Source organism: Engystomops pustulosus, chromosome 1 (genome assembly GCF_040894005.1).
Source record: "Engystomops pustulosus chromosome 1, aEngPut4.maternal, whole genome shotgun sequence".
NCBI lineage: Eukaryota > Metazoa > Chordata > Amphibia > Anura > Leptodactylidae > Engystomops > Engystomops pustulosus.
Genome location: NC_092411.1, coordinates 92747778 through 93012026, shown reverse-complemented (window position 1 = coordinate 93012026; position 264249 = coordinate 92747778). Strand labels below are relative to the sequence as shown.

The window sequence follows — 264249 nt, the reverse complement described above, 5'->3', positions numbered from 1 at the left end:
CTCCTTGGACAGTAGTCGGTGTGTTTCTACACTCCCAGCCATCCACAGCATTCTGTTACTGACTGAAGAGGATTGTTGCTGCCTATGTTTACTGGTCCATACTCCGGGGTGCAGCCTGTAGAGATTATAGCACCTGCTACACCTTCCTGTTCACTTTTTGTCATGAGTTCCACCGCCAAGGACGACTCTACAAGGGAAGAAATAAATAATGTAGTGTCTGTGGGAAGAGCTTACCTGCCACTAATTCTAAGCTTACATGTGAGTCATGCATTCAACAGGTGATGGCACAAGATCATGCAGCCCTGTTTGAGTGAATGCGGAAGTTGATCCAACAAAAGGTGCATAAGTCGGGGGGACTTCCGGTTCCGGCGCGCGCCTGATGAGACGCGAGTGAGGAGAGCTCCGTGAACCCGTCTCATAGCGCGAGGTCCCCAGCTGACATACCGGGAGCTGTGTGTAGCGCAGCCCCTAACAAACCTGAAAAGAACCTCCCCGGTGTATGGAGAGGTTCTTAATACGTACTGGGACCCCGCAGCAGGTGCGAACTGCACAGCCACGCGCCCAGGGCGAATCCAAGATGGCGCCGGAGCCTAGCAAGCAAAACAGGAGGACGCGTGCTTCATCTCAACCTCCATTACCTGCAGAGAGAGAAGCAGGGGCCGAGGCTACAACGGAGGAGGTAATACAAGGACTTAATATATCATGTCGCACGCTAGCAGTGGAAGTTGCTAAACTCCTGGCACCGGACATAACAGCGTCCATAGAAGCCACAATCTCGGGGGCATTACAAAATCTGCAAACTGATGTGGCAAGACATGACTCTCATATCGTAGAATTGGAACAAAGGATGAGTAATATGGAGGATGAAATGGCAGGCACGCAAACGATGCTGCAGAAAGCGTTAAAAACTAACGCACAATTATTGGAGAAAGTGGATGATCTAGAAAACAGGTCGAGGCGCAATAACCTGCGCATAATTGGAATAACAGAGGAAATAGCGCAAACAGGGCTGGCAAAGCTGTGCGCGGTGGACATCCCTAATATCTTAGGCCTAAGAAACCCAGTGAGGGTGGAAAGAGCCCATAGAATCGGCCCGCCAAGAGACCAACAACGTAACGGGACTGCAAATAGGCCGCGACCAGTCATAGTGCAATATTTGGACTATGTAGACAAGACAGCAGTGCTAATGGCTTACAGGAAAAGAAATGATCCCCTTATTTTCCAGGGTCAGAAGATTTTAATATTTGGGGACTATTCTGCGGATGTATCCAAAAAAAGGCGGGCTTTTAGCCAAACGTGCAGCAGCTTGGTGAGGCACCGCATACGTTTTGCTTTACAGTATCCGGCAGTGCTGAGGATTTTTCTGCCAGAGGGAGGAACGGAAACATTTGAATCACCGGATGATGCAGCCCACTTTGTTGAAACGCTGGCGACGCGGTCAAGATCCAGGGAACCGGAGGATGAGGCAGCGACCAGACATCGACCCAGGGAAAGAATCCGGAGCAGCAGATCTCGCTCCTTTTCACCGGACTGAGGATCCGTTTATCACCCGGAGATGAAAATAGGAACGAGAAATAAAAATAAAGAAAAAAGAGGGGACATGAGAAGGACTCTCTAATGTTTCTTACATTTTGATGCCTACCACGTTTGGAGGGATGTTCCTGTTACAATGTTGGGACGTGAATGTCAAGATGAGTATGGCTTTATATGTGCACCTGTTTGAAAATATACAAGGTTTATTGTTCACAAGTAGACGGGTTTGATAGAAGGGGAGTTATAAGAAGGGTAAAGGAAGTCTTGAGAGGATCGAGGGGAATGCCAGACACCCCTGGATACTCAGCGCGGAAGAAGGATAGTCCAGTTAAAAAATATGGTCTGAGGGAGGAGTTAGCATGTAGGAGAAGGAAATTCAACAATAAGATGTACAATTCACAGTTCAAAGGGAAGGGGAGGGGAGGGAGGAGGGGGGAAGAGGGTTTTTTGTTAAAAAGGTTTTTGTTACAAGGGGCTCCAGGTGATCTCTACTACCCCTATTACACTGGGGGAACCTCGAAGTTAAGCACAATCTATAACTCTCTTATATGAGAATAGTCTCTTGGAATGTAAAGGGACTTCGTTCCCAGCATAAAAGAGTCATGGTGCTGAGGCACCTCCAAAAATTAAAAGCGGATGTGGCACTCCTACAGGAGACCCATCTGGGGGTGGAGGACATGCAACGGATGAATAAGCTCTGGGTGGGCCAGGTTTTTGGCTCTCCGGCAGTCAATGGGAAAGCGGGGGCAATGATATTATTACACCGTAACCTAAACTGTACAGTTGTGTCTCAAGAAGCGGATGATCAGGGGAGACTTGTGAGGGTGGTGTTGGAGTGCCCAGCAGGGATAGTGAGCCTATACTGTATTTATGCGCCAAATGAAAATAACACAGCATTCTTCACTAGTTTGGAGGCAAAATTGTTGCAGGATAGGGAACATCAGATCATAGTGGGAGGGGACATGAATTCAGTAGTTCATATAAGGGAAGATAGGAAACGAGATGACGGTAGTGTAGCTGCGGCCAGGCCGCAAGACAAAGTCTTAGATCCACTGTTGGCAATTATAGGCTTACACGACCTATGGAGGACATTTCACCCAGGAGATAGGGAATTTACCTATTACTCTCATGCTAAGGGGGCATGGTCACGAATAGATTATATTCTGGGCTCGCATGCAATACTTAGTCGCACAGAGCGAATCGACATCGGAGATTTAGTGATCTCAGACCATGCACCTGTAGTATTGGACCTACGAGACACATTCAAGGGAGGAACGGACATCCTGTGGCGATTCCCATCCTACCTATATACTGATGAGACATTTCTAAATCTTCTAAAAGGGTGGTGGGCGGAGTTCTGCGGGGACCACGGGGAACATGAGGAAAACATTTTCTTATATTGGGACGCGGCCAAGATGTCCATCAGAGGGCGTATTAGATCTTATATAGCATCCCTCAAAAAGAAAACTACTATGGCCTATAAGGTAGCGAGTGACCGATTAAGAGCAACTTATACACAATTTCTGTCTGATCCCACAGAAGAGAGTAAGGAGGCATGGAAACAAGCAAGAGCAGAATTTGATTTATGGATTGAGAGGCGGGAAAGCTTTAAGAGAGACCAAGTAACTGCTGATTTCTTTAGATATGGTAACAAGGCGGAATCCATATTGGCAAAAATGGCAAAGGGCAGGAGAATGGGAACGCATATAGGAGGCCTGCGAAACCAAAGAGGAGAATTACAGAAAGACCCGAAGGAGGTAAATAAGATTCTTTATGAGTATTATAGCAAACTGTACTCCCAATCCCTGGTAAAGGAGGAGGAGGGGAAAGAGTTTCTTAAGGCCCTAGATTTGCCTCGTTTGTCAGAGGAGGAAAAAACACAATTGAACTCCCCCATAACAGAACAAGAGGTGATGTTGGTAATTAAGGGACTAACAAACCAGACCCAGACGGGTATCCTGGGGAATTCTATAAAATGTTAGCAACGGAGGTAGTGCCAACCTTAAGGAAAGTCTACCAAAACGTGATAAGGACTGGGGACTTCCTGCCATCAGGCGAGGTCGCATATGTAAAAGTTCTCCCTAAGGCGGGTAAGGACCTAGAACAGCCGGGAGCATATAGGCCGATTTCGCTCATAAATCAGGACATGAAGATTTTGTCGAAACTATTTGCCAATAGGCTGGCTTCGATTATGCCGCGATTAATAGGGCCACACCAGGTGGGGTTTATTAAGGGAAGATCAGCAGTCACTAATATAAGAACGGTCTTGGCAGTACAGGAAGCAGTAGAAGAATCGGAGGAAGGACCGGCGCTGCTGACACTCGACGCTGAAAAAGCGTTTGATAACGTAAATTGGGGTTGGATGTCAGCAGTGCTGGACGCCTTTGGATTTGAAGGGGCTTTTCGCAGTTACATCACAGCGGCCTATAAAAAACCTAAGGCCAGGGTCTTCACGTCAGGTTTTCTTTCCCCTACAATAGAGTTGCAGAAGGGTACAAGGCAGGGGTGCCCCCTGTCACCCCTATTATTTGATCTCACGCTGGAACCGCTGGCCAGATACTTGGAGTCAGGGAGGGTTTATTCGGGCATTAAGGTAGGGACGAAGGAGGTACGTCTGGCATGTTTTGCAGATGATTTGCTGTTGTTTCTAAAATCACCTAGAACCCAGTTACAGCAAATTTTGCGAACACTAGATAATTTTGGGTCTTTCACAGGGTACAAAATAAATACCTCTAAGAGCCAGCTACTGCCTTTGGGAAAGGGAGCGCCGGGAATGCAAACGGGGGAAAGGTGGTTGCAGGGGGTGGAAGTGAGACATTCCCAGATCACATATCTTGGGATTAAAATCAGTAGGATCCCTTCACAGACGTACAACTTAAATTACGGACCGCTGTTTCAAAGAATACAGGGAGAATTAGCGCGCTGGGAAACATTGCCGTTATCTTTGATGGGAAGGGCACACCTCATAAAGATGATAAGTTTTGGGAGGCTACTGTACCCGTTGCAAACTTTACCTCTGCTAATAAGACATGCCGATTTTCAAAGGTTACAGACGGCGTTTGTGCGCTTTCTATGGAAGGGCAGGCGTCCTAGAATTGCCTATAACAAGTTAGCTCTACCCAAGTATGATGGAGGAATACAGTTACCGCTATTACGCTGTTATAATCTAGCAGCACAGTTTAGACACGTTAGGGACTGGCTACACAACACAAACTCCCACTCTAATGTGATCCTGGAACAAGAACTAGCGGGACAGCATAGTTTGGCTGCACTTCTACATCTCAAATGGTCGGAACTCCCCCCTAATGTCAAGAAAAGCTATCTCCTGAAAGATACAGTTGGGGCATGGAAAGCAATTAGGAAAATATACGGGAAACCGTTCAGCTTATCAAAATACACCCCCATACAGCTAAACATGATATATAGACAAACCAGAGAAAATAGATTGTTTAAGGAGTGGGGAGAAAAAGGGATAACAAGAACCGGGCATCTCCTACACGAGTCAGAACCTAGGTGGCTTACTTGGCAGGAATTCAAAGACAAATATAGACTGGGCATCGCACAACACCTGCAGTTTTATCAAATTCTGGAGACCAGCAAAGCAAGGGTTAGAGGAATGCCAGAAGCAGAAAAGTCAGGTCCGTTTGACACTTTGGTAGGCACGCCTCAACGCCATGATTCTTTATCGGAAATCCATGTGAGAATTAGGGAACAAATGCTGCACCGTTGGAAAGGGAACTGCTTCCAGGGATGGGAAAGGGAAATAGATACCACAGATCTACATGACAAAATGCTAGCTGGTTGGGAAAAGGTACGAAAATCGATGATAAATGAGCAATGGAGGGAAATGCAGTATCGCTTGATGCACAGAGCAACATATGCTTTCAATTTTGCCCCAAGTGACGCACCAGCGCATTATCTGAGAAGCTGCCCGAAATGTGGCTTGGATAGAGCAAATCTATTTCATGCTATTTGGTCATGCCCGCATCTGGAACCCTTTTGGCAAGCCATTAAAGCCATGATAAAAGAAGTATGGAGACAGGAGGTGGTAATGACCCCGGAAACAATGTTATTCCACCACATACCAGTGGATGGGAATCCAGAATAAACATGCATAGTAGACAAAAAGCTGATACACATAACTATATTGGTAGCTAAGAAGTGTATTTTGCGTCACTGGTTAGTGTCGACCATCCCTGACATACCGGAGGTGATTAGCACCCTGAAACAGCTTCTAGTATATGATAAAATAGAAACGGAGAGACATAAAGAAAGGGATTCGGAAAAGTTCTTTAAAAAGTGGAAGGAGTTTATTTTAAGATATTATACGGAAGCAGAGATACAATCACTTATGAAACCTTTCAATACACCACATGGTACAATACTCAACAGCTGAAAGGAAGACTTGGAGCTTTGGAGTATAGAGGTTAGGGAAAGAGATCACCTGAAGAGGGGGGGGGGGGTTGTTATAAACCTGGGGTCCCGGCAACCGGAGGATGAGGTGGAAGGCTGGAGCCACAGGCTGAATTTGTTTTATTCACTGGTTTTAGAAAAATGAAAAAGTTTGTCTTTGCATATATTTGATACATTATTGTGAAATTTGTCAACTATGTATCCGTCGGATAAAACTGTGAAATTTTTTAGATTCTATGACTACTTACTTGTAAACTGCAGAGACAAAATAAAAAATTGTTGTTTAAAAAAAAAAAAAAAAAAAAGGTGCATAAGTCAAGCAAGACCTCTAGAAGTATGGCAGGACCCCCAGACTCTCCTTCAACCTCAAGAAAATGAGGTCACTGGGGGGATAAAACAGACATGGGTACTATTTTGAATTCAGTGGAAGAAGACCAGTCAGTAAGACCTCTTTTTCCTACTGAGAATGTGGACCTGAAAAAAGTTTGTAGGTTCTCTCCATGTTTGTGTGGGGTTTTCTCTGGTTTCCTCCCACACTCCAAAAACATAGTGGTAGGTTGATTAGACTGTGAGCCCCATTGGGGACAGGGACTGATTTGGCAAGCTCTGTGCAGTGCTGCGTAATCTGTGTGCGCTATATAAATAAAGGAATTCTTCTTATTATTATATAAGAAAAGAAACCGAGGTCAATGCAAGATATCATATTGCAGGGGCTAGGAGAAAGACGGAAAAAGGTGTTATTGGTACAAAAGGTGGGAGGGGAGTGCAAGACAGTCAAGTATGATACTCATAAAGGCTGACCCTGTGGGTAGCAAGTTTTCCACTCACTGGAAGGTGGTGAAGTTGGGGGAGCGGTGGAAGTCGCGCCATGGTCCCCAGGTCAGGAGATATTTTTCAACTGTGGAATGTGAGGTAGCCGTGAGCTCTCCATCCTCTGGAGGGTCAGCATTTCTTGTAGAAGGTCACAGTCTGGGGACCAAGGCCCGAGCCGCTATGAGGGAAAAACCCAAGAGCGGGCGCTTGGCAGAAGGAGACACAGTGGGTACCATGGAAAAAAGTAGGTGTAAAGTGACACCTGTGACCTTGTGAATCAGTCTGATAACCATCTGCCAGGAGGGCTGGAGTATCAAGCATTCCCACCATATGTGTGTCAGTGCCAGGTGCCCGTCTACATCTCCAGCAGTCAGCTGCACAATAATGGTGAATTGAATGAGGTTGTGCTGGGACCCAATACCATCTTGAAATAATTTTGTAATTAGTTTCTTGGGCCTTATTGGAAATGGAGAGTTTATGACATAGTTCGAAGGATTTGTCCCACTCCTCTGTGCTAAAAGTTTTGTTTAATTCTCGATGCCAGGCTGCAACATATGGTGGCATGGTCTTTGCCCAGTTGTCTAGATATAGGGCGTAAATTGCGGAGATTGGCCTTGGTGTAGGCGTTGGGGCAATGCACATCTGTTCAAAGGGGGTGGCATCTCTATGCAGTTGCTAGTTTGATTTAATGGACCAGTAAAAGTGTTGCAGTTGCGTATATTCCCATCAGGAGCAGGTAGGTATCTGTTGATCCAGAAGCAGATCATCCAAGGGAGATGTTTCTGCTTCTTGCAGAACAGATTTGAAAACAAGTGTGTTGTCCAGTCTAAGAAGGTCGTGGAAAGCAGTAGCCTCTCCGGGGGGGAAATCTGTGTTGTCAGTAATTGGTGTGAGGGGTCCATTGCTATCAAAGAGACTGTAATCTTTGGGTGTTTTACACAGGGTTCTTAGAAACTGTTCCGTAAAGTACGGCAGTTTCGCAAGATGGTGTTCATGGGTGGTGTAAGTACATCCCAGAATGTTTTGAAGGCAGTCCCTTTACAGGAGGAGGGCACAGGGTTCTATTCAACCATGTTTCATTTAAGCCAGATGGTTCCTTGAGAACAATAATAAACCTCAAACCTCTAAATAATTTTCTGAAGACAACTATAAATCTGCTCTACTAGGATGATTATATGGCATCAATAGACCTTTCGGATGCCTACTGAACTGAACTTTACTACATCTTCAGTTCCAGGCCTTACAGTTCGGAGCGGCAGTGGCCCCCAGATTCTTCACAAAGCTGGTTTCCGAGATGGCATCTTTCATAAGGAAATAGGAAAGGGCCTTTGTCCCTAACTTCCACGACTTCCTGCTTATAGGGAAATAAGAGAAGGCAGTGAGGTTACAACTACGGAAAGATCAGGAGACGTTGGATTGCCTAGGTTGGATAATAAACACTTAGAAATCCGTAAGTAATTACTGATCTTCTGAAGACCACACCCGCTTAGTCGGAATGTAACAATGTGTAAAAGACTTGATAAATGTGGTGCACGCTATTAAGTTTTTTGGAACAAATCCCCCAAAATTCTAGTGCAAGTATGTTAATAAATTCCCCCCTATGTGTATAACTAATAGCAGAAAGCGTAGAGAATTTTTGAGGAACAGTCCAGGGTGGAACAGATAGAAGTGGGCTCCAATGGAGCATTGAATAGAATATTGAGGTCAAGTTCTACTAAAGGCCTGATTTCATATTCTTATGCGGTGTTGCTTAATGACTCTATAAAAAATATTCTACTAAAATGTCGGGAACAATGAGATAGAGAGGTGGGTCCTATTGAAGAGGAGCAGTGGACTGAAGCTTTGGAATTGGTGCCAACTCTCTCCTAGCGAAGCTCGCAGGATGTCTCATCTCTTTCTTTTACATAGAACATATAGGTCATCTCAACTACTATTTCGCATAGGAGTTAGGCCTTATTCAGAATGCCCGAGATGTGGAACTGAAGAGGCAGGTATACTCCATATGATGTGGGAATGTAGAGAACTGGAATCCTTCTGGAAATCTGTATTAGAACTGACGCGTAAAGTCCTATCTATAACAATTGAGGAAAGTCCCCTAGCATGCCTATTGGGAGTATTGAAGATAGACAACCTGACAGAACCCAATAATACTGCAGTACAGTGATCCTTATACCAATCTAGGAAGGTTATAGCTGCCCATTGGATAAGGCCTAGGCCACTGGACAAGAAAGAGTTTATAGATGGTTTAAATGCAATAATACAACTGGAGTACAGTACGTATGTGAAGAGGAACGGTGTTTCGAAATTTGAAAAGATCTGGGGCAAGTGGCTAGATACACCTGGTCTGCCATCGAGATCCCTTACAAGACTAAGGGCAAGTCTAGAATACCAAATATCATTGGCAAAATGAGTAAAGATAGGCTTGGGCCTGCTTTAGTTTTAGAAAGATTGGATAGGGCCTTATTGGTTTTAAAAGAGCTGGCTTGGGTGGGTGGGGGTAGTTGGGAAGGGAAGGAGGGAGTATGTTACTGATAATAAGCTTATATGTTAATTCAGAATCTTGTGAATCCAGCCCCCCAATATATAGCCAGCCCATCTCTGCAATATATAGCCAGTCCACCCCCCCAGTATATAGCCTGCCCTCCCCTCCAGTATATAGCTGGCCAGCCCCTGACCTGAGTATGCCAAGCCTTTAATAAAAAAAATATAGCATTTTACTCCACTTTCTGGCGTCCCCTGCAGGTCCTCTTCTTGCTGTGGTTGCTCCGGTGCCTCTTCGGGTCCGTCACACAGGATGACGTCAGCCAATTGCAGACATCATTATTTGTGTGCTATTGGCATCACACAGGGACCAGAAGAGGAGCCAAAGGGAACCAAAGAGGCATCGGAGCATCCAAAGCAAGAAGATGCCCTGCGGGGGGCGTCAGAAAGGTGAGTGCAGTGTAAATTTTTTTTATAGACTCGAGTATTAGCCAATACAGGAGTTGCAGAACCTCCTAATCAACACCTAGGCCACTGCAGTTCTTCCTAAACCAAACCTCTTCCGCTGCAGAACCTCCTCCTGCAGTATGCAAAGTGATGCAAAGATGGTGGGGGTCCGTAGGTGCCGTGCATGCTCTGTAAGTGGCTCTGCTGCCAGCATGGGATATCAGGCATTGGGAGGCAGATTCCAAATATTGGTGTTTGAAGCAATTAAATTTCCGATTTTAGTAAAACTTTATTTGTATATTCCTTTACCAGAATTCCTAGTGCAACAAGCATGGCTATTGAGTGTCCATATGCCCGCAAAGGTGGTCTCTTTAATGAGACTTATGCCCCCTCCTGACTGCAGCTTAACTGTCTATAAAGCTTGTGAAAAACTGTAGATATAGCATTAAACTATGTCTTCTTTTATACTGCTGCATTATTAATTGTAAAATAGTTTCATTAATTGCTTTACTTTTTTAATTTCCCAATGTTGTAGAGGTTACTGCAGAAGCCATTGAATGAAGCAGCTGTCTGCCTCTCCTCTATCAAGAAAACCCAGCAGGATCTCAAGCACCAATCAACAGCTCAATTACATTTAGCCAATCATCTGCCCAAAAACAAAGCCACTTTGTGCCTGCAGCTGGGTAGACCCCCTTAGGCTCCTTATCACCTCTTGCTACACAAGCCTGGGCAATAATGTGTGGTTGGCACTTAGTTCTGAAGAAAATTTAAAGTTTTGATTGACCAGATGTGACCCCCAAGACGCCCACACCTAAATTTTCACCATAAGATTCACCCTTTGTTGTGTAGCTTAAAATATGTCATTACTGCACTACAATTTAAGTATTTTTTTTTTACATGGAAATACAAATCCTAGTATAGTACAGTATTTTATGTATAGTATATTTATTTCTGTATAGTATAGTAAGTTTTATACACAACAGAGCATTTCCTAGACAAGGCAGGGCACTCCGCTACTGTATGTGACCAGCATACAACATCTGGCAGAAAAATACCGGGGGCCTAATTGATTCTGTTGTGTTGGCTCTGTGGGAGCAGGTGTCGGATGTGAATTAACAGAATTGTGTGTATTTCTGTCCATCCTCCATGCTATGTGTTTCACTGAATTTATCTTTATAGTTTATGCAGTACTACAAGTAAAAGTGCCCGCAGAGGAACAGATTAACATAGCCAATTCTAAAAACAGATAAGCATTCTAGCTAAAGCATTCTAGCTAAATTGTCTTCAAAGGAGCTAAGAAACAAAACCAGATGCCCTTACTGCCTAGAATACTATAAACTTACTTAGACACAAATAAGAAAGTTTACCCAAGAACAATACCCTAATAGGGACAGCGATATTGTATTTACCCTGATAAACTCCTCTCCAGCCCAGAGGAGTTATGGGTCATCTCACCCACCAGCAGCTGCTTTTTAGGCTTTCTATAATGTCTCATGTCCTGCGGATGTCACATTGTCCAGAAACACCACTCCAAAGTCAGTGGTTGAAGGGTAGTGCATTCTGTAATGAATGGACGGCTACCTAACTCTCTGAATGTCTGAAAGGGTAACATTTTCATGGCATAGTTGAGAGAAATTCAGCGCCAACAGAAGAATGAATTGCACTTTTGGAGATACGTGGCTGTTTTTTGGTTGGCACAGCCATGATAAGTAGTATTTTTTCAAACCTGAGGAAGCACCAAAGAAGGTGAGAAACACGTTGTATTTAGAGATGAGCGAACATGCTCGTCCGAGCTTGATGCTCGTTCGAGCATTAAGGTACTCGAGACGGCTCGTTGCTCGGACGAGTATTTCCCCTGCTCGAGATCGAGCATTTAATTAAAAAAACACAGTGAAGAACAATGAAGAATAGAATAAAAACAGTGAACACAGGATCATTTAAGTGAAAAACACAGTAAAGAACACAGTGAAGAATAGATTACAGATGTTCGGCACATCTGCTTACTTGTCGGAAGATACGCGCGGAACGGTGCGAACAAAATAGTATGTGAAGAACAATATATATGTGTGAAGAACACATTGCAGAACACGGTGAGCAGGACAGAGACAACGAGGAGCAGCACAGAGACACCGGGGAGCAGCACAGAGACACCGGGGAGCAGCACGAAGACATGGGGCAGCAGCACGGAGACATCAGGCAGCGGCACGGAGTGGCACGGAGACATCAGGCAGCGGCACGGAGACATCGGGGCACGGAGACATCGGGGCACGGAGACATCGGGGCACGGAGAGAGCGGGGCACGGAGAGAGCGGGGCACGGAGAGAGCGGGGCACGGAGAGAGCGGGGCACGGAGACAGCTGGGCACGGAGACAGCGGGGCACAGAGACAGCGGGGCACGGAGACATCGGGGCACGGAGACAGCGGGGCACGGAGACAGCTGGGCACGGAGACATCGGGGCACGGAGAGAGCGGGGCACGGAGAGAGCGGGGCACGGAGACAGCGGGGCACGGAGACAGCGGGGCACGGAGACAGCTGGCCACGGAGACATCGGGGCACGGAGACAGCGGGGCACGGAGACAGCGGGGCACAGAGACAGCGGGGCACGGAGACAGCGGGGCACGGAGACAGCGGGGCACGGAGACAGCGTATCTCCCGACAAGTAAGCAGATGTGCCGAACATCTGCAATCTATTCTTCACTGTGTTTTTCACTTAAATGATCCTATTCTTCACTGTTCTTCACATCTGCTAACTTGTCGGGAGATAATATACGCGCGGAACAGTGAAGAATAGATTGCAGATGTTTGCATACATCTGCTAACTTATCAGAAGACATTCTTTTTCAATTAAATAACACATTTTATTCCCGAACCATGGTCCCTTTGAAAAATGCTCGAGTCTCCCATTGACTTCAATGGGGCTCGTTATTCGAGACGAGCACTCGAGCATCTGGAAAAGTTCGTCTCGAATAACGAGCACTCGAGCATTTTAGTGCTCGCTCATCTCTAGTTGTATTGTTTTTACCTGTCTATGTTTTGAAATAGACAGATCCTACTGCGACTTTTACTGTGAATTCTTCTTTTCTTCCGTTTTTCTCTTGTAATCCCCATTAGAACAATGGACTCCATAAGTGGCATTGCTACACAGTGTACATCCTGTGCCATGTATGCTTTCCTTGAACAGCCGTTCGAGGGGGAATACTGCTGTGTGGGATGTGTGAAAATTGCTCATCTGGAAGCCCAGATTCTGGATCTAAATGAGCAAGTTTCAAGGCTGTGGGCGTTTGACAATATGGAGCGAAGTTTGCTGCTCCTGGAGCACAAACTCTCTGGGGAAGATGGGTATGGGGAGGGAAGTATGGAGGTGCAGAATGAGGGGGCAGCTAGTTGGGTAACATGTAGAAGGCGGGGTAGAGGGAAGAGTTGTAGAGAGTCTAGTCCTGATCTGGTGCACCCCAATAAGTTTGCCAGGCTGGCAGATGAGGAAGATATCAGCCCTGGGGTAGCAGTGCTGCACCAAGACATGGTCTCTAGCAACCAGGGGACTGTTTGCTCCAGTAAGAAGGGTAATGGGAGCACAGGTAAGGTCAGACAGGTGCTAGTAGTGGGAGATTCGATTATTAGGGGAACACACAGGGCAATCTGTCACAAAGACCGTGCATACCGAACAGTGTGTTGTTTGCCGGGTGCTCGGGTTCGGCATGTTGCGGATCGGGTTGACAGATACTGGGAGGGGCTGGTGAGGAACCAGTGGTCATGGTCCACATTGGCACTAATGACAACATAAGAGGTAGGTGGAAGGTCCTTAAAAATGATTTCAGAGATTTAGGCTATAAGCTCAGGGCAAGTACCTCAAAGGTAGTTTTCTCCGAAATACTGCCTGTACCACGTGCCACACCAGAAAGGCAGCGGGAGATCAGGGAGGTAAATAAGTGGCTCAAAAGTTGGTGTAGAAAGGAGGGTTTTGGGTTCATGGAGAACTGGGCTGACTTTTCTGTCGGCTACAGGCTCTACAGTAGGGATGGGCTGTACCTCAATGGGGAGGGTGCAGCTGTTTTGGGGGAAAAAATGGCTAGAAGGTTGGAGGAGTGTTTAAACTAGAGACCTGGGGGGAAGGAAACTACACTCGTGCAGGGCAAATAGACAGTGTACATAGAGAGCTGGGAAGAGTCATAGTCCATGGGGGAGGAAGGGGGGCTGGAATGAGATTGGGGAATAAGGACAAAAAGAATACGGACAGGGAAAACCATATAAAGTGTATGTACACAAATGCCAGAAGCCTCACAAACAAAATGGAGGAACTGGAACTCTTGATGTTGGAGCGGAAATATGATATAGTGTGTATCAGCGAGACATGGCTGGACAGTAGCTACGACTGGGCTGTTACTATAGATGGTTATAGTCTTTTTAGAAATGATCGTATAAATAAAAAAGGAGGAGGGGTTTGTTTATATGTGAATTCTTGCCTCAAGCCTGTCCTGCGAGATGACATCAGTAACGCAAATGCAAACGTGGAGTGCGGCATTGAGGATTGCGTGAGGCATTACAGGATTATAGAGAGAAAAATAAATCCTGTAAAAAGCAGATAAAGGCAGCAAAAATAGAGACTGAGAGAAATATTGCCAGGGAGAGCAAAAATAATCCCAAATTATTTTTCAAGTATATAAATGTTAAGAAACAAAAAACAGAGAGTGTGGGTCCCCTTAGAAATAACATGGGGGTCATGGTGGAAGGAGATGAGGAAAGGGCCAATCTACTGAATGTCGCCTTCTCAACTGTCTTTACACAGGAAAATCCCCTGGTGGAACACACAATGAGGAATAATGTAAATTCTTTTTGGAATGTCAACAGTTTAACCCAGGAAGAGGTAAGGCGCCTCGCAAGCACTAAGATAGATAAATCACCTGGGCCAGATGGCATACACCCCTGGGTTCTGCATGAATTATGTACCGTGATAGACAGACCGTTATATTTAATATTTGAAAATTCACTGAGGACTGGTTATGTTCCACAGGACTGGCGCATAGCAAATGTGGTACCAATATACAAAAAAGGATCAAAAAGTGATCCTGGAAACTACAGACCCGTGAGTCTAACTGCTGTGGTGGGGAAAATATTTGAGGTGTTTGTTAGAGATGATATACTGGAGTATCTCACTGTGCACAACCTTATAACCCAGTGTCAGCATGGGTTTATGACAGATTGGTCCTGTCAGACTAATCTGATTGGTTTCTACGAGGAGGTAAGTTCAAGACTGGATCTGGACTTTTCAAAACCATTTGACACCGTGCCAGATAAAAGGTATAAAGATATAAAATGAGACTGCTGGGAGTGGGGGAAATCTGTGTATTTGGGTAAGTATTTGGCTTAGTGATAGAAAACAGAGGGTCATCATTAATGGCACATTATCAGATTGGGTTGACGTTACCAGTGGAGTGCCACAGGGGTCAGTATTGGGGCCACTTCTTTTTAATATTTTTTTATATTTTTAATATTTTTATTAATGACCTTGTGGTGGGTTTACACAGTCAAGTTTCAATATTTGCAGATGCTAGTAAGCTGTGAAAAGTAATAAATACTGAGGTTGATAGTTTAGCATTACAAAGATATTTGTGGAAGCTTGAGTAGTGGGCAGAGAAATGGTTGATGAGGTTTAATGTAGATAAATGTAAAGTTATGCACATGGGCCATGGAAACAAAAAGTATAATTGTGTTCTAAACAGTCAATTACTTGGTAAAACTGGAGCTGAAAAGGACTTGGGGGTATTGGTGGATGGTAAACTTAATTTTAGTGACCAGAGCCAGGCGGCTGCTGCTAAAGCAAATAAAATAATGGGATGTATCAAGAGAGGAATAGATTCTCATGATAAAGACATAGTTTTGCCCTTATACAAATCCCTGGTCAGACCACACATGGAATATTGTGTACAGTTTTGGGCACCAATGTATAAAAAGGATATAGTAGAGCTGGAACGGGTGCAGAGGAGAGCAACCAGGATTATTAGGGGAATGGGGGGACTAGAATACAATGACAGATTACAAAATTTGGGATTATTCAGTTTACAAAAAAGACGACTGAGGGGAGACCTCATTACAATGTACAAATACCTGAATGGACAAGGGGGCATCCTCTACGCCTAGAGGAGAGGCGATTTTACCATCAACATAGACAAAGGTTCTTTACTGTAAGAGCAGTGAGACTGTGGAACGCTCTGCCACAGGAGGTTGTTATGGCGGACTCTATGTACATGTTCAAGAGAGGCCTGGATGACTTTCTGGAGAGGAAAAATATCACTGGCTCTGGGGAAAAACATTTATTTAATTCTTAAAGGTTGGACTTAATGGACTTGTGTCTTTTTCCAGCCTTATATACTATGATACTATGAACGAACAGACCTTGCGCCATCTATATACGTCCATTTTTCCTAATAGTGGTATGTCAACGACGCACCACTATACATTTGGTTCGGCACAATATATCACAGAGGCCAGAGGCTACTCCAGGGGTAGGACGAGGCTGTGGCAAAACACCTATAATAAGCAATAAACAGAGTTGTGCCTGACGAGCAGCACAACTCCCTGTTAGTCTGATACCTCTATGTCTCCTAAATAACCATCTCCTAAAAAGGATAACCTTGCTCTATCGTCTCTGTTTTCTTTTTTCTATTCTTCCTCACAAGTCTCTCAAAGTTTGCAGGACATGGCATATCACAGGAAGTCCCAAAAGTAGCGGTCGGTGGGTCACATGAACTGCAGATTCTCCAGAAGGTTAAGGTTTAACAGGCTAACCCACTAGGGGTGGGATTCAAAATTTTAACAACAGTTTCTCTACTTTGGGAGCAGGAAGTCCTTCTCGATGTGCACTTTCTATTAATACACTATTTAAATCAACCTTTTTGTAGCAATGTCCCCAGTAGTTGGCATATGGCCTGTGGGGCAAGGTCCCGGCCCCGGTATAAGATTGGATTGCTATTTTTGCATCGGGCGGAGGCCAGCTGCTTCCCATCTCACAGTCCTGCTGTGTCTTGAGAGATGTGAAGCACAGAGCAGGGAGACACAGGTTCCTGTTCTGTGTGGCAGACCTGGGGGAGGTTAGAGCCGGTAGGCCAGTTAACAACCGAGTGCAGATCCAACTGTGCAGATCCAACCACTGGGTGAGCCTATTAGAGTACTGTTCTTATCCTTGTAGGAATTGATCCAGAAAGTATATTGGAATATTGTATAACAATACAAGCCATAAGACTTATTTGCGGAAATAGGAACATCCCTTTGAAAATAGTCATAGTTTAATGATAAATTATCCAGGCAGGTCTACAGAACACTAAAGTGTCTGCCAAAGGACATGGCCAGAAAACAGAACAAGGTCGGTGGAGTTCAATTTTAAGTAATGATAAATGAAGAGGTTATGCTTGGTCAAAAAGATCCTTAGGTGAAAGTCAGAAATTGGGTAAAAAAAACATCTATGACAACTTTGTAAGGACACTACTAACAAGGGAAACTTCCTGTTATAGCAAGGTGCTATATGCGCAATGCAACTGGAGGAATTGGATTGCAGGGTGAATGTGAAATAAGGGCCCGCACTACTGTGAATATGCCTCAAAGGGGTATATTCCCATGAAGACAAGCTTCTTAAATGTACTCAGGATAACAAAATAACACATGCTCTAATTCACTGATATTAACAAAAATACAGCATTTCACAGATATAAGTCCAACCTGTCTCTATCAGTCCTGCTGTACACAATTTCAGTTGTCCCTAGACACGACTCTATAACTTCTGACTTGCGGTTGGGGCAGCCATCTTGGATTTCTGTGTGACGGCCATGGAGATGAGTTTCCCTCTCTGCTCCCTGCACTCTAGCCCCGCCCCCTGCTGTCCAGTATGGAGCTCACACTGACACAGACACTGACGTCCTGCCGGCAGCCACATATGGACAACTACAAGCTACAGACAGATAAGTTCTTTATCTGGGGAGGCACAGCAGATCTAGTGTGTTATAGAATAGCAGAGATGTAGGAGAGCTGACTGTCATTGTGTGTGATAGGCATCTCATGGATCTCATCATCTCTGATCTGTCTCATCTCTCATTCTATGTGTCAGATACTAGTACAACATACAGAAGCCAGAAGAAAGTGTATATAACCCTGTACCCTGATAATCTAACCACACTGTCAGCTCAGAGAAGTAGATGGATCATAATGTGTCTGCTTAAAGAGTCCCCGCTAACACTCTAGAGTAATATTGTGAAGTAAAGGGTTAAAAATTATCTGTAATCACTAGGGGATTGACTGTAATCACTAGGGGATTGACATTTTCTTTCATGGGAAAACCCCTTCAAGGCCGGATGCACATGAACAGTGTCACATCATAGAATTTTGTTCAGTGATAATCATGCTAGTTTAATCAGAATAGCTCTAATCATCAGCTGTTTCGGACTCCCGCAGGAAGATCTGACCACATTAGGATGCATCCTAGTGCTCTCAGCTTTTTTCACACATCATTGACTACAATGAGCGTTTTTCAAGCAGGACAGAACAGAGTAGGACATGCTGTGTTTTCATTGGATCACATTGCAGAAAAACCGATATCGGAAAACTGGAATGGACTAAGGGGGAGATTTGCTTCTCCAACCCACAAACCAGATTGAGCATGTAGGGGTGTCAACAGCCGGCCGCCAGATTTATAATAAGGACCGGCTGAGACAATAGCACAAAACTCCACTATATCATCTGGTCACATCTATAAACAGGTCTGGCCTGGTGGAGATTGCACCCGTATTTACTAAAGAGCCTGAGCCACATAGTAGATATGGGCGCCGGAGCGCTGGCGGGGGGAACTTTAAGACTGGCAGTCTTAATGAATTCCCCTCTACGTTTTATAGTTCAGACAAAATCTGATAACAAATCAAAGTACCGTCGCACAAGAAAAACGCTTTAGGGTAAGGGACCTAAGAATACTTGATAACCTCACATACTAAAATGGGTATGAACATATGGCTGACAGAGGACCACAACAATAATTCATCAGACAATGCAACAAAATCATTTTTGAATGAAGTCTTTACTAATTGTAGAAGACATAAAAAATATAAAAACATAACAGACGCTTCACAGAAATAATTAGCTGCTTAATTTACATAGTTCTGTTGAAAGTAATAAATATAAATACATTTACACATAATACTGCCTATCACAATATTATTACACATAGAAATAAAACAAAGTAAACCTATTCTACAAGCCTACAACGAGGCGGAACAGAGGCCAAAGTATACATTTTGTACAGTGATTTTGACATATGATAAAAACAGGCCCTTGAACAATTTGGCAAATTCTTGATTTTATGATATAAAATGTGTGATGTAATCGGATATACTAACATATCACAATTAGTGTCCAGAAATGCGTAAAACTGAAGATTACTTTACAGACATTGCAATCACCAGACATTTTGAGCTAGATTAGTTTTTATGAGTATCCCTACCTGCACATGAATGTGTGCAAATAATAACTCCACAGTCCATTGTTTGTGGCCCCTGTGTCATTGATGTGTGAGGTCCACTCACAGTCCGCTGACAGTAGAAAAGACTGCCGAGCAGCTAACATGACCTAGCTCACACACACGGCCATGGAAACCACAGCCGTGAACATGAACCCATAGAAATGTATTTGTCTGTGTGCTATCCCTTGAATCAATAGATAGCATATGGACAAATACAACTGCTGTATGCGCGTAGCATAAAGCCTATTATAACTTAACACGTGTGACCTAATCTGACCTAAAGTGTGCAATAAAATACAGTTTTAATTGGATCAACACAATTGCTTATACCTTTTGTGATTTTTGGTAACTGTGTCCCAGCATCTGTGAGCTGTGTGTCAAGTGAATACATTGGTACAGGTAGAGGTTTTGGTAAGAGTTGCTTGTTGGCAACTTACACTACACATATAACTCACGAGGTGTTAAACATTTTTATACATTGTGAAGCTGATGTGCCAAATCTTCAGATGTAGCTATCAAAAAAATTAAAAAGATGGAGCAACACATAAGGCAGCAACTAGTAAAATTGGTTCTTCTCAGCATTGGGAGAAATTTACTCTGCTGTTTGATCCAGTTTAGTCCTTACACACGGTTTTATTACTGTCGTACAGGGGTCTTACTGTATGTATACATATCTGTGATTTTGCATACAAAGTTTTTTTTTCTCTGTAACATTACAAATCCAAAAGAAAAAATAAATGTAAAAATTGATGACTTGCATTATGCTGCTGTAAATCCCCCTGTGCACAGTACGTGTGCTTGAGACCTATTTCTAATAAAAGCGCAGCATAATATTGATTTTAGTGCAATAGCGGTACAATTAATTATTTCCCTAGTAAAAAAGAAAATCTATTCCTTTGAGTAAGGTGGGTGCAATAATTTCTTCTTCATTGTATATACTCACAGTTAGACTACAGTGTGACACAGCTCAGTGCTACATACCTTTACATGTATGCAGGAATCACAACTGTATAGTGATACATTCCATAGTTCTTGGAGCACAACATGAAATGGAAACAATAGTTATCAATATTGCATTATTGATATCACAGTCTCGCTCTTTTACTGGCCACAGTGCAGCACTTAAGGCTCAGCGCAGGGTTAAATGTCATATCTGAAGTCTGTGCGGTCAATGCTATAGAGCCATTCACAGTAGGTGATCAGAAGAAATGTCTATATTGGAAAGTAGAGAAAATAGACCCTGATATTTTAAAAACCTCTATACCCAAAAATAGGTGTTTTTGTTCTTTTTACTTAAAAGAAGAAAGATTAGTGTAAGAAAATAGACGGAAGATATGCAAATTGTCAAAAATGCAAAACCAGATTAACAAGGCAGCACTGGAAAGGTGGACAGTCGTCTTTCAGGTGCAAACTGTGTTCACTTTCACATTCTGTTCCCAGTCATTTTGGTTCTGGTGCATATACTGTCTCTGGCAGATCTACAGCAGAGCAATTGGTTTATTACCCTGTCCCGTCACACACTGGGAGGATGTGGAATTGTCCAAATTGGCATATGTAGTATAAAGGCTAGTGACTTGGAAGTCTGTAAAGGAGTGGTCACTGCTACTAGACACTGGTGTCAGCCCTATGGTCCCCAAATCACAGTCTGACAGCTGCAGAGGAGAGTTGCTGAATGCTGCCAATGTGTCCAGACTGAAGCTGTCATCCTTCATGTCTTCCCAGATGTTACCTAGGGAAACAAATATATTATTGGTAGGTAATTGCGGAAATAATTCATGTTATTAGTATCATTACAATAGACTTATCACTGTCATGCCTAGGAATGCTGCACTAGCTACATTATATATTTTTGGTGAGAATTACATCTCATATCCTGCCTGCCTGATATCCTGCTATATTTTAACTTTATGGACATATTTCTTTATACTCATTGGGCATATTAGTGACCCTAAATAAATAGTTTATTCTGTTTGAGTTCTTTCAATCAGTATTACATGTATGGCCCTTTAATAAATGTTCCTATGCTCCACTTGCTGGGATTTTTTTTTTCAAAAAGTAGCAAAATGCATAGAAACGCCAGCGGGGGACTGGAACTATGCAACTCTTTAAAAAAAGCTGCAAGCCATTAATCTGGCTTTGCACTGCGTTACGCTATCAGTCACGGTGAATGCATCATGTGTCACCGCGAATGTATTGACTGACTGTACCACAAATTACAGAGCAAGTCCTATTCCTGGCTGATGTCCTACATGCTGCAAACAACAGCACACAGCCCATTGTTTGCGGCCTGCAATATGCACACGGTCATGTGCAAGAGGCCGAACACTGTATTAGAAGTAAAATTAAAAATATAGATAGATAATAGTAGAAAATGTTTGAGAAAGGCTTGCAGAGAAACCTTGACTATTATGGAATAAAAGGACCACTTTTTCCACTTTTATTTAGCTTTTTTTCTACTTTTAATTTGGAGGGCCCATTTAGTGTGCACCCCACTGTAGACAATCTAGTGTTGTGCTGTTGGGACATTCGTATTTTATTTTTTTTTTTTTAAAGCAGAAAACTTTTGTTGCTTTTACTGATAACAGAGATAGTCAGAAAAATAAAAAGAGGACATTGTCCAATACAAAATGTTACCAGCACATACTAATACAGACAGATAGATATAACATCACCCAACCACCCTCCCCCAAACCTCCTTGGTCTGCCTCCCAACCTCCCACTTGATCTACCATGGTCCTAGCACATATTGTACAACCTCGAGTAAAGAGATGCCCCCATTACAACCCCAATACCATCCTCAGATTCAGCATAAACCAACCTCTCAGCAACTCCTCAGTCGCCAGCCCCGGAAACTCCACCCAGCCAGACCACTGTTTCTTTAATTTTTTAATATTTCCCCTCTTCTGATAAACTTCCATCTCCATCTCCAGATAGTCCAAGTACCATCTTTCCCAACCCTGGGGGGGGGGGGGGGGCCTTCATCTAGCCAATGCCTAGCTATAATATCCTTATCTTATACACTCTATCAAATCTTCTGCTTCTTTCCACAAACTCTGTAAGGCAACACATGACCAAAACATATGCCGTCCGTCAGCTCTCTCCTCCGTGCACTGGGGGCAAACAGCATCCGGGGCTTTTGTACTTTAGATAAATATCTATCAGGGGGCCTTCAGATTCTTCCCCATAACAGAGAACCTGTAATAAGGATCTAGCCCCTCAAACTTATACCAGCAAGTTATCCCGGAAGGTGACAAGATCTTCATCTTTATGCAGATAAAGGCCTTAAACGCTGTAAACAATAACCACTTAATAGTCACAGTGGTGGAAAAGAGTTAAGCTGGGTTTACCTCTCCTCCATACAGAACTATTGCATATCATAAATTACATTTAGCAGCTGCCACCCAGGACATGTGCCAGCAGTATGAAGTACCTGGAACATCAATGAAACCAAGAGAATACTTTCTTCATTTGAAAGTCATTTGTTGACAGCGTTCAAAGTTATTTTCTGTGTAATGCTAGATCCCTAGAAGAACATGGTGATCCTTTCCTTATCCTAGATAATAGCTTGATCTCAGTTTTTCTCTGTGCCTAACCCTTTATGACAGGTTCCCTTTAATAACTAGAAGAATGTGAGTTACTATAAGTCTAAATCCGTCCTGACAATTTATTTAGACTAAAATCCTACCTTGAAGAGCAAAATCCATGATGCTTGGGTCAATAGAATCCACCTCTGTGTTCATGTCTGAGGTAATGCTGAGGAAGTCAGTAGCCCCCCTACTTATTATATGATGGTGCAGTGGACTCCGAGTCATGTCTGGTACAACATGAACAGGAGGGCTTTGGGCTGGTGCAGGAGAACTTGATGCAATCCTAGCTTGAGTCTGAATTTGATGGTGTAAAGGAATGGATTGTAACGATAGTGTCATGACCGAATGTGGTTGAACTTGCTGAATAGGGATACTTCCAATATTTGTCATTACTGGCAGTTCTGAGGTTCCCAACTTGCTTGGAGCTTTGCAGTTTTCAGGCCTGTCCATAATGAGTTTGTCCAATTCATCTATAATAAATTAGATAACAATCATTTCTGGAAGAATAAAATAAGTGCCTTTATAGATATCTATTATACAGTAGACACCTGCCATTGACTGCCATGTAACAGAATAACTTTGAGCTCTTTAAGAGCAACCATAGATGAGCACAATTTTGGCTTTGAGGTTGGGTTTTAACAGTGTAGCAAGCACACTTTATTAACCCTGCACACCGATGAGGACTACATATATTTATGTTTAACAATCCAGTTTACCTGCAAATTTGTGTGATCATTGGGCCAAGCAGGTGGACAGAGTTGCTGATGTGTGCGGTTGCCTTAGTGTGTAAAACCCAGTTTGAGGTACCACAGATAAACTAAAAGGGTTTTACATTATTATTGTTATCAACATGGCTGCTGTCTCTAAATAAGTTTCACACCTACACACACTATGGGGCAGATTTATCAAGCTGTATAAAGTAAACATTTTCTTAGTTGCTCATGGCAACCAATCACAGCTAAGCTTTCATTTTACCCGTGCTCATGAATATTTTAAAGGGGAGCTGTGATCAGTTGCCATGGTCAACTAGAAATATTCTGACTTTCAGACAGCTTGGTAAATCTGCCCCATTGCATGTTATTGCATCTAAGCCCGCAGCTGGGCTGCGTGGTGCAGTTTCTGGAAAAGAGTGATTCTTCTGTATAGACCCTATAAGGCTAATGTAACATTCTGAAAGATTCTAGGCAGGTTCATACCATTTGCTCTTACCATTTAGTAAGTGCCTGCTTACCTGGATTTGCCATGCTCCTACGAATAGCTGGTAGATCTTTCCTTTTCCATTTTTGCATCTCCTCTTCCATCTTCTCTATTTTTGCAGGATTTAATGCCCATAGACATCCTTTGCGAGAAGATCCACTCAATTTATTCTCCACTTTTTCAAAACATTTGTTCAGGGACAGGTTGTGTCTCACTGAATTCTTCCAGCCGTCAGGTGCTGTCTGGAAAGGAAAAGGACCAAATCGTGAATGTCCCGTAGCAGACTACATTGTGGAATATATATTCGGGTAAGCTGTGGCATACAAAGTTCAGTAGTGGCTTGTGTGGTGGCCAAACATTTCAAATTCTGGGAAATAAATATAAGATGCTCCCCTCCATTGAGGGGTTGTACCACAGGATGGGGGATAACAAGGTGAGGGTGTGACATGTGGGACCCCCAGCAATCCAGAGAATGTGGATCCCATTCTTGGTAATGTGTGCAGCAGCAGTAGGAGATGCATCCTGCTACTCCATTCAATAGTATGGGAGTGTCAGAAACTTTCATTCACTGTCTTCAGGAGTGCCAGAGATAGCTGAGAGATGTGCTCCGCAATTTCTGACATTCCCATACTAGTGAATGAATCGGTAGGATGCCTGCTTGCCCTGCTGTTCTACACATTAGTGAGAATGGGAGTTCCATTCTCCACATTGCTGTGGGTCCCAGCATTTGGACCCTCGACAATCACTATCCTGTGGATAGTGGATAACTTAAATAGTTGGCACAACATTTTTACCTATTGACCCAAGCAATAATGTTACACTGATTATGAAAGTGAGGCTTGTTGTAACAGCCATGGAGGAATGAAAACTTAGTATAGTCTGGAGATGGTGCCCATCTAGGTGAAGGGTGGATAAGTGCATACAGGGATGCAATCCTACATACCACTGTTGGACCTTGTACTTACCTTGAAATAAGGAAAGTGCTCCTTCATGAAGCTGTAGATTTCACTCACAGGCAGACTGCCAGTCTTGCTGTTTTTTAAGGCCATTGCAATAAGGCAGCTGTAACAAAGCAGTAAATAGTGACTATGATCGTCATTTCACAAAACTCCAGGTTTTTAAGTATCTGTCCAGAAATGAGAAACTAACCTGTATGAATATATAGGCTTAGGGTAATTCTTATGGTGTAGTTCCTGTGCAGAATGAGTGGCCAGTCGTGCTTGAGAATATGGAGGCTGCGCCCTGTAGGAGTTATTAAATATCCCAGCAGGAGAACACTAGAGTGAAAAACATAACACAAAAACGATAAGAGACTAAAATATATACATTCGCTTCCCTCTCCAATCAGTTCTCTGCTGATAAATCCCCTAAACAAAACGCTCCACGGGATTCCTAAATGTGAAAATGTGCTCTGGGAAAAAAAGGGTTAATGCTATATTTACTGTACTACAGCACATGCACAGTGGTTTACCTGCTGGGAACCCTGAGACAGAGCATACACCTGCTGGGGATGAGACTGATACATAGGCTGCGCTGACTGAAGGCCTGGAGACTGATGTCCACTCATAGTGTACTGGCTCATCTGTGAAGAAGAAGACAAGTTAGTGAATTTTCTCTTCCCCTATGAAAATGTTTTTATATATAATTTGTCAAGCCACTTACATTGGAAACATGGGAGGCCATGGTGTTAAGACCCACAATGCCTTGATGCATACTTGCTGGAATATGAATCATTTGGCCAGAGATGGTATTTGAGAGTTGACCTATGGGTGAGAACATGTATGATTAGGCAAATACCTTGACTAGGAGAAGTGCAGTAAACCTATATGCACTGAGCAGATATCCTACCCTGCTGCTGTATCACTATGTTCTGCGCGTTCATGCTGTACTCCATCCTTCCACTGGTCATTTGCTGTAACCTGGGCACATCCACAGAGGTCAGCCACGATAAAGACTGTAAGTCACTGGGAAGATCATCATCTCGCATTTGGGAGGGGTCAGAGGGCACAAGCCTGAAAGTATTAATATTATAGATGAGAAAAAAAAATCCTCCACGAAAAACACAAAATCACTGCATTATGTTCTCTTTATGGTCACTGAAATGAATGTAATTATTTCTGGAAATGCAATTACCTTCCCAAAAAAGAAAATACCCAGTATAGTAAGCATATAATAGTATATCATTTCTGGTGTAACACAAGTAAAATGAATAGGTTTATTAATGACACACTCCCGGCCTCTATTAGGTGCCATGCGCTGAGCTCTGTACAGTGTTTGCATTTTGCCTAGTCTGTGCTGAAGCTGCTTTTGTATCAGAACAGCATGCTTTACCATTCATGCTCATAATATCCCTTTGCAATTTTGTGGGGTGACGGGGAGAAAGGGCTCAGCTGACCTTTATTCCAGCTCTCCTATTGGCTGAATCATAAACAAACAGGATCAAACGAAATGATTTGAAAGCTGGGCAGGCCCGGCTGGGTTGCAACAGTTGGTTCTGTTATTGAAAGATGATTGCCTATTGTGTCCACAAACGGCTAGAGCCGACTGACACGTGTCTCCATTGTTTTGTTTTTAGGTTAATTGTTTCTCTTTTTCATCTTCCTCCCCCTCTCCTTTACCCCTCTACACAGACCCTGCATTAATCTAGCTGAATGACAGCAGACAAGTAACGCACAAAAACTTGCCATCTGCCACCCGCCTGGTGCCTACTGGCCTGAAAGAACAGGCTTGTGATTTTTCCTTATTTTAAATCGAAAGGTCGAATAAGGGGTGTTAAGAGTCAAAACCCTGTGCAAATGCCTCCTGTCATGTGGCAAACCTCCTTCCAGGATTGTAAAACACTGTTAAGGAACATGTTAACATTCACATTAAATGCACTGGGCAGCGCCTAGGACCAAAAACTATATCATATCGTAATCTCACCACAGCAGAATTCAGCTATGAACCTGTCTTAGTCCTGTACAACATTTTTCATTTAGTAAAGAATGCCATTTTATCTTGGAAACAAATTGCCAAATCACTCAGACTGCAACCCAGGTGCCCAGAGCCCTTTGGCCCTGAGATCAGAGTGAGAAAGGCAGCTGTTCAGCTGTGAATGAAAAATGAACCATCCTCTATTTATTACAGGGGTAATGACATACATCATACATTGCAGACCAGTGCCCTTGTCCACATTATACATACATACCAGCTACCCAGATCATCCACGCCAAACTTATATAAAGGCAGATGGGTATATAAAGCAGGAAATATATATACATTTTACACCTCAGCAGTTTTGAATTAATTTTGCTGCATATTTGTTAATAATGTTTATGGGGGAAAGCTAAAGCAAGAAAAAATGGAATTTCGATAAAATATCCCATCCCCACCATAGACATTTAGGGCTTTTAAATGGGTGATCCTTCCATCCAATCATTGTCCAATATAAGCAAAAGCCAAATAGTAAAATATGTAATATATGTAAAGCATTTTTAAACAAAAAGTCTCTCTACAGTAGGTATTTGTAATGGCTTCTATGTACAATATGCAGCACCAATGTCTAGGTACAAGTCAATAAACTAGGTTTCATGCCAGGAAATGTCATGTAATAAGCATCACATCCAGCAATGGAATCCAGCTTGTAAAAAGAAAACTGTTAACCAAGTTTGTATTACACATCTAGCTTTTATTATGTGTATAGGTGTGATTTGCTATAGAGGTGCTAGAAGTATACATAATTTACTAATTTATTAATGTATACAGAATACAAATTAAAAATAAAAATCACATAACGATTTTATAAATAAAACTGCAACCCAAAACCCACTTATTTATTGCAAAGTACCAACACAGAAAGTTAAGCAGTAACTTATTGCTTCCATTACTTTGACAACTTTCAATCATATCGGCCTCTTGAGGACACAAACTAAGTTAAAAGAAGGAGGGCAAATTTGGACTATCATTGTAGCTTCTCCACACCTTCTCACTCTTCCTGTAGTCCCAGGCAGAAAAGGATGTGTCACTTTAACATAACACTGAGAGCATCATCTCCTATGTTGCCTGAGACTGCAGGAAGATTGGTGCAATGGCCTGGATGGCCACAGAGAGGGTTCTGGGTGCCACCACTGGCCTACACTATACAAAGCTTAAATATAGACGTTCAGGGTTCCAGTAGCTGTAAACATAAGTAGTAGACAGTTGGGCTGTTTTATTGTCTCATTACATTTTTAATAGATAGACCACAAAATAAAGGAGTGATTTGAACTTTGGTTCCTGGATTTGTTCGGCGTTGGCACTAACACCCCCTTTTAGTTTCTTTCATTTAAGGTAAATTGGAGAATCTGCCTGTTTTTCACATTATAGTAATGACTAATTTTCTTGTTGCCTGACACTTTACTTAAGATGATATCACTTAGTATGATATCACTATATCACTATATTACATCAGACACATGCATTACAACACATAATCTCAGCTCTCTTATCATCCATAAGAGAAATACTGCCACAAATGCATAACTCACATTGCAGTACATGACATTATCACTATATTGAATATGTCTCACTTATGTGAAATTCTGGTACAGCTATAAGGACAATCTCAATCTATATTAAGCTACATTCACACTGCCGTTGCCTGGCGGCACACAGCGGCGCCGGGGAGAGGATGAGCCTCACCATAGGGAAATATGACGCACGGCGCCGTATGCCGAGAAAAGATTGCCGTCTATGGGGGATGTATATAGGCCTATTGTTGTTTAATTTAGAATTCACTGGCCTGAAATAACACAGTCTCTTAGTCAGTTATATCTCTGTACAGGCCACGGCATATTACAAGAATTGGCCAAGCTCTCTAAACCAGAAACACTTTCTCAGTATGTAAGTAACCTGCAAATACCGATCTATCTGACAGAACGCTTTTCTCAGACTACTGGTGCATCCCCCTGTCCAGCTGTGTCTTCTCTTCTAAACATTCACCACGAGTCCTCACTTCTAGTCAGCGCCAATTCTAATGCGACTTACGGCAGGCCTCAGGGGAGTCTTTTGTGACACCCCTTTAAGTTTTGGATTGTGAATAATGCAGATCTTGAACAGATAAATACAGGAAACTCTCCCTTGAGGATTGCCTGAAGAACCCTTTACACACAACAAAGGTTTTTTGTTTTTTTTACAAACAATTGTAACACTTCTCTCCATAAAAAGATCAACAATGTATGATATAGCAATGAATTATAAGGGCTATCATTGTATTGGTAAGTGACTGGTGTAAATGCGGCCTAACGCAGCAAAGACCCCTATTAACACACAAATCCACAAGGCAGATAATATTATCACAAGTTTAGTCGGCAGACATCAATTAGTTCCATTAATAATGGGATGGAGTTAGGACCTTTTTTCTTTCAGCCCAGAACATTGGGATTCAGATGGGAATAAGTCTGTCCCAACAATACTATTCTGCTTGGCACAGTCACTTTGTAGGTGTGGGAATTAGGGTAGTCCCAATGTAATGAATCTGCCAGGATGAAACAAGGTAAGCACTGACTGGTGATTAGATGAAACAATATTGGTTATGACTCCATATTGTCAGATATGGGAGAAACAGTAGCAGAGGTATCGGGTGATTTTTCTCCTTATTATGATAAAAAGCATACAGAACATACATGACCAATACAAGTCTGCAAGTTTATGAACATTGCTGTTGGTTGGATATTATTTAAAGGGGACCTGTCACATAGAAAATGCTGCCAGCAGCATGTAAGAGGCATAGTTTTGTAAAAAAAATAAATTAGATATAACTCATAATTTATTCAATTAAAAGGGTTTGTTCTTCAAAAGTAACGTATGTCTGATCACAGTGGTTGGACTCCCAGGGTTCAGCAGAAGTGGGAACCTAAAGGCCTCCTGTTACCCCACTTACTTTGATGGTACTGCAGCCCCATATGGAGTGCTGATCACACATGTGCCATGGCCCTCCATTGGGGAGAAACTTTCCAATCTCCTCCTATCATTCTAAGCTTCAGAGTCAACAGGGGGATCCTACTCAAAAAGTTCCAGACTAGTATTGGTGTGCATACAAGAGTAGCTGTTAGTAGTACTGCCCACTGGACCCTAAGCAAAGAAGTATTAGGCTGCATTCACACGAATGTATGAAAATGGCTCATACCTGTACTGTAACATTTTTTTTAACGGGTTACATACGGCCACATTTATTCCAATGGACAATAGGACCATTTACATTGCTGTTGTTTACACCGTTCCATATACACAATATAGAGCATGTCCTATTTTCTCCTGTATTTCGGCCTTAGAAGTCTATGGGGGCGTATAAATACGGGTAACATACTTGCTGCGTACAGATGAAAAACACCACATATATACGGTCTCATACGGGCACTAGGTAGGCTGGTGTTAGGCCCAAAGCTGTGTAACATCTGCCATCAGTACAGTCTTCTGACACTTGTCCACTTGTACCTTTGCAGTTACTCCTACTATTTTAATTGAGAACATAAAATATCTTTATCTCTGAATGTTCCCCCAATATCGGTACTGCATCTCTCCGCACCCACCCCTTGTGTCCTTGGGAAACTTGTGGTTTGATTTAATATAGAAATTTAGTTAAATTTCTTAGCCATCAGGATGCAGAGAGTAGCAGTAAGGTTATGGGGCACATTTACTCATCCCTAATCCAGACTGTCCGACGAAGATGCACTGTGCCGCGATTCACTACGAGCGTGCACCAGATATCCTGCATGTGTCGCTCCCCACTCAGGTCCGCCAGAGTTCATCTTCTTCTTTCCGGTGCATGTAAGTGCGACACAATTTAAATGTTAAATCCCGCGCTCAGTCCGAATCAGTCAGATCGTCCGACAGCCGCCCCCCCCTACAACCTACAAAAATTATAGATCACATCCACGGTAGTTCTAACTGGTGTTGTCATTTCCAAAACACAGAGGTCCAGAGATTTTTCGTAATAAATTAGAAACATCTCACTGCCATAGGAAACACCAGTTTTGGTCTCCGTTAAATTTTGGTCAGATTGTTTGGCGAAATAAGTAACATCATAAGACACAGCCTCTTACTTTCTCCTCCATAGAAACAACTTGGATGGTTGGTTATGTTTACGGAGAAGAACAAGAAACATTATTCAGCCAATGTCTACCCTACAGTTATGCTTTTCATACCATGAAATGAGCAGTAAATTCTTGTATTACCCATGAAATAACAATTCTGGATCACTGTGTTATCACTCTGCTATTTCCTTGACAACTGGGTGTTACCAATAACTGCTGGAGGGACAGCACAATGCATAGTTTTAAGATTATATATACACATTATTAACTAAAACAATAGTGCAATAAAAATAGCTTCTCTTTAATAGAAGATGAACAGCACTAGTCTGACCACCTCTCTATAGTATTTTCCTTGTATGTGCAATATTATTTAATGTATGGAAATTTGCTGTGCAGCTTCTAGAAAACAAACACACTAGGTTTCATTGTTTCATGCGATACTTATATGGAGTTTCCCACTGAACTTAACAATTTCAGTCAAATCTTTGTAGATATCTGCCGCCTACTTATTCAGTCCAGTACATTCATCTCATCAGCATTCCCCCTTTTCACTTTGTGTTGTAAATGGCAAACCATGAACATCTGTAGAGCGTATTTCTCAATTCCAGCAATTTTGCTGCGGTTGGACAAAGACCAAGTCTCTTTTCATGCCACTTAAGATATTTAGAGCTTGTTATTGCAGTTATTAGGACAAACCACTCGTACATCATTTAAAGCTTGAATAGTCATACCCTAAATATGCTTTGACTGCTCCTAAAGATGCTCTCCTAGAGATCCCCGCGCAGAGGCAAATTCACACAGGCCTTCTCTTTAATTGGGAGCCATTCTCTTCCCCCTGTTATGTGGGACTGTAGAGCAACCCCGCAGTGATCCTCGGATCCCGTTATGTGCCATAGTGACAGGGCGAGTGTAAACAGCACTCATACAAAGTGACAGCTCTATTCTTTCCTCTGTCAGGGCTCATGAAAAAACCTTGCCATTATTTACGCAGCTCTCTCAGGAGCAATCACAACTACTGGAAGAGAAGTACAATGGTGGCTACCGGTTTACAGTGAACAGACTACAGTGTCTAAGAAAGAATTAAACTCTAAAACTCTAATATGATTGACTGGCAAACCAAACTGTAGACACTATATAAATCAAAAAGGACCAAAAGTATCATCACCATAAGTGCATACATTACACCACAAATCCTGTTGTACGTAGAAACCAAACTTTCTTTTCCATTTAATTAACTAAGCTTGGGTTAAACTGCTTGTGGTGTGTTGTGTATTTTTATGCAGTTTCTTTGCACACAAAGTGGCATAACAGAGTAATTCCAGTGATACAGATGCTTTACATGCAATATAAGTGCACATCTTGACATAACCTCCAACCTATAACCCCCCCCTGCCCCTTCCCCAACACTCCCTCAAGTCTGATTCTCTGCAGTTGCAATTTTAATCTCTAAAAAAATGAAATTGTAATAAAATCCAGATGCTTTATGTGACTACTGTAAGACTTCTGCATATATCAGATATCTTATGAATCATTCTGATTGTGGTGTTCTTCTCCACTCCGCTAGGTGGAGTCTACGGTTACTTTTTCTTTCACTTTTGTAATTTGTATTTCTGTGTATTTGCATATTAAGACTGAGAAGTTAATAAAGAACGATCTCATTAAAAAAAATGCACATACTCTTTGTATTAGGTGATTTTAATGCAGTTTTAACAACTACTTGTTTTTACAATGCGTCATAGAATAGCATGTGCTGTTATTAAGAAAAGCTGCAGCTATGAAATATTAAAGATTATTGCAATTATAACAAAAACTAAATATTTAAAAAGAAATATATGTCTATTTTCTTAATTGTATTTATTTTTAGCTATTTTCATATTCTGTGTTCAGAAATGGTTTAAACAATGGGATGAAATTGTTGTATTTGTTGATGGTCTACAAAATATTTCTAATTCGGTAGGAGAATACTATAATATTAGTTACAAAGTGCACAAAGCCATTACCTTTACCTTACCTACAAGTGCACTACATTGCTTACATACCATAAGACAAAGCAGTGATATTATTCATTCTAGATTTTATACTTGATTCCCTATAAAAGTAATTATTATTATGTCAACTATTTCTTTTCTTATAAGAGTTCTCCTTATGGAGAGTTTGCCCATTAAGGGCGCCTTATAGGTGTGTGCAGACTTAAAGCAATTGATCTTTATCAAGTTCAGAAAAATCACACATCAAACAAGGTTGTCAGATAATGAGCTACATGTTACTCATGGCGCAACCAATTTATAAGGGACAACTGCATTTTATTACAAAAATAAATACTCAGAAATGTTGTTTTTTTATTCCAAAAATTGCCTGAGACGCACCTCAGATCTGTTGCCTCTGTTATGCTCCAAGCAATGCCCACATTTACAGTATTCTACTTTTCATGCACCAGGGGGTGCTAATCTCATCCTGAACCAAAAAACTATTTATTTCGGTTGCAAATAGGTATTATGCAATTACATTTACTATATAGCATTACAAAAAGTTACATAGAGAGCCACTGCCTGACTATCTGACAGAGCAATCCAGTAATTTAATTTGGCCTCCTCATTTATGTTTTACCTGAAAAATATTCACGATTGGGGTAAGTGTCAAAATGGGATCTGATCTTCAATCGCTTTTTCTTAGATTTCTTCTAACTCATTCTTTGCTAACTCAGCCTATGTCTTCCTCCTGTCTGTTATCCAGCAAACACCAGATATATACCAAGCTACAGGCTTCTCTGCTGTCCTATTGACCTTGGACTTTGTATATAAGTTGGCTGGTTCACACAGCAGCATTTTTATTTATTTAATTATGTTATTCTCTTCCCTTATAAAGAATGGCTGGACCATTATACCGCTTGTGTCACCCCCTTCATCCTCATAGACTGTGAGCTCTTGTGAGCAGGGCCCTCACTCCTATTGTTCCATATGCCTGTTTATACTCTGTAAAGTAGTATTATATTTGTATATGTTCCCTATGATTTGTCAAGTGCTATGGAATACGATAGCGCTATATAAATAACGATTATTATTATTACACCCTATGTTGGCGCAGACCACACACCATCATCGTCAAGAAAATAAGAAAGAACATAATAATCTATATAATACCATATACAAATATAAAAGTGATAAATATAGTGACACGCAGTACAAATATAATTTCAAATACAAATCCACATGACCACACTTATGATACTTTATAAAGCACTGATGCTAGAAATTGAGGAACTTGGTAGAATAAACTATAGTTCAGTACCTGTATTCTTGACTGGGCGGTCGATTTTCTTCTGATGTCCTGATTAATCCAGACATAATTCCTGAAATGTCGCTGTCTATCATTTCCTTTAAGAAAAAAGGATATGTTGTTAGGGAATGTCAGATAGATATAAAATAGATAGCTATGAGATAGACAGATATTAGATAGATAGATATACATAGATAAATAGAGAGATATTTATGAGATAGACAGATATTAGAGAGATGTAAGATAGATAGATTATAGATAAATAGAGAGATAGCTATGAGATAGGCAGATATTAGAGAGATGTCAGATATATAGATAGGCGATACATAGATAAATACAGATAGATATGAACTAGATCGATAGCTATTAGATAGATCAATAAATAGATAGGTAGGCTACATAGATGATTGATATGAAGTAGATAGGTAGATAGGTATATATATGGGATAGATGGATAGATATAAGATAGATAAATATGGGAGTGATAGATAAATAGATATGAAATAGATAGAAGATACATAGATAAATAGATAGATATGAGATAGATAGAAGATTAGAGGAATAGAACATAAATAAAGATGAAATATGAGGTAGGTAGATTAACCCTTGCATGTCACAGTTGCAGGCATGCAGCAGCAGGATGGGTAGATGCTTGGGATGCATGATGCTAGGTGACACACTATGAGCAGAGAAGATATAAGACAAGGCTGAGCAGTACCTAATGTTGTTGTGTGGTGCTCGCAGTGGCGGTGGCACAGGGCACCTCTGTACTCCTGGCGCTGCTCTCCTCTTTGTAATGTGGTGTCTATCTGCTCCCCAAACCGTTTTTAAATTTCCCTCTCAGGAGCTGTCCAGCACGGCGCATGCGCACTGCGGCCTCGGGTCAGTAGAAGGGCAGGCGAGGCCACTTGTGTCTCATAGTGAGTTCTGCTCCCTGCTCTGCTCTCTCTCACCCCCTGCCCCCAACCAGGTCGCCTTTGTGCCCACTAGAGAATGTCCTGCGACGGCCAAGCGGTTTTTCATCTGTTTATGCCACTGTCATCGCCGTGTTAAGGCACATGAGGTATAAGTGCACGGAGATGCTGTCAGCAACGTATTATGGTGACAGTTATCATACAGCACTTTGTAAGTGGGCGCACAGGGCAACACAGGGGGGAAGGCTGCAGCTGCTGTCATCTAAGCAGGACGTCCGCTTCTTCCATAACCTTCTTCTTGCTCCCGGTGTTCTCCTCCAATATACGGGTCAGAGCACCCCTCGTACGTGCCCACTGCCACAAAGAGCCGTTGCGATTTTGAAACTTCAGTTGAGCCAGGCCAATTCGGGATGTGGAGGGGGTGTGCGCTCGCGGACCGGTCCGGTGTGCCCGCCGTGCAGGTCGCTCCCTGAGAGTGTTGTGTGCAGAGCGCAGGTGTGTGAGCCGCAGCCCTGCTCGCCTCCTCTGTCTCCTCACAGTCTGCACTCAGCCGTTGGCGAGTGAGTGAGCCCGCCCGGCCCGCGCTAGCCATGCCCGCCGCAAGACCCGCGCCCGAGCCCGGGAAATGCAGGTGGGAAGGCGGCAGCAGGAGGGGGAGAGAAAGGGAGGGACGGGAGGCGCCCATACACCACAGGGAAAACAAACAAATAATTATGTCTCCCTACAGTGACTGCTGCTGTTCTGTACCGCTCCGGTACCGCACCGACTGCATCTACAGTATCGCCTCAGGAAGTGTACTGCCCGCAGACCCAGACAGTGTACAGAACCTGGCATACGTACAATGGGGAGATTTATCAGACGTGTCCGAGAGCAGACACATGGCAACCAATCGGAGCTGAGCGTTTATTTTCCCACTGCTGTATATAAAATGAAAGCTGAGCTCTGATTGGTTGCCATGTGCAACAAGAACAGTTTTACCTCAGACACTTCTGATAAATCTCCCCAAATATATATGTACAAATAAGCCTTTAATAGTATTTGTCTTTTTTCAGCATAGGCCCATATAGATATATCACAAGGTATTGGCAAAATACCCAGTCTCTACCCCCCACACCTGTCACAACCTAGGGCTGAGTTCATACACTGCTGTATGATGTCACAAACAGCAAAGCAGTAGCAAAATAATGTTTCCAGGGGCCAGCTGAATGGACTTTTATAGCCTGAGCCTAAGGAGAGTGTTCCAAAGGGACATTGAAATCAATGGACATTTTAACGGATTAGTTAGACCTCCATTATTATAATTTTAGTAAAACAAAATGAGAGATTCAAACACAATTGTGAACTGGGATTTAAAAGGAGCCTGTCACCATATTTTACCCCACTAAGCCACTATTTCCCTCAGGTAGGGTATGAAATGACTTTTCCAGAATTCCCTCTTTTATGTGAAATTTCACCAATTTACCTGTAAAATATCTCCCCTAAAGTCAGGCAAGTATGACTCTTCTCATCCTGTTTTCACATGAAATGAGTGCATTTTCGTGGTTGAGTGGTTGCAGAGGTAATGTCACTTAACAAGCTCTTTCAGATCCTATCGAGCTTACGGTTCTGTGGGCTACAGAACTGGACTGTTAAAAAAGGGGGAAATTGGATCTTTATCTACAACTTTCATTCCTAAGTATGTATTTATCTGTCTATATCTCTGCTTCTGTTATTTGAAAGATTAGATGACACAAAGTATGTTTCTAGGTGCTGTATAGCACAAGATAGGGGCTTCAAAAGTGACACCACCCCTGCAACCATAAAACTTGACTCATCTCATGTGAAAATGGGATGAAAAGAGTCATATTTGCCTGACTCTGTGGGAGATTCTTAGTTAAATGGTCATATTTTACATAAAAGAGGGAAGTACATTTCATACCCTACCTGAGAGTCCAGAAGTTAGGTGGGGTAAAACCTGGTGACAGGTTCATTTTAAGGAAAAAATATGGAATTGTGACTTTGTAACTATTCTTACAAAAATCTAAATATATCAAAAATATCAATTTAAATGAAACAATTATTGGTGACAGATCAGTATCAGTTTCATTTTATAATAGGGCTGCTTTAAAATTACAAAATAGCTTACTCATACTCATCTCTTTCCAGTTTAGAACAGGGGCTATCTTTATTTTCAATAGCACCTTTATATTCTGCGGCACATTACCGATCATGGAGTACAAACAAAATAATATATAACATTACATCTGCTATCAGGATTAAGGCTTGTAAAGCAACCGCACTGACATACTGGTCTGCTGAAATATATACTGACTTACCCGCTCCATTGACACCTATGAAGCACAGAGCCCCTCAGGCTCATTAAAGCCAGGGAATAAGAAGCTAAAAGAAGATCAGATTCTGTCAGAGGGGGCACACACCAGTATGACAGTGTGCTTGGTTTACAATACTTCATCCTGGTGATAAATTTCCTTTAATAACATTGTCATATGAAACAGTAGAAGTGAGGGCCCTGCTCTCAAGAGCTAACAATCTATGCATTTGAAAATCATTGTAGGTCCTAGTGTTTTTTTCCCACAATTCACCCATTATAATGTATGAGAGTTCTTAAAGGGAACCTGTCATCAAGAACAGGCACAATAAACCCTACTCAACATTCACTGTGTATTTGTTGAAAAGCACAGTGCAGGTGTCCCAACTTAAATCTGCCTCTTTTCACCAGTAAAATCGTTCCCCAAACTTTTTCTGCCTTTGACTATGTTGCCTCTGCCCATCGCAGAATGTGTGAAATGGTACAAAAATCTGCAGTTTCCCACAAAGTGCTCACTGCTAAAATCGGCATGCAGTGAAAGGGAGAGCATCTTTTAAGGACAGGAAGTGGACAGGGAGAGGACATCTTCTGCTCAGGCAGAAATATGAACTGTTAATCAAAAGGAGGCGGGGTTAACTGGCAGTCTGGAGAAACATGACTGTTCTATTCAGAATTTGACTCATTTGCATATCAGAAAAACGATTGTATTTGAGATACGCTGCTTCAGTGGCAGATCATTTTAGGTGATATGGGAAGGAACTACTGGAGTGAGGGGTAAAATTCTGGTGACAGGTCTTTTTTAAAAACATGAATCAATATTTACAATTAGTAATTATTTCTATTAGGCAAGAAACAGGTTTGTTTTTTTTCATATTTTACACACAAAAAAACAATGCAAATGTAATGCTGATTAAATAATGATGGAATACGGATTCATCCTGCATTATTATACATTATCATTACAGTTCTGTATTACGTATGTGTTACAATGGACCTGTCAGTATCCTTGAACCCTTCTGATTCATCCTGTCTGTATTTGCAGCACCTGTATTGTACCTTGTCCATTCATGTACCACACTCTTCCTCCTCTTGCCATCACATTCAATGTTTCTGTCTGTCTGTCTGACCTGACTTATAGCCTGATGGTCTTAGAAGCGCTTTTGTTAATATCTCAGAAAAATCAAACCTTTTCAACAATTTGTCCTGTGTTATTTCTTCAATAGGGTCTGAGAGAACAATGCATGTTCCTTATTTCCTTATAAGGGTTTCTAAGGCGTAATGCACATTGCACAGTGTGGCCCATTGGCATTTGCTTTGTAGTCCTCACATTCTTGCACATGACTGTATAATACACGTAACACACATAAAAAGAGCCTTTGGTAACTGTTCCCCATCCGTAGGACCTCCATTGATCAGGAGAATGTGTGTCCACTGATTTTTTTTTAAAAAGAAAGGATTATTATTTAATAAAACTATTTTTAACTTAATTACCAGTAAATTATTTTATATTTATTTTTATGTCTCTCAAAGTCTAGAATAGACCTTTGGGACCTTATTTTTTCTGTTACTTTTTTTTCATTTAACTTTTCCACTGTAACTGCTGTTGCTGTGCAGCTTGAGTTACAGGTGACAAGGGCCACCAAAACAGTGACAATTCTCAGCCGCCATTCAAGACCGGGATCCCTCTGGTCATGTGTTTTATCAAATGACTGACAGGATGCAGAGAGGCAGAGCCTTTTCTCTCTGCACAGCACTCTGGTGCACATTTACTAAGAACAGTGCAGTGTGTACTATGTGCAGTTCGCCTGCGTAAGTGGTTATGTACTCTATCCAAGGTTCCCCTACAGCAGGGGATCCGACCTCCAGCTGCCTGATCCCTCATATTAAATATACTATGGTGCAAGCTTTAGGGACCCTGACCGCCCATTGTAAATGTATATGCACTTGGTCATGAAGCATTTAATATGGGTATGTGTTGGGCTTCCTTTTTTGGCAGTAGCACTTTACTAGGTTGGTTTATGAAAACTGTTATGCACTGCAGCACTTTATCTATCCTGGAAATGATCCGCAATTGTTTATGTCTTTCTAACAGCATTTAACAACGGGCTACACTATTGTAGCCATTGAGGGTCAGGACATTTGTGTGTGTCTTTTTTTTTTTGGTTGCTTTTTCTGGGTTTTGAACTTTATCTTAGAGGGTGATATATTAGGCATGAGTGCATGTGGTTTTTTTGCCTCTTCTTTTAAAAAGACGCACAAAGGTCAAAAATTCTTCTGAAAAATGTAACTTTTTCTACTTTTTCCCATCTGAATTGTAAAAATATATGAATATATCTGAATTGCTAAAAATATATCGGTGCAAAACTGAAAGAATTTGGGGGGTCTAACTTTGCAAGGAGAGTGGAAAAGTTGCATATTTTTTCTGAAAAAAAGTCTCAAATATCAGAGAAAAGAAAATTCTAAGATAAATGACCCCAATTGTGCGTATATTTTTAATATATTCTAATTTTTTTTTTATATATTTGTCTGACTGTTATTTATTTTTAAGTTGAATCAATAAAAAATATATCTTTTTTTTGTAGACAGGTTTCTACAATTCTGTGTAGGTTTATCTATTCCAGATAGTGAGGTCCTATCAGTAGTTGATATTGCGTTGTCGGTTCTATTGCAGGGTTACTGCACTGCCGTATGTGAATAGATAATTCTTAACATATCATTTCTAGCTAAGAAATGTAAGCATAAGAAATACCAGCAGCTTATAAATGCTCCATCTGGGTTCAGCCCTCTTTCATTTTGGCTGAATTCATTATGTGTCATAGATTAAACAAATTCTGCTCGCCTAGAACAATCCAGACATCTCCTTCAGTAATAGTCAGCAAGTCAGGGATAAGTGCATCTTTTGAACATGTGCCCTGGACAGGTCTAATTCTTTCCTTCCCTCCTCACATTGTTCCGTTACATCCATCTATTTAATCATCGGATTGTGTCTATTGTAGGAGTAACAGGCACCATCTGTACCATCTCACGGGAATTGTGCTATGGCCTTGTATCCTTGTTAGATGATTCTGTAACTTGACAATAATGACTACTAAACTCTGGATTATAGGGTTTCTATCTCAATATGTGCATTATACCATAATATCATATGATAACACTTATATATTAGGTCATTTCGTACGAATGTATGCAAATATGTCATAGTTTAGCTGATTTTAAAATGCAAGGTTTTTCTCCAATTACAGGAGAAAAATTATGGTGCAACATTTTGCATTGACATTTTTTTAAATAACCATTTTGTCTTGTACAGTTACAGTAAAGCATATCATCTAACAAAATAATTTTTCAGGTATAGAATTACACTTACATATTGTTGAAAAAAAGTCAGCATAATCGTGGCTCATTTTCTAGTCCCGTTACTATGATCAAAAATTAGCAAACTACATCACATGGAAGAACCCAGGTGGATAGTGAAATATCGTGTGCTAACAACTTCCGGGATGGTGGTTACCCATGTACCAGCTTTTTATCGACTATACAGTTCTCTTCCGAGTTCAGAGGAATATAATGAAAAAGCAGTTCTTTTGGTGAAGTGGGGATCGTGCCCTGCCAAAATTGTGCAATAACTACTTGTAAATCTTCCCAAAACTGAGAAATCTTTGGGCAGAACCATACTGCATGATACAAATCATCCCTTTTAAGGTCACACTTGAGCCGTTTCCTTAAATACCATATTTAAAATCATGTGTCTGCACATCCCCATATAGAATCTTCAAAGTCTGGAGCTCACTGTCCTGAACCGGTCCCTCTGTTTAGGAAAGAGGTAGTATAGAGTATAGAGAAGTATAAAAATAAATAGACGGACTGAAGTTAAACTGCAATGGTACTAGCTCCTTTTTTTGGATCACTTTTTATGGTCACAAGAGAAAACATCAAGACTCCATCCAGGTATAGAATTCTCCATCAGAACCTCAGCTGTTATACTTTGCTTCCCATTCACATATGAACGAGCCTTCAAGCACGCTTATACTCAAGAGGGAAATGTATACACGTAGCGCTGTCCATACTAGTTAAAAAGCTTCTTTAATAGTCAGGTACTCACATTCAGTAAAAACAGTATACAGCAGGTCTAAAATCGCATTGATGCAATGGCCAGTCATACACGCCTGACCCTGGGCTTCGCCAGTACGGCTTCTTCCGGGGCATGACTAGCCAGAGAAAACTCATTTATACAAAAATTGCATCATCTCTCATATCCATACATGAAAAATATCTTTCATAATATACAGAAGCATTTAAAACATTGGTTTAACCATATTTTCATAGAAGTAATTAAAAAATATTCCTTACTCATATCAGAAAAAAGGCTATTATCCCCTTTATCCAATCATTACCTCTTTTCAGATCCTCACAATCAATTATCTTTGTTCCCTTAGAATTGAATTTAAAAATAAGAGGCTCGTCTTAGGGAAGAAAGTTGATTGGTTGTGAGGGTCTGGGGAGAGGTAATGATTGGATACCATAAAAAGTGATCCAAAAAAGGAGCTAATACCATAGCCGTTGAGCTTCAGTCTTTCTATTTACATAAATAATTGGCTGGTGCATTGCTAATCTGGGCCTCCATAATTATGTGAGCAAGGTGCGGATGGAGGATTTTGGAAGCTGTAGGGGTTGCTTAGGCAGGCAATGTTATTGATCCTCCAATTTTAGGAATCATTACCTGCAGAAAACTGATGGAAGAACCTGCAGGGCTGTACATGGGCAGGTTGGAATGGGCTTAGTAAATTTTCCATGAAAATGGAAAACCCCAAGCGGGCAGGGGAGAGAAAAAAAAGAATATATGCTTACTCCATTCAGATTCCAAGGTCGCTCTGATATCCCTAGTTTTCGGGCATGTGTCCAACCGGAATTTGAGGGGTCAATGGTTGAAGCAGGTTCCATGACCTCTCTGTATGTCCGTTTGGCTGCTGGCCTGAAAAACAAAACTATGGAAGCATCATGGGATGTGGGTAAGTATGTGTTTTATTTTCTTACCCAGACCCTTAGGGGGTTTTCACCTTCATATTGTTTGTTGTTTCTTCCAACCATCGCTCACATCATCTCACTGCAGTAAGCATTTCTTGCACTTGTGCAGTGAGCTACCTCTGTCATGCACACTAAGAGTGGAGATGCTTTGTGCTGCCCAGCCAGTTGCTGGGCAGTGAGGAGGTACTCACTTTGGAGTTTGTGTACCACCGCCTCACTACCAATCAACCAACCAGGCAGTGTGACACATGCGCACTGAGAGTGGAGACACCTCGGTGTGCATGGTACAGGGAGTAAGATCACTGCGCACGTGCAGGAAATGCTCGGGGGAGCTTATGTCAGCGATGAGGGGGCAAAAATGAGCCAGTGGGAGGGTAGAGAAGGGATCCAGGAGCAGACGGCAGTTCGGATTTTTTTCTTTGTGCACACTTTTATTCATATATGCATTTTTATAAGGATCTCACATTATTTGTATAATATTATTGTGTATTATTGCAATTTTTCTCATTTGGTAAATTTTGTTACAGTATAGATTACAGAGATATAGGACTGAATTGAAAAGTAATCAAATATATGGAACCATGGAGTTGGTAAAGTTAGATGATTTTTAAACTCCACATTTCCACAATAGAAAACAAACAAAATAGGACAATAGAAAGCAAAATAAATAGAGTCTACAAAAGGCATTAGTGAACTAAGCAAGGACGGCTGAATGCAGGGGGCAAAAGTCAAGTTAGCTTTTTATCCCTACTAATGAATTACTTTGTAATTATAGCTAAAGACTGGTATTCATGAGCCTTTGTTTTGTAATAATGCAAATTGTGTTACAGTTTAGCAAGATCTTTTGAAAGTCATCAGTCCATGGCTCTTTTTTAAGGGTCCCTTTACATGGATAGATTGGTGACCAATAAAAGAAAAAGATAGAACATTAGCGTCTTGTTATTTCCCTTTTATTTTTAACTTAGGATAAATAAATTTTAATTTTTATAATTACATCCCTTGAATTTATACTTTTGTGTGTTTAAATCAAAGAGATTTTCAAGCTTCCCTGAAAAACACCGGGTAAGCAGGGGCAAAAAAACCTTATTTTACCCCTGCTTCCTGTTTCAGTGGTGCAGTCCCTAATGCCACTTAAGGGAATGTAAAGAGGGTGAAAGGCTTTATACGAAGGCGGTAAAAAGTACCCATGTTAGAAATGAAAACACCATTTTTAAAAAAAAAAATAATTATTTTTCAACATAGTCCCCTTTTAGAAAGATACACTTCCCAACGTTCCTGCCATTTTTTAACCCCTCCAAAAATAGGATTTGTCGAACTCTCCAAAATACGCCTCTGTCTCGGCGATGACTTCCTTGTTTGAGCTAAAATTTTTTCCCACGAGCCATTTCTTTATATTAGCTAACAATAAAAAGTCATTTGGAGCCAGATCGGGTGAATATGGGGGGTGTAGTAGCAATTCATAATGCAATTCATGCAGTTTGGCGGCAACAACCCCGGATAAATGTGCTGGTGCGTTATCGTGTTGAAACAGCACCTTCTTTTTCGCCAAATGTTGCCGTATCTCCTTCAATTTTTTGTTGAAGCGGTCCAATAACTCACTGTTGTACTGTCCAGCTATCTTTCTTCCTTTTTCTAAAAAATCCATGAGGATGACGCCGTTCGCATCCCAAAAAATCCATTGTTTTGATTGTTGCTTAGTTTCTGGTGTGTAATGATGAATCCAGGTTTCTGCAACGGTGACAACTCGATGCAAAAACTCATTTGGATCTCGCTTAAATTGCTCCAAACACTGCTTTGAAGTTAACAGCCGCATCCGCTTGTTGTCCACTGTGAGCAATCGCGGCACCCATTGGGCCGACAATTTTTTTAATCGCCAACTTATAATGTAAAATATTAATTGCCATATCAGTCGACACACCTACAGCCTCTGCTACTCTGCGCACTTTCCTTTGTCAATCAGCTAGTATCATGTCTTGGAATTTTTGAATGATTTCCTCGGTAACCACGTCTGCCGGGCGTCCTGGTCTTGCTCCTCATCAAAAACGGATGTTCACCCACGTTTAAATTAGTTTAAACCAATATCTAACTGTGCTCATGGATGGCGAAGTGTCCCCATGAAAAGCATCTAACTTTGCTTTTATCTCCTCAAATTTTTTCCCATCCAAAAATAAAAAAGGGAATTAATAACAATACTGCTCTTTTTCCATCTTAGCGAAAATAACGAAAGACATCTTACCCAAATGGCTGCCAAATCCAAACTAACCAATCAATTAGTCTGCAATTTGTTTTGCCGTTGTTTAATAGATGGGAGCACACGATGATAACACCGACTTCCCTCAGGAACGCCCTTTGTCGTCAAACACGGGTACTTATGGAACCGCCCTCGTATGTCCAGAGCTATAACATAGTGTGTAGGGAATACAGCAAACAAATAAATGGCTACATTTTGCCTAAATGCCAAACCCTATGTGTAGAGGAAAAGCAACAATTTACATCATCCTTAAAGAGGTTGTACGGGATTAAAAACATTGAATTTATTGCTCTGGAGTGGCACAAAAATAATAAATAACTCCTTCAGCCCGCCCATTTGTACATAGAGGCCGGCATTGACACGCTGTCCACAGTCATGGGCCTGCTACAACCTACTGCTGCATTAATGTGACATCACAGGCCAACAGTGACGGGCGGTGCCATGGCTGGACAGGAGCGCTGGAGGAGGTATTAGCATTTTTTAGCATTTTTTCCCCCCTGGAGCCATATATAAATAGTTTTTAATCCAGGAAAACCCCTATACACCATTCCCACTGTGAAGCGTGGTAGTGACAGCATCATGCTGTGATGGGACTGGGAAGCTGGTCAGTGTTGGGAAGATGTATGGAGCTCAATACAAGGTAATCCAGGAGAAAAACCTGGAGGCAGGAGCTGCAAAAAATGCATATTGTACGGGAGATCAGACCTCCTAGGACTCATGCACCCTTAAGGAGGCCTTAAAAAATTTTTAAAAAAGTAAAACAAATTCGCCCACTTACCTTTAACCCACATAACAAATAGAATCATAAATGTGAGGTGACCCTGATCTATGAAACAGTAAATACAATTTTACCAAATGTTGTCTGGTGTAACAGACAATGTGCTTTTTTGCATTTTGCCACCCATACAAGGTTTTATAGAAAGCGATTCAAATTATGTACAGTCCCCAAAATGCCAGTAAAAAGATGTCAGCTCCTCATGCAAAAAAATGACACTTTATCCAGCTCTGTACATCAAAGTTTAAAAAAGTTATGAGTGAAAATGACAATGGTAAAAATGTTCCTTCAGTTATTAAAATATAACAAAGCTTATATACATTTCATATCTCCATAATCATACTGACTCAAAGAGAAAAGGGAGGACTCCATTTGGACTCCACAGTGAAGGCTCAGAATAAAATGACACAATTTAGTTTTTTCAGTTCTACCACATTTTCTCTGCAAACTGAAAAAAAAGATGGCTTTTGAAAGGTGGGGAGTAAAAACCAGAAAAGGGCTGTGTCAAAGTACCTCCTCCTCGAATGGTGTCTTTATATATCAGATATAGCATGATATGTCTGGCTCCCAGCATCTCTTTCAATCAGTTGGGTATGTCAAAATATAAAACATCATTCACTGAATGTGTTGTCAAATTTCAATCTTACTTGTGTGGCAAGACCTATATATATATATAGATAGATGCATTTTGTGTACTTAAAAAAATGATATATATTTTAGCATTGTTTTACTTTATTACCTGCTAGTATACTGTTTGTAGAATTCTAATTTCCATTGCTTATCTTAGCAATGTAACACACGATTGTTTCTGTACAAATGACATTGGTCATTTATGGGTAAATATTTAACATTCATTGAAATGCAGGTAAAAGAAAACTATTTGTTGTAGACCCCCTACACAAAAAAAGAGGCTTATGTAAAGCAAGCAGCAGTGTGTTCCTGCGTGATAACATTTAAATCTGCTCATCCCGTTCAACTCTTTATAGTAATCATAACTCAGACTCCGTCATGGGGACTGACTGAGTTATTCATTGTGATGGATAATAGGCTTAAAAACGAACATTTTCTGAATCATTTCATGGTTAGAGGGAAGACAGTCAATTAAGTGTTGGTGTTTAGTAAGGAACCCTGCAAAGACCTGTCAACAATTCAGCGGGGTAGGATTTGCTCAGTGACCTACAGGGCCTTGAGGTTCACAAAACCCAATGAATGGATCAGCTTTTTATGGGCTATTTCCAGACAAGAACAACCTGATTTGTCAACTGATAAGGTTGAACGAATCTGTGAAGGAAAAGAGAACAAGAAAGTGTTACATGTGCATATATGATACAATAATCATGTATTATATTCATCTATATATTGAATAGCAACATTTGTAGGGAGATAAGACTACAATAAGCAAACTTTTAACATTGCGCTGCAATTATTACTAGTAAGTAATAGGTAAACTATTTGACCTAGTGACTGATGATGTCACATAAGCAAGGGATGTGACAACATATACAGGCGGTCCCCTACTTAAGAACACTCGACTTACATATGACCCCTAGTTACAAACGGACCTCTGGATGTTGTTAATTTACTGTACTTTAGCCTTAGGCTACATTAAACACCTATAACAGTTATCAAATGTGTCTGTAATGAAGCTTTATTGTTAATCCTGATTCTTATGACAATCCAACCTTTTTAAAATAAAATTGTCACAGAGACCAAAACAATTTCTGTCTGGGGTTACAATTATAAAATATACAGTTTCGACTTACATACAAATTCAACTTAAGAACAAACCTACAGAACCTATCTTGTACGTAACCCGGGGACTGCCTGTACTTTGTATACTACAGCTGATGAGAGATATTGGTCAAACTTTTAATACAACATTTTTTAAAATTTATTTACCAAAGTTTTAAACCTTATTTAACTTCAGCTCCTGGAAAACCCATAACATTTTCACACATGATGATCAATTAAATAATGGCTTATTCTGCGTCAATTTTAGGGCATGTTCACATAATATATTTTCAAGCCAAAAATACCCTGCTGATTTTAAATCTGATGCTAACCCTTGGATTTCCGTTGTGGATTTATACCTCGCATCGCCACAGATCCACACATTGATCAGCTTTGTTCAGTGTTTGGATACTCATTGCAGTTTCCACAATAATATGTGGAAACCATGTTTTTTTTTTTTTACTGCTATGCAAATTATAAATCATGGGTCATGTAGCACTAATTTCTGATACAAATTGAGTTTGAGTGTATTTTATTTTGCTGTGTTTTGTACTTGTGTTAATCCCAGACAGCTCTTGAATAAACTTTTTGCTGGAATAGGGGTTAAAAAATAGCCCTAGCTTTAAACACCTCGTGGAGTACTGTTCGCAAATGGAGGAACTATGGCACACCTATTAACCTACCAAGACACAGCCATCCCAATGACAGCCCAGTAGAGTATTAGAAGGTTTCTCTGGATCCCATTGAGAGTCTGTGGCTTGGCTTGAACATTGCTGTTGACAAAGCTTCTCTGACTGTACTAGAGCTAAACTGCAAAGAAGAATGGGCAAAATGTCCAGCCTCTAGATGTGCAAAGCTTGTAAAAACATACCCCAACAGACTAGCAGCTGTCATTGTAGCTATAAGGGGTCCTACAATGAAATGTAGAACATATACACACCATGCCTTTTATTTTTTTTTATTTACAAAAGCACGTTATATACATTACATAAATATTTGATACTGTGCGTTGCTCTATCACATAAAATATTAATATTAAACAATTTGTAGCTGTAATATCTATACATTTTGAAATACTTTGAATACTTTTTCAACCTACTGTATTGCACTGGAACCATAAAGAAAATCTGCCATCAAAATCCATCATGATAAACCAGGGAGACTTCATGGATTCATAGACCCAGACACTATGACTATTGTAATATTCTTATATTTCTTATCTATGGCCTCCTTCCTTTTAAAATCCACAAAATATAAATTTAAATGAGATTATTATAAAAGTTCAAAATGAGAGAATCCTATGAGATACCTGCAAGCTATTGGTGTTAATCTGGCACCTGGTGCTAATGTCCCTACTTATCTGACAAACCCTATTTAACTGGCACATAAACAATGTAAGTAGTAGAAAAGCAAAGCGGCACTCACCGGGGTAAAAGCAGAACACTTTATTGCGGCATTAAATCCAGGACAGGGGGGATGCACACCACAACTAGGCGACGGGCTGTTTCGCGTACTAAGCGCTTTCTCAAGCCTCGGAGCCGAGGCTTGAGAAAGCGCTTAGTGCGCGAAACGGCCCGTCGCCTGGTCGGTGAGTGCCGCTTTGCTTTTCTACTACTTACATCGTTTATGTGCCTTGACATCTAGTGTTCCCCCCCGGGAAGGAACAGTATAGCATACCGGTGAGATCGTGGAGCCGCAAGCGGTGTGAGTAACATTGGAGAATTGTTACACGATAAGGCTGGTGCCGGTCATCTGTGCTCTTTGATTACTTGTCCTATTTAACTGGCAGCCTAACTTACCAGTTACTGATTGATTTTGCAAAAATGGTGTGCAAGGTGACTGAAACCCTCCGGCAGCAGGTTGTCAAGATGAACGCTAAAGCGGTGACCCTATCAGCCATAGCTTTAGATGTTGGTCATTCCAAGTCTGTGATTTCTAGAATATTGAATCTCAACAACATCACAAACTCATTTAAGTCCCCCAAGAAGACTGGTCACCCTCAAAATAGAGAACAGGATAATGCAGAAAATCTCCATGGGTAATCGTTTCAACACTGCAGCTAGTTTTACTCACCAGTCCAGCACTGAACAGGGTAAGGATCTGTCTCGTCATAAAGTGTCTCAGTATTTAAGAGCATTTAGACTGAAAGCCCACTCAGAAGTTACCAAACCTATCATTAGCAGAACAAATAAAAGACTAGACTCACCTTTGCTGAGGAGCATTTTGTGTGGAAAGAAGTCAATGAAAGAAGTGTCATGGTTTGGGGAATTTGCACTTCACATGCAGAACAATGCCCCCTTCTGATTAGTGAATGTTATAACCTTCAAAAAAATGTATTTTTAACTTCCTCTGATATAGTCATTGCTGTTCTCTAAATATGTTCTTTTTTTTTTTTTTTACAAAATAAAGGTTTTATGTTGATATACTTTGGTAATTTTGTAGTAGCATGGTGTACCCATATTTGAATCCTTCAAATATTGATTAATGTACATCACATTATTTCTGAAAAAATTTAGTTATCATACAGTGTTCTATAATTGAACTCCAGATACAAGGGCCAGCTTCTAACGTTGCTGATATATGTCACTAGTTACATTCCTTGTAGCCTGGGGCTCCAAGTATCGATCCAAGGAGTTTGATGATAACAGCTTTTTTTCAAAAATTCCCTTTCTTTTCATCTTTTTGTGATATACACCATGGGTTTTGGTCAGTAACTATGGATTTCTGTGTAAATATTTAGTTACTCTAATGAATAAATATATTCTTATGTTTATTGAGTGGGTAATTTCTTCTTGAGTCTACCTGCTACACAGTTTAATTGCCAGTGAGGCATATGTTTGCATATATTATGGTATGTAAGTTTCATTCAATTAAAGATTATGTTAGGGGTGTCAGGCTTGCGGGTTGTGGATCCACTGGACCACTGCAGACGATGACACTAGCCACTACCTGGGACCGGAGTCTAAGTGGTACCCGGTTTTCACCAGAGCCCACCGCAAAGCGGGTTAGACAAGCTGCGGCGTGGTACCACCAGGTCGTTCCACAGGCGTGACTTGTCTGCAGTGGCAGCCAAGGTTGAGGTAGAAGAACGGCAATCAATCTCGTGGTCAAAGTCCAGGCACAGGGTCAGGGCAGGCGGCAGAGATGCAACGTCAGAGTTTAATCCGGGGTCAGCAACAGGAGGTCCAAGCAGAGGGGCACGGGAACACAGCACACAGGACAGCAGCACGGAGGATCACTAGTACACGGGAACACGGAGGAGCTCAGGTAACACAGGAACACGGAGGGACACAGGAACGCAGGAGACACAGGAACGCAGGCTAATCGCAGTAAAGCTTTCTCTCAGGCTGTGAGGCAGAAAGATCCGGCAAGAGATACAGGAAGAGGCAGGCTTAAGTAGTTTTAGTGAAAATGGCTAGCGCCAATTAGTGGCGCGCTGGCCCTTTAAATTTGCCGAAGGTGGAGCGCGCGCGCCGTGCTGCCGGAGCCGGCGTGGGAACAGGACGGGGTAAGTAAGAAGCCGGGAAACCGGGGCAGCCATGAAGCGCGGCACGGGTGCCCCTGCGACCCGGGTGGGAGGTCACAGAGGCACCCGTGACAGTACCCCCCCCCCCCCCCTTCGGCCTCCCCCTCTTTTTGGACTGAAGGAACCTGTGGAGAAGAGCACGATCCAGGATGTTCTCTTCGGGTTCCCATGACCTCTCCTCCGGGCCGAACCCCCTCCAGTCGACAAGGTAGAATCGTCTCCCTCTGACTGTCTTCATATCAAGGACTTCTTTCACCTCAAAGACATCAGAAGTATCAGCTTCAGGACCAGGAGTAGGTACATGCCGGGAGAATTGATTCAGGACGACAGGTTTCAGCAGGGAGACATGAAAAGAATTCGGGATGCGCATAGTGGAGGGAAGGCGGAGCCTATATGCCACTGGATTAATGCGCTGTAACACCTCGAACGGACCCAGGAAACGTGGACCCAGTTTGTAACTGGGGATCTTCAACCGAACATATCTGGAGGAGAGCCACACTTTATCCCCAGGAGAGAAGATGGGAGGGGATCTGCGTCTTTTATCCGCTGAGTCTGACGAGTCTGTTCCCAGATGGATTTAAGGTCCACTACCAACTCTTCCACTGCAGGAACATCAGCAGACACGGAGAGAGGTAGGGGTGGACGTGGAAGTCTCCCATACACAACGAAGAATGGGGCGGAGCCGGCAGACACCGAATCCAGGGATTATAGGAGAATTCTGCCCGTGGGAGCAGAGTAGTCGTCCTGTCGGGCAGAAACAAAATGGCGAAGATAGCAGCCCAGGGTTTGATTAACCCTCTCAACTTGTCCGTTGGACTGAGGATGGTAAGCAGACGAGAAGTCCAGTTTCACTTGTAGTTGATGGCACAGGGACCGCCAGAAACGGGAAACAAACTGGACCCCTCGGTCCGAGACTGTGTGCAGAGGTAGTCCATGTAGCCGGGAGATGTGCTGAAAGAACAGGCTGGCAAGACGTGGGGCTGACGGCAGGCCTGGCAGGGGAACAAAATGGGCCATCTTGGAGAAGCGGTCGGTCGCCACCCAGATAACGGTATTACCCACAGAGCATGGAAGATCGGTAACAAAGTCCATTGCCACGTGAGTCCACGGGCAGCTGGGTATCGGTAACGGCAAGAGAAGACCAGCTGGTTTAAGACGAGATGGCTTGTTTTGAGCGCATGAGGTGCAGGCACCCACAAAGTCCCGTACATCCTTGACCATATCTGGCCACCAGTAGTGTCGAGAAATGAAGGCGAGAGAGCGCTGCACCCCAGGATGCCCAGCCACATGGGAGCAATGTCCCCAAGTCAGTATAGTCCTCCGAAGGGCAGGTCGGACATATATCTTGCCTGGAGGAAGTTGCCGAAGATCCACAGGAGCAGCAAGAACCAAGCGTTCAGGAGGAACAATATGTCTAGGAGCAGGATCCTCCCTAATCACATCCGAGGCACGGGAGAGAGCCTCGGCCCTCACATTCTTCACTGCAGGACGGAAATGTATGAGAAAAATGAAACGGGAGAAGAAGAGAGACCAACGAGCCTGTCTTGGATTGAGATGCTGGGCAGTCTGGAGGTACAGAAGGTTTTTATGATCGGTGTAGATATTAACTGGAAAACAAGCACCCTCCAGAAGATAACGCCATTCTTCCAAGGCAAGTTTTATTGCCAGAAGCTCTCGATCACCAATAGAGTAATTCCGTTCCGCAGCTGAAAAGGTCTTGGAGAAGAACCCACAAGCGAGGGTTCTGCCCTTGGGGCCCTTCTGTGTGAGTACGGCTCCATCACCAACGCATGAGGCGTCAACCTCAAGCAGGAACGGCTTATCTGAGTCAGGTCGAGTAAGAACGGGAGCAGATGAAAAAGCAGATTTTAACTTTGTGAAGGCGTGTTCTGCCGCCGGAGGCCAGTGTCTAGGATTGGCGTTCTTCTTCGTCAGGGCCACAATGGGAGATACCAGGGAGGAAAAATGTGGGATGAACTGCCGGTAATAATTGGCGAATCCCAGGAATCTCTGGATAGCTCGTAGCCGTACTGGACGTGGCCAGTGAAGTACTGCAGACACTTTAGCAGGGTCCATCTGAAGTCCCTTGTCCGAAATAATATATCCAAGGAACAGAAGACTCTTCTGATTAAATAGACACTTCTCCAGCTTAGCATAGAGGCGATTGGCCCTTAGGCGCCTGATAACCTGCCGTACATGGGCCTGATGGGATGCAATGTCCGCAGAAAACACCAGAATGTCGTCCAAGTATACCACGACACAGGTATAGAGCAAGTCTCTGAAAATGTCGTTGACAAACTCCTGAAATACCGCCGGAGCATTACAGAGACCGAAGGGCATAACAAGGTACTCGAAGTGCCCATCTCGAGTATTGAAGGCGGTCTTCCACTCATCACCTTCACGTATGCGTATGAGATTATATGCCCCTCGCAAATCTAACTTGATGAAGATCTTGGCACCCCTTAGACAGTCAAAAAGTTCGGTGATGAGAGGCAAACGGTAACTGTTTTTCACCGTGACTTTGTTGAGTCCGCGGTAATCTATGCACGGACGAAGGGAACCATCCTTCTTGGCCACGAAGAAGAAGCCAGCACCGGCGGGAGAAGAAGACTTCCGGATGAATCCCTTCTGCAAATTTTCCTTAATATAGGCCGACATGGCCGCAGTTTCAGGCACGGACAGCGGGTAAACTCAACCTCGTGGCGGGGATGTTCCTGGCAGCAATTCAATAGGGCAATCGTATGGACGATGCGGTGGCAAGGTCTCCGCTTGCTTTTCAGAGAAAACATCAGCATAGTCCAGGTAAGCAGCGGGAAGACCCTTCAAAGACTTGGGAGACAAGGTGGAAGGTATAGTAGAGGCTGGACGAAGAGCCCTGAGACAGTGGAACTAGCATCCAGGACCCCAGCGAAGAACTTCCCCAGTCTGCCAGTGAAGAACAGGAGCATGTCTCTGCAGCCATGGAAGTCTCAATAGGATGGAGGAAGTGGAACGGGGAAGTACGTAGAAAGACAGTCTCTCCATATGCAGGGCACCAACTTGCAGACACAGAGGTTCAGTGCGATACTGGACTGGATCAGAGAGGATCTGACCACTGACCGAAGAGATTACCAGGGGCTTGTCGAGGCGGATCACTGGAATGTGATGCTGCGAGACCAGTGCAGCATTCACAAAATTTCCTGCGGACCCGGAGTCCAAGAAGGCACACACTTGGAACTGGCTGCTCGTACCAACTCTGAGGAGCACAGGAATGGTCAAACGTGGAGAAGCTTCGCACACACCTAGGGACGCTTCTCCCAAGAACCCTAGGTGATGGCGTTTCCCGAACGTTGAGGACGGACAGGACACGTCCTGATGAAATGTTCAGGACTCGCACAATAGAGGCAGAGGTCTCCCTGTTGTCTTCTGTTGCGTTCCTGGGAAGAGAGTATGGCTCTGTCCACCTCCATAGGCTCTTCGGCAGACGGTACAACTGGTGACTGGAGCGGCCTCTGGAAAACAGGAGCCAGGCGAGGAAGACGTCTTGGACGAGCTTGAGGCTGCTCGAGGAGAGACTCTTCGGCACGCTCTCTAAATCGCACGTCTATCCGGGTGGCCAGAGAGATTAGACCACTCAGAGTGGACGGCAGATCACGAGCGGCCAGAGCGTCTTTAACATGGGAGGAGAGTCCCTTTTTGAAAGCTGCGGACAGGGCCGCGTCGTTCCAAGAGAGCTCCGAGGCCAGGGTACGGAACTGCACGGCGTACTCTCCAACAGATATATCTCCCTGACGCAGATTCAGGGAGGCCCATGCTGGTTCTTCCAAAACAGACCGGAATTCTGCCAGAAATGCCGAGAGTGTAGAAGTGACCGGGTCCCAAAGCGGAGTAGCCCAGGCCAGGGCCTTCCCGGAGAGGAGGCTGAGGATAAATGCCACCTTGGAACGCTCCGTGACGAATTGGGACGGCATCAGCACTGGGTGATGAAGCCCCTGCATAGCTTGGGATCCCCGTTATACTTGCCGGGCATAGAAAGACGTAGCCTGGGTTCGGTAGCTGGAAGGACAGCCGGAGTAGCAGGAGTTGCAGGAACAGCTTCAGGGACATGTTGCTGATGCTGGGTAGTTAGCAACTGTTGCAGCATGGCGGTGACTTGCACCAGCTGTTCACGCTGTGCGGCAATCTGCCGGGATTGATGCATCACAATCGTAGCAAGATTGGGCCGACTGGGAGACGGAACCTCAGCGGGATCCATGGCCGGATCTTACTGTCAGGCTTGCGGATTGTGGATCCACTGGACCACTGCAGACGATGACACTAGCCACTACCTGGGACCGGAGTCTAAGTGGTACCCGGTTTTCACCAGAGCCCGCCGCAAAGCGGGTTAGACAAGCTGCGGCGTGGTACCACCAGGTCATTCCACAGGCGTGACTTGTCTGCAGTGGCGGCCGAGGTTGAGGTACAAGAACGGCAATCAATCGCGTGGTCAAAGTCCAGGCACAGGGTCAGAGCAGGCGGCAGAGATGCAACGTCAGAGTTCAATCCGGGGTCAACAACAGGAGGTCCAAGCAGAGGGGCACGGGAACACAGCACACAGGACAGCAGCTTGGAGGATCACTAGTACACGGGAACACGGAGGGACACAGGAATGCAGGAGACACAGGAACACAGGCTAATTGCAGTAAAGCTTTCTCTCAGGCTGTGAGGCACAAAGATCCGGCAAGAGATACAGGAAGAGGCAGGCTTAAGTAGTTTTAGTGAAAATGGCCAGCGCCAATTAGTGGCGCGCTGGCCCTTTAAATTTGCCGAAGGTGGCGTGTGCGCGCCCTAGGAGGCGGGGACGCGCGCGCTGTGCTGCTGGAGTCGGCGTGGGAACGGGACAGGGTAAGTAAGAAGCCGGGTTACCGGGGCAGCCATGAAGCGCGGCACGGTTGCCCCTGCGACCCGGGAGGGAGGTCACAGAGGCACCCGTGACAAGGGGCTCACTTGTGTCCTATATGTCAGTGACAGCTGGCATCTAAAGCCCAATACATTCAATGAATATCATGTACTAAAAATCTTTTGGGAGGAATTAAATTTTATTTGTTTTTCAAAAGTATTAACAAACAGCGCTCTTATAAAAGGCAAACAAACATTTACAATAATAGTCTATCATTAAATTTTACTTATTCTTCCTCCTATTTAGGTTTGAAATTATAATGCTATACAGGTATAAGACTAAGGCTTCATGCGCGCAAATATTTTATTTGGCCATGAGCTTGCCGTTTTTTACTCATAACTTCATTGAGCAGTCATTTTCTATTGACATTGGCGGTGTGAGTGACGCTCGCTGCCAATGTCAAATGAACCACAAACAGGGGATCACGTTCTCTTGCTTGCGGCCCATAAAGTGCACACAGTTCTGTGCATGAAGCCTATTACAATGCAATGTAATAATATAACACATCAATACTACATTACATTGTAGTCTGCTATTACACTCCATGTACTTACAATTACATCTGCAGCTGTATAAGTAGTGCAGAAGTCTGCAGGAAGGAATTAGACCTGCTTTAAATCACCGATGTTTACATATCATTTTCCCTGTAATTAAAAATGACATTCACTAGAAATTAGTCACAATTAAGTAAACAGTTGATACTGTGCAACATTAAGCTTGACACTGCATAAATTTAGTACTTGGCAGAATTCCATTGGCAGGCTCATTTTAACAAGCTGAACTCACAATATCAATTTTGTTGTCTATTATTTTCATGTCACAATGTTATTAGACCATATCGTCAAACATACTAAACATGGGTGTGACCAGGGACCACATAAATTTATGCCAAACATTGGGCTTGGTCCCAATTAAATAAAAACTTGGAAAGAAATAATCTGGTCATGTAGGAATAAGGTAACCAAACTTATAGATGAGATTAAATATAGAGCAGTCATAGAGCAGTTTTGACACAACTCCTGCTAATGAAGTTTTTTTCTAGCAGTTGTAGTTTTACAATACATGGAGAAAAACAAGTTACAGAAACGTATATATAACAAACATACTTTGATATAATTTACCATTAGGCGTCCGTATCCTTTAGCTGCCTTAAACAGCTGAAATTCTGTACATGCAGTGGCCTGTGGGGACAATACCTTAGATTAACCTGCCATTAGAGTGTATGGATGCCTTCCATGATAAGAAACTGAATCTCTTATCTTAAGAACATTCACTGTTAATTTTACAAAAAAAATCTGGTAGTGCAGATCTTTTGTTGCCAACTTAAAACTTCAAAAGGCAAGGACAAGTTGTATTTTCCCAAATTGTATTTTCCCAATCCACATACAAGTTTGTACATACTGCAGCAGGGATTTTGGCCCACACCTCCATGCAAATCTACTCTAGAGATTTCAGGTTTGGGGGCTGTTATTGGGCAACATTGAGTTTAAGCTCCCTCCAATGATTTTCTAATGGGTTCAGGTCTGGACACTGGCTTGGCTACTCCAGGAGCTTGAAATGCTTCTAATGGAGTCGCTCCTTAGTTGCCCTGGCTGTATGTTTTGGGTATTGTCATACTGAAAGACCCAGCAACAACCCATCTTCCATTTCCAAAGGCAAGGAGATTGTTGGACAATTTCTTGCAATACTGTACATGGGCCCATCCATCCTCATTTCAATATGGTACAGAAAACTACCATAGGGTTCTATTTTTGTCTCATCTGACAACCTTCTCCCATGCCTCCTCTGGATCATCCAGATGATAAGAGGGGAAGTTCAAAGAGTACTGGAAATGTGGCATGAGAAGGGGAACCATATGTGCCCTGCAGGATTTTAATGACAGCGCAGTGTGACACCAATGATAATCTTTGAGAGTGTGGTGCTGGATCATTTCAGGTCACAGACCAGGTCTTTCTGTGTATTACTGGGCTGATTCCTGACTTTTCTCAGAATAATCCTTACCCCATAAAACAAGATCTTGAATGGAGCCTCAGACTGGGGAAGATTGACAGTCATCTTGTGCTTCTTTCATTTTCTAATGGTTGTTGTCTACTCACCAGGTTGCTTGCCTATTGTTTGTCCCTGGTGTCCTTGATTGCTTGAGGTTGTGGACAGGTGTCTTTTATATAGGCAACACGTAAAAACTGGTACAATTAATAGAGGTGATGACTGCAGAGTAGGTAGAGCTTCTTAAAGCCAGTGTATCTGAAGAATGGAGGCCCTTCTGACCCGTTAGCATCATTTTAGAAGGTTGATTTTAGAAGGAAAGAGACAATGGATAACAAATATAAGAAGATTACCACAATCACGTTGCCTGGATCAATTAATATGTTTCCCTGGTTTATCATGATGGACATTGATGGTATATTTTCTTTAAATAAAAAGCTAACCAGTCTGAGAGAGACAGAATTCTTGCAGGTTAGTAGGTGATCAATTACTTATTTTATGCAACAAAATGCTAATTAATTATTTAAAAATCATGCAATGGAATTTTTTGACTTTTCTCTCAGTTGAAGTACACTTGCTTGGACTACTGCTACATTCATTTGAGAAAATGAGATCCTTGGAATGGAGGGGCAGACTCTGATCAATTAGCATGTGGATATGGAAATGTCTTACAAATTTAGGCAATGCATTAAAAGAGAACTTTTCATGGGAATTTAGCCCACTAACTTGCTATCCACAATAGTGATATTACCCTGTTTCCCCTAAAATAAGAAATCCCTCGAAAATAAGACCTAGTACAATTTTGTTCCGGCTTAAAAATATAAGGCCTCCTTTGAAAATAAGACCTAGCGGCAGTCATTGCAGCAGCTCCCCCCATGCCATACATTAGTATTAGTAAATCTTTTAGATGCTGCAGAAGGATGTGACATCGGGAAGGATTCATGGAATTAAATCACTGACTGCTGTGCTGCAAATGTGATACCAGCAGCATCCATTTATGGAAAGTGCTTTTACTAAATATGAGAGATTAGGGCCAATGATTCTAATAGAAATGGAGTCACAAGAAATACAGCATGAAATTCAGAGTTTGGAGAGTTATAAGGATGTTAGAGAAGTTGATTTTTTGTTCAATGATAAATGTAAATTCTTGTTCATGGAAAAATAAGACATCCCCTGAAAATAAGACCTAGTGCCTCTTTAGGAGCAAAAATTCATATAAGACACTGGGGCGACACCTTTTTTTTTTAAAATACTGCGATTTTTCCGAATCCGTTGGGTTTTTCGACGGCCATGCCCCCCCCCCCCCGATTTCCATTGCATGCATGCCAGCGTGAAGCACCACAATCCGTTCACGTACGCCAAAAACCGTTCACTTCTGGCTTGCATAAAGGGGAAACAAGTTAGGGCTTAACTTGCTGTGTGATGGGAATTCTCTTCTAAGGATATTATTGCACAATGAACTTTCTGAGTTCATCAGAGCCTATAGCAATGCATCTGCCAACACAAACCAGAAGGGTGAATAATATACCACATTAATGTAATAGAATAGAGACTAGTTCAATAATAAGATTTTACTATAGGTATAATATTCTTTTGACTTTAAGATGCACTTTATAGCAAGGAAAAAAATCTTGCTAAATAGTGCCTGCATCTGATAAACCGTAGGTAGGGAGAATCAAGCATCGCCAGACCTCCCTGAATGCTGTCCTGGTGATCGGGAAAAGTGCTAACACAGTGTTTCACCCAATGGACATGTTTCTTGCATCACTGCAATGTCTTTTAAACCCCCATGGGGCCAGTGAAGATATTGTGGTATGGGGCTGGGTAAGAAGAAGAGGTGTGTGTATAGCAGTAATGTATGTTTTCTTGTGTGTAAAGCAGTGCTAGTGTGTTCCTGTGTGTGTATAGAAGTGCTAGTGTGTTACTGTGTGTGTATAGCCATGCTAGTGTGTTCCTGTGTGTATATCGCAGTCATTAGTGTGCTTAGTCCTTAAAGGGAACCTGTGACCACATTTGCACATATATAGCCAGTGTCAGGTTCCTATAGAGCCCTAGTAACTAACTGGCGCCCTTTTGTAGCTAAAAATTGTTTCACTTACATAAATCAGCTTTTATCCTACATTTCCTGGCATCAGAGGGGGCGTGTCCTTCTTGGCGGGCCCCTACCATCTAATACTCCCCAAGGCTTATGCCTCCTCAAGTAATGTGACCAGGGTGACATAATCTCAGGTCCTTAATGATAGTAAACTGTACCCCATGCATGTATCTAACCACATGAAGTAACAGCAGCCTGCATGGACTTCTACTCCTCTCCATCATCCATGGAGGCTGCTGTGATTCATGTAATCACATACAAAGTGTACAGTTTGCCTATGTTAGAACGCTGAAAGACCTGCAATGATGTCACTGGTCACATGACATGTCATGTCAAGGCACCCTGTAAAAAACCACAATATTTCCCATCTGTACATAGAGCTTTAAATGTGTGTAGTTGAATACTAATTAAGTCCTTAAGTACAAGGAGGCAGAGCAGGGATTTGAAGAGAACACAGAGCTGTCAGTCAGAATAATGGGGCGTGGTTTACTACTAGCCTGAGAGAAAGAAGAGTCTCAAAGATCAGACATGAGTCCCAAAAGCTAATATGCATATCAGGAAAACGTCTGTAATTAAGGAACAGTGCCCCACTGGCAGCTAATTTTATGTGATATGGGGAGAACTTGTAACCGTTTATCAGCAGGCATTGTTAGTCAGGATGGTCAAAATCTGATGACATGTCTTCTTTAAGAGATAAGAAACATCAGAAATATTAACTCCTAAAACCATCCTGTTTTAACTCCCCATTTACCAAAAAATAGCACATCTTAATTTTCATTTACAGAGATGTTAGAGAGCTTCTTTTCTGTGGGACAATTTTCTAGTGACACTATTTAATATTCCATGCAATATTCTAGGAAAAAAGCTGGAAAAAAAATCTTATGGACTTTGTTTTTACCTTTTTCTATTTGTGGTTCAAATGGCACATCCACTTTATTCATTCAGCCAGTATGACTATGGAGATACCAACAACCAAAAGTTGTTCGTACTAATCTGTGATTTCTAGAATATGGAATCTTTACAACATCACAAACTTATTCAAGTCCCCCAAGACGACTGGTCACCTCAAAAGATAAAGGAGAGAGGACAGGATAATGCAGAGAATCTCCATGGATAATGCAGATAACATTTTCAGTTTAGCACTGACCGGTGTAAGGAAACATCTCATCATACAGTGTCTCCAAGTTTAAGAGCATCTTCAACAACACATGGTTCTTTACTCAATCAGACAGCAATTTTGATTAGGACAGTGTCCCATGTCACAACAGAAAAAAGTAAAGCAGTTCCTTGAAACAGTGAACAATGAAATAGCCACCCCAAAGACCTAATCTAAACCCAATAGAAAACCGTAGATGACAAAGTTATGGCCAAGAAACCCACTGTGTGCTATAGTCAATGCTGTTCTCTAATTATGTTTATCATGTTTTTTGCTAAATAAACGTTTAACCCCTTCCCGACATTTGACATAATGCATCGCGGGAGGTGCGTTCGCGCAAAATGCAGTACTACTACGTCATGCTTCTTGCACCGGCTCCTGAATGGAGCCGGCGCCAGAAGCTGCGGGTGTCAGCTATATATTATAGCCGACACCTGCCTCTAACACCCGCGATCGGAGATTTCTCCGATCGTGGGTGTTAACCCCTGCAACGGGAAATCTGAGAAGAATCGGACCCCCCCCGCGGCGCTTACCGGGGGGGTCCGCTGCTCCGATTGCAGCCCGTGCCCGGGGCTGCGCGATCCTCTTCTGTGTGCCGGGTCCCTGCCTTCTGATAGGACCCGGCTGTAACACACTGAGCATGCGCAGCATGCTCAGTGTGTTGCATTACACAGTGTAATACATTTGTATTACACTGTGTAATGTGAAGAAGAGCTTTTCAAGCTAACCTGTAAAAGTTAAGAAAAAAAAGTTAAAAAAGAAATAAAAATAATTAATTCAATAAAGTTAAAGTCCCCTAAACACAAATATTCCCTATACACATGCAATAAATTGAAAAAAACACAGAAGCGCCAATAAACCCCCCCACATATTTGGTATCGCCGCGTCCGTAACAATCCGTACAATAACTCAAAAACATTATTGGATCCGCTCGGTGTACGCCGTAAAAACAAAACCCAAAAAACACGCCAAAGATGTACATTTTTCATAACATCTCTACACAAGAATGTTCTAAAAAGTGATCAAAAAAAGTTATGTGTGCCAAAATGGTACCAATTGAAAGAACAACTTAACACATAAAAAATAAGCCCTAAACCAGCTCTGTCAACCAAAAAATATTAAAGTTATGTCTCAGAAAAGATTGCGATGCAAAAACAAATGAGATTTCCTCTATATTAGTTTTTATCCAGTAAAATTGTAAAAATAAATGAAAAACTGTATAAATGAGGTAGCAACGTAATCGAAGTGACCTATAGAATAAAGATAATATAGTATTTTTAGTGTACGGTATACAACCTCCCAAAAAATACGAAAAGAAATGAAACCAAAATTGACAATTTTCTTTTCACCCATACATTCAAGAGTTAATAAAATCTCTTCAATAAGCTAATGACCCACTAAAATGAAGTATTTGTAAAGTGCATCTCATGTCGCAAAAAATAAGCCCTTATGTCCAAATTGCCAAAAAAATAAAGATTGTATAGCCAATAAAAAGTGACAATGCATAATCTGCTCTGAATGGCGCAGCTTCCCTTCGATGCCCTGGCGTGTGCACATACAGCAGGTTACCACCACATATGGGGTATTGTTATACGCGGGCGGGATTGGGTATCAAATTTTGTGGAGCGTTTTGGTATTTTATCCACTGAGAATTTGTACATTTTTTAAAAAACACATTCATTTAGCCAAAAAAAAATTACTTTCAAAATTGCATCCTATTTTGTTTTAACCCCTGTAAAAGTATTAAAGGGTTAACAAACTTCATAAAAGTTGTTTCACGTACATTGAGGGGTGTAGTTTCTATAATGGGGTAATTTATGGTTTTACTTTTATTTAGGCCTCTCAAAGTGATTTGAAACCTGAGCAGGTCCCTCAATAGCAGGATTTTACGTTTTTAATGAAAATGTGAAAAATCGCACCTAACGTTCAAAGGCCCATAACATCCTACAAAAATAAGAGTATGCATAAAAAACCATGTCCACATAAAGTAGACATTTGGTTAATGTTAGTTATTAAGTTTTTTTGCGGTTATGACTATGTATGGAAAAAGTAGAACATTTTGAAGTTCGAAAATCAAGAATTTTTCCAAATTTTCACAAAATATCTGATTTTCTCATAAATAAATGCAAAACATTCAACCAAAATTTTTTAACTAACATGAAGTACAATGTGTCACGAGAAAACAATTTTAAAATCACTTGTATATGTTAAAGTGTTCCGAAGTTATAACCACTTATAGTGACACAGGACAGATTTTAAAAAATGGGCCGTGTCAAGAAGGTGAAAAGTGGCTTCAGCGTTAAGGGGTTAATGTTGATATACTTTGGTAATTTTGTAAAATACTTTTTTAGTGGCATGGTGTACCCCTTACAAAAAAATCCATCAAATATTGATCAATGGAGATTATATTATTTCTGATAAACTTAAGTGATTATACATTGTTCTCTAATTTTTATTTCCAGTGTATATATTACACTAACACATGTAGAATATTTTAAGTGGATCATCATATTATGTTGATTTGCCAAAAAGCATTTATTCATAATGGTAAAGGAATTAAAATAGCTATTTTATTATACATTATACTTTTACTGTACTTTCTACACTTACTAATATATTGTTTTGGTTTTTAAAATCCATTTATCTATTTTAACAAATTTAAAACTTAGCTGAAGGACCCTTACTTTAATTCATTTTGAACATACCTCAAAGATCCTCTTTAACATTTTAAATGAATCAAAAACTTTAAAGTTTTAAACTTTAACCATTTGCTTAGCATATTTAATTTATCTATTGGCTGGAAAATGGCTTTTGGCTTTTAGAACTATGATAATACTGATGACACTTCTGATAATTGAAATGTCTGAGTACCTGGGAAGACCCACAAGCCACTGATTTAAAGGCTTTGTTTGTCACATACATCCTGCTAAGACACTGTCTCCAGTTCTCCTTCCCATCAATAACTGCATGTTATCCAAACCTTATCGCTTTCCATTACCCATAACAAAGACTGACAGCCAGGGACAGTCCTCATTAAATTTAATTGGGCAAGGAAAATTAACTGCACACAACCTGAATTGTCCTTCAATGGATACATGTGACATACTTTATACAGACCAGCAAGTAGAGAAAACCTAGTGAAAAAGTAATATGTCAAGCATTTTATTTCCCCTTCCAAGCAGTAATAATAATACAAAAATATTATTTATATAGCGGCAAGAAATCATTGGGTTCATATACAAAGCAAATAAGACATTACAGAATAATAACAAAGTCATATGAAAGAATAGGAGTGAAAGCCCTGCTTGCAAGAACTTACAATTCAATGAGAAGAAAGGGGTTACCCAGAGGGGACAATGCTTGTACCATTCTTTATAAGTGGGATAGGGTATGTGTTTTTAGAGTACATTTGAAGTTTTAGTATTTGGGAATTAGTGCTGTTTATGACATCCCAGGGAATTGCTGAAGTTCGGGAGAAGTTCTAGAGTTCTAGAGAAGTTATAGTTAATTCTTTGAATTAAAGAAGAGAATAATCTTAGATTAATTGAAAATCGACAATTTTAGTGATAGGCTGAGATGAGGGAAGAGAGGCAGCACTGTGTAGAGCTTTGTGGATGAGGGTGATTAATTTAAATTATCTTTGGAAGGAGAGAGCCAACTAGTGCAGTGATGCACACTGAAGGTACCCATGTAGCATCTGGATTGAAAGACGCTACATGGAGAGAGTTTAAAAAGTGGAATACCGATTGGTAGGGAGTTACAGTGTTTGAGACGAGAGTGAATCAGAGCAAAACTTAGGGTTTTCAGTGTTAGCTATGTTCACATTCAGTTTTTTAGGTGCATGTGGCAAGAATGTGCAAATTAATATAAGATTCAGTTGACGTCAATGTCCAGCACAACCCCTAGACCAGTGATGGCGAACCTATGTCACGGGTGCCAGAGGTGGCACTCGGGGACCTTTCTGTGGGCACCCAGGTTGTCCCCCCAGGACAAAGTTCACCAGACAGAACTTAAATCTTTTAAGGTGCCATTTATTTGTCTGATTGGAACTGCAAGAGGAGTAAGAAGGTGTGAACAGGGCCAGAATATTTTTGGAGGTCCTACTACTGGCCCCACGATTCTTCCTGTACAGAGAGACCCTGGAGAGAAGCTACAATGATGTCTGAATTTGCCTTCCTGCTTTCAACTGTATTGGTGTCCTCAGGGCGCTGATACGATTGAATGTTGTGGAACAAAAGAGAGCTGTTTAAATTGTCAAGGTGGCGCTTGTTGGTAAACAAGTAGGTTTTGGTTGAAGTTTGGTTGAAGTTGAAGCCCGTGGTCAGTCTCCCGCAGTCTTGCTCCCTCCCGCAACGATGTTTTTTAAAGTGCCGGAATAAAGAATTGTTTTTTATTGGTGAGTGCCAGCTCTATCTTTTCTTCCTATTTTTTTACTATTGCTTGTATCTCCATGGACTTGCTATTTGAGCTAGAGCACCACATCTACTCACACTTATGGCTGGCTGACATTACAAGATAGCATTGCTTTTTTTGCTAGAACCTTGATGCATGGATCCATGTGGATATTACTGTGTAGTGCCCCTCATCACATCCTTCTCTTTACATAAGTTTTGTTGAAGTTTGGGCACTCAATCTCTAAAAGGTTCGCCATCACTGCCCTAGACAGTGGGCTTGTTTGGAATGCCAGGATTGGGTTGGTTAGTTGTAGAGGGAAAGACAAGAAATTCAATTTTGGAAAGAATAAAGGGGTTGTCCACTCCAGCAAATAATTGGGAAAAGATAGGAAAAGATATAGGATAGGAAAAGATATACAATTTTTCCAATATACATTCTGTATCCATTCCCTACAGTTTTCAGTGAAGAGGACCTAGGTATGAGTACCATGAGGAACCCTTACAGTAAGAGGAAGAGGAGAACAGAGAGTTCCATAAAAGAATACACTGAAAGTGTATGGAGGATAGAGAACAGTCTTTCTCAGCTAGTGGAGAGATAAGTGCCTATGTGAGAATAGACCAGGTGTTCCAGGAGTTTGGAGTTGAAGAGGAGATTAGAGAATTTTTGATACATAACTGCACTGGATGGGACGTTTTTTTTTTAAATGGGGTTATGATACTGTGCTTAAAAGAGGAGGGAAAACACCAGGTTAACAAATTTAGTGACTGCTGGGGATTGGGACTGAATGAAAGTTGAGCTGATGGGGTCGCTGATGCAGGTAGGGCAGAGGAGAGCAGCCTGGACACTTGTTCCTCTTTTGGCTCAAAGTGATAGAGAGAACAGGGTGAGGTAGCAGAGGCAAGGGGGTCCTTGGAGTTAGTCACTTGGAAAAGTATTTCCTTTTGGATACAGCCAATTCAATATTTTGAATTCTATCTTTAGTTCGGCATATCTTCAGCCCCATGGCGGATAGCCACCCTTCAGTAGTTTGTAAGGGGTGAAGAGTATTGAAGAGTATTTTAAGATTTTCATTAGAGCATATTAGATAAATAGACCTATTAGATAAATAGACCTAGATTGGTTAAATAGACCTATTTGGCAAGGTGAGGGGGCGAGTTGTAGGTTCTGAGTATGAATATGAAATGAACAAAATCTGCTGATGTGCTTAATTTTCTTTGTAGATGTCCAATGCTAAGAGAACTGCAGAAGGAAATGGGTTTGAGGTGCTTGCCGACATCTGTGTCCAAATATTTGGATGGAGCAGTGTGTTTATGTCCACATTGAGTTTTCTGCTGTTCATTGTGAATTTAAATAAAATGGACTGCATTTTAGTATTAAGGATATTCCTGTCTTTAGTTGCTTTCATGAATGTAATTAAATATAATAAATAAATTAAGTTACAAAGACATCTGTTAAAAAATTGTACAATCTTTGCCCATGTGATACTGATGTCTTCACGGATTCCATTAAGTTATGTGCACCTCAAAACTTTAAGGATATTTATAAGCAAGATACAGAGAAACTAAGCTGATTTATATAAAACAAGAGGTATTGATACAGTAATAATATAAGATTAATACAATAATCCAAAGTTTCCCTGGAGTTTTGTCTTGCAAGTGAACACATTGAAAAACAAATTAAGGCTATAGCAATAAGTGATGTCCGCTGCACGTACTGGAATCCTTCAAACAGATGCTACTCTCTGTTGCTAGGCTAGATGATAGCAAGCTCTTACCTTGTGAGCTCCGATTACCATGATAGCTGTTAAGTCCCAACCTTCTCTTGAATTATTTCATCCACTGTAATCAAAGCATAGTCTCCTGTATACTACCTCAGTAGGAGTTGGGTTTCACATGTGTCATGTAGAAAGTGTATGCACTCATTGCTTTTACCACTTATATTGTAAAACAGAATTACCAAAGAAGAAAGACAACCTGGGATCAGGCGTGTTACTTGAAATATTTATCCCTTATTTAGACATATTTCTTTAGAAGACATTTTTAGATATATTATTCATATATACACAGGCATATGATCAATGGGGAAATGACCACTGAAATTCCCACAATCAAGAGAATGATGTTCCTATGTCTATGGTTTGAATGTAACTTTTTTGAGGACACACATTATTGTTTAAAACGGTTATCTGGAAATAACATACATCTTATACTAATCTCTCTCCACACCCCTGTGGTGGCACCCTATTTGTGTACACAAGCCGGCAGTGCTGTTACAAGCACAACCGCATCATCTACATCTACATGCTACATCCTACAACTCATGTTTCATCACTAGTCTCTGTAAAAACATCGAGGCTGGCAGTAATGTACTATGCAGTGGATGAATCAGAGCAGGTGAGTATAAGAAGTTTATTATTTTTATAGCACCCCAGCCATATGTATTGTTTTTATTCCCGGACAACATCCTTAATTTAACCCCTTAAGGACGCAGCCATTTTACAGCTTAAGGCTCAGCCCGATTTTTTGGATTCTGACTTGCTTCGCTTTATATGGTTATAACTTTTGAACACTGTTACTTATCAAAACGATTCTGAGATTGTTTTTTCCCCACATGTTGTACTTCATTTTAGTGGTAAATTTTGGCAGATAAGTTTTGCGTTTATTTACAAAAAAAAGAAAATATGATAAATTTTTTGAAAAATTTGCCATTTTCGAAATTCTAAATCATTGCGTTTTCAGGCAGATAGATTTACCACCTAAATAAGTTGCTGAATAACATTTCCCATTTGTCTACTTTACATTTTCATAATTTCTGAAATGTTTGGATAATTTATTTTGATGTCACGCGGCTTACAAATAGAATATCGCTTTTCCGGATTTTCAGAATTGACTATTTTGGGGATAAATACAGTTTTGAATGAAATTTTACATATTTAGCATCAAAACCCCCTATATAATCTACCCATTTTCAAATCTGCACCCCTCAAGCTATCAGAAACAGCTTTTACGAAGATTGTTAACCCCTTGAGATCTTCATAGTAATTGAATCAAAATGGAGGTGAAATTTAGAATGGTCATACTGTTCCCTTATACGTTCATTTAGCACTAAAATTTACACATTTCCAAAATATAAAAAGAGAAAACCCACCATACAATTTGTTCTGCAATTTCTCCTGAGTACAAAGACCCCCCACATGTGGCTGTGACTTGTTTTATGGGCGCACAGCGAGGTGCAGAAGGGAAGGAGCGCCCTGCAGCTGCCAGGATTTTAGTTTCCTCATTGGCCCCTTTTGAAGGCTATAAAATTTTCGCTTTTGCGCTATTTGGGCCATGTGACAGCATTTTTTTTGCGGGATGAGATGCTTTTTCCATTGTTACCATTTTGGGGTTGGTATCACCTATTGTTGAAAATTTAGGAACTTTTTTTGAGGGCAGGAGTAGAAAAGCATCAATTCTGTACTGGATTTTTGACTTTTTTTTTTTTTGGTGTTCACCGTATAGACTAATAATCATGTTAGCTTTATTCTATGGGTTGATACGATTACGGGGATACCAGACATGAATATATTTTCTTACGTTTTACTAAATTTGTCAAACAAAACCCTAATGTGGGGAAAAATCTATAATTTTTGTATTGCCATCTTCCAAGTGGCATAACTTTGTTACGTTTTTGGCTACGGAGCTGGTTGATGGCTTGTTTTTTGCGGGACATGTTGTACTTTGCACCAGTATCATGTCTGAGTACATATGGTTTTTTGGTCGCATTTTATAGCATTTTTTGTGGGATTGAAAAGGTAAAAATCATAATTTTTGGAGGGTTTATAACAGTTTTTTTTTACAGCGTTTATCGTGGGGGTTCAATAATGATTTACTTTTATTCTACGGGTTGTTACGGACGCGGTGATACTATATATGTGGGGTTTGTGTTATGATTTAGACTTTTTTTTTGAGTTATATGTCTCTTTATATGTTTTGGGGGTTTGGGGCATTTTTAGTGATTTATGACTTTATTTTTTTATTGAATAACTTTTTTTTTTACTTTTTCACTTTTATACCATGGGATATGAACAAGCAATCCTCTGATTGCTTGTTCATGATAATATTCTGCAATACTCATGTATTGCAGAGTATTATCAGTGTCAGCCTATGCACTTGCATAGGCTGGCACTTTGCCAGTAAGATGACGTCACAGACGCCATCTTACTGGCAATTCTTGCTAGTAACTCTGGGGTCCAGATCGGACCCCAGAGTTACTATAGCAACGATCGGCGCCCCCCGAAAACAGTTCGGGGGGGCCGATCGTGGGGGAAAGACCCCCCAGATACTTGTTAGATGCCGCGGTCGCGCTGACCGCGGCATCTAAAGGGTTAAGCACCCGCGATCGGAGACAACTCCGATCGCGGGTGTTACACTGGGGTGCCGGCTATTAGTTACAGCCGGCACCCCGTGTTTCCCGATGCCGGTTCGGCTCTGATCCAGAGCCGAGCCGGCATAAGCGCCGTGGCGGATATATCCGCCACTGAGCGCTAAGTCACTGCGCTCCGTGGCGGATATATCCGCCGCGGAGCGTGAAGGGGTTAAAGACTATGGGGTTCCCTGAAGAAAGACAAGCAGAATACTTGGCTATCTTTGGCATTTTTATAAAGTTTAAATAGGATGACAATGCGTAGACTTGATCTATTTGGGGGACACCACATTCTCGTGATTAGGAATCCTAGCAGTCAGACAACCTTTCCTTTGTACAGGTGATACACTTTGATCATAGAAAAAAACATTTATGACATTGTATTAAACTATATATAATATATATAATCTAAGTAGGTAAATAATACCAAATTTAGAACTTGAATTTATAATTTTTTTTGTGAGAGATAAGGAATTGTACAGAATTACATATTGTAGATAGTAAAAAGAAGCCCACATATCCAGTGGGATCCAGTAATATTTATCTGCCAAATTTGAAAAACAGATCTTGGAAATTATGACAAATAAAAATTTAATGTAACCTTCAAGTGAAAACGGATACTCTTCTGTGTTCATCATTCACAAACAGAACCACAAAAGGAGACACATGATACAGTAAATAACCTGTCTGTGTGAATCGAACAGGTGTTATTTTAGAGATGACTTGCCTTGCACATTGTTGACACATCCCATAGAAACATATAATCTCTCACTTGCTGTTCATTTCTAATGGGATAATTCTACCTGGTTTAGTTTTAGTCAGCCAGTCTGTTTAAGGTTTTACAATACATGATATATTCTATACAATACCAATGTAACAAGCATCGGGAAGTTAACCCTCCAGTTTAATTTTGGGCTACAACTAACTTTATCCTTGGACCTCTCAGGTTTTCTCCCTTTCACCCATATACCTTTACACCCCTTTCTTGTTGACAGAGAGATTTCAAAGCTGCTTTGTCTTGTGGTGGTTCTGATGTGGATAGCAGCTGGACAAGTGTGTACAGAAACACCAGTTTGTGACCCTAGCGGCAGGTAAGAGATTGGCGATGGTCAGTCTAAAGTTAGGGCAGGCAGTGTACATGTAAGGCAACGTGCAGAGGTTCCAGGCAGACAACAACGCATCAGTAGATTAAACACACCATAAAGCAGGACTAGAGTAGACAGGAACCTTTGTCAGACACTGGAGAATAGGGCAGACTAGGGTTATAGCCCTAGGTGCACACTGATAGGCTGGGGCACATATGCTGTTGCTCACACTGGCCTTTTAAGTAGCTGAACCGGCGCCCTCAACCTAAGGCCTCATGCACACGACCTTGTGCTTACATCGGGACAAAACCTTGGGCAAAGCAGAAGGTGCTCCCCATTGGGTGCTCACCACTCCCCACTCATTTAGTTGAGCAAATCAGCCTGAGTCAATATTACCTGCTCTATATCTTGTGGCTGACTGATGCGGTCACATTGCAGTGAGACTGTGCATGCTCACCAAACAGTGTGGATTTTGCCTTTATGGGGGTGTGATCTGGCAGCAATTTGTGCAGCCAGATCATAGCCCCAATAGGGACATGTGTCTGAAGCCTAAGGGAGTTGGAGAAGGAGGAGCCAGGGGGCCTGACACAGAGGAGTGAATATGAGTACAGGACAGGGGCATGTAGGGGGGGGGAGCTTTAAGTCTAAATGATTTCTTCATAATAATGTCAAACTAAGTAACAACTACCCTCATAGATAGCAAAATTCTGAGGATATCACTACAGACTTTGAAAGGATGGATTATGCAAATACATTATTCATGGTAGGATAAGGAAAACTATAACCCAGTGTCCCTTGGAAGGCAGTTCCATATACATGAATGCACGACTTACATGATGCCTAGTGACATGATGAGGGTAGATATTCATGATAAATTCTTAGAACAGGACATCAACTTATATTGTATTTTTGTGATAGTTGGTCTATTTTGGAGTAATTGTTCTCTATATTGATTTTTTTATTCTATTATCATACTATGAATGGTATATATTAATGACCACATGCAAAACATACATTGGGGCAGATTTACTTACCCGGCCCATTCGCGATCCAGCGGCGCGTTCTCTGCGGTGGATTCGGGTCCGGCCGGGATTCATTAAAGCAGTTCCACCAGGTGGCGCTGCTGTGCTGAAGAGCATCGGAGCGCACTCAAGTTCACCGGCCTTTTCCTAGAGAAGGTAAGTGCAAGCCTCGCGGCATTTTTTTTTTTTTAAATGCGGCGGTTCTTCCGAATCCGTCGTGTTTTCGTTCGGCCACGTCCCCCGATTTCCGTCGCGCGCATGCCGGTGCCAATGCGCCAAAATCTGATCGCGTGCAGCAAAATCCGGGGCAATACAGGAAAAAATCGGCGCAAATCGGAAATTTTCGGGTAACACGTCGGGAAAACGCGAATCGGGCCCTTAGTAAATGACCCCCATTGTTTCTAAATAAAAACCTCTATATACATACCAATAGTATCACTGTACCAGGAACAAATATTACTGCTATATAGTGATATATATTACTGCCCTACTCTTATTGAACAAACACCACAATGCTAAAAAAAATATTACCAGTAATACAGTTGTACAAGACTCAGATATTACCACACACCATAACCACTGACATTACCACCACATAATGACTGAGTAATACCACAATACTGAAAAATAAATACACATTTATAAAAATATGTATAAACAAAGACATATTGTGCACATATGTTCCCTAAATTATATAACTGATTACAATATAATTATATTTGATGGGGTTGATTACTGTCTTTCTAGCTTGCACAATTATGCAGCCTTGAACCTCTTGAAGTATAATCAAAACAGTATTTCATGACAGTATTTCATGATGCCACCCATGATATATAGCTGCAATACTTGCTGCCCAAATGTCTTTGGGTCCTAGCAGCAAATCTCCAAACTGTGCCACTGAAAATACTATTACAGTATTTACAGTTTATTACTGTATGTTGTTCCCTGATTACAAGCTAAGTCCCACATTGGGCTCCAAAATAACACATATATGTATAAAAAGAATTTATATCTACAGTACATTTAATGTAACCAATACTAAAAGGTACCTGTTTATCAGCAATCCAAGAGATTACCCTACTGCCAGGTTCTCCGACTGGGCTTTTATGGAACAATGTAGGCAACTGTGTCATACAGTGGGCACATGCAGAGGTTCCACTTCCCTACTCAATTTCAAACAGTCATAACAATGTATATAGAATTGATTCTTTTTGCCAGTGTGGATTTGTTTATATACAAGTTCTATACATATGTAACTGGGGCCCCCCTTACTTCCAGGCCCATTAGGAGTGGTGTGACCCGCCTTTATTTGAGGCATACCACTGTGTAGCATCTATATTGATTAACAAACATTATGGTTTCTGTATCCAATACATTCTAGCTGCTGTAGAAATCACTTTTCTGTTGACCCTTATATTGTGCCCTCTTCTTTTAATAACAAAGTTCTTTTTTATATCTTACTTTGATAAAAAAAAGTGTTGAAAAAGGAAATGTTGATTTTTGCATGATATGATTGTAATAGTGATTTTTGGTGTGCATAACTTGTGACCAGAGACAGTGTAATTGCATTTGTACATGAAATATTAAACTGATGCCTTGTAAGCATGAAGTCCGTTGCTTGTTTTGTTTCTGCTTCCTAAAACTTTGATGCTGTTGCTCGAACAAAGGCACAGCGAGTGATACTGGATGCCGAGTAATATACATTATTAACCTAAGAAAAAACCTAACACCTCATCGACTGTCCCATTTCCCGTTCAGACCACTGTATTCTTTACAGAAAATCCTCTACTGCATAAACATAAAATCTCCTGCCACTTAGTGATTGACTCATTTGGTAAGATAATGGGCCAATGTAATTACTTTAGCTCCAAGTGTTCTTGGGTTGGCTTTCCACCGTTGGTTTTAATGTATTGTAAGTGTAGGACGTGCCCCGCTGTTTTAGTAAATAATTATATTTTCCAGATTTTTGATATTATATAACCAAAAAGAAACCTCAATAGTACTAAGAGAGTAAAGTGACCAATGCTTCATATGGTACACATAATTAATCTTTATTAATCATATTTGTCATATACAATGACCGAACATGAAATAAAAACACCCCATTAAAAGAGATACACATAAAAACCAATAGACAGTGTGATAATATCTGGACTGGGAGCAATTTACATATTCAATCTATACCAAGGTCCTGGTAACAATAGGTAAACATCACAGCATTGGTAAAGCATCATAGGGGAGGAGGTAAAGTAAACATCATCTGATCCAACACACAAAATCACCCAAAATTATTTGGAACCAGCTGATGATTAGCTATAACACCAACCAGAGGCCATGCTCCACTGGTTTGGTTCCAGTACCAAACTGTCCGAACACCCCAACGTACGTTTCACACTCGTCCTGATTTTTCTGGTGGTTTTTTGATGACTCATTGATATTATTAGTATTTCTAAGTGTCAGTATTTAATATTCCGTCAACGTACATGTATAGTTTTTGTTATGTTTTAATATCTTAAAAAATTTTAATCTTTAGGAAAAAATATTCACTGTATCGCCATATTCTGCCAATAATATTTTTTTATGTGTGGAGGAGAGGCAAAAAGGTGGCAATTCGGACATTTGGGGCATTTTGGGATGTGGGAATACCTAACATGTTCATGATTGTGTATGTTTATTCATTTATTTTTGTATCTGTACTAAAGAAAAGGGGAGTGGAGACTTGAACTTTTAATATTATTTTTTACTTATTATTTTAGGCCCCCTCTAGTGTACTTGAACTTGAGGGGGTCTGATCTCTGATCCAATATACTGCAATACTACTGTTTTGCAGTATAGTGGAAAATTAGTAGATCAGTATACAGGACCTGTATGACATTGCAGCACTAAAATGCTTAACATCTGTATTAAATCTGATTGCAGGTGTTAGCAGCAGATGTTTGCTGCTTAATGCAGCAGACACCCATTGTGTATGGAAAGGACTCAGCCCGTAACACCTTTTACTTACATAAGTGCTTTGACTTTTGGCAGATTTTTTTATATTAGTGGCCTTGGTTTAAAAAAGTTGAACAATTTTCAAATGATGCAAGTAGTTAATGCACTAGAATATTCAACTCCAAAAATTCTACCAGTTTTTCCTTAACAAAAAAGAAAAGTGATGAGGTCTGAATAAAAATCTCTTAAAAGTGCAGATGCACAACTCAAGTTGACAGTAAACACTTTAAAGTATTTGAGAAAGACCTTTGAAAGATTAATTCTAATGAACAAAGGAACTTTCATATTACACAAGAAACATATTCACACCTTAGCTCAATATTTTCTTTCAGAAAACGATCCTCTTGCGACATAATCCTGTTGAGGTGGCAAGCTTTTCTCCCAAACTAGATTAATTACTCTGTAATGAAACAGGCCTAATGAAGGATCAAGAGTGGTTGAAACTCAATCGAGAAGAAGGTAGAGTTACTGCTTCTTATCTACATAGCAGTCAGACTGGTTTTATAGAAGGATGTAGCCACGGGCTGAGCCTCTGTCTCTGAGTGTGAATTATTAAGGAATCTTCCTAAGAGACCGGTACTTCTACATCATGCATTGACTGCAAGAGTGTATGGTAAAGACCTTATAAGATCTAACTACCTGCGGAGCCAGAATGGAGAAACAGGTAATCTTAATGATCATTTTTCTTTTTACTATCCAGACAGCCGCAAAAAGATACCAATACTTTTGTGATGTTTCTGATTATATTATATGCCTAATATTAAATTGATAAACTGGTTCGGTTTAGGTATTCTTTTTAGATATACCTTAGATATAGGATGGTAGATACAGAAATGTCCCACTAACATATGGGAGGGGAGTATTTTAACTGCATGAAACATATACAGGCGGTCCCCTACTTAAGAACACACAACTTACAGATGACCCGTAGTTACAAACGGACCTCTGGATGTTGGTAATTTACTGTACTTAAGCCCTAGGCTACAATGATCAACTGTAAGTTATCAAAGGTGTCTGCAATGAAGCTTTATTGTTAATCCTGGTTCTTATAATAATCCAACACTTTTAAAATCCAATTGTCGCAGAGACCAAAAAATTTTTGGCAGGGGTTACAATTATAAAATATACAGTTCCGACTTACATACAAATTCAACTTAAGAACAAACTTACAGTACATATCTTGTACGTAAACCGGGCACTGCCTGTATAGGAAATATTGCTGTTTTAATTAACCATCACCTGACCACACATGTTTATTATTGAGCGTCTTCAGTAAGTCATGCACTTTTACCCATGTCTGCTGGGACAATGGTAGAAGTTACAACTACTATACAACATACTGTAATTAAGACAGCCTTCAACTTGGCAGCATTATCTTGCCTTGTCATTTGTAATGAGACTTTGCAAAGTTCGAATGCATTTAAAGGGATTCTCAGGCAAATCTCTCTGTGATTGTGTATTAATTGTCTTGTGATAATTAAAGCAGTATGTCCATCCCTACAAAACAGTATTGGACATCCTTCTGCTTTGTCCACTGCCTGTTTTACGGTTGTTTTATGGAAAACAAGTCACCTGTGACTGAATTGCCATAGTATAGTGGGGAAAAACTATGGGGTTAAAAAAACATAATTGTTAAAAAAAAATATTTATGAACAACAACTAAACCTCCTTACTTCATCATTGTTTACTTTGTCAATGTTTGAATGTTTACATTACTTGAGCAACATACTGAACTAATATATGTCCATTTACAACGGTGGAAAAAAAACTGTAAAAAAATTATAAAATGCTTCAATTACCAGTATAACAGACTTCTATAGGTTGTAGTTAACTATACGTTTTTAGCAATAAAACTTGCTAATTGATCATATGTTTTTCAGCCAATCACGGCCAATTTCCATGTATATGCATGCTCAGCTCCGTTAGAAGTGCTTATTCACTTCAATAGAGTTGGAAAGATAAGCAGCCTCCAGATGTATTTGGTGACGCTTATCTCCCAGATATAAAATAGATTTTGCTTGTTAAATTCGAACATGCTGGGAACTTGTTTTGCCTTAAGATTTTTTAAATATTATGTGGCCAAGTGTTATTTGTACTTTAAAAAATTTAAAAACTCAATAAAAAAATTTGAAAAGTAAAGACTTTCTTAATATACAGTAAATGGATTGGTGAGCTGTGATATAGGCCTTTTTTCATGAAATGTTTCTACTTTTACATGGTTAGCTCATCTAACCATCAGGGCAGATAACATAATTTTTTTTAAACAAGTTTTGATTCCAGACCGTGTAGTGTTGGTGGCCTTGGTACACCATTATGTAAATAGTTTCCCCCACATTAGACAATGTTCTAAAGAAAGACCATACATTGACTTGTTTTTACTATCCCACATCCTTTATCCATCCTTACAATGTTCTCAGGACTGGAATCTTATTCTGCATCGTGGATTGATACATGTTGGCGCCCGGAAGGGTGTTCTTTTAATGAACTTTTTCACCTGTCTCTTTTCGTTATATTTGGTAGAGGAGAGGTTCAGGGGAAGAGTGGGAGAGGAGAGAGGGAGGGAATACCATTAGCAGGTGGAATAGCTTGTCCCATGTATTGAACTGTCTCTCTCTCTGCCTGTGTCTTCACCAAATAAGAAGGGAAGGCTCCCAACAATCCTCTATTGTTTCCCATCATCTTGAAATGAGTGTCAGATCACACAGGGGGTGCTTTGACCGTTAACTGCACAATTTAGCCCTCCCTCCCCACCTAGTGAAGGGCGGGCTCTTCATCTTGGACTTTCCCAGATTAGACAGCGAGAGTTAGGGAAAAAGAAGCAGTCTTGATCCTGCAGAATGGGCTTACCCGGAGTCTTTGTCCGCAGACTGCCCAGTGTGAAATCCACAGCGACATTAAATGTTTTCTAATGAATAATTACTCAAAGGGAATGCAGCAATATATGTGTAATGGATTGTACAGCGTTAAAACGTTTTATACGGAGTACAAAAAATGTTATCCGTCACAAGCATGGTAATTGTTGTGGGGGAGCTTTTGTAATGGAGAGAGGGAGGGGGTTGTGGATCTGAAAAGCTGATCTGATGGTTTGACATTCCAAAACAAGAATCAAAGACAGGCTTTGGCAGTAAAGTAGGATTTCAAGAGGGCAGTCAGAAAACCCGTCCTGCATTTTGAGCTGTGAGGAATGAATGATTTCCCTCTTTTTCTACAAGTCATCACACTAGTTCCCAGTGTTTCTGAGGGCTAAAATATATTGTAGGTACGGTGCGACCACTCATTTTCTATTAAGGAGATTAACATTTCATTTCTTAAAATGCAAAGCGACTGATGAACATACAGAATAGTGAGATCCATTAGTTTCTAATGAGGTTTTCTATCTGTTGTGCAAATTGTAGCACACAAATTCTGATTTCCAACATTTTTAGACACTGGGCAACTAGCAATGTATTCAAGTTTCTCTGCATTGTCATACTGCTCCATAGTAGTTTGCAAACAGTTAAACATGTTCCTTTACAAAAAAAGGCACATGGTCAAAAACTATCTATGACAATTAGATACATTTTCAACTGACTATTGTAAGAAAATACAGTAAAAGTGATGTCCATGTATGTGTATGCAAACACATGAATCATATGCAAGGGCGTAACTAGGAGAGCTTGGGCCCCATAGCAAATTTCTGCATGAGGCCCCCCTTAAAAAATATATACATATTGTTACAGACACATTTATATAATCGCACACATGTATGCACTAATTTACACAAATATATATTATATACACATAAAGTTCTAAACTCATCTAAACATTTATGCACTCATATATACAAACTCATACAGTATATACACATCAAATTTGCACACATACTGTATGGTACATACACATTATATACATACATATAGTATATATACATCATATACTAACACATACAGTATACACTCACCGTATATATATGTGCATACATGCAGTATTAACACACCATACACAAACACAGGGGGTTATTCATCATACACCGGCCACTGTTCTGGCGCAGTCGGATACATCAAGAGGCTTCGGCCTCCTGGTGTATCTGGCGAGGTCCTGGGCAGTGTTCATAAACATAGCCGGCAAATTTTCACTTATAAAGAAAATGCGGCAAGTGCACAGGAGCCGGCTATCCTTTGGCCGGACGCTTTCCTCCTCTTCTCACTGGTGTGAAGGTGGCGGATTAGGGTAAATAATCACAAGTGCTAGCTAAGCCCTGATAAATATCCCCCATACTGCTTATGCATATATATACATATATATGCATATATATATACATATACATACAAATATATGGATAGATGCATTATATATATATATATATATATATATATACACATAGATATTGTAAATCTATATATTTACACACATAAATACTGTAAATATATATATATATTATATATATACACATATACTGTAGGCATGGCCCCTGTTACCGCTATGATGTTAGCAGGGAGAGAAGGGCGCCATCCATCCCGGGCCCCTGTGCAGCAAGGGCCCCGTAGCAGCCGCTACGGCTGCTACGGCAGTTGTTATGCCACTGATCATATAAGAGACCCATTTACATTTTTTACTCTTTGTTTCATTGCAGCCATTTGGTAAGATCAAAAAAGTTATTTTTTTGCTCATTAATATACACTCTGCATCCCATCTTGACAGAAAAGAACTGAAATGTAGATATTTAGATATTTAACTGTAGATAAATTAGATTTTTGCTAATTTATTAGACAAGAAAAACTGAAATATCACATGGTCATAAGTATTAAAACCCTTTCCTGTGACACATGCTGTCCATTTCCTTCTCATCCTCCTTGAGATGCTTCTGCTCCTTCACTGGAGTCCAGCTGTGTTTAATTAAACTGACTGGATTTGATTTTTGATTAGGAAAGGCACACACCTGTCTCCATAAGACCTTACAGTGAATGTCAGAGCACATGAGAATCATAAGGTCTAATAACTGCCCAAGGAGCTCAGAGACTGAATTGTAGCAAAGCACAGATATGGCCAAGGTTACAAAAGAATTTCTGCATTACTCAAGGTTCCTAAGAGCACAGTGGCCTCCATAATCCTCAAATGGAAGAAGTGAAAATGACCCCAACTCTTCCTCGACCTGGCTGTCCAGCCATACTAAGTAATCATGGGAGAAGAGCCATGGTCACAGAGCTAAAGAATAACCTTAAGATCACCGTGGATGAGTTCCAGAGATGCAGTAGAGAGATGGGAGAAAGTTCCACAAAGTCAACTATCACTGTAGTCAGTCAGGGCTTTATGACAGAGTTTGCCGACAGAGGCCCAAAAACACATGAAGGACTCACAGACTATGAGAAATATGGTTCTCTGGTCTCATGAGACAAAGATTTTTACAACTTTTTAGTTAATTCTAAACTGTATGTGTGGAGAAAACCAGGCACTTTTCATCGCTTACAAATACAATTGCAACAGTGAAACGAGGTGGTGGCAGCATGTATGGGGGTGTTTTTCAGCTCCAGAGACAGGACAACTGGTTGCAATTCAAGGAAAGATTAATGAGGCCAAGTACACAGATATCCTGGATTAAAACCTGTTCCAGAGTTCTCTGGACCTCAGACTGGGCAGAAGGTTCACCTTCCAAGACAATGACCCTAAGCACACAGCTAAAATAACAAAACAGTGGCTTCAGAACAACTCATTCATAACCATTCTTGATTAGCCCCTCTAGACCATGACCTAAACCCAATTGAGCATCTCTGGAGAGAATTGAAAATGGCATCCACCAACATTGACATCCAACCTGAGGGAACTAGTGAGGATCTGCAAGGAGGAATGGCAAATCATCCCCAAATCCAGGTGTAAAGTTGTTGCATGATTCCCAAGAAGACTCATGGCTGTACTAGCTCAAAAGGGCAATACTACTCAAAACTGAGTAGAATAATAATACACTGTTTAATAAATTAGAAAAAATCTACATTTCTGTTTTTTTTCTGTCAAGATGAGGTGCATAGTATTAATTAATGAGCAAAAAAAAGAACTTTTATGATCTTACCAATTGGCTTATACATACAGCATATTCACACATACAGTATATGCAGTATTTACACACATAATGCCTATACATACAGCATATGTGAATTTCCCCACTGTGGGACTAATAAATGATTATCTTATATACTGCAAATATACAGTAAATATACACATATATACAATGTACAGAATATACATAAACACTAATACAGCAGATACACACATACAGCTTATGCATATATATACATATACATACAAATATATGGATAGATGCATAATATATATATATATATATATATATATATATATATATATATATATATATATATAGAGATAGATAGATAGATATTGTATATCTATATATTTGTGGGAGCCAAAGTTGTGATGTCATTTTGTTGTTGTCATACATTGTAGTATAAAGTAGGTGGGTCTGTTGGGTTTCTCCCTTGGAGGAAAATAGCTCTGTGTTGTAGAACAGAATCGCATGACTCTAAAGAAGCCTCTGATTAAGAAGTGCATAAAGCCGATCAGATTATTATACAAAGAAATCCATAGCATATGTGAACTATATTTACTCATCCTTCACAGATTTTCAAGCAGAACCCCTTAACTGTTGGGTTCACCTCCATTGTCGACTCCCTCCCCCCATCCATAAATCACAGTAGATTTATACTTCCTCAAATAAAATGCATTCAATATGCTGACATTTATATTTAACATCTTTTTAAAATAAGTCCCATTCTTTAATTCTCTTTACATGTTTCCATATAGGAATGAGTATCATTATTTGGGTTTTGTTTGTTGGAGGATTGGGATCACAATTTCTGCTACAATTGCTGGTTATGTCCTGTAAGTGTATTGAACTATGCGTATATGTCCTTAACTACCCCACACTCTCCATGTGGAAATAGTAGTTTCTTCTCTATGAAGCACCAGTATACAAACATTACAAATGTTGAGGCAAATATTAAGGGATCTGGAGTCCATGCTTTCTAGCTATACTGCTCATATATTCCGTTATGCGCTATTCAGGACAAGATTGCAGGCCTTCAAAGGATGATGGACTTAAACTTTTTACCTGCGGTATATGCTATGGGTGCATTACATTCACAAACCTATCTTTATCAAGACATACAGGCAGTTCCCAACTTACAGACAAGTCCTAGTTACAGACTGGCCTCTGGATGCTGGTAATTTACAGAACTTTAGTCCCGGGCTGCAATAATCAACTATAAGAGTTATCAAAGGTGACAGAAATGAAGCTGCATTGTTAATCCTTGTTCCCATAACAATCCAAAATTTTTAAAAATCCAATTGTCCCAGGTACAAAATAAAGATGTGTATAGAGCTACCATTTACAAAATATACCTCAAATTCAACTTAAGAACAAACCTACGAACCTGTATGTAACCACGGGACTTCCGTGGAAACACATACGTTCTAATATGATAGTAGACAAGGAAACTTGTGTGAGATCATAGAGAGGTATTATGGCTACATAACATCCCCAGATATTGTTTGAGGATTTTGGCAACAGCTTATAGAGCACCGAGGTACCTTCAGGTGCCAAAAGTTGACTTTTAACCAGTAGTATAAAATTATTGTTAGGGAAACAGGTAAAGATTTTACATTGGGGCTCCGCATCTTGAGGTTACATCTCTTCATACTATGTACTTTGAATATGGTTTTGCAATATATAATCTACATTTGACCATTCATGGTATATAGCTGTTTGCTGAACTTTCACTACTTTCACAGCTATTATTCAGGCAAAATCTATCAATGACCTATCTGGTTGTGACACCCAGTAACCCCACTGTTTAGTTGTTTCAAGCAACTGAACAGCTCTGTGCAGTGTACCATTCTCGGTAGGGCGGTGGGCATGTGGAACCCCAACAATCATTCTTAAACTGTTATCAGCTAAAATAACTATTCTCTTACTTTTATGACCCATTTTATTTCTTAGGTTGGCCATATGCATATAAAGATGTGTAGTAGTGCTATTGTGTATTTTTTTTCATAGCTTTTTATGACATCTTTTGCAGTTATGGCATGTTCAGCAGAACATACAGGTATGTCCTTTGCCAGACTGCCTCCCTGGGCCCATTCAGACATTTGGTGGGCCCATTACCTCTGACCATGTAAAGTGGCAACCCCCAAATTTTAGCTGAAATAATAGGTCTGTGTCTAGTGTGCGGCCCATGACATCAACCTGCAGTACCAGAGAAGCACCTGCATGTGGGCTCCCCTCACATTGTAGCCCACCTCACAATGTGCATCTCTACATTGTTGTTCCCCTCACATCGTGCCCCACCCCCAAATTTTTAACCTCCTCAACGTCTGGCAATACAAAGTTTTCAAAATATTTTAAAGGTATTAACAATACTACATTAAGGACATGTGTGAATTGGACCACACAATTAAAGCTGTAGAAACAAAGCCTAAAAGGCAGTGATGGCGAATGTTTTGGAGACAGAGTGCCCAAACTACAACCAAAATCCACTTATTTACCGTGAAGTGCCAACAAGGCATTTTATACAGTAACTTATTGCTACCTGTTCTTCAACATCTTTCAATTGTATCGCCCCCCCCCCCTGAGGCAAGCAATACAGTTGAAAGACGGAGGGCAAATTCAGTTTCTCTCCAGGGTCTCTTTGTACAGGAAGAATGGTTGGTCCAGCAGGATGTCCTCCAAAGATATTGCAGTTCTGTCAACACCTTCTCACTTTTCCCGCAGTTCCTAACAGCCAATGAAATGTCACTTTAAAATAGCGCTGAGAGCAGAATCTCTTAAGTTGCCTGGGACTTGGTGGATTTGGTCGTATTTGGTGAACTCTGTCCTGGGGTGATGGTCTGAGAGCCCACAGAAATGGCTCAGAGTGCCACCCGTGCCATAGGTTCGCCACCACTGCTATAAGGAAATGTCACAGCTACATTGTTATGCCAATTCCACTGCATTTGGAATTTGTATTAAATGGGAAGTGCAATCAGATAAAAATAGTTCTAGATCAAAACTGTTCTAATAGCTCATGGCAACCAAACAGAGCTCAGATTTCATTTTATAAGCTGCTGTTGAAAAAAAAAATTGACAGATCTCCCCGAAGAAGTAAAAGTGAAAGGTTCTGTATTAGACTGTACATTTATGTAAGGGAGTTGGCAACAGGGTGTGATTTGTAAGCATTTGCTTACTATTATGTTTACATATAGATTATGTAATAATACTATTATGTTAATATGATTACATGTAATGTTGAGAAATGTGTTGTGTGTTTAATTTTCATGACACCCCCTTAAATAGTAGCTCATGAGTGTATGTGTTTAGCCCCTCTGTATGTGTTGCACAGTGCTTAGTATAATGAAACACTTGAAACTAATATAATTATCTTTATTTATATAGCACCATCATATTCTGTAGCACTTTATAAATCCAGAGGTTTTGGCCTAAGCAGCAATCGTGAACCATGTTTGAGAACTCTGGAGAAAGGAGTGACTAAAGACTAATGGCTTAGGCTGGGTTCACCCCAAGTTTTATGTACATGCTCAGCATATATGAAAGCTTCCAATGTATACACTGTGCGTATACATTGACATATAAAGGGAGGCGGAGGCATAGTTGTTGCCTCCATCTGATCACGATACGTCAGATCCATCGATAAAGGCAGGACGGAAAGACGCAGCAAGATATGTCTTTCCATCCTGCTCCCTCTTGCTGAGGAGTGTATGCACTCATGGGAGGCAATAGAAGGTCAAGGGGATTGGATGCAGCATATTGCATCTCTGCCCCAGGCTTCGCCGAGCTCTCAGCATGCCTCTAAGCAGGAGGGGGGACCCGACTGTCCTAATATGGACAGTGACATCACTGGGGAAGCACCCCATACATCGGCAGCAGCCAATCGCCGGCTGCTACAGATGTACACTCATCCCCCCCACATTCAGCATATAGTGGGATACCTCTGTGCCATACCTTGTAAGGACACATCGGAATCCCCCCTGACATGTCCTTACAAAGTACGGTCAAAAACGTGATGTGAACACAGCCTTATACACACAACAAAAACTTACACAGATGCACTAAATGTTAACTTTTCCATTCTGTTAAAAGGCAGAGCATGGCGTAGTCCGAACTGTTTTCAGTGACCTGCGTGTGCAATAGGAGTGAATAGGTCAGTTAAAAAATCTTACATCACTCAGATGGCATTCAAGTACCATCCACAAAAAGTGGATGGTTGCTAGGATACAGTCTTAAAATCCTTGAAGTCTTGAATTAGTGAACACCACTCTAAGGTGTGAAGTTCAATTGCAATTTTGTAATGATTTTTACAAAATTGTGAGATGTGATTCCCTCTTTCATAATAAACAGAAGAATGCCAATTTTGTGTTTCTCACCCTTTTCTTTCCAGAGTGAGCCACTTGTCAGAAATCTTCCTCAGCGACAATGAAGTGGGTGAAGACTATTAACTTATCATGTCTTTGCTCTAAAGCTGAGTCAATTATAAGCTGCCCTCACTTCCCATGATGCTTTGTGTTTTTTTATGAAGTAACTCCAGTGAGAAGTAGCTCACAAGTAACTTGGCAAATCCAGCAGCAGCTTAGCACAGAGAATACAACTAAATCCGTCTTTCTCCTTTTCAGTCAGATCTTCCATGCTTCTCTCGGCCACAACTCATCTCTGTGGTCTGTACAGAACAGACATAATTATCCATCATCATAGTTTATCCATCTTACATCTTTATGCCCCCTACAGAATATTAATGCCATGTTAGTTCACTGCTGCTTAATACGATCAGTGCATCTTCTGCCCTCTTGTTACTTTAGTGCCCAACTACATTTTAAGCTAAAATGCCACTTGTGCGATTATTACTACCCTCTCTATAGCCCCCTTATGTCCCCACTAATAATGCCCCCTCTCATTTTGCCCCTCTAATGATGCCCCTGCTGATTATGTCCTTGCCCCCTCTCATTTTGTCCCCGCACATTATGCCCCCCTAATTATTCCCCCACTCATTTTGCCCCCTCTCATTATAGCCACACTCAATTTCGCCCCATCTTTTTATTGCCGTGCTCATTTTTTACCCCTCTAATTATGTTCCTCATTTTGTCCCCTTTCATTATGTCCCTGCTTATTTTGTCTACTTCCATTTTGCCCCCTCTCATTATGGCCCCTCTCATTTTGCTCTCTCTGAGAGCAGGTACTGGGGGAGGGTGTAGAGTGTATGATGAAGCTTGAGGTGCAGAGATAAGCAGACTTCTGCATCCACAGATCTGCACAAACACAGCTCTACTGTTAGCTACATAGAGAGGGGTTGTCCACTTTTATATTTTAAAGGGGTTATCCAGGTTTTAAAAATTACTGAGGGCAGTGCTGGGGCGGGCAATTTAAACTTAATAAACATGTACTCACCTCGTCCGGCGCTGCCGATGTCCCGCGCCGCGGCCGGTCTTCTGTGCGCCGGTTTCATTACAAGGGTGCACAGGGAGCTTACGGCCGGCCGGAAGCTCCCATCCGACACCATTTCCCAGCGCTTACAACGCTGGGAGATAGGGACGGATGGGAGGACCCGGCCACATCGCGGAGCGGAAGCTCTCTGTGCGCGGCTTCCGTGCCCCTGTAAACAAACAGGGGCACGGATCGAAGGGACCACGGCGCCGGACGTCGGCGGCGCCGGAGGAGGTAAGTGGATGTTTATTATTTTTAAATAGCCCTCCCCAGCCTGGCCCTCACTAGTTTTTAAAACCCGGATAACCCCTTTAATATAGTATATATTATTAAAATATTTTATTATATATTTACTAATGAAAAGTTGTACAATTTTCCAACATACAAGTTATTCGATTTACTTTCTGTATCAATTCCTCTTAATCCTTCTAGATCTCTGCTTGTTGTGCCTCTATAGAAAGCTTCAATATTTAATTCCAGTGGACAGAAATCTGTCCATGGTCATGTGATCTGCATGTGTGCATGGTCTTGTGATGTCTCACAGGTGCACGGCTTATTTTAACCCACAGCTCTGATGACTCTCTGTGATACTAACGTGTTGTGCACCTGTGTGACATCATATGACCAGGGAGCGGTTTATAGCCACACAAGGTAAACAATGAAGCTTCCTTTAGAATGACAGCAAGCAGAGATCTAGGAAACTGTAAGGAATTGATACAGAAAGTATTTGGGAAAATTGTTTAACTTTTCATTGCACAAACAGTATCAATTATTTGCTGAAAGTCTAACTGTTGAAGAGTTCTGCAACCAGTTGACAATGCAAACTGTGACATTAGAGTGGAGTATTCTGCCACAATTTTTATTAAACCTTTTTATTAAACCTTTATCTTTCTATAAAATAGTAATATCAATCAGGATAATATAATATGAGTGGGTAAAACATTTGATTAATGTTATTGGTAATGAAACTGATGAACATTAGAAGCTACAAATAACTTGGGCAGCAAATCTGGTTTATGTCCCAGTTCATTTTTATATTTAGGCGCCATCTAGTGGGGTATGTGACAAAATGTTAATAGCTGTTTTTTTTGTTTAAAGAAAACATACCACTTTAAAATTGTAAGCATCAAATACCGTGCACCAGCTCAGGATGCGTGCGTATGAATAGGAACGGTGACGTCATCCGCGCACGGTTGCGTGCATGGTGCGCCGAAGCTGCTTTGAATATAAAGATTAAAAAAGTGTTTAAAAGCATTACAGCGCATTATGGAAATAACGGAGATATGTTCCGGCACCAGCTCACCCTGAGCTGCTGCACGGTATTTGATGCTTAGAAGTCCAATTTTAAAGTGGTAGGTTTCCTTTAAAATGGTCTCAAAATAGCCAGTGAGTTTTACATTATAACAACATATCTTTATTTATATAATATTATTCATATTCTGTAGCACTTTAAACATTTTTTCTTTTGTACATTGACTGTGAGAGAAAAATTGCAGCCTGTCAAATTTTTACTGACATGCGGACCACAGACCTAGAAATCAATGGATCCACAAAAGAAAAAAAAACAGATGGCACACAGATAATATTCAAATGAGGTCCATTTTCTCTCAAATGTTACTGAGCAGGGCACAAAATACAATAGTAAAACATCCATTTTTCGTGGACATATACGTCTGTCTGAATGAGCCTTAAAGGGGTTTTCCCACAAAGGAAAGGAAATTGATCTTGTTACAGATACCCATGATGCAGGTGTGAACTGAGCCAACATTTCACTTAGATTTACACTGATTTACACAGCAGGTTTTGAGTCTGCAGCATATCAGTTATCGCTGTGCATTCTTCTTGCAGATTTCACACTAATTTATGGAGTTGTCCCTCAAAAGCCTGATAATTCCTTTACTTATATAGTGCACACAGATTGCACAGAGCTTGCCAAATCGGTCCCTGTTCCCAATGGGACTCACAATCTAATCAACCAACCAGTATGTTTTGGAGTGTGGGAGGAAACCGGAGGACCCGGAGGAAACCCACGCAAACACGGAGAGAACATACAAACTCTTTGCAGAAGTTGAACCTGAGACTTGAACCCAGGTCCTCAGCGCTGCAAGGCTGTAATGCTAACCACTAACCCACCATGCCTCATAACATCCTAAAAATTGAGAGTACGCATAAATATCATTCCAATATAAAGCAGACATTCCTGAAGTTTCCGAACTTGAACCAAATTTTCATTTCTTTTCAGAACAAAACACAAAACTGAAATTTTACAACTAACATGATATATATTTTGTCTCGAGAAAACAATCTCAAAATCACCTGGGAGTGTTAAAGCATTCTGAAGCTACAACCACATATCGTTCCACATGTTAGATTCTAAAAATGGAGTCTGGTCACTAAGCTGAAAACAAGCGTCGGTGATAAGGTTTATAGAGATATTCTTTATTAGAAATGTTGCTCTTACTGGAAATTATATTGTCTCATACAATACAGCAAACACGGGTCTATGCATGCATAAAATGGTATGTTTTTGCCTTCTTCTAACCTTGTTAAACCATTCAATGCTATTTTTTCAGGTGGGAAATGGCAAAGAGAAGGAAACTGGTATGCACATTGAAGGCGCCCTCATTGCCCGGGAGAAGGTTGGAGTTCAAGATTTTGTGCTGCTGGATTCTCACACTAGTGAAACTGCTTTTATGGACAATCTACGTAAACGGTTCCAGGAGAATCTTATCTATGTAATGTTTATTTTATTCTTATAGGTGATGATTCTTGTATCATGCCACATAATATAGCTTTGTGAGTACTGAATAAGAAGGCATATTTCAAATCAGCAAACTTATTTCAGACTTTCTCCCTTAACTTAAAGGAGACCTGTATTTTACAGTGTCTCTGTAACTAATTCTGTCACCACTACCTGGTAGATCAGATCACCAGGATTCCATTCCTTTATCTAGTTATTTCATACATGCAACATTCTAAAAATCGTATTTCCTTTGTTATGTAAATGAGCCTGGGCACATGAAGAGAGAAAGTGACCCATGTTACCCCTCCCCTCTTGTCCCCCTGCTCTTGTCTGTGTGTAATGTATAGTAACACTACTATTACTACTATGCTCACATCATTATACAGGCTGTCAGTCATGTGTATAGGAGTATCTCATATACACACAGCCTGCAGGGGGCATGGCAGACAGCACCAGTAAGCACATAGAGGAGGTGGCACCAGGAGTGTACAGTCTGTATCATTATACAGACTGTCAGTCATGTGTACAGGTGTACCTCATACACACACAGGCTGCAGTGGGCATGGGCGCCAGCACCAGGAAGCACATAGAGGAGCCAGCACCAGGAGTGTCACATCATTATACAGACTGTCAGTCATGTGTATAGGAGTATCTCATACACACACAGGCTGCAGGTGGCATGGCAGACAGCACCAGAAAGCGCATAGAGGAGCCAGCACCAGGAGTGTCACATCATTATACAGGGTGTCAGTCATGGGTATAGGAGTATCTCATACACACACAGGCTGCAGTGGGCGTGGCCGCCAGCACCAGGAAGCACATAGAGAAGTTCGCACCAGGAGTGTCATCATTATACAGACTGTCAGTCATGTGTATAGGAGTATCTCATACACACACAGGCTGCAGGGGGCATGGCAGACAGCACCAGAAAGCACAAGAGGAGCCAGCACCGGGAGTGTCACATCATTATACAGGCTGTCAGTCATGTGTATAGGAGTACCTCATATACACAACAGCTTGCAGGGGGCATTGCCGCCAGTACCAGGAGACACATAGAGGAGCCAGCACCAGGAGTGTCACATCATTATAAAGGCTGTCAGTCATGTGTCAAGCACATTTGCCAGACCGTTTCTCTCTAAACACTGAAATTCTTTCTATTTATAATATTTTAATGCCAACAAAAATACTGCAATAACAATACTCCTATTATGTTGGAACAGTTTTCATTTAAAGTAAACATGTCACTGGTCATGTGATTTTTAGCTGGTGATAGGTTCCAATAGTCTATGTTGGTTCCAATAGTCTATGTTGGTTCCAATAGTCTATGATGGCTAACCTTTTAGAGACCGAGTGCCCAAACTACAACAATGACCCGCTTATTTATCGCAAAGTGCCAACATAGAAATTTAATTTGTGATTTATACTCCCTTCTCTGTCACAGTTTTCATTGATACCAGCTCCCTGAGGCACCAATAAAGCAGAAAATAGTCCCAGGTAGAGCTTTCACTTTAAAATATCTCTGTGCACAGCAAGTCCTGGGCTGTCTGGGACGGCAGGAAGATACCTGGAGTCATCTCTGGTGATAGCCTGGGTGCCCACAGAAAGGTCTCTGAGTGCCACCTCTGGCACCAGTGCCATAGGTTAGCCATCACTGGTCTATGTTATGCTAATTTTAGCATGTTGCCTGTTGACATTCTGAATCATTTTAAGAAATTTTATTTCACGTTACCTTGCTCCCTGCCTCCCTGCCAGCAGAGTGTAGTGAGTTCCAGGGTATGGTGAGGGGATAGCTACATCAGCCTGTTTGGTTGTGTCATTCACCTCATACATTCTTTCTCTCCTCCTCTCTCTGTGGTGGTGAGCTGTGGGGTGAGGGTTGGAGGCAGCTGAATGAGTGAGGAGGAGAGAGAGACTGCATTGGGGAGACTGAGATACAGGCTGTTGCAGCTGCCCCCCCCCCCCCCCCAATGGGGCTCACCACCTGTTGCTGGAAGGGAGCCAGGTAATGTGAAATAAAGTTTTATAAAAACTTCTGAAATGAATCAAAATGCAGACAAAGACATTTTAAAATTAGCATAGCATAGGCTATTGAAACCTGTCGCTTTAAACAGTGTTTTACTGTTACTTTATGATCTTGTTATTTTTTAAAACCACATAGTTATCTGTTTTCTTTTTTCTGCAAGCCAATTTACCAAAGTTTCCATTTACCAAAAATTGTTAATGCTGGGGGTGGACTGTAAATTGTTAATGCTGGGGGGACTTTAAATGGTTAATGCTGGGGGGGGGGCTGTAAATGGTTAATGATGGGGGGACTGTAAATGGTTAATGCTGGGGGGGGCTGTATATAGTTATAGGAGGCTGTATATAGTCATTACTGGGATCTGTATATAGTGATTGCTAGGGGAGCTGTATATAGTGATTGCTAGGGGAGCTGTATATAATGATTGCTGGGGGAGGTGTATATAGTGGTTGCTGGGGGAGCTGTAAATAGTGATTACTGGGGGAGCTGTATACAGTGATTGCTGGGAACTGTATATAGTGATTGCTAAGGGAGCTGTATATAGTGAAGGCTAGGGTAGCTGTATACAGTGATTGCTGGGGAGCTGTATATAGTGATTGCTGGGGGGCTGTATAAAGTGATTGCTGGGGGAGTTGTATACAGTGATTTCTGGGGGAGATGTGTACAGTGATTTCTGGGGGAGCTGTGTACAGTGATTTCTGGGGGAGCTGTATACAGTGATTGCTGGGGAGCTGTATATAGTGATTGCTGGGGGAGCTGTATACAGTGATTGCTGGGGGCTGTATATAGTGATTACTGGGGACTGTATAAAGTGATTGCTGGGAGAGCTGTATACAGTGATTTCTGGGGGAGATGTATACAGTGATTGCTGGGGGAGCTGTATACAGTGATTGCTGGGGAGCTGTATATAGTGATTGCTGGGGAGCTGTATATAGTGATTGCTGGGGGAGCTGTATACAGTGATTGCTGGGGGCTGTATATAGTGATTACTGGGGACTGTATTTAGTGATTGCTGGGGGGAGCTGTATATAGTGATTACTGAGGGGCTGTATATAGTGATTACTGGGGAGCTGTGTATAGTGATTACTGGGGCTGTATGCAGTGAATACTGGGAGCTGTATATAGTTATCAGTGGGGGGGGGGGAGGCGATATATATAGCGATTGCTGTACCCTGTCTGGACTACATTCAATGGGGGCCCCCACCATATTTTGCGCCCAGGGGCCCCCACCAACCTTAATCCGGCCCTGATGCCGTACAACAGTGGAGAGGAATATTGTAGTGTCCTATTGCCAGATAATCAGATAATAAAGGTTTTATCTCTTCTTGTAATCCTGTCTGAGATAATAATGAGGTGACTTCTCAAACGTGACCATAATTGTAACTATAGGTATTTTTTAACTACTGATATTGACAGAGAAATAAATCATAATCAATCACATACTCTCTTTAAATCAGAATCCTGACAAGGGAATATTTTGAGTTATTTTACACATTTTATTCCTTTTATTGTTATATTATCATTCCCTGAATATATTATGTTACATATTTTACCTAGTATATATACTCAAGTATAAGCCAAATTGTTCAGCACAAAAAATGTGCTGAAAAAAGCCTAACTCGGTGTCACAGGTGCTCACGCAACCCATATTTCGGGTCGCGGGCTGCACTTGATTCCAGACCTCGTGCTGTGTGCGTGCATACCGAACTCCTAGGGTGCGGCGTGCCGGGCTTTGGGAAATTTAAATTTCCCAGAATTGTATATTAATCTGCCTCTCCCTGCACACCATGTGTTCCCCTGTTCCTGCCTTTCTGTTCCCGTGCTCCCATGTGTTCCAGTCCGTTTCTGTGTTCCCGTTTCCATCTGCCTGGACCTCCCGTTGCTGACCCCGGATTTGGACTTAACCTTGCATCTCTGCCACCTGCCCTGACCTCCCGTTGCTGACCCTGAATTTGGACTTGACCTTGCATCTTTGCCGCCTGCCCTGACCCTGTGCCTGAACCTGACCACAAGACTGTCTCCTCCAAAGGTACCACGACCTCCGCTACCACTGTGGGCTAGTTGCACCTGTGGAACGACCTGCTGGTACCCTGCCCCAGCAAGACCATCCCGCTTTGCGTCGGGCTCTGGTGAAGACCAGGTGCCACTTTGATTCCGGTCCAAGGTCTCGGCATTACCACCTCCCACGGTGGTCCAGAGGGTCCACTTATACTGAATCCTGACACTTGGCTTATACTCAGGTCTATAAAAAAATTAACTCTGTACTCACCTTTCTGATGCCCCCTGCAGGTCCACTTCTTGCTTCTGCTCCTCTGGCTCCATCTTCAGGTCCATGCACACTGCCGGCACCAAAATTATTATGTCATCTGCTTGCTGACATAAGCAGAGACCCCGGTGGCGGACACAGAATGACATCAGCAAGTGGTTGATGTCATAGTTTGTGTACTGGCAGTGCACTGGGACCCAAAGAAAGAGCCGGAGGAGAATTAATTTTCTTATAGGCTTGGCATACTCGAGGCAGGGGCTGCTGGCAATATACTGGGTGCAGGGGGCTGCTGGAAATATATTGGGGACAGAAGGCTGCTGGCTATATACTGGGGGCAGGGGTAAGCTGGCTATATACTGGGGACAGGGGCTGCTGGCTATATACTAAGGGCAGGGGCTCCTGGCAATATACCAGATGGGTATGGGCTGGCTAGCTATATACTAGAGGGCATTGGTTTGCTATACACTAGCAGGCCAGGTGCTGGCTATGGACTGGCTAGCTATATACTAGCTGGGGGCTGTGACAAATGCATTTGCCACCCTATGCTTATACTCAAGTCAATAGGTTTTCCCATTTTTTGTGTTAAAATGAGGTACCTCGGCTTAAACTCAGGTCAGCTTATGCCCGGGTATATAGGGGTATATTATTTTACCTATATTACCTATATAATATATTATATTACCTAGTACAATGTTATTATTACCTGTACTAATCGCTTCCTTTACAATTTGACAAATAGATTTCAGTATTAAAAAAATTGCGGTATGAAAAAATGATCTGCTTACCTGCACTCTAAGCAAGATTTTATAATCAAAAAGTGTTGCCGTTTTAATGCAGTAATGGGTATGTTTAATTGGGAAAAACCTCCTGTTATACTGTTCCCTAACATGCTTTTTTTTCTGTCCATGATGGGGCTGCCATTTTGCCTGTGCTCTAGTAACAGCATTTAGTCATATGCTTAACAGCAGCCTTGTGGCCATAGGCAGCAATACTCATTGAGGTCTATGGAGAGTTTTCTTGGCATGCACTGTACAGATAGTAGATGCAAAAAACTATTACATCATATTTAATCAGATATGGAGCCAATGATGGTGTTTTCTGTAGTGGTGTTACATACTCTTGTAATATACCGTATATACTCGAGTATAAGCCGACCCGAGTATAAGCCGAAACCCCTAATTTCAACACAAAAAAACTGGGAAAACCTATTGACTCGAGTATAAGCCGAGGGTAAGAAATGCATTGGTTACAGCCTCCCAGTATATAGTCTGCCAGCCCCTGTAGCATACAGCCTGCCCAGCCCCTGTAGTAGAAAAAAAAATAACCCTGTACTCATCTTTCCGACGTCCCCCAAAGGTCCTCTTCTGTCTCAGACGGTCTCAGACAGAAGAGGACCTATGATGTCAGATGATGTCAGAAAGGTGAGTTTTGACTTTATTTTTTTAGTTGACTCGAGTATAAGCCGACTTAGGGTTTATGAGCACAAATTTTGTGTTGAAAAACTAGGCTTATACTCGAGTATATAAGGTATGTGTTATATGTCTTGTTTGTGCTACACTGAACCCCCCTACAGAATTAGCCAGTTTATTATTAGTTTATTATTATTGTAACAGTCCGTAAAGCCAGATCAGAGTGGTAGGGTGGCCCCTCAGGTTTATTAGCATAATTTTAAAGGTTGTTTTAAGAATGAAGGAGGCCATGAATAATAAATATAAGAAGATTGTCACACACACAGTACCTGCATCTAAAACAAAAAAGAAAAATCATTAGAAATTCTTAAAAGCATAAGTTTACTAAAAAAATTTGGTCCATGATTCGCATACATGAAAATAACAGGACAGGCTCCAACATTTTTTCATTGTAACATAGATCCATTGAAAGAAACAAACATGTGAAACAACAGTAAAAGTAAAGGGATGTTTGAATATGCTCTTAGGGATAAAGCAATGTAAGCCAAATGTATCTAAAATCGCTTTAGCTTCATAAACTTAGGATACACTTGACCATAGAAGTCTGGATCAAGGCATATGAAAATATCTGTTATAGTTATATATGGTGACCCCTTGTAATTGTAACCTTTTCTTAGCTACGACTACAATGTGCAGGAAAGTAACAATCCTTTCTTCAATGTTTTTTCTGCAGACATATATCGGGACATTGCTGGTGTCTGTGAACCCATATCAGGAGCTTGACCTATATACTCCACAGCAGATGAACATGTACCAAGGTGTAAATTTCATTGAGCTGCCACCGCACATGTAAGACTGTGCTTATTATATATACACATACTCTCAAGCGCTTTATTAGGTCTCTGTACATTGTGCCAACACTGATGAATATCACTTTCTCCATTATCTGCATATGATTTACCCCCTTTACACCATACACACTTCTTACCCAAGGAGGCATGAAGGGGCATAAATGGGGTAAGACCAGTTTCCGCAAGCGAACTTTCACAAGTCAAAGTTTGCAGGCTGTAGACTATTTCTACACCAGGTGATGTGTTTTGTGCTCTGATTTTGCTGCGGATAATAATTATTTAAGTGTATGGGATATGGATAAATCCCATAAGCTTCACTACTACTATATTACGCAGTGTATTTTGTGCAGTCAACATGCAATATGCTATGTATTTTCCTTCCCTTAGAGTAAATGCTTGGAGCTTCTTTTGTGTATTCATTGAATATCATGACACCCTAATACAATTGAATGCATAGCCCTTGGTATTTGTCTTTTTCAGATATGCAGTTGCAGATAATGCTTATAGAGTGATGTGTACAGAGCGGAACAATCACTTCATCCTGATATCTGGAGAAAGTGGATCTGGAAAAACAGAGACATCAAAGAAAATCCTTCAGTACTTGGCTATGGCATGTCCAATCACAGAGAAGCTTCATACAATCAGAGACAGACTTCTGCTTTCAAATCCTGTTCTGGAGGTACCAAGTTTTCTTTTACCTGGTATAGATAAAAGGCCAGCTGGGAGCCCCCTGGACAAGGGGTGGGGGCTGCTGCTTTTTCTCCCGATGGCATGTTGGTTTGGTGAACTGTGGGTGATGGTGAAGAAGGTGCTATTGATTGTAAGAGCACCGCACAGGACTGCTCCTCTGAGGTTCTACACGGAACCTCTCTGGGACACAGGTCATGCGATGATGACATAATCATCATTACTATGGAAATGATTCCTTGGAAAGACCACAAAATGTGGGCTCTTCCACCCCAGTAATGTCAGACTTTATTGTAGCTGTCTGGTTGTAGAAAATAGGCAGACCCCACAATGTTAGTTTTTATTTTAATTGAACAAAAACAATTGCCTTTTTCTATACACAGCAATGATACAATAAAATAGCAGCAGCCTGATACTTCTGAGGCAGGAGAGCCCACAGTTTTTATGCTTTCCCAGCCCAATAATGCCAGCCCCAGTGCTGCATCTAAAAATTATTGTGTTTTGTACAGTAGTAGGTGAACTTAGGAAAGAAATCCAACTCCCATATAACATTCAAATTAAATTTTTAGGCACATGTGATATATTGTTTAAATGTAAAGATTCATTATTTAGCAGGCAATGCTGAAAAGTTGACAGTTCGGCCTGGCACATTCTTTATTAAAACACCAGTGCGACTCTAAAGTGAAGAAGTAAAGCAGAATGCCACCGTTGTAATACTAGTACAACTGTACTGTGGTAAGATGTCACTATCCTATCACAGTACAGATCTACTACTGCACCATTTTGCTTAACTTCTGGACTTTATAGCTGCACTGGTGTTTTGATAAACATCAACTTTTTAGCATTGCCTGCTAAATAAAGAATCTTCATGTTTCAATAAATCATCTAACATGTAACTTTAATTGTACTTTAAGTAACAAAAAAACATGCAGGCCATAATATATTACTGTGTCTGCACCACTTTTACAATATAAAAAAGTATCTTTGGAGCTTGCGCATGTTTTTAGTGCATAATCGTGTTTGGGCAATTTAGTGTTGTGATTGCATTTTGTCCGGCACAAAACTGTTCACCTAAAGCAGTGTTGTTAGTGTGTTTTCCTACTTTGCACCACATTTATTACTGTGATTCAAGATAATTGTGTAGGAACAGCATGAATCAAAGTACATCAAGAAAAAAAGGCGAAACTGTGTTACCTCCTGATTAATCAAAAGCGTAAGCCACTATTGAATTATCTGGCACAAGCTCTACACTGCACAAAGGCAGTTTGCATCAGTTTTCATATATTTCATTCAAATAAAAACTACCCCAACATCCTGGTTAATCATTTTAATTTTGAAAATATCCTGATGATCGATGTTGTCCGCTGTAGCCCACCACAAACATGGATCTGAGTCACAAAAAAGGAAAACCTAAAAAATAATATTATTCTCCCTTCTTCCTGGGTCCAGGGCTGCTCAATTGTAATGAAATGACGGGGGTTATGGGCAGAGGTATTAACTCGGGAACAGGGGCTGTGAGAACTATAAGTGCCCAAGGATGCATCAACACTACATATGGCCCTGCTAGTTTATAGCATTTACTGAATATGTTGCTTCATACAAATGTTCTTTATGTGTTTTACCAGGCTTTTGGAAATGCCAAAACTCTCCGTAATGACAATTCAAGCAGATTTGGAAAATATATGGATGTACAGTTTGACTATAAGGTGAATTCAACATCTTAAAAATACCATATAAACACGAAGGTGGGTCCTCCACTTTGGACTCCTTTCTATTATCCAAAGTGGAGAGCCAGTTACAAATAATGGGTATATCTGGGGGTTAATATGCGATATATTGTCTTTTAAAGGAAATAATAGTCTAGAATTTTACAAGCTTTACCAAAGGACAAGTGACATACCATGCAATGACTGGATGTCTTCAAGTAAAAAAGTAGTAAAACATTTCTAGTTATATTTAACTGTTGTTTTGTTGGCTTTCAGAATTTAGAAAGTCTTTCTAATAATTCCAAATCACTTCCATGTCTGTTTGTGGTCCTGCAGGGTGCACCAGCTGGAGGACATATCCTCAGCTATTTAATAGAAAAGTCACGAGTGGTTCATCAGAATCAAGGGGAGAGGAACTTCCATATTTTCTACCAGTTGTTGGAGGGAGGAGAAGATCATTTGATACGCTGGTTGGGCCTAGAACGTAAACCCGAGAACTACAGTTACCTCATCCAGGTAACAGCACAATCTTTGGAGGGTTTCTGCCTGTTTTATTATAAACGTGAACAAAATCTATATTGCTATTTTTTATTTTTACTACAAGGGTGAATGTGCCAAAGTAAGTTCTATCTGTGACAAGTCAAACTGGAAGCTTGTACGTAAGGCGTTTACTATCATTGAGTTCACTGAAGCAGATATTGAGGTAAGAGATCTATAACGCTATCTGCTATTTACATAATAGATTGATAGATAAATAAATAGATAGATATAAGATAAACAAGAAAAAATCTAGTAACGCACTGCTAAAATAAAGCCTCACATCCAAATAAAAAAGGAAAAATGGCAGCACTCCAAAATAGTGACCAAAAATCAGCTCTATTTTTGGAGTGCTGTCATTTTTTCTTTTATTCTTTTTTCTTTTATTTAGATAGATATCAACAGTATTAACAAAAATTCCAATGTGGTAGGCTACATAAGTTACATATGTGGACAAATACATGTAGAAATAAGTTTTACTTATAAAGTTTATAAGTGAAGTTTTTATGAAATTTTGTTGATTTTTCCCTATTTACCAATGTGCTGTGTTATTTATCTAGTTTTTGATAAATAAATTAGGAAGTATGTGCCACAATAAAGTCATACCAAAAGCCAAATGACAAAAAGATGGTGTCCAAGTCTTAATTGAACCTAGTTAGACTAGGGGCATGAAAGTTACCTATTTGTCTGAATGCCATAGCTTTCAACCCAGTCTGAAATACGGTAAATGTTTACCCTATGTCTGGCCTGAAGTACCATGCGTTTACAAACTCCTGATTTTAGGTAATAGCACAAACTCTCAAATCATCGGCCTCTCTATACCTGTAGTCATCTGTCCCTGTAGTCATATTGCTGAGGTGGAAAAGGGAAGACATTTCAATCTTTTTGCATGACTTCTATGAGTTAGAAACTATACATTTTCCGGTGTCTGACCTGATCTAATTTACAGTTGCAATGTTTGCACATGCTATGTACAAAACCAGCAGCGCAAAGCTATATGTTATGTGGTGCTTACACTTTCTGTGGATTACAGGAGTACATTTCAACCCTCCACTGTAAACATGTCTGTGTGCTATACTCTTATGGTGGGGTCACACATGGCACTAGATGTAGTTTACAAACGCACTGCTTTCACCCTGGGGTAGGCCTCAGCCCAATCACATATGCGTTTTAGGTGAAACACATGCGATCGGTAACCAGTACCCGCTGTCTTGCGTTTAAACAATACAAGACAATGGATGATGGTTACCAAATGCATGCTTCTCGCTGGAAACGCATATTCGATCAGGCCAAGGTCCACCCCTGGGCATGTTTGTAAATGCAATACTAGCGCCACATGTGATCGCACCCTCAAAATGGTGACAAAATGAGAATAACAGTAGTTGTGTTACACAAATGTATAGTATCTTAACAATTACTAAAATATGTTTCTTGTTCAAATATTTAGCATCTTTTCGGATTAGTAGCCAGTGTGTTGCACCTGGGTAACATAAAGTATGAGGAAGACAGCCATGGCCATGCAATAATTAGGAATGGTGCACAAATCCAGTGGGTTTCCAAGGTATGTTCATTGAATTAGAAGATATTTATTGCTTGCAATTACATGTAAAAATCCAACTATACATATATAATAATATTGTTTATTAGACTAAAAAAGACATTCAGTTTATTCTGTTACCCTACAATGTTGATAAACAACTACCTTCCCACAGCCCGGTTGAGTAAAGAGTTTGCTGCAGATGCTACTTTCCATTGATGTTAATGGTAGTGCTGAAAAAAGCACAGCTCCCATAGACATGAATGGAGAATACATGCTCTTGTGCAACAAACTCACCATTTGGCTGGGCTGGAGATATGTCATAAATGCAGAAGATGGGAATACCTATATATATATATATACACCATACCCAGAAAGGCAGGCAGCATTCAAGTATCCAATCAAAAATGGAGAATAGAGATTTATTGTAGCAATTTTTTGGTGTACTACACCATTGTCAAGCCTTCGTATACTTCCTATATACTTCCTTTTGGCTTCCTATAAGCGCTTAAGCAAAAAGGTTCTTAAAGGGGTATTCCTGTTTCAGCAAATAAATGTTATTGTTTGTATAATGAAAGGATATAAATTTTTCCAATATACTTTTGTATCGATTCCCCCCCACAGTTTTTTAGATGTCTGTTTGCTGTCATTCTATACGAAGCTTTATTGTTTACTTCCAGTGGACAGAAATCTGACCATGGTCACACAGGTGCACGGCTCGTTAAATCAAACTACTCGTTAAATCATTACTCTCTACGATACTAACGAGCTGTGCACATCTGTGACTGTCCTCTGGAAGTAAACAATAAAGCTTTCTATAGCAGGACAGCAAGCAGAAAACGGTGAAGAATTGATACATAAAGTATATTGAAAAATTGTATAACTTTTCATTATACAAACAACAACATTAATTTGCCGAAATGGGAATATCCCATGGGATTTATTTTTGCAGAATTCTCTAAATTGCAGCTAGAAAAAAAATAATTAAAATAATAATGATAATAAATAAAATCATTATTGTAAAAACAAAAGAAAATGTACTATTATTCTTGCTTTTTTTCACTATAGCTTCTTGGGGTACCTGTGTCCATTTTACAAGAAGCTTTAACACACAAGAAGATTGAAGCTAGATCTGAGCAGGTCTGTTTATTAAGTTTTGGGTTTGATGAACATATTATAGTTCCTTTTGTTGAAGCCTATGGGCAGTAGGGTAACAAGACACCAGTGGCCCCGATGTGAACTTTGGATACCCCATATACCTAAAATTGCTCTGCACCCCAGTCCAACACATTACACTTGAAAATAAACATATATACTACACCGACATACACCTCCACTAAATAAAACGGGCCTCCAGTCAGTAAATGACCAGCACCAGTATAAATTTACAGAGAGACTAAAAATGGGCATGTTTATTCCCATCTAAATGAACTCATATGGAATTTCTGCAACCAATTAAAATGACATATATACAGCACGCACACTGGTGTATTGAGAATAGGCTGAGCCCCATAGAAGAATTCTGAATGCCTCCCCACATAAAAAAAATATTTTATTCACTCGCACACATATACATACATTTATAGATATACATATTGGATATACACACCTAAATACTATATACTAATGAAATAGACACACATATAGTGTATCCACTATAGTGTATACACTAACAACATATATTCACCATATATACACAGGCTTATAACATCCAGAAGAAACACATACAGCATATACTCTCCATATAAATACACACATATAGTATATACACACCATAAACACACAAATGATATATAAACAGCATATACACATAGTATATGCACACAGATGTTTACTTTCACACTTACAAAGTCACTCAGCACAGTATATACTCATACACAATCACAGATATGGTACTAACCATTGACAGACGGCTTAACCCCCAACACTCAGGGCATCAATGGAGGAGGTCTGCAGCACAGGACATCCCATGTGCTCCTCTGCCTTCACGTTGTGCCCCTCCCCCACTTTCTCTGTTCCGACAGCTTCAAGAAGCAGGTGCAGAACTGTACGGAAGAGGAGAGGACTGTCAGACACAGAGGAAACAGTACACTGCCCATCCTCCCCTCACTGCTGTGCAGAGCACATTTCCTATAGTAGAGCCAGATTTCAGACCAGGTTCTTCCCCTGTCCTCGTCCATTGTGGTGCTGCAGGTAGTGGCAGAACAGGGACTGTGTAGTCCCTGCAGCTGCTTTCAACTGAATCACTCCTGTTGTGTTATATGTTATTGCTCTGTAATGTCTAACCTTGTCTATATAAATGAAGTGATGCCAGGGTGTATTACATTTACTAGCAAATATTAGCTTTATTTACACTTGAATTGTAGCTTTCAGAATATCTTTATATGGTCCCAATAATGGTAATTATGACTTACAGGTTCTCAGTCCTTTGAATTTAGAGTTGGCCTACTACGCGCGTGATGCCCTTGCCAAATCAATGTATGGGAGATCTTTTACCTGGCTTGTTAACAAAATTAATGGATCTCTAGCAAATAAGGTAAACGTGTTAAATGCATAGTTTTTTATCACCTTCAATTTCATATTTTTATTTTATTGCTTTCCTTAGATCAACTGATATTACTGATTTTTGTAGGGGCAGAAAAAAGGAGTGCGTTTGTTACAATAAGGTAGAGATGGTTTCAAATAAAGTCAGGAAAAGCCATGACTGGGTGTAGAGAACCTAATGGCTTAGTGGATTTGTTTCAGCTCAAGAAGGTGAAGAGATCCTGGGGATTCACTAATAAATATACATTTGTGGACAAATGAATGGTATATAAATAATGTTTAAAACCTCTTACAGGAGCTTTCAGCCACTAAAATGTTTAATGTCCTGTCCACAAGATAAGCTGTTAGTAGACGATCAGTATAGGTGCGAAACAAGGATGTTTTCAATCATCTTCGTCCATAGTGTAAAATAGCTGCATTGTAATGGTTTTGCATATCCCATTAAAGAGGACCTATCACCCCATTTATCGGCACTAGGAGCTGCTTACTAAAGTACTTGAACAAGTGCTTGAGCAAACGCCGCAGTGTTAGAGTGATAGCGTTACCGGAAACCTCCGGTAATGCTATCTAACACTGCGGCAGGGTATAGTGTAATTGTCGTATTCATGAGGGGGCGGGGTTGGGGCGTGACTAGGGGCTGTGACTGCCGCCTAGCGCGGCAGTCAATGCCGGCCTAAGGAGCGAGCAGGGAAGGTCCGGGGTAGAGGCAGCGCCTCGGACCGCCCCCTCATGAATATATCGGACAGCTTGCATATACCCCGCCGCAGTGTTTGATAGCGTTACCGGATGTTTCCGGTAACGCTATCACTCTAACACTGCGGCGTTTGATCAAGCACTAGGAGCTGCTTATTTTAGTAAGCAGCTCCTAGTGCCGATAAATGGGGTGACAGGTCCTCTTTAAGCTTCATGATTAGTGCTAGTTAAGCCATGTTTATAAGAATTAAATACATAACATATGATTTCTTTTTTTTAAAGGAAATCCAAAGTGAAAATCAAGCATGAAACTACGACAAATAGGGGCTCTGATAATGTCTCCAAGAGCACCGGTTGCTCATTGGATAAGTGTCCCTGGTTTATCATACTTGATTTTGATGGTTGATTTGCTTTAACCTGTTTTGGACCACCCGCTGACATCTAAAGGAGGTTCGCTCGCTTAAGTCTTCTGCTGCTCCCGTACTAGGGAGAAGAGAGATGCAGTTTATTACCGGTTCTCCTTTTTCCACTCATCACAGCGTCACGCTGAAGTAGCACGATGCAGGGAGGAGCAGAGACGGCTCTATAGACTCGGTGGTTAGACCGAGTACAGCTCTGATCAGCACCAACAGTAACAGGTGGTGGTTTTCCTCTTGAAAACTTGTAAAAGAAAAAGTAAAATTTCCCCCAGGGCCAACTTATTGTTACACTCCTACATTATATTCCTTATTATTTTCATATATATGACATCCTTCCTTATTCACCACTATCCCTGTTCTCTTAAGTGATCCTGTCGGGCACATCTAGCCCCCCAATCTAAGTGTCCTACCTCATTTACTGTAGTGAGTTGCTCTGCATGATTATAAAACCAGTAAGCCGCTCTTATGAATTATAAAATGACAATTTCCCTATTCCACACGGTATGGTGAAGCAGGAGGTGGCAGAGGACATGTTTAAAGATGACGGAGGAAGGAGGGGTTGCAGCCTGGCTCAGGATACCCCAAGCTGACTCAATTCACAGGATAACCCCGCAGACTGGGAAAAGTGCATGAGATCATTTTCTAAGGCACAAGAGTCATTGACTTGTTTCAATATCATCATGTAGAGTAACTCACTACAGAAAATGAGGTGGTATGTTTGGTGTGACGGGGCTAGATGTGCCTGGCAGGTTCTTTTTAAGTTTCCCTCATCCAGGAAACAGAGTTTCTGTAACATAGGTGCAGGGAATCTTGTCATGTTCTTGTACATATTACCTGTGTCATAAAATATTTACCTTGTAAATGATGAAGAGTGACCTTGTGGAGCCATGAAACCCACTAAAATATTCATATCATTATGGCTCACATTTACACTAAGTCCTTCTACACAGATAATCACTTTGATATCCAGAGGTACATAAGAAATACACAAATATATTGCATTTAACATGGTTTAAATAACACAGTTTAAATACAGATGTGTTTATATCTATTTAATGTATGAAATAGAAGTTTTTTTTATCGTGTTGTTAGTAGACCGACTTTATTAACTTAACAATGGAATTGGTATTAACAGGAGCCACCAAAGAAAACAGTAATTGGACTTTTGGACATTTATGGCTTTGAAGTTTTTGAAACAAACAGGTAAATAGCTGATAAATTGTCATGTACTATCTTGCTTCCATATCAGTTGTATTATAAAATTAAGTCATTTATTTCAACATTCAATTCATTAATTGTTCTCTGAAAATAGTTTTATTTACTAAAGGTGTTTTTTTAGTGTTATATTATTGATGCCCTGTTAGATCTGTGAGAGACCCAATAGATCAGCTCCTTAATCGGAACCTGACATGTGGATCACACATTTTCACCTAATGATAGGTTTTCATATACTAATACTATATCCCATATGTTAATACCAATTCGAAATCTTCATTTATAATTCATATTACTGGTTCCACTCAATTTTAGTAGACAAAAAGTAGATGAAAGTTACCCAGCTCCTGGCCAATAAACTGCATCAAGTTCCCTTTAAATAGGCTGTGGCACTGTGGTGCTTCTTCTTTTCAGGCCAGTGAAGTCACACATTCAATGCAGTGCAATCACTGGGCTTGTACTTACAGTATGAGGCCACCCTACTCATTTAAACAGCTCAGGTGCCACTGAGATAAAGGTCAGACTACCATCCACTGATATTCATCACCTATTCTAAAGATAGGCCATCAATCCCATAGTGTAACTCCTTAAACTAGTGGGTGTACTGTACATCTCATGAAATCTGGGAAATACATCTATATTTTTAGTTGTCTTAAGTTTTGTTTGTTGTGTCAGGTTCCTATGACAGCATTATCTAAAATAATGTTACTGCTCTACATTGTCTGCACCAAAATACAAAAGCACATTTACATCAAAATCTGCATATATATATATAAACTTTATATGTATTACATGAATATATGCTTATGGATTTTAGAGATCTTCACTTTAAAGAGATATATGCAGAAAATAAATTTGCATGGAAAAGAAATTGCAGCATGTACTAACATATAAACAAGTGCGATAGATGAAGAAAATCATTGAATAATCTTTAATGTGTGTATTTACAAGCAAGAAAATTTTGTATGGTACTGTCGAGAAAATGTGACAAGGATACCATGGTCTTTTTTCTCATAGGGCAGTGATGGCGAACCTTTTAGAGACCAAGTGCCCAAACTACAACCCAAATCCACCAATTTATCACAAAGTGCCAATATAGCAACTTATTGCTCCCTGCTCTGTTGTAACTTTCAATCGTATGAGTGTTCTGAGGAAACCAATACAGTATATAAAAGGAGGAGTAAATTAAGGTCCCCAAAACCGGAAGATTTTTTTTGCCTGGAGAAGTAACTACAATGATAATTCTGATCTGTCCACACCTTTTCACTACTCCTGTAGTCCCAGGCAGCGCTTTTGCTTAATAATAGCATTGAGCGTGACAAGTCCTGGGCTGCCACAGAGTACAAGTAGGTACCTTGAGTCTTCTTTGCTGATGGCCTGGGTGCCCTGAAAGAGGGCTCTGAGTGCCACCTCCGGCACCCGTACCATAGGTTCGCCACCACTGTCATAGGGAATACATTTCATTGTAGTTATTGACTCCCTGTTCTCAATGCCGTGTCATGAAGAATCCCTATTCATACAGTTTATTTATGTTTGATTGTTATGATTTTTTGAAAATATTTTATAATAAAAATTACTTTCTATTCAATTTTAAATGTTTAAACAATAAACCAATTCGATGTTTGTATAGCTTTGTGGTAACTGTCTATTCATTTCTCCAGCTTTGAGCAGTTCTGCATTAATTACTGTAATGAGAAATTGCAGCAACTTTTCATTTCTATGACACTTAAGGCAGAGCAAGAAGAATATGAAACAGAAGGCATTGAGGTAAAGTAGAATATTATCAATTTATTATTTATTACAACAAAGGTTATCAGCATTCACAAATTAACTTCTTAATTCTTTTTCATGTTTATACATTTATGACATATAGTTACAATTGTTATTATCTCCTTTGAGGACAAACCCTATCCATTACACATAACATGGATGGCCAGTGCTGCTGAAATCAGTTATTTGCTCTTAGTTTAATTTGTATGTTCACCATTAGTCTAGAAACTTGCTGTTTAATATTTCTCATAACCAGTGTCGGACTGAACCGCCCCCAGCCGCGCCGACCCCGCCCCTAAACGCGCTGATTCCGCCCCTTTCCCCGGTTCGGGACTTCAACTGTGCCCGATGGAGTGGAAAGCAATGATGATGCAGTGAGCTGTGAGCTCTCCACATCATCATATTGCCTCTCTGTTGCTGTGTACAGCAGGTCAGCAGGCGCGATATGATGACGTCATCAACTGTCGGCCTGTTGTACACAGCAGCAGAGAAGATGAGGAGCTGCTGGGGAACCTGGAAAGGTGAGGTATTTGTTGTTTGTTTTTTTAAACTTATGTTACAAAGAGGAGAGGGGGCCACACTATGAGGGGGGAGATAAGGGGGCCCACAAAATTATGGGGAGATAAGTGGGGGTCCCATGAAAAAGAGGGGGATGAGAGGGGCCATAAAAAAGGCTAAAATTAGAGGGGGCCCAGAAGATGGGGGGCCCACAATGAGAGGTGGAGTTGCTTGGGTCAGAAAAAGAGGGGGAGATAAGAGAAGGAGATACCAGGGGCCCCACTATAAGAAGGGGAGGTACAAGGGGACAATATTAAGAGGAGGGAGGTGAGAGGGGCCATAAGGGGGGGGGGAGGGGGGAGAAAAGGGGTACAGAAGATCAAGGGGTCCACAATGAGAAGGGGAGATACCAGGGGGAGCACAATAAGAGGGGGCGGATGAGGGGGCTACATAATGAGAGGGAGATGGAAGGGGGCCCATAATAAGAGTAGGAGATACAACATTGAGAGGAGGGAGGTGAGAAAACCACAAATGAGAGGGGGAACAGAAGATGAGGGGGGGCAAGATAGGGGGGCATTAGAATGGGTTAAAAAAGAGAGGGAGATGAGGGGGGATACCCAGGGATCCACAATAAGAGGCGGTAGAGGGGCTACAAAATGAGGGGGAGATACAAGGATCAACAAGAGAAGGAAGATGAGAGGCAGCAAAGAAGATGAGGGGGGACAACAATAATAGCAGGTCAGAAAAAGAGGGGAAAATACCAGGGGGCTCATAATAAGAGAAGGGGAGATGAGGGGGCTAGATAATGAGGGGTGAACAAAGTGATTCCACAATAAGAGGGGTATATACAAGGGGGCCCATAATTAGAGGGGGGAGAAGAGAAAGACCACAATAACGGGGGAAATGAGAGAAACCCACAATTTTTTAGTATATAGCCTGCGACCCCTGCCCCCCCAGTATATAGCCTAAAGCCCCTGCCCCTCAGTATATAGCCTAAAGCCCTTGACCCCGAGTGTATAGCCTGCAGTCCCTGCCCCTCCCAGTATATAGCTAGCAGTCCCTGCCCCTCCCAGTATATAGCTAGCAGCCCCTGCCCTTCCCAGTATATAGCCTGCCAGCCCCTGCCCCCCAGTATATAGCCTGCCAGCCCCTGCCCCCCCCCAGTATGTAGCCTGCCAGCCCCTACCCCCCAGTATACAGCCTGCATCCCCTGCCCCCCAGTATACAGTCTTCAGCCCCTGACCCCCAGTATACAGCCTACAGCCCCTGACCCCAGTATATAGCCTGCAGCCCCGGCCCCCAGTATATAGCCTGCAGCCCCGGCCCCCAGTATATAGCCTGCAGCTCCTGCCCTCCAGTATACAGCCTGCAGCCCCTGCCCCCAGTACATAGCCTGCAGCCCCTGCCCCCAGTATATAGCCTGCAGCCCCTGCCCCCAGTATTTAGCCTGCAGCCCCTGCCTACAGTATATAACCTGTAGCCCCTGCCCCCCAGTATATAGCCTGCAGCCCCTGCCCCCAGTATTAACCTGTAGCTGCTGCCCCAAGTATCTAGTCTGTAGCCTCTGCCCCAAGAATATATTATCTGGAGCCCCTGCCCTCAGTATATACCCTGTAGCCCCTGCCCTCAGTATATACCCTGTAGCCCCTGCCCTCAGTATATACCCTGTAGCCCCTGCCCTCAGTATATACCCTGTAGCCCCTGCCCTCAGTATATACCCTGTAGCCCCTGCCCTCAGTATATAGCCTGCAGCCCCTGCCCACAGTATACAACCTGCAGCCCCTGCCCCCAGTATTTAGCCTGCAGCTCCTGACCCCCAGTACATAGCGTGCAGCCCCTGCCCCCAGTACATAGCGTGCAGCCCCTGCCCCCAGTATATAGCCTGCTGCCCCTGCCCCCAGTATATAGTCTGTTGCCCCTGCCCCCAGTATATAGCCTGCATCCCCTGCCCCCCAGTGTTTAGCCTGCAGCCCCCTGTCCCCAGTGTTTAGCCTGCAGCCCCTGCCCACAGTATATAACCTGTAGCTGCTACCCCCCCCCCCCCCGGCAGGTCCTCTTCTCTCCATTGATGCTTCGGCTCCAGTTTCCTTGTCCGATAAGGTCGCTTGCGTCATGACGTCAGCTGTTCACTGACATCATAGTGTGTGCCTATGGCAGCAAGCAGCTGACGTCATGACACTAGCGACGGCACCGCACGGAGACACAGAACTGAACCTGGAGCATCAATGGATAGAAGAGGACCTGCCGGGGAGGGGATGGGGTGATGGGTGTCGGAAAGTGAGTACACATTTTGTTTATTTTTTTTCTTGACTCTAGTAAGAGCACATTCTTTTTGCTGAAAAACTTGGCTTATTCTCGAGTATTTACGGTCAATATTCCCATGTAGTAGTAGGTGGGCCCCCAAAACCAATTTCACTGGTGGGCCCTTGGTCCCCCAGTCCGACCCTGCTCATAACTGTAAAACTAATATTATGGGGGAGATGATCTAAACCCTGCCCCCTGGCAAGCGTGGACAGCTGGACACAATCGCCGGACACATTGGGGCACATTTACTTACCCGTCCCGTCGCGACCCCCTAGGTAAGTTGTCCGTCGAGGATTCGGAGCTGCCGCGATTCACTAAGATTGTGCGTCCAATTTCCTGTATGTGTCGCTTTGCCGCTCAGGTCCGCCGGAGTTCACCTTCTTCTTCCCGGGGTATGTGAATGCATGTTTTGCGACACAATTTGAATTTTAAATTCCGCCGTTTGTCCGAATCAGTCGGATTGCCAATGCACCAAAATCCGATCACGTGCACCAAAAACCCCTGTGCAATTCGGCGCAAATTGGAAAAATTCGGGAAACCCACCGGAAATGCATTCCGCGAACCCTTAGTAAACGTGCCCCTTTGTGTGCCTGCCTCGGTTCTACACAAGGCCTGGGCTGTCGTAGCACTATGCTTTAGCCTGAGTCCAAACCTGGCGCAGGCCATAGATGCACAGGGGATTAGCGCGCCTGTTTTCAGTTGTACAAGCTGTGATAAATCCCTCCCACGTTTCTATTATTAAAGCAATAAGACATTCTTTTTAACTGTCTAACACAGGCACTAACTTTTTTTATATTTAGTGTGGGCTGGGGAGCCACATGGTAGTTTTGACAGCGATTTACCTAAAAGTTGTGGCAAAACCATGCATTTCACTATTAAAATGATGCTAAAACGCAATTTGAGAACTCAGTATAAATTTTCACATTCAACAGCAAATAGCAAGACTGATACAACAATTACCTCTGATTACATCTGAAGTACTCAACTATAATTCCTCCTGCTTTTAAAATGCTCAATTTATAACTAAGGCCTATTGCACACAAACAAAAATGGTGGACATAAGCTGGCTACAAAGACAGCAACTAAATCCCAGCTACTATTGAGGTGTACTGTGCATGGTCACTGTGCGTTAAGCAGAGCGTGTATGACCATACCATGACAAAGCTGGGTGGGCACATTTTAAAAGATAGAGCAGGTCCACTCAACTTCCTACAGAGATGGAAGGAGTGAACAGCACTCACCCGACCAAAATCGGGCTGACATCTGTGTTTAGTTTGTGGCTTGTTTTTGCTCATAATCGTGTGCATGAGGCCTTCATAGTATATAGAAAACTGTAGAAAAAAAAAAACATGAACAAAAGATAAACAATGTGTTTATTTTTCACAGTGGGAACCTGTCCAATATTTTGACAACAAAATAATCTGTGATCTAATTGAAGAGAAGCACAAAGGAATCATTGCTATAATGGTAAAATATTTAACATTGTCATCTGCTGCTGACCCATCCTCCACACTTACAACAATGTACACAGATAAAAATGTACTCACCCTGTAATCAATTAGTCAGCATTGTACACAGAGGTCACAACTCCCCATTGCAAAACTTACTACAGGTCCACCTTTTTATTATGTCAAGTGCCTGCAGGGCAGGGGTGTGGTGGGGGGTGGAGGAGCGGATGCACAGGCAGCACCTACAGCTGCGCCATTCTTTACAGTACATTCTGTTAAGTGCAACTGCAAGTCCACCAGATTTGGATTAGGTTGGTCATTGGAGGGCAGAGCTGAATTGTATGACTTTACTTTTTACAAGTGTAAGATGAGTGATAAAGTAATTTGAGTTTGACAAGTTCTTACAAGAAAGAGTGCTTTTGTGCCTTTCTGGTTCAATTCTGGTCTAATTCTGTTGTGCACTTTTAGATGCACTTAAAAGTTATTGGACATTTACTAAAGCCCCAGTGCCACTTTTCTGTCAGACTTTGCCCATTCTTTTATGTGCAAACTGCTTGCAAATGTCTTTAAGGAGTGTCTGCAGCACATACCCAACACAAATTTCTGTACATAAAGGGGCATTCTGGTGCACAGTTGGATCGTGCGCCACGTTTAACATGCAGACTCTGACAGAAGTGTGTTGCACGTCCTATGTTGAAGGTGCACCCAAAAGAATTTGGTGCACTCTGCTGAAAGCAGTTCAGGGTGCGCCAGATTCATGCAGAAGGGGCTTCAAAATGCTGCACACTGCACAGGAAAACTGCCCATTGTGTGTCATATTCATCTCATGGATCTTATCATCTCTTATCTCAGATCTGTCTCATCTTTCTTTTACTATGTGTCAGATACTAGTAGAATGCTCAGAAGCTATAAAAAAGTGTAGATAAACCTTGAGACTGATCTAAGCCAGTGCCAGCTCCAGGTTTTAGTAGGTCCCTGGACGACAGAGCCTCAGCAGGCCACTTTGCAGGGAACTCATGTGGCAGCATCAAAAATTCGAAAACTAAAACAGTCCACTGTACCCTAAAATATTCCCTGTATTATTTTATATACAGCCCCCTCACACCCTATGGATTCATTAGATATATCCCCCTCACCCCCATGGATTCCTTTTGTACAGCCTTATGCCCCCATCCCCCCCCCCCCCCCAGCAGCTATAGGCCCTGGACTGTCCTGATATATTCACATTGTCAGCACACAGCATCTCATAGCACACAGGGATCATGAAAGTCCACGCCCACACTCTGGAATCTTACACTGACCATCACTGAGTTATGGGAGCTAAAACTGCAATAAAACTGAGTAAAATGGTAAAGTTAGGCCCCTTTCACACTTGCGTTTTTCACGCGCGTTCTCTGCACGTGCTTTTGACGTGCAGAACTTGCATTGCACTCTGACCCATTGTAATCAATGGGTCTTTTCAGACTTGCATTTTATTTCACGCACACACGCGCGTTTTTCTTAACGTGTTTAAATCTTGGCATGCTCTACTTTTGCAAGTCATGCGCGTGTAAAACGCACCATACAAGTCTATGGAGATGCATCAAAAACGCATTGCACTCTGAGACACACGCAAGTGCAATGCATTTTTCATGCATCAATTACCATAGAAAAGATAGAGCTCAGTCCTGAGTCCATTTCACGCGCATTTTCTGCGCGTGAAAAACGCATTGAAATTGCATCAAAAACGCGCGTGTAAAACTGAGACACTGAACAAGCTCTGACTGAAAACTGATTGCACTCTGATGCAAAATGTGCGTTTTTCACTGACCAAACCCTGATCACACCCTGATCAAACTCTGACGTGATCTGCAACGCAAGTGTGGAAGGGGCCTAAGGGGTTAAAAATTCTTTTCATTGTGTAAACAGCACTAGGGGGTTAAAATTTGAGAACTTTCTTTCATTGGCAAACCTCTTTAAGCAGAAAGCAAATAATGCCATGACATTTCCCATGCAGGCATCAGAGCCACTGAGAGCGGAGACACAATGGTGGAGCGGGGATACAATGATTGTTATATACAACTGTATAAGATACAGTTGAATCTGGGACATACCCAATGCGTCATAGCTTTTGATTGTGAAATCAATTCAACAATGAATTCAAAAATCTTTGAATTCAATGGAATCTGTAAAGATTTCTGTGCGTTGTGCTCCCTCTATTGGTAGCTGCAGGATTATGTAGTGGATATACGCTGAGCAGCAGTTTAGTGTTATGCACCCCCATGGTGGGTATGTGCATTTTGCCTCTGCACCTGGTCACCATGATCTTTTATTTTGAAGCTGGTATCTAAGTTCTGGTAGCAGTAAGATTTTCATCCATATCATCTGTTACTGAGCCACAGCCAGGATCTTCTAATCCTTTAAAATATGTTCTTTGTCTGTACATATGTACAGTTAGTATAACCAAAGACAAAGGTCATGTAACCCGCATGTAGTCCCAGATTAGCCAATATGTTGTAATATGCTTGTAACAGTTCACATGAGTAGTTCTCATGCCTGGGTTATAGAGTCTGTTTTAGCATGTTAGGACAGATGAAATGGTTACTACAAGGACAGTATGCCAATCTAGATAGAAGTGTTTTTAAATTTGTTGCCCAGGACCGTTTCTACCATTAGGCGGGGAGTACCATCCAGGGTGTCAGCAATTTGGAATATGTGGGTTGGGTGGGCTCCATGTTCCTGCCTAAATAAAAATCAATTGTATCTCCAAATGTATTGATCATGAAAGTGCTACAACAGGGCTCCTTCTCCAAGCTCCTAAGCAACACCCTCTGACACAGGCAGTGCAATGGAGTAAGCGGGGAAGCAGCATCTGGCAACACTGTATAAATCTTAACTAATTTTGGGGCAATGTATATATGTAATTGAATTAGGGGGGCCCTTTATATATGAAAATGCATAGAGAAACTGTATATATATAAATATATACACATATATATATACCTATTTATATACATATATACTGTATATCTGTGAGTGTGTGTGTAAATTGGTTAGGGTGGATCGATATGTATGACAAATTTGTAGGCCCTGTATAAATATAGACTCATTGAGGGAGGCACTGTATTCATGCAAAAATACATAACCCATTGGTAACTTGCCAAGAAACGTTCCTGTTTTTGCTAGTAAAACTAGTATTGGAAGTCTATCCCTAGTTTACATTGTATTAGTTGGACTGTACTTGTTTCCACAGTGTTCATTCATTGTGCCCAATATGTAATATATTAAAAACATACTTCATCATTGAGTAAGTTCCTTTGCATTTTGATGTAGGATGAGGAATGTTTGCGTCCTGGGGAAGCCACAGACCTCAGCTTTCTGGCAAAGCTGGAAGAGAAGGTTGGAGAACACCCTCATTTCCTAACGTAAGAAAAAGAGCCTTAGTCTTGATGTTAAAATATATGATTTATAAATTAAAAATAATGTGCAGTTCAAGTGTAAATAATGAAATAATTTACAGGAGTGACAACATATAAGACATGTAATCATTTATAGAAAGTGCATTGTATTCACAGCTCTGGAAAAAATCATAGGCAAAATCACAAAAACTCTTCCACCACACTATGTCATGTTGACCGCATCTATTTATCCAAGGATAAACTCAATCTGCATTACTGCTCAGAAACTATGAGGGGCATTTATTAACTGTGGCGAAGGGTGGCGCAGGAAGTGTGCTATAATTTTCAGTTGAATGTAAGTTTTTGGTGCAAGAGAAAATGATTTGGTGAAGGTTTAGACCTGTCTCCCCATTCATGAAGGTGAAATATAACCCCCTAGACTTGTTTTTAGCTGCTCTAATTGTGCGCCAAAAATTGTGCCACAAAACAAGTTGGAAAATAGAAGCACCAGAAAAGTGTCGGATTCACCAGCGGCGTCACAATTTTGCTCCAAAAAAAGAACAAGTTGTTGGGTCGGAATAGCACCAAAATAAGGCGTAAGAGGCGCAGCAAAGGAAAAAATCATTTCCGCCAGTTTTCCATTTGGAAGTTGATAATAAATGCCCCCTTATATCTGTTGTATTCTTCACAGACGCAAACTTGCAGGACCTGAAACCAGAAAGGCAATAGACTGGGTAGACTTCCAGCTTATCCACTATGCAGGGGAAGTCACCTACTGTGCTGTAGGTAAGTAAGTCTTTGCCATTGGATCATAGTAAGGTAACCATGATCACGTTTTGAAATATTAAACCTATGATGTCATTTTTGCAACAAACGTATACTATTAGTTGGAGAAAGATTCTATCCATACTATGCGGCCACACAGTCATACACCCACTGTCAGTCTTCCCTTTTGATATTGTGTGAGTCTTCACTTATGTATGTAAAATTTCCGTGAATACGAAGAAACAAATTTAGCATTTTTTTCACCTTTTGAGGTTTCTACTTTCTGCAAATAATAGATATTATTTGTGTTATGAAAATGTATAGAATTTTTCTACTTTCTGTAGCAATTGCTTGTGGTCTTCTAGATCTCTGCTTGCTGTCAGGTGCATGACAAAGAGAGTAATCAGAGCTGTATGTTATAATGAGTTGTGCAACTGTGTGATATCATGTAATCATAGACCCTTCTTTATCCACTGGAAGTAAACAATGAAGCCTCCTGTTGAATGACAGCAAGTAGAGAACTAGGAAACTTTGAGGAAGTAATAAAATCGCACAACTTGTCAAAATAAAATTGAACAACTACAAATTGTACAACTTTTCCTTACACAAATGATATCAATTATTTGCTGAAAGTGGAGAAACCCTTTAACTCCTCAATATTTACTGTATTATTATTAATTTTTGTATATTTTGTATTTATTTAGGGTTTTTGGAGAAAAATAATGACTTGCTTTACAGGAATTTAAAAGAGGTAAGCACCTATTATGTGGGAAGATAAGGTCACATCATGTGAGGAGACCAAAATTTGCAATTATGCTATAAAACAATTAAACTGTAATGATACATTTTTTCCCCACCTTCACTTCCCCACTTTTTTACATATTTTTTACTCCCCACGTTCAAAAAGCTATAACTTTTTCATTTTTCTGTCTAGAAAGCTGTGTGAGGGCTTATTTAGTGTTTAAGAACTTGTAGTTTTTGGTGACAGTATTTATTATTCCATGCCATGTACTGGGAAGCTGGAAAAAAATCCCAAATGTGGCAAAACCGCATCTGTGTCGCTTTCTTGTGGGCTCTGTTTTTACGGCTTTCACCGTGTGCTCCAAACGATGCGTCTACTTTATTCTTTGGTTCAGTACGATCATAATTATATAATGATTACAAAATTTATATAGATTTATTGTGTGATTAAAACATTGTGCAAAAAAAAAAATTCTGACGCTAACTTTTTCATGCTTTGGACATTTGGGCACTACTTTCCGTTGCTGGGTTCGACACCGGGAATAACCATCATTATATTTTGATAGATCAGGCATTTTGGGATTCGGTGATAGCTAGCATGTTTGTGATTTTTACTGTTTATTTTAATATTAGTTTTAGGGAAAGGGAGGTGATTAGAATTTTTATATTTTTTTACATTTTTTAATTTTTTTACTATTTTTTAGACCCCCTAGGGTACTTTAACCCTAGACGGTCTGATCATTGCTACCATATACAGCAATACAATTGTATTGCTGTATATGGTTTTTTTGTAACAATTGCAGAATAATTACAGTTTAGGTCCTACAAAGACTCGAGGCTGTCATGGCAACTGAGCAAAATCAAACGTCTTTTAAATTCTGGCTGCAATCAGGGGGTTAACTGTCCCGACAGAGTGCACCACTTTTGTTTGGTGCACCTTTAACATGGGGCTTGAAACACACTTCTGTCAGACCTTGCATGATAAATGTGCCGAACGGTCCGGCTTTGCACCAAAACACTAATTTCAATGCATGAAGAATAGTGCAGCCACAACACAAAACGGTTGCACTTCTTAAATGTGCAAGCAGTTTGCACTGAAAAGAACATGCAAATTCCGCCTGAAGACTGGTACAAGGTCCTTAGAAAATGTGGGCCTATGTATGATATGTTTATTTCATTGGGTAATGAGGTGAAAAGGAACATTGGTCACTTACTTGACTTCATGCAGATAACCAGGGCAAGACAAAAATGTTCCATCCAAGCGGAGTAGTAGAATTACTTTTACACAAAATATCAATCCCTGAATAATACTATAAGTTTTATATATCAGATAACTCATTTTCAGTAAGATATCAGGAAAGAGGAAGACTATAAAGTGGTCTTTGCTATGCTTACATTTTTTCCCTGTATGTTTTTTATTTACATTTTTCAGGTGCTTGTAAAATCTAAAAATTATATCTTAAGGGATTGTTTTCACGCTTCAGAACTGGACAACAGAAAGCGGCCTGAAACTGTAAGTTTAATTTCCTGTTATAGGTATTAGGCTCCATTCACACAACTGTATTTGCGGCCCTGATCTGGTTGCACAAATGGCAGATCACCATCTGGCCAGATGACGGCCTAGATCACGGTCACCATTGACTTCTATTACTCCTGGACCGCAAAAGATAGGGCAGATCCTATTCCTTCTTGAATTTGCAATATGGCCGGTCAGCTTCTTATGAAGAGAAGAGGGGTAAGCACCCCCCCTTCTTCACCCAGCCAAAAATGGGCCATAAATCTGGGCCAGTTTGCAGCCCGTTTTTTGCACACGTTAGTGTGCATGAGGCCTTGGTGTTTATTGTCTTTGGTCATACAGTGAATGGAAGGAGTAAGTAAGGTTTTTGGGAATTATGTTGCCAATTAACCCCTTCCTACGAGACTAATCTGACCTACAACATGGGCAGAACAGTTTTCAACTGGCATTTTAGCTGTAGCAAGACAGAATGAACTACAAGGGTTAATCTCTATTATCACTGCACCTACAGTAACTGATCATAGACAGTGAGGGTCAGGGTAAAACGAGGTAAGTGTATGACTTTTATTACACACATGTTTTTAAAATGTTCAGTGTCACTTTATTAGATTTAAAAAAATAAATAAATAACTATTTGCGTGCCAGGGTCAAATAAATCTGTAGGGTAGAATCCCTTTTTTTAGGGATAGGGTGAATAAGGGATGCCCCCTTTATTGTATTATATTGCTCTCATATCTATTTCGGGCCAAGATATGGATAGAACACTGGCTGAGCCTGTTTTAAGATGGTGGCATGGTGTAACCTCTTACATCAAATGTTGATCAGTGTTCTGACAAAATCAAGATCATACATTGTTCTCTAATTTTGACCTCCAGTGTATAAGCTATCAGTAGATTGTGTTTATGTTTTTGAATTATGATTATGTGGCTGGTGGGTTTATATAGATAAGTAGATATATAAGTACTTTCTCAACTCAATACACTGTAAGAAAATGTATATTGTGTACATAATATATTCCTTCACCTTACTTACTGTACCTGCCTTTTAGGTGACCACTCAGTTCAAGAATAGCTTGACAAGTCTTATGGATATCTTGATGTCTAAGGAGCCTGCATATATCAGATGTATCAAACCAAACAATGACAAGAAACCAGGTAAGAAACACATGTTCACAGCTTGCAACAACTCAAACCTACAAAAATTGAATTTATGATTTAACATAAACTACACTTTAAGTTTGTCTTAAAGGGAATCTGTCGTCAGGAAAGTCATATTTACATCATGGCAGGTTCCAATAGCTTATGGCATGTTGATTTCAAAATGCTTTTATCGTGCATCTGAATGATTCCACTGCTTTTCTTTGCTAGCAGCGTGTGGTGAGTCCAGGGGATGGGGGGCCTGTTCAAAAGGCAGGATAGACTGGTGCTGTTTAAACTGTCCCTCCCAGGACTTGCTAGCAGAGAGCCAGGTAATGTAATAGATACAATTAAAAAGCAGTGATTTTGAAATCAACATACTAGAGGCTATTGGAACTTGTCATCAAATAAGATTGACCTTCTTGATGACAGATTCCCTCTAAGGAACTTTTCGGCCTCTTGCATGTCTCCTGTGTACGGATTAAATTGTACAGGCTACACAGTTGGTCCTGGGAAGCAAGTGATTAAGAATATGTTCTTTATTCTACTTATGCCCAATATTCAAGTGTAACAGGAACTAAAAATGGAAGGTTCAGTGTACTTCAATGTATCTTCCATTATCTTCTGTTATGCATTCTTTATTTATAGCACAGCTGTGCAATTTCGTCCACTATTAACGGGAAGTAGAACAAAATATGCTGATGGCCAGTGTGAACTTGGCCTTAAAGGGGTTTGCCCATAAAAGAAAATCCTCAAATTTAAATCCCCTAGTGAAGTTTACACAATTAAAATCTGGTTTAACCCATTACTTTACAATTTTACTCATTTTTATTGCTGTTTTAGCTCCTATCACTCCTTAGGCTGGTCATTTTAAAATTCCAGAGAGTGGGCAGGGACTCTCTAAGCAGACGCTTCATGATCCCTCTAGTGATGTGAGACAGTGTGTGCTGATAATGTGCTTAGACTATAAGTGTACAGGTTTATCTACACTTGCATTTAGCTTTTGAACATTCACTAGTATCTTACACATAGAAAAAGAGATGAGACAGATCAGAGATGTTGAGATCCATGAGATGCATATAACATACAATTACATTCTCAGCTCTACTATTTCAGCCATAACATACACTGTGCCGCCCCCTCCCCCTTCTTTGGATAAACACCTTATCTGCCTGCAGCTTGCAGATTTACTCTCCTCACACTGTTGTTTGCCGGCAGGAGGTTTCTCTCTGTCTGTGTGTATAAGCTCATCACAGGGGAGAGGGGCCAATGCAGAGAGTAGCTCACTGCAGCGTCAGACAGGAGAACAATCTGTCCTGCCCGACCCTAAACTTCTGATTTATTGTCAGATCCAGGGAAAACCAAAAATTGTATACACCAGGACTGATAGAGACAGGTTGGAATTATATCTGTGAAATGCTGTATTTTTGTTAACAACAGTGAATTAGAGAATGTGTTATTTCGTTATCTCACTATATTTAAGAATCATGTCTTAGCGGGAATACCCCTATAATGCTGCATTACATACCTTCAAAATATTTAGGGTTTACAGGTTCAGCCCTGATTTTGGAGTTTGTCCCACTGTTGCAAGCGGTGGAAGACTCATTCAAAGGGAAAAAATTGTTTGGATCAAATTGCAAGATTCTGTGCTGCCCGTTTAATTCATGCTGGATACTGTGTTGCTTACATCCAATTTTATTGGAAGTATAAAATGTGCTGCAACGCATTTCAAGGCTACATATATGCCTATTCATCAGGCACAGAATTCTGGGTGTGGCAGGAATATCCTGATTTCAACTCTGCATCCTCTATAACATCCTTATGTGACATAGGCTACACATAGCTATATTATATATATTATATTATGTGTGTAATTCTAGCATATCAGAGAGCAATATCACCCAAGATGGCAATTAACTATTCAGGAATATCTTGCGGCTGCTGTAATAATAAAAAACTTTTAATCACCAAAATAATTTATGATTATGTAAGCTTTATCTATCATGTTGATTTGTTCATCACAGGAAAATTTGATGACATGTTGGTCCGTCACCAGGTTAAATACTTAGGTTTAATGGAGCATTTAAGAGTCAGAAGAGCAGGATTTGCATACCGCAGGAAATATGAGACATTCTTAGAAAGGTAATTTTTGTGAAAAGAAATAAAAAGTTGTGATATATGAATGTTAAGTGTCCTGACTGACACTGCCATAGATAACACACTGATGATGATTATTGTATATAATTATTAGGGATAATCTCTTAATTTTTCCAAGAAAGTACATTGTTTTGTATGCACAGTATGGTGTCTGACTGTTAAAAGACAGGTCTGTCCAATAGGACCCTCATTGATTGTGAGGATAAGGATCCTGTCTCCATAAGTTAAATTAGAAATGGTCACAAAAAATAGAAATATCCTGTCCCATGTTTAAATAATAACACATACTAAATAGGGAATTGGGGACATAGGAAATGTGTAATTTGTCAGATAGGTGACACTTTATACTTTAATTTAGCCACTGGAAGCACTTTAGGAAAGTCAAACTAGGTTTACAAACCATTTTTGATATATGCTACACTAAACACTAAAATACCACATCCTAGATCTCAAAGAATTAAATAGTCCAGTTTCAATTCTTCATTACATACTGGAGTGCACTGAAAACAATAAAACAGAAAAATCGTCAATGAAAATTTAAACTCATATTGCATCTTCTGGATTTTGAATGATGCGCAAAATTAAAGTGGAAAACAAATTTCAGGCTGATACACCTTAAGTGGAAATGCCCCAAGGGGCTCAGTAGTGTACACACAGGGCCCACATGTAGAATCTGCCAATACTGTTTTTTTTCTGTGGAATGCCAATCCCCATGGTGGTCATTTTGCATGGCTCTGGCACTGCTCCACCTGTTCTTCCTTGCACAAAGCAGGAGGTAACAGTCCTTCTTTTGAGTTGTTGCCCTCCTACAGTCCCCTTCATATCTCCTGGTGTATTGGCCTGTCTCCTGGAGACTGTGCGCACAGACACAGCTAACTTTTATGCCATGGCTCTCATTGATGTGCCAAGCTTGATGAGCTGCACTACCTGATTAACTTCTCTGGGTTGTAGACACCGCCTCATGCTAGCAATGATAGCAATTAAAAAAATGCCACAGTGACCAAAACAACAGCCAAAAAGGATGAAAACAGAAAAATGGTCTGTGATAACCACTTACAGAACCATTCCTTTATGGGGGTTGTCTTGCTAATAATTTCTACCTTTTGTTTGTTCCATTTGTACAACAGCAGGAGAAATTGATTCGCAATTAGTATTTATTTGTAACTGATCACAGAAATTTTATTTACACATCCATACATGTATGAATGCCACTATGTTGTTTTCTGAGACTCTGTCTGGTACAATTTACTCAATAATTATATAAGTCTATAGAACCTTAGAACAATAATACAACTTCAATAATTTTTTTTAAATCAGATATTGATTCATTTATTCAACAAAGTTTTCTAATCTTACATAACCATAATGTTTATTCGCAATTTAGATACAAATCATTGTGTCCAGAAACATGGCCAAACTGGTCTGGTCCAGCACGAGAAGGAGTTGAGAGATTAGTGAAGTATGTTGGTTACCAACCAAATGAATACAAGCTTGGAAGGTAATTTTAAGCAAACCAATTTTACATTTATTTCTCATGGATTTACTTGATAGTAGGATCACTACCTATCTCTTACTCCAAAACTTATGTAATATTTTTACTTTGAAAAGACTTATCCGTCTGATTTAACCTCTAAAAAAATAAGAAAGACTATCACATACTAACCAGCGCTTTTAATTATGTGGAGTGGTTTATTGAACAGTTTTTTAAACAATTACAATAAAATGGATCTATCCATATTTGTCGGACTATAAGACGCTACTTACTATAGGACACACCCCAGATTTAGGCTTCCAAAAAAGGAAAAATATGTTTTAAACCAATTAAAATATCCCTGTTGGTCGCACTAAAGCGTAGCACACACAGCTCTGCTACATCCATAAATTTACACACAGCTCGGCTATATCTATATGCAACACCCTCGCCGATGCAATGGCGAGGTAGGGTTTGCGAATACGTCCCACCTGCATGTAATCACCTTACACTACATGGTCCTGATAGGACATAGGGGTATTGCAGTGGTTAATCCTGCCTGTCAAGGCAGAGGTTAAGTATTTTGTATGATGCAAGATGCTATTGTCCAATGATATGTGTTACATCCTGTGCTCTGTAAGCTGAGATGTGATTGGAGGAGCAGCCACCACCTGACCAAAGGGAGGTAATAAAACTCCCTGGCCAGGAATGTTCTAGAGAAGTCTCTCCCAGAACATTAGAGGAGATCTTCTTTCAGAGATTATTCTAGTGTGGGATCCTAGAGATCAGTGAGTGAGTGAGAAATCTCAGTCTAGCCCATACCAGAGCAGGAAGAGCCTAGCCCCTGCCTCTGAAGAGTGGAGTATTAGACTAGAGTTAGTGTAGTGAGGAAAAGGGGTATCATCTTACCTTTAAAGGTGATACCTGAAGCCCTACAGGACAAGCTGAAGCTTCCTACCAGGACACAGCTGCCTCCCAGCCTGCCCTCTACATCCAGGCTGGCGAACTATCTCCTGAGGCTCCCTCCAACTCACATCTCGGCACTCCATCTACCTGTTAAAGGCACGTTTGCTGCGGTTCCTGCCGGTTCAAATAAAGAACTGTAAGTTGTTTTCTTCAACTTCTGTCTCCGTCTGGTCCCTGCTAATACGGCTGCCTTCATCACCGGCACCCTGTCCATCACCCGGAGACTCACACTCGGGACATTAAGGGGTTGCCCCAAGGAGATCCGCTATAGCAGCCTCTCCCTCATCATTTCTTGCCAACACCACCCTGCTGGAGACCTGCCAGGCTGTAGGACAGCCCTCCGGTTCCCCCGTACCAAGCACCGTGACCATAGCGTGCTTAGGCCGCAACCGCCAGCCACTCCGGTACCGCGGGCTCCGGCTGTCTCCAGGCCGCACCTTTAAGGCTAGGCCCCGGTGGGGGATGTTGCATATACATTTACATACACAGCTCTGCTTCATCCATACATTTACCCACACAGCACAGCTATACACACACAAACAGAATTAGGATCACACTTCGCACTGCTGCATACACTGTTCACTACTATACACAGTGGGCACAAATGCACACTCACTGACCACACCACAAACACACTAGGAGTGAAATAGGGCAGTATTCAGATTAGTGCAAGAGAGAAAGCAAAATAAGTACAAAATCAAAGTCAGCAGCGCATCTTCTGCCATACTTTACAGACAGAGGACGACAATAGATGTTACAATATCTCAAACAATAAATTTTCAGTCCTCTAAATAAGCCCTCATTATAGGAAGGGGTAAATGGAAAGTGACCTATAGATTACAAATTTTAAAAATATACTGTATATACTGGCGTATAAGACTACTTTTTAACCCCTTAAAATAATGGCTACAGTGGGGGGTCGTCTTATACGCCGGATATACGGGGGCCGCACTGTGTGAGGTGTTTTCTTTCCCCGTCAGCGCGCAGAGAGCCGCTTTCTGGGACCGCCGCGCATGCGTGGCAGTCCGCCTCTCACAGTCATTAGAGGAGGCTTAGTACGCGCTGACGGGGCGGCGCGCTGTATGCTAATGCAGCCGCCCTGTCACAGCGGTCGGCGTCACAGAGCTGGGGGTCACAGGCGGCACTTACAGAAGCATGTCGGATCTTCATTAATATCGCAGCTTACAGTTATGATCACCAGGCACTTGCTCTCTTGTTTGTTTTGCAAAGTTTTAAGCAGACTTTTTTTCATTTGGGAGAGGGGTAGTCTTATACAGTGAGTATATACCAAATTCTATATTTTTAGGGCAGAAGTTGGGGGTCGTCTTATACGCCGGCATATACGGTATATATTTTTGTATTTATACTAATATTACATGTTGTACCTTTTTCAGGACAAAGTTGTTTATACGTTTTCCTTGCACTTTATTTTCTACGGTGGATGCATTTGAAATGAAAAAGCATCAGTTGGGTAATATGAATTATTAGTAACCTGTCATTCTTATCGGTCTCATAATTGGCTATATTACATCATTATTAAGATGTTAATATAGATTACATTGTGTCTTTCATTTTTTAACACTTTCATTCTAAATGTACTTCTTTTCTCTAATTTTTAGTTTCTAAAATCCAAGCCAAATATAAAGGGTGTTTAGGAAAAAGAGATTATTTGAAAAAGAAGAAAACAGGTACAGTGACCCATGGATTCTGCTCTTATTTCCTTGACTATATTATTATGCTCGTTTGTGGTTCTGTAGCCTGGAGATAAGGGCAAGGATATGAATGGACTTCATTAATCATAGTGAAAAATCATATTTTTATATTATGCACAAGAGTTGATTCAAGTTAAAAGTTACTGCAACATATACATTGTCTCCTTATAGGGAACCTGTCAGCAGAAATTGACCTTAACACCTTACAGATCATGTTTTGTTTATGGCCCAGCATGATGGCATCATCTAGAAAATCTTCTTTGAAGTGAGATGTGAATTGTTTATATAAAGTCAAGAAGGCTCAGCACTGAAGTCAAGTCCTCCTCACCATAGAATGTCGACTTCACTGGAATATATGGTCCTGTGTCCAAGGACATCAATAACTGTCTCTCCTGAAGTCTAGTGTATGAATCCAATCACAACAGAGAGGCCTTTTTCTGTCACCTTATACAGCCAATTCACATATGACTCATTTTCCGCAACACTGGGCCATAAAAGAGACATGGAAGGTGTTGATATGATTCAAAACATACTGGTTGTAGTTTATTGGGGCAATTTCTGCTGACACTTTACAAAGAATATGTCATAAGTTTTGACCATCTAAAACTCAATTTGTTAGTAGGTAGATCTATGTATTTATACCTTTGTGTGTATTGTTAGTAGCAGCAGCAGCACTTAGAGTACTCAGGTGCACTTGTGCGTGAGATCTCTTAATGAACAGATCATATACCCCTCCCCCCTGAATAACTGCTGTAGTATTCAAACAGAATCCTGCCCAGGGCCCACCAGTAAAAATAATTCTTGGGGCACACCATTATACAGTTACATGCAAATATTATCTGACATATATTCACAAATTACTAACATGCAACTGACACAAAAGTCTATTAGTAGTTTAATGCTTCTTAGGACTTGATTCGGGTTGGTAATGTGCTCGGAGCCCTGTCAATAACCTGCTGATTGGCTCATGCCTTAAACTTAGACTTTTAGATGTTGTGGGGCCCCATAGTATCATTAAGAAGGTAGATCCCAAGAGGTAGGATACTATTTGGTTAGAAACTGTATCTAGAGGCCACAATCATATGGCAATACACATGGGGCTCTACCCAGTCAACCTAGTTATTTGGTTGCCATTTATTTCCATGTTGGTAACTTACTTTTTGGGGACTTGTATTGTATACTGTTATCTCACATTGTAGGTATTTCTATACTTTGGATTTGTTTGCATGATATTATAAGTATGTTCAGGAAGCCTAGATATTTGTCAGAATTTGGTTTGCATCACTACCAGTTTGTCCATCTCTGTATCTTCTGTACTTTGCTGTACTTTTAATTACTTTTATGATCTGTGGAGTTTTTTGGTGGATGCAATAGTTTTTTATTTTTATCTATACAAATTTTGACTTTTGTCACATCTCGGCGGTTCTTTTTATTCCATTCTTATTTGTATGGAATATTTTTCAAATGTGCTAGCGCAAAGTTTTGTAATTACATCAATGATCCAATGTATAGGGAAGTATAGTGAGTATACTATACCATGCATAATTTAGGCAGAGGCAAGGGACTCACCAGAAGACACACCAGTGGTGGGCCTGCTCAGAGCATAGGTGTGTTTAATGGAGAGATCTAACACACCAGTGCATTTACCATTAGGGGTATGTCCCTGCAAAGTGTTTGCGGTCATCTCTGCCCACCTATACCGGGACAGCTTAAAGTGGACCCTGATCTTTTAAGTTTTCTGCCATAAGCCATAAGATTTATTGAAATACAGTGGCCCATTCACACTAAATTAGTATGAAAGAACAAATGAGTAGTAATCAATGATGGATTAAGTGTCCCATGGGCCCTGGGCTGTTCACAACAACAGTAGGGCCCCCCCCACCATCCAAACCAACATGTGCCCGGATGTTAGGACTTAAGTACCACTCTTAATCTTTAATCTTGTACCTTGTTTTCCAGCTTCTCATTATATTGCATTAAATATAAAATTGTGCCATTTGGGAAGTACCACAGATAACAAGTGTAAGCAGCTGTGAAAATGTTAACACATGTGCTTACACTCTAGCCAAACCGACTCATGGTAACATGTAAAAATGCATCGCAAAGGCACCGTGTCACTGCATCCTCACTGAGAAGAAAAAGAACCTGCTTCACCTACCAAAACAAAATGTGACATTGTCTAGCAGCTCCTTCAGTCAGCCTGAGAGGATCCATGCTGCAGGGTGACTTATAGGCAGGCACAAAGCATGTGACATGAAGTGATGTGATTTGAGGAGGAGGTCCTCCTCGTGGCAGTAATGGTCCAGAGGCTGAATATTTTGCAATTTATCTAGCATATAGAGTAAACCTCTATTATCCTCACACCATCTATCCCGACTACCATCCAGACCAGATCTCCTAGACCAGTGGTTCACAACCTTCCTAATGATGCAACCCTTTTATATAGTCCCTCATGTTGTGGCGACCCCCAAACACAAAATTATTTTTGTTTCTACTTCATAACTGTCATTTTGCTACTGTTATGAATAATTGTAGTCACAGTGATCCCATAGTAGCCAGCAGTCACAGGGATGCCCCCCAGAGTAGCCATCAGTCACATACAGGGTCGAATTAAGACTGCCATGGGCCCTGGGCTGTAGGAATATTATAGCCCCTACTAGTCTGGAATTCACTTCATAGATATGGCACTAGAATCAAACTGCTTGGGGAATGGAGGATGTGTCCCTTCTTTCAATCTGAAGTTTCGGTACCTTTGGAGGATTTTCAAAAGTCCTCAAATGGCTCTTGTGTACATGTGTATTGAGAGCAGGAACAGATATATGAGGATTTCATGGGTAAAGGTCCTTCTCAGAACGATTGGGCCCTGGGTTACCGCCCAAACTGCCTATATTATAATCCTCTAATGGTAGTAATTGCTGGGTTACTGTATATATTATTGTTCACTATTTGAAACCTAAAACTGTTGTAGCAGTCTATACCATAAACAAAATAAGTCCAAATAAATCCATGGGTACTGTAGGTTTTTCCTTAGACTCTTTTTTGTGTTCATGTCTAATATCAGAATCACTTCATCCATCCATTTCTGTTGTCTCTTATAGCTATCCAACTGCAGTCATGCTGGAGAGGAGTTATGGCTCGCAGAGCTGCCAAGAAGAGGGCATGGGCTGCACAAACCATACGGAAGTAAGATTTAAAAGTTAAAAAGAATAGGAACTTATAATAACACAGGGCCAGTTGCAGTTTAAGGGCAACCATTAATATATTTAACATTTGTATTTAATTAGAAGGAAACCAAAAACTGCATGAACCTAAAAACAAATTAATTGAAAAGTTCATGGTTTCTGTGGATAGAGAAAATAGGGGAGATTTATCATAAGTCTCTTAGAGCAGAGCTGTTTCAGTTGCCCATGAAAACCAATCAGAGCTCAGCTCTCGTTTTCCCACAGCTGAACTCTGATTGGTTTCCATGGGCGGATACAACAGTTTTACCTCAGAAATTTGATGATAAATCTCCCACATTCAATATACTTAGAAAGTCAAGAGAAAAGTGAAAGGGGGTTTACAATGGTCAGGTTATAAAGATTTTTCCAAATTTTGCGTCTGAAATTCAGAAAAGGTGTAAATCCTTTGTTGAGGTTAAGAACAAATTGCAGCAAAAGGGAATTAAATATGCAATTATGTTTCCAATAAGGTTAAAGATATTTTGGTAAGATAATACCATTTTTTGAACCAGCGGAAGTTGAAGAGGACCTGTCACCCCCCCCAAAGACCCCCACCAAATATGTCCCCCATAATCCTTCCCTAGTCCCTTTCTAGCAATGAGGGGGCCGGCCGACACACCCCCGCCACGCCCCTGTCAGCGAGGACCTGCAAGAATATCCGGCAGCAGCGCATATATATTGCACAATAGCTGCCGGCTCTCTGTGATGCGGCCGCGCCGTGCTTATTCACAGCACCGGCCTATTGCCGCCATCAACTGAAATTTATTGGAAAATTTTAATTCTTGTAAATGAATAAGACCCCAACATAGAGTCAACAATACAAGCATTTGTTCTGGGACCCACAGGAGAGACGGTAAGAGAGAAGGAGGAGCATGGAAAAGAGAGCGGGGAGCCCTATCAGGTGACAAGGTTCCATTTAATCCAGAATGACAGGGCACTATATAGATTTATAACCAGGAAGGAGTTAGTAGAGGTATTGGCAAAAGCCACAAATGGAAGGCTCTCGGGTTGGATGGAGTCCCCTTTGAATTCTACAGCTTTATGAACAGGAAATGTTAGAATATTTGATTGCTGTATGGAATGAAACCCTAGAAGTAGGAAGACTTCCACCTACAATGCGGGAAGCCCTTAAAACACTAATATTATAGACTACGAAAGATCCTTGTGAGGTTGATTAATACAGATAGTAACCGTTTGGCAAAAATGCTCTCTGAGCGACTTACATTTTTTTTTTTTATCTTTGGTACATACTGATCAAACTGGCTTTATGCCTAATGGTTCAGCAATGGATAATCTCTGTAGATTATTTTTGTATTTACAGTTGACTCCATCCAATCCCAAAAAACTATTTTCATGCTGGACGCCAAATTCATGCTTCGACACTTTAGAGTGGGAGTTTATTTGGCAGACTTTGGTGACTATGGGAGCATTTTGTTGGATGGGTTAAATTGTTAAACCAAGACCCAATAGCTAGAATTTTAGTTAATGTGGAAATACCCCACTCTTTTAAATTGGCACCTGGCTCTAGGCAAGGCTGTCCATTGTCCCCAATGTTGTTTGCTTTATGACCCCTGAGGAAGCCGCGATTTGCGGCGATACGCGTGGGGCATCCTCCGGGCTCCCTGAGATCACCTACACATATTTGGTAACTATTTTCCTTTAACTGCAATGATTGCACTTACTCCTTTGGAGTGACACCCACTCCGTTGAGTACCCTACACCGCCAGGGCTTTCATTTCTTTTTTCCCCTGGTGGCGACACATGTATTTGACCATTATCTCGGTCGTCTTGTGTTTAGACCTTTACATTGCATAGGTCATGTGACAATCCATTCCTTGCTGCAGCTAGAGTGTTGTTTGGGACATCTTACCTTTTAGGTGAATTCTGGGGGGCCCCATTGCAGGTTGTTTGACACTATCGTATGTCAGCACCTGCTATGTTCTTTCACGAAGACAGTCTATCTGTACTCTCGTGTTTTAAATGTTTTTATTTCTTGTCCAATTGAGTTTCCTGTTTTTGTATTGTAATTAACTAATAAATATTGAAACTATTAATTTTTGGCTGCTTGACATGTGTTGCTTGTGCCTTTTTCATATGTTATTTGCATATGTGTAGCCGTACATATTCCCTATTATAATTGATTTAGGGTTGGATTCTGCTGTTTTCCAGCATGCTTTATGTATGGAGTCACTAATTAATAAAATAAGGATGGACCCAGAGATAATTGGATTTAAATATTATGGTAAAGATGTAAAAAATGACTTTATGCAGATTAAATAGTTTTTTATATGGGTAGCCATAATTGTATTAGAAAAACATTTCATGTGTTTGAAGGATTTATTGGTAAAGTCTGCCTGTTTGCCCGTAGATAATTTAGGTTTGGTTTCCCGGGGAGGTTCCTACTATACCAGTAGGTATACAGTTATCAGTACAGGTAACAGAATAGATACTAAATTATATCATTTTGATCAAAGGCAATATAAGACAAAAGATCCAGGTCTGGAAAAAGCTTCCATTGAATATGATGGGGAGAATAGCTCTGCTAAAAATTGTATTTTTGCCTAAAATTTTATATTTTTTGGAGGCAGGTCCTATTGATACTAATAAAAAAGTAATTAAAATTATAGAATGCCTATTTTGGGAATTATTGTGAAGGGGGAAAAATTCTGTTTACCTGATTAGCATTTTTATTTTTTTGAACGGCAAATAAAGCACATTGTACATTGGACATCTACAACAATTGGCAATAGTGTTAGGAAAGGTTTGGAGAAATTACTGTATATACAAGTTCTAACATTTTGGTAATATTGTAAACTGGAGTGCCATGGACAAATTTAACAAAGTGGCCAACTTTGTACATGATAGGGCAAGTGTGGGAGGAAGTTAAAAACTTATGAAAAATATAGTTGATGCTTTGTATTTATACTTATTTTGTAATTCATATACAGGCAGTCCCCTATTTAAGGACACCCGACTTACAGACAACCCATAGTTACAGACAGACCCATCTGACCACTGGTGAAGCTCTCTGAATGCTTTACTATAGTCCCAGGCTGTAATGCTCAGTTGTAAGGTGTCTGTAATGAAGTTTTATTGATAATCCTTGGTCCCATTACAGCAAAAAATGTTTAAACTCCAAATGTCACAGTTTCGACTTGCATACAAATTCAACTTAAGAACAAACCTCCGGACCCTATCTTGTACAAAACCCGGGGACTGCCTGTAGTTGTATTTTGTGGATTCAACACTTCTGAAAAGAAGCAAAAAAAAGAAGAAACTGTCTAGTTGATAGTTAGTTGTCCCCTATAGGGAAAGTTTGTTGCCCAAAAAGGGGTGGGGACTGGGGTAAGTAAGGTAAGGTTCGTTCAAGGGAGGCATTTTTAATATTTACCTTTAACACAAGCATTCCTACAAGTATGAATTAATGTAATGATTTAATGTACATTTATCAATTTGATTACCTTCTTTGCATAAGCACACATTTCCTGAATTTAACTTGTAACACTTGACTTGCATTTAAATTGGATTTTATTGCAAGAACTATGGGACTAAGTATTATGTGATCATGGTGGGTGTGTCTTGTATAACCCGTTTGTGGTGAGCAATATTTAATCCTACATGTGCCAAACAGTGTACAGACTATGACTGAGAATCCTGAGTGATTTGCAACTTGTCAGATCTTTTTTTGCTATGGTACCTTGACATTTCTAACCGTTATGGAACAAATAAGTGATTTTAAGTGTTTTAGACTCTACCCATTGTTGAGGCTACCCATTTTCTTATTCTGTGCAATGAGAGTTGGTAGTGTCCAGGACATGTGAGTGAACTAACTTCCTTTTTCCAATTTTGTTCTTACTGTCAACAGCTATGAGCAACATTAATTTTCTAAAAACTTTTTCCATTTTTAGATTCATCATTGGCTTCATAGATCGTAATAAAAATCCCAATAATGAAAACATAAACTTCCTTCACATGATGCATTATAACTACCTCATGAAACTCAAGGACCACTTGCCTAAACATGTCCGTGACAAGACTTGGCTGCAGCCACCTACAGCTATGACAAAGGTAAGAACATTTTCTTTAAAGAAAAACTGAAAAACACGAGGCACAAAAAGATATAGTCAGTGATCTGGAAACGGCAGCAAAATATAAAGTAGTTGACATTGAATAGGGAGAATCCTTTGACATTTTGAAACACATTCCTACATGTAATAATAATGTGTATTTTTGTATATTGGCTCTGAAGTTGAAACATATAACATTTTATTCTTTGTTCCAGACCTCAGAATTGTTGCATAAAATATGCATCAGAAACTTGGTGAGAAAATACTGCAGGTCAATAACTCCTCAAAAAATAGAACAGGTAACCAGATCCATCTCTGTTTTTTTGTAGTTTTACAGTTACACTTTATGGTTAAAAAAACACCTTTTAGCGATGGTTATTACTTCCATACACAGCTTAATGCTTTACTCCTCATGGACATACAACTCATATTTAGGTGTCATTTTTGATTACTATTTTTATAGATTTACTATATATTTATATTGACATTCATAGTTTCTGGAAGCTCTGTGCCATCTTCTCTGTAAAGTATGGCAGAGGATGCCCTGTTAACTATGATTTTGTACTTATTTTGCATTCTATCTAGCACTAAATACTACCCTATTTCACTCCTGGCTGTCTTAACTGTGTTCCACCACACCTTAGGTTCTGCTGATTTTGTTCTGGGCTACAGACGGTTAAGCTAGTTGTGATATACAGATGCTTTCTAATTCACATTCCTCCCCTGCTGGGTTTGCTTAGCTCCCGGGGAGGAGGGGGCAGTCCAATCATGCTTGGACCAGGACTCTGACATCCTATAGGAAGATAAAGAGATCTATTGCCCTCTACCTAGTGCTTTCTGTCTTTTATGTTATTTGCTAACGTTTTCTGTATTGTTTTACTTTGATTTTTGTAATCTTTACTCACCTCCTTACCGTCTGTGTGACTCTTTTCCTGTTCTTTGTTTTCACCTAGTGCAGGAAGACACCCAGTTGTCACCCAGTTGTCACCTACCATCTAGGGTAGGATTGGAATGTAGGTAGGGATGCCTGGGTGGGGGGTGGGGGGGCTACTGTCCCATTGTTGTATGTCCAATACAACAGGCAGCGTTACACGAATACAATTGAATACAGGATGGAATCTATTCTTTGCTAGTTCTTATAGTGCTGGGGAAGACACAATTCGAATCCCATATATTAATCCTGTTGTTGTTTTATACAAAAATAATGAAAAACATTTTCATTAAAAATCTCTTTCCTTTGATTCACCTTCTATTCATGCAGATGAGGCAGAAAGTTGTAGCAAGTGAGCTCTTCCGAGGGAAGAAAGAAGGCTATGAGCAAAGCATTAACCAGCCCTTTGAAGAATCTCGGCTAAGTGAGTAGGAGTATGAGTTTATACATTGTGGGGGAGATACATGAAACTGTCTAAAATAAAAACTCTTTACCTTACACAGGGCAGGTTTAAATATTTTGTTATGTTTTTTTGTTATTTAATTGTGAAAGTGGTAATCACCCCCAAAATAGGGTTCAACAAGCTCCAACAATAGTGTTACGGTGGTAGCATGGTAATATACAATCACCGGCCACTTTATTAGGTACATCTGTCCAACTGCTCGTTAACACTTAATTTCTAATCAGCCAATCACATGGCGGCAACTCAGTGCATTTAGGCATGTAGACATGGTCAAGACAATCTCCTGCAGTTCAAACTGAGCATCAGTATGGGGAAGAAAGGTGATTTGAGTGCCTTTGAACGTGGCATGGTTGTTGGTGCCAGAAGGGCTGGTCTGAGTATTTTAGAAACTGCTGATCTACTGGGATCTTCACGCACAACCATCTCTAGGGTTTACAGAGAATGGTCCGAAAAAGAAAAAACATCCAGTGAGCGGCAGTTCTGTGGGCGGAAATACCTTGTTGATGCGAGAGGTCAGAGGAGAATGGACAGACTGGTTCGAGCTGATAGAAAGGCAACAGTGACTCAAATCGCCACCCGTTACAACCAAGGTAGGCAGAAGAGCATTTCTGAACGCATAGTACGTCGAACTTTGAGGCAGATGGACCACAATGTACCCAACATCTGATGGCTACTTTCAGCAGGATAATGCGCCATGTCATAAAGCTGGAATCATCTCAGACTGGTTTCTTGAACATGACAATGAGTTCACTGTACTCAAATGGCCTCCACAGTCACCAGATCTCAATCCAATAGAGCATCTTTGGGATGTGGTGGAATGGGAGATTCGCATCATGGATATGCAGCCGACAAATCTGCGGCAACTGTGTGATGCCATCATGTCAATATGGACCAAAATCTCTGAGGAATGCTTCCAGCACCTTGTTGAATCTATGCCACGAAGAATTGAGGCAGTTCTGAAGGCAAAAGGGGGTCCAACCCGCTACTAGCATGGTGTACCTAATAAAGTGGCCGGTGAGTGTAGGTCAGTACAGAAAAGTGGTGGCTGAGAATAATTATGCACATGTGTGACATATAGTTAACACGTTTAGTGAACATGCAGCAAAGCTAGCAGATACCAGCATGAAAATGATATGGGTAAATTAAAAATCATTATTTATTTTTTTTCAGCATGGGTAACAAAAAGTTTATAAAATACTTAACCCCTTAATGACCAGATAATTTTTCATTTTTGAGCTTTAATTTTTCACTCTCCACCTTCAAAAAATAAAACTTTTTTATTTTTCCATGTAGAGAGCTGTGTGAGGGCTTGTTTTCTGCGTAACAAATTGCTCTTAATAGTGAGGTTTTTAATTTTTAGTAGTTTTCCGGCTTTCATTGTGCGCCCCAAATCATGTGTCTACTCTTTTGGTCGGTACAATCACAGGGATACCAAATTTATTTATATTTAATGTTTTCATGCATTTACAAAAATTAAAACCCCCTGTACATTTTGCTGTCTTCTTGTGCTAATGTCTTTTTATACTTCAGTGTACGGAGCTGTGGGTGGTGTAGTTTTTTTGTGATGTTTGATGAAGTTTTCAATGCTACCATTAAGAGGCCTGTATGGTTTTTTGATCACTTTTTAAAGCATTCTTTTGGCAAAAAAGTGGCATTTTCGATTTCGACCATTATTTTCCATTTTGGAGAAAATGGAGGAAAAAATGTTATTATAATTTAATAGATCTAGGGAAAGCGGGTACTCCCTAGGGTACTTTAATTCTTGATTGTCTGATTGATCCTATCATATACTGCCATACAGTACGGCAGTATATGCGAATTTTACACATCATCTACTACAATATGCAAATCACACATTGTAATACATAGGTTAAAATCGGACAGACCCAAACGCTGCCCTCCGATGACAGGGGGCGGTGATCTGATCCAATATCGCTGCACCCACAGGTCTACTAGGATTTAAATTCCAGGACTGACCGCGGTCGTTTGCAGCGATATGCTCCTACTGTATTTAGAAGGCTCAGGGGCTGAGCCCTCTCAATGCTGCGGGAGTCGCCGTGTAACATACTATTACGTCACACGTTGGTAAGGGGTTAAAGGAAATCTAATACAGAATGAAGGATTGTAAACCAAGCCCACTAAAGCCCACTGTACCCCCTCTGGCAGATCTGCTCCTCTTTTATCTTCTTATGCCCTGTTTTTTATATAATAAAAGGCTTTTAAAATGATGCAAATGAGCCTGAGCTCCATAAATGTTAATGGAGTACTTAGGTGCATTTGTATAATTTTTCAAGCCTTTTTTCTGAAAAACAAGGGGCCTGGTTTACAATTCTTCATCCTGGTGGTAGATGTCCTTTAAACGACTGAAATGTTTTGTCAGACTAGCCTTATTCCTAGTCAGATCATCAAGACCATGATTTATTAATAGCCTTTTATAAATCCAAAAGTAGACCTGCATTCCCTTAAATAAATGGTAAGTTTGAGACCACTTTATATTTTTAATAAAGCATACAGCTTGGAAGTCTATGCCAGTAGGCTCTTATCCACTAGCTATTAGGTCTGGTCTCTGTGTAAGTGTTCTCATGCTGTTGTATACCTGCGATCCTGGGTCTCCTGCACACATTTTTCCTATATTCGCATTAAATGGCTTTATTAGCCTTTTTTAGGACTGTGTGTCAACAGTAATTCCCCCTTGTCTCCGCAAAGTGAACCCACGCATATTCCTTTTGTCCTCCATTTTTGTGGACCACATCAAAAACAGGAGGTTGTTACTTAACAACCCACTGCAAACACGAACAAGGCATGGACGACGCACTATGTATCCGCCATATTTTTCATAGACATGTTTGTGATTGCAGAACCGCAAACATGGCCAAGAATAGGACTTGCTCTGAGTTTTTTTTTCTCTGGGGCACTAGGCTAAAGAATATGTACGAGTCATAGAAATACATGGAGCCGAGAAAGCCACAAAAAACCTCAGCCGTATCAAGGATACAATGATTGTGTGCATGAGGTCTTGGTCTGGCCGCCGGGAGTTTTATTTCACCCTGACCACAGATTATCCACTAAACAGGGCTCTTCCTGTTCCAATGGTTGCATGTTTTGGTACATCTTGACCTATCCAGCTTCCACCTGTAGTCCAATAGGTATGGTATGGTGACCATGACGCAGTCAGGGGTTAAGGGTGAAAAACGACTTACATAACGTCTTGGCACGTAGCAACACATTTAGGTGACCCTGTAGGTCCAGGTCCAGACTTACTGTAAGGCTCTATGTGGCTGTAAAACATGGTACTAGATATTGGGGTAATTTATATCATAGTTCAAGAGTCAGACAATATTACCGTATTTCTTCACATTATACATGTTAATACTATTAGGAACATCACACCATGAAATCCAATGTAGTACTTATATTTATTTCCTAGCTGACCAGGATATCAGTCCAAAGGTCCATCAGCTCATGTTATATGACAAGATGAAGGTAAGGACAATACATATAAATTAGAATATTTTCAGCTACATGATAATGAGGTAAGCAGTCATTCCTGAATATTTCTCTTATCCCTTAGTACGGTATTGCAGTAACGAAGTATGACAGAAATGGATTTAAAGCTCGTCCTCGGAGTCTTGTGTTGACGCAGACAACACTATATATTGTTGAGCAAGTCAAGATAAAGCAGAAGATTGAATACACTAACTTGAAAGGTAAAAGAAATGTTTTTAATACATATATGATAGCTGTACACGTAGCAAGTGCTCTCAATAGGGAGAAGATAATAATGGTCACGGTCAGACACCTAAGAATAAACTATTTAAATGCAACAATTTTCTTGCATGTTTTCCCACTTCCTTCTGCCATAAAGAAGAGTTAGGAAACCGCCATAAACATGAGATGGCACCACCGAGATCATCAGGTTCAATCAACAATCATCCAATTAGCAAAAAATGCAGTTTTATCTACAGGCAATCCTGTAGTGTCCTTAGAACATTGGTATAAAGAATATGCTGATAATTGAAGTTAAACGGAATATAAACTCTAAAGATCAATTATTAAACTAACCATAATTTATCTTTATAGAAATATCTGTCAGTAACTTGAGTGATGGATTCTTTGTCATCCATGTATCCCCAGAGGACAATAAGCAGAAGGTAGGAAATTATTCTAACCTCTGTTGTTCTCTGCAATCTGTATCTGTCACCAAATGAAATTCGTAACCGATATTATCTTCACTCCAGGGTGATGTCGTATTACAATGTGACCATATCATCGAGGCACTTACCAAGCTAAGCATGCTGGCTTCCAAACAAGATGCCGTCAATATATGCAAAGGATGGTAATATATGTAGATTGCTGTATTCATCAACAGATGACTTACAAGAAGCCTACCGCAGTTAAAAAAGTCATCAATGTATGCTTCAGTGATAGCTGAATTCTGGGGCTTGTTGCCGATTACATGCATTTCTGGCTGAGCTCCGTCCTGGTCCAAGGCGTCTCCATACTACCCACTTGTCTAAAGTAAGGAGCAGGGTGGAAAAGACACTTTATTGTGCAACTGTCAGTTGCCAAATATGGCGGGACAAAATAAAATTGGCTGAAATGGGGGAGACTTTTCAAGCACTTGTTTTAATAAAAATGGCAGAGTAGTAAAAAAAAAAAAAAAAGTTTAGATGCCCAAAACCAAAATTTTGATCAATATTCATTACTATTTTACAACTATTCCAAACTTATTTTCACAAAATGGTCTTTTAAAGACGAATATAAAAAAGTTTAAATAATTATATGTCCTGTAAGTTAAGTTTTCTCGAGTAGGGACAAAGGTAAAATTGTAAATGTAACACTAGAATAAACTACTTAAAATAATGCATTTTTATGTTTTACTTCCCAGCATTAAATTTAACTTTCAAAACAAGAATGCAGTTATAGATTTCACAACAGCAGCAGAGGCCCAGGTGTACAAGGCCAAGAATGGGCACCTCACTGTGGTAAGTTACTCCTCCTGTTCAGGTTTTACAAGACTTCATTATTACCGTATATACTCAGTATATAGCCAGCCTCCCCCCAGTAGTTTACAGCGAGCCCAGCATTAAAAAAAAAAAAAACAAAAACAAAAAAAAACTTATATACTCACCCTCCGGTGGCCCCGATGCGTAGCGCTGCTCCCCGTCTTCTTTCTTCTGCAGGACGCCACCATCGATTTTCTCCCAGGCAGCGCCTAGTATGACGCGCCACTGCTGGCGTCATACTAGGCGCTGCCTGGGAGAAAAACAATGGCGGCGCCCAGCAGAACAAAGAAGATGGGCGCGGAAGCCTGAAGAGGACCCGCGCGGACATCGGTGGAGCAGCGCTGCACGTCGGGGCCACCGGAGGGCGAGTATATATATATATATATATATTATTATTTTTTAAATATTTTTTAAGTATGCATGCTATGTATTGACTTGTGTATAAGCTGAGGGGACATTTTTCAGCACATTTTTTGTGCTGAAAAACTTGGGTTATACACGAGTATATACGGTATATGCAGAGGTTTGTAGAGTTGGAAATTACACATGTCCATGTGACATAAGGTTTTCTTTTTTTTAACCAAATATTGCAGGAGTTTCAGTTATTACCCCCAAACACTGAATCTCTCTGACCCTGTTGCTAAGGTGTTTGGTGTACGCCTCCCGAAAGTGCTGTGAGCACTGTGCCGAAAGTGCTGTGCTCACAGCACTTTCGGGAGGCGTCTGCTTGAGTTAGGGTCTCTGTCCATGCACCAGGATACGAGAGTTGTTTAAAAGAACATTCAAAGGATGGACTGTGATTATGCTTATGCAAGTTTACAAATAAGTTTACAAATATGTTAACATACTCACGCTACCTTGTGGTCTGAAAATGCAAGCTCTTTGAACTTTATCATAGTGATTATATGGTCAATTTATCAAAAAATTTGAATGTTTTACGAGAAATTATGAAGTAAAAGGAAGATTTTATCCAGAAAACTTGTGTTTTGCTCTTGGACACTATTCACATGATAAGTTTGGGGACTGAAGGAGAGCTCCCAGTCCTAGACCACATCACAGATTAATATTAGCTCCACCGTTTACGTATTTGTTGTGTGATTTGACTTCCAGGCAACCCCTTTAAGTATGCTACAGGTGCTATAAATTTCTTTGTTAAAAAAAATAAAGAAAATCACATCCCACATACATTCTGTGTTTTAAAGCTATTTGCACCTTACTTGACAAGGCATAGGTGGCATGGAGATGGACAGAAGTGTCTAAACATGCACCAGACCTTATATCAAATGTCTAAGAGTAATAAAGATGTAGTAAGAACACTGGTCTCTATCAATTTGTGTCAGAAGGCCATTATCTGGTCTAGATTTATGGCACATTCTATGGGCCATGCCACCACCTTCAGGACCTCAGGAAACAAGATGGATACTTTCTCTACGGTGGCCACTATAGGGACATTGATAATTCTACAAAGTAGTTTAGTGAATTGGCCATCAGTGTAACTCTGCAAACATTATTGCCTAAGTGGATATCCTCAATATCTCAGAAAAAAAACTGAATAGATAAAGCCAATATATATTTATAACAAATATATATTTTATACACAGCAGGTTTATAATGATTACACTTTGTCCAGGGGTATAAATACTATTAAAAAAACCCCACTACTTCCCCTTCTTTCTAGCTCCGGCCCTCTGCTCCATCAGCCTTAGTGGATCTCCTATAACCTCTTAAAATAAAAAGTCACTTACAGGTCTACATTTTTGTGATATTTTCTCTTTCCATTGCAGACATCTCCAAGATTAAAGTCCTAATGAAGCCCAGCAAAGTCTGTGGATGAAATCTACTACTGATATTACCAGGGGTGTGCAAAGAGCAGTTAAATATCAGAGACATTACACTAACATAGATGGTGCGGTTTTATCACTACGTGCATCTCATGCAGTCTGTATTGAAGATATATTGGCTTCTCAAGCTACAAGTTGTCCATTTTACTGAACCATTGAGAACTTCTGCACATTAGCTTCTCTTTGTGCTACTTTAGCAGGAAGACATCAATGCTATGGAACAGTGAATTGGTGCTTGGAAGATTTTAGAGAATAAGAGACAAAATGAACACAATGATGTCTGACTACATGGATCATGGAGGAAAGAAATAAGAATTGACTTATGTAATTAAATTTAATTCAGCAGTAAGCAAAATCTGTAATGTCAAGTAGTCTATGTTATGAGTGGCCACAACATGGTTATTCTGGGAAGTGCAGCTTTGGGTTTTTCTAGTCTATTGTTTAACCAAATTGGAATGGAGGTAAAAAAGTGAAGGTATTTGTATTAGTTTAACAGACCATTAATGTACCATATGCAGTTACACAGCTTGTTATATAGTTTTGAGCTTATATACAGTACAACATCTACCCACATCATGGAGGAGAACCAAAGCTGATTTTATACATACAAGAGTTTTGTGATCATTTATGACGTGTCCATCCTAACATTTGTATATAAAAACAAAAATTCAAAAGTGTCCATATTTGTGTTTATTGGGGATTAGGGACAATATAAATTATTTTATACATGTGAGAGACTAAGGCTAAATAAAACAAAGGAAAAATATATAGAATATAAATCCTGACATAAAAACACTTAAAGGTGCGTGGCTTGTCTGGGTGGTACAAATTATTCCCTGTTTGGATGCCGCCTTAAAATGTTTGCAGATGAATGAATATAGAAATCTTAGTTGACATCTGTGACTGGTTATATTGTGGTAGGTGAATGCAAACTAATGGATACAAGTGACCTCCAACATATCCAATGGAATAACACTGCATTGAGTGCAAGTACAGGATGTGTTTCTTGGTCTACATACACAATATCAAGCAATGCACAAAGGCGATATATTTAGTCCATCTCATCAGAAATTCACCTTCATTTCCAACATATGAAACATCCTATATCAACGTCATTTATACAACCAGCACTTGCTTTAGGACAGAGGAAATCCATACACACAATAAAAAAAAGACTCATTCATTTAAGGTCCCTGTCCCTTCAAAGAGATATAAATAAGTCACAGAAAGTGTAACAGATGTGGCTGGACCCAAAATCACAGGTATGTGTCATTTACAACTACCTCAACTGTTTAAATGGGCTTTTTCCATGTAAAGTGGGACGAGCCAGAGCAGACAGGACCGCTTTGTGGACGGAGAAAACAGGCAAAGTGAGAGAGTCCAGTCCTACTGGTGAAGATGAGCTCTGTCATCTGGTCGCTTGATGTGAATCCGCCTTACTCTTTCAATGCGATCCCGCTCATCATCATCATCAAGGTGAATGGAGCGGCCGGCTGCACCGCCTGTGGCCTCCAGCAGAGCATTGTCTGGTCCCCTTCCATCTTGTGCCTCATACAATAAGATGTTAAGAGTCTCTTCATAGATTCGGGCCTCTGGAAATTCAACCTACATGACCAAATACAATTAACACTGTCAGCCCTGAATGTCTCATGTGGTCGTTATGCTATTTTTCTACATTCAGATAGTGACCCAGTGATCTATCACCTTAAGAGAAAATTACATTTTTATCTTTAACCCCCTATGTTTTAATAGATTTTTGAAAAACAAAAAGATTTCTTTATATTGCAATATTCTGACCCCAATAATTTTTTTTTATATTTCTGTGTACAGAGCTGTGTAATTTCTTTGCAGGATGAGCTGAAGTTTTCAATACATCATTTTACATGGTTCCCTTATAAGGAATGGCTGGACCATTAGACAAGCTGTTAGTCCTCGTGTCACCCCTCATCCTCATAGACTGTTAGAGCCCTCATTCCTATTGTTCCATATGACTGTTTGATGGCGCCATATAAAGATTATTATTATGCACATTAACTTGTTGGTGTATCGAATTAGGGAAATGTCTGCAGATGTACCCATCTTCTTTCTGTACCATGCGGTGTAAAGGCGTGGTGTTGATTGGTGCTCGACAGCACATAAAGAAGAAAATGCATGCATCAGCAAACATGACCTTACCCTTGGCGCAATGGGAAACTAATCTGTCTAAAGAACAATTTTCCTTAAAATAAAAGAAACAGGAAAGATACATCTGGAAAGCTCATAAGGTGCCCTACACAAAGCTGGCTTTATTTGTAGGCAAGTTGGGGGTGGTGGACTCTCATCCTGACTATATCCACATGTATGTTGTTGTTGGAGGTGCACAAATCCACCAACCTTAGTCTGCTTCTTTTCTGTAGCATACACAATGGACGTACAGCAAACCTCTGCAATTTTGCGGCCCTGACCGTAAAATGACCAGCAACAGATTTCATCACCAATCACATCTTTGATGAACAAAACTCTTCCGTTAAACCTCAAAGACAATTTGTCAAACAGCTCAATGTTCTTGAGCATGTTGTCATCGGAGTTGCTGCAAGAAATAAAATGAGTAGAATTACCAATACTGTAAAGGGTGTGAGGGGCCAAAAGACCAAAACGTGTCTCGCAAGCTTTAACTATGCCAGGTAAGTGTCCTCAGCGAGTTGGAAATAGGAATATTCATTTAAACAGCTGCAACTTGGGGAGCCAAAAAAAAGTTTTAGAGTACGTGCCCACCAGAGGATTCTCTGGTACTCTGGCGACCCTGTGCTCTTTTGTACAGCCAATTGTATGTATGGCCAGGACAAGGCCACAAAGAAGATGTAAAAAATAAACAGCATTAGGCTACATTCACACGATGTGTGCCTGCCGTTCCGTAGTATGGCGGGCACAAGTCGGCGCCGGGGAGAGGCTGCTCACCCCCGCCCTCTCCATAGTGATATATGGCGCACGGCGTCGTATTCCAAGGAAAGATAGGACATGTCCTATATTTTTCTCCCCGCTACGGAAGGTTGCCGCCCCGTACTGCTCCGTGCGCCCATTGTTGTCTATAGGAGCCGTATATACGTCCCCCATACATCCGTGTGAATATAGCCTAATAGTGAAATGCCCCCCTCCCCATCAAAACAAAACAACAACTTTGTATCAATCTATGCAGCTCATCCTAGACATAACACTGCCATTTTAATGAGACAGATTTGCTGTGAATGAACATTGGCCTAAAGCATTTAAACAGCGAGTTAAGTCACAGCTGCCCCAAAAATTTATATAAAATGGAAGAAGTGGAACTGATAATTAATATACATTTATAAATGAATCGATTTCTTTGTGACCTTCCAACACATGCTTCCAGAGAAGAGTTGTAAACGCAAGCAAAAGGGTGTAGGCCCCATTGTTACAATACTACTACTGAAATTGATAAATATATAAAATAGATGCTGTGGTCATTGTACATAAATCGCATCTAAGGGGTTGAGTGCCTAGGATTACAGCTAGGTATTAGCCGCCTGCTGATGGTGTTGACTAAGGAGCTGAGCCAACACCATCACCAAGCCCTGCCCTAACATGTGCCTCAAGTAATCAGAACAGGTTATTATAAACCGGATTCTAACTGATTTCCCAGTAATTATGGGAATTTATATTTTTGCAGGAAAAATATACTAAAGGTCAGATAAACGTTGCAGTATATTTATGCAAGAAAATATAGGACAAAGTGTAGACAAGTTTAATGCTGAGATATGGCATACCAGGGCAAGAGGGCGCTATAAAGAAACATGGACAAGTAAGTCCCTTTACAAACCTGTACCCGGTTAAACCATGCACAATACCCTTGGGGACCCTACCTGGTATAGGAATACTTGTTGTTGCTTCTGTTGTAAAGTAACTTGACTGCAGGCTGTGAAGTGAAAAAACACATCTTTAATATAATTCATTCAGCAGTTTACAAAAAAAAAAAAATTATGGTGTTACATCACAGAAATGACAAAGGCTGTGGGCTACTTATGTCATTTCTGTGATAATAAGATGTAGATAACATATAATATGCATAACCAGAGAATAGTATACATGTATAGTCCAGCTGACACTCTATGCCCACCATGTCAGTGAAACAATAATTCAGCAGCGATGTCCATGAGCATTTCTGACCTTATTAGACGTTGCTATCAACTTCTGCTCCTCTTTTGACGATGTGATAACTGGGACTTTGCAAAAAGGTTCATACACATCTTTATTCTGTTGAATGAAAGATCTCAAGTTTAAAGAGGAATATATGTAACACCGTATGTAACATGGAAAAAGTGATCTTCTATAAACTTATCTTACCCCAGGCATGTATACAGTATTTTACAGAAGTTACGGTAGTTCCATTATCCCCCCCACCTCTATGCAAAAATGGTTGAGGCATGATATGATGAACTTGGAGAATTCAAAGTGATGACTTACCAAAGTCATCACTGATATTTACCAAAACTCTATTCATCCTATGGACGTGCTAGCATAATCAGTTTGATCCATGCAGGATTTTAGAAGGATTACACCTCATCACTTTTACCTGAAGAGATGCTTGACATTCATCCGCCAGCCCCTGCACCAAATAGTACTTTGCTTCTGCCAAGAGTTCTTCAATTTCTCTCCGTGTTTCTGGAAGTGGGACAGCTCCATCCCTCAGGTAATTTAATATGGTCCCAAAGTGCTTCCCACATCGATCTATAAGAATCCATCCTACACAGAATACAGCAATACAATATTTAAATTAGTAGACGTAGACCAGTACATTATAATCCTATTAAAGTCTCCTTGGTATTGATTCCACTCTATACATTAGTTAGTACATTACTTTAAGGGAACCCGTCAACACAATTGATCAACCTAAACTAACTGCTATGTTATGTAGGGCAATGCCCACGCATCGCACATACTTTTCTTCATGCCAAAAACTTTGCTTTAGACCCACAAGTCGCTGGAGCCAGTAGGGACTTAGCTGAAGGAAGGAGGAGTAGCGCCTCTCAATTATTTGTTTTCAAACATTGGGGCACATTTACGAAGGGCCATGCACCCATTTTCTGTCAGACTTTGCAAGTTCTTTCAAGTGCAAACTGCTTGCACAGGTATTTAAGAAGTGTCTGCATCCCATTTGTGTCGCACGTGACCCTTCTGTGGCGCAGCTGCACTAGTCTTCATGCAACACAAATTAAGGGGCGTTATGGTGCTCAATCAGAACATGCAAAGTACAACAGAATTGTAGTGCATACACTATGTCACAGGTGTACCAGAAAAGTGGTGCACTCTGTCTGGGAAGTGCAGAAGGCGCCAGATTCATGAAGAACGAAGCACCAGAAATCCTGAATCTGGCACCCAGCACACTACACATTTAGTGCAGTTTAAGCTGTTTTTAGTAAATGTGCCCCACTAGGCTTTAAAAGCTACATCTGAAAACCTGAATGTGTGTATAAACCCCGAGATGCTCTATCGCCCCCAAAGCATTTTAGCCTTGTTTTCATATTTCTATGGAAGGAAATAAAAAAAAAAAAGGAGATGCAATAAAAAAGGAAGAAGATGCATGTTTGGGCATAGTCCTACATTACATGGCACTTGGCTGGGTGATTGTGGATTGTGTTTAGGAGGGAGGAGGGTGCAGAGAAAAGTCATTTACTCAATACAAGACTACAAAGAGAAAAAATAATTGGCAGAAAAATGGATCTTAAAATGGATCTGTTATCTCTAGACTACGCTTGTACAAGTGTCCTGGAGAATCTTCTCTTATAGGTCTGTGTTGCAATGGCCCTCTGTTACTCCCTTTATAGTCATCACATACACCTACATCTTCCTATCCTGGCAGGAGGGCTGGCGTTAGATAAACTCTATAATACATATGTGTGATCCTAGGCAGACTCTTACACATTGCACCATGTAACTTTGTTTCAACATGAATAAAATATGAAGACCTTGTTCACTCTTACCCTCGCTATCTGTAAGCACCTCCATTCTGCCGCTGAACATTGCTTTCAGCATGGTGTCCTGCTTGGTGAGGGTCTGCATGGTGGTGTAGTACAAGGCCCCCCCTACATTCAGTTTCACATATTTGGAGCTGGTGCTGGCACACTTAAAAGAGGTGGTCCGGGTTGTGGCTGCGGGCACCACTGAGCTCACCACGCTCTCTCCCGACATTTCTTCCTGGAATAGAAACAAGAGCGGTAAGTGTGGAATCAGATACCTTCTACTCCTTGTACGCCTCCCCTCTTGGTAAATAATAAAGGTAGACCATCAATGAATAGTCCATTACTGGTGGAGAAGGGCTCTAGATAGTCCACCACAGTAGGCAACATGCGTGTATTTAGACGTCAATATATCAATAGAAATGTATGTAAAATCTTTGGCTTGCTGACCTTGCTTCATAAAATCTCTGTTATTGGGCCCTTTCATGTACTATGAGAGGACGGCCTACCCTGATATGGGACACGTTATATCTGCATGCATCCGAGCTTAGAGGATATACAATGACTGATCTATTCACAGATGGAAAATACAGATCTTTTTGTGGATCCGCAAAAACAGATGAGATACGGCCTAAAGCTCAGAAACTGCCAGCATAATGGCCACAAGAGACGTAGTTTCCTGCCACAGGAAAAAAATGTTTGTGTGCAGGTAGCCTTATATTTAGGGTGATTTTATTGCTGGCAGTATCTATGATGAGATAACTGACAGACCCACAAACCTATAACACTTCTTTTCCCGTGATATCTAAATCTAAAGCCAGTGTAGAGAGCATACATTGTCTGGGCAGTACCCTGTATGATGATGAGGCCCGGGTGCTCCCACCACTTATTATACTACTGCCCTATATATCCATATACCCCTGTATACACAACATGAATAAAGAGAAGGCAGTGCCCGCCATGATTATGGGAAGTGTATGTGTCTCTTGTACTGCACACAGCCTGCCTGTCCGGGCGCTCCCACTACAGTCAGAGAAGGCAGTATCCGGGCAGTACCCTGTACAATGAGCTGTGTCCCTCCCGCCACACTATATACTACTGTACCCCAGTATATACAGTCAGAATAGAGAACAGGCAGTGTCCTGAAGACAGTATATGCGGCTCACGTACTGGTACCTAGTGCTCCCACCATATATTATATACTGCACTATATATCACTATCCCCTATACACACAGCCAGTGTCCTGTGTGGTGATGGGATGTGTATGCTGCTCATGTACTGGCACCGGGTGATCCCACCATATATTATATACAGCCCTATATATGACTATCCCCTATATACACAGCCAGTGTCCTGTATGGTCAAGGGATGTGTATATAGCTCATGTACTGGTACCGGGTGATCCCACCATATATTATATACTGCCCTATATATGACTAGCCCCTATACACACAGCCAGTGTCCTGTGTGGTGATGGGATGTGTATGCGGCTCATGTACTGGTACCGGGTGATCCCACCATATATTATATATTGCCCTATATATCACTACCCCCTGTACACACAGCCATTGTCCTGTGTGGTGAAAGACAGTATATGCGGCTCATGTACTGGCACCGGGTGATCCCACCATATATTATATCCTGCCCTATATATCACTATCCCTTATACACACAGCCAGCATCCTGTATGGTAATGGGATGTGCATGCGGCTCATGTACTGGCACCGGGTGATCCCACCATATATTATATACTGCCCTATATATGACTAGCCCCTATACACACAGCCAGTGTCCTGTGTGGTGATGGGATGTGTATGCGGCTCATGTACTGGTACCGGGTGATCCCACCATATATTATATATTGCCCTATATATCACTACCCCCTGTACACACAGCCATTGTCCTGTGTGGTGAAAGACAGTATATGCGGCTCATGTACTGGCACCGGGTGATCCCACCATATATTATATCCTGCCCTATATATCACTATCCCTTATACACACAGCCAGCATCCTGTATGGTAATGGGATGTGCATGCGGCTCATGTACTGGCACCGGGTGATCCCACCATATATTATATACTGCCCTATATATGACTATCCCCTATATACACAGCCAGTGTCCTGTGTGGTGATGGGATGTGTATGGGGCTCATGTACTGGTGCCGGGTGATCCCACCATATATTATATACTGCCCTATATATGACTATCCCCTATACACACAGCCAGTGTCCTGTATGGTGATGGGATGTGCATGCGGCTCATGTACTGGTACCGGGTGATCCCACCATATATTATATCCTGCCCTATATATCACAACCCCCTGTACACACAGCCATTGTCCTGTGTGGTGAAAGACAGTATATGCGGCTCATGTACTGGCACCGGGTGATCCCACCATATATTATATACTTCCCTATATATGACTATCCCCTATATACACAGCCAGTGTCCTGTGTGGTGATGGGATGTGTATGCGGCTCATGTACTGGTGCCGGGTGATCCCACCATATATTATATCCTGCCCTATATATCACAACCCCCTGTACACACAGCCAGCGTCCTGTATGGTGAAAGACAGTATATGCGGCTCATGTACTGGCACCGGGTGATCCCACCATATATTATATACTGCACTATATATCACTATCGCCTATACACGCAGCCAGTGTCCTGTGTGGTGATGGGATGTGTATGGGGCTCATGTACTGGTACCGGGTGATCCCACCATATATTATATACTGCACTATATATCACTATCGCCTATACACGCAGCTAGCGTCCTGTGTGGTGATGGGATGTGTATGCGGCTCATGTACTGGTACCGGGTGATCCCACCATATATTATATACTGCACTATATATCACTACCCCCTATACACACAGCCAGCGTCCTGTATGGTCATGAGATGTGTATGCGGCTCATGTACTGCCATAGGGCCGCTCCCACCCCACTTTACAATGAATAATGGACAGAGCCTATACTCACCATCAAACCCGATAAACTTCCCTCAGGCCAGAAAACGGGAACCACCCAGCCCCAGCAGACACTTCCGCCCCTCACTGACGCATTTCCTTGACTGCGCCTCATAGTTAGAGCTACGCACGGCTGCCATGTTCTCTCAGAAAACCAATACCCCGCCCCTCCCCCTTTCCAGGTACCATAGAAAGCCACAAAATACGAGGTGCCGTCTAGAGAGTCACCTGGGAATAACCAGAAGTCTCCTCAGTGACATGGAGACAGGCATCAAACTTCAATAACTGAGAAGACTATGACCCGGCTGCCCACATCAAAGATGGCGCCATGATCTCAGCACAAAGTACTTGCCAGGCTTGTGCGCACTTCCGCACTCACTAAGTGCACAAGCAATAACACTCCGCTGGAAAGGACTGCTCCCCGACTGCAGCCGGGAGCGGCTCTGCTTTTGGGAGCTGAGGAGCTGGTTTGTCCATAAAGGTCAGACCCCCATCCCTGACATGTACCTGTGTGCTATAGTATTCTCACGTGTACAATGCAAAAGAGTAGTCTCTGTACTGTATTTATACATAGGGCTGTGGGTACATAGGCTTCTACCTCTGCATCACACTATAGTATATATATATATATATATATATATATATATATATATATATATATATATATATTCCATAGGCATGCACTGTTCATGTGATAGGCAGGCAATTGGAATGGTCATAGATGTTGATGGAGAACAGCCCTGTAAGGTCAGGTACTTGCCGCTTGTGCTTGGTTTATCTCTTTATTTTCCAAAATTTGCATCACTTAACAGATTGTAAAAAAATCTGGCGATCACGGTATGTGAGATTTACTAGACTATTCCTAGATTATCATCAGAAGAGTCTGGCAAACGTGACTGTCACAAATGTGTCAACACCCAGCTTTTGTCATGTGATAATTCAGCCACTTGGACCTATTGAAGTGAACTGGATCCCATGTGCCTGACATAAAATGAAGGGAGCACAGTGATAACCCAGGGCCACTCCCCTATCATCTATGGTAGTGTAAAGTGCCAGACCTGATTCATCTGATATTGATGACCTGTTGAAAGAATAGGAAATCCTTATTAAAAAATCAACAAATATACATTTCAATACAATTTCAAATGCAAAAAAAGTAGACAATTTGGAGTGTGGTTTGACTTTGCTGGTAGCCCACACTATTCTGGGGGCTGGCTAACTTGCCGTATACTACCGGAGGCTGGCTGACTGGCCGTATACTACCGGGGGGCTGGCTGACTGGCCGTATACTACCGGGGGGCTGGCTGACTGGCCGTATACTACCGGGGGGCTGGCTGACTGGCCGTGTACTACCGGGGGGCTGGCTGACTGGCCGTGTACTACCGGGGGGCTGGCTGACTGGCCGTGTACTACCGGGGGGGCTGGCTGACTGGCCGTATACTACCGGGGGGGCTGGCTGACTGGCCGTATACTACCGGGGGGGCTGGCTGACTGGCCGTGTACTACCGGGGGGCTGGCTGACTGGCCGTGTACTACCGGGGGGCTGGCTGACTGGCCGTGTACTACCGGGGGGCTGGCTGACTGGCCGTGTACTACCGGGGGGCTGGCTGACTGGCCGTGTACTACCGGGGGGCTGGCTGACTGGCCGTGTACTACCGGGGGGCTGGCTGACTGGCCGTGTACTACCGGGGGGCTGGCTGACTATATACTGTGGAGGTTGTGACCAATGCATTTCCAATTCAATAGGCTTTCCAAATTCTTAGTGGTTAAATTAGGGGCCTCCGATATACAATTTTATTTTACCTGTTCAATAAATAAAGTTAAGAAAAAGTTTTTGGGGAATATTCTTCCTTCTCATGACCTTTTGTTGTTTGTTCTAGATTGTGATTATTTTTAGTCGCGAGCATACATTATGTTCAACACAAAGCAATTGTTTTACCAGTAAAGAGACAGTAAGGTGAGTCTTTTATCATCTTGTTGTTACATTTTTCATATACAGTAAAATAAATAGAAAGTTGGTGGATGGTTTCTGTAATAAAGTTCAAACTAAATATTTAAACTGAAAGTTTACCAAGGAGTTGAAAAAAAACTATGGGACAGGTTTGCTCTCTGATGGGTTTGTACTAGTTATTAAAGTCCCATTGACTATATTGGCACATTGTAATGAATGATCAGTAAAACACCTATATACTGCCATACTGTAGTATGGCAGTATATGGTAGGATCAATCAGACAATCTAGGGCAGTGGTGGCGAACCTATGGCATGGGTGCCAGAGGTGGCACTCAGAGCCCTATCGGTGGGCACCCAGGCCATCACCAGAGAGGACTCCAGGTATCTTCCTGCAGTCCCAGACAGCCCAGGACTTGCTGTGCACAGAGCTATTTTAAAGTGATAGCACTACCTGGGACTACTGGAGGAGTGGGAAGGTATGGACAGATCTGGATTATCATTGTAGCTCCTGCTCCGGCCCTGACAATTCTTCCTGTTTATGGGACCCTAAGGGAAGCTACAATGATCATCCAAATTTCCTCTATTTTCTGCTTTATTGATGTCCTCAGGGTGTGATTATGAATGAAAGCTGTGACAGAGAAGCGAGTATAAATCACAAATAAAATTTCTGTGTTGGCACTTTGCGATAAATAAGTGGGTTTTGGTTGTAGTTTGGGCACACGGTCTCTAAAAGGTTCGCCATCACTGACCTAGGGGGTCTAAAGTACCGTAGGCGGTATGAGAAATAGTATTTAAAAAGTTAAAAAAGAATAAATATATTTCAAAAACATTTAAAAAAATTTTTTAATCACCCCTTTCCCTCAAACTGATGTAAATATAAGTAAACAGTAAAAATCATAAACATGTTAGGTATGGCCGCATCCCAAAATGTCTGATCTATCAAAATAAAATAAAAAATGTTTTCAAAAGGGTGTGCAGTCCTCAAAATAGTAGCATTGAAAACGACATCTCATCTCGCATAAAATGACTCCACATACAACTCCGTACACAATGTTTGAAAAGGTTATCAGGGCCAGAAGATGGCAAAATGGAGGGGTTTTTTTGTTTTTTTTTACAGGAGGTTTTAATTTTTTTGAATGTATGAAAAAAAAAATTTGGTCACTATGAATTGCAATTTGTTATGCAGAAAACATTGCATCTCATCATCGATTTTGTATTGTTAGATTGTCTTTTAAAAGAAATTTTGACCATGATAATCTGCAGATGGTGAAATGCAGCTGTTTTGGAGATCTGTGTGATCATATGTTTGGATGTCTAAATAGCAGAAGGCTGTGGAATGTGAAACTATAATCCAGTTTTGTGTTTTTTTCAGCTTGAATCGCTTTCTGCTCTATACAGATAACTGCCCATCCCTTCTGTTTTTAGTCACTTCTCTTAGTAAGCAACCAAAATCCTGATCCTATTCTTAGTGGTGTGGAGCAGCACAGTGCAGAGAGCAGAAAGCTCTTCAGGCTGAAAGATCTGCCCAGAGCCCCTTTCAAGAGCTGCAGAGCAGAATTGCATCTACTTTTTTCACAGCTCTGTTATTACTTACCCCATACAAAGGTATGGTTACACAGCTCTCCAGAGCTGCTACCTAACATAGTCTGCAGCTCTGTATGGTCAGAACTGGAGACTGATTCGTTTAAAAATTAAAATAAATTAAAAACATTTGAAAATATTTTAAAAACTTGTTTCATAATGTTATTTTTTTTCCTGTTTTGTGACTGTACTGATTTGCTTTAGCAAATATTTCATTTAAATTTGTTTTGGTTTTTCTTTCTAGTATCAAAGATGTTTGGGGCCACTCAGATTTCAAAGGCCCAGTTTTTGGATAAGGCCAGACAGGCACGTGAGGAACGAAAGGGCCTCAAGGAAAGAGAGAAAGCTGCAGTTAAAATCCAAGCACTTATCAGAAGGTTCCTTTGTAGGTGCCGACTACAGAGTGAAATCAGGTAACTTAAGAAGTTATGACCTGCATTACCATCTGAGTTTTTTTTTGTAGACACTCTCAGCCTCTGAGTGTTTACACATTGGAACAGATTTGTCAATTTATTTGAAGGGTGTATTCACACGAACGTATGCCAGGCTGTAGCCGGGCAGGCACACGTCTGGTGCGCTGGTGGGGAGGAGGGATGAACACTGGTCACCCCTCCCCTCTCCATAGATAATAAAGCCGCACGACTGTTCTTACGAATAAAGATCATTTTTGTGGCCACGATGTGATACAGTGAGCACTTGTGATGCCAATAGATGCCAACGCCATAGACGTAATGGGGGACGTATATCTGTCCGGCCCCCAAACGTCCCCCAAACATTCATGTGTATAGACCCTTAGACAGAATTCTGGCGTGCACCAACAATTGTGTAAATTTGCCACAATTTTGGTGCATTTCTCTGGCGTTCATTAAGACAACAAATAGAAACTGCAAAGTAATACTATACAGTCTAAAAGTTTGTCAACTTATCAATCAGCTTTAAAAACTTTGGTAAATCTGGCACAGTTTAAGACTGTCCTTCCAACTTTTAGATGCGTTTGTTAAATCTGCCCCATTGAATGTTTCCATTCATTGACAGTGTTTAAAGATTTAGGTGGTTGGAAGAAGTTCAATAACTTAAGTGCCTCTTTCTTGGTAAATTGGGGGCGGGTGTTTTCATAAGAGAAGTTGACAGATTAGTAGTATGATGAGTTGTGTGCGGTTTTGGTTATCCGTGGGGTTTGTTATTACAGGAGAGAAGTAGATGAATTTCTAGAAGGCACAGAGAATGGATCCATCAAGATCACCGCACTCGCGATATTCAGGATAGCCCGCAAGCTGCTAATAATATTCAGAACAAAGCAAGACAAAGTGGTGAGTGTAACTGCAAATATATAACAAATTATTGATGTCCAATATATACTGCATATTCACAATTGGATGGATTCTCAACACCATTTGAATAGTGTCTGTCCCTATGACTAATAGGACTGTACCTCAACTGTGGCCAGATATTGCTGAGAAGCTCCATTTTGCCAAGAAAATTCCAGTTCAGGATAAATGGACCATGAGTTTCATTTCTGCAAATCTGTGTTTATACATTGTTGATGTTTAGTTTTAGCTGGATGATAAAGTTGCTTATACATAGAGATTCTCTGCCAACAAAACAAAATTGGACTGCACATTAGACATGAATAGTTAACATACCGGGTGGCTTCTGTTCTTCTCCAAGAGCCTCTGCTGCTTTATTCCCCTCCCCAGTTATGGTCGCTGACTTCTGCAAATCACAGATACACTCCTTCAATTATCCCATCTCACAGCAGTGATAAGGGAATGTCTTTGACCTATTGGAATGATACATGAAGAAGGCAGTGGCCCCTTTCGCAGAGACCTAATAGGAGAGTGAAAAGAGTGACAAAGACCCTTGACGCAGAAAGGAGGGTACCAGCTGCTTTGCTTTTTAGATCTAATGAATAGTCAAAAAATAAAAGTGCACACTCATTCCCATTCCAGTTCCCAGTTCCCATGGAGCTCCGCTTCTTTGAGTTTTCAGTGTCTGGCCAGAAGTTCCTGAGGGACCCGCTTCATCCATTGAGCGACCTCCTCGGACCATGGGACAATAAATGTGGTGAAGTCCCTTGGAAAATGGAATTGACATCTTGTGGTCTGATAAGACATGCGAACATGTATGCTGTGCCCGGGCTGGAACCAGGCATAGCGCCGTGCCCGGGCTGGAACCAGGCATAGCATACAGCCCTCCTCACCCCTCCCCTTTCCATAGGGAGCTGTGCAGCCAGGTTGTGCGTATGGCACAAGATAGAACATGCTCTATCTTTTTTTCCCGGCGACTGCACAGTGACACGTGTCTGCACACCGTGCCGTGCACGATGCACTTCTATGTCGGCTGTATGGTAGCTGCATTTCTTTGGGCTAGCTCATGGTGCCATAAACCTTGGGGCCTTAGGCTGAATCAGATTCTGTGACTCCCTGGAACTTCTTGCCAAGTGCAAGCATAAAAACATAAGTACCAGAGTGATGCAGGAACTAAGAGCCAGAGCAGGGTAAATTTTTTTCTCCCACAAGGGCCACATAACCCAGGATTCTGGAAAACAACTTTAACTTACCCTTTTAAACCATATGTTGTTTAATACGAATTCCATAAAATAGAATCTACAAAAGAGGTTAATATACATAAGTCTCGCTATTACATTACATATTATAGAGTTTATTATAGGTTTTGCTATATTAAGATCTGCTGGTTACTACATGATTTAGCTGATGGATAATACTGCAGTGATGGATTCTGGCAGACATGAATTGCTTTGTATTCATTTGCAGAGACTACATTTTTCAGAATGCATGTGACCATGATACGCTCTGTAAAGATACAGTAGCCTGGAGATGTTCACAGAGGTCATTGTGTGGGAATGGAGAATGGTTACACTGTGAGCATTTACTGTTGTAACTTATCGTCCTTATGGTATCTATTTATAGATTATGCATATTAGGGTAATAATCGTTGATTGTAATAAGAAGGTACCAGAACAGCAAGTATCAGGATTTGTAAAATAAAGTCTACAGATCTTATAAAATAGAACAAGTTTACATGGCATTTATTTTCGGATGACACAGTCCCTATTATCAGATACTTGAGCAAATTCATAAAGAAATGTTATCTTTCATGTGTAAAAACATGTTGTTCATATAGTGGATGTCTTTGATCTGTCAGTGTGTATAATACACATACAGCTAATGAACCCCTTTGGGTGTGTAATCATTGCATGGTCACTAACATTTCGATAACGTTTGCACATAGATCAGTGCTATAGATGAACATAAGTAACTTTGAAATATATTTAATCTGGGGAAAATGCCTCTTTCTCCACCTATACTTTACTTCTACTTCAAAAAACTGGTTATTGACTCTTGATTCTCTGTTTGATACATCTTGGACTCACAGAGGGGGGGGGGGGCAGATGATGTATTTCCATAGAGGTCTAGGGAGGAAAAGCCCAATAAGAGGAGATCAGAGACATGGAGAGTGTGCTGCAGTCAGTAGTATGATTTCTATCCCACCGTACTGCTCTATTATCAGTGCTGCCGTATAATATCTTTCATGTTAATGCTTCAGATTGAATGAATGAAAGCATGGTATGAGTGACATTATAAAGTAGTAGTAAGTCTCCATCCTCTGAAAACTGATAATTAGAAGTAGGAGGTTTTAGAAGGGAAAACTGCTAAAATGCAAGCAATCAGGCCAGATGCTCACGATTGTGTGCAGTCTGCGGGATGCCAACAAAGGAACACGATTCCTTGTTTGTAGCCCGTTTGTCATCAGTATGTGCTGTTCCCTCACCAATGACAATAGAAAATGACTGACCGTGCCGCAAAGATGGGTAGTGATGGGATCTGCTGTATAATTTGCTGCACAGGCAGTTGGCTCGTCCATGGCATGGTGTATGCATCCGATGATGCATGAGCCGATAGATAGTAATGGTTGTGTTAACATTGGGTAGCACATGGCTAAACTTGGGGGTTTGTGCATAAGTCCTAAGACATATAATGGTCAGACATAACAGAGTGCTTATTGTAAGGGGTAAAGGTGGATTGGCTGCACTATATAAAGTAGCATATCTCTTTCATTACAGCTTGGGTTTATTTAGTATTGTGTTTTCTATTGTCATTCTTTTATGGTTAGATTTTATTTTCTTGTTTCAAACTTATTAAAATTACAAATGCAAACTAATATTTTTGTATTTGTAGAGATTTGAAAAACTATGTCGTTGTATCCTTACCAGTATGGAGTGTGAGAACGAACCCAAGGTACGCACTGGCTTTCTGCAAAATAACACAATGGGGCTCATTTACTATGGGTCCGAAGGCCTCACTTTAGTCAGGTTTCCCGAATATTCCCATTTTGCGCCGAATTGCCCCGGGATTTTGGCGCACACGATCGGATTTTGGTGCATTGGCGCCGGTTTGCACGTGACAGAAATCGGGGGGCGTGTCTGTCGGACCACTCGACGGATTCGGACAAACCGCAGAATTTAAAAAAGGTTTTGTGTCGCAAGATCAAGCACTCACATGCACCAGGAAGAAGGTGAACTCCGGTGGACCTTGGCGCAGCAGCGACACAGGAAAGAACTCGGATCCACGATCTAAGTAAATCTGCCCCATTCTGTAATCTGGGTAACCACAATGTATTTCCTGATTCACATACTAATAGCAGAATTTATAGCAGAATTCTTGAATCCCCAAACATGAGAAACTAGTGTTCCGACCTATCACTGAATCCCATACCCCCTCCTGGAGTTCTCCTGGACAGCTTGGTGCAGTCTCCACCGTACCAAGATTTGAATGAAACAGCCTGGAAAATTTCTGCAACATGTTTCCCCACATATTCGTATACACTCCATACACTGCTGAACAGCAACCACCCTGTGCTGTAACCCCCATTAGGCTAAGATTGTTGTTTTTGAGAATTGTTTTCTTTATACTATATTTGAGCTGATGTGTCCACATATATTACATTAGAGCATACATCTCTTGCAGGTCTGGTTTGTTTCTCTTGCATTATCAAAAGACCTCACCCTCCTGTGGATCAAACAAATTAAAGACATTTTATGGTTGTGCTGCGAGTATCTTAAGATGTTAAAAGTGAGTATATAACATATATTTGTATACCACATGCTCTTTGTGGTCCTACTCACAATAGATGCTTATCCCGTTATATGTTCAGCCTGATATCCTTCAAGATTCCAAGCTCATCACTCTCTACCTCACTATGCTGGTCAATTTTACAGACACCTCCACCTGGAAGATCTGCCGAGGAAAAGGTATACATCTATACTATCTCTATGACATGTCGTTGTGTATTGTTTTACTAAATATTTTATTTATCCACTATCCATGAGATACAGAATAACTAGCTTATATGTGGGGGTTGACCACAGATTATAAGGATTTGGGTCTCCCTGAATGAATGGAACAGCTAGTCACTCATGCATGGGTGCTCTGTTCATTTATGTGAATACTTCTAAGCATACTTATATTCCCCATATAATAACAATTCTAGAATATTTTTTCTTACAATTCATAGTGCAGAGATTCCTATTTCATGTTACATTTTTTGTTTACACTTTTGTTTCTTATAGGAGAAAATCTGAGACCTGCATTGACCCATATCTGTGCAAATATTATGGGTCATCTGAATCAGAAAGGCTTTTATTCTGTATTACAGGTATGCTTTGATGGAAACTCTCCTATTCTAAAGTTAAGCTCACCATGGAACTGTATGAACAGGAGTAACCCAAGTTATAGAGAGGTCCTTATTGGCAAAACACATATGAACAGTTGTTAATAAAATCCCTTTAGATTCATTATTGTTGGCAGCTTTCATTGTGTGGCTAATTACCTGGTCAGTGAGTTTGCATAAAGAGGATATTTTACCACCTCCACCAGCCCATCCTTTAAATGGGTTTTCCCACGAAAACAAGTAAGCCCTATCCCATTGTTGGGAATACCTCTTTAATAACCATTCTGGCACAATTGGACCTATTTCTCTAGGCCCCACCATTCCAACTAATAAAGGTTTGTTTTTTTGAACCTCTACTGTCAGATAAGTACAACCAGGTTGTCTGCTTTAGCCTCAGACCACCTGTTTGACAGATAAGAGCCTTATATAGTTTCACAACATTATGCTAATAGATTGGTGGCCCTTGCTTAGAGTAGTAACCATGGCTCCACCCCATCTGACAGTAGAGATCTGAAAAAATGACATTGAATACTTAGGAATGGTGGGGTCCAGAGAGAAAATTCCAACTACACTAGAATCAATGAGTGGAGCCTTAATGAAAAATAAAGCCTGATATGATTTTATTCTGTTTTATTTGGCACTTTATCCGCATTCCTTATCTATCAGCTGTTGATGTGAGTACAGGAAGGAAAGCTGCTCAACCCGCAGCTAAATCTGCTGGTTCTCTGTTTCGGGAATATGTAGAGAATGTAGAATGTGTAATGGTGGGGATACTGGTAGACCCTTTACTTTCCATTTAAAAATCTTTGTATTATGTGAAAATAAAACTCTGTCTTTGCAGATCCTTCTAACCAATGGTCTCGCTCGATCACGCCCATCTCTGTCTAAAGCCACGTTGACAGCATTATTTTCCCTGGCATTGCGGTATGATTTATTGGGATGATTGTGTCATAGTTGTGATGGTGGATGCAGGGTTATTTGCATACTGACCTGTAAGGGTGGCTGGAGTTATATACATTATTGACTATCATTAACTTATAGTTATAAATTACACACAATCAAATGAATTTTTCAGTGTTTTGGCCATGGAAACTGCAGGCAATGTTAGGTAGGAGGCCTGGAGAGCTGTATAACTTTATCTGTGTTGTTAGGTCTATGAAAATAGATTTGTATTCCAGGAGTGGCCTCACACTGCGACGCTGTTATTCCTTTCCATTAAGCTAATCCTCCATTTCCCCCCTCTCATTTGGTTTTTGGTTAAAAATTACAGCAGTCAATAACAATGGACAGGGGATGAGGAGCCGGAAACTTACAGCTAAGCAGTGAGAGCTCCCTTTAGTCGCCAGTGCATCAAGTACAGCTACAATCCTGGAATGTAGATCATGGTCAAAACTGAAATATTTCTTGAGACTCCTTCTAGGGAATAAATCTACAATAATTTAATGTATATTCCTAAATTTTTTAAGATATAATATTCTATTTGTTTCATGCATCATTTAAAAATAAATGTGTTCATAGTCTGCATAGACAACAGAATTTTGTATTCTTTGATCATTATATTGGACATTTGATCAATGTTTTTTTTTCTTTTCCCAGTCCGGTGCTGGCTGCACAATTTTCAGACAATCTTTTACGCTCCTTCCTCATCCACATAATGTCTGTTCCTGCCCTGATTTCACATCTATCTGTCCTGACCCCAGATGTAAGTTGCTCAAATGTCAAAAAGTTATTTAACCCTGTATGCTCATATGGAGCAGATGCATCCATTTGTTCTTCCAAAAGATATCTTCTTCAAATGACCATAAAGGGGCCGTGATTTGCGACACAACTTGGGGGCAGATCACGACCCCTATTGAGGTCTATAGCACCCGGTCATAGTGACCCACATTTATCAAAAAACTGTGCACACTATGTGCAGTTTGCCTGTGAATGTGCAGGGGGTTCCAGATTCATAAATTGTGGTGCACAGTCTTCATTAATCTCGCTCCCCCTGCGCGGCTCTGGAAGTGTGCACCTTTTTTTTCTGTTGCACCTTGTTCATGCTGCAGGATTGTGCAAATGTTCTGACTAAGTACTGACATGCCCCTTTTGGTGCAGATTTTTTCTGACTTGTCGGACACAGTGCAGCCACAACACAAAACCAGCACAGACAATTTATAAATACATGTACAAGTAGTTTGCACATTCTTTCCAGAGCAACATAGGACAGAAAACACTTTAATATATGTGGGCTACTGCACCGAGACCCAGCTGGGCAGCTGCTGCTTGTCTTGCTATGGAGAGGGAAGGGGTGAGGAGCCGTGACCCCTTCTTCCACCTTGTCTCTGCTGTGAGCTACATCCGGGCTCTGGCCACACAGCCATCTGAATGTGGCCTAAGGGGAACGGCTGCCACTAGTCACTCGCTTTTATATTACAAGGAATACATTGCTGTCAGGCAACTCACAGGTGGCTGCAAACGCCAAGAGACAAATGTAATGTTTTTTTTCCTTTTCAGAGATTATCTGTGATTGAAACAAATGGACTTTTTCATAAATTCATCTTGTTCTTGAGTCGGGAAGATCAATGCAGTGATGTGTGTGTGTGTCTGGAAGGAAGTCACACCCTGTGCTTACTAGGTATTGATTGCTATGTTGAATTTTTAAGCTAGAAAGACTTACCTGATACAGGAAATAAAACTATCAGGCATCCATCCTCTCTCTTACCGTACATACAGCCCCTGTAGACCAGCAATGGTTGCTGCGTCCACGGGGAGAAGATAGGACATGTCATATCTTTCCTTGTGTTATGGGCAATGCACCGCGGACGGCTATGGAGAGTGGAGGGGTCACCCCTCCTCTTCTCCATCGCGGCTGATGTAGACCTGTCCAGCCGTAGCCATGCAGGCCTATGTCAGTGTGAACGTAGCCTTAAGGTTCACTTGTTTCTAGAAGGGGGCACTGATGCATTATATGTCCAGAAATTTGATTGCACAACACTGGTTTCAAGTTAGGGGTCTCCCCAGAACAGAGAGCATCAATAAAGTTAACTGAATATATAAAAAGTAGTGTGGCAAAGTTTTAGAAACTGTGGGTGCTATGGATTGATACCTCGGGGATGATATCCAGGGACCATCAAATAAGAAAGGTGGCCCTAAATAAGAAAGTTTACCAGGGTAAGTACAATCTTGTGCAATGTTGCACTTGCCATAGTAAACTTTCCCCTTCTGTCCAGTGACCCTCTGAGAACACCACTGCAAATATCACCGGTGGAGGGGTAGGCCAAGGATTATCACATTCAAAGAATAATAGCTCCATCACCTGCTAAAAGTGCTGCAGGACATGGGACATGACTGAATGTTGTTGTTCCAGGCAGAAGGAAAGTGTTTAGCAAGATAAGTATGATCATGGGTGACCCTATGAGGGAGTAGTTGCGGCCAACTCCTTTAATCCCTTTACGGGATGCACTCACCTATTCTTTGTGTCACCATGGAGGATCGCTGTGATTCTGAGTATTATGAGCTTCCTGCATGGTGTAGGGACACTTTGCGGGAGGGGGTTGTTCTGCAGACAGGTTGGTAGGGTGGGAATTTGTTATTGTACTTTTTTCTGCAAAAAGTCACATATTTTCATGTTTTGCTTGTATCCTTAGGTAACCTTATTCATCTGGGCCACCTGACAGAAAAGGTCTTAGAAGAAGAGACAGGACACTTTGTGAGCGTGCTCACACAAATGTTATCATACTGTCAGAAATATGTGTCTCAGAAGAAATCCAACCTTACTCATTGGCACCCTGTACTAGGCTGGTTCTCTCAGACTGTTGATTATGGGTAAGTTGAAGGGGTTGTCTGACTAATATAAAAAAGTGAGGCTGCAAATGGCATAAAAAAGGCTTACCAAACATGTAGGTACATTGTTCCGGCACTAGCGGCCTGGTCCACATTTCACTGAGCAACATTAACATTCAGTTTCTCCTGGTTCTATGTCGACTTTCTAAATAGTTTTTTTTTTCTCTTTTATTATTTTCCAGTCTCAATGAATCGATGCCATTGCTTACCAAACAGCTTCAGCATTTGTGGGGTGTTCATATGATCCGCATTCTCTTTCGGGAAGTTCTCAGTAAAAAACTAGCTGAAAATCCAGATGTTTCTGTAGTAACCACCCCAAGTTCCTCTCCACAGAACAATCTGCCAATGAAAAGTGAGTTATTGCAAGCTGAAAACAAATGTTCTATAGTCAGTGCATTAGTTGATATGATTTTTGTCTTTTATGTTAATGTTTGGTTTCAGTTTTGTCCCTTGCCATGAGTTTTCTGCCATAAGCATTTCCCATGCACTGCCATTGTGGGTCAGTGGTTGTTTGTAGTTCCTCTGATTCCGACAAGACCGCCTTTGCTTTTCACACAACCATTCCCAAGAATGAACTCTCCGTACTTGCCAAAACAGACTGTCCACTGTGTATCAACCGGAAAACCCATATCTTGTGTAAAGTCTACTACCTATAGTAACTCTTCTGCTACTGCACTACCATAAGAACATATTCTACCCTTAACTGTCTTTCTTCCATTTCACTTCTGGCTCTTAAGCTTCTACAGAGAGGGTCCCATCATTCACTGCACCAATTTATACCATTTAGTTATTTTTGTATTATACTTGTAAACCTGTATATATGGAATTACAATCTGTCATCAAAGGTTTCTATATTAAATATTTCTTCTTTGCATGTATATTTTAGACCTGTTTAAGAGAGCTTTCCAGAAATCTGCATCAGTCCGTCACATATTGAAACCAATTGGAGGTAAAAGAGTCGACTCTCAAGAGGTGCAAAAAGTGTGCAATATCTGTGTATTGTACCAAACTGCTCTGACCACTCTCACTCAGATACGACTACAGATTCTTACTGGTATGTCCCATTATTGTCTGTAAATGTTTAATTGCTTTTATATTTTTTTCCTTTATTGAAATATAGTTCCAGCATACAAAATACTTTGCCCCATTTTGTCACAACAGATACTGCATAATTTACATAATATAACATGGCATATAACGCATTTATATAAACATCAAGATGGGAAAAGACGACAAATATCAAAACCTTAGAGGAAATCTACCATTGGGTATACACGACTTAGACTTAGGCTATATTCACACTGCCGTTGCCCACCCGTACCGTAGCGGGCAACGGCAGTGTACAGGGAGAGGAGGAGCAGGTAAGCGCAGCTCACCCTCGCCCCTCTCCATAGGAAGTAATGCGCCCGTTGCCGTCTATGGAGGACGTATATCGGCCGTATATACGTCGGCCGTATATACGTCCTCCATGCGGCAGTGTGAATGTAGCCTTACAGGTTGGCCTTCTCTTCCAAGAAACCAGGAACATATCATCATCATTATAATAATAATTCTTTATTTAAATAGCGCACACAGATTACGCAGCGCTGCACAAAGCATGTCAAATTGGTCCCTGTCCCCATGGGGCTCACAATCTAAACAACCTACAGTATGTTTTTTGGAGTGTGGGAGGAAACCAGAGTACCAAGAGGAAACCCACGCAAACACAGAGAGAACATACAAACTGATTGCAGATGTTGACCTGGGTGGGATTCAAACCCAGGACCCCAGTGCTGCAAGGCAGAAGTGCTACTCACGCAGCCACCGTGCCGCGCATTAGGCCTGAAACGTACCGTATTTTTCGGACTATAAGACGCACTGGACCATAAGACGCACATAGGTTTTAGAGGAGGAGAAATAAGAAAAAAATGTTTTTTCCCCAAATAGTATGCTAAAATATTTAATAAAGTAACAGTAAAGTAACTGGGCGGTGCAGTGCAGCCATGTTTCTCTTTGGAGAGGGGCAGAGGCAAGCAGTGGTCACCCCCTCCTCCTCTCCCGGGCACCGCCATCTATCTTTAGATAGAATTATGTTGGCATGTAGTCAGGGGGTCTCAAGAGTTACCAGGGCTGCATAGGTATGAGTATATGTGACAATGGTTACAAGAGCTTACAATCTATGGGGAGGGGACACAGGAGATGACAGTGCTTGTACAGTGGTCACAAGAGCTTACAATCTATGGGGAGGGGGCACAGGAGATGACAGTGCTTGTACAGTGGTCACAAGAGCTTACAATCTATGAGGAGGAGGACACAGGAGATGACAGTGCTTGTACAATGGCCACAAGAGCTTACAATCTATGAGGAGGGGACACAGGAGATGACAGTGCTTGTACAATGATCACAAGAGCTTACAATCTATGAGGAGGAGGGGACACAGGAGAAAACAGTGCTTGTACAATGGTCACAAGAGCTTACAATCTATAAGAAGGAGGGTATACAGGAGGTGACAATGCTTGTACAATGGTCACAAGAGCTTACAATCTATGAGGAGGAGGGGACACAGGAGATGACAGTCCTTGTACAATGGCCACAAGAGCTTACAATCTATTAGGAGGAGGGGACACAGGAGATGACAGTCCTTGTACAATGGCCACAAGAGCTTACAGTCTATGAGGAGGAGGGGACACAGGAGATGACAGTCCTTGTACAATGGCCACAAGAGCTTACAATCTATGAGGAGGAGGACACAGGAGATGACAGTCCTTGTACAATGGCCACAAGAGCTTACAATCTATGAGGAGGAGGGGACACGGGAGATGACAGTCCTTGTACAATGGCCACAAGAGCTTACAATCTATGAGGAGGAGGGGACACAGGAGATGACAGTCCTTGTACAATGGCCACAAGAGCTTACAATCTATGAGGAGGAGGACACAGGGGATGACAGTCCTTGTACAATGGCCACAAGAGCTTACAATCTATAAGAAGGAGGGTATACAGGAGGTGACAATGCTTGTACAATGGTCACAAGAGCTTACAATCTATGAGGAGGAGGGGACACAGGAGATGACAGTCCTTGTACAATGGCCACAAGAGCTTACAATCTATTAGGAGGAGGGGACACAGGAGATGACAGTCCTTGTACAATGGCCACAAGAGCTTACAGTCTATGAGGAGGAGGGGACACAGGAGATGACAGTCCTTGTACAATGGCCACAAGAGCTTACAATCTATGAGGAGGAGGGGACACAGGAGATGACAGTCCTTGTACAATGGCCACAAGAGCTTACAATCTATGAGGAGGAGGACACAGGGGATGACAGTCCTTGTACAATGGCCACAAGAGCTTACAATCTATAAGAAGGAGGGTATACAGGAGGTGACAATGCTTGTACAATGGCCACAAGAGCTTGGTCTGTGGGATAAAGTACCTTTATAAGTCAGCAGCCACTACATACCAGGCAACAAGGGGTTAAGAGTGTGAGAGCAGAGACCCGGGGGAAGGGAGCACTTATCACTTATCTGATCCTGTGAGAAGTTACAGGTCAGACACTGCACACAGCTCTGTATAGGCTCCTCTTCTCAAGTTGCCGGCAGCCTTCATGTTGTCTCTTCCCTCTGAGCCTCCCGGGCAGCCGAGTGGGGATTGGCCACAGAGTCCGTGCCTCTCTCCTCCCCCTCTCTCTCCACTGCTGCGCTCCTGCTCTGCCACAAGCAGAGCGCATGGGTGCTGCCATCCATTCCCTCCAGCAGTGGAGGGCTGAGAGGAGGAGAGGAGCGCAGCGGCACTCAGTACAGCCGCTGCGCTTCACTGTGAAGGGCTGCGCTTACTGCCAGCATTAGCTGGCAGAGCGCAGCCGGGTGCCCTCCATTCCCTCCTGCAGCTACATCCGGACTATAAGACGCACCACTGTTTTTTCCCCATCTTCTGGGGAAAAAAAGTGCGTCTTATAGTCCAGAAAATACGGTATGTATGAAAAAACGGCTTTTTTAATATGCTAATTAGTGGCAGGTGCTCCTGTGCATGTGACGGCCCAGCTCTCCTTTGGTTCCTAATGATATGCGCCTACTGTGTGCTATCATATCTAACCAGGTAGATATGATAGCATGCAGTAGGCCTGGATAAGAAAGAGGCGAAGGAGCTCCAGGCTGTCTGCACAGGAGCACCGTCCGCTAATTAGCATATATTTTAAAAGTCATTTTTTTGCATTATACGTGTTTAGCATTTCTAATGTAGATATGCTATTGAATGCAGAAGAAAAGGTTGACGTGTAGGTGTATTTCGTTTAAATCATCGCTAACAGGGTGATCCATTTCCTTTAAGTCCCACGTTACCCCAGACAGTTGATGGCTATTGTAACTTTCATAACAATAAATGTCTATAATGTTTCTACAATATCTAAATACCTATAATACAGGCGGTCCCCTACTTGAGGACATCCGACTTACAGACAACCCATAGTTACAGACGGACCCCTCTGCCCCATGTGACCTCTGGTGAAGCTCTCTGGATGCTTTACTATAGTCCCAGACTGCAATGATCAGCTGTAATGAAGCTTTATTGATAATTCTTGGTCCAATTACACCAAAAATTTTGAAACTCCAATTGTCACTGGGGCAAAAGAAAAACATTTTTCTAGAACTTCTATTATAAAATATACAGTTTCGACTTACATACAAATTCAACTTAAGAACAACCCTCCAGACCCTATCTTGTATGTAACCCGGGGACTGCCTGTAATAATCTTTATTTATATAACGCCATCAAATTCCAAAGCGCTTTACAAATCATAGGTGACATATACAAATATAATATTACATTACAGAGTACAAACATTCAAATGGACTAATAGGAGTGAGGGCCCTGCTCACAAGAGCTTACAGTCTATGAACGGGGATGAACGGGGTGACACATGAGATAAAATAACATATATAATGGTCCAGCCATTCTTTATAAGTGAACAGAATAAAATAATTTATATAAATTCTGCTGTGTGAACCAGCCATCAGCCTCAGTCTTATATACAAGGTGAAAGTGACGGCAGAGAAGCCTGGAGCTTGTTATATATCTGCAGTTTGCTGGATAACCGATGGGAGGAGGACATAAAATGGATTAGTAAAGAGAGCTGACATTTCATGCAGTTAGGAATTGTGATAGGCTAGTTTTCAAGGATGGGTTTTAAAAGAATGTCTTAAACTTTGGCGGTTGGGTGGGTGGAGAACTGCAAGCAGGCAGCGCTCCTCATCCCTCTCCTCTCCATCGGAAACTGAGCGGCCACGCCAAAGGTGGGACTGATTTGGCAAAACTCTGTGCGGCGCTGTGTAATGTGTGTGTTTGTGATATATAAATAAAGAATTATTATTATTATTATTATTATTATTTTTTTTAATCCACTCTTTTTTATTAAACATTTTTTCAGTTTACAACAGTCAACATAAAACAGATACCCCCCCCCCCCACCCTCCAGAGACCGTACAGCATAAAAAGATCATATTCACATATAATTTGCATTATACATCATACAATGCGTATTGGGGTTCTCCTTATACACAAAAGCAGACCAAATCCGTGACCTCCAATGACAATCACTTCAATAAAGCTCATGACAGACAGTTTCTGCTTGCAATGATTACACCACATTTCTTAGACCATATCTTACAAAGTGTGAAACGGGTTTCTGCGCAGGTGCACTGATGGAAGTCCCGGTGAATCAAGCCAGGGCCCCCATATTTTCTCAAATCGCTTTTCAGCCTTTCTCTTAATGTATACCCCCTTCTCTAGCCTAATTATCCTGTTCATTTTAGTGATAAATTCCTGTTTAGTAGGAGGAGCAGCCTGTATCCAGTGGTACGCAATTAGTTTTCTCGCTTGATATAACATACGGGCAATGCCCAGTTTAGGTCCCCTTTCATCTGTTACCTCATCTACCCAACCCAGAATGCAAACCATAGGAGTGGCAGGGATCTGCACATCATACACCTTTTTCACAAGACTCAGTACCGCCTTCCAGAACGTGCCCAGTTCACGACACTCCCACATCATGTGGAGCAGATGTGCCCCATCTCTACCACATCTGGGGCAACAATCATCCCCCCTAATACCAATTCTGCACAACCACGCTGGCTTCTTATATGTTCTGTGGCATAGGAATAACTGCGAGAGTCTATGTTTCTCGCTTGGAGACAGATCTGGTGTCCAAGCTAGAATGGAGGTCCATTGTTCGTCTGTTATGGGCCCAATATCGGCTTCCCATTTAGACCGGATTGTTAACGGGAATTTTTTATGATATTCATCTAGCAGTTGTCTATATATAAGCGATATTATTCCCCTGCCATTTCCTGGGGAGATCAAAGTATTAATAACTAAATGGTTTTGAATTGTCAATGGGGTACTTTTCATTTGAGTGTCCAGGGCATGCCTTAACTGGAGATATCTATAGAACATGTTATGTGGCAGTTGATGTTCCTCCCGTAGCTGCTCAAAGCTTCTCACCACTCCATCGGATACTACTTGCTCCACCCTATGAATCCCCTTATTTTCCCATATCCCAATCTCTTCTAGTTTATTTATTTCAGTGAGTTGTGGGTTCCTCCACAAAGGAGTGATCTTTGTGCAGCCCTCCAGTCCAAGCATCAGCTTAGCTCTCCTCCATACCTCTACTACTAAGGCCACCGTAGGGAGCATGTCCGGGGGTCAGGTCTGGGCACCTATTTCCAACAGATAAAGAGGGGGCCTTCCACCATTACAGTAGGACATATGGCGCTCCACTGCTATGATACTATCCGGCTGTCCCCAGCCCTTCAGCTGTTGTAGCTGGGCAGCCAAAAAGTACAAATACGGATTGGGCACCGCTAATCCTCCTTCATCTTTTGCCCTTTGTAGCGTTTCTAGCCTAATGCGTGCCACCTTCTTACGCCAAATCAGAGACCTATATATACTTTGTATGCGATAAAAGTATGTCATTGGGATCCATATTGGTGAGTTATGTAATAAATAGAGAAACTGTGGCATCAAAACCATTTTTGTTAGGTTTGCTCTCCCCACTACAGACAATGGCAATTTACACCACGCATCCACCTTTTCCAGGGCCCCGGCCATCATTGGTTGAATATTTAAGGATATATACTCTTTGGGATTAGGTGATATGCATACACCCAGATACTTGAATGTAGATACTACCTGTAGCTGACCCGTGCTGAAGTTCCCAGGGAGAGGGTCGAAGGGTAAAAGTATGGATTTGTTCCAATTTATTTGGATACCTGAGAACTTTCCGTACTCTATCATGAGAGCCATAAATGGGGGTAGGGAGTCCTGCACATTGTTAAAAAATAATAACATGTCATCAGCATATAGCGCAATGCGCTCATCTAAAAGTCCATATTTAAATCCTCCAAGAGCCGATGATGCTCTGACCATGCACGCAAATGGCTCCAGTGCTAACGCAAACAGGAATAGGGATAGGGGACAGCCCTGCCTGGTTCCCCTCCCCAAGCTAAACGGCTGGATAGCTTTCCATTTACTCGGATTCTGGCCTTAGGTTCCGAGTACATAAGCTGCACCCACCTTAAGTAGTATGACCCGAATCCCATCTTTCGCATGACCGCCCATAAAAATTCCCACTCGACGCTGTCAAAAGCTTTGGCAGCGTCGAGTGAGAGGACAGCCCTGTAGGCAGCGTTTTCTGGGGACATCTGTAGGTTCATAAACAGGCATCGGATGTTAATAGTGGTAGATTTTCCTGGCATAAAGCCGGTTTGATCATTATGCACCAGATTAAGGATGACTTCTACCAGCCTATTGGCCAATACTTTGGCAATTAATTTGACATCTGTACACAGGAGTGATATGGGGCGATAAGACTCCGGCTGGAGCGGGTCCTTGTCAGGCTTAGGGATCAGTACAATTGTCGCCTCCTTCATAGATGCTGGAAGATTGCCTGTCTCATGGACAGTTGCAGCTACTTCCAATAGTTTGGGCAGAAGTATTTCCTGGTACTGCTTAAATAATTCTACAGGGAGACCGTCTACCCCCGGGGCCTTGTCGTTCTGAAAACTTGCCAGAGCCTGCTCTAGCTCTTCTATGGTTATGGGGCCATCTAACATTGATCTCTGTTCCTCTGTTAGCTTAGGTAAGGAGACATCAGCTATAAAATTCTCTATCTCTCCCCTATTGTATGTCCACCTTGATTTATAAATATCTGCATAGTATTGCTGCATGACCCTCATTATTTCAGTGTCTGAGTTGACTAGTGTTCCGTCCCCATCTCGGAGTGAGGAGAGCTGGGCCACCTTGTGCCCTAATAATCATTGCTAAGAGATGTCCTGTCCCCTCCCCTTCAGTGAAGTACTTCTGTTGAGTGAAGTATTGTTTAGCCTCTGCCGCCTGCTGATAATGCGCTTTTAGAAGATCCTGCGCCTCTGTCCAATCTCCCTTTGTCGCATTATTGGAGCTCAGCACATACCTTTCCTCCGTGTCACTAACTCGCTGCTGTAGGGTCGCGAGATATTCCCTCTTTTTGGCCTTATGCCCACAAATTTTACAGTGAAACAGCCCCCTAATGGAAGATTTTAGAGCATCCCATAACCAATGGGTGGACACTGAGTCCTGGTTATCTCTGATAAAATCCCTGACGGCATTTTCCACCTCCCCTGTTAAGTTGAGAATTTGTAGCCAGAATGGGTTGAGGCGCCACAGTCTCCCCCCCGTGTCTGCAGCCCTAACTAGCGTAACCAACACGGGGGAGTGATCTGAGACGCTTCGCGGCAGGTATACAACATCTGCCACATGCTGCACTACCTGATTGCTGCCTACAACCAAGTCAATTCTAGACAAGGATCCATGTGAGGTGGAGAAGCAAGAATACTGCTTAGTATCAGGATGACGCTGTCGCCAGATGTCTACTAGGCCCACCTCCTGCAGCAATTTCGCCAATACCGTGGATATTGCCCCACTTCCCCCTCCCGATACTGAAAATCTGTCAAGAGTTGGATTAAGACATTGATTGAAGTCCCCTACTATAAGAACTGGGATACCATGGGCTTCTGTGATAACACTCAGGACCTTTTTTAGTACTTCTCCCGAGTATGGGGGAGGTATATAGACCGCTACCAGCAGTAATGTAAAGTTATATATGCGGCATCGAATGCAGATATATCTACCATCTGCATCCACATGGACAGCGAAACATTCAAAAGGGATCTGCCTATTAACAAGTATACTGACCCCTCTTGAGTGCGTAGAATAAACTGAATGATATTCTTTCCCGATCCAAGCTCTTTTAAGCCCCTGTATAGAGTCGGCCACTAGGTGCGTTTTCATCAGACATATTACTGCCGGCTGGTATTGTTGTATTACATTAAACACTGCATAGCGCTTGGAGGAGTCCCCCAGGCCCCTAACATTCCAATTATTATTTTTATTATTATTATTATTCTCTATGTACTCAATGCACCATGACCGCATGTAATAGACCTCTAAGGAGGACTCATCTGTGGCCAGATCAAGACCCCCAATATGTTTGTGTTAGTGAGTCCTTACTGTGATTAGAATATGGCTTACAAGTTCATATCACTGTAGATTCTTTCCATCTCTTTCCACAAGGGCTAACTTACTTGGATGATCTTCTGCCTAAGTTGTGGGCATTCATCTGTGAACTGGGACCTCAAGGAGGGTTAAAGCTTTTCTTGGAGTGCTTAAGCAATGACACTGAGGAGTCCCGCAGGCTTTTGGCTATGCTGGTCCTGTTCTGTGACTGCTCCAGACATTTAATTACGTGAGTGTTTAGTATTCAGCTTATTGATGGATTGAATATCGCAATGCTTATAGCTTTGGTGCAACTTTTTTGGCAGGATTCTGGACGATATTGAGGTATACGAGGAACAGATATCATTCAAACTGGAGGAACTTGTCACTATCTCAGCATTTCTGAATTGCTTTGTGTTCAAGATGGTCTGGGATGGTATACTTGGTAAGACAAAATGACTACTATGTCAGTTCATTAATTGTATTAATATTTTTATTTATTTATTTTTTTCTCTCTTCTGACCAAAATTCTGCTCTTGTCAGAGCTAGCAAAATAAAAACCCTTGATTGACTAAAAATCTGGCCATCTAATGTATGATCCTGTATGTTAACATTTAAATTTTAATGAGGATTGTCAGGCCCTGTGACATTTTTTCACAAAATGGAAGATGTTCATCTTAATTCTACTTCTTTTCTATTCTTCACCAGCCTACTGGACAGTGTATTGCAGTTTTTACATTGTTGCATAAATCCTAAACATTGTGCGCATTTACTAAATTGACCCTTCTAGTTTTTAGACTGAATCAGAAATGTGAGTACTGTATTTATATTCTTTACAGAGAATGCCAAAGGGGAAACCCTGGAGCTTTTCCATTCAGTACATGGCTGGCTTATGGTTCTGTATGAGCGAGACTGCAGAAGGAGATTTGCCCCGGAGGATCACTGGCTGCGGAAGTGAGTTACTATAGATTAAAATAGTTTCTCTGGTCTTATGCAAATATAGGGAATTGGATTTCGCCCCAGATGGACACTTTACAATGCACTTTGCACCTCTTTTTTAATTTCAACTTCTTTTTTATTAAGAGACAAACATTTTTACGGAAAAATAAACCGCATTACAACAGTTATGAAATGGGCATACCAAATCACAATAGTTGGTAAACAATAGTTTGTTTGGGTCGCGCAGGACCACTGGTGTTATTTTATAGCATAAGTAAAACATACAAGTCACACGTAGAACTAGGGGAAATCCCTATGCAGTAGAGAAACTGCATTTGTGAGCAACTAAACTGCATTTGTGAGCAACTACCTCTTCTTGAGGTGTGAACACAGCAGCAGTCATACAAATGTTATAGGCAGGTCACTGCAATATTTCATTGTAGGGGGTCTCCGTTCACTGTATACAATTGCATCCACTTCTGCATTAGCTGGAGTAGCAATGTGATTGCAGTAAGATTTATCATTATATATATATATATATATATATTCATTATGATGTTATATTTTCAACACCGCAGCCCTCTAATCTTCATTTGTACATTTTTGCTTCCGGATATGATTGTATTCTTTAAGAGTTTGCTGCTGTTATTTGTTCTCATAGGGATCTTAAACCAGCTGTGCTCTTCCAAGAACTGGACAAAGAGAGAAAGCGAGCCCAGCTCTTACTTCAGTACATCCCTCATGTCATCCCGCACAAAAATGTATGTGGCATTACTTACATTTAGACCATATTGAATATATCAGATGTTTATTGGCTGAACCCTTTACATATTCGTCAGCCCCCTAAACACAACGTAAAATAATTTCCCATTTAAATTCTAATACTTCAGATTGTGAAAGAAAGTTAGCTTTTAGTGTTGTAGTATACCGGTCTATATATAAGATTTAATACTTTGGTCCCATTTACTGTTCAATCCAGTGTTCAAAGATACATTATACAGAAAATCTCATGAGTAATTATCCATTAAAGTATGGGATGTAATTATGTGTGGCAGGATACTTTTTTTTTTTTTTTAAAGGAAAGCAACAGAATGGGTTAGATTCGAAAATGGCAGTGTGATATCAGAAATCCTGCTGTAGGTGAAGAATATGGCTGTATATAGACGACATAGGTTATGGCATTGCCGATACAAGTAGTATATATTGAAGATTTGTGTAGCTTTGTAAACTAGCTTTAGTTTTACTTAGTGTCTCCTTATTATATAGTGCTACATACTTAAAACAACACATAACAAGATGGCTTCAGGTTCAGTGGAATATAAATTACTTCTTATTTGAAACCTTTAGGCTATATTCACACTGCCGTTGCCCGCCCGTACCGTACCGTAGCGGGCAACGGCAGTGTACGGGGAGAGGAGGAGGAGGTGAGCGCAGCTCACCCCCGCCCCTCTCCATAGCAACCTATGGCGCACGGCCCCGTATTACGGGAAAAGATAGGACAGGTCCTATCTTTTTCCCGGGTACGGAACAGTACGGTGCCGCACGTGTGCTGCACCGTACCGCTCCCGTAGGGTGCCGTGCGCCCATAGGAGTGTATGGGGGACGTATATCGGCCGTATATACGTCGGCCGTATATACGTCCCCCATACGTTCGTGTGAATGTAGCCTTACTTTGTATTATCCATGTTTGTTAATTGGGCACTTTGAATGTATTTCTGTTTTGCAGCGAGTCCTTTTGTTCCGAAATATAGTGACTAAGGAAAAGGAGAAGCTGGGTTTGGTAGAGACAAACACTGCCTCACCGCATGTAACACATATCACTATACGAAGATCACGAATGCTTGAGGTACCATGTGAAGTTTATTAGAAAAACTTTGTGTGCATATTTGGAAAGTCTCCAGACATTGGCAGTTCACGGGTGGAACATTTTCTCCAATGATCAGTCAGTCCAATGATCAGGGAGACACACTAGTTGCAGGATTTCTGTAGCATGACTCCAGTTTTTTTCATTTGGGAAAATAACATACAGCAGTAATCCTACACTTCAATTGGGACTTCCATGCATAGCATGTTGCAGTAGAACTGTAAACTTAAGGTGTCCTCACACAGGGCTGGATTATAGGGAGGGCTCTAGGGGTGCAAACCCTGGGATCCCTACCTCTTTACTCATAAGGAGGCCCCCACCAGCAATGTCCGTCTGTAAGCTCACAGGTAGTAATGCGCAGCGGAGGTGCCAATGCGCCATACATGCACTTGGCATGTGACAATGACTCATTGGCTTTATCAGTGAGAGCGTGCTCGCCTACCCATACTTAAATTCTGCATGACTGGTAGCAGCTTATCTTTCATGAGAATACAGGATCAGCTATATTGAGATTTAGCATGCCTAAATATTGTTTCCCTGACATCATGTAGCAGGGAAGTTGGGAGACTACCATTCATAAAAAAATACTAACGTGAACCTGCTGACATCAGTGGGTATGGGCGTCTCTCTCTAAGTGACCTCTCTTGATCTGAGATCACTATAACTCTTTATAAAGGATATAGCCAATTAGAGAGGAAGCTACTATTACCACAGTATATCACTTTTTAGTATAAATTAAGTGTATTTATTATTCAGAAAACGTTATTCCTCTATTGTGTATTTTCAACAGGATGGCTATGATCAGCTGAGGCAACTTTCTCAGAATGCTATGAAAGGAGTCATTAGAGTCAAATTTGTCAATGACTTGGGAGTAGATGAGGCTGGAATTGACCAGGATGGTGTTTTTAAGGAATTCTTAGAGGAAATCATAAAGAAAGTATTTGATCCCGCTCTAAATCTTTTCAAGGTACTAAGGAACACCTTAAGCAGTCTGTTTCCTTAACCTAATCACTTCTTTTATGACCTGCTTTCTTTGACTCCCTCAGACTACAAGCACTAATGATCGATTATATCCATCTCCTACATCGTACATCCATGAGAACTACCTACAGTTGTTTGAGTTTGTAGGCAAGATGCTTGGAAAGGCCGTGTATGAGGTAAAATATGATGTAAAATTTTCATTTTATGGACATATCTTAAATCGAATTTAAAGGGGTTTTCCCCATTACCTCTGATCTGAAGTGCCCGATGGTTGGTGATTTGGCCACTGAGAATACACAGCCATACCAACAATAGAGGTCCACAAGACACCTTAAAGGGGTATTCCAGGAATCATCATAATTCATATACAAATGGGTCCTTAAAATATAAGCTAATATGTAATTAGTTGTTATTAAAATTTAGCTCCCGTTAGTAGAAAATGCTGGTGACATACACTGTAATGAAGAATTAAAATGCTACTGGCCCTTTAATCAGTCCATTTATTTCCTCCTAATGACATTGAATTTTGTTACATTAATTTATTTATAGCATTATGGATTTTTTAATCAGATGTTCATATTCCGAGAATATCCCTTTAAGTGCCCTATATGGTGCCCATGTCAACCAGTGCTTTGTTCAGACAGTTATATGGGGAATAGCTGTAGTAGAAGCCCCTAGAAATGAATAAAGAGCTGGCTGAGGAGACACTTATGAGGGAACATCTGGTGATTAACAGGCCCTTGTTCTTATGATCTTTAGGGGCTAAAATATTTGATAAGGGCTAAATATCCTTGAAGGAAAGCCTCTTCAAATTGCTTGTTTTTTTCTTTTAGGGTATAGTGGTGGATGTTCCTTTTGCTTCATTTTTCCTTAGTCAGCTATTAGGGCACCATCACAGTATCTTCTACAGCTCTGTGGACGAACTTCCTTCTCTAGATCCTGAGTTCTACAAGAATCTTACATCCATTAAGGTTAGAAGTATTTATATTAAGGGACATAACTAAGTCATGCTGTAAGTTTTCCGACTGCATCATTGTTTAATTACTGATGACCATTAAATCTTTACCCTGCAAGTCTCACCAATTGCCCTATATAACATTTGTTAATGGACAAGATTATGGATTACAGGGATTTACTGCAAACTTGCTGTAATATGCTTCATTGATGCCATTTTTTGGGTATAGGCTTTTCACAACTGATTGTATAGTAAACCTAATAATAGTTTTTACATCCTACAGCGATATGATGGAGATATAAGTGATCTGGGCCTCACGTTGTCATATGATGAAGACGTTATGGGTCAGGTACATGTTCATTTTGTTGGCTTTGAAATATTGACTGCTACACTGATGATTTCTGTAATTTTTTAGTGTAATTTTATATTTTAGGGGTCTAAAACAGGATAGTATTGTCCCATGTATATAATTATGAAGAAAACCTTATAGGGAATTTTTACTATTTCAATAATTGTGCCACCACCATTAGGGGGAGCTTACTGCATACCTTTTATTCACTGATCTATGGCCAAACAGGAACTTTGTACCGTGCATTTACATTGAAGAAATATTTTAAAAATATCATAAGATGTCAAATTTATTAAAAAAAATGTTTTCAGAAACGGTAAGGATTAATTTGGGGATGAGCCAACATTACAGGTCTTCTATGTGAATGAAGCAGTTTTGTATCTTCATGACCACTGCTCATTTGATCAGTATGGGACTGTCACAGACAGCTGACTAAAGCTATCCATCAGTTGCATAGAAGTGAGTGGCAATTGTGTACATCCCCATTTGATTCACGCAGGGGACACAGAGGCACCTGTGTAGATCATGAGCTGGGGGATCCCTGTTTACATACATGCATCTGCTCCATTCCACCCTATTGTACTGCTGGAGATAGACAAGTGCTGTACTTGGCATGGTTTGGCAGCTTCATAGAGCTAAATGCGGAGCTTTTGCAGTCACAGTCTTATCTCTTTAGTAAAACTCCCTTTAATGCATCTTGCATAAATCCATGTATTTCCATCTGTACTTTGCTACATACCATTCCTTTTGTTTATACCATTAAAAAATGAAAGGACAATATATTGTGAATTTTAGCAAAGAATTTCTAATAACCTTTTTAGCCCTTACTAAAATATTTATCTCTTTTATTTTTATAGTTGGTCTGTCATGAGCTGGTCCCTGGAGGGAAATCTATCTCAGTAAATAATGAAAACAAGTAAGTATATGTATTTCTTAGCAAAAGGTCAGATGTGTTTAAGGATGTCCTTTCACCTCCTTTCTTTCCCCATAATGTGACCATTCTGAATCATCTTTTCATAGATAGTTTTCGAGGGTCCTGAGCTAGCTGCAAAAATGGCAGCTATTTCATGGCCCCCACAGAGGTCTATAATGCACAAGTGGCTGCAAATTAGGGAACAGGTCCTATTCCTTCCCCGATTTGCAGTGCCAAGAATACGTCATCACTGTGTTGTCCCTGACGGGCAAAAGTAATCAATTCCCCAGCTGCTGTGTATGAGTCATCCAGCTTAGGTTGATGTATGATAGGTAGCTCCTGTGTATGTGGAAGAAATGTGTTTATGTACGGCACCCAACTTTCCCAAGGTCCTGAATTTTATAATTGTTTTTTGAGCAAAACCACTCAATTCAGGGGTTAAACAAGTTATGTTTCTGCCTCAGTGTACTACTGTACACATTGCTACAGCATTCTCAAGGTATGTTTGGTACACAATGCATAAAAACAAATGGTAGATTTCCTTTAACCCCTTATCACCGACACTAGTTTTCAGCTCAATGACCAGACTCGATTTTTCAAATCTGACATGTCTCACGATAATTGGTTATAACTTCGGAACGCTTTAACATATCCCGGTGATTTTGAGAATGTTTTCTCGTGACACATTGTACTTCATGTTAGTTATAAAATTTAAGTGATAAGTTTTGCGTTTCGTTCTGAAAAAAAGTGAAAATTTGGCAAAAGTTTGTAAAAATTCTTCATTTTCCAAGTTTGAAATGTTCTGGTTTCCAGACAGGAAGTAAAACTACCCAAAAAGTTTGATAATTAACATTTACAGAATATCTGCTTTATGTTGGGATGATATTTTATGCTTCCGGTCATTTTTCTAGGATGTTATGAGGTGCAGAACTTTAGGTGCGATTTTTCTTATTTTCATGAAAATTGCCATAACTCACATTTTGAGGGACAACTCAGCTTTCAAGTGACTTTGAGAGGCCTAAATAATAGTAAAACCTCATAAATTACCCCACTATAGAAAGTTCACCCCTCAACATATGTAAAACAACTTCTATTAAGTCCATTAACCCTTTAAGTGTTTCACATGGGTTAAAAAATGGACCTGCGATTTAGAAACTATGAAATTTTTTTGGAAATACATTCATTTAGGCCAAAACTGACATTTTCAGAATAAATTAAATGATGAAACGCACTGCAACGCTTGATGCCCAATTCCTCCCGAGTGTACTGATACCACATATGTGGTGGTAAACTGCTGTACGGGCGCACGGCCGAGCATAGAATGAATGGAGGCGCCGTCCACAGCAGATTTGTATTGTCACATTGTACGACCTATAAATTTTTTTTTTTTTTTGGTAATGCGATCATATGAGGGCTTATTTTTTATGGGATGAGATACAATGTATAAATAATTTATTTTGGGAGTCTAAAGCTTATTCATGAGATTTTATTAACTATTTCAAGGGGGACACAAACAAAATCATCAATTTTTATTTTGGATTGTGAGCATTCCCCCGCCCCCGCCCCCCCGCTCACCGTAACGAAAAAATAATATTTTATCTTTATTCTCTGGTTCACTACGATTGCGGTGATACCTCATTTATATAGTTTTTCTTATTTTGCTCAATTTTCCTGAACAAAACCAATATTGGAGAAAATCGCAATGTTTTTACTATTGATAACTTTTCAGGGCCATAACTTCTGTATTTTTCTGTTGTCAGATCTGGTTGAGGGCTTATTTTTTGCGAAAACAGTTGTTCTTTTCAGTCGTATCATATTAGGTACCGTAACTTTTTTTGATCACTTTTTAGAACATTTTTTGTGATGGTGTTTGATGAAAAATTGTATATTATGGGAAGTTTTTCGAGTTTTTTTTTTACGTAGTTCACCGAGCGGGTTCAATATTGATTTAGATTTATTGTACAGATTAATACGGATGCGGTGATACCTCATTTATATAGTTTTTCTTATTTTGCTCAATTTTCCTGAGCAAAACCAATATTGGAGAAAATCGCATTGTTTTTACTATTGACAACTTTTCAGGGCCATAACTTCTGTATTTTTCTGTTGTCAGATCTGGTTGAGGGCTTATTTTTTGCGAAAACAGTTGTTCTTTTCAGTCGTATCATATTAGGTACCGTAACTTTTTTTGATCACTTTTTAGAACATTTTTTGTGATGGTGTTTGAAGAAAAATTGTATATTATGGGAAGTTTTTCGAGTTTTTTTTTTACGTAGTTCACCGAGCGGGTTCAATATTGATTTAGATTTATTCTACAGATTAATACGGACGCGGTGATACCAAATATGTACGTGTTTTGTGTTTTATATACTTTATTTGCATTTTATGTGTTACTGGGGAGATTATGGGACTTTTATTTTATTTATTTAATTATATTATTAAAAGATTAAATTTTTTTTTTTTTACTTTTTTACATTTTCTACTTCTTGGCTTGAATAAGTGATCATCCGATCGCTTATTCAAGCCTTTACACTGCAATACACTTGTATTGCAGTGTATAGTGAAAGTAACTGAGCATGCTGCGCATGCTCAGTTACTTACAGCCGGGTCCTGCCAGGAAGGTGAGAAGAGGAGCCGACAGCCCCGGGTCACTCGTCGGAACCCGGGGCAGCGGCAGGAGGGATCGGATCCCCCGGTAAGCACACCGGGGGGGTCCGATCCACGGGGGACACACTTGCACGCCGCGGTCATGCTTGACCGCGGCGTGCAAGGGGTTAAACACCCGGGATCGGAGTTTTTCCGATCCCGGGTGTTAGTGCCGGGTCTGGGCTGTGATATCACAGCCCGACACCGGCACCAGCGAGACCCGGTGTCCCGAAAACTTCTTCTGATGCGCCGCCGTAGAAAGGCGTCGCATCAGAAGAAGTACCCTTAATGACCGCCGTAAAAACCCGATAGGGCGGTCATTAAGGGGTTAAAGGGGTATTTCCATTTCAGCAAATTATTGTTATTGTTTTTATTATGAAAAGTTATACAATTTTTCAATATACTTTCTGTATCAATTCCTCAAGGATTTCTAGATTTCTGCTTGCTGTTATTCTATGGCAAGCTTCTATGTTTACTACCAATGGACAGAAATCTGAGCATGGTCACACAGGTGCATGGCTCATTATATCACACAGCTCTGATTACTGAGCCCTGCACCTGTGTGACCATGGTCAGATTTCTATCCAGTAGTAGTAAACATAGAAGCTTTCCATAGAATGACAGTAAGCAGAGATCTAGAAAACTGTACGGAATTGATACATAAAGTATATTGCAAAATGTTATAACTTTTTATCATAAAAAGAATTACATTAATTTGCTGTAATGGAAATACCCCAGCGATCAGGTGCTGTAAATATATAAATTATTTTAGTACCGTATAAGCCGACCCAAGTATAAGCCGAGGCCCCTAATTTTACCACCAAAAACTGGGAAAACCTATTGACTCGAGTATAAGCCGAGGGTAGGAAATGCATTGGTCACAGACCCCCACCAGTATATAGCCAGCCAGCCCCCTATAGTATACAGCCTGCCCCCTGTAGTATACAGCCAGCCCAGCTTGCCCCCAGTAGTATACAGCCAGCCCATCTTGCCCCCAGTAGTATACAGCCCAGCCCATCTTGCCCCCAGTAGTATACAGCCAGCCCATCTTGCCCCCAGTAGTATACAGCCAGCGAGTCAATACAGCAGTCAGTCAGTAAAAATTACTTTAAAAAAAAAAAACTTATATACTCACCCTCCGGTGGACCCAATGCGCAGCGCTTCTCCCCTGATGTCCGTGCGGCTCCTCTTCAGGCTTCTGTGCCCGTCTTCCTTCTTCTGCTGGGCGCCACCATTGCTCTCTCCCGGGCCGGCGCATAGTATGACGCACCGCTGCTGAAAAACAATGGCTTCGACGAGCAGAAGAAAGAAGACGGGCACAGAAGCCTGAAGACAAGCCGCGCGGACATCGGGGGAGCAGCGCTGCGCATTGAAGCCACCGGAGGGTGAGTATATAAGTTTTTTGTTTTTTTTTTAAAGTAATTTTTACTGAATGACTGCTGTATTGACTCGTGTATAAGCCGAGGGGACGTTTTTCAGCACATTTTTTGTGCTGAAAAACTCGGCTTATACACAAATATATACGGTAGTAGTATTTTACTTCTCTTTCTAACTACTACTTGTCAATGATTATATATATATATATATATATATATATATATACAGTCAGCGCTGTGTTTCTTTCAGGATCAGTTACATTCACCTTATGGCTCACTTCCGCATGCACACACAAATTAAGAACCAAACAGCTGCTCTCATCAGTGGTTTCCGCTCCATCATCCGGCCTGAGTGGATACGTATGTTCTCAGCTCCCGAGCTGCAGCGCCTTATATCAGGGGACAATGCAGAGATTGATTTGGATGACCTCAAGTGAGTTAAATAATTTACGGTGTAATGAGATAATGTATTTGAAGTGTGAATTTTATGCCAAATGTATTTCATGAATCTCCTAGAGAGGTTTTGCTTACATTACATATCTGCCTCAAATCCATAATTATTAAAGTATGATACGGGTTTGAATTCATCACTATTTAAATCCAATAAAAATATGAATCTACAAATGTGTGTATAAATGCCGACATAGACATTGGGGGGAGTGTTGGCACATCCTACATACATATACACAGGGGGGAAAGGAGTGATAAGGATTATATCACATAATGGATTGTTTCCCTGTGCCAGATTAGAGGAATATCCATTAGTATTAATTTTCGGCAATTTTGACAGAATGACCAATTTATAGGAATGTCACAGCAGAGGAAAATATGGTCACATGTAGAGCAGAGCTAATTTTTTTGGAGTATCTAGAGATTAATGCTGAGACTTAGAGGGTGACATTATTTCATCACTCAGTGCCTGCAACTAAGCCTGAATTTATAAGGGCCTGTGAAATTGGGCAAGAGGGGGATGCACCCACACTTGGGATTGAACAGCCAACAGCAACCCCTATGGGGCACAATACAAGATTTTCCTGCATTCAGGCCAAGAAACCTAAACTTATGATGCAGGACACATAACCTACAAGATTATCAATCCAACACTTGTACCACATTAACCTGGATTGAGTTTGTATTATTTCTATCCGGTATTTGAGAAAGGGTTTCATTGACCCGAAACGCATCATCAAGGACTTTACTTCATAAATATTATCCACTTTTGTAACAAAAAATATTTATTCCTACAATTCATTTTGTTATTTTGCAATTTGGTATTAGAGCCCCACTAGTGCTCCAAAAATGTTCCCCTCCATACTTTAACGCTCAGGACTGATATAGCTTGGGTCTTTACAAAAGCTTACATGTAAAGGTTAATATATCATGTAAACCACTGTGGCATTGCATATATACAAAGCGACATACTCTATGGCCAAGTTGATTATCATGTGGGCTATAGGGACCATTATGCGTTGTTCTTTTTATAGCTTTTGCTAAATAAATCTTATTTTGTCTTTTATTGTAACAGGAAGCACACTGTGTACTATGGAGGGTTCCATGGCAGTCATCGGGTCATTGTCTGGCTGTGGGATATTCTAGCCAATGATTTTAACTCGGAGGAAAAAGCCATGTTTCTAAAGGTGACATCATCCTTTGCCCTCTTTGTTTGCAATGTTCACCACCCTATATAAATATTGATATAACAGGTTTCTTTTTTGTGTTTGTCTCAGTTTGTTACTAGCTGCTCCCGACCTCCTCTTTTAGGGTTTGCCTATCTCAAACCACCATTCTCTATTCGCTGTGTGGAGGTGTCAGACGATCAGGTGAGAGCCTCATAAGTCACCATTTATTTTTGGTTTTTGTTCCTTGCTCTTCACCTTGATTCCACACAACCCTTTGTTTTTTAACAATTTTTTTTACTCTCTTTACAGGATACAGGGGACACCTTGGGTAGCGTTCTACGTGGCTTTTTTACAATTAGAAAGAAAGAACCTGGGGGCCGCCTCCCCACCTCCTCTACCTGCTTTAACCTCCTAAAACTTCCCAACTACAGCAAGAAGGGGATCCTTCGGGAGAAGCTCCGCTATGCCATCAGCATGAACACAGGCTTTGAACTGTCATAGCACTTTTTGATCGACTGTCCTTTACCTCTCCGGAGCATTTTATTAACATGTTTGCATTAGAAATGACGGCTTACATATATGAAGCACTAAAATATTAAGTTCCCCATATTCTGCCCAATTCTTAGGTCAACTCATCTGGTTGCAAACATGTTGACTTATTTCCAAAGCACAATCCTTTGACTGATCCTCTGATCCTATCCTTTTAGGTGTTTGACTGAGTAACCAGTGATTTCACCCAGATAGGATTTCATAGATTGGTGTAAGGTGCATGATAAGAAATGTATTTTAGTTAGCAATGTTACAAAGCTTAGACTTTAGACTGCATAATAAGTCTATGGACATACAGTATCTTTTCTGCAATTTCTGCCTATTTGCACAGACCAGAAGACATTCTGGAGTACTCAGAAGGATCTTTAAAGCCATACAGTTATGGAAGAACCAACACCTTTTCCCCCCTGGAATGGCCAGTGTATATAAAAACTTCATATAGTATATGATCTTGTGTTCATAGGTTGTACAGATGTAACATATTTCAGTTTTTGTTCTTTTATGGAGACACACACATTTCTTTTTCTTTTTATGGAGGCAGGAACATGCAGGGTTTTACACTAGAAGTGACTCTTTGATACCAAGCAGTCACTTAGGATACTAGGAATTAAAATCTTAGTAGCTTAACTGCCCTCCCCCTCATTCCATCTCACTGTGTGTAAACCGTGTCTATATAGACAATATACATCTATAGAAACATGTCTGTGTACACATATATAACAGCTTAATGCACCAGAAGTAAGGTTATTTTCTAATTGCAGACCTAAACCCGGAATAAAGACCCAAATGTCTACATATATAATATACGGTCCTATTGCTATGTCTAACAGTTCCCATGAAATTTTGTTTTAAACACCACTGTGTCCTCACAGACCAAATTACTTTTATTTGAGCGTGTGTATAGGCATTGTGATTTGGTTTTATTTTTAATGTTAATTTAAGCTTATGTAAAGCGAAGAATGACATTGTCGTGTTAGTATGTCCTATGATCCTTCATCACCATCATAATCTACTGTGTCCCTCCATAATACTGGAGAGAGGAAGATGGTTCAGATCATCGAGCTCTAGAAGTCCAGCAATATATTCTGGGGTGCCCTCTTACTGTGTAAAAGGGAAGTTCCCTCTGCAAATAACTGCTTCAATGGATACAAATAAATTATTCCCTATCAAGTGTTTCTTTGCTGAATGGAATATTGTACTTTCTTTCTTTAATTCATTGATCATAGTTTGTTTAATTGTTCTACAATTTGAGTGGAATATACCTAAATGATGACTTATTCATGAGGCCCCATTCACATGTTGAGCTTGAATTGTGTTTTGAAGCCCAATTCAAGCACATTAGGGAGGAGGAACTCAGATGTGTTTAGACCTAAATGCATGTATTAGGCAACTATGAACACAGTTTTATCACTTAACAAGGCAAAACATGTGGTGCTAGTTCCCAAATGCAAGCGTTTAGGTCCAAACACATTTGCTTTTCGGATTTACTCCTCCCCATCGTGCTTGAGTTGTGTTTCATATAAGGATGGAAGGGCTGTAGCCATTTTATGGCCAGGAATGTTTGACTGATGAGGTAAAACACAGGAGGCTTCACTTTACATATCAAGAAAGCATATGTATATTGGTAAATTACCTGAAATCCTGGCGCATTGTAATAGATAATGAGTAAAGTCCCCATAAGTTAGGTATCGCCACATCCCAGATCTATCAAAATATAATAACCGATATTCCTGATGTTTAACCCTGTAAAGGAGAATAGAGCCCAATTGTCCTATATGCCACTTTTTCGCCATTTTATAAAAAGTGATCAAAAGGTTCAGTCCTCAATATGGTAGTAATGAAAATGTCAGCTCATCTTGCAAATAATGACGCCACACACAGCTCCAGAAGACAGTGGTTGCAGGGATGATATGTCCAGGCATAAATGTTGAGGATTTATGGTTTCCCAGGCTTCCCACACCACATGGAGAAGGAAACCTTTGGCATGCTGTAAATTACATTGCACAGGCTGAGAGTCTCACAATCTAGATGGTTAGTCAGTGACTACACTTCTAACAGGTAACTGCTTCTTTGGGTCAACAATTGCATGCTAACTACTCGAGTATAAGCCAAGTTTTTCAGCACAAAAAATGTGCTGAAAACCCCAAACTGGGCTTATACTCGAGTCATAAAAATAAATATATCTAAACTCACCTTTCCGGCGACCCCTATATATCTTCTGTGCGATCTGTCCGGCAGGGGCTGGCAGGCTATATACACTGGGGCAGGGGCTGGCTGGCTATATACACTGGGGCATCGGCTGGCTGGCTATATACACTGGGGCAGGGGCTGGCTGGCTATATACACTGGGGCAGGGGCTGGCTGGCTATATACTGGGGAGGCTGTGACCAATGCATTTCCCATCCTCGGCTTATACTCGAGTCAATAGGTTTTCCCAGTATTTTGTGGTAAAATTAGGGGGCTCGGCTTATACTCGGGTCGGCTTATACTCGAGTATATACGGTACTCTGTTGTGGCATATTATTATAGCATTTTCCGCCAGATGTCTTCATCTCCTGGGAGCGCATCTCCACACTGTGCACCAAAAAATACCACAGTTAGCCCTACTGCAAATGATCATTTTACTTCCGGTGCTACGGCCGTTTTTGTCTCATAGACATCAAAGGACTGCAACATTTGTGGACATACAACAATGACATGGGCCTAATATGGATTACACGCTGCCCACAAATACGGCCATTATAGCCACAGATTGCGGACATTGCAAACAACAATCGTGTGCAGATGGCCTGCCTTACCGTTTATTGTCATCATAATCTGATGACAGATATGTCCCAGTGATATTTACCCCTTAAAACACAACTGACCACACTGCTGCAGATACATAAAATATAATCCCAAAAACTGCAGCAGTGCCAGTTGTTGGAGCCACCGGTGGGCCAGTCTGAACCTAAAGCAACCATTTATGTAACATGTGAAGATAGCCTTAGGGTGAAGACACACGTGGCGTTTTTAGGCCGCACTAACTAAAAACCGCCCAAAAACGGTCTAAAAACGCCACATGTGTCTTCACCCTTAGGGTGCACTCACACGTGTTTTGGCCTACATTTTTATTGCCTTTGAAACGCATTACAACAGCTGAGGAGAGGTGATTTGCCTAATTACATTACTGTTTACATTTGTTAACACAATGCGTTAACATTGTGTTTATGATGCATTTAGCAAATGTTAACAGTAATGTTATTAGGCAAATCACCTCTTCTAAGCTGTTTTAATGCGTTTTTAAAACACAATGAAAATGCATCCAAACGCCACGTGTGCCGATGCGTCTGCTTCACATTGGATTCTCCACTGATGGTTTATGTTTTCGACGTTGTGGTAAGGAGGACACATTCCTCTATGTTTGGTGGACCTGTCCTATAGTGGTATCCTTTTTGACTGAGGTGTGGGCTGTGATGTCATCGGGGAGTGGCGATCGGTTGCCATGACAGCCTGTCTCGTTTTAACCATTTCGTTACAATGTGCAACTTGCACATTGTAATGAATTAAGAGGAAAATCCCATATACTGCCATACTGTAGTATCACAATATATGGTAGGAACAATCAGACATCCTTGGGTTAAAATACCCTAGGGCAGTGGTGGCGAACCTATGGCACGGGTGCCAGAGGTGGCACTCAGAGCCATTTCTGTGGGCACTCAGGTTGTCAACCCAGGACGGAGCTCACCAGAAAGAAACAAATCCGCCATATCTTCCTGCAGTCCCAGGCAACTTAAGAGATGCTGCTCTCAGCGCTATTTTAAAGTGACACTTCATTGGCTGTTTGGAACTGTGGGAAAAGTGAGAAGGTGTGGAAAGGGCTGCATTATCTTTGGAGGTCTTCCTGCTGGATTCACCATTCTTCCTGTACAGAGAGACCCTGTAGAGAAGCTACAATGTTGGTCTGAATTTGCCCTCTTTCTTTCAACTGTAATAGTGGCCCCAGGAATTAATACGATTGAAAGATGTGGAAGAACAGGTAGCACTAAATTACTGATTAAAATGCAATGTTGGCACTTCACGGTAAAAAAGTGGATTTTAGTTGTAGCTTGGGCACTCGGTCTCTAAAAGGTTCGCCATCACTGCCCTAGGGGGTCTGAAAAATAGTAAAAATAATAAAAAGTAAAGAAAAAATATATAATAAAAGAAACTAAAAAATTCAAATCACCCCCCCCTTTCCCTAGAACTAATATAAATATAAATAAACAGTAAAAATCATAAACACATTAGGTTTTGCCGCATCTAAAAATGGAAGATCTATCAAAATATAATAATGGTTTTTCACTGTGTTTAACCCTGTAACGGAAAATAGCGCCCAAAGTTAAAAATGGCACTGTTTTGCCATTTTGAAAAATATAAAAAATTCTATCAAAAGGTTGTACAGTCGGAAAAATGGTAGCATTGAAAACATCATCAAAATTTGCACAAAATGACACCATCCACAGCTCCGTACACCGAAGTATCAAAAAACGTATTCGTGCCAGAAGATATCAAAATCAAATTTTTTTTCTTTGTACAGGAGGTCTTAATTTTTGAAAATGTATGAAAACATTATAAAACCTATACAAATTTGGTATCCCTGTGATCGGACCGACCCAAAGAGTAAAGTAGACCTGTCATTGGGGGAGCACAGGGAAAGCTGTAAAATCCAAGCCCACAAGAAAACGGTGGAAATGCGGTCTTTCACTGCATTTGGAATTTTTTTCTCACTTCCCAGTACACAACATGGAATATTAACCCCTTAACGCTCTGCGCCGTAGCTCTATGGCGCAGAGGTATAAGGAGTGTATGAAGAGGGCTCACGGGCTGAGTCCTCTTCATACAGAGGTGGGGGTTTTTGCATTTTGCACAAAACCCCCACCGCTAATAACCGCGGTCGGTGCTTGCACCGATCGCGGCTATTAACCCTCTAAACGCCGCCCGCAAAGTCGCGGGCGGCGTTTAAAAGACGGCGGCGCGCGGGCGCCGCCATCTTTTTTTCGATCGCCACGCCCCCGAACGTCATCGGGGGGCGGCGATCGGTTACCATGGTAGCCTCGGGTCTTCTCTTGACACGAGGCTACATGGTTTATGCAGGTTCGTTACAATGAGCCAGTGGCTCATTGTAATGTAAGACCTGCAAAAACGCCATATATTGCAATACTGTAGTATTGCAGTATATGGTAGGAGCGATCTGATCATCTAGGGTTAATGTACCCTAGATGGTCTAAAAAATAGTGAAAAAAAAAAGTTTAAAAAATAAAAAAAATTAATAAAATATTAAAAGTTCAAATCACCCCCCTTTCCCTAGAACGGATATAAAACATAACAAACAGTAAAAATCACAGACATATTAGGTATCGCCGCGTCCCAAAATGCCCGATCTATCAAAATATAAAAACGGTTATGGCCGGCGGTGACCTCCGAGGCGGGAAATGGCGGCCAAATGTCCGAAATGCGACTTTTACACCTTTTTACATAACATAAAAAATGAAATAAAAAATGATCAAAATGTCGCACAGACCTCAAAATGGTAGCAATGAAAACGTCGCCTCATTTCGCAAAAAATGACCCCTCACACATTTCCGTGCGCCAAAGTATGAAAAAGTTATTAGCGTCAGAAGATGGCAAAAAATTTTTCTTTTTTGTACACATTCGTTTAATTTTTGAAAATGTATTAAAACACAATAAAACCTATATAAATTTGGTATCACCGCGATCGCACCGAACCAAAGAATAAAGTAGGCGTGTTATTTGGAGCGAAGAGTGAAAGTCGTAAAAACTGAGCCCACAAGAACGTGACGCACGTGCGGTTTTTTTTTCAATTTTTCCACATTTGGAATTTTTTTTCAGCTTCGCAGTAAACGGCATGTTAAAATAAATAACATTACGGGAAAGTAAAATTTGTTACGCACAAAATAAGCCCTCACACAGGTCTGTACACGTAAAAATGAAAAAGTTATGGATTTTTGAAGTTGGAGAGCGAGAAATTAGCCGAAAAACCCTCCGTCCTTAAGGGGTTAAATACAGTCACTATGAAGTGCAATTTGTTACACAGAAAACAAGCCGTAACAAATCTCTTTACGTGTAAAAATAAAAAAGTTACAGATTTTTGAAGGTGGGGAGTGAAAAATGGAAATGAAAAAACAAAAAAGGGCTGCGGCGTTAAGGGGTTAAACGCATCCAAAACGCAAATGGAAGGGAGTTTGGTTAATACGCATAAGCGTTTCCAATTAGATGCATGCATCTCTTTGCGTTTCATTGGAAACGCATATGTGTTTTGGTCAAACCCCCTCCCACTTGCGTTTTGGGTGCGTTTAAAAACGCAACAAAAACGGGACATAAACACCACATGGGAAACCGCTCTCAGTTTCTTAATGTAGTCTCGTGAGAACATATCATTGAGACAAGCTGCTCCTCCTCTTTTTTACCGCTTGGACATCAAAATATCTGAAAACCTGAACAAGGGACACACATTTGGGTTTTTTTTTTAAGCTGAAACTACAGGCAGTCCCCGGGTTACATACAAGATAGGGTCTGTAGGTTTGTTCATAAGTTGAATTTGTATGTAAGTCGGAACTGTATATTTTATCATTGTAATCCCAGCCAGATCTTTTTTTGGTCTCTGTGACAATTGGATTTTAAAAATGTTGGGTTGTCATAAGAACCAGGATGAACACTGAGGGAGCGTTCACACGTTGCGTTTTGACCTGCGTTTTCATTGCATTTGAAACGCATATACAACAGCTGAGGAGAGGGGATTTGCCTAATTACATCCCTGTTAACATTTTCGTTTACAAAACGCATCATAAACGCGACGTTAATGCATGCATTTTGTTAACACATGCGTTAACATTGCGTTTACAAACTTAAACAGGGATGTAATTAGGCAAATCACCTCTCATCAGCTGTTGTATATGCGTTTCAAACGCAATGAAAACACGACCAAAACGCAATGCGTGAACGCGCCCTAAGGCCGGCGCCACACAGGGCGCTTTTGTCTGCGTTTGCAAACGCAAACGCAGACAAAGTCGCGCCCACCGGGGCGGGCCTCGGCCCGATCGCATCGGCGTTTCTATGGAAACGCCTGCGATCGGGAACGAGCCGCCGGTGTTTCATGTTAACGCAGACAAAAGCGCCCTGTGTGGCGCCGGCCTAAAGCTTCATTACAGACACCTTTGATAACTGTTACAGCTGCTCATTGTAGCCTAGGACTATAGTACAATAAATTACCAATATCCAGAGGTCCGTTTGTAGGGGTTGTATGTAAGTCGAGTGTTCTTAAGTGGGGGACCGCCTGTAGATGTGCACTGAAGAGAAAAAATAGAGTACTATCTACCCTTTTATATGTTCTCTTTATTTATGATTCTATGAGAAAGTAAGTATACAAGACAGGTGCTTTTTTTTCAATTTATTCCCAAATGCGACATCAAAAACTGCATCCAGAAATTTGAGGTCTCATTCACGTTTATTCTGTGTTTTTGACTAAATTCCTGAGGGCGCGTTCACACGTTGCGTTTTGGTTGCGTTTTCATTGCGTTTGAAACGTATATACAACAGCTGATGTGAGGTAATTTGCCTAATTTCATTAGCGTTTACATTTGTAAACGCAATGTTAACACATGCGGTAACAAAACGCATGTGTTAACACTTTTTCGATTTTTACGGAAACATTAACAGTGATGTAATTAGGCAAATCACCCCTCCTCAGCTGTTGTATATGCGTTTCAAACGCAATGAAAACGCAGGTCAAAACACAACGTGTGAACGTGCCCAAAGGCTTGAACCATGATCACATGCCGAGGTTACATTGCGTTTTACCATATGCAATGGAAACACAACGTAACCTCAGCATGTGATCACGGCTGAAGCATTTGGAATGCGCCAAAATTGTGACACAATGCATAATGTGAACGTGTCTCATTGTAGAGAGATAGCCTAAAACACTTCCAAAGTAGCTTTATAATTGGCTTAACACTGATTAAAGAGCTCACATGGTCCTAGGAGTAGTAGATTGCTTTTGTCTGAAATGAGCAGCAATGGTTGCACTGAGAGGATGATGTACCCAAAGAACCAGTTGTATTTGTAGATAGTCCAGCTCCGGCGTCATGACCATGTATGTTTTCTTTATGGAGTGAGTACTGCAGTAATCTATTACTTATGGAATATAAGATTAGGATGTAGAATTTTACAATTACACATTTTTGAAGCATGAACCAGAAGTGGATTAAAATAAAAGATCCAAACCTCTGTCCTTTATGCTACCTTTCCTTTTATGATCTACACCTGGTTTATAAATTGCTTCCAAAAAGCTGATCATGAAAATGCAGTTTTATAAAAAGGTCGGTTACAAATGCGTCTGTAGCAACGGTCTGTGAACAAGGCAAAGCACGTGAATGCCATCCGTTCGCTTTCTGGGATTTTTCAGAGATTCCTTTACTTGTTTTAAATATGTTTTTTTTTTTTTAAACTGTGAAATATTTGACACTTTTTTTTATTTTATAAAGAACTGCAGTCAAAGACAAAAAAATCCAAAACAGTCTAGAAGTCAATAGGTCTGTGTGCTGTTAATGGAAAATGCTGACTGCAAGTGTGAATAAGACCAGAGTCAGCAAATTTAATCAACCAGAGTTAGTCATGCATAGGTTTAGCAGTACATTTTTCAGGCACATAAAATAAACTATTGTACTAATGTTGGGAATGTTGAAAAAGCTATAAATTATCTAATTTATTTTACTATATTTTGGGGTTTAAAATTGAGGAGTCTCCTACAGAAAAGGTGCATTTACATGGAGTGTCCAAAACCATCCTCCACTGCATAGTTCTTATGCCTCTATACCAGTGATGGCAAACCTTTTAGAGGCCGAGTGCCCAAACTACAACAAAGACCCGCTTATTTATCGCAAAGTGCCAACACAGAAATGTAATTAGTGATTTATACTCCCTTCTCTGTCACAGTTTTCATTGATACCAGCACCTGAGGACACCAATAAAGCAGAAAATAGTCCCAGGTAGCGCTGTCACTTTAAAATAGCTCTGTGCACAGCAAGTCCTGGGCTGTCTGGGACTGCAGGAAGATACCTGGAGTCATCTATGGTGATGGCCTGAGTGCCCACAGAAAGGGCTCTGAGTGCCACCTCTGGCACCAGTGCCATAGGTTAGCCATCACTGCTCTATACTCATGTATTGTTTTGAAATCCTTTCTTGTATTTAAGGAAAAAAACTCAAATAACTGCATATGGGAACCAGGCTTTAGAAATGCCTAAAAATATTATCTAGCGCCCTCTCATTAGAGGTTGTCTTGCTTTGGAAAACATTCTATGTTTTAAACATCTGAAGACTTTGCCTGCATAAACCAGCAACAAAGAAACAAAACACGGCTCTAAATAATAATGCTAAAAACTTAATTTTTAAAAATACATTTTTTAAATAAAGGAAATGTATTCAGTCATTCAAAGTGGTTGAAAAATTCTGCATTGTTAGCGCAGGTATTATTTTTGGAACTGGTGTAAAGTTTTTCTTTGTCTAGATGTAGATGACTCATAAAGGTGAAAACAACAATGGATAACCGGAAATCCTCTCCTTCACCTGCCCACTGGTTTCGGGTTTTAAGAAGGTAAGTGCATATATTTTTAATTTATGCCTGGCAAGTGATGGTAGCACTTTTACTGCAACAAAGCCTTCATCGATACATTTTAGAGTCAAATATAGCAATGTATTATAAGTTTGCACGCTGCATCTGTCAAAACTAGGTTTTGCCCCACTAGTCTCGCAGCTTCCTCGGGTAAGGGTATGAAATGTCCTTTGTAAAAATTTATGTGAAATCTCACCCACTTACCTATGAAAAGATACACATACACCTCTTTTGATTGGTAAATGGGTGAGATTTCGCATAAATTCTACAAAGGACATTTCATATATATATATATATCTATCTATATCCCAAAGTCAGGCAAATATGACTCTTCTCACCACTTGACATGAGATGAGTCAAGCTTAGTGGTTGCAGAAGTAGTGTCACTTCAGACGCCCCTAGCTGCTTTCTCCTATTTTTTAACTGCTTGTGTGTCCAGTTCTTTAGCTCTCTAAACCATAAACAAAAAAAAAATGATTATCTTTAATATGACACGTTTCTAGGTACTATAGAACTAAATATAAGGGCTTCCGAAGTGATACTGGCCCTGTAAACTTGCAGCCTTTAAACTTGACGCAGCTCATGTGACAATGCAAATTGAGTCATATTTTCCTGACCCTGGGGTAGATGTTTTGAAATGTAAACTTATGAGTTTTCACATAAAAGAGGGAATTCTAGAAATGACATTTTACATGCTACATGCGGGGGCTGGTAGTTTAGTGAAGTATTACTTGCTGACAGGTTCAAGTTAACATTGTGTTAACATCATATTTACAATGTGTGAACATTCTGTAAATGTGTTGAAAACACAATGGTAATGTACTGTTAACCCCTTATCACCGACACTAGTTTTCAGCTCAATGACCAGACTTGATTTTTCAAATCTGCCATGTCTCATGATAATTGGTTATAACTTCGGAACGCTTTAACATATCGAGGTGATTTTGAGAATGTTTTCTCGTGACACATTGTACTTCATGTTAGTTCTAAATTTAAGTGATAAGTTTTGCATTTCGTTCTGAAAAAAAGTGAAAATTTTGGCAAAAGTTTCAAAAAATTCTTCATTTTCCAAGTTTGAAATGTTCTGTTTCCAGACAGGAAATAAAACTACCCAAAAAGCTTGATAATTAACATTTTCGGAATGTCTGCTTTATGTTGAGATGATACTTTATGCGTCCTGTCATTTTTCTACGATGTTATGAGGCGCAGAACTTTAGGTGCAATTTTTCTCATTTTCAAAACTCACATTTTGAGGGACAACTCAGCTTTCAAGTGACTTTGTAAGGCCTATATGATAATAAAACCCCATAAATTACCCCACTATAGAAACTTTTTTTTTTTTTTTTTTTTAAGTAGAAAAGTTGGATGTGAAAAATGGCTTGAATCAAAACTATTTTTCAAAAATGCAAAAATTTATTATTATACACAGAAACACTGACATTTAAAAACACTTAAAAACAGCACAAACAAATGTTGTGTTGTGTGCAGTGCATGATGATGGCATGCTCTGAGCTAGCTCCCCCTCTATTTACAAGTCTAGGTAAATCTCTGCTTGGTGTCTCAAAAAAATGAAAAAATATGTTGTTAACATTGGCTGGCTGTAAACATTTGTAGCCCGTGCTAAGTAAGGTGCAACAAGAATCCCGAGATCAATATATAATGCACATATCCAAAGAAAGCACAGTACAGCGATTTGTCAATGTAAATAAATAGAGTGATATCACCAAGTTCGATGAGGGGGAGATGCAGCGCCCCACGCATTCCGCCTCAAGTGTGGCTTCCTCAGGGGTCAGCCAGCCAATGTTAACAACATATTTTTTCATTTTTTTGAGACACCAAGCAGAGATTTACCTAGACTTGTAAATAGAGGGGGAGCTAGCTCAGAGCATGCCATCATCATGCACTGCATACAACACAACATTTGTTTGTGCTGTTTTTAAGTGTTTTTAAATGTCAGTGTTTCTGTGTATAATAATAAATTTTTGCATTTTTGAAAATAGTTTTGATTCAAGCCATTTTTCACATCCAACTTTTCTACTTAAAAAATATATGTATTGGGATGTGAGGCATCTAGAGTTGCCCATATCTACATAGTACCACTATAGAAACGTCACCCCTCAATTTATGTATAACAACTTCTATTGAGTCTACTAACCCTTTAAGTGTTTCACATGGGTTAAAACCATATGGACCTGCGATTTAGAAACTTTTGGATTTTTTTGGAAAATACATTAATACCCCATACTTGGTGCTAAACTGCTGTACGGGCGCACGGCCGAGCATGGGATCACAGCAGCGTCATTCACAGCAGATTTGTATTGTCACATTGTACAACCTATAAACCAAATTTTTTTTGGTAATGCAAACATATGAGGCTTATTATTTGCGTGGTGAGATACAATGTATAGATAATTCATTTTGGGGGTCTATAGCTTATTCATGAGATTTTATTAACTATTTCAAGGGTGACACAAACAAAATCATCAATTTTTAGTTTGGATTTTTAGCACTTTTTATCACAGCCCGACACCAGCACTATACTGACCCGATGTCCCGAAATCTTCTTCTGACGCGGCGCCGTAGAAAGGTGTCGCGTCAGAAGAAGTACCCTTAATGACCGACGTAGATTCCCGATAGGGCGGTCATTAAGGGGTTAATGTATTGTAAAGGCAACTAAAGAAAAATAGGCTTGTGGCTGATGCCCAAATTTCATTTCTAATGGATATGTTTTTTTTTTGTCCTCTGGAAGCAAATATGTTTTGGGCCATGTCCAGATTTTCATGTTTATTCCAGGAAATAAGGACCATTTGTCAGATGTATTTCCATTTTGGGGTCCTGGACTCCTAGCAGTATAGTTTCATAGTCCCTGTCCATTTGCAGGAGGTCTGAGTAGTACAGATGCAGAGGTTCCCAGAAGCAGAGATTTTACTACTCGGAGCCTGGTCCTCAAACATTGTTCTATATGTAAAATACAGCCAAAAAGATTGTAAATTCTGTATGTCACATTAATCTGGCATTTTAAGACAGATATAAGACATTAGTATGTCAAAAGGTTTTAGGTCACGAGAAATGGTGCTTTTGCTGACAATTATGAAAATGTGCCAGAATTTTGCACAGTTTTCTGGTACAAACTAAACCAACTAATAGGAAAGGCAAAATTAGACCAGATCTTAAACTAAAGATTTATCATCCATCGTCTGAAATATTTTGATACGCTTGTTAAAGTATTAGACTTAAAAATAATAAGAGGACTGGTACTCATCTTTTTTTTTATTAAAGTAGTGATTATGTATTGCTTCTGTTTCTCATATGTATATAGGACAGTGGCTGGTGAAAGTCAGAAAAGAAAATCTTCCACTTCCACATCTCTTCATCTGTATGAAGAAACTTTTAAAAAGTCCCAGGAGGCTTTTTCATCAGGAAAGACCAAGTCTTACTCATTTAGGCTACAACAGCTACAAGCTATGGTGGACATGCTGGAAAGGCATGAAACTGAATTTGTTGCCGCATTAGAGAAGGACATGCACAAGGTCAGTATGAGTTTAAGTATGCTTCCCAACTTTAACAATGAAGAAAGAAGAATGAGGTGCTTATTACATTTTTATGTCTTAAAGGGGTTGTCCACTTTCAGCAAATATTTGATATTGTTTGTGTAATGTAAAGTTATACAATTTTCTAATATACAGGTGGTCCCCTACTTAAGAACACTCGACTTACATACGACCCCTAGTTACAAGTGGACCTCTGGATATTGGTAATTTATTGTGCTTTAGTCCTAGGCTACAATGATCAGCTGTAACAGTTATCAAAGGTGCCTGTAATGAAGCTTTATTATTAATCCTGGTTCTTATAACAATCCAACATTTTAAATTCCAATTGTCACAAGTTCTGGCTGGGATGACAATGATAAAATATACAGTTTCGACTTGCATACAAATTCAACTTAAGAACAAACCTACAGACCCTATCTTGTATGTAACCTGGGGACTGCTTGTACTGTCTGTATCAATTCCTCATGTTTCTCTCAATCTCTGCTTGCTGTACTTACTGTAGGCAAATGAGCCTGAGGGACTCCTGGCTCCATTAACACCTATGCATACATTCTTTTATCCTGGTGGTAGATGCCCTTTAAATAGGTGTGCAGGCAGGGTCTCGCACCCATGCATGCCATCGGGTGTGAAACCTTCTCCCCCATGCTAGATCATTCTTCACAATTTTTGTGAAGTTGATAACAACAAGGAAATTTTGAGAAAGGAAATTTTGCATACAAAAAAGATAGAGGGTATCACTTACAGCCAGAGTGGATTGGCCAACATAATAATGTATATAGATTACAAAGTCACAAATAAGTTTTTCAAGTGTGATCCTGTGAAAAGGAAGCAGTGCTAGGTCCTGATGGTAATGACTTTCTGTGCGTCCTGATGCTGCCCCTCCTTACTTGCAGTTGGTGCTCTGAGGCAAGAGGCTCAACTTGCCTTATGTCAAGTGCACTGCTGACTAGAGAATGTCCAATTCAGTTCTTCTATTGGCCACAGTCAAGTGTAGTCAGCCAGGTTGGACACCTATTATAATATCTACGACTCAAATAGTCCTTCTGTATGTATCTTACTAGCACAGTCGCTTACATGCAATCTAAAAGAAAACTGCTTGCTGTTCTTAGAAGTGTCAGTGGGCCCATTTGCAGTTGCAAGTTTGTATACATGATGTATAACAAATCCAAAAGGACCAACAAAATATTGTATTTATATGAACTGCTAAATACGTGTAGTTGATGTAGATGCCCGAACGAAATACCATCCAGACGCTTCTACTATACGCTTCTACTTCTACTATACGCTAATACCAAAAAAGGAGGAAACTGCCATGACAACTATAGAAAATGAGATTTTACTAGAAAGTAATTTAAGTCAATAAACCTATTAAAAGGAAGGAGCCCCTTTTGGATATCTGTTGAGAAAGGATCACCGAAACACATGTCGGGGCGGACGCTGGGCAGTGCGGCTCTGTGTTTGGTACGCTATGCTTTTCTCATATGGTAGTCTATTGTAAGACATTACATTTTGTTGTTTGTTTGTACTTGGCATTTGCTTGATAATGAGTTTATCTTTATATCTTGCAAGATATTATTTGATAATTGTACCACACAGTAATGTTATGATGCATTATTTATTCATGCCGTGCTGCCTAGGTGTCCTTTTTTTGTGGCATTTTACTTTGTTGTTTTTAATGTATTTTTAAAATGAATTTCTAATAAAACATTATTTTATACAGTTGTCATGGTAGTTTTCTTCTTTTTTTTTTTTTTTTGGTTTTATACATTGAATTTACCTGTAAGTGTAATAGAATAGTAAAGAAAAAGACAACTGGAAAACGCATGATACTCATTTTGAGCCCATTTTTTTTTTTTGTCCAAAATAATAGCAGTAAGGGTTAAACTGGTGACATAATTTATTATGTGTAATGACACGTTACAAAACTTTGTTATCTGATTTGATAGAAATATTTTCTGTTTGAGAAGACCGTGCAGACATAATTTCACCATAATTTCATACATCCTCGCATTTATTTTGCGGTGTCACAACAGTAGGAAAAGCTTTGTGGATGTGTGAAGGGGCAGGAAAGGAGAATACATTTACAAGTAGTCTTTCAGACTGTATATAATCGGTTAATGGGTTCACATTGTTACTTGCAGCCCAGGTTTGAAACCCTCTTATCTGAGATCACTACAGTGAAAAATGAAGCTATTTATGCAATGAACAATCTAGAACAATGGATGGCACCTGAACCCGTCCAGAAAAGTATGGTAGGCTTGACTTGCTGTATATATGCCTTGCATCTGCTTCCTTTTACGTTGCACTGTACATTTAATATATTTATTTTCCTTCATATTTTAAGACTTCATTTCTGGACAGATGCTTTATGCAGAAGGAACCAGTAGGTATAGTGCTAATAGTTGGTGGATGGAGTTTGCCAGTACAGTTATGCCTCATACCAATGGTTGGAGCCATGGCTGCAGGTAAGGCTTTTGTTCCAATGGGTCGTCTTTCATGTTGAATATATGATAATTGGTGACATCTGCCCAATGAATGTTTGATCGGTGTGTATAATCTATATTTCTAGAACTCTTTTCATGGTTGAGAAGCCAGATACATATCTTACAACTCATTCCCATAACTGTTTCTTAGCAGGAACTAGCGTTGTATGCCTTCATGTGCCAAACAAAAATTTTTACTTTTTTTTTTATTTTTTTATTTTTTTATCTGAGGTTATCTTTACTGTGATAATTTTCTTATGTTTTACTTGTTCTCTTGGAAAGGTAACGCTGTAGTACTAAAACTGTCGCAGACCTGTTTTCAAACCGCCAACCTGCTGCAAACTCTACTTCCTCGATATTTGGACAATGTAAGTTTGCTGTGGCTATTGTTTGCAATGACTAGGCAAAGCTGGTATGCCTGAAGAAAATATCTATGGAACTTACCGTATGTTTTTAATTTAATTTTTTTTTTCATTTACTGAATGACTAGTACAGGCAATAATAGGAAGCCTATGTAATATATTTTATGTAGAGCGAATGAAACCTAACTAGTCATACTTTACAACCATACTGCTGAATCTTGAGCAAGCACCTACCTAGGCCTAATAGGCATAAGAAGAACACCTGTATAACTACACTGTACTAGTAAATTGCTGCCGTGATTCTAAGATGCATCTGTCTTCATGGGCTGACAGGTTCCCTTATAGGTGAATTCTGCATGTATACACTGATCTCCTCATGACCACATTCAATTTCTGTTTTGGCCTGGTAAATGTTTCAATTTTATCCCCTAAAAGTATATTTTGATGTTTCAGAACTGTTACCAGCTTATTTCTGGAGATCAAGCAGACCTATTAAAAATTCTGGAGCACAAATTTGACCATGTCTTCTATATAGGTACTTTTATTTGCACAATAAATGTAGTTATTCTAACAGACTGATATAAAATATATGTATGCATACCTAAGAAATGCTAAAAGTACAGTTAGTATAAATAAGTAATGAAGTGATTGGGTATACTGTACAATTACCTATATCCTTCTGATGTTGCAGGCGACCATATGACAGGTAGGCAGGTAATGCAAGCAGCAGCCAAACATATGACACCCGTATCTTTGGTTCTCGGAGGTAAAAACCCTTGCTTTGTGGACAAGTCTTGTGACCTTGCAGAGGCTGCTCATAGGATTGCATGGGCCCGGTTTGTTAATGCTGGGCAAAATTCTCTGGCTCCAGACTATATTCTATGTCCTTTGGATATCCGAGATTCTCTCATCCATGAGCTGGAAATGTGCATTCTTGAATTCTATGGAAAAAATCCACAAGATTCCCAGCACTATGGGCGTATGGCAAGTTTGGACCAATATAGAAGGGTCAAGGATTTTCTATCTTCAGGACAAGTCGTCCTCGGAGGACAAATTGATGAGAGTGAACGATATATCGGTAAGGGCTATATGTACAAAAAAATTACGAAAACTTAAAAAATCCTAATGATTAATACTCATTAAAGACAATGGGGGACATGTATCTTTTATTTTGATCTGTTTTTTTTCTCTTGTTTTTGCAGGTTTTTTTTAAATTAGGTGCATTTTTGCAACCATGCCAGGGTCTTAAGAATTTTGCAAGTTGATTGTTGCAGTGTTTCTAAATTAATCTTTCCAAGACAGATGTTTTCTTTGTTTTGCTACTTTTTAGGTGCTAAACTAAGTACAGCTGACCCGATGCTTAGTTCCATAAATGCACTTAACCCCTTCCCGACATTTGAAGTAGTATTACTGCATTGCGGGCCGTGTCAGGAAGGGGAAAAGTGGCTTCGGCGTTAAGGGGTTAAAAAGGTCACAAAAATTTTTTAAAACCCCGCAAATCGGAGGCAAAAAAAGGTCATTTATCACAACGGCAAATTTAGAAAGATATATAGCACTGCTAAAGTATTCAGACTTCATCAAACTTTAAAAAGTCGCAAAGGGAAACAAATGATACATGTGCCCCAAAGACTTGCAATCACAAATGAGAACTATTGTGTAATTGCTATATAACCTTTGCTTTCGATGGGTATTTTTATTTTGCACATTTATGTCATATCCCCAGAAGTATCAATATGTCACTGCCCTGCCAACATTTCATTTTACAGAAGTTGCACATTATTTTAAAGAACAGTGACACTTTCTTCATTAGACGGCCCCTTCCACACTAGCGTTGCATTTCACGTCAGGGTGCAATGCGTGAAAAACTGACGTTTTTGGCTGCGTTTTTGTTCCATTTTTCCTTGGAGTAATTAGCGTTTTTGCGTTTTTCACACGCGTGTTAGCGGTTTTTTTCGTTTTCGGCGCGTTTTTCACGCGCGAGTCAGTGGGAGACTCGAGCATTTTTCAAAGGGACCATGGTTTGGGATTAAAATGTGTTATTTAATTGAAAAATAATGTCTTCTGATAAGTTGCAAACATCTGCGATCTATTCTTCACTGTTCCCCGTGTATATTATCTCCCGACAAGTTAGCAGATGTGAAGAACAGTGAAGAATAGAATAAAAACAGTGAACACAGTGAACACAGGATCATTTAAGAGAAAAACACAGTGCAGAACACAGTGCAGAATAGATTACAGATGTTCGGCACATCTGCTTACTTGTCGGGAGATACGCGTGGAACGGTGCGCCCAAAATAGCATGTGAATAACAATATATATGTGTGTGAAGAACACATTGCAGATGTTTAAATACATCTGCAATGTGTTCTTCACACATATATATTGTTCTTCACATGCTATTTTGGGCGCACCGTTCCGCGCGTATCTCCCGACAAGTAAGCAGATGTGCCGAACATCTGTAATCTATTCTGCACTGTGTTCTGCACTGTGTTTTTCTCTTAAATGATACTGTGTTCACTGTTTTTTATTCTATTCTTCACTGTTCTTCATTGTGTTTTTAATTAAATGATCGTTCTCGAGCAGGGGAAATACTGTTATTCTGGTCACCTAGCAACCCTTACGTTTAAAACGCATTGCACTCGCATTGCACTTGCAATGATTGCGAGTGCAATGCGTTCTTGATGCATCTCCATAGACTTGAATGGGGGGGAAAAACGCGCGTGACACGCAAAAGTAGAGCATGCTGCGATTTTGACGCGCGTGAAAACCAACGCTAATGAAGAAAGACCCATTGAATACAATGCAAGTTCTGCGCGTCAAATGCACGCGCAGAACTCGCGCGTGAAAAACGCCAGTGTGGAAGGGGCCTAACAGTCCATGAGTTTTATGCGATATCACATGCACTGTTCATTTCAATAGTCCCGTGATCTGGTGCTGACCACCTCTTTAACTACAATACAGAATTCACATGTTTTGATCCAGTTTTTGAAGCCATAGTCAACAGTTCACAAGTTTAACTATCAAAGGTGAAAAAAAAACTATTAAACCACTGTTTAGCCCCTACAGTTTTGATTGATGTGAAAGAATCAGATCCTATTATGAATGAAGCAATTCTCGGACCAGTCCTCCCTATCTTGACTGTAGAATCTGTGGAAAAGGCAATCCAGTTCATCAACAATCGAGATCGACCTTTAGCCATATATGTTTATTCTAACAGCTCACAGGTAATATTTCTGCTTGCTAAACATGGGGTGACATGGGCACTCTTTTATCCATATAAACTGTATTATACATAAATCGGAAAATGTGTGAATATGTATCTATGTACAAAGACTTGGGAGCTGCTTTGGTGTGATGGATTGTACAGTGTAAATGCAAAATTAGGTTTTCAGACATTTCCACATTTGTGGATATTATAAAATAAACCTTAAATGAAGGAGTAACATGTTTCAGTGAAATGCTTATTCTGACTCATTGACCTGTCTCTAAGCAGGTGTTTTATAGATAGACTTGCATCTTTTCTTTAACCAGTACTCGCACCAAGTCAAATGTTATCAGATAGTGTCAACTCCATTGTAGAGGCATGTAGGAAGATTCTAGCTTTATTTGGTGCAGAAATCTGGAAGAAATGCTGGTTACAATGGTGTGAAAAGGATATAATTTGCTAGGGCATCAAGGACATTCAGATATATGCTTTCCTGACAAAGATGGCTGCTAACATGAGGGAGAGGAGAGGAGTTACAATACTACAGGTAGAGGACAGGATGATGGGATGGTCAAAAGGCAAAGCAGTATAACACATATACATGTCAATGAATAGAAACAAGTCCTGGGACATGAAACTGCTTTAGTTTGAGAAGAGTCTTTAATATAGAAGTGTGTGAGATTATACAAAATGTTTGTCTCGGATCATTGGCAGAATGAATAAAGGTATAGTGTTAGACAGGGAGAAGAGAGAAAATCTAGTACTGTGCATGGTGTAGCACTGTGGATAGCATGTTCTAGTTCTTAAAAGAACACTCCTGTCAAAGCTAATTCATGGAATAATGCATGCTGCAGGGCATGAAGGGAGGAGCATGACTCATTTTCATTTGTATTCCTAGATCCATGCTCCTCTCTTCAGGCCCTGCACAATGTATCAGCTGTGACTGAAGCTTCCTTTAATAATGTATACTAGAATTGACAATTACACCTCTAGGTTAAGATACAGTTTTACAGCATAATAATGAAATGTGGCAGAAAGGTCAGTTCACAGGTGCCAGGGCTGGGTCAAGAGGATGTGGCAGACAAAGGTTTCCTGGCCTGGAAATGGCTGTAGGTATTGGCTTTGGGATTTAGAAATGAAAGGTCTTTGTGCTCATAGTTAAAGTACAACTGTAAAGTATAAAAACTTTTGTCTAACTCTGCACTAAGCAACAACAAGCAATTCTCAAATTTACTATAATTGGTAAGCTATTTAGCAACTAGCAGAGGTTTTACCTTGCCCCCCAGGCTAATCTCCATTTGCCATGCTTTCTGGATGCCATGGAAAACCGTATAGTACAGCTAGGGATGATAGGCGGCTAGTTAGGAGGGGCTGTAGGACCTGTAGTGATGTCACAAGCATATGACTCATCACATACTTCAGGTCGTCTAATTACAAACATTCTGTCCTGTTCTGGTTTCATTGCCTTGAGCTGATATCACAACCTGGAAGTGCCCACACACATCAGGAACTGCAGAATCTGAAATTATGTTAAATATACCAGATATATCTCAGGATAGGAAGAAGCCAGGAGCATGATACAGGTCTTGTTGGGATTGTTATCAAAGGCTCTTTCCAGTTGTGCTAAAACTATTTTTTGTCAGTAACTTTACAGTTACGCTTTAATGTATGTTCCTTTTGAATTTAGGTAATCTCAGAAATGATGTGCAAAACATCTAGTGGAAGCTTCTGTTCAAATGACAGCATGATCCAAAGTCTTTACACCAGGTTGCCCTGTGGAGGTGAGTACATGCTATTAAAATCAGTAGATGTGGAGCAAATATTACAGGTTGTTTAAAGGGAACCTATCACTAGGAGACCCATTTGGCACCTCCCCCCAAGTTCCCACAGAGCATAGTACATACACCCCCCCCTTCCCCCGACCTTGGGAAATTAAAAAAACCTCCCATCTTCTGGCTGAGCTCTGCCCTAAGTTTTTTCCCCTGCAGACGTCATTCATAGATGTTCGGCCCACATCTCCAAGTCTCACTGACCTTGTCGGGCATTCTGATATCTGCGAGGTCAGCATTCATCTCAATGTGTGCCAGACATGCGCAAATAAAGCGGAGCCGGCCGCCCGGTCTCCTCATTGATCTGCACATGCGACACTGTATGTTTCTGGTTGCTAGACACCAAGGCGCCAGGAGGTAGGCTAACTGCGTAGTGGAGCGTGCACAGATAAATGTGGAGATCGGGTGGCCAGCTGAGTTTCATCTGCGCATGTCCGGGGGCGCACATTCAGACGAATGCTGAACCGCGCAGGTGTGAGAAAATCTCTCTGACCGTGTCAGGCCAAGAGATGGTGGGGAAATAAAGATGCATTACAGAGTATATTGCATCTCCCGTATCGCAAGAATTCTAAGTTGGGAACAGTGATTCCTACAAGACATGGTATGCACTGATAATAGGTGCTGGAGAGTATTCTGAACCTATGGTTGAACATAGTAATATCATAAAAGTTGTTGTGAAAAGTATGTTATCCAATATCCACAGAATAGGAGATGACAAGCTTATCGGTACCTCCAGCTCCCTAAAAAACATGCATTGTGTTCTCACAAAAGGGTGAAGCAGCAGAACAAGTATACAACCACTCCTGTAGACAGTAAATGGAGAGGCGGGGGTCCCAATCAGCTTGTTATCTCTTATCCTGTGGATAACTTAGAGGACCTGTCACCAGATTTTGACTACCCTGACTAACAATACCTGCTGATAAAGGGTTTCAAGTCCTCCCCATATCACTTAAATGTGTAGCTAGTGGGGCCCTGTAGCATAATAACAGATGTTTTTCTGATATGCAAATTAGCTTTTGTGACTCATGTCTAGTGTTTGACTCTTCTCTCAGGCTGGCAGTGAACCACACCACATTATTGTGACTGACAGCTCTGTCTCAAATCCCTGCTCTGCCTCCTTGTACTTGGGAGCCGTCTGCTAATATTCACCTACAGACCTATAAAGCTCCATGGACAGATGGGAAATATTTTGTCAATATTTTTACACAGTACCTTGTGTTACATTCATGATATGTGACCAGTGACATCATTACAGGTCCATTAGCCTTCAAAGAATAGCAAACTGTACACTATGTATGTGATTACATGAAATTACAGCAGCCTCCATGGAGGATGGGGAGGAGTAGAAGTCCGTGGAGGCTGCTGTGACTGCATGTGGTCAGATACATGCATGAGGGACAATTTGCTATTAAGAGTCTAAAGTACCTGAGATGTCACTCTGGTCACATTACATGAACTGTGACCAGTAAGGAGGCATAAGGCAATGGGAGCATTAGATGGGAGGGGTCGGCCGAGCAGGACATGCCCACTTCTGATGCCAGATAATAGAAGATAAAAGGTGATTTATGTGGATGTAAGCGAAACAATTTTAAGCTTAAAGAAGGGAGGGGGGGCAGTCAGTTAATACAGCTCTATAGGAACCTGTCACTAGCTGTATATGTGCAAATGTGTGATCAAAACCAATTAAGAAAAGCTTTAAAAAAACTGCCAATAACAAAGAATGTCTATTCTACAATTCTCATTTAGGACAGGGCCACAATTGCAGAGAAACCAGTATAAATAACTCCTTACTATGGGCGACTTTTGTCACAGCCAACTTTAAAAGCAAATGAGGCAGGGAACTTTTTTTTTTACTTTTTCACGCTGTGCAGCCTTGACCTAAGAAAGCAAATGATTTTTAAAACATGTTTGCAGGTAGATTAATTTAGCTTTGCAGCATTTGGTATCGGGATATGGCGAGTCCAAGTTTGATTGGTGTGACAGCTGTTTAACGTGTTTGATAAATGTTACAGTAATAAGTTCCCATTGATCACCTGTTATTTGTCCTAGGAAACAGCAGTGTAGGACTATATGGTGGAAAGTTCAGCTTCGACACCTTCTCTCACAGCCGTGCCTGCCTACTGCGCAACACTTCCATTGAATGCGTGACTTACCTGCGCTACCCTCCATATGCTGAGAAGCAGCTACGTCTCATGCAGTGGGCCACCTCTATCTCCAGAAACAAGAACTGGTGTCACATACTGTAAAGACACTTCCTAAACTGTTGCTATAAAACCTACATTCAATGTCTTATGCAGACATGTGAATGGTATAGGCTACATTAGTGTTTTTCAATGTGGATGTGAATTGTGTCATTTAGCCAAAATCTGTTATTCTTGGCCATAAGCACCTAGCATGCCATATACACAGAGGAAACCCTATAGCTGTGTGCCATCTTTCAATGTCATGAGGTTTCACTTTGAGGGTTCCAATACTATCACAGACTTTTAAATGCCAAACATTTATTTGGCATTTAGAGGTGAAGTATCAGTGTAACCTAATAGCTTTGTATTTGTATGTTGCTTTTGTATCTACTATATATTTTAAATTAAACTATTTATCAGATCGATACACTGTTGTGGTCAGAAATTGAAACTGTTCACAAAGGATCTTGTTATTTAATGGCGATGTCTGGGATTAGAGAAACCTGAATGGTGTCTCCAGAAACATTGCTAAATCTAACTATAGTTTAGTCTGGTATTGCTGCTCCCCTCCATCATTTTCCCCCAGAATGTTGTTACATGATAATCAAAAAGCGAGTGTTCAGGTTACAGATTGAATTTATGGTTTATATTCATTCATCATTTCATAAAAATGGAGAGGAAACAAAAGGCAACCACACTAATTCTATTAAATTTATTTTAATTTCCATTTGCAGTAACATTTTCATAATATGATAAACCATATTGGTGATCTTTCCCTGGAAAGAGCAGAGGTGCCCTTCTGCTTTCAGTTTGGGCACACAATGAAATTTTGATTTCTCAACACTCGCTGTAGGATGCCATCCTAAAAAGTCTGGGAAGTTTTAAGTGTTTTTAGCCATGGAAGAATAATACATTTGTCTTATGGAGCCTTAGGACATAGCCATGAGTGTATGGTCCCTCCACTGGACATGGCGTGGGTAATGATGATAAATCCAGCCTTTTCATGGGTTTATTCGGGTATAGATTGTTTCAGGCCTGCCTTCTGCCTTGGCTGCATATCTTGCCAGCGTAAAAAGGTAATCGCTCAACCTGTTAAACATTAGGATAATGGTATGAGGTGCAGTAAATTCCGGTAATAAAAAAAACACACCTATGGCTCTTTAAATGCAACAGAACAATACATTTAGAATAAAAAAAAATGTATAGCCCTGAGTGGATAATGGGTATTATGGTTGATTTGTATCTACAATGTTAGGAGATCTATAAGGGCTTCTATGCCAGTTTTCTTTTTCACAAGCCCTGAAATGAGCACAATCGCGATTACTATCCCCTTTCCTTCAGATCCACGCCAAGGGGTCGAGACCAGCGTTCCTGCAGACTCTCTACTGCCAGCGACCATTCAAGCTGGTTTGTACGCTGAGCAGCCGGGCCAGCAGATACGTCAGGAGGCAGGACCATCATGGTATGCCAAGACACAATAAATATACCCTGATGAATGTAAATTATATTGGCAATACTAAAGAGTTGACTTGTTCAGTTATACCTGTTCAAGTATTTTCCAACCCTGGAATCTGCCTCCCCTGTTTGTAGCAGCTTGAAAGTTCTGGAATAATTAACACAACATTAGTTAACTGTAGTGATAGACATCCCCTTTATCTCAGTTTTCTATATTTTAGAATGTCTGTCTGAAATAATGTGAAATCCAAACTTAGAAGCAAAAACCATTCCAGTCCTCTAGCGGCAACAAAAATGTGGGAAATGTTGAGTTAAATTTTAAATGCATTGTAGAGATTTTAAGTTTTAATTGAGGTCCATCCGGTTGGACCCCCCCCCCCCCCCATATCACATTCAGAAAGGATGTTTTATATAGAGAAAGCTCTTACACTCTCTCTGCTCTCCGACACACTGCACGGGCCACATGTAGTGATGCACTGGCCTTACCCCCAGACTGGAAGGAAAATATCGGTGGTTAGGATCACTAATATGTTGTACTTGTATGTCTTTTTAGAATGTGACTGTATGTGGCACATACAGGTAGGATAAAGCTGGTCAGTGGAGGAAGCTGAACTGTGTATTTATCGATCCACTGCTCCAACTCCTGGACAGAATCTTCATTAAACGATGTATTCACTGTTGAAAGATAATTGCCAAACCATTAGGTAATAAAGAGTCAATATGCAAGTAGTAGATTATGAAGTATCACTTGTGTTGATATTATATTTGGAACCTTTGATACAGATCTAAGTATAGCTCCCATCAGTTCAGCTTGTGACGTGTATGTGAATAAGACTTTCAAGATTGGAAAATGTACCTTTATGGCTTTCTCTAGCAGAGGACAGCGGTGTTGCAATATTTGAGCCAATATCTTGCAGCCTGCACTGTATCTATATAAGGAAATTTTCTGTTAACCAAAAGGCAATGGTACAGCAAACTTGGAGCTCAAGGGTGGAATACTGGTTTCATCTACAAAATGCACCATCTCCATAGTTTGATATGTTTATCTAAACGAGAATCAACAAATCAAAGTCTGGCTTGCATAATATAATCAAAAAATACCTTCTCAAGTTCTGCGACACATTGGAGATTTGCATCTAGACAAAATTCTTTAGCCAGCCTGAAAATAAACCATAAATAATTTGTCAGTAAATGCATTTCCTTGTCATTTTGCTTGTCCTATCTATCATGCTATACATGTACTTTCAAGGGGTTTTTAGAATCTGCTTCATTTCCGTAACGTCAGCTCACCGCTGCAAGCATTGATGGCGTTTTGAGCGGTGAGCTATATCTCGCCGACATAAGCAGTGAGAGCTGGAGATGTGTTGCCTCGTCTCAGTTCTCACTGCGCATGCGTCCTACGCCCGGCATTTTGCTAGGCACTGAAAAGATACACAAACTCTATAGTGAGATTACTGTTATGGGGTTTTGGAACATGTGATAACCATGAAATGAGTTGGTGACACGTTCCCTTTAATTGTCCTTAGAATGTAGATACAAAAACATCTTCACATACATGTAAATGCACATGTTCAAGAAAACACCCCACTAAAGACCTTTATGAATCTAACATAAGCCAAAAGCTTCCAATCTGTCAGTTGGCATTTATTTTCAATGTACAGGCAGTACCCAACTTAAGGACACCTGACTTATAGAGGATTCCAAGTTACAGATGGATCTCTGGATGCTGAGAATATACTGTACTTTAGTCCTAGGCTACAATTATCACCTGTAAAAATTATCAAAATTATTTCTTAGGAGTTACATACAAATTCAACTTCAAGGAAATGTACCACCATTAAACATAAATTCTAAGCTAAGAAGACTTGTCCTGGTGATTCTTCTGTTGATTAAGCTTGAAGTTGCTGCGCAATGTGAGTACATACTGCATGCGCAGGATATACAGCTTATGTCACCTTCTCTCAGGGGGAGGGAAGAGGAGGTGATAAACTTCTCAAAAAAGCATGAATGATTATTGGTAGACCCACAGCCTGGGGCCACGGTGACAGATAGCAACCTAAGCCCAATTTGCATATTTTTAAATAGCCTAATAGTGGTGACTCTGAGCTTAAAGGGTTTGCCTATGAAAGAAAGTTCTCAAATTTTAATCCCCTAATGATGTTTACACAATAAAGATCATTTCAACCCCTTACTTCTCAATATTACTTTTACAGTTTTAGCTATTTTAGTTCCTATACAGGGAATCTCTAAACAGACACTTAATGATCCCTCTGTGCTATGAGATGCTGTGTGCTGGCACTGTGCTTAGATTATCACGGTACAGAGTATCTGACACACCAAAAGAGAGATGATGAGATCCATAAGATGGATATAAAACACAATGACACTCTTAGCACTGCTAACTCACCTATAGCACACAGTCAGCTCTGCTACATAACTCCCTCCCAGATAAAGACCTTATCTTGCCTGTAACTTGTAGAGTAAGCCTCTGCACACTGCTGCTTGCAGGCAGGAATTGTCTGTGTGAGTTGGTCTTGTAATGCAGGGGGATGGGCTTGAGGCAGAGACAAGAGAATCTATTCAAGAGAAGAATCCGACTATAGCCAGAAGATTTACGGTTGGATCCCGGGGGAACCAATATTGTCAAAACCAAGACTGATGGAGACCGCTTGTAATAATAACCTGCGAAATGCTGTGTTTTTGTTAATAACTAGAGAATTAGACTGTTATTTTGCTATCCTAAGTATATTTAAGAATCTTGCCTTTGTTGGAATACCCCTTTAATCAAAAAATGAATTAGTATAACCAGTCACAGTAGGACAATTAAGTCTCCTCAGCTTAAAATTGATGTTTAATTATGGTGCACTTTCTTAAACTCCTTAGTGCTCCGCGCCTCATGGACACGACCATTATGGGAGCCGTGATCTGGACATAAAATTTGCAGCCAGATCGTGGCCCCCATCGAAGTCTATGACACCTGGTCACAGTGTGGTGAGCACACGATGTCACACTACACGGTGGCCACTCTACTTTCTATGGAGAGGGGTGAAGAACACTCATCCATCCTCTCTCTCCTCTGCATCCGGCTGTGTGCTCCCTCAGGTTACGAGCCATCTTTGCAGCTATAGGAAAAATATGATCTTGTACAGGTATGAGACCCCTTGCACACAAAATATGTGGCCTTTGTGACAAGAGGATTTCCTTGGAGTCTGAGCCATATTGTTGCAAAAACAGGCCGTACGTCATCCATTTTTGCCAATTTGCAAAAAAACAGAGGGGTGGCAAATGATGGAAGAAGCTTGTTTTAACCCTTTGGAGTGTCACGATTGTGTTATCTAGCAACTGATCCACAAATACAGACCTGCTGAGTTGTGCCTCAGGGGCGCTAGGCTCAGACAAATGGGGCGAGGAATCCTCAGCTGTGTATATGATCCCAAAGCAATACATGGAGCTGTGAGACAGGCTCAGAAATAATGACCGTATCACCAGCGGATAAAACAATAGTGTGCACGAGGGCTAATATACATCTGACTTACTTTTCAGCTGCTGTAAATGTTCCATCACAACTTACCCTATGGCAGAGGTCAGTTCATCTGTAGTTCCCAATGCTTCAAATACTAGGTTATCTTTAGGTCTCCTTTCCCCTGTGTATGTACTGGAGTAGCCTAAAGAATAGCACAATATATTACTCTATTGTTACAAGGCTCGGCAATTAAATCTAATATCTCATTGAAATTTCATAAGGAGACCTTTATCGCCTGTTTTTGTGTAGATCTTTGGGATCTTCTCTGCCTTATTACCTTTTGGGGCGCTAAAAGAATACAAATCAGAAGAGATGGGAATTATTACTGGATGAATATGCTGCAGATTATGAAGTGACAGCATGAAATGGCAGATTTCACACATCCTCAATGGATGTCACAATTGCCAGAATTTTGTAATAAACATGTCCCCAATACACAGCATCTAATAGCGTATATGTATACCATACTAAAATATATTATCTATGTGGGTGTCCTGACTTGCAGAAGCCTAGAATCAGCCATAAGGAAAGAGACACAGAGAATTTGTAGGGAGACTCCCCCATTGTCAAGTAGCCAGAAACTTTGCTTAGGAAAGTTCTTCTAGATTCTCCCTATGTCCAGGTCTCCGAGCTTGCACTTCAATTATTTCCTTATTACTCTCATTTCCTAAAAAGCTAAAACTTCTACTTTTTCCATAACTTAATTTTGGAATAAACCTTCAATTGCTTATATTTTTTGTAAAGCACCGGCATGTGAAAGATTAAAAAGCTCACGCCATGGATATTGGGATTTGTTTGAACATTTTGAACCAGTTGCCTTATATTAGGGCACCAGACAGCCATGGCGGACCAACCAAATTTGCCATAGCCCCCGCAAGTATCACAGCTGATTGCTAGGCTGGGTCAGTGTTGTGCCAGAATTTCGGATAAGGTCAGAACCTCATAGTAATTCCAGCACATCACACACAATGCGCCTATATTAATCAGCTCCTATGGCAGTAGTCAGCCTGGGATGTCCCACCCGGATACTTCATCCCAGGGATCCAGCAGTCAGTTATCGGGAATCTTTATTATTGTGTCATATTCTTTCCCCAATAAGTTATGTCTTGCTGGTTGTGACAACCCTGGACAGTTCTCCAGAGCAGCGCTGTTTCTCGGGTTGTCCTCGTTACCTGCGGCACTTGTAACACAGTATCCTGGCTGTATGGAAGCTCCGACAATCATGCAGATGCACCACATACACGTGCCATGCACCGGGTCTCACCTCCCCTCCGCGCCCTCACTACTATACAGACGCCCTGCCCGGGTCACACCACGCACGGCTCTCCGCAATAACAAGCGAGCGACTGCCATCACTCCACGTCCCGCCCACACCTCGTCCCACGCTCTGGCGTGAATCCGATTGGTCAGTAAACTCTGCCTATGTCACATAGCCTACGCTTATTGGACAGGAGTTCTGCAATCGATTACCTGAGATTGGCGCGGCTGCTCAACGGGATTGGATGGGGTGTGTGGGTGTGGCTTCAGTGTAGTGGTGGAAACCGCGGAAGTCGAATGGCTGATGCGGATTGGTTGAGTGAGAGAGGGCGGGAGGAAAGTGATTGGAGAGGGATGACAGTGGCTTGTACATGCGTTGGTGAGTGTAGGACTAGAGTGACGGCTGGATACAGGTAATGTGTGCGTGTGGTTCTCCATGATAACGTATGTAAGGGACACATCTGCTTCCTAGCACAGCATCTGCACAGGTGGCTCATGATGTGGACGTACCCTTTTTTTCTTGGCAGATTACGCCCCGTTGTCAATTTATTCAGTAATTTCTTGGAGGAATAACAGAGGGTCAGCACAACACCAAGTCTCCAAAATTGTAATATGTCCCATAATAGCAGAGATGACAGATACTGTGCGGTACATTGGTTACTAACTTGGAGGCCAAACGTAATCAATAGAGGTTTTCTCCAAGTAAAGTATCTTTCTTCTGGGTTATATCCATTATAAGGGAATGCCCAGCACACTGGTCTTTATTTATGCATCAACCTCATTGGGATAAATGTCCCGATTTCTATAGTTATTAGGAATCTGCTTGCCAAGGAAAATATCACATTTTTAATATTTTGAAACTTTATGTTCTGTGATTCCTTATGGAAATGACTAAATTGACGACTTGGTGTTCCCCTCCTCAATGCAGCATCTCCCAGCACTCTGACCCTGTCCAATTCCATGTAACAAGCATTTGCCTATGCACCTACACACTGTAGAGCTGATGGGTGATCTTTATGTTCTCTTGGGTTTGTCTGCGTTACTCATTTGAGGATGTTATCATCCATAGGTTAATACTGCCCCATCTGAAGACATAGAGTGGACGTGGACACCCACATGTTAGTGTTGGGTCCCTTACTTGTACATATGGTGAAGGGCTGTGCTAGCTTAGTGCTGTGATCTTGGCATCCTTGGTATTGAAGTGCTTTGTTCTAACCTTACCCCCACCACTGATTGACAGCTATCTCTGTATGAATGATAAAGGGGATAATGCTGTCAGCCAGAAGCAGATGGGAAGGGTTTAGCCCCCTGTCCATGAATGCATAAACATAATACACTGGGTCAGATATACTAAAGCCCCTGCGCCTGTTTTCTGTTGGACTTTGCATGTTCTTTCATGTGCAAATTGCTTGCACATGTATTTAAGAAGTGTCCGTGACACATTTGTGTCACACTAGACTCTTTTGTGTCGCTGCTGCACTATACCCAACGTGACACAAAATTCTTCCCTAAAGGGGGCGTTCTGGTGCATAGTTGGATCATGTGTCATATTTATTATGGAAAGTCCAGCAGAAATGTGTCTCACACCCTATTTTAAGGTGCACCCAAAAAACATTGGTGCAATCTGTCAGGGCAGTGCAGGGGTGCCAGATTCACGACGAACGTGCAACACCATTACTGAATCTGGCGCACCCTGCACACTACACATAGTGCAGTTTGCATTGTTTTTGGTAAATTTGGCCCATGAAGTATATTATCTTCCACTTTATGGCTTAAAGGAACACCTGTGTAAAAGCTAATTCATTTAATATTGCATGGCGCAGGACTCATTTTCATTAATTTCCTAGAACCTTGCTAGAACCTAGAGTCATGCTTCTCCCCTCAGGCCCTGCACAAGGTATAATTCAATGAATCCGCTGTGACTGGAGTGTTCCTTTAAGACATGACTGAATACAGTAAAATCCAGAAGAACCAAGGTAGATGGTTGTGAGCCAGAATCTCCTGTGCTATAACACTGACTGCAATCTTCTTATTACAGGATCAATGATGGTGGATAGAGAACTGTTTGTGTCTGCTCCAGGGAAAGTCATATTACATGGAGAGCATGCCGTGGTACATGGAAAGGTATTGTATAATGTCACACTGGTCTCTGTATGTAAACCCATGAAATCATTAAAATCGTATATCAATATTTACCTTATTTACGTATTTACACATCAATGATTTTCGCCTGTATGCTGTTTTACGCACAAAGCACAATTGCTTTGTGTTTTAAAACCTACATTTAAACCTACACACAAAATTTCACTTGTGCAGTGATGGGACCTTTGAACATGCAGAGAGAAAATCAATGTTAGGCCCTTTGCACTCAGCCCACTGCAGGAGTGAAGAGGGGTGAGCACTCCTCACCCATTCTCTCTCCATAGGAACATGAGAGGCCAAGGTCATGGTGCGGTGAGGCACTGTGCTCACCACACAGTGACTGGTTACCATAGACCCCTATGGGGCTGTGTTACTGTCACTAATTGTGTGGCCGTATCAAAGGCCCCCATTTGGCTTGTGCACAGGGCCTTAAACAGGATAAAATATAGATGTGAATTTGGCCTAATCCTGCAGAAGATTTATACTGTAGTTCTCATGGCAGCCCCAGGGTTCGATCAAGGACTCCAGGGCCAGGGCTGCCCAATGTCATTGCCGGTCCTGTAAGCTTTCCTGAAACGGTTAAATCTGCAGCAGTAAATTGACTTAAAGGGATTGTCCACTTTCAGCAAATATTTGATATGGTTTGTGTAAGGAAACGTTTTTTCCAATATACTTTCCGTATCAATTCCTCACAGTTTTTTACATCTCTGCTTGCTGTCATTCTAAAGGAGGCTTCTTTGTTTACTTTCAATGGATATATATATCTGTCCATGTGATGTGATGGAAAGGTGCACAAACCGTTATTATCACAGAGAGTAATAGGAGTTGTGTGGTAATAACCGCTCATGCACCTCCATCACATGACATGGACAGATTTCTATTCACTGGAAGTAAAATAGAAGCTTTTGTAGCAGGACAGCAAGCAGAGATCTAGAAAACTGTGAGGAATTGATTCATAAGGTATATGACTTTTTCTTACACAAACCATATCAAATATTTGCTGAAAGTGGACAACCCCTTTAAATAACCTAACGTTTTGGCAAACCCAGGTGACGTGCAGAAAAGTGCCTAACATTGATACAGATCTGAAAATGTAATTATTTTTTTTTTTTTGCAACTTTTTATCAATTTTCATGTTTTTTCCCCTTTAATAAATGCAAAATATATCACTCATATTTTTCAACTAATATGAAGTACAAAATGTTGTGAAAAAACTATCTCAAAATAGAATGGGCTGGAAAAAGTGGTGCTCGCTTTCCTGTGGCTTCCTGGTGCTTCAATGACTAATTGACACCTGAGACTTGGTCGGAAGTTTCAATGGTCACAGGAGAGGAAACAGGAGAGGAAAATCTGACCAGTCTCATTGATGTCACTGACTTGCCACAGAGCCACGTTACTTCTTGCACTTCCAGCCCAGCCATAGGTGTTGCCATCAGAGAATTGCGCAGCAGTAACGGAGTGCTATAGAGAAGATATACTTTTTTTTTTTTTTCTAGCCTCCCGTTTCTGTCAGTTATATTGCAAAACCCTACCTTGTACATACAAATACCTACCTTGTCCATGATAATATCTAAGCATTGTGTTTCCATGTGTAGGTGGCTTTGGCGGTAGGTTTAAACTTAAGAACATTCCTTAGGCTGAGGCCTGGCAAAGATAATAGCACAGTGGAAATTAACCTACCAAATATTGGGACGAAGTTGACCTGGAAAATCTCTGACCTTCAGGCCTTGGTACCATCATTCCATAGTAAGTTTTATACTACTCCCCGTTTTAGGACACATTAAGATTTTTACATGGGCTTTTGTGGATTGGCTGCACCTTAAAACGTCCAATATGTCATTAAAGGAAATCTAACACCAGGATAAAGGATTGTAGACCAAGCACACTGACATACTGGTGTGTGCCCCCTCTGTCAGGATCCGCTCTTCTTTTAGCTTCTTACACCCTTGTTTAAAAAAAAAAAAGGCAAATTATGCAAATGAGCCTGAGAGGCTCATTTGACACCTATGGAACCTGTAGCCCCTCAGACTCATTTGCATATTTCTAGAAGCCCTTTTTTGTAAAAAACAGGGTGTAAGAAGCTAAACTAAAAAGCAGATCCTGCTAGAGGGGGCACACACCTGTGTGCTTGGTTTACAATCCTTCATCCTGGTGGTAGATGTCCTTTAATGAACACTGTGATTGTGCACAGGAGTCATGAGAATTCATTTTATCAGATTTATGTGCAGCCTGTAAGTTACTTTTACTTTCTTGTGTTTTAGATTCTCCAGAAAGTAAACCTCTAGGTCCGAGCCCAGAACAGTTAGATTTTCTTAAGACATTTGCAGGTTTTTCGAATGGAACCACAGATACTGAGAGTCTTGCTGTACTTGCGTTCCTCTATCTTTACCTATCAATCTGTGGACAGTAAGTGTAAATCATAAGTAACTGGCTTTACTACTGGTTGTATGTGGATGTGTTCCATCAGAGTATCCGTCTATTTTGTATGTTGGCTTTCAATGCTGCAATTTATCATTTACCCCAAATCCTCTTTTTCCAACTTGTGCACATAACTATACTGCCTAAGTAGTTTACGTGTATTTAGCTGGATGGGCACATTTTCCCCCTAAACTGTTTTGGTTCACCTAGGGCATTGCCTAGTTTGGAGATAGTGGTTTGGTCTCAGCTGCCCACGGGTGCTGGTTTGGGATCCAGTGCTGCGTATTCTGTGAGTATTGCTGTTGCGTTACTAGCAACCTCCGGAAAGATTTCCATTCTAGCACAGGAAAATATAAGGTATGTAGATATAGTTACCGTCAACTATAAATTCTCTTAATAATTCTGTTTTACACCAAACATTGTGGCTGTTTTGGCAGGTGGACCCAGGCTGAGCTGACTCTCATTAATAGTTGGGCCTTTCAGGGTGAGAAGGTTATCCATGGGAACCCATCCGGAGTAGACAATGCTGTAGGGACATGGGGTAAGTAACTATTACCAAGTTTTATCATAATTATTGCCTAGATCATGAGATGGCGCTATCATCTTATATTTATGGTGGTGGCCTGGCTGAAATCATAGAAACGAGATCGATGGGGTAGTTGTATTTTTGCATGTTATCTTTTTTATTCATGAAAAACAAGTTACCTCGTCCTAACCTCTTTTCAAAAGACAGGGATATTTTACCATTTAATGTGTTATTTAACCTCTGAGATGATTAGTTTTAAACTTTTTGTAGTGTTGGTAAACTAATCGTGATGTGAACTGAATAAACAGGTCAATATAAGTTATTTTGTTTTCCTTTTAGGAGGTGCTTTACGGTTTCAGGCTGGTGAGATAAATCCAATCGAAAGGTACTTTTACAGTTCTTGCTTTAATTCTTCCTATTTGTTTTTATGAAAAGTAAGGAATCATTCTAATTTTTATTCTAGATGACTACTGGGTATTTTTGTCTTGTTGGATCAATTGGAGACACTGCAAACTTTGCGGCCGTATGTTGGTCCCCATAGAGGTCTATTACAGCTAGACATAGTGCAGCAAACACACTGTCGCGCTGCAGCGTGACAATGTAGAAAATGTAATACAAGCACACCAAACATTTTCTACATATGAAGTTGGACCCTTAATCTTCAAGTACCTGGCCATTTATTTGATGTGCACTAATACCTATTGAAATTTGCAGCGTGACAATGCTGGCCGGCGCAAAAGATAGCAGAAGTCCTATTTTCAGGCTGATTTGCAGCTTCCTATAGAAAGTTGACAGGTAATCAGCACTCTGAATCTGCGTGTAGCCTTAGAATATTATTCAATATGCCATGGGATATGGCTGATACAGCTATTTAGAAATGAATCAACACGTGGCTATTGGACAAAAAATTTCTGTTGTCTAAACCTTTGAGTCATTCTCCTCTCTGCAGTAGGTTTAAAGGAAATCTACCATTTGCATTTATGCATTATGAACCAAACATACCTTGAGAAGGCTGTAGATACACTGATGCAGAAACATAATGTTGTTTAATTCCCTGAACTGAGTGGTTTTTCAGAAAAACCACTATTATAACATATTGACATTGCTTCTGTGGCTGACTCAGATCTTCTCCTTACCCTAATTTTGCACGGCTTTAGCCTTGTCCTGCCTAGCATAAGCCGAGAATGCATCATCACTGTGTTGTCCCTGACAGGCAAAAGTAATCAATCACTGCATCATCCCCCAGTTGCTGTGCATGAGTCATCCAGCTCAGGTTGATTAGTCCTGTCTGGGCAGTACAGGCAGCACTTTAATGTACGGGAGCCAGACTGCATCCAGCTTTCCCAAGGTCCTGAATTTCAGAACTGTTTTTTGAGCAAAACCATTCGGTTAAGGGATTAAACAAGATATGTTTCTTCATCATTGTAGCTACAGCATTCTCAAGGTATGTTTGGTTCACAATGCATAAAAACAAATGGAAGATTTCCTTTAACATCGCAACAGATTTGCTTGGAATATTACTTTGAATTTTTATCTTAAGTTTTTATTACATAATCATTTAAAATATTTTGTTGTTTTTCTCCTTTCCAATTGTTGTTTTTTGCACAAAAATATAATTGATACCTCTTGAGTTTTTAACCTTTTTTTGTTCCTTTTTTTCAAGGGTGCCAGTACTGGAAATATTACTCACAAACACACGTGTTCCACGCAGCACAAAGACCCTTGTAGCAGGAGTAAAAGATAAGCTACTGAAGGTGCTTTCTTATTCTTTATTTGCCTATAAAGGTCTAGTTTTGAACTTTGTTATATCATAATTTTCTTTTCTCAAACTCAACGACTATTGTTATGTTTTATTAGGCCTTCCAACAAAATCTGTTTGCAACTGTTATAAATCACCTACAGACAGTGTCTTTAGTAAAAGAAATGTGAATGAACTGATAGTAGTCTTTTAATTGTTTGGAGCTCCTTCATGAAAAAAGTAGATATGCTGTTTATGAATAAGGAAGAAATATTGTGCTGTGCACAAGTTAAAATAGTCTCAACTGTCAAAATTAAAGGGAACCTGTCATCAGAATGTAACCTATCAAATGGATTCAAACTGTGTAAAGTCTCAGATACCAAGAGCTTAGTGCTAAGGTCAAGGATTTCAATCACAGCGCAGGGTGCACTTTGAGGCGAGGAGAGCTGGACTTCAGAGCTGAGCTTTGGACTTTGGTTATCTGTCACAAATAATTTGCATATAACTTTAACGTTATGTGACATTTGACCCTAAAAGGAACAATGGTTTGGAAGGTTTTACTCTGCTTGATGGAGTGCTGCAAGATGTTTATTAGGTGTTTCCATTTCAAGGACATCTACCATCACCTAGGTAGGGCACAAGCACTGAGACTTTCCATGCGAGCCGGAGTGCACCTGCACAAGAAAAGTCTCAGTGCATGTGCACAAGACTTAGACTGCTGGGTGTCATCAGCAGTAGCCTGAATGATATCTGGGCAGGACCGGCTCCAATTATAATATACAGGGTGTGAATAAATTAGCGGTCCTAAGTTTACTTTAAGCCTGAGCGCCTCTGGCTCTCTAGCATATGATCGATAAGTTTATATTTCATCAATAACAATTCTCTATAAAGTAATAAAACATGTTTTGTAAAGTGAAGAAGACTGCAGACCATTTTCCTCTCCATGAGTTAATAGAACTGTCTACATTACGGTGCATTGAATAGGTAAGTTATAGCATCATATTGTATCTTTACAGTATACATTGTCTTCTCCCAGTTTCCAGGTATCATGGAGCCGGTGCTTTCCTCTATAAATGCAATATCTGAAGAGTGTCAGCGTGTCTTACAAGCTGGAGTAGAGGGGCTTACTATAGAGCAGTATTCTGTATTGGAGGTAAGGTAATGTGACAGATGTCCTCCGGGGGGCAGTGTCGCACAGGTTTGGTAAATGATATAACATCTGGCGTGTGTGGTGTTCATGCCCTGTTGTATAGTTCTTCATATGGACTTTAGTGTTACCATAGAGCTGAGGTGTGGAGATTTGGTGTATTGGCTGTGCATTGTGTGTGTTGTAGATGAATCCAATTACTGCTGTCCTAGAGATATTTAATGACTAAATTGCTTATCTTTTTACTATATGATGTAAACAGCGGCTTGATTTTCTTTTTGTTTACAGGAATTAATTGACATAAATCAGCATCATTTGAATGTGATTGGGGTTGGTCACCCGTCACTCAACAGAGTGTGTCAGGCGACCACATCCCATGGTTTACATAGTAAGCTGACAGGAGCTGGAGGTGGTGGCTGTGCTATTACTTTACTCAGACCTGGTAAGCACCTTATTATTACTTATCGTGAATTGTATGTAGAGCTGAGAAAACACTTGTATAATAATACCTAGTATACTATATTCTGGCTGTTTTAACCCCTTCGAGATGCAGTCAGTTTGTATGTTAAGGCTCTGCCTCTTTTTTCTGGTGATCAGGCATGTATCACTTTATATGGTTATGACTTTTGCACACTTTAAGTTGCCAAAATGATTTTGAGATTGTACTTCATGTTAGTACAGGTGGTTCTCTACTTAAGGACACCCAACTTACAGACGAACCCCTCTGCCCCCAGTGACCTCTGGTGAAGCTCTCTGGAAGCTTTACTATTGTCCCAGACTGCAATGATCAGCTGTAAAGAGTTGGTAATGAAGTTTTAGTGATAATTCTTGGTCCCGTTACAGCAAAAAAATTTTGAAAATCTTATTGTCACTGTGGCAAAAAAAAAACCCCATTTGTCTGGAACTACAATTATAAAATATACAGTTCCAACTTACTTACAAATTCAACTTAAGGACAAACCTATGGACCCTATCTTGTATGTAGCCGGCGACTTCCTGTAGTAAACTTTGGTTGACATGTTTGGTGTTTTATTTATGAAAAAAACATTTTTAATCATTTTTAAAAAATAGTTTTCCCACCCAAAATAGTTACTAACATACATTTCCCATATCTCAACAGTTTACAAATAGAACACGGTTCATAATTGTTTTTTTTTTTTTGCGGCATTTAACTGATTAGACACCTGCAATCGGAGCCCGTGCCCACCTTGGGTATTACACTGGGGTGGTAACTGTTAGTTACAGCTGGCACCTCGTGTTTTATTTATTTATTCTCAAACTTTTTCTGGAAAAACCTTGCCTTTCTAGGAAGACTAGAAAACCTGTTTGTGGCTGGGCTAGGGTTGGCAAAATAAGTGTACTTTCGCACCTCTAGCTGATCTGTCAGTGCTGAGTACTAGCAGGACCGGTACAGCCACTGGAACAGGGAAATAACCCCCCAAAAAAGGTGTTTTCAAAAAGATGAATTTATTTTATGTCTATAATTGTTACAAACCCTTAATGAGTAAGGTGATAGAAAAAGTCAACAGGGGGGCTAGAGAGACCAGAATCTTTATATAGATGACAGAGGAGTGTGCCCTTCCCATTTTGTGAAGCCGTACAAATGTAATGGAAGGAGAAACAAAAAGATTGATATGTTTTATTAAACTGTGAAGAACCTGCAATGATCCACTACCATTGTGTTCTGCTAGGTGGCAGTATTACCCAGAAAATAGTAAAGTAACTGGTCTTTCATGGTGGAATCCGATTATGCTTCACTATACTAAATCCATGTGTCTCTCCTGTTAGACATTGAGCCCTCTGTTGTGGATGCAGTCAAACAAGAACTCTCAGCCTATGGATATCAGTGCTGGCGGACCAGTATTGGGGCTCCTGGTGTATCTTTACATTCTTCTTCAATGTTACCGGAAGACGTCACAAGATCTTTTAACAAAGCTTAAATTACACCAAAACATAAGCAATGTAAATACTGACAAGAAGATCACACTATTTCTGTGTCATTCAAGGCTTAAAAACAGGGTCTGTCTTATGCTCTTAACTTGTTCTAATGGTATAATTGTTTGCACTACTCTGGCTTTGGCGCTGACATCAAAGAACAATTAAAGATAATCACATTACAGAACTAAGATCCAGTAATAAGTTATTCAGGATCACTGTGATCAAGAAGAAATCCTAATGATGAGTATATCCAGACCAGGACATCTGTTGATGATGTGACTCTGCTTGGGCTCTGTGTGTCTCTGTTAGCTGGCATTGCTTGATATATTAAATATAAGGTACTTAATTCATTTCATTATGGAGGCCAACTAACATTGAACATTGTATTTTCTGTACAATAAGAAGCGTATTTTACTGTAAAATAATAATCTTTAGTTGTAACAATACAATAGAGATTTGTAGCTTTTTAAAAAAATAAATCTGACTTCTATGCTGCGTGTTGTCTGTTTCCAGTGGCCACTAGAAGAACTGTGATTATCTTTCTTGAGCACATAATAGAAAGTGTAACTAAATATCGGTATAAAATGAGTAACACAAGGTACAAAATTCACATAAAGCACAATTATCGCATATGAGCTCTAAAATGTTCCCACATTCCGAATATCTGTGTTCAAATATACAGCACAGTTGTCTGGCAAATATTTATTTATTTTAGGAATTATAAAAAGACAACATTTTGTCTTTGTAGCTGCCCAAAATTGATGTCAGGGTCTCCAGTTAACACTGGCACATTTAGGGTCATTTCTATATTAAACAGATATCACTGCTTTCTGTGAACAGGAATAAAGTGTAACTACTAATATAGTTTTATTAAAAGGAATGTGCCACCTATTTAGTTCTTTAATTTGTAGAGCTTTTTTCTTTCTTATGTCTATGATTATAGGGGCAGCCATTTTGCCTGAACTTTGTTAACAGCATTTAGTGATACTCTTTACAGCACCCTCTCTGCCATAGGCAGTGAAAGTCTTGAGCCTACACTTTGATATCTATGGGGTTTCTAAGCTTGGACTGGGCGGATATGAGATGTGGATAAGCTTTGACATCATATGTTATCAGAAAGGGAGGCAATGATACTATGTACAGTGGTTACTACTGTGTATGGTGTAAATGATGTGACTAATGTATAGAAAACTAATACAGAATTATTAAGCCATGTAGCCAGAGTCAAATTTGCCGGTTCTAGTACTTTTCATTATATGGCGACATGTTTTTTTTTTTTTAGAGTGAACCTAAAATACTAACCCCTCTGGTAAGGTAAGATTTTTCCCTTTCTAAAATTCAATTTATGTGAAATCTCACCAGTTCACCTATAAAATACTTTCCCCAAAGTAAGAGACCACTCTTCTCGCCTAATTATTATATGAGGTGGCCAACCTCTACTAAGCCATAAGCCTGATGTGTTCTGAAAGAGATCACCTTAAATCTGAGTCAAAAAGCATGTTTCTAGGTGCTATAGAACAGAAGATGGGGGCCTTGAAGTGACACTACTGCAAACATGAAGCGTGTCTCATATGAACAGGTGAGAAGTATCTACCTAAATTATCCTAACCATCTGCTACTAAATAAACTGCTGACTGAGGCTAGAAGAATCCTGTATTCTTAGCTAGCCTGTTCAGTGTGGGAAAGGGATTTGGCAAGTATTTCTTTAGTCCAATAACAGGGTCACTGTATGTGTACATTAGGCTTCACCCTGTGTTAGTGTGTGTGGGACTCTTTAGTTCCCTGTCTCTATAGCGCTGTGGTTGTGTGTTTGGAAGTAAGAGACTGCCAATTCAGGCCACCGTGTAGGCGTGTGGAGTTTTATAGCCATGGATGCTCCACTAGGGGGATTCTGGGAAAATATGCTAAGTTTTCCAGCACCTCTTGTAGGTCATGCTTTATGTCAAGGGAGCTGCCTTATAAGGATACTAAAAGAGGCATGGTTTTCCTTATCCCATCCTGGAAAACTTTGCATATTTTAAAGGAGTACTGTAACTTTGATGTGGTCATTAAGGAATCAATTTATCTTTGCGTGGACATAATAATAATAATTCATTATATAGCGCACACAGATAATGCAGCGCTGCACAAAGCATGTCAATTTGGTCCCTGTCCCCATGGGGCTAACAGTATGTTTTGGAGGGTGGGAGGAAACCGGAGGACTCAAAGGAAACCCACACAAACACGGAGAGAACATACAAGCTCTTTGCAGATGTTGACCTTGGTGGGATTTGAACCCAGGACCCCAGCGCTGCACCGTGCCGCCCATGGAAAACAAATGGTCATTGTAACTGTAAACAGGACACCAAAGGGGAATCATTGTTTACTATGTTACTGTCAGGGGCATCTTCTGTTTGATTAATTTTTGGGGGGAGGGAGGGGGGGGGGGATAAACCACTGATATGGCAGCACCAAAGGGAAACACAATCATAGGGGTAGCAGTAGTGTGATAGTAGCGTGAAAATTTTTAAAATAGCTGTCAGCACACAGATGAATCAACACTTTTACAGATGTGACTCTATAAAAGCTGCTTGTATTTGTTAATAGAACTTCTATGTGCTTTATTGTCCATGTGTTTTTATGATGTTGATTGATATCTTTGGTTTAAACTGCATTTACATAGTGTGCCAGGAAGGTCAGTAACAGTCTGCCAGGCCAAAGTGTGTGCCACATGAATGGACTGGAGCATCACATGATTGACTTGTATCCATATATCACTTTTGCTTCCATCCAGGTGTACCCTGCTGCTACTGATCTGGCTTTGGCTGATTGCATTAAGTAATTTGATTTGTTGATGTGTATCCAAAGCCATTAAAAATGCCATTCATATTAACATACTCTCTTGTATTAACAAAGGTACATATTCCGATGAGGAGAGAATTGTGGCGTTCTTTTATAATGGACTGGTAGTATAAAAATGCAAATACTAAAAGACTAAACATTTCCGAGCTTAGTATTAATAGCTCTTTATTACCCTGAATGTAACTATATGCATGACATATATAACATAAATTACATATGGGGAAGCTATGAAATATGTATACCCACTTAGTTCTGCTGGGAACAGAAACAGCCTGCAGCTCAGCAAATACTGTACCTAAGCCATACATTAAATGAAATTCTATTATGTCTGTGTACTATTATCATTTTTTGTTTTGATTGATCTAGTAATGCTCTGTGGGCACCAATGCAGACTTTCCCCTTGCACAGATGGCAGACTTTCTTTTGCTATGGCCGTCAGCACTTGTTAATTTCCGCTCTGATGAATTGATTCTAAAGAGGCAGTGACATTATGTGAGATAAGATAGACAGCAGCAGGGCCAAGGCTGGGGGAAAAATGTCAGAGGAACCAGATAAATGGGGAGAGAAATGACGGAGAAAGACAACATGACAATTAGAAGAAAGGAAAGTGAATGGAATGGAACTAAAGCGTGTTTTCAGGAAAGCAGAAAGGTACAATCCCACACAGTCTAAAACAACAACCTCTTGTTTACAGTTTAACAGTCTAATTCCATCTTTCACATTAATTCATGGCTGCATTTCTCAGGAGATGTTGGGAACGTGTTATCTTTAAAATGAATTCTAATGGGAAACAGTGTGGTTTGTTTGTCTGCCTGCTATAGATCCCTGTGTCAGTCATGTATATGGAAGAGAAAAAAAAAGGTGCTAAAACATAAAATAAATGTTACCGGGATGGGTATAGTAATTGGAATAATAGTAGCGTCCAGCAGATAATGCTTATCCTAATGAACTGCATGTTCTTACCAGCAAAATTGCATCCACCTACAGAAATTATCGAAGCACTGCGCAGATTGGGGCAGATTTACTTACCGGTCCCGTTGCGATCCCGCGGTGCATTGTCCGACGTGGATTCTGGTCTGGCGTGATTCACTAAGATCGTGTGTCTGAGTTCCTTCCTGTGTCGCTGCTGCGCCAAGGTCCGCCGGAGTACACCTTCTTCTTCCCGGTGCATGTGAGTGCTTGATCTTGCGTCACAAAACCTTTTTTAAATATCTATATTCACCAACCACTTCCATGGTAATTTCACTGTATAGTGCTCTGCAATTTAAAAAATAGGAGTGACACTTTGTCGGTGAAAGAAAGTGGACATAGTCATTGCTTTGTCTCAAAGTGTTAAAAGTAGTACTAAAACTAGTGCATTTGCTCCTCTGTATTGCAGTGATGATGGATATAAACAAATTATACACTTTGCATAGTTTTTTGGTATTATATGAAAGCTCAACATAAAAATTATTTACCTTGTATACTGAAGTATAAGGTGACTTTTGCAGAACAAATAAAAAAAAAAACCCTAACTCGGCTTATACTCGAGTCTATGGAAAAAAAACAAACGCACACAACATGACTTCTGCTGCTTGCTGACATAATAGTTTGTGCACCGCCATCAGCACATACTATAATATCAGCAAGCGTCTTACGTCATGGTATATGAGACAGCAGCCCGTGGGGACCTTGAGCTGGACCCGGAGCATCAGAAGACAGAAGAGGACCTCAGAAAGGGTACAGAGTTTGTTTTGTTTTTTTTTATACACGGGGCATGCTTGGGGCAGGTGTTGGCTGTGTAATACAGCAATCACTTTGCTGTATCGAGTGGGCTCAGTCTGAGAGCCTTCTCCATTCAGCAATAACAACACTCTGATCTCTGAAAATAAGTGAATGTGTCATTTGGACTAAGTTTCAGGAAGATCAGGCCAGGTAGAAAATGATACAACACTGAGCCATTTACTGCAAAGTAGGCAAGTGTATATATACATATATACACTCACCGGCCACTTTATTAGGTACACCATGCTAGTAACGGGTTGGACCCCCTTTTGCCTTCAGAACTGCCTCAATTCTTTATGGCATAGATTCAACAAGGTGCTGGAAGCATTCCTCAGAGATTTTGGTCCATATTGACATGATGGCATCACACAGTTGACACAGATTTGTCGGCTGCACATCCATGATGCGAATCTCCCGTTCCACCACATCCCAAAGATGCTCTATTGGATTGAGATCTGGTGACTGTGGAGGCCATTTGAGTACAGTGAACTCATTGTCATGTTCAAGAAACCAGTCTGAGATGATTCCAGCTTTATGACATGGCGCATTATCATGCTGAAAGTAGCCATCAGATGTTGGGTACATTGTGGTCATAAAGGGATGGACATGGTCAGCAACAAAATACTCAGGTAGGCTGTGCATTGCAACGATGCTCAATTGGTACCCAAGGGTACCAAGGGGCCCAAAGAGTGCCAAGAAAATATTCCCCACACCATGACACCCCCACCACCAGCCTGAACCGTTGATACAAGGCAGGATGGATCCATGCTTTCATGTTGTTGACGCCAAATTCTGACCCTACCATCCGAATGTCGCAGCAGAAATCGGACCAGCAGAAATAAGACCAGGCAACGTTTTTCCCATCTTCTACTGTCCAATTTGGATGAGCTTGTGCAAATTGTAGCCTCAGTTTCCTGTTCTTAGCTGAAAGGAGTGGCACCCGGTGTGGTCTTCTGCTGCTGTAGCCCATCTGCCTCAAAGTTCGACGTACTGTGCGTTCAGAGATGCTCTTCTGCCTACCTTGGTTGTAACGGGTGGCGATTGGAGTCACTGTTGCCTTTCTATCAGCTCGAACCAGTCTGCCCATTCTCCTCTGACCTCTGGCATCAACAAGGCATTTCCGCCCACAGAACTGCCGCTCACTGGATGTTTTTTCTCTTTTGGACCATTCTCTGTAAACCCTAGAGATGGTTGTGTGTGAAAATCCCAGTAGATCAGCAGTTTCTGAAACTCAGACCAGCCCTTCTGGCACCAACAACCATGCCACGTTCAAAGGCACTCAAATCACCTTTCTTCCCCATACTGATGCTCGGTTTGAACTGCAGGAGATAGTCTTGACCATGTCTACATGCCTAAATGCACTGAGTTGCCGCCATGTGATTGGCTAATTAGAAATTAAGTGTTTACGAGCAGTTGGACAGGTGTACCTAATAAAGTGGCCGGTGAGTGTATGTGAGTATTTAGATAGGACTTCTCTATATATGGTTCTAGTTATTGGATACCATCTTAGTTCGCAGACAGTGCCTATCGATACAGTGGGTTGCTCTGGCTTCAGCAGTTTTACAACAGATTTAAACTTAAATCTTACTACACTCTATTTATCGAAGGATAAGGGAGGTGAGCTGTTCCCTACCCTTTTATTTTGATCTGTGCTCAAAACTGCCATCACTACCAGAGTCCTTACTCCTCACTAGCAGGGTAAGCTGATGGAAAACTGTGCAGTCAAGGAGAGTGGTGGAGCTGTCTGAGGACTGATCCACATTTATCAAGCAGTTAAAGACCAGTTTTAGACACTTTTAGACTACTGGTATGGTTAAGGGGTGCAATTTTCTGGTTAAACTAAGCCAACTAATTGGCTAGTCATACCTTGCACCTCCTATCTTAAACTACGACAGAATTATTCTGCAGATTTAAAACTTTACAAAAAAAGACCAGTAACATTTAAATATATAAAACAGAACTTTTGTAGAGTCAAAAATTGACTGCAAAAAGTAAGAAGGTTTTGGTTGATGGGAAGGAAAAAAAGATTGCCTTAGGACCAATTCGTAGTAGTCAGGTGCGGGGGATCCTATCAGACATCACTCCAGTCCATGCACTTGAACTTGAGTTTATCCAAGAGTTGTGACTGGGTGATGGAGGTGTCATCCTACAGCATTCTATAGTCAAGTGAGATCTGTCTGTACTGGCCATTAGGTCTACTGAACTAGAAAAGACAGCTCGGGTACTAGTCATTATCGGCCAAACTTACCATTACCCTCTAGGCATAGCGAGTTGCTTGCAGATGGGGAAAAAAAGATATCTTAAATCTTGAAATTCTCCTGTAGTTCTGTAATCATGAGAGTATCTTTTATTTAGAACTGTGTATTGTGTCCTAACGTGCGTAGACCCGCCCTTAACTAGGTATTAAAGTTGTGAACAGCCGTCTTGGCCTTGGTTACACATGAAATGTGGAGAAAGAGCGGCTAATGTGAAAGTGTCTTGTCCATGTGGGTCTTAGCTTGCGAATTGGTAGGACTTGTCTCTACCCTAAAATATTGGTCCACTTATTTTTTTATATATATATGGAGGTATTGTGTATTCAGTTTCTGATGATTCTCATATTTGCGGCCAGGTTGTATGCCTGAATGTCAGGAAGTTAAATTTTGGTTGTTTCAGAATATAAAATATTATTATTTGGTGAGGCCCCACCCCCTCCCCCAGATGAACCTGCAATATAAATAATTGATCTTAGCCATGTATTGGCTAAAAGGGTCAGTGGTTAGGAAGACTGTCTAGTCTAGCTGAGCACTTTCTTACTTTGAGGACATTGGGGCACATTGGTCAAAAGTGCCTCCCCCACTGCCGGCCTTCCAGTAACTCCTTTATTTAAATTTAACATAAACATCCCTGGTTTTGTAGAGTCAGCCAAGGCAGCCCACTTGCCCGGTAAAGAAGATTGTCAGCCCAGGCCCAGTTGCTGAATTAACAGGGTGCTCTGTCAGCAAAAGTGGCTGCCATTGGCGGTTCAATAAGTACTTTGGGAAGTTGGTGTTATCATCGTGTGCTGCCATCTATCAATCGACAGCAAAACAAATTGCAGACTGATTGGTTGGTTTCGATTTGGCAGCCATTTGAGTAAGACGTGTATCGTGATTTTGGCTAAGATGGAAAAAAAGCTGTATCGTTCGGTAATTCCCTTTTTGTTTTTGGATGGGAAAAAATGCAAGGAGATAAAAGCAAAGTTGGATGCTGTTTAGATATTGGTTCAACGAATTTAAACTTGGGCGAACATCCGTTTTTGAAATTCAAATCATTCAAAAACTCCACAACAAAATACTCGCTGATTGCCGAACGAAAGTGTGCGAAGTAGCAGAGGCCGTAGGTGTGTCGACCGGAATGGCAATTTCATATTTTACATGATAAGTTGGCGATGAAAAAATTGTCGGCCCGATGGGTGCCGAGATTGTTCACGGTGGACAACAAGCGGATGCGGCTGTTAACTTCAAAGCAGTGTTTGGAGCAATTTAAGCAAGATCCGAAGGAGTTTTTGTGTCGAGTTGTTATCATTGATGAAACCTGGATTCATCATTACACACCAGAAATTAAGCAACAATCAAAACAATGAATTTCTCCCGGTGAATCTTCTCCAAAGAAGGTGAAGACGGTCCCACCGGCCGGTAAGGTAATGGCGACTATTTTTTGGATGCGAACAGCATCCTCATGCATTTTTTTAGAAAATAGAAGAAGATCACTGGACAATACTACAGTGAGTTATTCGATCGCTTTGACAAAAAATTGAAGGAGACACGGCCGCATTTGTTGAAAAAGAAGCTGCTGTTCCACCACTATAATGTAACAGCACATTCATCCGGAGTTATGGTTTCCCCCGTATTCACCCGATCTGGCTCCATGTGACTTTTTCTTGTTCCCTAACATGAAGAAATGGCTTGCGAGAAAAAAATTAGCTCAAACGAGGAAGTCTTTGCTGAGACAAAGGCGTATTTTGGAGAGTTCGACAAATCCTTTTTTTGGAGGGGTTAAAAAAATTGCAAGAACGTTGGGAGAAGTGTATCTTTCTAAAAGGGGACTATGTTGAAAAATAAAAAAAATCTTTGGGAAAAAACGGTGTCTTCATTTCTAACACGGGTACTTATTGAACCCGTGTTCAATAGCTAAGATGTTTCAGTGATGTATCATTATTTATTAGTGTTAATTGCTTCATAGAAAAATAATCAAACATGAAATATTAATAATTTACATTTAATATGGCTCCTTTTATCTTAGGATTGTAGTATCTATGTAGCACACTTTATTACTCAGAAGACTGCATGAAGTGAAATACTGCAATAGTTTTAAACGGCTGCAAAGAGAATTCAATGAAAGATTGCAGTGTGAAGGACGGGACTACAAGAATTTATCAAACTGAAAGCCTCTATCACACAAGGTCAATGGCAGACAACATACACTTTCCAAAATGTAGCGGTTGTAACTGTATGTCGCTGTTCTACAATACACATAGGAGGAGACATTTATCTTTCTATCATATTTTATTGCCATTGAAATGAGATTACTTGTCATTTCCCAGGTGGGGTTCTTGACTTTTGCAGAGATTTCACCAATTTTCCTTTCTGGAGGATCCAACCAAAGTTCCTAGAAGATGCTTTGACTCTGGGAAATAATTTGATCATACAGCTACCTTTTTTTATAGTAGAAACATGCAGTTTTGGCAATCTTTATGTGTAAACTTATGCATTATTAGAGATTCAGAGATGGGCATGACCTTTACAAGTATGGAAAGTAAAATATAAGGGGTTGTCCGGGAGAAAAACATAATTGGCCACTGCTGACCTGGTTCTCTTCCATGTTGGTGTCATATACACTCATTGAAGTGCCATATAAGTGATTCAGAATGACCATAGGGTGACATGACTTCATAACTGCAGTCTTTGCATACGAGCAGAAAGGAGCAAAGACTGGATATGTAATACTGTAAATGAAGTAGGAGGAGAAGGTAGTGTTGATGCATATTTTTTATTTTACAGTATCTACAAGATCTTTCATCCAGAATAACCCCAATAATATATAACATGGATTTTGGAAGAATGGCACATAAAAAGTGAAAAGTAGGCTTCCGAATGACACGGCCCACATTGTTGACTGATATTTAGATGTTAAAATAACACACTAGACCATAATGTAAATGCATATTACTTCATTTTACTTAAAGGTTAAAGGGCATCTACCACCAGGATGAAGGACTGTATGCAACTAAGCATGAGGGGCTCCAGGCTCCATAGGTCTTAATGGAAACTGGAGCCCCACAGGCTCATTTGCATGCAGGCTCTCATTCTGGTGGTAGATGTCCTTTAACTAAACCTTTAAGCAGTTTATTTAATTTCATATATGAAACGTGTATGTGATACTAGTAAACTTTGTAATGTATTTAAAGGAAAACTGCCATAAAAATCTGTCATGATAAACCTGGGACACTAACTCATAGATTCAGGCCCTGTGACTGTGGTAATCTTCTTATATTTGTTATCTATGGCCTCCTTCCTTCTAAAATAAGCTTTCAAAATTATACTAATGAGCCTTATACTAACGAGACCCTCCGTGCTCTGGCTTCATAGGCTGTTACTGTCTGCTGAAGCTTCATCTGCTCCAGTGAGATTACATCAGGCAGAGAGAGGAGGAAGTGCTGAGGGAAGGGTGTAAGACAGTGTAATGGTCTGTGAAGCTATACAGAGGGGCCCTGGTAACCCTCTAGTTTATAAACTACTGAAATGATTCAGAATGCTGACAAACCATTTGTAAAATCAGCATAAAATAGGCTATTGAGATATGTCACCAGCGAAAAATTACATTTATGGTGACAGGTTCCCTTTAAGTCATTAGACACCTTAAAGGAGGAGATTTATCAGAGGTGTCTGCGAGAAAATCTGTTCTAGTTGTTAGATGGCCAATCAGAATTCAGCTTTCAGTATCTGCTGTGGGGCAATTCAGCTGAGCTCTGATTGGTTCCCATGAGCAACAAGAACTTAGTTACCTCTGATAAATCTCCTTCTTTATCTCTCAGCTGTCAGTGGAGTACAGGACAGAAAGCTGATTTACACAAACTGCATAAATAAGGAAGAAAGGCAAGGAGTAAGAAGAACACAGGAACATATTTCTTTAAAGTACTTTACAATCATGTGAACCATTCATTTTATAATATTTTGTTGAACATTAAGTTATGCTTTTTATCTAGCTATTAGTTCACTGATTCATAAGCTATATACACTAAAGAGATTTGCCCTGATTTTATAAATGGCAACTTTTATCATGGGACATAATACCTACTTGGAAAGTCACAAAAGATTTCCACATGAGTATTTTAGGAGAGTAATCCTCAGTCACATTGTATTGTAGCGCCATACAATGAAGAAGCTGTAATGCAGACAATAATGTCTGCCAATGGCCTCACTTTTTCTCATTTCAACCTATAGTTTTTGTTCAAGCTGTTGAGTTATTTTATACTCAACACCACATCTCACTAATCAGTGGGGAAGGGGTTAATTTGGGTAGACAGACTCGCTCTTTAATGGAGTAATTACTAATAATTAATCCCGAATAGGCCGTCGATTTGAATGACAACAAACAGGCCTTACTGTGCAAAACAAAAGCGAAGGCTCAGCTTTTGTTTCCGACTCAAAAGATGCTCACGGACTGTTTTCACAGTAACTGGGGCTTTGTGCTCACAAATTCCTAAATTATCTCAGCAGTGTCACGTCAGAACTCACACCGGCAGAAGAAAGATCTGTGGGATTTGAATTTCAGGAGGAAAGGCGTATCATAGAATCATGTTTCAGCACAAACAAAGAAAAGTCTTCTGTTGGAAGCTTGTACATCCCAAGAGCATGCAGGCCCATCTGAAAACCAAACAAAGGCTGGACTATGTATCAAGGAGGCTGCTAAAGCACATTGTAACTCATCAATTATTTAATATTCTGTCCTCTGCAGCCACATACAAGGTCATTCATCAAAGTGTCCCAGCTCTAAGGAAAGAATGGTACAAATGTATCAGAAGGAAAGACAGCCTCTAGCACAAGAATGTGTCTACTGCAAATGAGTTTTTGTCGTAATGGATGCCATAAGAAGTAACCCGTATGTATATTAAACCTATTATTAAAGGATATCCTATAGCTCAACATTCTATGCTTCACTGAAAAATTTAGGCTGTCTTGTAAGAGCTGGCAATGGCATTGCTTGTTGAAATATTCGTGCTGTACAAGCCAGGTGTTATTCATTTTAATAACCTTCTGGCAGCTTTGGATTGATCAAGTGAGCCATGTATCAAACAGATAACATGAAACAGAATACTGTACTGCTTGGTCCGGCCTGACTGTCATTTCCCTAAAGAACGGCACTCAGGTGTTATCTGAAAAATATGGAAGAACACATTACAGAACAACACACAGAATGTGGAAACAGGAAATATATGATTCAGGTTAATAAGAAATATACAAGTAATGTCAGGACGGGTCATAAATATTAACACTATTAATGCAGTGTATATGCAATAATATCGGGAAACGTGGTACTCTTGTTCCTGATTACATAATTTGTAACAAGGCCACCAAAGATTTCATTAGATATATGTACTATTGGTTTTCCGATATGTGGCCTTATGAGCTCCAGGACCTTTTATATATAAAGCATTATGTCTTTATCATTACAATAATAACAACAGGGATATTTATATAGAAAGAGATACAGGTAAAAAGGCATTATACATTTCACCATGTATGGTTGATCCCTATACATTGCCATGATAAAGCCATCTTGTGGTCAGTGTATACTGATTAAAGACCTTTGCCCATAAAATAAAGTCCTCGAATATTATTCATCCTAACATGATAAAAATAACTTTTAATCACTTTGAAATTTTAATCTTTTTTTTTTTTTTTTGCTACTGCTTTTGCACCTGCTTTAGCAGGTCCTCACTGTAAGTTTCAGCTCTTTGGGCAGGCACCAGCTGAGCAGTCACAGGGTGCAGAGCAGATACTTCCTGAATCCTCTGTCTGCCTCACATTCCTGCTGCAATGCTCATCATTGTGCTTAGATTCATGGTACTGTACATTGCTCACCTATACTACACCTATTGCTTCAGCAGGTCCTCACTAGTGATGTGCCGGCTGCCAACAAGCACTTGTTCGTGAATGATGGGAGCCGGGTCACCTCAGTGAGCCAATTGCTCACTTAACCCGGCCTCTAAGCGGCTCACCAAACCCCCTTTAACCCCATACAGTTGGGTTAAAAGTGGAGTGTGGTGGGGTGATGGAATGCCCTCTGGATCCCTATTATATATTTAATAAGGGAGCCAGAAGAGCTGGCTCTTCTTAGTGAGCGGGGCCTAATGAGGCAGTTCATTAAGAAGAGCTGTGATTCCCATCACTAGTCCTCACTGTAAGATTCAGCTCTGTGGGCGGGCACCAGCTGAGCAGTCACATGGTGCAAAGCAGACACTTCCTGATTCCTCTGCTGAGAACATGAGCTTCCTGTGTCCTGCTCGTCATTGTGCTCAGATTTATGAACCTATATATCACCTCTAAACTCACTAAAAAGAAAAGTTAGCGGTGCACATTTACTAAGCTCCTTGAGACAGTTTTCTATTGGACTTTGCAAGTTCTTTCATGTGCAAACTGCTTACACATATATTTAAGATGTGTCCATACCACATATGTGTCACTGCTGCACTATTCTTCACACGACTCAAATTTTGTCACTGAAATGCCCGTTCCTTTGCTCAGTTGGACCATGCGCCAGATTTAACATATTAAAGGTGCATCAAAAAAAAGTTGGCCAGTGCAGGGAACGCCAGATTCAGTAATACGCAGCGTCTATTAGACAGCATAACTATCAAGGTAAAATTAACTACAATTTTAAAAATACACAATTTTTTTAATTTTTTTTTAATTGAACTAAATACTCAGTGAAACTCCCTGGTTAAACATTTTACAAAAAAAAATTACAGATCATCAACATCCATCAAATTCGGTATAGCCTATGTCAGAGGTGGCACTCAGAGCCCTTTCTGCTTGCACTCAGGCCATCACTGCAGGACAGAGTTCACCAAACACTGAATCTTGCTACAGTCCCACGCAACTTAAGAGATGCTGCTCTCAGCGCTATTTTAAAGCAACACTTTATTTGCTGTTTGGAACTGCAGGGAAAGTAAGAAGGTGTTGACAGAACTACATTATCTTCGGAGGTCATCCTGCTGGACCCACCATTCTTCCTCTATAGAGAGGCCATGGAGAGAAGCTACAATGATGTCTGAATGTGCTCTCCTTCTGTCAACTGTAATGTTGGCCTTAGGGGGCCGATACAATTGAAAGATGTGGAAGAACAGGTAGCAATAAGTTACTGTATAAAATTCCATGTTGGCACTTCACGGTAAATAAGTGGATTTTGGTTGAAGTTTGGGCACTCGGTCTCTAAAAGGTTCGCCATCACTGGCCTATGGCATACATGCATCTGAAAAAAAAAACGAATTACCCTAACAATTTCCATGATAACCCTATGGCAGTAACCCTACCTCTATTAACTCTGCTAAGCTAACCCCAACTCTGTTAACCCTTCACGAAAGGAAGACCTGCGTGACCATAGTCAGGACTGATCTTCTCAGATCCACGGGCAACCAGAAAGCATAACAGCAGGACTGATGGAGACAGGTTATAATTATATCTGTCCAATGTGGCATTTTTGTTAATGACATTGAATTACAGAATTTTGCCATTCTGAGTCTATGAATTTTGCCTGCATTGGAATAACCCTTCAATGCAGTAGGGATGCTGGCGACAGTAAATTTGGTTGTTTTCTTTTTCTTTCCCCCAGTGTTACTTTGGGTCACTTGAGTCATGTGATTGCCAAGAGACAAGAGTTTTCTATCAGATTTTCGGATGACTTTTTCTGGTCCTTAAAATAACTATTTACAGTTACATTATGTATTGATCGTTGAATTTAGCTGCAACCTTTCCTGTACTGATCGACATTGGTTGGGGCACCTTTTAAAGGAAATCTACCACCAAGTTTGAGAATTGAAAACCAAGCACACTTACATGTAGGTATGTGCCCCCTCTTGCAGGATACACTCTTCTTTTAGCTTCACGTGCCTTTGTTTTTACAAAACAAAGATTTAAAAATTAGGCAAATTAACATGAGGGGCTTCAGGCTCCACAGCTGTTCATTGAGCCTGGAGCCTCTCAGACTCATTTTGCATAATATTTTTGAAAAAATAAGAGCATGAAAAGCTAAAAGAAGAGCGGATCCTGCCAGAGGAGACAAATACCTACACGTAAGTGTGCTTGGTTTACAATACTTCATCCTGGTGGTGGATTTTCTTTTACTATTAGTTACCTATTACCCAGTGCTTTCATTCATGTGATCATGGCTTCAGATGTAGAGATTTGGTAATAGTTAACATTTCTCTGGAAACCCCTCTAAATAGCTTTTCTGTTTTTCAACATTGCCCCCACAGTCAAAGGAATATTCACATAGCCCTATTTAAAGGAAACCTACCACATGATATGGTAGGTGTAAGATGGAAATACCGAGCACCACCTCAGGGTGAGCTGGTGCCGGAGCTTATTTTTGTTAGTGTCCTAAACCGCTGCATCGTGGTTTAAAACACTTTTTAAACTTTATAGCCAAAGCTGCTTCGGCACACGGTGGACCGTGCGTGCACCTAAATTGGAAATAACGGGGAGCCGTACGCACGGTCGCGCGCTTGGTGCACCGAAGCGGCTTCGGCTATAAAGATTAAAAAGTGTTTTAAACCGCGATGCAGCGGTTTAGGATACTAACAAAAATAAGCTCCGGCACCAGCTCACCCTGAGCTGGTGCTCGGTATTTCCATCTTACACCTACCATATCATTTGGTAGGTTTCCTTTAAGAGAATACTACTGTGTTGCATTTTTCTGTGCAATGAGTGGCAAGGCGCATTAGTGTGCAACCAAAACTATAGAGAAAACAGAGGAAGAAACGCTCCCTTGTGCACTTATATCATGATGTCTGAAATATATTGTAGGTATTGGGTGGGGGTGCTCACCTTGTTGCTTTGTGCATCAAGGCATCACTCTGTGTTAACTTACTTTTGTTATTACAAATTAAAGTTTTCCTGTTTTCTTACCATATTAAAAAATGCAGTTTGCTACTGCGTCAGGTCCCGTTTAAATCCCCTTTGAAGAGTAAAAAAAAACTAATGATAAAATACTGACACTTCAATTTGCCACTGAACTTTCATGAGGTTTGCAGCAAGGAAAACAAGACAAAGATAACAGCAACTATATAACTCAGTGAGTGACATGGATCTACTCTTATTTTTTGTGCATTATTACATAATAATATGTGTAGGTCATTGATATCAGTAACCCATATAACCCCTTGTATTTCCATGTTTTTCACTATCATGCCTCAGGCTTTCAACTACATTTACTTCTATTACACAAAAGGACTCTTTGATCCATGCATCTTCTTAATACATGGTGTGTTTTAATTCTGTGATGTTGTTTAACATTCTGTGCTACTCTTTCTCTTTTCATGATAGATTACATTTTGTGAGCTGAACAAAGCACAATAAAAGTCATAACTATGGATTAAGTAAGAAAGTAAGAATGATAAAATGTGGTAGGCTATAAGTAGTAGTTATGCAAAGAACAAAGGAGTTTTCTTTGGGGCTTACTGTACAGAATGATTCAGCCTTATATTCTGCTGGCACATCACATTCTTAGCCAGTAACCCATTATTCACCATTTTATTTCTGGTCTTATTGACCACACGTATTCTGCAAATTTTGGTTTGAGCTGGATAAACCATTTTAATGATGTGTTCTATTGCATTGGTAATGAGACTTTATTTTAATTAAATACAAGAAATGTATGAATTATAGATATCCAATAATCAACAAGAAGCCAGTTTCTTTCATATTCACCGCTATTGGAGCATCAATGTTCGTCTTTAATGTAAGACACTGTGTCAGTTGTAGAGTCAGGGTGACACTATAATTTCCTGTACAATACAGAAATCAATATCTCAGAAGAGCTTTGTCTGCCCAATTCCCAGAGCTTGATATAAGTCTTCTTGGGAGTCTGCTTGAGTTTTCTGGACTTCTTGGATTCTTTGACCTTTTGCTTTTTCTTCTGACTATTCATTTGCCTTTTGATTCAGAATTTTCCTCTTGGTTTTGACTGTATGTGTACGACTATTCTTCTGTGTATGTTTTGTCATTTTTTTGTCTCCATGTTTTGGAATGTCGACCAGTTGTCACCTCTTAGGGTAGAATGGGTAATTAGGTAGAGACAGCTATGGGGTCTAGCTTTAGGACTCACTGTCCATGTCTGTCCTACCTTATGTGCCCATTCTCTTACAGCAGCATAACAGTATTATAATAGTTTTTTATGTAAAATGAAGAGTTTTTAGGAGAAAACTTCTCACTTTAAGCCATCGGATTGCAGATTAGGGAGCGTGGGAAAGCAGGTAGGGAAGACTTGGTGAGTATATATATATATATATATATATATATATATTAATTTAAAAAAAATTAATTATTTTTATCTTTTTACTGTGCTGCAATAGCTGTCTATGGGCTGGCGGGTCGGCAGCTGTCTGTGGACTGGCTGTGGACTGGGGGGGGGCAGGAGCTGTCTGTGGACTTGGGGGGGCTTGGCTGTCTTTGGACTTGGGGGGGCAGGAGCTGTCAGTGGACTGGGGGGGTTTGGCTGTCTGTGGGCTGGGGGGGTCTGGCTATGGATTAGAGGGGGTTTGTCTGTGGACTGGAAGTGGTGGGTGCTATCTGTGGGCTGGGGGGGTCTGGCTATGAATTAGAGGGGGTTTGTCTGTGGACTGGAAGTGGTGGGGGCAGTCTGGGGGGTCGGTCTGGCTATGGACCGGAGGGGGGCTGTCGGTGGACTGGAGGAGGCTGTCTATGGACTGAGTGGGCACTTTCAGGGGCTGTCTATATATTGAGTGGGCACATGCTGGGGTTATCTATATACTGAGTGGGTACGTGCTGGGGCTAGCTATATACTCAGTGGGCACGTGCTGAGGCTAGCTATATACTGAGTGGGCACGTGATGGGGCTAGCTATATACTGAGTGGGCACGTGATGGGGCTAGCTATATACTGAGTTGGCCTGTGATGGGCTAGCTATATACTGAGTGGGCACATGCAGGGGCTATCTATATATTGAGGGGACACATGCAGGGGCTATTTATATAATGAGTGGGCACATGCAGGGGCTATTTATATAATGAGTGGGCACATGCAGAGGCTATCTATATACTGAGTGGGCACATGCTGGGGCTATCTATATACTGAGTGGGCACATGTAGGAGCTATCTATATACTGAGTGGGCCTGTGATGGGCTAGTTATATACTGAGTGGGCACATGCACTTGCTTGGCATGGCTTAAAAAATGTTTTGGTCAAAAAAAGAAATTGTGTACGCAATGTTATGTATCTATGTGGGAATGGATGCCGGTAGGGAGGGCCCCAAAATTCCTACTGGTGGCCCTGACTGCTGTAATCTATAATGTGTATATCCGTGGCCTCCTTCCTTCTAAAATCAACTTTTAAAATGATGTCTTATGTTACATCTTAATTTGTTAAATAAAATGTAAAATCTAACACCCATGACTTTCGCACAATTCGGCACACTGAGCTTTTTTAGATATAAGTTTTGTGTTTAAAACCTAGGGGTTTGTCCGTTCATACGATGTACAGCAGCACTACGCAAAATGTCAGAGTTTCTATACAATAAAATCTCATTAAGGTCTCATGCACACAACCATGTTTTTTCACCATTACTTTGTATGGGCTTTTTCACACGGCCGTGCATACCACAAAGCCCAGTGTCAGTTTCTATACAATAAAATCTCATTAAGGTCTCATGCACACAACCATGTTTTTCACCATTACTTTTTATCGGCTCTTTCACATGTCCATGCATACCACAACCTCCAGCATGAGCTGATTGGCTGGGATACAAACTATAGAGCTGGCCCTATTCCATCCCGTCTAAGTGGCCCGGTTGGTCCAATGCCATGGGCGGTGTGATTGCTCATATGGTGCTCATGTGCTAATGAAGGCAGGTTGCAAACAGAGATCATGTTCACTGGTTTGTGGCCCGCATGTGACCTACACCCAAACTTTTCTGCCCATATGTACTATTACCTATAATAACAATATTGAGAAATGGGCACTACTTTGCATCTTTGTATCTATCTATGCTTCACATAGATTGTAAGCTGTTGCAAGCCCTCACTCCTATTGTTTCATATGACTGTTTGTACTCTGTAATGTATTATTCTATTTGTATATGTCCCCTATGATTTTGGTGTTGATTTTGAGACGCGAAGATGGTCTCCCTCCTGCCTGCACCATGTTATTACATTTAAAGGAAATCTACCATTTGTTTTTATGCATTATGAATCAAACGTGCCTTGAGAATGCTGTAGTTACAGTGATGCAGAAACACATCTTGTTTAATCCCTGAACTTAGTGGTTTTTCTGAAAAAATTGGTCTCTGTTGCTCCTGAGGCTGAGCGGGCGCTCTCCTCACCCTAATTATGCACTGCTCCAGCCTTGTCCTGCCCAGCATAATCCGAGAATATGCCATCACTGTGCTGTCCCTGACATGCAGAAGTAATAAATCGCTGCACCATCCCCCAGCTGATGTCATTTAGCTCAGGTTGATTAGTCCTGTCTGGACAGTTCAGGAAGCTCCATGTAATGTGTTAGCCAGTATGCACCCAGCTTTCCCAAGGTCCTGAATTTTATAATTGTTTTTGAGCAGAACCACAAGATATGTTTATGCATCAGTGTAGCTACAGCATTCTAAAGGTATGTTTGGTTCACAATGTATAAAAAAATGGTAGATTTCCTTTAACTAAAACCTTGTACTCACAGAGCTCTAAAATTAGGTCCTGGAAAGATTTTGTGGCATCTACCTTTCTTTTTTTATAATAACTCCCACAATAAATACCTGGTCAGCAGAACAAATTTATTAAAATTGAGATGAGAATATTCAGCAGTGCTGCCTGTCTTTCAAACAATATTTAGATTGTGTTAATAGCCGCTTGTTAACTGTTGCCTGCCTTTCACACATAGTGGAAGAGAATTTTGTATTTTAAAAGTTCTTGCTGCAAGAAGATGGATCATTTGCGAAGAGCTTTGGCAAAGGGCCCTGTTTCTCTATGTGATTAATAAGAGCAGATAATTTCTGGGCTTAAAAAATTGCTCCTAATTACATATTAGGTCTTAAACACCCCAGCAAAGTTCTGCTGATGGTAATTTGGCACAGGCCTCTTTCATTTTGAGGGCAGCATCTAATTTTAGTTAAATATAATGCAATCAATGGCAGATGTCTGATATGAAATATGAATATGCTGATGTGCAGTTCTTGAAGAAAGGAAATGTGTTTTTAATCTCATTAGCATCTTGAAGTCTCATTAAACATTTCCAAAGGTGTGTGTCTGGCACTTTGGCCGCAAGGATCCATATGTTGTGCCATGTAGGCACTTCTAGATTTCATTTGGAGTAGAACATAAATAGTCAATGTTAGCGAATGCACTGAACATGCAAGTGGTCTTGTGACCTCTCTAAAAATTATCATCATTTATTTATAGATCTGCACTATATTCCACAGCACAGAGAAAAATATACAGTATCTGCAGTCTTTCTGGGGATGGTTTCCTCAAACAATATCGGCGAAAAGGCAGCTGTGAATAAATCTATTTTTATGCAGTCTGTGGGGTTTTGCTGAAATCCGAAAGAAAGTTTATTGAAATTCTTAGCACACGGAGTAATATGATTGTGTGGTGAGCACATTACACATAATGTATTTAATTCACAAGGTGATGGTGGCTTTCTGCCGGCTGCATGGGAAATGTCAGGCCTTTTTTGATCTTCATCTGTCAGCAGCACATTATGTAATTATCTCATGTATGCTTAAAATGTGATAATAGACCAACACATCGTGAGAAACTAAAATGGTCTCCGCTATTCTATTTATAGAAATTACCTGCAATTGTGCAGAAAGGAGAATGTACAGTGCTGCTCAGTAGTTATGTTATTTGGGAAAATAATGATAAGAGTAAAGTTTACTTAAATAGCACTTTCGCAAAATAATTTTATTCCTTGGGCTGTTGTAAAGGTAAATGATGCACATTATAGTAAAAGTGATAAGCTCACCTGAGGATGCATTTGTGAGTTTCCTACTGATCCACAGTTGTGTTATTTGACCAGCACTCAGATGCCCCAAATGACACATAATTCTACGGACGCTCAGAAAGTCAGTTTCTCTGTACACTTCTTGGCGGCAGTGGATAATTTGCCTTCTCTTCAATTGATAGACCAGAGACATGGTTTCTTTATCCAGAGTGGCTGCTTATCTGCATGTCTCTTTCATAAAGCCCTGCATAAAAAACAAAAGCATTGTTATCAGGATACAATAGAACCCTTTGCCATCCCATTACAGCACCAGTGGGTAAATTTCCTCCTACGGGTTCACCATTTTGTCTAATTGATGTTATTATCATCCACCAGGGGCCTGTGGCTGTGCCTATTATAGGTGCAGTGGTCAAGACTAGTTCTACTATTGTTCACATTACCTGCATATCCCCCCAGTGGTAAATTCTGATTACTTTTCACAAAACATCAGCCTTAGGCTGGCTGCACATGACCCACTGCCGCCTGTGCAAACGGTCCTGTATGTGGGCCCAATCTTACAGACAGCACACTTTGCACAGGACCCAAGTCCTTGAGTTATAAAATAATAAGATACAAAGACTCCCTTCCTACAGTAAAGTAACAATTAATACAGTGTAGGTGCTGAAGTTTGGATGGCACACAGTAAGTCTTTGCATCATATTTCTGTAGGGGTCAAGGACCCTGTGCAAGGTGTGCAGTCCATGGGAGCGAACCGAGGTGGGGGACCACTTCCATAGGCTGCACATGATTGTGTGCAGCCAGCCTTAATTTGTTTTTTCTTGGTTAGAGGCCTAAATACAAATTGTTGACTTATAGCAAGCCAGGAATGGGATTTTTAGCTGGTGACCGGTTCCAATAGCCAATGCTATGCTGATTTTAAAAATACCAGCATTCTGAATCATTTCAGTACTTTATAATAGTTCATTTTACATTACCCGGCTCCCTGCCAGTAGAGTATGGTGAGTACCGGGGAGGCAGCTGCAGCCTGTGTCTGGATGTGTCTGTCTCCTCCCCTCTACACCCATCCAACTGACCTTCCTGTCATGTGCATTAAGCAGACAGGGGAGGGGTATGGTGTGGAGGAGAGGAAGAATGTATGAGGAGACATAGGCACATAGACTGCTGCACCCCTATCCTCCCCACGTCACTACACACTGCTGGTATGTGAAATAAACTATTATAAACTACTGAAATGCTGACAAAGGCATTTTTAAAATCAACAAAGCATAGGGTATGTTGATGACAACCCTAGTGAAAGGTTTACTTTGAAGCAACAAAACTCTTAAAATTTAGGGAGCATGTCAAATATGAAAAGGTGCTTGGTAAAAAACACATCATGGACCCTGTTATATGGTCCAGAAGAAAGTAGCTGCCACACTGCCACAGTGAAAGCAACCTAGACCCTAATGTTCTCAGCATTGGTTGAGGTACTTTGGAATATCTTTCATGTTGATTGACATACTGTTTAAATCAACCCTGTCCATAACACAATGGGCATTCTTTTCAAGGTTCCGGTAACAGCCTTGGGCTTCGTTCAGATCTGTGCTGATTTATGGACATAAACAACATCTGGAGGACCCCATTGACCATAAAAAAGAAACTCTGAGAAATTCTGTCCTAAATAATACATCATACTTCTTGTTGTTTGTCTGACATTTTTGACAGACCCTTTAATGGAGTCTCCAACTGCTGTGTGAACAAAACCAAATTTACTACTTTAAATTGAACTTGAGCATTCAATGAGATGATCCTTCATTTGTAATGGCCAGACAGCATCAGTACTGCTTCTGCTTCTTGGATATTCTATAATATGACGACCTGCTGTTTAATTATTCCAACAATTTCTTTGGATATACAAACAAAATAAACATAAAACTGACCTGTTCCCATCTATCTTGTAAAAGTAGGTGTAAGAAATCTATGAACAACAAAACTGCAGTGCTTTGTTTTGTCATGTCATATTAGTTTTGCAAATCAAGGGATTTTTTTCCTAACTGTGCACAATCATATTAACTGCACAATTGCATTTTGTAGGGCAGAAATATTAAAATTAAACCATAAAAGGTCATTAAACAGGTACATTAACAAATAAATTATTCATATAAAGGACTCCCCTTGTGGTAGTTTTGCTTATTTTACTATTACCGGTATTATGTATAGAGTACATAATCTACATTTTTGCAGTGCTGTATACATTTTATATTCTTAACAAAAAGAAACTTATTGGACAATTGTTTGAAATGTTCTATTGACCGATCATCATGTATTGTTTACAGTTGTTTATAGCAGTCTACAATTTCTATAGTCCAAGAAGTTAGCTGTTTGGCAGGAGGTAAAGCACATCTTAATTAACGGCCCAGCTGCCGAGGGGTTAACAGCTTGAAAGAAGCCAGCAATGACTGTACCTGTGGTTGTGTCTCTGCTTGGGCCAGCCACGCACTATCTATCAAGGGCATGACAGGCGAGATTCATTTCAAGACCAAGAAAATGCCAGCTAATCCTTTCTGTGAGACATTGATAGACTAGCGACTTGGGAAGGATTGTACAGCAGTAATGAAATTAGGCCTGAAACTGCTAGTGGATTGCAGATAATTACCCTTGTCTGTCACCAAGAATAACAATCTTCCAAAGCCATCGACGCCATCATAGTCTCTCCCATCTTTTAAGACACTAATGCTGCAGATGCACCGTCATAATGGTCTCACCCCAGCAATTTAGACTCAGGGGCCTAGTAGCACTTTGTTGATCTTCATGCTTGGATGTAACCAGAGCTGGCATCATATTTGCTGGTGTGCTTTTCTTGTATTGACATGAATTCATTGCCTCCAGGCAATTTGGTACTACAATGGCTGTAGCTTCCTATCTATACCAGTGGCATCTCAGCATGCGCTGCTTTAACATATTAATATCATATCTCCTGCGTTAGACCATCCACAACCTGCTGTTCTAACCAAGAAGCTGAAAGATAAAGGTAAAATAGTCACTTGCTCTAAATGTGTGCATTTTTGTTAATGAAATGATGACTCATTATTACATGTTTATCCATGTTTATAGTAGGAAACTTGTGCCAGAACCACTTGTGCCCCCATACTTCTGTCCAATCTGGGCATGAACTCCACAACACCTTTTAAAAGTATCTTGTGGCATCTGGAACCAAAAAGATAGTGAATGTTCCTCTAGTCTTGTATAGCTCGAATAGATTGAAGTCTGGGGAACTTGGAGGCCAAGTCATAACTTACAACCCTTCTTCGTGTTCATCTGCTAACATCCTGTAGAAAAATGTCCAAATCATCCCAATTCTTGCACCAACTTACTTTCTTCCTGGGGCAATCTCCTCCAAAGGTTCACACCAGGTCACTATAAGTATTCTCCAAAGTATACATTTTGATCAACAAAATTGAGTAAAAAAAGGTTCAGCTCGCCACTTCTTTATACCGATGATATGAAATATCAGTTTCACGGATGTACTGTGCGGGGACCAGTAGAAAAAATGTAAACTAAGAGTCCAGGATCCAGGCAAGGTATGAGAAATAAAATCCACTTTATTAGAAAGAAAGAAAGAAAGAAAGGACAGGATCAAAAGGGTCGTTAGTTGTAATCTGAATACTGACTACGCCTGGATACATTTATACATTTTGATGCTTATTTTGTTGCTGATAGGGAGTCCCCAAAGGTTTTGTGATATGGTCTTGGTCTCTGGCTATGCAGCATCATACACAGCATGTTGAATTACACGTGCTAACACCTTTATAATAATCAGTATTAACTTATTTATTATCGATTTATGTCAGAAAACATAGTCAATATTCTACAAAAGCATCATTAGGACGGGCGCACGCTGGCCAGCGTCCACTTGATTGGAGCTCGTGAATCCGGCTTGCCCTTATAATCCGGCACCTCCCTTCACTCCCTGCCGGATCCTCTCCTAGTATCTCCTATGGTTTCCATACATGGCTTCCCTAAGCCATTCCTGAGGAAGAGAAAGCCATCCTGTGTTCCTACGCTTCCTATGTGTCTCCAGCGTTCCCATACGCTCCTGGTGTTTCCTGTGTCTCCAGCGTTACCATACGCTCCTGGTGTTTCCTGTGTCTCCAGCGTTACCATTGCTCCTCCGTGTTCCTGTCTCCAGCATTACCAGTGTTCCTCTGTGTTTCCTGTGTACCAGCATTTCTACGCTCCTGCCTGCTCCGTATACAGGTGCCACTTAGACTCTGGTCCCAGGTTGCAGCATCAACTCCCCTGGTGGTCCAGAGAGTCCACAAACTCTCCCAACAGTAGCCTCCAACCCTGAATTCCTGACAAAAACCCGCCAATAGTGGTGCCCTAACCCAGTCAATTAGCCACCACAACCTTAGGGGAAATGGAGGACATCGGAGGACAGTGATGTCACATTTCAGAACAGACTTAGAGACATGCCAAATTTATCTAATGTTGTGCCCCAAAACTGTGTGTACCTTTAAAATGAAAGTACACGTTTGTCATGTAATAAATACAGAAAGGCATCAGATAATGCTAATGCAGTCCTTTTTTCATTTTAGGTTTCTGTTTTTTACTCCCCCACCTTCCAAAAATTGTACTTTTAGCAATGGTTAATATTCGGTGGTATACACTATGAAGCTGGAAAAAATGGCACATTGTGCAATGAACCAAAAAATGCTACCAATGGGGAAGTTGTAATTTTTATGAGACGAGTTCAGGTTTTCATTAATATCTATTTGGTAACTGTACAACCTTTAGATCACTATTTTTCATATAGGTGGTAAAATCATACACAGAGGTACAGAATTTCCTGGACACCCCTCTAATACTAAGTATAATGTATCTTTACTTATAAAGCATCATGTTCTGTAGCACTTTTCCACTGGTGACAGTGGAGGTATAAGTTCTTGGACAGTCATTTTACAAATCCCACCTTGATGCTGTAAAATGTTTTTGGTTGTGGGTTTTGAATTCATGTGAATTATTGCTCTATAATTATAAATGGGACCATGTTACAGATTTTCATCGGTCACTAGAAGCTTCAAGTTGTCGGCTTTTTATCTGTTTGTTTTTTGCTGCAGCAAGGATCCTTATGGATGTTCCCAGAACGGTTTCATTTTGTGTGTTACTTTCTTAAGTCACAGAAATGAAATAAATTGAAAACAAAAAAGTTCAGATATTAATATGTGAAGTCTATTTGTTCTGTGCAGAAAATACAAAACAGTATCAGAACTTCTGAGAAAGTTTTCTTACAGGGACATACAATAAATCTTCGCCCCCAAAATGTAAAGGTCACAAGTCCCTTATCACTATAATCTCTGTTTTGGGTAAATACTTTGCATTTGTCAAAGGCCAGAGGCCATGGTCACTGACCTAATGCTCTACCGGTCAGTCTGCCCCTGCATCATTCAGATGTAATGGGGTGTAGGGAAAACGATGTATATGTAAATGGTCCTTTGGCAAGCTTCATATAAAAGTATTAGAGTAAAAGCTAGTCGTTTAAATTACCATGTAGATTCAATTTGGCCAGTTATAAAATTTGTATGCAATTTTAAAATAGCCACTAGATGGCAGCACACAGTCAATGTTCAAAGTCAGTCCAGGGTTACTGTTGGCTTTTCAGGATGATGAAGATGTGCACATACATTTCTTTCTTAGATGGCTTGTACTCATGTACATACAAGGAAATATATCATACAAGGTATTTCTAATATATAATGATAGCATATCAGTAGTGCATTAGGAATCATTTCAGTATATAGTGTATATATCCATTTTATGGCTGATTAGAGTGTTTCTTCAAAGAGGAGTTCTTTATTTACTTTTCCAACAGGGATTTAATGCTCTTAAATATCCAGAATTGTGTAAAACAATACTCCCTTCAGTACAAGAAAATCATGAACTGGATAAATATTCATAAGTCAAGAGGTTGGAAAATAAAAATAAGCTTAATAGATCCAACAAAAGGATCATACTGGATTCAACTTGTATATATGAAGACAGGGTGCCATTTTCTAGCTTATACATCTATCTTGGATTTTAGCTTAGGAAATATGAGGGCACAGTAAGTAAAGTTAGATACACGTTACATGGACGCATTTTTCATTAATGTAATTGTTGAGTTTAACAATATCCCAGGTTTCTCATGGAATTAAAGGGGCTTCTGTTTAGTCCACAATAAACACTTTGGGGAGCAGGCATGTGATTTTATATATAGTCAGAACAGATATAAGCACAAACGCTTTCTTTTATCAAACTTCAATAGTACAAGGAATATATGAAACTTTGTGATATGCTCATGGAGGAAAGTGCTTCCTTCACCACGTACTTTAGCTCCTCTCATGCTCCCTCCCTAATAAAAAGTAGGGGCCCCTGGAACTAACTGTGTAAGGGGACCCATGGTGTGATAGTCCCTATATATATTTGTATAGATTCATTTATTATAGAGATGTATGCTCCTGTTCATATTGCATTATGCACTTGGCTCTGCCCTCTCTTTGACCTCAGGTTCTGAGGTGATTTCTGAGTTTGTACTTCCCGCTTATTTTTATTTGCCTGATCATAGGCTTAGGTTAGCTGTGATTGGTCACGAGTTGGACAAATCATAATAGTGTTTCCAGGGTAACTATTGTAAGCATCTTTTTGATTGGTCATTGAATCTGGCTACTCGCCTTTATAAAGGGCTGTCAGCTGAGGACCTGGGACAATCAACAGTCTTCAATCAACATTCAAGCAGCAAGTTGTGCAGTCCGTCCCTCCCTTTATTCAGACTTTTACTGTCACAATGTTTTGTTATTGGGGGTTTTCTCTCTCAGCCAGTGACGGGAATTACGGCTCTTCTTAGGGAGCTGGCTAATTAGGCTCCGCTAACTAAGAAGAGATGGCTCTTCTGGCTCCTGAATGGCTCCCTATTATTATATATAATAGGGAGCCGCAGACCAGTCAATGACCCCACAACATTCCACTTTTAACCCAAATGTATCGGGTTAAAGGGGGCGTGATGAGCCATTAGGGGCGGGGTATAGAGAGCCATCGGCTCACATCGTTCATGCGAATGAGCCGGCTCTTTGTGGCGGCTCGTTTGGGAACCACCCATCACTACCCCCAACTAATGCTGGGGAGATTCAGATTCACATTTATTTATCATTATTAAAATGTTATTTACTGATGATTTATTAAGTTATTTCTTTATATATTCATTGCTGTTTTATCCAATTATTTAGCATAAAATTGTGGTTACTCTATAATAAAGCATTGTGGCCAAATTTTACCACACTTATATGTCTTGTGTTGTTATTTATTTGTTCATGTGTTTTATTTTGCATGAATGGGACTTCCAATTGGGGCAATGGGGTACATTTACTAAGGGTCCAAACAGCACATTTTAGTTTTTTCCGTTTTGTGCTGAATTGCCCCGTACACGATCGGATTGTGGCGCATCGGTGCCGGCTTGCATGCGACACAAATCGGGGGGTGTGGACGTAGGACAACCCCACTGATTCGGACAAACCACGGAATTCAAAGAGCAAATGGTGTCGCAAGATCAGCACTCACATGCACCGGGAAGAAGAAGGTGAACTCAGGCGGACCTCAGCGGAGGAAGTGACACATGCAGGAAATTGGACGCACAATCTTAGTGAATCGCGGAAGATCCAAATCCTCGTCGGACAACGCACAGCGGGGATTGCGGCGGGACGGGTAAGTAAATGTGCCCAAATGTCATGAGTTTCACCTCAAAACCTCTGCTGAATTCCATCACGTTTGTCCAGTCAGAGAAGTAGTGTGACACTGAGGTGTCACATTATTAGATTTTGTAGCAGGGTGAGCAGTGAGTTCCAGCTTGGTGAACAGCAATTACAGAAAGAGGCTGCAGATGGGAGAATTAAAGATTACAAGTCACAAAAGGACTAGGGACAGTGTTATACCATAATACCAATGTCTGTAAAGTAGGAATACTATTTTCATTTCCCTAGCTATTTTCAGGTGCTGGAGATATGTCTATACCTTCCAATCAGATTACTGTTTATACTTTTAACCTGTTGCACAAAAAAATTGTCAGGTTGCCCCTGGAAAGCACCTCTCTATTTATCTGAATTGTACTCCTGGGAGTGATCACTCATCACTCATACTATATGTATATATGAATAGATGTCTGTTTGCATAAATGTGCATTGATATTTCTTTTCTCTTGAATCCACAATAAGAGATGTAAAATGGGTACTCTTCATCAATATCACTAAATCTTGGTAAGGTTTTGTAGGTCAAGCAAGCGAAATGTGTATTGTGAATAAGAAAAAAGCTGCATCCATAAATGACCTTTCGTAACCTTTACAACTTTGACCTTTAATTGTCTTTATTGAAAATGTCACAGAGCCACTGGCTCTGGCTGGGAGAGCAACATTAACCATTGACAGTCTGCATTATTATTCCTTGCACCCCTGACTGTAAAAATAACCTTCCAAATGCAATCAAATTAACAAGGCATGTAATGAACAACCCTGCTGATAGTACATAATGGTGACACATCATAACTATGGCTATACATTGAAGTAATATATGATACATAATGTAACATAATGTATACATTCTATAACATGGTTACAATCTAATCCGTTAGTATTATGCTTAGATCTGCCCGGGTGCTGCTGTCTATGTTTCATTGTAACCTTTCTGTAAAATGCAAGAAATGATGTTGCTTTGTGCTGCTATGTGTGGCTGGGAAAGGGAAAAAGGTTTTCCATTGTGATTTATATGATTGTGAAGTGAAGGAGGCAGCGAGGGTGAGTGAGTGCAAAAGCCGACTACAGTCATGTTTTATACAGCAGAGCCTGACACTGGTAATATACTACAGGCCCCGCAACCATATTTCACACACCCTAGCCCCTCTGCCAAGCAGAATGAAGATTGGTTGTGTTTGGAGGGGACCGAACACACACAGTCCATTCTCCTTATAGGCTGTCCTTAAGAGAGAGCTCAAAGGAAAGCAGTCCACACTGTGTTACATATGCCATGCTTATACATAATTGTAGAACATGTAATGAATGTATATATGTGCAAGTGTGTGTATATATAATATAAATATCATTTTCATATTGTGTAGAAATCAGATTATATTCTCAAATATTCATGTACTTAGAATTAAGGACATATCTGCCATAAAGCACGATGAAGATTACACAGATGAAGCAGCTTCCAGGTGTAAAGCAGGAGAAGAATAGGAGAGACTGAGGCGCCAGGGTTGCACTGGAGGTGAAGATGAGTATGAGTTTTATTTTTTTGCAAGGGACAAGAATATACTTCCTATGGAGGGGAGGGGGTCATTACCCGACTATACTACCTATGGAGGAGAGGGGGTTATTGCCTGGTTTTACTACCTATGCTTGACTATAATACCTTTGGAGGGGAGGGGACTATTGCCTGACTCTACTACCTGGGGTGGGGGGTCATTGCCTGACTATACTACCAATGGAGGGGGCTCATTGCCTGTCTATACTACCTAAAGAGGAGAGGGGGTCATTGCCTGCATTGCCTGACTATACTACCTATGGGAGTAGGGGATTCATTGCATAAATATACTACCTATGGACAGGGTTCATTGCCTGTCTATACTATCTATGCAGGGGACTCATTGCCAGTCTATACTTTCTATGAATGGGGCTCATTGTCTGTCTATACTACCTATGGAGGAGAGGGACTCATTGCCTTTCTATACTACATATGGAGGAGAGGGGCTCATTGCATGTCTATACTATGGAGGGTTTCAATATCTGTTTATACTATCTATGGAGGGTGCTCTGGCTGTAAATACTATCTATGGAGGGGGCTCTGGCTCAATATACTATTTAAATATTAATTAGGAGGTCTGGTATATATAATAAATTGTGGGTGTTATACATATTTAATTTATTCGGGGGACTATATGCTGTATATAGGATGTTTTATTTGTTTTAGGATTATAAATTATTTAACACTGTTATACAGGTGACATTATACTGGAAGTGACTGTGTTATTTTTAGGTGCACAGTGTGGGGGGATTTGCTGCACAGAGCTGAAAACATCTGGCGGTGAATTCAACAGTAATAAGTGGCGGCCGGGAGAAGTTGTAATGAAGTTCTCTTCCTGACAGAGAAGATTGTCACCTGTAAGGTACTACATGTCACTAATGTCTATGTCACTAATTGGCTCCTACTGTGTGAGATGGCATCAGCATATGCAGTGTCAGTCACAGGGTGTCAGTGAGCCGGTGACATTGTGTGAGTATGTTCTAAATTGTTAGTAAAATTGTCAGCATTTTCTGATCAGGTTGTAAATGCTTTTTCTAGATTTAGCTGCAGTTCTGGGGAGCCGAATACAGCAGGAAATCAGGGTGGGATGCTGGGGACAGGGCTCCCTAATTTCTGTTGCATGAAAGCAGCTGCGCCAAAATCCGGTCACGTGTGACACAATCCCCTGTTGAATACCTGCCACAGCCGTGCAAAACCCGAAAACGACGGAAAGTCTGACGAAAATGCGTCCACGGACCCTTAGTAAATAAGTCCCATTGTTTTTATTACTTCAGCTAATAAAAAAACAATTATAGAATATGGATTTAATTTAATAAAATCAAGCAGATAAAGGCATACATTGATATTACAGATTTGACCAATCCTGCACTGTATACATACCTAGAATTGAATAGAACTATCACGGGTGCTCCTGCGACTCCTTTCTTGGGTCGAAGGCGCACTCATGTGCTTCCCTGTGCCCCCTTATGTGTGCCGCAACCTCACTTACCTCTCCACGCTCCAGCTCTGTCTCCCGCGATCAGACGTGCGCATCTCCACCTCCTGGGACTTCACGCAATTTAAAGGCCCAGCGCAACATTAATTGGTTCTGGCAATTCCAGATTTTTATATATAGCCAGCCTCTTTCTGCAAGCCTTGCTGGTTCTTTGCGCCTAGTACCCCAGAGAGAGCTTGTTCCTGATGCTATATTCTGATATTGTGAATTCCTGTTGTGACCCCCGTTCTGTCTCTGACTTCACTACTCTGCAGCCTGCCTTGACCTTTTGCCTTGCTCCACATACCATGCCGCCTGTCCTGACCTCCAGCCTGTCCCCGACCACAATTGTGTCTCACCATTCTGTTCTCCGTCACGCCTGTGGAGTGAACTGGTGTTATCCCTGGTGAAAACCGGGTGCCACTTAGACTCCGCTCCCAGGTGTTGGCTTATTTCATCGCTCAGGGTTTTACAGTGGGTCCACTACCCCTGAATCCTGACAAGAATACCTTTTTTTTTGCCTGCTCCTTAAAATGCCTCCCTTCTTATGTATCTCCTTGCTCCATTTTGTACCACCACCCACACCATAAATGTATTATGTCCCCATTCTGTAATACCCCTTTCCTCTACAACCCCATTTATATAAGCACCCATTTATAATAGCCCATTTCTGTAGCCCTCTCCACTTTTGGTTTAATGTTTACAGTTACATTTTAAAAAATACAGCAAGTTTACGGCCATGCATACGTCCTCCTTGTGCTGCAGTCATCTAAGCATACAGTATGCCAAATAGTTACAAAGATCAATTTTTCCATAAATGCTGGCAGAATATTTAATTCCCCTATTGTAACACGTCAAACTACTAACAACATAATTCCCGCTTGCAGATTAGAATTACTCATAGGCAACACTATTTCATTGTCATAAATGCCAATGTTGCAGTTCTGATAAAACCCTCTTAAACATTTATTTTTGGGAACCTCTAACTACAACAAAGTGTCATCATTAGAGATGAGCGAACACTAAAATGCTCGGGTACTCGTTATTCGAGACGAACTTTTCCCGATGCTCGAGTGCTCGTCTCGAATAACGAACCCCATTGAAGTCAATGGGAGACTCGAGCATTTTTCAAGGGGACCAAGGCTCTGCACAGGGAAGCTTGGCCAAACACCTGGGAACCTCAGAAAAGGATGGAAACACCACGGAAATGGACAGGAAACAGCAGGGGCAGCATGCATGGATGCCTCTGAGGCTGCATAATCGCACCATTATGCCAAAATTATGGGCAACAGCATGGCCATGACAGAGTGACAGAATGAAGCTAGATAGCATCTAAAACATCCAATAATTGACCCTGACACTATAGGGGACGGCATGCAGAGGCAGCGGCAGCAGGCTAGAGAGTGTCATGGCGACATACCCTAAATGGACTCAGGCTTCAAACCAATGGGTGGCAGAGAGGAACCAAAGGAGGTGAGCAAGAAGCGCTCAAATAATATCGGTACATGATAAAAGTTTGCCAGTATATTTTGTGGATTACACAGCAGGGTGGCGACAAAGTTAACATGGAAGCCATGAAAACAACCCAAAATTCTGCCTGACACAGCTCGTTTGATAAGGGGACGATGTATGGAGGCAGTGAACTAGTAGTAGATTAAAGGTGCTGCAGTTAAAACTATGTTAGTTGGATCTTGGCATGGAGCTGGCGCTCCGCTGCCAGGCGAGCTTTCGCCAATCCAAGCCCCTGTCTCTAGGCTACTCCCCAAACAGCACTTCTAAGAACCTTTTGTATAAGATCAAGTGTAGTAGCGTTCTTATAAGTTTAGGATATGCCGGGTGAGGGGAATGTAAACAGATGCGCAAGAAGCGCTGAAATAATATCCCTAAATGGTAAAAGTTTGCAAGTATATTTTGGGGATTACACAGCAGGGTGGCGACAAAGTTAACAACTTTGATGTGGAATGCCCTGTAATAGCTCTTGGGCGGTGTGCCTTTTATCGCCTAGGCTCAGCAGTTTCAGCACCGCCTGCTGTCGCTTAGCGACGGCACTGCTGCTGTGCCTAGAGCTACCGACTGATGGCGCCATGCCCACGGATGGTAATTCGGAGGAGGAGGAGGTGGAGGAGGGGTGGGAGGAGGTATAGTAGGCCTTTGAGACCTGGACCGAGGTAGGCCCCGCAATTCTCTGCGTCGGCAGTATATGACCAGCCCCAGGGTCAGACTCGGTCCCAGCCTGCACCAAGTTAAGTGTAGTAGCGTTCTTATAAGTTTGGGATATGGCGGGTGAGGGGAATGTAAACAGATGCGCAAGAAGCGCATGATGCGCATGGAGCTGGCGTTCCGCTGCCAGGCGAGCTTTCGCCAATCCAAGCCCCTGTCTCTAGGCTACTCCCCAAACAGCACTTCTAAGAACCTTTTGTATAAGATCAAGTGTAGTAGCGTTCTTATAAGTTTAGGATATGCCGGGTGAGGGGAATGTAAACAGATGCGCAAGAAGCGCTGAAATAATATCCCTAAATGGTAAAAGTTTGCAAGTATATTTTGGGGATTACACAGCAGGGTGGCGACAAAGTTAACAACTTTGATGTGGAATGCCCTGTAATAGCTCTTGGGCGGTGTGCCTTTTATCGCCTAGGCTCAGCAGTTTCAGCACCGCCTGCTGTCGCTTAGCGACGGCACTGCTGCTGTGCCTAGAGCTACCGACTGATGGCGCCATGCCCACGGATGGTAATTCGGAGGAGGAGGAGGTGGAGGAGGGGTGGGAGGAGGTATAGTAGGCCTTTGAGACCTGGACCGAGGTAGGCCCCGCAATTCTCTGCGTCGGCAGTATATGACCAGCCCCAGGGTCAGACTCGGTCCCAGCCTGCACCAAGTTAAGTGTAGTAGCGTTCTCATAAGTTTGGGATATGGCGGGTGAGGGGAATGTAAACAGATGCGCAAGAAGCGCATGATGCGCATGGAGCTGGCGTTCCGCTGCCAGGCGAGCTTTCGCCAATCCAAGCCCCTGTCTCTAGGCTACTCCCCAAACAGCACTTCTAAGAACCTTTTGTATAAGATCAAGTGTAGTAGCGTTCTTATAAGTTTAGGATATGCCGGGTGAGGGGAATGTAAACAGATGCGCAAGAAGCGCTGAAATAATATCCCTAAATGGTAAAAGTTTGCCAGTATATTTTGTGGATAACACAGCAGGGTGGCGACAAAGTTAACAACTTTGATGTGGAATCCATGAAAACAACCCAAATTTCTGCCTGACACACCTCGTTTGATAAAGGGACGATGTATGGAGGCAGCTATATGGACGACTTTTGGAGGTAGCAATGGAGACAACGTGTGGAGGCTGCTATGGAGACAATTTAATTTGGATAGTGCCTGTATGTGGCAGTCCCAAACATTTTTCAAACCAGAGGAGCAGGTAGGTGGCCCTCCAGTAAAATGGGATAGATTGAGTGCCTGTATGTGGCAGTCCCAAAAATGTTTCAAACCAGAGGAGCAGGTAGGTGGCCCTCCAGTAAAATGGAATAGATTGAGTGCCTGTATGTGGCAGTCCCAAAAATTGTTCAAACCAGAGGAGCAGGTAGGTGGCCCTGCAGTAAAATGGAATAGATTGAGTGCCTGTATGTGGCAGTCCCAAAAATTGTTCAAACCAGAGGAGCAGGTAGGTGGCCCTGCAGTAAAATGGAATAGATTGAGTGCCTGTATGTGGCAGTCCCAAAAATGTTTCAAACCAGAGGAGCAGGTAGGTGGCCCTCCAGTAAAATGGAATAGATTGAGTGCCTGTATGTGGCAGTCCCAAAAATTGTTCAAACCAGAGGAGCAGGTAGGTGGCCCTCCAGTAAAATGGAATAGATTGAGTGCCTGTATGTGGCAGTCCCAAAAATTGTTCAAACCAGAGGAGCAGGTAGGTGGCCCTGCAGTAAAATGGAATAGATTGAGTGCCTGTATGTGGCAGTCCCAAAAATTGTTCAAACCAGAGGAGCAGGTAGGTGGCCCTGCAGTAAAATGGAATAGATTGAGTGCCTGTATGTGGCAGTCCCAAAAATGTTTCAAACCAGAGGAGCAGGTAGGTGGCCCTGCAGTAAAATGGAATAGATTGAGTGCCTGTATGTGGCAGTCCCAAAAATTGTTCAAACCAGAGGAGCAGGTAGGTGGCCCTGCAGTAAAATGGAATAGATTGAGTGCCTGTATGTGGCAGTCCCAAAAATGTTTCAAACCAGAGGAGCAGGTAGGTGGCCCTCCAGTAAAATGGAATAGATTGAGTGCCTGTATGTGGCAGTCCCAAAAATTGTTCAAACCAGAGGAGCAGGTAGGTGGCCCTGCAGTAAAATGGAATAGATTGAGTGCCTGTATGTGGCACTCACAAAAATTGTTTCAAACAGAGGACCGGGTAGGTGGCCCTCCAGAAAAATTAAATGCATGAAGTACTATAGCAAGAGCCAGTGGGCCCTGTCAAAAAATAGCCAGTTTCCTCTGCTTTACTGTACAAAGAGGAGGAGAAGGAGGAAAATGAGGAGGAGGAGGAGGAGTGGATCAATTATTCAGGTTGAGCTTCCTTCACCTGGTGGAGATTGGAAATTCTGAGAAATCCAGCCTTTATTCATTTTAATAAGCGTCAGCCTGTCAGCGCTGTCAGTCGACAGGCGTGTACGCTTATCGGTGATGATGCCACCAGCTGCACTGAAAACCCGCTCGGACAAGACGCTAGCGGCAGGGCAGGCAAGAACCTCCAAGGCGTACAGCGCCAGTTCGTGCCACATGTCCAGCTTTGAAACCCAGTAGTTGTAGGGAGCTGTGTGATCATTTAGGACGATGGTATGGTCAGCTACGTACTCCCTCACCATCTTTCTGTAAAGATCAGCCCTACTCTGCCGAGACTGGGGACAGGTGACAGTGTCTTGCTGGGGTGACATAAAGCTGGCAAAAGCCTTGTAAAGCGTACCCTTGCCAGTGCTGGACAAGCTGCCTGCTCGCCTACTCTCCCTCGCTACTTGTCCCGCAGAACTACGCACTCTGCCGCTAGCGCTGTCAGAAGGGAAATACTGTTTCAGCTTGTGCACCAGGGCCTGCTGGTATTCATGCATTCTCACACTCCTTTCCTCTCCAGGGATGAGAGTGGGAAGATTTTGCTTGTACCGTGGGTCCAGGAGAGTGAACACCCAGTAATCGGTGCTGGAATAAATTCTTTGAACGCGAGGGTCACGGGATAGGCAGCCTAGCATGAAATCTGCCATATGCGCCAGAGTACCAACGCGTAAGAATTCACTCCCCTCACTGGCCTGACTGTCCATTTCCTCCTCCTCCAACTCCTCCAACTCCTCTTCTTCTGCCCATACACGCTGAACAGTGAAGGACTCAACAATGGTCCCCTCTTGTGTCTCGCCAACATTCTCCTCCTCTTCCTCCTCATCCTCCTCCACCTCCACCTCCTCCGATATGCGCTGAGAAACAGACCTCAGGGTGCTTTGGCTATCAACAAGGGAATATTCTTCCCCCGTCTCTTGTGACGAGCGCAAAGCTTCCGACTTCATGCTGACCAGAGAGTTTTTCAACAGGCCAAGCAGCGGGATGGTGAGGCTGATGATGGCGGCATCGCCACTGACCATCTGTGTTGACTCCTCAAAGTTACTCAGCACCTGACAGATATCAGACATCCACGTCCACTCCTCATTGTAGACTTGAGGAAGCTGACTGACCTGACTACCAGTTCTGGTGGAAGTTGACATCTGGCAGTCTACAATCGCTCTGCGCTGCTGGTAAACTCTGGATAACATGGTCAGTGTTGAATTCCACCTCGTGGGCACGTCGCACAACAGTCGGTGAGCGGGCAGTTGGAGGCGGCGCTGCGCTGCCCTGAGAGTGGCAGCATCTGGGCTGGACTTCCTGAAATGCGCACAGATGCGGCGCACCTTCGTGAGCAAATCAGACAGATTGGGGTATGTCTTGAGGAAACGCTGCACTATCAGATTTAACACATGGGCCAGGCATGGCACATGTGTCAGTCTGCCGAGTTGCAGAGCCGCCACCAGGTTACGGCCGTTGTCACACACAACCATTCCCGGCTTGAGGTTCAGCGGTGCCAGCCACAGATCAGTCTGCGCCGTGATGCCCTGTAATAGCTCTTGGGCGGTGTGCCTTTTGTCGCCTAGGCTCAGCAGTTTGAGCACCGCCTGCTGTCGCTTAGCGACGGCACTGCTGCTGTGCCTAGAGCTACCGACTGATGGCGCCGTGCCCACGGATGGTAGTTCGGAGGAGGAGGTGGAGGAGGGGTGGGAGGAGGAGGAGGCATAGTAGGCCTGAAACACCTGGACCGAGGTAGGCCCCGCAATCCTCGGCGTCGGCAGTATATGAGCAGCCCCAGGGTCAGACTCGGTCCCAGCCTCCACCAAGTTAACCCAATGTGCCGTCAGCGATATATAGTGGCCCTGCCCGGCAGCACTCGTCCACGTGTCCGTGGTCAGGTGGACCTTGTCAGAAACGGCGTTGGTCAGGGCACGGATGATGTTGTCTGACACGTGCTGGTGCAGGGCTGGGACGGCACATCGGGAAAAGTAGTGGCGGCTGGGGACCGAATACCGAGGGGCGGCCGCCGCCATGAGGTTGCGAAAGGCCTCGGTCTCTACTAGCCTATAGGGCAGCATCTCCAGGCTAAGCAATCTGGAGATGTGCACATTAAGGGCTTGGGCGTGCGGGTGGGTTGCACTATATTTGCGTTTCCGCTCCAGCGTCTGGGGTATGGAGAGCTGAACGCTGGTGGATGCTGTGGAGGATCGTGGAGGCGACGATGGGGTTTTTGTGGCAGGGTCCTGGGCAGGGGGCTGACTAGCAGCTGACACAGGGGAAGGAGCAGTGGTGTGCACGGCCGGAGGTGAACGGGCTTGTTGCCACTGAGTGGGGTGCTTAGCATTCATATGCCTGCGCATACTGGTGGTAGTTAAGCTAGTAGTGGTGGAACCCCTGCTGAGCCTGGTTTGGCAAATGTTGCACACCACAGTCCGTCGGTCATCCGGTGTTTCCTTAAAGAACCTCCACACTTCTGAAGATCTAGCCCTCGCCGCAAGAGCCCTCACCACGGGAGCTTCACTAGTTGACAGTGGCGCTGATGCACCAGCTCTGGCCCTGCCTCTCCGTCTGGCCCCACCACTGCCTCTTCCAACCTGTTCAGGTCGAGGACTCTCCTCCGTCTCAGAAGCACTGTGTTCACCCGGCCTCTCAACCCAGCTTGGGTCTGTCACCTCATCATCCTCCGATCCCTCAGTCTGCTCCCCCCTCGGACTTCCTGCCCTGACAACAACTTCCCCACTGTCTGACAACCGTGTCTCCTCATCGTCGGACACCTCTTTACACACTTCCACTACGTCAAGAAGGTCATCATCACCCACAGACTGTGACTGGTGGAAAACCTGGGCATCGGAAAATTGCTCAGCAGCAACCGGACAAGTGGTTTGTGACTGTGGGAAGGGTCCAGAAAACAGTTCCTCAGAGTATGCCGGTTCAAATGCCAAATTTTCCTGGGAGGGGGCAGACTGGGGGGGAGGAGGCTGAGGTGCAGGAGCTGGAGGAGTGGCGATTTCGGTGACATGGGTGGACTGCGTGGAAGACTGACTGGTGGTGGACAAATTGCTCGAAGCATTGTCAGCAATCCACGACATCACCTGTTCGCACTGTTCTGGCCTCAACAGTGCTCTACCACGAGTCCCAGTAACTTCAGACATGAACCTAGGGAGTGTAGCTCTGCGGCGTTCCCCTGCTCCCTCATCAGCAGGTGGTGTCTCACCCCGCCCAGGACTACGGCCTCTGACCCCTGCAGTAGTTGGACGCCCACGTCCCCGCCCTCGTCCTCTACCCCTAGCCCTCGGGTTAAACATTTTTAAAATGAGAGTTATAACTTTATTTTTTTTTTTACTTTTTTTTGTTTTTTTTTGTGTTTTTTTTTTTTTTTTTGTGTTTTTTGTTTTTTTTTGAGTTTTTAAAACCAAACAATGCTATCCTATTGCTATGGCTATTTTCTAGCCAAGTATCAAAGGAAGCACAGTAATATGCCAGATGAGATGACACTGAGTTATTGCCTAATAGAAATCCAACCCCTACTGAATTTTGCCACTTCGGCCTTTGCTATGGATATGTGCGCCACTAAGCGCAGAACACAGCGGTCGCAAGTCCCACTACAAATTGCTCAGAATTGGCAAGTACATGCACTGCAGAAACTACAGCCACCAGCAGATCAACCAGAAATCAAATATATAGAACGCTACTGTAGGCTTCAAGATCAAGAAGCTGTTTGTATTCTCCTATGGCTATTTTCTAGCCAAGTATCAAAGGAAGCACAGTACTATGCCGGATGAGATGACACTGAGTTATTGCCTAATAGAAATCCAACCCCTACTGAATTTTGCCACTTCGGCCTTTGCTATGGATATGTGCGCCACTAAGCGCAGAACACAGCGGTCGCAAGTCCCACTACAAATTGCTCAGAATTGGCAAGTACATGCACTGCAGAAACTACAGCCACCAGCAGATCAACCAGAAATCAAATATATAGAACGCTACTGTAGGCTTCAAGATCAAGAAGCTGTTTGTATTCTCCTATGGCTATTTTCTAGCCAAGTATCAAAGGAAGCACAGTACTATGCCGGATGAGATGACACTGAGTTATTGCCTAATAGAAATCCAACCCCTACTGAATTTTGCCACTTCGGCCTTTGCTATGGATATGTGCGCCACTAAGCGCAGAACACAGCGGTCGCAAGTCCCACTACAAATTGCTCAGAATTGGCAAGTACATGCACTGCAGAAACTACAGCCACCAGCAGATCAACCAGAAATCAAATATATAGAACGCTACTGTAGGCTTCAAGATCAAGAAGCTGTTTGTATTCTCCTATGGCTATTTTCTAGCCAAGTATCAAAGGAAGCACAGTACTATGCCGGATGAGATGACACTGAGTTATTGCCTAATAGAAATCCAACCCCTACTGAATTTTGCCACTTCGGCCTTTGCTATGGATATGTGCGCCACTAAGCGCAGAACACAGCGGTCGCAAGTCCCACTACAAATTGCTCAGAATTGGCAAGTACATGCACTGCAGAAACTACAGCCACCAGCAGATCAACCAGAAATCAAATATATAGAACGCTACTGTAGGCTTCAAGAAGCTGTTTGTATTCTCCTATGGCTATTTTCTAGCCAAGTATCAAAGGAAGCACAGTACTATGCCAGATGAGATGACACTGAGTTATTGCCTAA

The 264249-nt window shown here is 41.1% G+C and overlaps 7 protein-coding genes across 12 annotated transcripts; 4 read left to right on the top strand and 3 right to left on the bottom strand.

Moving 5' to 3' along the window:
- Positions 1-19689: 19689 nt before the first annotated feature.
- Positions 19690-36069, bottom strand: FOXN4 (forkhead box N4). 2 transcript variants are annotated; one of them, XM_072147469.1, is made up of 10 exons: positions 35939-36069; positions 34312-34397; positions 25820-25983; positions 25634-25734; positions 25443-25553; positions 25121-25248; positions 24937-25033; positions 24006-24213; positions 22873-23244; positions 19690-20916 (listed from the first exon to the last, which is right to left on the bottom strand). In XM_072147469.1, the coding sequence occupies exons 2-10, from the start codon at positions 34392-34394 to the stop codon at positions 20666-20668; spliced, it is 1515 nt and encodes a 504-aa protein (XP_072003570.1). In that variant the 5' UTR covers positions 34395-34397; positions 35939-36069; the 3' UTR covers positions 19690-20665. The 2 variants fall into 2 exon arrangements, with proteins under 2 accessions (XP_072003570.1, XP_072003561.1); XM_072147460.1 differs by lacking the exon at positions 35939-36069 and adding an exon at positions 35018-35553.
- A 13239-nt stretch (positions 36070-49308) lies between these two features.
- On the top strand, positions 49309-141030 carry MYO1H (myosin IH). Its single transcript, XM_072147433.1, has 32 exons — positions 49309-49392; positions 88910-89071; positions 95508-95623; positions 96106-96304; positions 97938-98018; positions 98355-98534; positions 98623-98721; positions 100003-100116; positions 101161-101232; positions 102509-102628; positions 104884-104951; positions 106625-106730; positions 110922-111002; positions 114296-114387; positions 115052-115146; positions 115830-115876; positions 117299-117379; positions 118431-118536; positions 120543-120660; positions 122060-122173; positions 124507-124583; positions 124732-124800; positions 127923-128007; positions 131954-132113; positions 132328-132411; positions 133374-133467; positions 136934-136989; positions 137078-137213; positions 137587-137657; positions 137745-137842; positions 138395-138491; positions 140297-141030. Exons 2-32 carry the CDS (start codon positions 88940-88942, stop codon positions 140318-140320), a joined length of 3072 nt encoding a protein of 1023 aa, XP_072003534.1. The 5' UTR covers positions 49309-49392; positions 88910-88939; the 3' UTR covers positions 140321-141030.
- On the bottom strand, positions 141025-149438 carry KCTD10 (potassium channel tetramerization domain containing 10). Its single transcript, XM_072147447.1, is given in 8 exon segments — positions 141025-141958; positions 142727-142922; positions 144214-144266; positions 144518-144604; positions 144924-145093; positions 146332-146545; positions 149297-149329; positions 149331-149438. Coding segments are annotated over 8 exon segments (1065 nt in total). The 5' UTR covers positions 149424-149438; the 3' UTR covers positions 141025-141739.
- Positions 149439-149514: 76 nt separating this feature from the next.
- UBE3B (ubiquitin protein ligase E3B) lies at positions 149515-185203 on the top strand. Its single transcript, XM_072147423.1, has 28 exons — positions 149515-149764; positions 151164-151240; positions 153061-153229; positions 154006-154126; positions 157016-157075; positions 157805-157909; positions 157992-158088; positions 158407-158492; positions 159349-159431; positions 160104-160209; positions 161004-161124; positions 162137-162314; positions 162515-162684; positions 163219-163386; positions 171916-172087; positions 172164-172282; positions 172677-172791; positions 173438-173537; positions 174503-174622; positions 175431-175607; positions 175687-175797; positions 176455-176592; positions 176860-176925; positions 177783-177841; positions 182111-182293; positions 183386-183497; positions 183588-183680; positions 183789-185203. The coding sequence occupies exons 3-28, from the start codon at positions 153069-153071 to the stop codon at positions 183978-183980; spliced, it is 3213 nt and encodes a 1070-aa protein (XP_072003524.1). The 5' UTR covers positions 149515-149764; positions 151164-151240; positions 153061-153068; the 3' UTR covers positions 183981-185203.
- Positions 185204-192035: 6832 nt separating this feature from the next.
- Positions 192036-207718, top strand: LOC140127091 (aldehyde dehydrogenase family 3 member B1-like). 2 transcript variants are annotated; one of them, XM_072147341.1, is made up of 11 exons: positions 192036-192180; positions 193576-193662; positions 197000-197210; positions 199373-199483; positions 199576-199696; positions 199997-200082; positions 200530-200611; positions 200768-201154; positions 203134-203300; positions 204969-205062; positions 207160-207718. In XM_072147341.1, the coding sequence occupies exons 2-11, from the start codon at positions 193607-193609 to the stop codon at positions 207354-207356; spliced, it is 1512 nt and encodes a 503-aa protein (XP_072003442.1). In that variant the 5' UTR covers positions 192036-192180; positions 193576-193606; the 3' UTR covers positions 207357-207718. The 2 variants fall into 2 exon arrangements, with proteins under 2 accessions (XP_072003442.1, XP_072003449.1); XM_072147348.1 differs by having other exon boundaries at positions 192040-192162.
- A 276-nt stretch (positions 207719-207994) lies between these two features.
- Positions 207995-213702, bottom strand: MMAB (metabolism of cobalamin associated B). Of its 2 annotated transcripts, XM_072147399.1 has the most exons (9): positions 213536-213693; positions 212498-212559; positions 212320-212413; positions 209850-209907; positions 209605-209677; positions 209326-209423; positions 209177-209241; positions 208837-208896; positions 207995-208382 (listed from the first exon to the last, which is right to left on the bottom strand). In XM_072147399.1, the coding sequence occupies exons 1-9, from the start codon at positions 213622-213624 to the stop codon at positions 208295-208297; spliced, it is 687 nt and encodes a 228-aa protein (XP_072003500.1). In that variant the 5' UTR covers positions 213625-213693; the 3' UTR covers positions 207995-208294. The 2 variants fall into 2 exon arrangements, with proteins under 2 accessions (XP_072003500.1, XP_072003511.1); XM_072147410.1 differs by lacking the exon at positions 209177-209241 and having other exon boundaries at positions 213536-213702.
- Positions 213703-213804: 102 nt separating this feature from the next.
- On the top strand, positions 213805-223927 carry MVK (mevalonate kinase). 3 transcript variants are annotated; one of them, XM_072147373.1, is made up of 11 exons: positions 213805-213941; positions 215567-215652; positions 217266-217416; positions 217932-218076; positions 218299-218445; positions 218526-218629; positions 218954-218999; positions 220278-220368; positions 221389-221505; positions 221788-221941; positions 223288-223927. In XM_072147373.1, the coding sequence occupies exons 2-11, from the start codon at positions 215572-215574 to the stop codon at positions 223437-223439; spliced, it is 1188 nt and encodes a 395-aa protein (XP_072003474.1). In that variant the 5' UTR covers positions 213805-213941; positions 215567-215571; the 3' UTR covers positions 223440-223927. The 3 variants fall into 3 exon arrangements, with proteins under 3 accessions (XP_072003474.1, XP_072003464.1, XP_072003484.1); XM_072147363.1 differs by having other exon boundaries at positions 213835-213907; XM_072147383.1 differs by lacking the exon at positions 213805-213941 and adding an exon at positions 214623-214646.
- The last annotated feature ends 40322 nt before the right edge of the window (positions 223928-264249 follow it).

Bases quoted from the DNA above. Each gene is read 5' to 3' on its own strand.
- FOXN4 (XM_072147469.1), bottom strand. From the start codon at position 34,394: ATGATAGACAGCGACATTTCAGGAATTATGTCTGGATTAATCAGGACA. The intron at 25,735-25,819 runs GTAGGATATCTG...TCTCACCCATAG, and splicing joins CATAGTGATACAGCAGCAGG to GTCAACTCTCAAATACCATC. The intron at 23,245-24,005 runs GTAAGCAGGCAC...AATTTATTATAG, and splicing joins TAGGAGCATGGCAAATCCAG to ATGAATTGGACAAACTCATT.
- MMAB (XM_072147399.1), bottom strand. From the start codon at position 213,624: ATGGCAGTCGCTCGCTTGTTATTGCGGAGAGCCGTGCGTGGTGTGACC. The intron at 212,560-213,535 runs GTGAGACCCGGT...GTATTCTTTTAG, and splicing joins AGTGAGGGCGCGGAGGGGAG to CGCCCCAAAAGGTAATAAGG. The intron at 208,383-208,836 runs GTATAACTGAAC...AATGTTTAACAG, and splicing joins GTTGGAAAATACTTGAACAG to GTTGAGCGATTACCTTTTTA.
- MVK (XM_072147363.1), top strand. From the start codon at position 213,883: ATGACAGTGGCTTGTACATGCGTTG. The intron at 215,653-217,265 runs GTATTGTATAAT...TTCCATGTGTAG, and splicing joins ATGCCGTGGTACATGGAAAG to GTGGCTTTGGCGGTAGGTTT. The intron at 219,000-220,277 runs GTACTTTTACAG...CTTTTTTTCAAG, and splicing joins GAGATAAATCCAATCGAAAG to GGTGCCAGTACTGGAAATAT.
- MYO1H (XM_072147433.1), top strand. From the start codon at position 88,940: ATGCACATTGAAGGCGCCCTCATTGCCCGGGAGAAGGTTGGAGTTCAA. The intron at 104,952-106,624 runs GTAAATAGCTGA...TCATTTCTCCAG, and splicing joins GAAGTTTTTGAAACAAACAG to CTTTGAGCAGTTCTGCATTA. The intron at 124,584-124,731 runs GTAATATGAATT...TCTAATTTTTAG, and splicing joins AATGAAAAAGCATCAGTTGG to TTTCTAAAATCCAAGCCAAA.
- LOC140127091 (XM_072147341.1), top strand. From the start codon at position 193,607: ATGGATAACCGGAAATCCTCTCCTTCACCTGCCCACTGGTTTCGGGTT. The intron at 199,484-199,575 runs GTAGGCTTGACT...TCATATTTTAAG, and splicing joins AACCCGTCCAGAAAAGTATG to ACTTCATTTCTGGACAGATG. The intron at 199,697-199,996 runs GTAAGGCTTTTG...TCTCTTGGAAAG, and splicing joins GGTTGGAGCCATGGCTGCAG to GTAACGCTGTAGTACTAAAA.
- UBE3B (XM_072147423.1), top strand. From the start codon at position 153,069: ATGTTTGGGGCCACTCAGATTTCAAAGGCCCAGTTTTTGGATAAGGCC. The intron at 162,315-162,514 runs GTAAGTTGAAGG...ATTATTTTCCAG, and splicing joins TCTCAGACTGTTGATTATGG to TCTCAATGAATCGATGCCAT. The intron at 174,623-175,430 runs GTACCATGTGAA...TATTTTCAACAG, and splicing joins GAAGATCACGAATGCTTGAG to GATGGCTATGATCAGCTGAG.